This window comes from Trachypithecus francoisi, unplaced genomic scaffold (genome assembly GCF_009764315.1).
Source record: "Trachypithecus francoisi isolate TF-2019V2 unplaced genomic scaffold, Tfra_2.0 Lachesis_group21, whole genome shotgun sequence".
In the NCBI taxonomy this organism is placed as follows: domain Eukaryota; kingdom Metazoa; phylum Chordata; class Mammalia; order Primates; family Cercopithecidae; genus Trachypithecus; species Trachypithecus francoisi.
The window spans coordinates 20,578,779-20,867,136 of record NW_022681467.1 but is presented as its reverse complement, the minus strand read 5'-3'; the positions used below and the strand labels follow the sequence as shown (position 1 = coordinate 20,867,136).

At 42.4% G+C, this 288,358-nt stretch overlaps 8 protein-coding genes, 1 non-coding gene and 1 pseudogene across 20 annotated transcripts; 5 read left to right on the top strand and 5 right to left on the bottom strand.

Annotated features, from left to right (window-relative positions):
* The first annotated feature begins 15,283 nt into the window (after positions 1–15,283).
* On the top strand, positions 15,284–15,444 carry LOC117069173. Its single transcript, XR_004431421.1, has one exon. It is a non-coding gene; the product is annotated as a U1 spliceosomal RNA (small nuclear RNA).
* A 21,382-nt stretch (positions 15,445–36,826) lies between these two features.
* CHGB (chromogranin B) lies at positions 36,827–50,737 on the top strand. Of its 2 annotated transcripts, none has more exons than XM_033185672.1 (5): positions 36,827–37,181; positions 41,848–41,894; positions 42,347–42,440; positions 47,710–49,478; positions 50,346–50,737. In XM_033185672.1, exons 1-5 carry the CDS (start codon positions 37,133–37,135, stop codon positions 50,421–50,423), a joined length of 2,037 nt encoding a protein of 678 aa, XP_033041563.1. In that variant the 5' UTR covers positions 36,827–37,132; the 3' UTR covers positions 50,424–50,737. The 2 variants fall into 2 exon arrangements, with proteins under 2 accessions (XP_033041563.1, XP_033041564.1); XM_033185673.1 differs by lacking the exon at positions 36,827–37,181 and adding an exon at positions 37,527–37,649.
* A 2,648-nt stretch (positions 50,738–53,385) lies between these two features.
* On the bottom strand, positions 53,386–54,992 carry LOC117069091 (annotated as a pseudogene).
* Positions 54,993–60,989: 5,997 nt separating this feature from the next.
* LOC117068487 (exosome complex component RRP4-like) lies at positions 60,990–62,481 on the top strand. Its single transcript, XM_033185671.1, is given in 2 exon segments — positions 60,990–61,307; positions 61,310–62,481. Coding segments are annotated over 2 exon segments (867 nt in total). The 5' UTR covers positions 60,990–61,132; the 3' UTR covers positions 62,002–62,481.
* A 3,022-nt stretch (positions 62,482–65,503) lies between these two features.
* Positions 65,504–78,688, bottom strand: TRMT6 (tRNA methyltransferase 6). Of its 4 annotated transcripts, none has more exons than XM_033185668.1 (11): positions 78,426–78,666; positions 74,008–74,135; positions 72,334–72,443; positions 71,697–71,788; positions 71,484–71,567; positions 71,095–71,219; positions 69,968–70,326; positions 69,494–69,579; positions 68,792–68,894; positions 68,602–68,688; positions 65,504–66,389 (listed from the first exon to the last, which is right to left on the bottom strand). In XM_033185668.1, the coding sequence occupies exons 1-11, from the start codon at positions 78,461–78,463 to the stop codon at positions 66,198–66,200; spliced, it is 1,404 nt and encodes a 467-aa protein (XP_033041559.1). In that variant the 5' UTR covers positions 78,464–78,666; the 3' UTR covers positions 65,504–66,197. The 4 variants fall into 4 exon arrangements, with proteins under 4 accessions (XP_033041559.1, XP_033041560.1, XP_033041561.1 ...); XM_033185667.1 differs by having other exon boundaries at positions 65,507–66,389; positions 78,430–78,688; XM_033185669.1 differs by lacking the exon at positions 72,334–72,443 and having other exon boundaries at positions 78,430–78,688.
* An 84-nt stretch (positions 78,689–78,772) lies between these two features.
* Positions 78,773–123,192, top strand: MCM8 (minichromosome maintenance 8 homologous recombination repair factor). 2 transcript variants are annotated; one of them, XM_033185657.1, is made up of 19 exons: positions 78,773–79,149; positions 80,157–80,309; positions 80,574–80,678; positions 82,433–82,515; positions 82,931–83,080; positions 84,989–85,092; positions 86,399–86,597; positions 90,805–90,890; positions 95,312–95,463; positions 95,706–95,901; positions 100,243–100,273; positions 101,311–101,451; positions 105,526–105,667; positions 111,446–111,641; positions 113,367–113,586; positions 114,496–114,705; positions 115,852–115,928; positions 121,998–122,187; positions 122,800–122,892. In XM_033185657.1, exons 2-19 carry the CDS (start codon positions 80,162–80,164, stop codon positions 122,890–122,892), a joined length of 2,523 nt encoding a protein of 840 aa, XP_033041548.1. In that variant the 5' UTR covers positions 78,773–79,149; positions 80,157–80,161. The 2 variants fall into 2 exon arrangements, with proteins under 2 accessions (XP_033041548.1, XP_033041547.1); XM_033185656.1 differs by having other exon boundaries at positions 78,981–79,153; positions 122,800–123,192.
* LOC117068485 (60S ribosomal protein L26-like) lies at positions 106,504–107,015 on the bottom strand. Its single transcript, XM_033185666.1, has one exon. It carries the CDS (start codon positions 106,992–106,994, stop codon positions 106,557–106,559), a length of 438 nt encoding a protein of 145 aa, XP_033041557.1. The 5' UTR covers positions 106,995–107,015; the 3' UTR covers positions 106,504–106,556.
* A 10,309-nt stretch (positions 123,193–133,501) lies between the features above and the next one.
* Positions 133,502–167,274, top strand: CRLS1 (cardiolipin synthase 1). Of its 6 annotated transcripts, XM_033185661.1 has the most exons (8): positions 133,857–133,994; positions 135,218–135,351; positions 137,467–137,604; positions 143,032–143,161; positions 159,270–159,355; positions 159,985–160,053; positions 162,393–162,484; positions 165,218–166,199. In XM_033185661.1, the coding sequence occupies exons 3-8, from the start codon at positions 137,494–137,496 to the stop codon at positions 165,300–165,302; spliced, it is 573 nt and encodes a 190-aa protein (XP_033041552.1). In that variant the 5' UTR covers positions 133,857–133,994; positions 135,218–135,351; positions 137,467–137,493; the 3' UTR covers positions 165,303–166,199. The 6 variants fall into 6 exon arrangements, with proteins under 6 accessions (XP_033041550.1, XP_033041553.1, XP_033041552.1 ...); XM_033185659.1 differs by lacking the exon at positions 135,218–135,351 and having other exon boundaries at positions 133,502–133,994; positions 165,218–167,274; XM_033185662.1 differs by lacking the exon at positions 135,218–135,351 and having other exon boundaries at positions 133,797–134,278; positions 165,218–167,274.
* A 1,431-nt stretch (positions 167,275–168,705) lies between these two features.
* LRRN4 (leucine rich repeat neuronal 4) lies at positions 168,706–182,400 on the bottom strand. Its single transcript, XM_033185658.1, has 5 exons — positions 182,140–182,400; positions 180,433–181,092; positions 179,059–179,263; positions 173,014–173,151; positions 168,706–170,390 (listed from the first exon to the last, which is right to left on the bottom strand). The coding sequence occupies exons 2-5, from the start codon at positions 181,085–181,087 to the stop codon at positions 169,172–169,174; spliced, it is 2,217 nt and encodes a 738-aa protein (XP_033041549.1). The 5' UTR covers positions 181,088–181,092; positions 182,140–182,400; the 3' UTR covers positions 168,706–169,171.
* A 19,374-nt stretch (positions 182,401–201,774) lies between these two features.
* FERMT1 (fermitin family member 1) lies at positions 201,775–255,070 on the bottom strand. 2 transcript variants are annotated; one of them, XM_033185652.1, is made up of 15 exons: positions 254,911–255,070; positions 250,923–251,091; positions 247,443–247,676; positions 243,800–243,946; positions 241,663–241,876; positions 238,840–238,942; positions 226,296–226,403; positions 225,680–225,811; positions 223,702–223,751; positions 214,950–215,074; positions 213,763–213,869; positions 210,917–211,138; positions 209,891–210,015; positions 206,150–206,291; positions 201,775–203,859 (listed from the first exon to the last, which is right to left on the bottom strand). In XM_033185652.1, exons 2-15 carry the CDS (start codon positions 251,071–251,073, stop codon positions 203,686–203,688), a joined length of 2,034 nt encoding a protein of 677 aa, XP_033041543.1. In that variant the 5' UTR covers positions 251,074–251,091; positions 254,911–255,070; the 3' UTR covers positions 201,775–203,685. The 2 variants fall into 2 exon arrangements, with proteins under 2 accessions (XP_033041543.1, XP_033041544.1); XM_033185653.1 differs by lacking the exon at positions 254,911–255,070 and adding an exon at positions 251,332–251,460 and having other exon boundaries at positions 203,605–203,859.
* Between the last annotated feature and the right edge of the window lie 33,288 nt (positions 255,071–288,358).

Sequence of the window (288,358 nt, the reverse complement as noted above, 5' to 3'; positions counted from 1 at the left end):
GGACCTAAATGGAAGTAGTGTTTCAGTATGTCACTGAGTGATAAAATGTCAAATAGTAGGCTGCAGTAAGATATGTGTGTATATTTTAACACCTAGAGCAACAACTTTAAAAAAAACTATACAAAATGATTTATTCAAACACGTATAAATAAAACACCAAGGTGACACCCTTAAAAATGTTCAAGTGCCTCCTAGAAATAAAGAAAACAGATTAAAGAAATACTAAAATGGCAGACTTAAGCCCTGACATATCAATAATCACATTAAATGTATACAGTCCAAATACGTAAATTATAGTATAGATATTGTCAGAATACTCCCCTCCTGCAAAAAACAAAAAACCATGACCCTACTATATACTGTCTAAAAGAAGCTAACTTCAAATATAACAACAGGATGGTTTAAATTAAGGGAATGGAAAAATACATATTATACTAACATTAATTAATTGTAAAAAAATTGGGAGTAGTGGCTCACTGTAAAAAAGTGGGAGTGGTCCCTATAACCCCAGTGCTTTGGGGGGCCAAGATGAGAGAATCACTTGAGGCCAGGAGTTTGAGACTAGCCTGGGCAACATAGCCAGACTCTGTCTCTTAAAAAATATATATTTTTTAATGAGCTGGGCATAGTGGCATATGCCTGTTAGTCCTAGCTACTAGGGAGGCTGAGGTGAAAGGTTGTTTGGGCCCAGGAGTTCAAGGCTACAGTGAGCTATGATTGCACCACCACAGTCCAGCCTGAGTGGCAGAGTGAGACCCTATTTCTAAATAAATAAATAATTAATTAAAAAGCAGGAGTGGCTATACTGATATCATATACAATGAACTTCAAAGCAAAGAAAACATATTATACAGTTATGAAACAATCAATCTGACAAAGCAATCTTAAATGTATATGTGCCAAACAACAGAACTCCACAATTACAGTTTGGGAACTTCAGCACCCCACTCTCAGCAATTAATATAACTACTTGACATAAAATTAGCAAATATATAGAAGAAATGAACAACACCACCAATCAACAAGATTTAACTGATATTTATAGACTATTCTATCCAGCAGTAGCAGAATATACATTCTGTACAAGTCTCCAAAAAGCATTCAGCAAGATAGACAATAACCTGAATGATAAAACAAACCTCAATAAATTTAAAATAGTTGAAATCATACAGAGATTTTCTTCAACCATAATGGAATCAAAATAGAAATCAATGACAGAATATAACGGGAATGTCTTCAAACACTTGAAAATTGAATAACACACTTCTAAACAAATGAACAAACTTCTAAACCCAAGAGTCAGAGGTGAAGTCTGAAAGGGTTGTAGGGGAGACACACAGAAATGAATTAAAATGAAAAAATGCATCATATTAAAGAAGGGTGCAGCTAAAGTAGTGCTGAGTGGGAAATTTATAACACTAAATGCTTGCATTAGAAATTAGGAAAACAAATTCAAAGTTAAGGTCTTAGTTCAAGAAATTAGAAAAAGCAGAGCAAAATAGATCCAAAGTAAGCAGAAAGTAGGAAATAATAAAAATGAGAGCAGAAATCAACAAATGTGAGAGAAAGAAAACAATACAGGAAATCAGGCAGAGCAAAATGGCTCACACCTGAAATCTCAGCACTGTAAGAAGCGGAGGAGGGAGGACTGCTTGAACTCAGGAGGTCAAGGCTACAGTGAGCCACATGTGCACCACTCTACTCCAGCCTGGCTGACAGTGTGAGACTCTGTCTCAAAAACAAAAAAAGAAGAAGAAGAAGAAGAAAAAAGAAAAGAAAATCAATGAAACCAAAAGGTGGTTCTTCAAAAACAGAGAAACTAAAAATCACCGATATCACTATTCTGTATGATAGTGAATGCATAGGCTGGGCGCGGTGGCTCAAGCCTGTAATCCCAGCACTTTGGGAGGCCGAGACGGGCAGATCACGAGGTCAGGAGATCGAGACCATCCTGGCTAACACGGTGAAACCCCGTCTCTACTAAAAACTACAAAAAACTAGCCGGGCGAGGTGGCGGCGCCTGTAGTCCCAGCTACCCGGGAGGCGGAGGCAGGAGAATGGCGTGAACCCGGGAGGTGGAGCCTGCAGTGAGCTGAGATCCGGCCACAGCACTCCAGCCTGGGTGACAGAGCGAGACTCCATCTCAAAAAAAAAAAAAAAAGAAAGAAAGAACTAAATATGCACAAATGAGTACAAGTCAAAATGGAGAAACTGGCATAAGATCTATCAGTATCAATGACAATATCATGGTTGTAGACATTATACTACAGTTTTGCATAATGATATCATTGAAGGAAACTGGGTAAAGGATAAACAGGATCTCTGCCAGTTTTTACAACTGCACATTTATCAACATTTATCTCAAAATAAAAAGTTTAATTTTACATTTATCTCAAAATAAAAAGTTTAATTTTAAAATGTTGAAGGTCAACAAGTTGGGCCAGTTTCATCTGAGCAGTTGGGGTCACTCATGCAGCTTCAGTCATCTGGTATATCACCTTGTGCTGAATGCTCCAAGATGGCCTTGTTTGCATTTCCCTTACTTAGGGCTGGTGTTGACTGGGGCATTACATGGAGGTAGAGTTCCTAGAGGGCACATCCCACCACACAAGCACTCTTCAAGCCTCTACTTACATCACATGCCCCATTGGCCAAAGCAAGTCACATGGCCATACTCAGAGTCATTATGGGAAATCACTACACACAGGCATGTAACATAAGAGATATGATTCATCGGCAGCCATTTCTAAAATGATCTCCCACAAAGGGTGAGAATGTTTTTCTTTCTTTCTTTTTTCTTTTCTTTTCTTTTTTTTGAGACAGAGTTTTGGTCTTGTTGCCCAGGCTGGAGCGCAATGGCTCAATCTCGGCTCACTACAACCTCCGCCTCCCAGTTCAAGCGATTCTCCTGCCTCAGCCTCCCGAGTAGCTGGGATTACAGCCATGCACCAGCACTCTCAGCTAATTTTGTATGTTTAGTAGAGACGGGGTTTCTCCATGTTGGTCAGGCTGGTCTTGAACTTCTGACCTCAGGTGATCTGCCCACCTCAGCCTCCCTTCTGACCTCAGGTGATCTGCCCACCTCGGCCTCCCAAAGTGCTGGGATTACAGGCGTGAGCCACCATGCCTGGCCGAGAATATTTTTCAATCGTATTTCTTTATGGACATCTATCACTTGGATCTGCTCACATATTTTTCTTTTTTCTTTTTTTTTTTTTTTTTGAGACAGAGTCTTGCTCTGTCACCCAGGCTGGAGTGCAGTGGCACAATCCTGGCTCACTGCAACCTCCACCTCCCAGGTTCAAGCAATTCGTCCTACCTTAGTCTCCTGAGTAGCTGGGATTGCAGGTGCCCGCCACCACGTCCAGCTAATTTTTTATTTTTTAGTAGAGACAGGGTTTCGCCATGTTGGCCAGACTGGTCTTGAACTCCTGACCACAGGTGATCTGCTGGTCTCGGCCTCCCAAAGTGCTGGGATTACAGGCCATCGCGCCCAGCCTACTCACATATTTTTAAACACCTTTCCACATTTAGATATTTCCCAGCCTTGGGAATACACCTTTCCCAACTTCCCTTGTCAATGTGTTGCACACACAGGACTTGGCTCTGCCAACCAGACACAAGTGTGAGGCTCAGAGATGACCTGTGAAGAAACAGGCACGGCATCTGGGCATCCATTTTGTTGAAGCCGAGGCAATTGGAAATAGCATATTTCTGGACGGGTGGCAACAACAGCTTCTTGACTGTGGCAGAGGCAGTGTGATTCAGGGCTCCATGAGGGCGAGGGTGGTTTCCTGACCAGGGTGAAGGAAGCCTCGTACAGAAGTCAAAGGCAGCCATATCTCCCTTGCCATTCTAGTTCTGTGGTGTGAGCTGGAAATTTGTTGCTATAATCCCAGCCTACAGCTTTTTCTTCTAGCCCTTTCAACATTTTGGTACATTTCTAGCAAATCCCTCTTCCTTAAATTATCTAGAGTGGTGTGGGAAATCAAAATATGCCATCCCAAAATAGACTTCTTTGGCATACTTCAGGTTGGTTATTCAGAAAAGCTGCAGATGGGAATAGCTCTGAAAAAGCTATCCTCTTATAAAAGAAATTTACACCTATCTACATTAGTAAAGCAAACAGGAGATGCAGGCACAGGCTTTCTCTGAGGCTCTCTTATCCATATGTAGGAAAGAGTAACTCACAGGAAAATGAGACTGATGTCTGACACTTTTATTTTTGTTTATTTATTTATTTAATTAGGGTCTCACTTTCTCACCCAGGCTAGAGTGCAGTGGCATGATCATGGCTCCCTGCAACCTTGAACTCCCAGGCTTAAGTGATCCTTCCACCTCAGCCTCCTGAGAAGCTTGGATCATAGGCACACAGCACCAAACCCAGCTAATTTTCTTTTAAATTTTTTAGAGATGGAGTCTTCTATGTTGCCCAGGCTGGTCTTGAACATTTGGCCTCAAGCAATCCTCCCACCTCAGTCTCTCAAAGCACTGGGATTACAGGCGTGAGCCACCATGCCTAGCCTGATACTTTTAAAGGTCTGACAGAGAAACCTTTACCACAGGCTGCCATCTATTTTGTTCTCAGGACTGCCACCTGAGAGATTTCATCTGCATAGTAAGACAGGCTTTGCTTGACTTGCCTTTCTTCCCCTCACCCTCCTATAGTCTGTTACCACCTACCCCCAGGAGCCCCAAACGCCTATTTCTTTCCATATGGCATAAGAACTTCAGTCATCTGGCTCTTCTTTGAGTATCATATTTTGTATGGCTTCTGTGCATTTGCATGTAAATAAATTTATATGCTTTTTCTCCTATTAATCTGTCTATTGTCCATTTGTTTTATAGACCCAAATTATTGAACCTTCAGAAGCAGGGGGAAGAAAAATTCCCTTCACCCTTACAGTGGATTCTGTTGTCTGCAGGTGGTAATGCTGGTGGATAAAAATCTCTTTTTGAATTATCAGTTATATGTCAGTCTTGCCTATTCAAAATAAACAAAAATGTAATTTAAAAATGAATAATGTAAAAGGATGTGCTCTAAATCTTCCCCAATCCCTGTTTAATATCTGTCTCCCAAGCAGTGCCTCTCCCTCCTGACCTCAACTTCTCATTTTTCCCTGAAGCACAATCTTGAGCCCTGCTTGATCCATATGAAACCACTATTTTTGTTGGTCAAAATAGCCAAGACTAGCAATTCCATAGTCTTCAACTTCACACTTGCCATTTGTATTAGTCTGTTCTCAATCTGCTAATGAAGACATACCTGAGACTGGGTAATTTATAAAGAAAAGAGGTTTAACTGACTCACAGTTCCACATGGTTGGTGAGACCTCACAATCATGGCAGAAGGCAAATGAGGAGCAAAGTCACATCTTACATGGTGACAGGCAAGAGAGCTTGTGCAGGGGAACTCCCATTTGTAAAACCATCAGATCTCAAGAGACTTATTCACTACCATGAGAACAGTAAGGGGGAAACTGCCCCTATTAATAAATTATCTCGACCTGGTCCCTCTCACTACACATGGGAATTGTGGGAGCTACAATTCAAGACAAGATTTGGGTGGGGACACAGCCAAACCATATCATCATTCTTTTGAATTTATCTTTTCTCAAAACTTCAACTATTATCCATCTGCCAATTTTCAAGTCTTTACCAAGTCTCTATCCTATATAACTTCCCATGGAACATTCTACTCATATGTGTCCTTGTCACTTTAAAGAAAATGTATAGAAAATCAAATGTATCCTCTTTCCCACAAGTTAATATTCTCATTTGATGTCTCTAATCTATCCATGGCACTAACATTTTCTAAGTCACTCAGGCTTGACGAAGTGTGGATTCATTATGACTTTTACTTCTAAATGTCTCACTGTATACAGCAAGAAGTGGTGGTTAAGAGCTGAGACACAGGACGCAGCCTGCCTGGGTGTGAATTTTGACTTGGACATTTATTAGAGATGTTCTTGGGCCTGTTATTTAACCTTACTGTATCTCAGTTTCCTCAACTATAAAACAGGGGTATCGATAATGCTTAGTTCAGGAGGCACAAATGAGTTCAGATTTGTACAGACAGTTCCTGATGTATGACTCAACTTAAGGTTTTTTATCTTAACAATGGCATAAACTCATTCAGTACACTCCTCAACATTGATGGGATTACAACTTCATAAACCTATCATAAATTGAAAATTTTCTAAATCAAGTGACTTAAGACATTTTCAATTTATGATGGGTTTATCGGGATATAACCTCATGTTAAATCAAGGAACATCTACATAGTATTCAGAACAGCACCTAGCATATAGTGTTTTTTTAAAATTGGTTTGTTTGTTTGTTTGTTTGTTTTGAGATGAAGTTTTGCTCTTATTGCCCAGGCTGGAGTGCAATGGCACAATCTCGGCTCACTGCAACCTCCGCCTCCTGGGTTCAAGCGATTCTCCTGCCTCAGCCTCCCGAGTAGCTGGGATTACAGGCATGTGCCACCACGCCCAGCTAATTTTGTATTTTAAGTAGCCACGGGGTTTCTCCATGTTGGTCAGGCTGGTCTTGAACTCCTGACCTCAGGTGCTCTGCCCACCTCAGCCTGCCAAAGTGCTGGGATTACAGGTGTGAGCCACCGCACCCAGCCGGTTTGAATCCTACTGCAAAAATTAGCTGGGCATGGAGGTGCGTGCCTATAGTTCAAGCTATTTGGGAGGCTGAGGTAGGAGAATCACCTGAACCTGGGAGATAGAGGTTGCAGTGAGCCATGATTGTGCCATTGCACTCCAGCCTGGGTGGCAGAGTAAGACCCTGTCTCAAACTCAAACACACACACACACACACACACAACCTCTTACACCTGCCTTTTCTTTTTCTTCCTAACACCATCACCTACATCATTTTCATCTCCTTAAAGACCTCCTCAAGGTTCTCCCTGCTGCCGGTTCTCCCTTTTTCAACCTCTTCCACGCACTGTTGCTACCACGCTGATTTCCCCAAATCACTGAGGGGATCCTATCTCATCCCCCACAGAACGCTCCTTAATGCCAACAAAAGGAAGCCCCACCACAGGTCCACACTGATCAAACCCAGATGTTCTGCCCTCTCCACATTTCTGAGACTGGACCTGCCAAACCATTCCATTCCTTCTCTAGCTCCCACAGCTTTACCCAACTGCTCATTTGCACTTTAACTGCTGCATAGCAGGACTGTCCTTTAACTGTTAACATGTATACATCTGTCTTCCTTGAATAGACGGAACGTTCTTGAAGGCTGGAGAGCTTATACCACCCATACCAGGCACAGACTAGTGCTGGGTAAATACTAACCAAGACATAATGTTTTTCTGTATTCACACTTCCTTTTCAGCTTCCTGGTGGAGCCAGCTTGACAACATCTTTCTCTTTCCTACAACTGAAACTATAATTGTAAAACCAAGAGCAAGGGGCCAGTGTGGGAGATGAGTTTGGACCTTCTGAAAGACATCATGGTGGAAGGAAGAGTCCAGTTGCAAGTGTGAGAGGCTAAAGCACCTCCATTAACAAGCAGGATGTACAGTGAGGCTCATCTACCTCCTCTGAACCTCATTTCCGTGTCTGCAAATGAAGACATTAACAAAGCTCCCAGTCCTCCTCAGGCTTAAACATTCTGTGACAAATCTCTAAGAGGGTGGATTTGGGAAACTAATTTTCAAATTAATTGAGCAGTGTGGAGTTATTACATGGAGAATTAAACTGCTGTCCACAACAATTCATTTCCTGAGTTTGTTTATCAACCAGTGTTTAATAGGCACTATTTATTCTGCAGTATCACGGGTGGAGTGCTATGGAGACACAGAAGTTGTATCTCACCAGATCCATCGCTTCAAAAAGTTTATTATGTAATTAGAGTTTATTATATAATAAAAGCTCACCAAGCTCATGATCCAGCAAATGGCATTGTTTGTTTACCTAAGGCTTCTTTTGTAAAATAAGAAAGTTTTACTTGAATCATTACATATAATCCCCCTGGGAGCTGTGTGTTCTATGTGTCGTTTCAATGTTATTTTATTTGAAATACACACACACGGTATGTTTCAATGTAAATATATGCATTTAAAATGTATATATTTTAAATATCTCCATCAACAGGCTGAGTTTTAAAACTTTTCAATATACCAAATAATGTAAATTTTCAAATATACACAAAAAGAGAGACTTGTATTATGAACTCCATGTACTGATCACTTACCTTCAACAGCCATCAGCTTTCTATCATTTTTTTTCAGCAGATCCCAGCATCACCTCCCTGTGTGTGTGTGTGTGTGTGTGTGCGCCAAGACACTGCTCCTCAAGCGAAGGACTCTTTTGTTAGATCTCCAATCTACCACGGACCAATACCAGCACACAGCTCACACCCAAGCCACACATAACACACCAAGCAGGTTCAACAACACCCAAACTAAGCTCTATTCTCATTAGAGTCCACCAATCACTACTTGGATGCCCTGGCAATGTCAATGTACTATAGCCATGTCTAAATACTTGTTGTCAATTTCTGCACTTATTAGACCAAGAGCACACAATTTGCAAACTAGCCCCAATCCTCAGACTTTGAGTAGTACTGCACTAGAGTATTTTAAAATCAAATCTAAGGCATTATTTTATTGCATCTGTAAATTCAGCATGTATCTCTAATGGATAAGTACGTTTTTGTTGTTGTTGCTGTATCACCCAGGCTGGAGTGCAGTGGTGTGATCTTGGCTCACTGTAACTTCTGCCTCCCAGGCTCAAGTGATCCTCCTACCTCAGCCTCCCGTGTAGCTGAGACTATAGATTATGCAACACCATGCCCAGCTAATTTTTTGTATTTTTGGTGGAGAAAGCATTTCACCTTGTTACCCAGGCTGGTCTTGAACTCATGAGCTCAAGTGATCCGCCTGCCTCGGCCTCCCAAAGTGCTGGGATTATAGGCATGAGCCACGGTGCCCGGCCTTGCACTTTTTAAAAATAACCAGAATATAATACTTCCAAGAAAACAATCAATAATTCCTGAACATCACCTAATATTTAGTCCATGTTCAATTTTCCCCAATTGTCTCAAAAATGCCTTCTTACAGTTGGTTTGTTGGAATCAGGATTCAAACAAGGACTTTGCATTTGGTTGACATACCTTTTAAGCCAAACTATAGTAGTCTCTCTCTCCTTTAAAAGCTGTTTTTAAGCCACTCTCCAAATAGATTGGTTTACCATTAACTATAAAAATTTCCTGACCCATCATGCATCCAGCAGTTTTCCATGCATTTGCTGTGGCTTAAAACAAATTACTTCCTCCCCCTACAAATACCCATTGTCTATGCCTGTTAGAGGCACATTCACATTCCTCAGACTTTTCGCCAGGGCACCAGAATTATTCAGATTACCGTGTATTTAAAAAGTGCCGGTCACTCTCGCTGTCTTATCATCTCTGGTTCTCTTTGTCTCCAATGGGTCCATTCACAGAGGCGATACTGTGAATGTTATTAAATGAACCATGGATGCTCTTGCCCTTGATGTGCCAAAGCAGTGTTTACCAGGTACATTCATTTCTTTGGGGACCTATGCAGACATATAGTGGGCCTAGTGGGAAAGTGAGGAGCTTCATATGACTTGAGATACTCAAGTGATTTGATTTGGACCAGATCCATCTGTGGCTGTCACACGATGACATCTTTTTCCATACCCCTCACCACTAAGGCTACAGAAGCTCAGGTAGCTTTGGGTCTTCATTGGCCAACACTTCAGGAAGAATCATAGAAAAATCATAGAACAGAAAAATAATCTCAGCAACTATGCAGTCAAGCCCCCTGAAGGGATGGAGACAAAGGCCCCCACAGCTATCTAGATGCCTCCTGGACAAGAGCCCAGGTCTCTGACCTCCAGAGGAGGCTCTGTGTATATGGGATATCAATTTCTATGCCACTCAGGGTTCTCAGTTGCACATAACAGAAACGGATTCTGGCTGACTTTAATAGGAGGATAGTAGGTGGCTAGCAGAATTGACAGAATGGGTAACAAGGTTTTGAAATTGGGCAGGCTCTGAGGGAGGCTGGGCAGCAAGAACACAGCCTAGGCCATGCTTCAGGGGCAGTCTGGGTAGGATGTCCCTAACTGTGGCTCTGCTGCCACTCTGGCTGCTGGACATCAACACAGCTGAACACCGGAGTCAGATGCCACTGCTGCTTGAAATTCTAAACTGTCCCTGAGTCTAAGTTAAAACTGCTGGTGTAGGGAAAAGAAAGAGAGATCAGACTGTTACTGTGTCTATGTAGAAAGGGAACACATAAGAAACTCCATTTTGACCTGTACCCTGAACAATTGCTTTGCCCTGAGATGCTGTTAATCTGTAACTTTGCCCCAACCTTGAGCTCACAGAAATATGTGTTGTATGGAATCAAGGTTTAAGGGATCTAGGGCTGTGCAGGATGTGCCTTGTCAACAAAATGTTTACAGGCAGTATGCTTGGTAAAAGTCATCGCCATTCTCCAGTCTCGATAAACCAGGGCCACAATGCACTGCGGAAAGCCACAGGGACCTCTGCCCTGGAAAGCCAGATATTGTCCAAGGTTTCCCCCATGTGATAGTCTGAAATATGGCCTCGTGGGATGGGAAAGACCTGACTGTCCCCCAGCCTGACACCCGTGAAGGGTCTGTGCTGAGAAGGATTAGTGAAAGAGGAAAGCCTCTTGCAGTTGAGATAGAGGAAGGCCACAGTCTCCTGCCTGCCCCTGGAAACTGAATGTCTCAGTATAAAACCCGATTGTACATTTGTTCTATTCTGAGATAGGAGAAAAACCGCCCTGTGGCGGGAGGCGAGATATGTTGGCAGCAATGCTGCTTTGTTATTCTTTACTCCACTGAGATGTTTGAGGGGAGAAAAGCATAAATCTGGCTTACATGCACATCCAGGCATAGTACCTCCCCTTGAACTTATTTGTGACACAGATTCCTTTCCTCACATGTTTTCTTGCTGACCTTCTCCCTATTATCACCCTGCTCTCCTACCGCATTCCTCTTGCTGAGATAGTGGAAATAGTAATCAATAAAAACTGAGGGAACTCAGAGACCGGTGCCGGTACAGGTCCTCCATATGCTGAGCACCAGTCCCCTGGGCCCACTGTTCTTTCTGTATACTTTGGCTCTGTGTCTTATTTCTTTTCTCCGTCTCTTGTCCCGCCTGATGAGATACACCCACAGGTGTGGAGAGGCAGGCTACCCCTTCATCCTGGGTGGGAGCATTTGATTTGCCGAGGCTAGATAATATGACTGTCCTGTAGTGACCAGGGACCAGGGAAAGGGCATCTGACTTGGCTCCTTTCTATAGTAAGAAGTAGATCCTGCCTGCTTTCATGATCACATCACAGAGGGAAGGGCATTAGGATGCTAAGTAACCCCCACAATCGCAAATGACTATTTCACCTCCCCATTTGGACTTCTGTGAGCATATAGACATCACCAACAGTTTTGTCTTTGCTTTGTTTTTCTTGAGACAGGGTCTCACTCTGTCACCCAGGCTGGAGTGCAGTGGCATTATCACGGCTCAATGCAGCCTCTGGCCTCCTGGGAACAAGCAATCCTCTAGCCTCAGCCTCCTGAGTACCTGGGACTACAGGCATGAGCCATTATGCTTGGCTAGTTTTTTTTATTTTTTTAATTTCCTGTAGAAATGAGCTCTTGTGATGTTGCCCAGCCTGGTCTTGGACTCCTGGGCCCAAGCAATTCTCCTACCTCGGCCTCCCAAAATTCTAGGATTAGAGGCATGAGCCACTGTGCACGGCAGTTACTTTATTTCTACAAAATATGGAGGCATTTCCTGTAACTCCTCAAATGAGTTACACCCCCCACAAAAAGCACTGTTCTAAGTGCTGAGTTTGCAAAGGCTTTCACCTCACTGAAGGGGAAAGAATTTCTTCTGTCTCACTAGTTCACTGATTGCCTCCTTTTGGCCCAATATCTGGGGGAAAAACCAAAGATCCATCTGTCCACTTGACTTTTGCTCAGATGCTTAGTGTGCAGCACATTAGCTTCCAGGGGCGTTGAAACTTCTTCTCCAAGGGTTCCATTAGTGATTAGACGTGCACTTTAAAGTATGTCATGCTGCCACGTATCAGACTGGGACAGAGATGAACTGGAACATGAGAGATGTGTTGAGGTGACAGCCAGGATTCTGCCATTGTTCTTTCAGTGTACTTCTGATGCCTCTCAAATTCCACAAGGGGAGGTGTTGATGTGTGTGGTTAAGTAACATGAAGCCAGAGCTGACACTGTGGCAGCTGCTCCCAAAGGCACAGAGTTTTTTTGTTGCCAGGAAAAGATGCCCTTGAATTTTCTGGGCTGAGGTAAGAAAGTTTGGCAGATCCTGCCTTCTCTGCTTTCTGATTGCCTTAATGGATTACAAGATAGAAAATAAGGAGCCAGAAAGACCTTCAGAGAATCTATCCATGGCCTGTGTGTCTTAGGTTCTCCCCAGAAATAGACTCTCAGACACAAATTCAAGTGCAAGTAGTTCATTTGAGTGGGAAAGCAAGGAACTGAGACAGGAGAGGGAAAAAAAGCAGTAAAAGGTACGTTATCAAGCAAGTTACCACTGTGGGCACCTGGAACTTAATCCTACTGGAGCCAGCGCAGACTGTAAGCCTCAAGGTTATCCTGCACAAGGAGTAAGGCAGCTGGGGTATTTAAACACCAGTCCCCATCCGTCTTTGGTTGAAGGCTGAGACTGGGAGGGCACTAATTTCCCAGCGCTTCCAGCTTGCTGTGTGAATGGGCAAAGCAAACTCTGGTCACCAGACAAAGCCCTCGGGCAAAGAGGCAGATGCTGGCAGTTGAAAGTCAGGTGCTGTGCCACAAAATGCTAAGGCCTGAGGGGGCATGGGCAGGGCACCCAAAGCGTCTGCTGTACTGTGTCCACTCTCATCCTCCAGACTGTGGACAAACTTCCTGTTCATCACTCATGCAAAGTGCAGCATAAATCTTCCCAGAATCATCCAGGCATGGTAGCTCACGCCTGTAATCCCGGCACTTTGGGAGGTCGAGGTGGATGGATCACCTGAGGTCAGGAGTTCGAGACCAGCCTGATCAACATGAAGAAACCCTGTCTACTAAAAACACAAAATTAGCCTGGCTTGGTGGTGCATGCCTGATCCCAGCTACTGTGGAGGCTAAGGCGGTAGAATCACTTGAACTTGGGAGGCAGACGTTACAGTAAGCCAATATCGTACCATCACACTTCAGCCTGGGCAACAAACTCCGACTCAAAAAAAAAAAAAATTCTTCCCAGAATCAATCGGGAGGTGCACATCCTCCACTGTCCACAAAAACCAGATTTCTAATTGGTACAGGTTGCTTATTTCACTATTTACTGCTCAATAACTCTCCACCCGTGTTACAGAGTCACTCGGGTTTAATCTCCTTTCAGCCCTGCCAGAAAACTCATCAGCAGCCCACAGACCCTGACCACAGCCCTGGCATAACTGAATAAATGCTGACCGATTGACTAACTCTCATGTCCTTCCATTCAGTAAATGTCCTGGATATTTGGAAACGCCACAGTTCACAGCCAATGCACTTTCAGCAGGTCCTGAAAAATGATTTGGAAAGGTTTACAATTTGCTAAATGTGTTGAGTCTGGGATTGGTAGAGAACCATGACTTCGGGAGAATAGAACGTTTCTCTTCTCTGGGACATAGGTCGGGTTCCTTCAGCACTATGGATAGAATTTGCTTAAACTGTGGGTCAGCTAGCTATGAGTTGCAACTTGGGGATGTCTGTGAGAGGCTGGGTCGTTGGTGAAAGCAGAAACACTTACTTAGTTTTGTCTGGTGTATGAACATCCTACCAAGATTTATTGAAGGAATTGAAAGACCATCTGGGGTTTGCCATGTGATCTTATATTAATGAAGGGATATATTTGAGGCTCATGTCTTGCTGGTTTTCATCATTCTTTTTTTTTTTCTTTTTCACCCTGAGTATCAGCCTTTAATAGAAATTGTGATAGCTCAGGATCAGGTGGTTTCATCAAAAAGGACCTTAATAGGTCACCTGGGTAGCCCCTCAGTCTCCAGGCTACACCATGCTTAAACTATTCCTAACAGGATGCTGCTTATCCACCGTCTGGACATTTTTCCAAAAGTGGGGTCAGGCTGGGTGCAGTGGCTCATGCCAGACCAGCCTGGCCAACAAGGTAAAACCCCATGTTTACTAAAAATACAAAAATTAGCCAGGCGTGGTGGCACACACCTGTAATCCCAGCTACTCAGGAGGCTGAGGCAGGAGAACTGCTTGAACCCGGGAGACAGCAGTTGCAGTGAGCTGAGATCGCACCACTGCACTCTAGCCTGGGTGAAAGAGTGAGACTTCATCTCAAAACAAAACAAAACAAAAGAGGGGTCAAAGAAATGCTATTTGCATTACCAGCACCTATATTTTTCTGCCCAGATCATAAAGTTTATAGTATCTATCTTATTTATATCAAATATGTCATCTATGTCTATGTGTACAGCTATATCATTTATCTATAGGCTATATCTTATAACATCATTTGCCTCTATATTTACACATAGTCCACCTACATCTTTGTTCACAGCTTTATCATCTCCAGCTACATTTTCATCTTTACTATCTGCATCACCTATACCTATGCTTACATCACATCAATATCTACATCAACATTTTGATCTACACCATCTGTACCAGTGGTTCTTAACTGGGGCAGCTTTGCCCAGGGACATTTGACAACTTCCAGAGAAAGTTCTTATTGTTACAGCTCAGGGTTGGGGGAAGAAATGCCCTCAGCATCTAGGCCAGGGACGCTGCTAAATCCTGCAATGCACAGGATAGCCCTTGACAACAAAGATATATCCAGCCTAAAATATCAATAGTGCTGAGGTTGAGAAACCCTAATCTACGTCACCTTCCTCATCTGCATCCATATTTACAGTTATGCCATGCACATCTGCATCTATATTTGCATCTACTCTATCTATATCTGTGTATATATCTACACCATCCACTCTACATTGGCATCTACGTAATCGACAGCTACCTCAACAGCATCTACAATATCTGTGTCAACTACAATGACGTCATCCACTCCATCTACATCATCCACATGTACAAGATCTAAACTTTGCATGCACATCTATATCTAATTATATACATGATATAACAATCAACACATGTTTGTTATATCAAAATAAGTGGTCCTTTTAGACTAGAAGGAAATTTTAATTTTAATTTTTCCCTCCCCTGGCCTCACACATAAAACATAAGTGGAACAGATCCTTACCTGGCAGGGGAGATACCATGATCGTGAAGGTGGTTTTCCCAGGGTGAGGTTTATTCCTTGCACTCCAGATGTGCTGACCCTGTGATTTCCCCAACTATGGGAAACTCAATTGCATAATTTGTGGCAGTGGGAACTATGTTCTCACTATTCCCTGTTTTTTTTAAAAAAGGGAGTAGAACAGAGGCCAATCATTGTCTATTATACTCCCTGAAGTATAAGAGGCACGAGCTCTTTTCTGACTTTGTTATTGCTTGCAAACACCTCAATATTGTTGGCTTATGAGCTTTCATAAGCAACCAAGGAGGCTTCCATTTTGATCTGGGTTGAAGTGAGAAGTGAAACATGTGCCTGATAAATGTCATTCCTGCTCTGTCTTTGCTTGCCAACATCCCAGGATGAGAGGGCATCAGATGCAGAGACACTTGTCTCACAATTCATCACAATGGTGATAAGGAATAGTTTCTTCTCAAAAGAGCAATCACTGCATTTGGAGAACCTGATATGGTTGATCACATCTTGTTCCACCGGAACTGGTCTGGGCTGGAAAACATGCTGTTTACACATGGGAAGCCGCAGATACTGTTATTTCACGCTAGGCTCTTTGGGTCTCAGAATAGCAAAAGACATCTGATTCCATGACCAAAACAGCAGCTCGGGTTGCCACGTTCAGTTAAGCTTCCTTAGGTATACGAGCTGATTTGTCAGCCAAGGCAAAAGTCAAGTGATGTTTCTAGATGAAATTGAGAACACGGGGGATAGACAAACAAGAGCAAATCCCTGTGGCTTCTTTAGCCTGTGACATTTACTCAATCACTTTGCTTCCTGGTAGAAACCCATGCCTCCTGGAGACCAATATTTTTCCTCCAGGAACAAGACTAGCCTGAGGCAAAGTTTCAAAACAGACTCTTTCTCACCTTTTTATATTCTCATTCTTTGTAGTGTTTTCAAATTCTCAATAAATATTAATACTTAGAACTTGGAAATGAGAAATCAGAAGTTATTTACTCATTACGGATTTAACATTTTTGTTTGTTTGTTTTGAGACTGAGTCTGGCTCTATAGCCCAGGCTGGAGTGCAGTGGCATGATCTCAGGTCACTGCAACCTCCACCTCCCAGATTCAAGCGATTCTCATGCCTCAGCCTCCCAAGTAGCCGGGATTACAGATGCCCCCTACCACACCCGGCTAATTTTTGTATTTTTAGTAGAGACAGGGTTTCACCATGTTGACCGGGCTGGTCTCCAACTCCTGACCTCCAGTGATCCACCCGCCTCGCCCTCCCAAAGTGCTGAGTACAGGCATGAGCTACCGCGCCTGCTAGATTTAACATATTTTAATAAATAAGAAATATTCTGTCTAGTAGTATTTAGAAGGAACTATAAGCAAATATCCAGACCTTGTCAAAGGCTAGCAAACATTACTAAGTAGTTTTTGAATAATCTAACGCTCAAATCTAGCCCAGCAAAGTTAACAGAATTACATAGAAATCACAATTCAAAATCGTCAATTTATAGATTTTTTTTGCTTTCAGAAGTTGTTATTTCTTGGAACATCACTCTTAGGGTCTGTGTAAAGTGTGCTATAAAAAGTGCAAAGTTCTTTTTTTAATTTTATTTTTAAAACTTTCTCTCTTTTTTTGTTTTTTTGAGATGGAGTCTCTTTCTGTCACCCAGGCTGGAGTTCAGTGGCACAATCTTGGCTCACTGCAACCTCTGCCTCCCGTGTTCAAGTGATTCTCCTGCCTCGGCCTCCTGAGTGGCTGGGACTACAGGCACCTGCCATCACGCCCAGCTAATTTTTACGCTTTTAGTAGAGACGGGGTTTCACCATATTGGCCAGGCTGGTCTCAAACTCCTGGCCTCAGGTGCTCCACCTGCCTCAGCCTCCCAAAGTGCTTGGAATATGGGCGTGAGCCACCACACCTGACCTAAAAAGTGTAAAGTTCTTAATATTTATTTTATTTGCAAGAATGCCTCCCAATTAGCAGCAGACAGGGCCAAGAACACACGCTTGTAACATGGTATTAATTATAAGCAAGGCAGACTGATCAGCCCATGGCACCGTTTCTACATGTGCTCCCCTCCTTGCTGTCAGAAATGCTGATCTCAACCTTCAACTGCTGCATCCGTTGATCTTACCTTCAGTGGATCCCTCAATGAATCCCTCATACCACTGGGGCCTCTGCTGATTTTTAAGCTTTAATTCTCACAGAATTGCAATACCTTTCTTCCGTTTTTCTCAACTGATCTGTCTCAGAATTAGGGATGTGGAAAAGTATATAAATTGTCCATGAAATGCTGAGAATGAATTTTGTCATGGCCACGCTACTCATCAGGTCATCAGTGCAGACTCCCTCTTCCCTGGCCTGGTGCTCTGACCGCCCAAAGTTTCCTTCTACCTGGTCCCTCTCGGCTTACCCTTTTCCCTTCGTCATTTAAGCTTCAAGGATACACACTCCCTACCAGAAAAACTCCAGGGTTCTCCCAGCTGGACTTCAGACTTGAAGAGAACAGCAATCTGACTGAACTATTTCACCCTGAAGTACGAATAACTAATATGCCTTCTGTAGGAATTAGAAGCATAATCAAAATAACGGAAATATTTTTGCAAGTGTGGGAAAAATAGTCCGACACAGCATTCCCTTCAACGATAGCAGAAGAAAATGCTTTCAAGGGCCACCTAGATGATAAACTATGGGCACTGGGCTGGACGTGAGACCATAAAGAGTGGTGGAGACAGAGTGTGGTCAAACTTCAACTAAAGGCATTTGAATTCAAATGTTTAAAACAACGAACCAGTAAGAGCCAAATGTAACTCACTTCAGTGACGGCCACTCAGGCTACGTGTTTTTGATCTCTCTGTTGAATACTCCAGTGAGATATGGGCCTAATGGAAGCCAATTCTTGTTGCTAAGCCAACTTCACACCCCAGAGAGTTGGAATCACAGATTAAAGCATTCTAACCACCATAGTTTAAAAAATAGGTAAAATGTCATTATTTTTAGACTTTCAATAAATTTAGTAGTCAGATAAGAAAAATCATATCCCATACGTAGACTACGTATTTGCAAACAAGGTAAGGTGAGGAATTCAGAAACTTATAACTACATGTTCCTTCCATTTAACCAGTACACGTATGTTAGGAATGTTCCCTTATATTACATAATTGGTTGATCACCTTTATCCATATACAAATTCAAATGCAATCCTAACGATTAAATGAGATCATAGCTTACTGCACTGCAACCTTGAACTCCTGGGCCAAGCCATCATTCTGCCTCAGCCTCCTGAGTAGCTGGTACTATACATAGGCGTGCACCACTTTGCCTGGCTAGCCATTGGCTTTTTATCCATTAAATATATCCTGAATGCAGTGCAATACTCATCACAGTTGCTTGATGTGATTCTTCCCTTTTAACTCTGTTGGAAACATTTTCACAGTCAAAGTTTGTCTTACGTGTACAAATGTGCACAATGTTGTCTCACTGTGGCCTGCTGTTCTAGTAGCCAGATCTTTATTCCCTTAACTGTGATGTTTGACTGTGATGCCACATAAAAAGCACTATTTGGGGGGAAAAAAGATTTTAATCAACGTATACATCAGCTGCTCTATGTCTTCTGAACATGATGGTGGGTTTCCTCCAATACAAAGGGTCTCAGTTCCCCTGTAGAATTTTTCTTAGCATGTCTGTGATTACTTGAAGTGTTATTCTTTAATGACTTCCGAATCTTTCTACCAGGCTGAGGTGATCTTTGCAATGTGAAAGATACTGAACTCTACTTGGGCCGTAAAATCTCATTGTCCTTCTTCCTTGATGTAGATATTGAAGATTTTAATATCTCATTTCCATCTCCATCACTGGAGATTGTTGAGATAGTTCTTGCCCACCTGGGAGAGAACATCAGCTAGGCAGAGTGTCACAGAGGAAGGAATGTGAGCATTAAAAGCCAACAAGGCTGTTTCAAATCAGAGTTCTGTCATAAATAGCTGCGTTACCTTGAGCAAATTGCTGAACTTCTCTCTCTCTCTCTCTTTTTTTTTTAGATGGAGTTTTGCTCTTGCTGCCCAGGCTGAAGTGCAATGGCACAATCTCGGCTCACTGCAACCTCTGCCTCCCAAGTTCAAGTGATTCTCCTGCCTCAGCCTCCCAAGTAGCTGGGATTACAGGCGCCCACCACCATACCCAGCTATTTTTTTTTTTTTAGTAGAGACAGGGTTCCACCATGTTGGCCAGGCTGGTCTCAGACTCCTGACCTCAGGTTATCCACCCGTCTCAGTTCTCAAAGTGCTGGGATTACAGGTGTGAGCCACCATGCCCAGCCTGCTTAACTTCTCTTAATTGGACTGTTTTTATCTGCCTCATAGGAGTATTTTAAGGATTCACAGAAATGACGTTTAAGATGCAGGAAGCACATCTTAGAACAGAGGAGGCTTACAGAAGCCCTCAATACATGGCATCTGTTCTTATTCTTCCCCATGCTTTAGGCATCCCTTCTATATCCCCACCTCTTTTTCCTTGTTCATCCAATTCTGTGTCGGTTTCCTTGGGCTGCAGTAACAAACTACGACAAACTTGGTGGCTTAAAACTTATTCTCTCACAGTTCTGAAGCTAGAAGTCTGAAATCAAGAATCGAGGTTTCAGCAGGACTGTGTTCCCTCTGAATCCTACAGGGAAGCATCCTTCCTCGCTTCTTCCCAGTTTTGGATGGTTGACAGCAATCCTCTGCATTCCTTGGCTTGTATTAGGTTGGTGCAAAACCAATTGCAGTTGTTGCCATTAAAAGTAATGGCAATTGGTTTTGTACCAACCTAATCGCTACATCTCTCCATGTGTCCCTCTTCACATGACATTCTTTCCTGGGTTCCCTCTGTGTCTCTGTATCCAAATCTCCCTCTTCATATAAAAACACCAGTTGTTGAATTTAAGGTCCTGATTCAATATAACCTCACCTTAACTAGTCATCTCTGCAAAGACTCTATTTCTAACATGAGATCACATTCTGAGGGTCCAGATTAACATGAATTTTGGGGGGATGCTATTCCACCCAGTATCTTCACTTTGGGATGTTCAAGTCTTGCCCACCAGGAAGGCTCAGCTCAGATTCCATCGCCTAGGTGTATTGTCCCTAACTGACAGCTCCTATGACCATCCCATGGCATAAACCATGGGAACACATCTGTCCTGTGCCCAGGGGTGCACTGGTAAATGTTTAGCAAACAGCTCCATCGGGTAGGTGCAGGCAGGGAAATCCTGATATATATGCAGCTGGTTTATGTGCTGTATTCTCCCACCACAGCCAAGTTCAAGTTATCAACATGCTGTTAATCAACTTTTGAAATTTCTGAGAATTTAGCAATCAGCTCTCTCAAGCTGGTATGAGGTAACTCAAAGGTGAGTGGCACACTGCCTTGTAACTACTGTTTTGTCTTTAATGTTACTCATCATCCTATGAAATAATAAGTTTCTCTGACATATATTTACTTAAGAACCAGCTCAGAATCATCTCCAGTGGAAGCCTTGAGGGCCCCTGCCAACCTTTGAAATCTTCAGTGGCCCAATTTTGTATTTTGTATTTTCCTCCGAAGAAGCACTCATAATCCTGTATTATAATAATGTATTCGCTTCTTTGAATTCTTGACAGGCTCACTGAGGCCAGTTACTGTGTGTCCTAATTGTCCCTGAATCCCAACAACTTGCACAATGTCAGACTCTCTGCAGGAGCTCACCTGTCAAATTGAATTGATCGAAAGGATCAGGGTCCAGTCAATGTCTTGTTTTGTCCCCACAGTGTCATGCACATAGCAGACATTCAGTACACCATTCCCCAAATCACATAATATCATTATTTTGGCCCCAAGAGTAGATCTCCCACTCTCATGCTGTTTGAATGCCCTCCCTAATAGTGGTTTCCATACCTGGTTGTGCATTATTCATTCATGCACATGCATTGTGCATATTGTTGAATGAATGAAAGAAGCACAACCAGATATGGGAACCATCATAATAGCCACTATGAGCCAGGCACTGTTCTAGGTGCTTGGAATAGAGTACACAATGAAACAGGTGAAAACTCCTCCCCTCATGGAGCTTAGATTCTAGTGGGAGAGATAGGAAACAAGCAAGCAAAACATACGTGGTGTTCTACTGGTTGTGGTAAGTGCTTTGGAGAACAACGGAACAGAAGAAAGGATAGAGCATGCTGGCAAAGGGAGAGGGAGAAAATCTCAGAAGACCACACGGAAAGGTGGAATTGAAGCAAATTCCTGAAGTAGGGAGGGAGGAAGGGAGCATGAGAATCTCTGGCCCTGTATGAGGTCACAGTAAGTGCAAAGGACCTGAGGCAGAAGAATGCTTGGCATGTCTAAGGAACAGTACAGAGGCCAGTGCTGCTGGAGAAGAGTGCATGAGGGGGAAAGCAAGAGATGTGAGAGACATACTGAGAGCCAAATTGTAAAGGGTCAGTAGCCACTGTAAGGACTCTGTCTCATGAGTGACACAAGAGCTGTTGAGGATATTTTCAGTAGAGGAATGACATGACTAAAGATGTTAGTGTACTCTGTTTAGATATCATATGGAGGATGGATTGTAAAGAGGCAAGGACAGAAGTAGGGAGACCAATGAGGAGGCCATTCATTGTGTAGGCGAGGGTTGATGATGACTTGTGGCAGTGGTGGTGGTCAATGGAGGTGGAAATCAGTGGCCAGATTCTGGATCTACAAGATTCTTAAAAAGATTAGCTATTGGATATGAGAGGACAGAGGAGTTAAGAATGACTCCAAGGTTTGTGGCTAAGCACCTGAAATTATGGAGACACCATTTACTGGGATGAGGAAGCCTAACAGAGCAGCACATTCATATGGGAATATCAAGTTTAGTGTTGGACAGGTGAGGTCTGAAATGGATATGCAACATCTAATTATAGGTGTCAGATAGGCAATTGCATAGTTGAGCCAGAATTCAGAAGAGAAATTGAAATTGGAGTTATAAATCTTGAAGATGTCACCTAATTAATGATGATACTTAAAATCAAGAGATCGGATGAGAGCAACAAGAAGGAAGAATGGATAGAGAAGAGAAGAAGTCCAGCACTGAGGCTTGGGACACTCTGATGTTTAGAGATTGGGGGAATGAGGAGCCAACAAAAGAACCTGAGATGAAGAACTCAGAGACACAGGTGAGTGCAGTGTTTTAGGAACTAAGTAAAAAAAGGATTTCAAGGTGGAGAGAATGTTCATCTGTGTCATAGGCTACTAATAGGTCAAGCGAGATGACTACAGGGCAATATTTTGAGCAAATGTATGCCAACAAATAAGAAAACATAGATGAAATGGACAAGTTCAAAGAAAAACACAAACTACTTAACTGGACTCAAGAAGAAATAGAAAACTTAGGCCATGCATGGTGGCTCATGTCTGTAATATCAGCACTTTGGGAGGCTGAGGCGGGCAGATCCCTGGAGCTGAATAGTTTGAGATCAGCCTGGACAAGAAGCAAAATCATGTCTCTACAAAAAAAAAAAAAAAAGTAAACATTAGCTGGGCATGGTGGTGCATGCCTGTGGTCCCAGCTACTTGGGATGTTGAGATGAGAGAATCACTTGAGGCCAGGAGGTTGAGACCACAGTGAGCCGTGATCACACCACTGTACTCCAACCTGGGTGACAGAGTGAGACCCCATCTCAAAAAACAAACAAACAAAAAAAGGGCAGAGAGGCAGGGCGCGGTGGCTCACGCCTGTAATCCCAGCCCTTTGGGAGGCTGAGGCCGGTGGATCACAAGGTCAGGAGATCAAGATCATCCTGGCTAACACAGTGAAACCCCTTCTCTACTAAAAAAACAAAAAACTAGCCGGGTGTGGTGGCAGGCACCTGTAGTCCCAGCTACTCGGGAGGCTGAGGCAGGAGAATGGCATGAACCTGGGAGGCGGAGCTTGCAGTGAGCTAAGATCATGCCACTGCACTGCAGCCTGGGCGACAGAGCGAGACTCCGTCTTGGGGAAAAAAAAAAAAAGAAAGAAGAAGAAATAGAAAATCTGAACAGATCTATACCAATTAAAGAACACTCAATTAGTAATTTTAAAACTTTCCCCAAAGAAAAGCCCAGTTTCAGATAGCTTCATTAGTGAATTCTATCAAACATTTAAAGTAAAATTAAGATGAATCCTTTACAAACTCTTTCAAAAAAAAAAAAAGAAGAAGAAGAAGCAGCGAAGAGGAAGAGGAACACTTCCCAACCCTGGCAGGCCAGTGATAACCTAATACTAAACCAGACAATGCCAGTGTACCTTATGATACACATGCAAAAATCTTAAGCAAAGTACTAGCAAACTGAAGCCAACAATATATAAAAGGCATTAGGTGTCACTAACAAGTGGGATTTATCCAAGGTATGCAGGGCTCATTCACTATTTAAAAATCTATCAGCATAATATACCTTATTAAGAGAATAAAAGGAAAAAAACTACCACATGATCATCTCATAGATACTGAAAAAGCATTTGACAAAATCTAACAGTCTTTTGTGATTAAAACAAAAAGTCAACAAACAAGAAATCTAAGGATATTTTCTTGACCTGACAAAGGACGTCTATAAAACGCCCATGGCTAACATCATACTTAATGGTAAAAGACTGAAAGTTTTCCCCCTAAGATCAGGAACAAAACAAAAATAAGAGAAAAATATCCACTCTTGCCATTTATATTAAGCATTTTACTGGCAGTTCTAGGTAGGCTAATTAGACTAGAAAAATAAATGAAAGGCATCCAGGTTGGAAAGAAAGAAGTAAAAATATACCTATTTGCATATGACACAATTGTGTATATAGAAAATCCTAAGAAATGCAAGCACACACACAGACACACACATGCAACTATCAGAACTGATAAACAAGTTCTAGTCCAGAAAGATTGCAAGATACAAGAAGAATACACAAAAGTCAATTGCATTTCTACATACTAGCAATGAAAGGAAATTAAGAAAACAACTCCATTTACAATAACATCAAAAAAAATCTTAAAAATAAATTTAACAAAAGAAGTGCAAGACTTCTACACTGGAAAATACAAAACGTTGTTAAATTAGATGACACCTAAATAAATGGAAAAGACATCCTGTGTTCATGGATCATATGACTTAATATTGTTTAGATGACAGTCTTTCCCAAACTGATCTACAGTTCCAATGCAATCAGTATTAAAATCCCAGCTGCCTTTTTTTTTTCAGTAATATGCAAACTGATTCTAAAATTTTTATGGAGTTGAATCTCCAGAATAGCCAAAACAGTCTTAAAAAAAAAAAAAGAACAAAGTTGAATGACTCACACGTCTTGATTTCAAAACTTACTACAAAGCTACTGTAATTAAGATTGTGTGGTACTGGCATAAGAATAGACATGTAGGTCAATAGAATAGAATTGGAATATAAAAATAAAAACATATATTTATGTAAAATTGGCACAAAGGTGCCAAGACAATTCAAGGGGGAAAGAATATTCTTTTCAACAATAATGCTGACGCACCTGGATATCCACATGCAAGAGAATGAAGTTGTATTCCTACCTGACATCACATACAAAATGAACTCAAAATGGATCATAGGCATAAATGTAAGACCTCAAAGTATAAAACCTTAGAAGGAAGCATAAGAGAAAATCTTGAGCCTTAGACTAAGAAATGGTTTCTTAGATATAATACCTAAAGCAAAAGCAACCAAAGAAAAAGCAGATAAATTGGATGGCATCAAAATTTAAAACCTTTGTGCTTCAAAGTACACCATCAAAAAATTGAAAAGACAACCAGAAAATGGGAGAAAATATTTGCAAATGGTATATCAGATTAGAGACATATACAAAAGATATAAAAAAATTTACAACTTAGCAATAAAAAGACAAATAATTTAAAAATGAGAAAAGGATTTGAATTTTTTTTAGAGAAGATATACTAATGGCCAATAAGCATGTGAAAAGATGCAAAATTTATTAGTTATTAGGGAATTACAAATCACCATGAGGTATAATTTCGTATCCATTAGAATGGCTATAATCAAAAAGTCAGACAAGAATAATTAGTGAGGATATAATGAAACTGGAACCCTCATATGTTGCCAATGGGACTATAAAATGGTGTAACCACTGTAATAAACACTTGGCAGTTCCTTAAAAAGTTAAACATACAAGTTAGCATATGACCTGGCAATTCCACTCCCAAGTATACACTCAAGAGAAATAAAAACATATGTTGCCCCAGAAGTTGTACACAAATATTTTTAGCAGCATCATTCAAAATAGCCCAAAAGTAGAAACAACACAAATGTCCATCAACAGATGAATGGGTAAACAAAATGTGGTATATCCACACAATGAAATAGTACTCAGCTATGAAAAGAAATGATAAAGTACGGACACAGGCTACGACTGGCATGAACATCGAAAACACTGTTTTAAGTGAAAGAAGTCAGACACAAACAGTCGCATATTATATGATTCTATTTATATAAAATGTCCAGAATTGGCAAATCAATAGAGACAGAAATTCATCAGCGGTTGTCAGGGACTGAGGCAGGAGGAATAGGGAGCAACTACTAGTAAATATGGAGTTTCTTATTGGGGTGATGAAAAACTTTTTGAAATTAGACAGTGACTATGGTTGTATAACTCTACATAGATACTAAAGTACTGAATTTTACATTTTAAAGGGAAGAATTTCACTGTGTATAAATTATGTCTCAATAAAGCTGCTATTTTTTGAAATCGCAATAGCAGCTGCCATGTCTTGAATGCCACTGCGTGCCAGGCACAGTAGAAGGGGGTTACCAAAACTAGCTCATTTGCTGCACAGGCCAGGCCTCTGAGGATGGCATTGTTACCCTTCTTTTATAGATGAGGAAGGCAAGTTTCATAGTTAAGTCACTTGTTCCACAATCACACGGTTGGTAAGTGGCCTAAATGGGATTTGATCTGAGGTCTCAAACTCTTCACCATACATTATATAATCTTGGACTACAGTGGAGGTGGCTGGGGACAGGTCAGAAATGAATCAGAAACAAGACTAGTTACAAGAACGCAGACTCCAGACTGGGCCAGACCACCTACAAATGTGACCTGATGCTGAACTCTGTGTATCTCCCTTAACAGAGCCAAAGGGAGGTTCTGAGACTCAGGCAAGGCTGAGCCCATGGGAATGAGGTAAAACGTGTTAGTTTTGGACAGATGAGAACTGTAGAAGCAGTCAAATGATGCCACAAGATCCTTAACCAGCTGAAATGCAGACATCCTGATGCAGGGAATCATCATGGAGGTTGGGCAAGATGTTGTCAGGGTCCAGAGATAAACAAGACCTCTTCCAGGGGCTCTGGAAGGTCTTCCATCCCCCCGCCACCCAATTTGCAGTGCTCACAGAAATGCCCACTTCGATGTTATCATGAGAGGTGTTGTTTCCAGATGGAGCCAGAGCAGAACTGGCCCACTAGGGGCCACAACCCACAGGTTATAAATTGAGGGATCTTGAGCAGGTTCTTAATTAAACAGTGTCCCTGGGTGAACCTCTACACCGGGTCTGAAATTCTAATTATGGACTCTGTTCCCTTGGATGTCTTCAGGAACAAGTTGTTATGAAACGGTTCCGGGAATAATATTGGTTTGGAGCCTCCTAGCATCATTAGCACTTTGTAATAGCACATTTTGTGCAAACTACCTTTTCACTTTTGGATCTGGTATGGTAGGATGTTAATTAGGTACTCATGGGCCAGGCAGATTATGTAATCTGGGTCATTTGGATGCTTACAGCAGGATGACAAGGAGACAGAGCATGGTCTCTGAGTTACTTCTTCCTTATCTCCCAAAGTTTTTTCGTGTCTTCCTTTCATCCAGAGGGACCAGGAGAAGTATAAAAGAGGTTATGGAAAGGAAAGCACTGGGGGCCACTGTCTGACTTGGTATTTCAATGCCTGCTTTGAGCTTTGCATGACCATCTATGTACTCTTTTTCCTCAAAGCAAGAAGCAGCAGCATCCCTGAATACCACTATGTGGGTTTACGCAGAGCAGAGGGCAGGAGCTTGCGTGTTACACTCTGCCTCTTACGTACTCTCCCTGTTTCTTTCTCCTTCCACAGCCCCACTGCCAAAACTGTGTTTAAGCATTTCAATAAAAACACTACATTATTATGTAAACAAACCACCACTCTAGCTTTTGAAGAATGCTATCAATTTCATGAAGTCCTTGGGTAAATTCAAGAATCAAAGGGTTCAGCTTCACTTTGCAATGACTAAGCTGTTTCTCTGGAGGCAGCTCCCATCTTTCATGATGCCCTAACCATTCTTTTTTTTTTTTTTTTTCCTAAGACAGAGTCTCACTCTGTCACCCAGGCTGGAGTGAAGTGGTGTGATCTCAGCTCACTGCAACCTCTGCCTCCCAGGTTCAAGCGATTCTCCTGCCTCAGCCTCCCTAGTAGCTGGTATTACAGATGTGCACCACCATGCCCGGCTAATTTTTGTATTTTTAGTAGAGATGGGGTTTTGCCATGTTGGCCAGTCTAGTCTTGAACTCTTGGCTTCATGTGATCTGCCCACCTCCCAAAGTGCTGGGATTACAGGCATGAGCCACGTGCCCAGCCAACCTGACCATTCTTCACTCTCTCATTGGGCTGTAATTGGGTAGATCTTCTGGATGCCTCTTTACTTCCTCTTTTACCTCTAGGCTGGAAACTGGTCCACGTTCCAGTAGACTGGGGCCTAATAGTACCTGAGATTTCTACTTTTGTCTGTAGCACCTGGAATACCATGTTGCCCCTTGGGTCATATTTCTGCAAAGGTTCTTTGTCTTTTCCAAAATTAACTGTGTATTCTGCCTCCACTGTACTTCGAGGGGTGAGACCAAATCCAGTAAGTTTTCTAATATTTATTTTCATACCCGGTAGGATAAAATGCCTTCTAAAAGACAAAAAGATTAAGGTGAGACTGGCTCATCCATTAGTAGTTTACAGTTTCAGACAGTACCATGCTTATATGGCAATATAAAATTATTTGGTGCTCTTTCTGAGTTACTGAGTGAATATAAATGGAAGGAAAGTCAGCTGGAGGAGCAGGAGAAAGAGAGGGAGAGCAGAGCCGGGCACAGTGGCTCACACCTGTAATCCCAGCACTTTGAGAGGCTGAGGCCAGAGGATTGCTTGAGGCTAGGAGTTTGAGATCAGCCTGAGCAACACAGTGAGACTCCATCCCTACAGAAAATGTTAAAAATTAGCTGGGCATGGGGGCACACACTTGTAGTCCCAGCTACTCAAGAGGCTGAGTGGGAGGATCGCTTGAGCCCAGGAGGTCAGTGCTATAGTGAGCCATGATCACACCACTGCATTCTGGCCTGGGCAATGGTGTAAGACCCTGTCTCTAAAGTGATTTAATTAAACTAGAAAGAAAAAGAGAGGGAGAACAATCCTTTAATAGGACTTACGAGAAGTAGTTCACTAGAGAGTTATATCTTTGTTACCCAGACCAAAAATATGGGCAATGACATCTTGGGAGGTTTTAGAATACGCATATTTACATAAAAATAATGGCTCCTTAAAGGCCATTATGAATTACTGAAAAATAAAATATTCATCGTTGTAAAGCTGAAATTAACCTACATAAAGTTTTCTTGGAGTCTACATCTATAGAATACATTTTTGTTGAGGAGAGGTCTGCCTGGGAGTTGGTACACTCTAAGATTCACTATAAATAATTAAAAATTCAGCATCTGCAGAAGAATGCTTCCTCTCAGAGCAAAGTCAGCCAAATCTCTCAGAATCGCAGAAGCAGAACCAACTTACATTTCATGACTCCTGAGGATGAGCACAGAGAGAAGGGCCAGGGAGATGCAGCAGGCAGAGAAGGGGAGGGAGAGCTCAAAACACAGCACAGGACTGTTTCTGGGTTCTCAACGTCAGCCTTTCTGGTCTGAAAGTGGTGTGATTTCAGGGTCATGCCCACCTTGTCTGGCTTGGTGCTGGAAATTATACATATTTATGTACATATTTTGTAATAAGACCAAACTTCAAAAGTCCCTAGAAGGAGTGCCATATGAAGAAGGCTTTTTCAGGGGAAGAGGGGAAAAAGTTGTGAATATCAAGGCACCAGAGGTGGAAAGAAGTTGCTACTAAGAGGTGGAAAGAATCCCAACAGAAAAGGATGCAGGCCTGACATCTCAGCGACCCACTACTTTGCACAAGTGCTGGAGGAGGAAAGGGCCACGCTGCCTGGACTCCCACCAGATGCCCTATCAGTTTCCTCCTCAGTTACCCCTAGACTCCCTTCTGCTTTTAGGATCAGAGGAACCCCAAAGCTCCCCCAATCATTTTCATGAGTCCTATCCAAGTGGTATGGATGAGGGAAATGGGCAAGGAACCAGCAGCATCTGCTGCAGGGGGTGTGTGTGTGTGCGCGTGTGCACACACGCACGTGCACATGTGTGAGAACGTGTGTGAAATATCTCTGCAGTCTCTTCTGGAACCTGAAATAAAAGGAGACTGGAGCATGCTCTCATCCTGCCACACTGACATAGTCTTTCTGCTATTAATTTAATAAATAGATATTTTAAAAAGGATTAAGAAAATGAGTAAAATGAATAGTGTTCTCCCAGTGGGTTTCAGATTCTTTCTCTCTGCCTTACCTGTGCATTACCACTGAGTAAGTAAGAATAATCTTTGGCCCTAGGTCCAACGCTTGAGCAAATGTGTGAAGTAAGTGAAGCATGTTTTGGTATTTTTCTAGCAGCCGTCCACCCAAAGCATCCTGGCATCGAGATGCCCATTCTCCCTCCAACTCTGCAGTGGGGGTTGCACTAGGAAGAAGTGTTATGTCACAAGAGCATCAACACCCAAACAATCCAAATTCAAATCCCAGTCCCTGGTATGACCATTTCAGAAACCTGATAGTATCTGCTGGGCTTAGTGGCTCACACGTGTAATCTCAGCACTTTGGGAGGTGAAGGTGAGAGGATTGCTTGGGCCCAGGAGACTAGCCTGAGCAACAAAGTGAGACTCCCATTTCTACAGAAAAAATAAAATTAGCTGGGCATGGTGGCATGTGCCTGTGGTGCCAGTTACACAGGAAGCTGAGGTGGATTGCTTGATTCCAGGAGGTCGAGGCTGCAGTGAGCTGTATTCATGCCACTGCACTTCAGCCTGGGCAACAGAGTGAGATTCTGTCACAAAAGAACAAACAAACAAACAAACAAACAAACAAACAAAAACACAGTATCTACTAGAGCTGGCCCAACAATTTCACATGCACACCTAATACATATCTAATGAGTGTATTAGAAACAAGTGCTTATGTCTGCCAAGACACAAGTACACAAGTGTTCATAGCATATTTATTCATATTTCCAAACTGAAAACAATTTAAATATCTACCAATGATAGAATATAAATATATTGTTTCACCGTTCATACTATGGAATACTACAAAGCAATGAAAAGGAATGAATTATTGCTATACACAACAGATGTAATATTGAGTGAAAGTAGTCCGATACAAAGGAGGATATACTATTAATACATGATTCCACCTATACAAAGTTTTAAAACAGGCCAAAATAATCTATGGTGGTAGACTTCAGAAGAGTAGTTATCTCTGGAGGGAGTGTTGACTGAAGGCACAAGGGAGCTTTCTGGAGTGCTGGGAATGTTCTGGATCAGGGTGTTGACTACATGGGTATATACATGGGAAAAACTCTAATGATCTATATACTTTAGGTGTGTGCACTTCATCACTTGACTCTGTTTACACATTCAATTTTTGAAAAAAAATTGTCTTAAAATTAATTTTAAGACGTGAACCAAAAACAAATCTCAGCCTGCTTCTTTCCACCAAATGTTTTGATCATAAACAAAACAAAACAAAATACTTCAGGTTTTTAATTTTAACCTCATATCCTTCACTTGTAAAGAGGGTGTTAAGAGGCCTGAGCAGTCAGTTTCATAACATTTAAAAAAAAAAAATCCAATATGCAGCATCTGTGAAAGGGCTTTGGAGACTTTAAATTGTTCTACAAACTGAGTGTGAGTTTCGGGGAGGGACACAAAAAAGACCTACAGGCACCCTTCGTTCTAGATCCTTTCCAAGTGATATGTGGCAAACTACAGATTTGTCAAGAGATTTGGGTCTTATCAATTCGTCAGAACCAAAGCATAGTTATCTTACTTCTCAATTTTAGTTGCTTGACTTTTCTCCAATTATAAGAAGTGAGACTGTTCATCTGACCATCCCACTATATATATACTCCAGATTTCTAGAGGAACATCTCCTGTTTTGTCACACTTGAATGGTTGTGGCTCTACCTGTTGCCTTCCCTTGAGAAACGTGAATTTTTACTAATATGTATCTGCATGCAAGTCGTAGGGAGTTACCTTACCCATAATTTGGTAGATTTAAAAAAATGATCTCTATCCTCTCTTAGGATGAAAGTTTGGTTTCTGATTTCTTGATTATGTTCAAGTGCACCAGGAATCTGACCTAAGAAACCAGGTACTAAATGTGTTCTAGGACCAAACTACCCAAGGAAAACTACTTGTTGACATAGTGCTCTTTATTAGGAAAACACTTAAATTCACAAGAGATAAATATTTATCCTGTTGGCCACAAACCCATGGAATTCTGTAAAAGTCCATTTGCAGGTCAGCAGTTTCCAGAGTGGTGTCAGTTTCATTGCATGTCATTTCATTGAATTGCCCTCCATTTCTGGAACAGGAGTCCAACCTACACCTCTGTCAGCTTTACTCCCTGACTGGCTGGTGAACTCTGCTAGAGTAGGTAGAGCACCATTAATGTTGTGATTGATCATGTAGTTTCTTATGACCAAAGAAATATGTATTTACCACCATGCTTGACACCTAATCAGCATTCATATATGCAAACAAAATGAATTTGTGAATATTAAAAGAAAATCTAAATTCAATACCTCTACTCCTGGGTGGTTTTGATCTACATGGCATTTATTTGTCAGTTTGCTTTTCAATTCCATCCCCTGCTCTTTTCTGTATCACTGAGGGGACTGGCTTTTGCAAACTGTATTCCCTGGGCTTCCCTGTCAATTGTTCCCAGGTAGGTTTGGCCACTAAAGGGCACTAGCACTAAAAAGAAGAAGCCAACGTATTTCTGCCCTTTTCTCTTATTGGGAGGAAGGGGATGCATCTCTAGCCGTGGCTGCTTCTCTTCTGTACTTCCAGCTCCCATCATACAGCCCCTCCTCCCCATGGCCCCAAATCCCACCTACCTAGCTGGCAGAGGTTCCTACTAAGTGGCTAATGTTTCTGGGCTCCAGGGAGGCACATCCTTTCTTTATCCTTCCATCCCTAGGGGCATAGCAGCTGCCTGCAGTTGCTAATCTTTGGGTTTTCTCACTTTCTTCCTTTCTTCACTTTTTCAACTTTTCTGTGTATTGTTTCCTGTATCAAATTCCCTCTGTTGGTTTCATTTTCCCAGCTGGACTCTGATGGAAAATCTATTTCAGGAGCCATGTACAAAACCATGATTTATTCTGAGCCCTAGTTCCTAGAGGAGGTATGTTTGTTTTCCTCCTTAATTATTTGAGAGTATTTCTGAAAGATACTCTTTCCTATGTCTTATTTTCCTGGTATTTTGTACTATTTGAGGTAAGATTATATTCAGAACATTAACAGCAATCAAAAAGCTAAGTCTAGGCCAGGCACAGTGGCTCACAACTGTAATCACAACGCAATGGGAAGTGAGGCAGGAGGATCACTTAATCCATGTTAAAAAAAAAGAAAAAGAAAAAAGAAAAAAAAAACTAAGACTGCCCAATATTGGAGAGATGCCAACTGTTCCTAAATTGATCTATCCTGTCAAAATCCTAACAGTTTTTTTTTTTCTTCATGAAAATAGACAGTTGATTCCAAGATTCGTATGAAAATGGAAAGGGCCAAAAACAGCCCATACCATCCTAAGGAAAAACAAGGTGGGAAGACCTTTTTCATCAGACATCAGGACACAGTGGCTCACACCTGTAATTCCAGCACTTTAGGAGGCCGAGGCAGGCTGATTGTTTGAGCACAGGAATTCAAGACCAGCTTGGGCAATATGATGAAACCTTGTCTTTGCAAAAAATAGAAAAAATTAGCCAGGCACAGTGACAGATGCTGGTAGTTCCAGCTACTCTGGAAGCTGAGGTGAGAGGATCATTGAGCCTGGGAGGCAGAGGTTGCAGTGAGCTGAGATTGGGCTACCGCACTGCAGCCTGGGTGACAGAGTGAGATCCTGTCTCAAAAAAAAAAAAGAAGACTTATTTAAAATTAAGAAGATATGATGATAGAGAAAGTGTGGTGCTGCTTCAAGGAACAAATAGTTCAGTGATACGGAATGGACCAATGTTCTGGAAGAGTCTGGCAACATACCTATGGACTGTAGATATTTTTTTCTAAGTGACATTGCAGAGCAGATGGGAAAGGATGGTCACTTCAATAAAAATTTCCAGGACAACTGGGTGATAATATGCTAAAAAATGTGGCTGGGCACAGTTGTTCATGCCTATAATGCTAGCACTTTAGGAGGCCAAGGCAAGAGGATCGCTTGAAGTCAGGAGTTTAAGACCAGCCTGGGCAACATAGTGAGACCCATCTCTACAAAAAAAATAGATATTGGCAAAGTGTGGTGGCAAACACCTGTAATCCTACTCAGGAGGTTGAGGTGGAAGGATTGCTTGAGGCCAGAAATTGGAGGCTGCTGTGAGCCATGATCATGCCACTTTACTCCAGCCTGGTGACAGATCAAGACCTTGTCTCAAAAACAAAAACAAACAAAACAAAAAGACTATACCTCTATCTCATGCCATGTTTATTCTAAGGCCTAGTCCCTAAGAAAAATTTTGGTTTTCCTCCTTCATCCTGTTTTTGAGAGAATTCTTTAAAAAAGTTTCTCCTTGGCTGGGCGCAGTGGTTCACGCCTGTAATCCCAGTACTTTGGGAGGCTAAGGCAGGCAGATCACGAGGTCAGGAGATCGAGACAATCCTGGCTAACACGGTGAAAACCCATCTCTACTAAAAATACAAAAATTAGCCGGGTGCAGTGGTGGGCGCCTATAGTCCCAGCTACTCGGGAGGCTGAGGCAGAAGAATGGCGTGAACCTGGGAGGCGGCGCTTGCAGTGAGCTGAGATCGCGCCACTGCACTCCAGCCTGGGTGACAGAGCGAGACTCCCTGTCTCAAAAAAAAAAAAAAAAAGCTTCTCCTTATGGCTGTTTTTTCCTTTTGTACATAGAGACCTAAATGTGAAGGCAAAAATCATAAAAAGTTTGTACAATGATGAAAAACTTAAAAAGAAAGCTAAGTCTGAATGTGGGAACTGGCTGTAGGCCAGGGTTGCCTTTTTTTTCTACATTCCAGTTGACAATAATGAAGAGATCTTTCCTATGTCAGGACTTGATGAGTAATGAACTCAGACCAAGCCCCCAGCCTGAGAAGCCACAGAATGACGTTAACATTGTTTAACTCCATGCTTTTCAAGGGAGCAAGAAGAGAAGGAAATCACTGGAAAATCAAGATGCAGATGCTCCTGGAAGGTGGTAACTTTAAAGAATTGTTGGCAATCAGTGCATCTTAAAGAGTATTAGAACCCTTATATAATTTCAACTCTAGAGAAAAGATTGCTGCAGATCTGCAGCCAAGGAATGGCCCTCACTCAACAGCTTATTTTTCTGTACCTACTGCTCTACAGAGGTTTTAAACGGACTCTTTTGTGCCCCAAATATTCTTTTTTCAATTTTAAAAGTATTTCAGATTTCAGAAAGATGCAAAAAGAGTATAAAAATTCCCATATACCTTTCTCCTCAATTCCCTGAATGCTAACATTTTGCCATACTTACCTTAGCATTCTCTTTTTCTCTATCTTTATATTTTTTTCTAAAAATGTGAGAGGAAGTCGTACATATTATACCATTTTTCCTCTAAATACTTCAAGGTGTGTTTCCTAAAAACAGGGATATTTTCTCACATAATCACAGTACAATTTTCTTTCTCTCTCTCTTTTTTTCTTTCTTTCTTTCTTTTTTTTTTTTTTTTTTTGTATTTTTGGTAGAGATGTGGTTTCACCACATTTCCCAGGCTGGTCTTGAACTCCTAAGCTCAGGTGATCCACCTGCCTCGGTCTCCCAAAGTGTTGGGATTCCAGGCGTGAGTTTCCACACCCGGCCCACAGTACAATTTTCAAAATCAGGAAATTAACATTAATACAATACAATAGAATACAATACAATACAAAGCAACACAACACAACACAATACAATACAATACATTATCCTATAGATCTTATTCGACATTTATCCATTGTTTCACTAATATCCTTTTTAAGACTATTCTTTTAATTATTCTGTGGCTGTGATCTTGGTGAAATACTTTCCAGCTTTTTCAGGAAGATGTAGCCATTCACCTAGCACATACAAAAAGAATTTGAACCTCATTAATTTTCAAGAAAACTAAACTGATACCTCGCTTGAGCTGTGCATGCAGACATCTTCATTCCCTGAATGAAGAGAGCCCAGTGAAGTCTCACTCCGTTCCACAAAGCCTGTGTTATTCCTCTTCTGTGCAGGTCACCTGCCTGCTGCTTCTTCCCAATTGCTCATTAGGCTGAGGGAACCCACATCAAAAATATTCTGGAAGATGCTTTCACCTTTTTCTCACACATAATAACAAAAATACTTTACTGTCTCAATTTGAAAGCAAGAGAGGATGCACACAGGGTTTGTAGTATTGACTATTTCTTACCAGCAGGTTATTACAAGACCCACCCATGAGACTAAGGCTATGTTGTAAAGGAGTAATTAAAGACCAAAGGGTAACAACCCGAATAAATACTCATTAGAAAAGGAGCTGTTTAAATACATTCTATTGTATCCATTCAATGTAATACATCATTCAAAAGAAGATGCAACTGTATATGTTCCAAAATAAGTCAAACCTAAATTATAGAGAGTAGTAAAGTTGTGTTGATGAAAAGAGGAATTGAGGAACCTGAGAACTGGAAACAAAGAGGAAAGGGAGACTTTTATAGTAAATCTTTTGTACCGTCTGATTTTTTTTTCACCGTGTATATGTTTTGTATTCAGAGAGGGAGGAGGAAGAAAGACAGAGAGTCATGAATAGGAGATAGAATCACGGATAGGTAGATAGATATAAAGACAAAAAGAAAAGTTTGAGGGAACAGCAGGTCCCATATTCTCCGGCTGCACTTTTAACTTTTAAAACTATCACTGTCTTTTCCACTTTCCCTGACCAACCATTTAGTTCTCTCTCGTTAGCAGGAGTCTTTTCCTCAGCTAGGTCGAGGAGACACAAACAGACTTCGTCATGAACACATCTCAGCACAACTACACACATGCGTACAGTCTCAAACACACGGTTTTAGATTTGAAGGTGTGTGGAGGAAGATGGGGAGTGGGCTGAGGCAATCTAAGCGGGACCTCCCGCCTTCCCCACCGTCTCAGATCTGCACTACTCCCCTCGCCCCTCCATTCTTTGGCTCGCCTTTCCCCCCGCCCCCGCTCCAGACCCTGCCCACCAGGCGACTGGACTGGCGTAAATTTCCGCCCATTTGCGTCGCCGCCTGGGGGTGCTGCTTCGTGACGTCAGGGCTGAGCTAGGGGGCGCCCACTCCTGGCTGCCCGCCCCTCCCGGCCCTGCGGCCCCCGCCTGCCCTTTAAAAGAACGTGGCCTGCGCCAGCCGCGCCACACCGCGGGGACCAGGAGGCACGCTGGTTTCCCGGGGCTGCTCCATCGCGCCTTCCTCCTGCGCCTCGCTTCTCCGGTCCAGCCGCCATCTTCCTCTCCGCACAGGGGCCGGCGAGCGGGGCCATGCAGCCAGCGCTGCTTCTCAGCCTCCTGGGAGCCGTGGGGCTGGCGGGTGAGTGGGCGCGGCGGGCCGGTCAGCACCGCGGACAGCGCCAGCCTCGCTCTTCCCCGCCGCTCCCGCAGCCAGGCTGGCGGATCCCGGGAGAGAGGGGGGTTGAGGGGAAGGTTTCTCTCTTGCTTCGTTTCTTCTCCTCCCTGGGTGTTTTCCTTCAACTCCTCCCACCCGTTTGACTTGGAAAAAGCTAGAGGGCTTCTTAGCCCAAACAAGGGAGCCTCATTCTTTTTGTATCTGAGTTTTCCTCTAGATAGGAAGGAAGAAAACGTGCCATACCTCCAAGGAAACCCCACATTTTGTATTCGCTTCTAAGATGTCACACTCTCTCTGCCCGTCTAGAGAAACCCTGTTGTCTGATTCTGTATCTGTTTGGCTTTTTAAAGCCAGGCGACTACGGAGAAGCAGGAGTACATGTATGATGTTATTTAGTGCCTGCATAATTTCCCTTATTATTGTTATTGTCATGTAAGTATGATGAGATAAAAGTGAGTCCCATATGTATGTAAGAAATATCTCTTTTCTTAACATGTCCATATATAATGTGTGTGTGTGTGTGTGCTCATGTATGTACAAGTTTAATATGTTTCTCTATTTTGTATTTCCATCTCTAGGGACAGGTAATTTCTAATTTCACACTCAAAGGAATTATTTTTTTTAACCTGTGAAAGCCTCAGCAGTCCTGAGAACATGTGCCCCTCATTTTTTAGTTATGAATGGAAACCGCAGTATTTTGACTTCTGTACTCCAGGAAAATTATTAGAGTACAAAATAACCACAAAAGTACCTTTGGAGTAGTAAAAAAAACAAAATGTCCTTGTCAATTTAGGAGGATAGAATTTTAAGTAGTAGATATTTGACTGTTTCCCTTTTTGTATGGAAGATTGTAGGATTAATCTTTCAAACTACCCTGAATCTCAAACAAATCATCTCTGAAGATCTGAAGTGTGTGTGTGTGTGCGTGTGTGTGTGTGTTGAAGTAGAGCCACCTATGGGTATTGAGATATTGAGACTATTGAGAAGTAAGTATACTAGCACCAAATTAAACTACAGGTTTTCTTCAGGTGTTTTAATGATTTAGAAAATTGTTCATATCAGGTTGAGACTCCTACCTAGAATTGAGATATTGCCATCTATGAATATGAAGCTTTTATTGGCAGCAATTACTAGATCCAAAAGGCAGAGACAAAATGAAAGCCAGTCGTAATTATATACATTCAGAATTTGCTAAAATTCTTGTCATTCTTACAAATTGTCAATAAATGTTCTCAATTTCATTAAAGAAAATCAAATGAATATTTAGAATTATTTCTGGTCAAAATACTTTCAGAAAAGAATTGCTTTGCTTGGGTGGCTGTAGACCACAAAAACAGTGACATTTGTGGGAATGATTTAACTATTGTGGTACAATACTTACAGATCTCTTATGTAACAGAGTATTTTAAATAAAAGTTTATATTTTAATAGCAGCTAAAATGAAGACATAATCTTTTTAAAAATTGAGCTATAATTTGTATATCATATAATCCACTCTTTTAAAGCATATAATTCAGTGGTTTTTGGTATATTTGCAGATTGTGCAACTATTACCACTATCAAATTTCAGAACATTTTCATCACCCCAGAAAGATACCACAAACCCATTGGCAAGTACCTCTCCATTCCCACCTCCCCGCAGCCTCTGGCAATGAGACATGTTAGCCTTCAAGTAGAGCTGGTTATTTGCAAAATTACAGGGCTGGGGGAAGCCTCAAGAAACCATCTAGCTCATTCACTTATCCTTAAGAACTTCTGAAAGGAGATGCACAACCTCCTATGGAAGCTATTGTGCACTCTAAAAATTAATATAAGGGAAGTAGTAAAATGATATCCATATTATTCTAGGTAAAATGTTTTATCTTTTTTATTTTATTTTATTATTATTATTATTTTTAGACAGAGTCTTGCTCTGTTGGCCAGGCTAGAGTGCAATGGTGCCATCTCAGCTCACTGCAACCTCCATCTCCCAGGCTCAAGCAGTTCTCCTGCCTCAGCCTCCTGAGTAGCTGGGATTACAGGTGTGGGTCACCACACCCAGCTTTTTGTATATTCAGTAGAGATGGGGTTTCACCATGTTGGCCAGGCTGGTCTCGAACTCCTGACCTCAGGTAATCTTCCCGCCTCGGATTCCCAAAGTGTTGGGATTACAGGCACAAGCCACTGCACCTGGCCGGGAAAATGATTTCTAAATTCAGAAGAGCTTGTTGAACTTATTTTACAGCTATATTTTCTATCTGGTATCAAACCTTAATAGTCTTAGATATTAATACATCAGAAGTTACTCTCAGATTTACCACATTATTTGATAATTTTTGTACCATTTGATTGCTTTATTTTTAACACGAGCACTAGGTTTTCTTTTTTTTTCTTATATCCCTGCAGACAGAGAGCATTAGGTTTTCTGTTGTGCCACCTGAATCTTACTACATACAAAAGTAAGCTGAACTACTTTAAGGATAACAACACGCCTTCGGCTATTACCTTGTTGTCACAAATTTTACTGGAAAAATACAGAAGCACCTAGATATCTCACCAAGATGTATAATGTATGTTCCAAAGCAGACCCTAGTTTTTTTTTTCCATCAAAAAGGATCTGAAGAGCCTCAGTCAGAGAAACAACGGTTTCATAAATACAAACCTAAGCTACAAGTTGTCTAGAGTAATAAAAGAAAAATCTTTCTCTGCCCCCAAATCTGGTAGCTATTAATACTTTGGCAATACCAGTAGTTAATAAAAACATCTATTTTACATTTGTAAAAAAAAAAAGGGGGGGAAGTATTAGCAAGAAACTGCATTATCAAGAAGGCTTAGTAAAGCAGGATTTTTTTAAAAGTCATCTGATTTATTAGGGGAGTTATTCTCTCATAGTCATTTATTTCCAGAGGAAATTACAGATTTCCGGTGGAAAGAGAAAGTGCTGAAGTGGGTGTGTTCTCAAATAGCCATTTGGAGGATGAAAGAGCAGTTGAGTATATTGGACCTTGGGTACCAAAAGTGGGCCAACTGGATCTTGCCTGATAAGCATTTCAGGAAAAACTTGGGGTCCTCTTAGCTCGTTAGCTACTTCTCAAATATTTTTTAATGATTCTAATGGACTGCATAACTTTGGGCTTCCTGAAACAATTGAAGTGATCCCAGATCATCCTTTGAAAAGAAAAATTTAGTAAAGTAAATGAATAGGTGTTTTATTTCCAGGTTGAGCCCCATGATATGTAATTGATAGGGGGTGGGGAATGTTTAAAGAGGCTTTCCTTGCATTCTGCAAGGAAAGGTTGTGTTGCTGCATTTGAATAGCTTTCATGTCTGATATCTGAGAACTTGCCCCAGCTAGCTCTACTCTCTTCTCAGGGACTTAAAATAATTTTCTGCACTGAGCTTCTCCTGCTCAGCTGCCTGCTACAGGGAATGCCAGGAGAACTGTGGAGATGGACTTATATGTAAATGCTTTGGGCTGTTCTAATAGAAAGGGCTTAGAACAAAGTCAAAGTGAAAAGATAATCAAAGCAGCTTTGAGAGAGAAAAAAAATGGCACTGGAAAATTAAAATTACCTGAAGCATTTTCTAAGAAGACAAAGCAACTTCAAACACTGTTGTAAGATAGGCAGAATCCCATGAAATTTTATTGAAATAAATTAAAAAATTTCTTTTAAAATATTCTTATAAACCAATGGTTAAACACCAATTTGCATATATTATGGACTTGATGCTATACTAGGAGGGTTAGATATCTGCCATGTTCTTTACATGGTTGCAAACAGTGTGGAGGAAGAGAAACACAATGTTGATATGGATGCACAAACGAGCTTGTTCAGGCAAAGGCCTTGCAGGTAAAAAATGAGGTAATTAATTATGGAAGACACCCATAACCATGTTTTTGTCAAGGAAATAAGTTTTGGGAGGATATATTTTTGGAAACAGAGATAGGGAGAGAGAGCCACAGATCTTTACCCATTTGGAGTAGGCAGAGAAGATCAAGGAGGGCATTCTTGTTTTATTAGACTTAGTTTGGTTTAAACTTTTTTTTTTTCTTTTTGAGACGGAGTCTCGCCCTGTCGCCCAGGCTGGAGTGCAGTGGCACGATCTTGGCTCACTGCAACCTCCGCCTCCCAGGTTCATGCAATTCTCCTGCCTCAGCCTCCCGAGTAGCTGGGACTACAGGTGCATGCCACCATGCCTGGCTAATTTTTTGTATTTTTAGTAGAGATGGGGTTTCACCATGTTAGCCAGGATGGTCTCGATCTCCTGACCTCGTGATCCACCAGCCTTGGCCTCCCAAAGTGCTGGGATTACAGGCGTGAGCCACCGCGCCTGGCCCTAGTTTAAACTTTTAATTGAAGTAAAATATATAGAAAATTGAACAGATCATGAGTATACGCTTAATAAGCACACCTATGTAACCAGCATTGAGATTTTAAAAAGGGATATTTCTGGTACCCCAGAAGACCCCTCCTTGTCTGTGGTCTAGATTTGATTTATACCGGATCTAAAATAACATTTGTTTCCAAATATATTTAAGACATTGCCAGGGGAAAAACAACAACTAATGTGGGGTGATTTTGTGAGTTTGGGGTCACACTGCTTCCAAAACCCAACTCAAGTCATTTTCCATTCTTTTTCTCCTTGAAAGCTGTCAGTTCCATGCCAGCGGATAACAGGAACCACAATGAAGAAATGGTAAGTTGCAATGTCAATCTTAGAATCTAGACTTGTATCTAGACTCTAGATTCTCCCAGTCCCTATTACACCAAACCAAACACACGCATGACCTAATCTTACAAAGCCACATTTTCGTCGCTGACAGAATGTGGGCAAGGGATGCCCCTCCTGCAGTGAGCTCCTACCTCCTGTCAGGATGGTTTAGCGCCCCTGAGGATAGCTGCGCCATTGGTTCAGAAACAGATGTCTAGTCCCCTTCTCCAGATAATCCCTAATCAGTGCCTTCTTGCATTGTTCTGTTAGAGGTTTGGAAGATTTCATTCTGTTCCTGTAAATCTGTATCTCTGCCCTAAGAATACTGCATCAGCGCAGGTCACGTAGTCAAGCCTTCCTTGACAGCAGCTCGGGGTTGAGTAGTCTGTCATCCAATGACACCAGCTTCTCCAACCTGCTTTCGGGTTTTCCCCCAGGTGACTCGCTGCATCATTGAGGTCCTCTCAAATGCCTTGTCGAAGTCCAGCACTCCGCCCATCACCCCTGAGTGCCGCCAAGTCCTGAAGAAGAGTAAGTGTCCCACACTGCAGGCAGATCTTTGTTGCTGCAGTGCTCCTTGTTCCTACTCCCTCCACATCACCTTCCTCTTTTTCTACAAATGGCCTGGGGGCGTAATGCACTAGGAAGAGTGTTGATTGACTGAGCCAGTATCTGGGAGACAGAAGATATGACTCCTAGTTCCTGCTTTACCACTTCGCAGCTGTGTGACTATGGGAAAGACCCTTTGTCTCTCTAGGTGTATTTCCTCAAAGTAAAATGAAGGAGTTGAACTCAATGATAGTCTTTCAGATGTCTATCCATTCTTAAATTCCTTAGTTCCATATTTTGGATTTTTAGAACAGGATTTTGGATTTTGAGAAGCAGGAATCTTAGAAAGGTGACTTTAAACTTCTGGCCTATTTACACAACAAATTAGCTAAAATATTTTAATGCACAGCTTACCAGAATAGAAGGTACCACCAAATGGTACCAGGAGTTCCAGGCCTGAGAACTGGAAGGGTTTCAGGTAGAGGCAGTGCATTCCAGTGAGGCAGACTAATTGCTTTCTAAGTCCAGCCTGTGAAGTGTTCTCAATATGAAACCATTTCTGCCGAAAATAAAATTTGAACAGTGATATAAGCAGTACCCATTTGAAATTGACATTATGAGGTCAATTTTACAAAACTGTGCAGTCTCTATTATGCATGAAGCCAAACTGATTCAAACAAATCCGGAAAACACTGCCCTCTTCAATACTGTCCTCTGCTTTTAAACTTTTAGTCAGGCTGTAAACAGTAGATTTTATCTTATTTTTTCACCTTTAAAAATCTTTCAGGTGGGCGCAGTGGCTCACGCCTGTAATCCCAGCACTTTGGGAGGCTGAGGCAGGTGGATCACCTGAGGTCAGGAGTTCAAGACCAGCCTGGCCAACATGGTGAAACCCTGTCTCTACTAAAAATGCAAATAAATAAATAAATAAATAAACAAACCAGGTATGGTGGCAAGTGCCTGTAATCCCACTACTCGGGAGGCCGAGACAGGAGAATCGCTTGAACCCAGGAGGCAGAGATTGCAGTGAGCCAAGACTGTGCCATTGCACTCCAGCCCAGGCAACAAGAGTAAGGCTCGGTCTAAAAAAAAAAAAAAAAGTCTCTCATTGCCACCAGGCTAGCCAACATGGTGAAACCCCATCTCTTCTAAAAATACAACAACTAGCTGGGTGTGATGGTGGGCACCTGTAATCCCAGCTACTCAGGAGGCTGAGGAAGGAGAATCACTAGAACCTGGGAAGCAGAGGTTGCAGTGAACTGAGATCACAGCATTGCACTCCAACCTGGGTGCAGCCTGGGTGGCAGAGTGAGACTCCATCAAATATAAACAAACAAAACAAAAAACAAAAAAACCCACCTTCCATTGCCAGACAAGACTCTCTTGCTATAGCTACACATGAACCCTCATGCATGAAATGGTAAAAAAGCAAATAGCGATTGGCCAGAAGAGTAACCTGAGGCCGGGCGCAGTGGCCCACACCTGTAATCCCAGCACTTTGGGAGGCTGCGGCAGGCAAATCACGAGGTCAGGAGATCGAGACCATCCTGGCTAACACGGTGAAACCCTGTCTCTACTAAAAATACAAAAAATTAGCCGGGTGTGGTGACATGTGCCTGTAGTCCCAGCTACTCAGGAGGCTGAGGCAGGAGAATCGCTTGAACCTGGGAGGCGGAGGTTGCAGTGAGATGAGATCGCCCCACTACACTCCAGCCTGGGTGACAGAGAAAGACTCTGTCTAAAAAAAAGAAGAAGAAGAGTAACCTGAATTAACTCAATCTGCCTTCGGAGGCTTCAGGGTAACAATGGTAGCTATGGAGGCCTGAGCCTTTAGGGACCCCAGCAACAGTGGATGGAAGCTTTCCTACCACTTCCATCCCACATACCTCTTTCTGAGTTTCTTTCCAACTTCTTTTTTCCAGAAGTTACAGGAAGTAAGAGCAGAGTGGGTCACTAGGCAGAGAGTAAAGGCCGCTCCTTTTGGCAAACCCATCTTGGTATCTCCCTTTCCCTTCCTTTGTTTACTAGACCAATGCAAAAGTGAGGGGTCTGTCCTATCAGGTCACCAAAGAACCACAATTGCTTAGGAAAAGTTGCCTGTGCCTGCCTGCCAGGATCTTAGCCCTTAGATTATGGCATAGTAACTCTAGCCTCTGCTCCAGCCCTGATTATGCCCTGAGGTCTTTTGATGTCTGTTGAGAGAGGCATAGGGAAACTGGGAAAAATCAAATGACCTATGTATCTAAGGATCCTGGAGATGTTATACCCAGAGAGTGACAGAATGCTGAGATGGAGAAGGTTTAAGAGCTCCTCTGTGGTTGAGCCTTAAACACCAGCCAGGGCTAGACAGACAAATCACACAAAGGAGTAAGGCAGGACAGGAAGTGACTCACAGACTGGAGGGCACCTGCCTTTTCTGAGGGGGAGCAGATAATTCTCAGCTCTAATCCCATTATGGAGAAATACAGGCTGCGTTGTCAGATCTTGGGATTTTTCAAAAGAAGTTAAAATTTTGATTTTTAAAAGACATCTCCTGGTATTTTTGTATTGCCTCTGAATTCAAATGTACTAAAACTGCTGTCTAGGTCAAACAGAATTCACCTGTGAGGCACCAGTTTGCAACTTTTATCCTATTCTAGTTTTCTCTCTCTTGTTGGTGTGTCCTAAACTGATCAGAAGACTGGAGGAGCTTTTGCCCGACTGGTTAGATGAATGCCTTTATACAGCCTCTGTTCCACCCCACGCCCATCTCCACTCCCACTCCTACTTGCATGTCTCTGAGTCAGCATATACTCACTAAGCAAATGAGTATTTGGGGAGTGGGACAGAATCATTGTTTTATGGATTTAAGAGACCTCAGGGAACACATAGTCTAATTTCTTAACAGGTACAAGAATCTCTTTGACTCGGGTTGAGCTGGTCATCCTTACAGCATGACAGATGCATTTCCCTGTTTTTGTTTGAAAGTAAGCGTGAGCTTCATACCTTGATTTTACAGATTGACAGTGAATGTGTGCTGCTAATCACAGCCCTCTTCCAGGCTCACCTGCAGGGACTTAAAGCTAAATTTAGTAGGAAGAATTAAGCCTCAGGCACAGGCTGCTCAGGCAGTACATATTTAATTGGGAAAAAATAAAAATACTTCTGTTCCTAACACTTAAGATTCACAAACCAGTAGGCAGTAGGAAAGGGGCCACAGTGACTCTGCCCCTGGAGGCTGAGATCTTGTCTGATCAACTCTATTTCAACTGATGCTCAGAATGACATCAGTATGTGTCTGTCTTAGTCAGCTCGGGCTGCTATATCAAATACCATAGATTGGATGGCTTAAACAACCAACATTCATTTTTCACAGTTATAGCAGTTGGAAGTCCAAGGTCAGAGTGTCTGATGAGGGCCCACTTCCTGGCTTGTAGACGGCTGCCTTCTGTCACTGTATCCTCATCTGGTGGAGACAGAAATCATCTCTTTCTCATATCTCCTTTCCTAGGGCACTAATCCCATTGTAAGGGCTGTACCCTGATGACCTATTACCTGTCAGAGGCCCCACCTCCACATGCTGTCACATTGAGGATGAGGGCTTCAACATTTTGGAATCACACAAACATTTAGTCAATAGCACTGCCCAGAGCCACATGCTTCCCTGTGCCCATCCGGAAAGCCATGCCCCAGTGCCATACCAACCACCACTGGCTTTTAAGAGGCAAAGAGACTGATGACAGATGGGCCTTCCCTCAGATGTCTGGAAAAGGCCAGGGACATTTTCATTGCCTCATAAACATGAGAATATTATTATCGTGCCAGACTGGGCTTTAAACAGAGAGGTACGGGGAGTCCACTATTTCTTGGACATTTTTACAAAACAAATAATTTTTTCCATTTTGCAAATATCATTTTAAAATGACTTATCAGTGCCACCCAATAGAAATATAATGTGAGCCACAAATATAATTTCAAATTTTATAGTAGCCACATTTAAAAAGTAAAAAGAGACAGGTGGAATTAATTTCAATAATATATTTTATTTTTATCCAATTTTTTCCTGATATATAATTTTATATATCTGATCTATTTGAAATATATATTATCCAATACATCCAAAATATTATTTCAACATATAATGATATAAAAATTGTTGAGATTATTTCACATTATTCTTTATTCTCAGAAGTCTGATGTGTATCTTACATATATAGCATATCTCAGATCGAACCAGCCACATTTGAAGTGCTCAGCAGCACTTGGGCATACGGTGCCTGCAGTGTAGACCCAAAGCTGTCAGTGGCCTTGGCTTCAGGCATTTTATCTAAACTCTGTGACATAGGTTGAAATCCAAGCCCTCCCAGCTAACAACTGAGAAAGTGCTAACTGCCTATCTCCTTTCCTGGGGTGCCCTTGAGTTAAGGAGGGTTTAGTAAAGGAGCTATTGATATTTGGAAAAGGTGGACAAGAACAGCATTCAATTAAAATATCAGTTATACCATGTACTCTGACTCGGGAAACACAAAGATAACTCACTGTGCTGAAGTTTCTTCCCAACATCTGAGAACATGTTGGGTACATGGAACCTGAGTGAAAAAAGAAATAGCCCTTTCCACTGATGTGTAGTTTTCTTAGGCAAGAAATGTACACCCTTATCACCAGCTACTAAGTTACAGATCACATACTGCTAGGTTGAGTCTACAGTTGATTGTATAATAAAGTCTGATATAAACTAATCATTTCAAATGTTTAAATCCTCCTTTGAATCTTGATATTTCTTATTTTGGCTAGTTAGCTATCTAGCTGGATAATTGTTAGAGCTATTCACATAATGCCAACTTTTTAACTCCTATGTGAAGAAAATACGGAAAGAATGGTCTTGGATTATACCATGCTGAGTCTCAATGTCTGCAAAAAGAAGAGGTTGGACTGGATTAGATGAATTCTAAGATGTTTTCTGCTTCCAAATTCTAATATTTCATAAATCCATATCTGGATTTCAGTTTGATCACTGGCAGTACCAATGAGAGAAGCTGGCTGGGTATTATGAAGACATAAAAATATAGACAGTTTATTACTAGATTTAAACACAGTCGAGGTGCTTTCATAGCATTTACTTTCAAAAGGAATCTGAGTAGATTCTTCATTAATTTAAATAATTATCCAAGCAATTTTCAGTGTCATCAGGATTTGTAGTGATTACTAAGGCTGGTGCTTGTCGAACCACAAGCAATTCTGAAGTTATACCTACTCTTCATTTTCATTATAGGTAGAAAAGACGTCAAAGACAAAGAAACAACTGAAAATGAAAACACAAAGTTTGAAGTAAGATTGTTAAGAGACCCAGATGATGTCTCGGAAGCCCACAGGTCCTCCAGCAGGGAGGAGGCAGGAGCCCCAGGGGAGGAGGACACCCAAGGCCCAACAAAGGCAGACACAGAGGAATGGGCAGAGGGAGGCGGGCACAGCCAAGAGCGAGTGGATGAGCCCCAGCGGAGCCTCTATCCCTCCAACAGCCAAGTCTCCGAAGAAGCAAAGACACGCCATTCTGAGAATAGCAAGAGAGAGGATGAGGAGGAGGAGGATGAGGGAGAGAACTATCAAAAAGGGGAGCAAGGGGAAGATGGCAGTGAAGAGAAACACCTTGAAGAGCCAGGAGAGACACAAAACGCTTTCCTCAATGAAAGAAACCAGGCTTCAGCTATAAAAAAAGAGGAGTTAGTGGCCAGATCTGAAACACATGCTGCCGGGCGCGCTGAGGAGAAGACACATAGCCAGGAGAAGAGTAGCCAGGAGAGTGGAGAAGAGGCAAGGAGCCAGGAGAAACACCCCCAGGAGTCTAAAGGCCAACCCCGAAGTCAGGAAGAATCTGAGGAAGGTGAGGAAGATGCCACCTCTGAGGTGGACAAACGACGCATGAGGCCCAGACACCACCACGGGAGGAGCAGGCCTGACAGGTCCTCTCAAGGAGGGAGTCTTCCCTCTGAGGAAAACAGACACTCCCTGGAGGAATCTGAGGAGTCAAACGTCGGCATGGCCAGTTTAGGGGAAAAGAGGGACCACCATTCAACCCACTACAGGGCTTCAGAGGAAGAACCCGAATATGGAGAAGAAATAAAGAGTTATCCAGGCGTCCAGGCCCCAGAGGACCTGGAGGGGGAGCGCTATAGGGACAGAGGAAGTGAGGAATACAGGGCTCCAAGACCTCAGAGTGAGGAGAGTTGGGATGAGGAGGACAAGAGAAACTACCCCAGCTTAGAGCTTGATAGGATGGCACATGGATATGGTGAAGAAAGTGAGGAAGAGAGGGGCCATGAGCGGGGAAAGGGACGCCATCACAGAGGCAGGGGAGGGGAGCCACGTGCCTATTTCATGTCTGACGCCAGAGAAGAGAAAAGGTTCTTGGGTGAAGGACACCACCGTGTCCAAGAAAGCCAGATGGACAAGGCAAGGAGGCGTCCACAAGGTGCGTGGAAAGAGTTGGACAGAAATTACCTCAACTATGGTGAGGAAGGAGCCCAAGGGAAGTGGCAGCAGCAGGGAGACCTGCAGGACACTAAAGAAAACAGGGAGGAAGCTAGGTTTCAAGGTAAACAATATGGCTCCCATCACACAGCTGAAAAGAGGAAGAGATTAGGGGAACTGTTTAACCCATACTATGACCCTCTCCAGTGGAAGAGCAGCCATTTTGAAAGAAGAGACAACATGGATGACAATTTTCTCGAGGGTGAAGAGGAAAATGAGCTGACCTTGAATGAGAAGAATTTCTTCCCAGAATACAACTATGACTGGTGGGAGAAAAAGCCCTTCTCGGAGGATGTGAACTGGGGGTATGAGAAGAGAAACCTCGCCAGGGTCCCCAAGCTAGACCTGAAAAGGCAGTATGACAGGGTGGCCCAACTGGACCAGCTCCTTCACTACAGGAAGAAGTCAGCCGAGTTTCCAGACTTTTATGATTCTGAGGAGCCGATAAGCACCCGCCAGGAGGCAGAAAATGAAAAGGACAGGGCTGACCAGACAGTCCTGACAGAGGACGAGGTACAGTGTGGGGCTTCTGTTTAAAATTATTTACTTTGGTCAATGTTAGCACATTATGTTCAAGACTATCCGATATTAATGGGGAGAAATTGGTGGGAATTAATCACTATGAAAATGATGACCTAGTAACGGAGTGGAGGCCACCTTGGGGGTCGGTTTCCACCTACCTTTAGCCATCGTCCACATCCTTGCCCACCTCATTCGGTTGCATTGCTTCTCAACCTTGTCTGTACACTGGGGTCACCTGGAGAGCATGAAAAATTACTGTTAGAGATTCTGTCTACTTAGTGCCTGGGGTGCTGCCTGATCATCAGAATATTTTAAGGCTTCCAGATGATTGCAGCGTTCAGCCAAGGTTGACAACTACTGTTCTGGTAACTTCCCCTTGGTCATCTGTCTGTTCATCACTCTGTCCCTGAGGGAGGGAGAGTAGGTGATAGAGAAGTTTACTTGCTTGGCTATTTAGTTTACTATCTTTATTATTTCATGCCCTACTGCCATCAGAAATTTATATCTGGGAGAGGTAACACTGTTTGAGCTGTACCTACCCAAACGATGTTTTTTTCCTAATATTGATTATGTAGGTTGTCCTTCTTAAAGTTGAATGTACATCGGGGTCATGAGGGATTCCTAGCCCCCAGAGTTTCTCATTTAGTAGGTCGCAGGTGAGACCCCAAAGTCTACATTTCTGACAAGTTCCTGGCTGATGCTACCGGTCAGGGGACCACACTTTGAGAGTTACTGATGTAGGTTGACTAATGTAGCTTCCAACATGCCTAAAATTCCCCTTTCCATTCATACTTCATCCAACTACAGCAAAATAAATTGGTTCAGGACCTCATGCCTCCACTTTTCTGTATTTTCCAGAAAAAAGAACTTGAAAACTTGGCTGCAATGGATTTGGAACTACAGAAGATAGCTGAGAAATTCAGCCAAAGGGGCTGACTGTCACTGGAGCAGAGGGCACTGTTAAGAAGCAGCCCTCACATGATCTGTTTTTCACCACTTCACTGAGAAGACACCATTTATCTACCCAAGGGCAGAAAGTAGAACTTACTATTCCTTAAATGTTTGACACAATTGGAAATGTCTTTAATTTTTGCCAGAATGTTATTGAAAATGTGAATTGCATGACTTGTAGCATATTCTTTTCTGCAAAATAGACACATTAACATGCTTGTGACAATGACTGTGCTACTGTCTTTGGAAAAATGTTTGTCTCAGTTGGAAATAATAAAAGACTCACCTGAGACCAAAAACTTCATTGTTCTCAGCTTCTTTTGGGCAAGGAGGGAGGAGTGTGACTTTTCAAATGTATTCTTTGAAGTAAGTTGCAGAAGATGGCCCTAGGATTTGTTGGGTTTTGGATGCATAATAGAATAAAAAAGCAAACCTTTTGAAGTAATGTGCAGGATATAAAGAGAAATAGATTAGAAAAAGATATCTACTCCCCCATGCTGAGAGAGATTACAGGGGCTTGAAGAACCTGTTTCAAAAACCATCATACGATATTACTTTAAAAATTCCTTTATGTAAAGAGCTCTAGAAGTAGACAGCCAAAGTTCATTTTTCAGGGCTTAGAAGAAGGCTTGGATGAGGGGAAGAATTCCGAGGTGGAAGTGAAAACATCTGGCCTGTCCAGACAGATCCCTGGCTCCTCAGGTCTTGTGGGATTTCTACTCCTTAAGAAGATAGAGGTGGCTGGGCGCGGTGGCTCACACCTGTAATCCCAGCACTTTGGGAGGCTGAGGCAGGCAGATCACAAGGTCAGGAGTTTGAGACCAGCCTGGTCAACATGGTGAAACTCCATCTCTAATACAGATACAAAAAAAAAAAAAAGTCGGGCACGGTGGCGGTCCCAGCTACTTGGATTGCAGTGAGCTGAGATCAGGCATTGCACTCCAGCCTGGGTGACAGGGTGAGACTCTTTCTCAGAAAATAGAGGCTAGGCATGGTGGTTCACACTTGCAATCCCCGTACTTTGGGAGGCTAAGAAGGGTGGTTTGCTTGAGCTCAGGAGTTCGAGACCAGCCTGGGCAACATGGCGAAACCACATCTCTACAAAAAATTTAAAAATTGGCCAGGCATGGTATTGTGCACCTATAATCAGTCCCTCCCTACTCAGGAGGCCAAGGAGGGAGGATCACTTGAGCCCTGGAAGTTGAGGCTGCAGTGAGCTGAGATCATGCCACTGTACTCCAGCCTAGGCGACAGAGTAAGGTCCTGTCTCAAAAAAAAAAAAAAAGAAAGAAAGAAAGATAGAGCTCTTACTCTGCTGACTGTTACTAAGTAGCTCTGACTTTGGGCAAGTTACTTTTCCTCTCTGAACCTCAAGATCATCAATAAAATAAGATATTTGTCTCATTGAGTTGCTACAAGGATGATAGAGTTGATGCAAAACAGAGCAGTGCCTGGTATAGATCAGTGGCAGAGGAAATGTTTGCTGCTGCTGTAAATCATTCCTGCAGCTTGTTATGACAAGACAGTTGGACAATTCCCCTTCTCCCTGTTTTTACCCGTCATTTAATTCCTCACCCTTGGTGGCTTCTTCTTGGTTGATTTCTACTGTTTTGACAGTTTGGTAAAGAGTTATTCTCTGTAAGGTGGTGCAGAGGAGAGTAAGACCTTCTCTTTACTCTCTAAAGGTTGAATAATTAAGTCTATGAAATAAACTGACAGTAGGCAGATGAACAGGAGAAAAAAACATTTTAATTACATGCATAGACCCAGAAGTCCCACAAAATATAACACTCAGAAGGGCCAGATGATTGAAATTGTTATAGCATCCTGAACTACAGAAGAGAATAGGGGGCTTGTGGCTCCTGGGGGACACAGTTATGGGAAGGTAGCAGGAGGAATTGTATGATAAATAAAGGTTGTGTTGTTACGCAGATAAAATCTCTTAAGTAATCAAAGTGATCCAGCAGCCTTCTTTTTTTTTTAGATCTTAATGAAGTTTGATTTTGAAAACATGGCAAAAGTCTAAGGCACTTCAAACATCTAAATACATGTAGGACCAAAGTAAATGTGACACAGTATAAAGGGATCCATAAATACAGAGAACTACGCTGTATTTCTCTAGCGGCAAATAGCCAATTCCTCCTTTATCGTTAGAAAAGGAGGAATAGAAAAAACAATTCAAACTTTATCGTTAGAAACAGAGTTGTGCAATTATTAACAAAAATATGATAATGTTACATGTAGTTCTTCATGTCTTTAATTAGTATGAAATACAAAATAGTGTGCCAATTTCATATAATCTTTTTTAAAAAAAGTCATATTTACATCTACCTAGATAAAACCAAATGAAAATATTTTCTTTTGTAAATTTCATACTTTTTGAGAGTTCTGTCTGGCCCAGGCTGAAGTTACTGATGACCAACTTTCTTACTTTAAAATAATAAGAGACAAAAGGAAAATCAACAAAACTGTGCTGGGATGGAGTTTTGGAAGAGCTTTCTAATGGTGCCACATTTGGTAAACGTAAATATTTGTGGAAAAATTTTAAAACATGCTGCCAATGAGAACCTGACACTTCTCTGTAGTAGTGGTCTGGGAGTGGAGAGACGGAATAGAAGGTGTACTTTTGGGTAAGGTCAGCTCACAATTCCCTATGACTGTACATCACAGAGCAGAGACTCAACAGCAACACAGAGTAGGTTAAAGTGCACCCTCCGTAGAGAGAAGATGGCCAGAAAGGAGGCATGCGGGCCCAGGCTGGCAGTCCCTGCACTGCAAAAGCTTCAGCTGTTAGCCCTGGCCTTTATGCTTCTGTGTGCTGGTGAGCTCAGGCACAATACCTATACATTCAGCGTCTGTCATCCCAACAGGAATAGTTAGCAGCTTAATGGTGGCATGAAAATGGAGGGCTATTTGCATACAATCAATCAAATGAAACTCCGTGGCTTCATTCCAAGCCTAGGGGATGCCCAGTGGCTTCTGCAAAGCTGATGTAGGCATACAGAAGAACAGTGATGCCTTTGTGCCCCATTTCCAGAATGATCGAGAGCATGGTGCTGCCATCGTTGTCCTCCAGGTGGACATTGCAGCCCAGCTGGGCCAGCAGCAGCTTGATGATCTCCATGTGCCTGTGCTTGCTGGCACAACGAGGGCCATGGAGCCTTTGTTGTCCCGGAGGTTGACCTCAGCCCCACAGGCCAGCAGACCCTACACCATGCCGATCTGCCCAGTAACTGACTGCCAGCATGAAGGCCATCTGCCCCAGCTGACTGACTTTGGGGCTCACATCCTTTCAGCCAGAGTTCCCCAACCTGCATGTCCTCTGCTTCCACAGCCGTGAGGGCCGCCAGCATGATGAAGGTATAGTCCCTTGTTCTGGTGATCCACGTTACACATGCGGGTGTCCAACAGCAGCTTCACAATCTCAAAATTGGAGTGGGACACGCTGTAATAGAGGACTGTGTTGCCGTTTCCATCTGCCAAGTTGATGACCTAGTAGAGGACATCCAGGGAGGTAGCCTCAAAAGCAGCTCTGTAGTCTCCCAGAGTGGCTGAAATGGCTGACTTCTGACTGGACACGCAGAACCACTTGTGCTGGAGGGTGTTCAGACAGAACCTCATATCTTTGCTGGTCAAAGCTTTGGGGTCATTTATATTATTTTTCAGTAAGTTGCAAGCAGACAACATCTTTTCACTTAATTTATGCCTCTCTCTGATTTTCACCTTCTCAGGTTCGCATTCTTGAAAATGAATTTCATCTTCCACCCTGGCAGACTTGAAACCTTCAATGTTAATGGCATAGCGACCTTCAGCCATTCCCCAAGTGTCTTCAACCTCCTCTTCTTCAAGAGGATATTACTCAGTGACATCACACTCATCATCTGACTCAGAGGAATAGCTTTCATCTGTGCCGACATCATCACTTGAAGTTGTTGCATACCCTCCATTAATGCCAACAAACTGAAGATTCTTTTTCGTGCCATTTGAATCTTTGTTACTGTCTTTCTTCTTCATGATGGGCTTTTGTGTACTTTAATTGTTTCTGCGTACGGAGGCCAGCGGCCATCTGGTCGTCTGTCAGGTTCACTAGAGTCCGTGTACTTTCCTGAGCAGGGAAGGCGTCCTGGCTGCTGATTAGCTTTCCTTCTGAGATCCTCACCTCTGAGCAGCCTTCTTCCTGATGCAGATACTTTACTAATGTAGATTTCCTTTCTAGATAAATTTCCTTGTTAAAAAGGACAGCTTTTTAGAGCCATTCCTGTGTCTGCAGTTTCTCTGAATAACCAGCTGAAAATATGCCAAAGAGATATATTTTGGGGTGACACATTGTGGTCTCCTCCAGTCATATTTTGGGATGGTGTGTACTGAGCCCCAGCCATGGCAAAAATAAGACTTAAAATCACATAGGACTTTTATCCGTCAAGGAAGGCCTGGTTCTCCTCCTCTTGGCTAAGTGAAGAATTGCCTGTGCTACTTAACCAGATTCTTTTTAGATGAACCATCTGTGACATACTTTTCCGGGTGCATTGCTGCTTCGTCATATGGGGAGCCCATCAGTGCTATAAATCTGATGGCAAATTTTTCTAAACCTGGGCACACAGGTTTCTCTCTGCCTGCAGTTTTTTTGTTTTTTTGTTTTTTTCCTGGCCCTTGGATCGTGACTGCCTGTTTGCAAAGGACAATGATTTTGGGTGGGTGATGGGGGTGCGAGGAGGGGAAGGCTGCTGGAGGAGGTAGCTCTTATAGCAGACAAGGGGGGTCAGTAAATATCTATCGTACTAGTTTTCTGGGGCTGCCATAACAAATCACCACAAACTGGATGGCCTAATACAACAGAAATTTATTCTCTTACAGTTCGGGAGGCCAGAAGTCCAAAATCAAGGTGTTAGCAAGGCCGTGCTCCCTTCAAAGCCTGTAAAGGAGGATCATTCCTTGCTTCTTCCTGGTTTCTTGCCTCATCCTTGCTTCTTCTTTCCTTGCTTCTTCCAGGCCTTCCTTGGCTTGTAGCAGCAGATCTCCCATTGCCACCTCCATCTGCACGTGGGTGCTCTCTCCCTGTGAGTCTGTCTCTCAACCTGGTGTTCTTCACCAGGACACCAGTCATACTGAATTAAGGGCCCATCCTGCTCCAGTATGATCTCGTCTTAACTAATTACATCTGCAACCACCCTGTTTTCAAATCAGGTCACATTTACATGTATTAGGGGGTGAGACTTCAACATATTTTTTTCTGGGGACACAATTCAACTCACAATAAAGCAGGCCAGCACCCACTCCTCTCAGGTGGACAGACCCTGAGGCACATATTTACCTCCCAGACTTCCTCTGTGGATCATGCCTAGGTGTCACAGCGGTGACCTGCCTGATAATGCAGCCTTTATTGGCTGCCTTTACCTTTTGCACTGCCCACTGGTGACACTGCTGGTGTTTCCTGGGATCACCTTTCACATAAACTGCTTCTCAAATACTTGTCTCAGGGTTTGCTTCTGGGGGACCATGATCTAAGAAACCATCCAAAGTCAAGGCTTATATTATGACAAATAATATACCTGCAGTTGCAACCCCTTGTCTTAACATATCCTGATACAAGATACTGGGAAATGCTCAACATGTACTCACAGGCACAGAGTACAATGTCTCTGCCTTTTTTCCTATTGCAGCCCAGCAGAAAACAAAATACTTTCCTAAAGAGAGATTGGAGGGCCCAAGGTGAAAAGTGATTTCTCACTGGAGGGGAGAAAACAAAACCCAGCAATGCACTAAATGCCAGCCTGGCCAATCACACACACACACACATAGAGACACACACACACAGAGACACACACACACTGGGCACTGCTCACGAGGAAAGCTGCTGGAAGTTGGAGTGCAATGCAGTATGGCACCCCCCAGCTTCCCCCTGGCATCCGCCTTGTTGAGGCTTTGCACATTAGAACATCTTTTCATTTTAGTTTGCAAACACCCCAGGGGAGGGAAACATGAAGGTGTAGATGATCTATTAAGGATGAAGGAGACATCCAAGAGAATCCCACCCAATATGTGCTGCTCAGATGGTGCAATTAGGATCTCTGGGGATGCCACCATTTCTTCAGGAAGAAGTCAAGAACTATCTAGGCCACTGCTTTTCCCACTTTTAATCAAAATAATTTATGTTCATTGTAAAAACATTAAGTAGTCCCGAAAGGCTTATAATGAGGATTATGGGTTGAATTTTGTCCCCAGAATGAAGAAGTCTTAACTGCTGGCACCCACGAATCTGACCTTATTTGGAAACAGGGTCTCCGCAGTTAACATGGCATCATTAGAGTGGGCCCGTTTATAGTATCATTGGTGTCCTTACAAGAAGACGGAAATTCAGAGACAAAAACACACACGGAGGAGAATACCATGTGGAGAGAGAGGCAAAGATTGGAGCTATGCCTCTTCAAGCCAAGAAATGCCTGGATTATTAGACACTGGTAGGGTCAAGGAAGGATTCTGCCCTAGAATTGTCAGAGGGAACCCTGCCTCTGCCAACAACTCGATTTCAGACTTCTGGCCTCCATATATGCAATAGAATACTTTTCTGTTGTTTTAAGCCACTCAGCTTGTGGTACATTGTTATGGCAGCCCTAGGTATCCAATACAATGAGAAACAATGGCCTCAGTGCCCCATCCTCCAAATCCTTGTGCAGATGCAGCCACCTGTAATTTAAATTTTAGATTTCTTTTCTTATGTGAATTATTAATTGCCATGATTTCTAATATCATGACAAGTTTATTGAGAAGGAGTTATAACACAGAGACGGGACAGGAGGAGAGAAAGGGTCCTATCATTACATAATGAAAATACACACCATGCCACTGTAAAACATAGTATAATCAGGAGGCCGATTGGGTGGCTCACCACTGTAATCCTAGCACTTTGGAAGGCTAAGGCGCGCAGATCACCTGAGGTCAGGAGTTGGAGACCAGCCTGGTCAACATGGTGAAACCCTGTCTCTACTAAAAATACAAAAAATAGCCGGCATGGTGGCAGTTGCCTGTAATCTCAGCTACTCGGGAGACTGAGGCAGGAGAATCACTTGAACCCAGGAGGTGGAGGTTGCAGTGAGCCGAGATCACGCCACTGCACTCCAGCCTGGGCAACAAGAGTGAAACTCCATCTCAAACAAACAAACAAACAAACACATAATATAATCAGGAGATTTCAGGTGCGGAAATAATTAATTAATTGTAGTAATTACAATTCTGCAGTCCAGGATCCTGACACTCACATGCATGACAGGCCTCACTGAGAAAGTATCTATTGATGCAAGACCTAAAGAAAGAGTGTGAACCATGTGGACACTTGGGGGAAGGACATTTCAGGCAGAGGGAATAGTAGGTGCAAAGGCCCTGGCTTGGGAATGTGTTTGGCATGTTTGAAGAAGAACAAGAGGCCAGAGTAGGAGACTGTCGTAGGAGGTGAGCTTAGAGAGGCAGCAGGGGCCAAGTCACACAGGGCTCTCTGTAGGTCCTGGTAAGGACTTTTGCTTTTGCAATTGGAGAGTTCTCAACAGATGACTGATAGGATTTGCTTTATGTTTATAACAACACTGGCTTCTGGGTTGAGAGATGGCTGTAGGGGAAGTGAAGGCAGAAACACAAAACCAATAAGGAGGGCACTGTAATGACCTTGGTGGGTCATTGTGATGGCAGGGTCCAAGATGGTGGCACTGGGAATGGGGAGAAATGGTAGAATTCTAGATCTGTTCTGGAAACAGAGCTGACAGGTAGGGCTACTGGTTTTGGTGTGGCATGAGGAAGCGAGAGGAGAATACCAAAGCTTTAGGCCTGAGCACCTGGGAAAACAGATGGGGAGACTGCAGGAGGGACTGGTTTGGGAGGGGGAGAGATGGGGAGCTCAGATATGAACTTGTGAAGTTTGAGACATGAATAGATACCCAGCAGAGGTGTTGAGCTGGGTATATGAGCCAGTGCTGGAGGAAAAGGCCTGTGTTGAAGACTGCACGTAGGAGTCATCAGCATAGAGATGGTATTTAAAGCCTTAAAACTGGGTGAGATCACCTAGAGTTATATAAATGAGTCAAAGATGGCCTCTGTGTATTGGCTTATAGATTGTTTATTATTTCTTCATTCCAGGCTAACACTGATTACTCCAGAAGCCAAACTCAAATTCTTACACGTCCAATTATTTTAAACAAATTTTAGGCCAATTTTTAGCCATTCAGGGCCTTCCTGCTACATACCCAGTGAAACTATACCCAGCATCTGTTGGCCATTGATAACATAGAGACTTGTGGTTATAAGACCTCAAGTGCGGTGGCTCACATCTATAATCCCAGTACTTTGGGAGGCCGAGGCAGGCAGATTGCTTGAGCTCAGGAGTTCGAGACTGGCCTGGGCAACATAACGAAACCCTGTCTCTACTAAAAATACAAAAATTAGTTATGTGTGGTGGCATGTGCCTGTAATCGCAGCTACATGGGAGACTGAGGTGGGAGGATCACTTGAGCCTGGGAGGTGGAGGCTGCAGTGAGCTGAGATCCTGCCACCGATCTCCAGCCTGGGTGACAGAGTGAAACTCTGTCTCAGAAAAATAAAGCCAAAAACAAAAACACAAACCTCAAGCCGTCCCTGCCCTTCAGAGCTCTCTGACTCAGAGACTCCTCGTTGTGCTGCTGTGCAACACCATCTGGACACAAAAGCCTTGTTTCTGAACCTCCCCTCCCTCGGGGGTATCCTTGCCTTTCCTCCTCTTCTTCTGAGTAGCAATACATGTAGTGTGGTCTTTGGACAGACTCTTGCTGTAAGGGACATCCCTCTACCCCTACGCAAAACTGTCAGAGTGTCACCATCGCCCAATAAAATATGTGTGTGCTACTGCCATCTCATGGTCACTCTTTGATTAGTCCCCAAATCCCTTGAACACCCTAGGGAGTGAGTGTAGACAAGAAAAGGAAGAAGTGCAAGTGCTGAGTCCTGAGGCATGCCAATGTTTAGAAGTTTCAGAGATGAGGAGGAACCAGCAAGAGAGATACAGAAAGAAAGGCCAGAGAGGTAGGAGGGAAACCAGGAGAAAGTGGTATTCTAGAAGCCAAGTGAGGAAAAGCTGGGCAAGGACAGGGATGGACAGTGTCAGACACTGCTGATGGGTTCAGCGGACCGAGAAGGAGCTCTGGATGTCACACTACTGTCCATCGTTGCTTGCTGCTCACACCAAACCTGCTTCCCACTGTGGCTGCTCCAAAGTGCTGCTCTCCTGTTTCCACTTGTGCCGCAGTGCGTCTCATCACGCCACTGAAATCAGTGATCAGCGAAGTTTTTCACAAAGGCCCAGAGGGCGTATGTTTTAGGCTTTGAGACCGTATGGGCTCTATCACAATTATTCAACTTTGCCACAGTGTGAAAGCAGCCATCGACAATATATAAACAAATTAAGAGTGGTTGCGTTCCAATAAAACTTCAGTTTGAATTTCATGTAATTTTCCCAAGTCACACATTTATTTTATTTTTTTACTTTTCCACTTCAACCACTTAAAAATGTAAAAATCTTTTGTCACAGGCCATACAAAAAAACTTGTAGTGGGCCAGATTTGCTGCATCCTGATTTAAATTAATCATATTCTCTCTTATTTTTATCTCCTTTCTTGAGTCTGTCACCATATGACTTTTATTTATTTATTTATGAATGACAGAGTCTCACCCTGATGCCCAGGCTGGAATGCGGTGGCGTGATCTCGGCTCACTGCAACCTCCGCCTCCTAGATTCAAGTGATTCTCCTGCCTCAGCCTCCCAAGTAGCTGGGATTATAGGTGCCCACCACCAGGCCCGGCTAATTTTTGTATTTTCAGTAGAGATGGGGTTTCGCCATGTTGGCCAGGCTGGTCTCAAACTCCTGACCTCAAGTGATCCACCCCCCTTGGCCACCCAAAGGGCTGGGATTACAGGCATGAGCCACCAAGTCTGATTTATATAATTTAATTATTTAATTTAATCTAATTTATAGCTCCTATTTTGTGTCACTCACAGGTGACAGGAGAGAACTAAGACAGGTCACTTTACCCACTTGAGCATTTGATTGAGGAAAAGTATTCCCAAAAGGCAAAAGAACGCCTGCTATCATTTCTTCTGGATTAATTTCTCTACTTTTTGAAGTTTGTTGGCTTAGAATTATAACACTATGTAGACCAAACATTCAACAGATTGACCTACCCCTCTTTCAAAACAAAATATCCATAGCACCTTGTTACCTGTCAAAGCAAAAATGAAATATCAAAATCTTTCCAGTCGTGTTTTAATGACATCTCAGCTAAAAGTAAAAACAAAAAACCCAGGTTATTTATTTTATTTATTTTATTTTTTTTGAGATGGAGTCTCGCTGTGTCGCCCAGGCTGGAGTGCAGTGGCCGGATGTCAGCTCACTGCAAGCTCTGCCTCCTGGGTTCACGCCATTCTCCTGCCTCAGCCTCCCGAGTAGCTGGGACTACAAGCGCCCGCCACCTCGCCCAGCTAGTTTTTCGTATTTTTTAGTAAAGACGGGGTTTCATCATGTTAGCCAGGATGGTCTCAATCTTCTGACCTCGTGATCCACCCGTCTCGGCCTCCCCAAGTGCTGGGACTACAGGCTTGAGCCACCGCGCCCGGCCAAAAAACCCAGGTTAGTAATAGACCTGTAAAAAGGCCTCCCAAGATTGGCACCAAGAGGGCGATGGAGATGAGGCTTCCAGTGGCTTGCAAGCCTCTTAGCGAGAGACTGGGTCGAGACACTAAGAAACATCTAGTGGTGCCGGGGGACACAGTCACTACAGACACGGGATTCATGCAGGGCCATGGAATGTATATGGGAGAAGAGAAGCTCATCGTATCTGTTGCCGGCTCTGCGGAGATAAGTTGATCTGTGTGAAAGCTTTGAAAACCAGATACATTGGTGAAGCAGGAGACATTGTAGTAGGAAGAATCACAGAGGTTCAACAGAAGAGGTGGAAGGTGGAGACCAACTCCAGGCTGGATTTGGTCCTGCTGTTCTCGTCCATGAACCTTCCTGGAGGAGAGCTGAAGAGAAGATCTGCAGAAGATGAGCTTGCAATGACAGGTTTCTTACAGGAAGGGGACCTTATCAGTGCTGAGGTCCAGGCAGTGTTCTCTGATGGAGCTGTCTCTCTGCACACGAGGAGCCTGAAATATGGAAAACTAGGTCAGGGGGTTTTGGTCCAGGTGTCCCCCTCCCTGGTGAAACAGCAGAAGACCCACTTTCATGATTTGCCATGTGGTGCCTCAGTGGTTCTTGTTAACAACGGCTTCATCTGGATCTACCCAACACCTGAGCACAAAGAAGAGGAAGCACGGGGCTTCATTGCAAACCTGGAGCCTGTCTCTCTTGCTGATGGAGAGGTGATATCCCAGCTTCGGAACTGCATCATCTCGCTGGTAACTCAGAGGATGATGCTGTATGATACCAGCATCCTGTACTGCTATGAAGCATCCCTTCCACATCAGATCAAAGACATCTTAAAGCCAGAAATAATGGAGGAGATTGTGATGGAAACATGCCAGAGGCTTTTAGAACAGGAGGGATAAGGAGGTACTCCAGAAAGACAGGACTGTGGACCTTGCAGGAGTGAAGACTGTGATGTGTGGTCCCCATATGTGGCTCAGCGAAGACTCGAGAGATCATCACTTTGTCTGCATTGACAGACCTGTGACTGCCTCCAGCCCACAGGCCTGCTTTCTCCTGTCCTAACACCAAGCCTGGGTGGCAGATGAACGGTGCTCCCTTGGGTTGCCGGCTGAGTCTCAGCATTAGGGAATAGTTTCAGGTCTTTCAAAGTGCACAGTGTTCCAGTCGAATGGACTCCCATCCTGGAATAATACGGAGAATCCTTTGTCTTCCACTCACTGTCATTCACAAGGCACAGTGCCCCATGAAATTGCCCCAATAGAAAACATGGCATCCCTAACCCCCAAATGGTCTGTTTTGGCCTCCATTCCTATATACTTTAAATGACTGAGAGTGCAGCTGGTAAAGTTGGAAGAATAAAGTTAACCAAGCAGGCCAGGTGCGGTGGCTCACGCCTGTAATCCCAGCAATTTGGGAGGCCAAGGCGGGCAGATCATGAGGTCAGGAGATCGAGACCATCCTGGCTAACACGGTGAAACCCCATCTCTACTAAAAAATACAAAAAACTAGCCGGGCGAGGTGGTGGATGCCTGTAGTCACAGCTACTTGGGAGGCTGAGGCAGGAGGATGGCCTAAACCCAGGAGGCGGAGCTTGCAGTGAGCTGAGATCCGGCCACTGCACTCCAGCCTGGGTGACAGAGTGAGACTCCATCTCAAAAAAAAAAAAAAAAATACAAAGAATTAGCCAGGTGTGGTGCACACCTGTGGTCCCAGCTGCTCGGGAGGCTGAGGCAGGTGAGTAGCTTGAACCTGGGAGGCGGAGGTTGCAGTGAGCTGAAATCACGTACCGCACTCCAGCCTTGGTGACAGAGTGAGACTGTTTGAAAAAAAAAAAAAAAAAAAAAAAACCTAAGCAGTCTTTTGCTTGGTTGGAATCTGATTTTCTATTGTGTATTCCTTATAGCCATAGATGCGATTATGTCCACACTAGTCTGCCTTAATCTGTCCGGCTTGGAGGGTGACTTGTAAGATGCTGAATTATTCATAATAGAGTGAATGTTCTGGGTCCATGTACTCTGATAAACATGAAGAAAATAAACTAAGAAAAATGGGGGAAACAAAGAAAAAAGGCCTCCCAAAAGGAATGGGTAGAGTATGATATTCATTTCCTATGCTTCAAAGATTTTGCCGTTCCTCATAAACACTCAAATAGCTGTGGGTGCCTAGTAAATGTTAATAAGGTAGTTAAAAGGTTACTAGTTGCTTTTTAAGTATCTATTCAGGGACTTACCTCTCTCGCCATCTGACCTGTGTGACATAGTTAAGTTCAAAGAAAATCTATAATCCTTTTTACAAAAATTAATACTAGCCTAGAGGCAACGTTATATTTCAAGTAAAGTTATTAGATATACTCTGTTCCTTCCCAGCACTGCACCTAAATGCATTATAAAACCCAGATAAAGCGAATCTTGATCATGGATTTTTAGGACATGCGTTTTAGTATTTAGTATAGTTCTTGCAATATTTACAACCAACACTTTAAAACAACATGCAAACATTCCATTTTTTTTTCGAAGCTTCACTACGTATTGAGAAAAGCCTGTATTTTGGGCTTTTCAATATACAACCAGTGCATGAATGATTGCTCAGTATTTGCTTCACACAATTTTAGTGTGCCTTTAAGCTAAACACAGCCCTGTGATGGGTGCCATGCTATATTGCCAAGTACCCTAGTCCAATGGAGGAACAGGATGGATGTTACAACATGACTTTTGTCTTTGACTTTTTGATTGCCATTCAAGTGCTATTCTACATAACTCTGCTGGTGGCTGGATGTCCAAAAATCATGAAATGATCCATTCATCTGCTCCAAAGGTGAATGTCCATTTTAAACACAAGACAAAAACATCCTGGATTTAGCTGTACCCATGATGTGCGTGCACACAGTAGTGGTTCCCAATGGGCCGTTCCTGGACCGACAGCACCAACATCACCTGGAAACTACTTGAAATGCAAATACTCTGCCCACTCCACAAGTACTGAAATCTTATCCTGTGGGCTGGAGGGTTCAACGGCCTCTGCTTACCAAAGCCCTCCAGGGGATTCTAAGTTTTCCAATGCTAAGTTTGCAAACCACAGAATTAAATCATCTGTACTCAGATGAAGTAAACTATATGAATGAAAAAAAATACAGATTAACTTATGCTGTTGGCATTGGTAAAATCAGTTCGCAAAGTAACATGAGAATGCAGGGCCTTGGTAGCTCAGACCCCAGACCCCTTACTCAGGGAACTCAGAGAAAAGATTTACGGAGTGGAATGCAACTTGCAAACCAGTAACCAGGAGACTGGCCACTACTGATTCTAATCTATGCACAGTTTTCTGTTCTCCTTGTCCAAACTTGACTATATGTGTGTGACAACAGCTTGCAACATGTTCCGTGAGGTGCCAATCCAGGAATGTCCTCTACATATGTCACAATCGGCTGAAATCCAACAGGACATCACTGACTGCATCACTGTCAGATGAATCACAGTAGGAAACATTTTTATTCTTATTTATTTTCTGAGACAGAGTTTTGCCTTTGTCGCCCAGTCTGGAGTGCAATGGCGTGATCTCGGCTCACTGCAACCTCCGTCTCCTGGGTTCAAGTGGTTCTCCTGCCTCAGCCTCCCGAGTAGCTGGGATGACAGGCGTTAGCCACCATGCATGGCTAATTTTTGAATTTTTAGTAGAGATGGGGTTTCAACATGTTTGTCTGGCTGGTCTTGAACTCCTGACCTTGGGTGATCCGCCTGCCTGGGCCTCCCAAAGTGTTAGGATTACAGGTATTAGCTACTGTGCCTGGCCAACATTTTTATTTAATAGCAATTAGGATAAAGGACTCAAAATTGTACTTGGTAATCACATTGGCCATTATCAAAATAGCACATGCTATTTGGAAAAAAAATTCTTTTTTTCTGAGATATTGCTTGCTGTATGATATACACCAATTCTATGATGACAGGAGCAACACAAACGATGACCATGTTCCAGTGAGCAAGACTCAATCTCTCAAATGACCAAGAGCCTTGGCTGATTCTAAACATTTTCTTTCCTACAGCATATGATCAAATGATTAAGAGTTTTTCAGAGCACAGAAAGGGTAACCATCTAATCACGCCAGAGTTCTTCAGCATTGATAATCATCAAGAAAGGCACTTTAGGGACATTTGACAAGGAATGACACTAATACGATGAGAACTGGTCTACGTTCTGCACAAAACTCTGATAGAGTTCAAATAGATTGCATGCTCTGTCTCCACGTGTACATATACATTATACAGGTGGTACAATCTATGTCTCCACATGTATATGTATATATCTATGTATATACAAATATATGTGGGTATGTATACCAACATCTATATACATATATGTGTGTGTGCGTAAATGTGTATCCATAAGACCACAGAGGGGGGAAAAGACATTTGTTTCCTTTAATTGAATAGTACACAAAAATTCTAGTCACTTTATTTAGAACAAAGAATAAGAGTATTGGCAAACTAATGCAAAAAAGTACCCTACTAAACCTTTCTATGCACAAAAAAGAGCAGTAAAATAAATACTCAGAACTTTCCCAGGTTGTCAACTATTAAAATAAAACCTTAGCATTTCAAAAAAGCTTATTCCACTGCAGGAAAGAGGGTGGACATTTTTGGTACCATAATAATCACACACTCACACATCCATATTGCTTAGGTTGAAGAGAACGGAATGAACAGAGGAAATTTCTTCCACGAATTACCCTCCTTTCGGTACCCGCCATGTTTTAGTTATGTTGTATTATTCCACTTAGCTTAAAATATAAAGTCTTGTAGAAACACATTTTTAGGATGTTGAAGTTCTCAAGATATTTGCACAGAATATTTAGAAGTACTTAGAGGAGTTTTGTTAAATGCAGTTGGTCATACTACATATACCACAGTCGCAGTTTTGACAGACCAAGCGCATCTGTGTCAGAAACAGACAAAAGACTTACTCCTCCTTCCCAGAAACGGGTATATAGACATGTTCTTATTCTTGGGATATGAAAAAACAAGTAGTAATGGCATTTAAAGTTTAATTACTAACTGTATAATGCCTGAGAACAAAATTCAGAGCAATTCTCAAAGGGTTAAGAGTCAGACTCCGGGCATTTCCGTTTTTTCGCTGCAGGCTCCTCAGTCTCCTGTGATTCTAAAGTGCTTGCATTAGATTTGAGTCTGGTGTCTGCTTTAAGGTTGTCCATGGCAACGGTGAAGCCGGAGAGAAGGTAACCCCCACCTCCACTCATCAGCAGTTTAGGATGACTTCGATCTGGCAAAACCTAATCAAGACAGAAAAGACATCCAAGCTTTCTCAGGACAATAAAGTCCATCCGAACAACACAATATACCAAAAATCAGAATTTAAACAACACAGGTTCTCTTGATGATTTAAATGGACCAGTTTCTTTCTTTCTTTCTTTTTTTTTAAGAGCCAGGGTCTCACTCTGTTCCTCAGGCTGGAGTGCAGTAGTGAGATTTTGGCTCACTGTAACCTCGAACTCCTGGCCTCAAGTGAACCTCCCTCCTTGGCTTTCCAAAGTGCTGGGATTACAGGCATAAGCCACGGCACCAGGCTTTAAATGGACGAACTTCTAAGGAACTCATTTCTTCACATTACAAGGCAGAGAAAAGTGCAGAAATTGGTTTAATTGATTTTCTTTTGAAAAGTAAAACTGGCCAGGCATGGTGGCTCATGCCTGTAATCCCAGCACTTTGGGAGGCCGAGGCAGGCGGATCACAAGGTCAGGAGTTTTAGATCAGCCTGGTCAACATGATGAAACCCTGTCTCTTCTAAAAATACAAAAATTAGCCAGGCATGGTGGCACACGCCTGTAATGCCAGCCACTCAGGAGGCTGAGGCAGGAGAATTGCTTGAACCCGGAAGGCAGAGGTTGCAGTGAGCCAAGATAGTGCCACTGTACTCCAGCCTGAGCGACAGAGTGAGACTCTGTTTCAAAAAAAAAAAAAACAAAACTGAAGCAGTTTTCAGTTCAGCCTAGGTTTCTCTAGAAACTTAAGCATGTTTCTGGTGGAGAATGGGTAATGGTCTGGGCAGTACTCTAGAACTGTGCATACAGCTTTCTTTCTCTTGGCTTCAGGAAGCTTCATGGCCAATAATAGAGCCTAGGTCTATGGAGAAGTTGCTACTGAATGTACTACACTCCAAACCTCCCTCCCCCGCTACCCTGTTAACTTTGCCAAGGCACTTCTCTCCTCTTTCTCCTGTAACCTTAGGTAAGTAAGACAAAGGGTAGGGTTACCCACGGCTCAATAGCATCCCCACTACATTAGAATAAGACACCAAGCAATGAGACAGGGCCTATGGCAGCATGGAGGTGCTCCCCTCAGATCTCCCTTCATAAGGGAACTGGCTGCGAGGCATTCAGGCAGTAGAACGTCTCCAGCTGCCGGTCCTTTGGGATCCACTACAGCATTCATGCTGAGGGAGGCCATGGGTTGCTCCCAGTCAGTAACTGAGCATGGGTACCAGGGCTGGAGCCTTTCTGCTTAACACAGGGCTCCTTGAATGGCGATCTTTGCACCTGAGCTCGCCATCAGCCTCATGGAAACTTTCTCAGAGCAGCACTGCAGGCTCTTCCTCCCGTCCTCCTTTCTCTACCAGCTCCGTGCCCAGGCATCAACCTGCACTACTGATCTTGTTCCCTCTTCCCTTATCTCTCTAAGGCATTTCCTTCAATACATCTCTTACACTTCGACTTCCATCTTAGCATATGTCTTCCAGAAGACCTGAACTGACACAGAGGCCATCAGCAAATCCTGAAAACTTGCCGCAAAAACATCCTGGCAGAGAGGAAAGGGACAGTTTCTCATCCACCTGGGAATTTTGCTACTATCAATTATATCATCCACAGTGATATCGAGGCCTTGGGGAAATAAGAACCATAGGGGTTTGCATTTTAAATGCCTTCAGGGCAGAGTTACAGAGTAATATATTCTGACATAACAAGAGAAAAAAAGGGTCAGAAAAAGTAAGGGGCACATTCTGAGTAACAGCCACGAGACATCTTCATCTCTGTAGACAGAAACCGAGATATCTCTACTTTTATTTTGTTTTTGAGACAGGGTCTTACTCTGTCACCCAGGCTGGAGTGCAGTGGTGGGATCTCGGCTTACTGCAGCCTCGACCTCCCGGGTCCAAGCAATCTTTCCACCTCAGCTCCTGAGCAGCTGGAACTACAGGCACCTGCCACCATGCTCGACTAATTTTTATATTTTTTGTAGATACAGTCATGCCCAGACAATTTATATATATATTTTTTTCATAGAGATAGGGTTTCACCATGTTGCCTAGGCTGGTATTGAACTCCTGGACTCAAGCGATCTGCCTGCCTTGGCCTCCCAAAGTGCTGGGATTACAGGCATAAGTCGCTGTGCCTGGCTGAGATAACTCTATTTAATGACTTCTAGTACTACTGCAAAGACAGTCAAGTCTCGGGAGCGCAGCTCTTGACTGGCTGTCAGAACACGTACCTGGTAATTTCTGAGCCAGGTCTCAGACAGCCTGAGGTTGATGACCCCTCCCCTCTCCCGCAGCTTTGTGTAGCATTCCAACAGAGGCTGCAGGCAAAAACAGAATTCAGTTAAGAGCTACTTCCTGGGATGCAGTTTAGGAATCAACATTCAGACATAAGAATTCCTGCCCATTCCATTCCAGTATTACCTCTTTGTACTGACAGTAGACCACAAATGGCCTTGAAGGGGCCACAAAGTCCAGCAAAGACAGCAGCAGAGGAGTGGGGTGGAAACGACTAGCTACAATTAAACTGTAAAGAAAATGTCAGACAAATTATTTCTCTCCCAAAGTGGAGCACAGGTTTTAAAATGCATTTAAAATGATCATGTATTTAATGTGCACGACTCACACAAAGAAGAGATTTAAATATAACATTCTAGAAATCCAAAACAGAATACAATCATGAGCTATTTCTTTCTAGGAAACACAAACTGGGTTAGAAGCTCTTGCGGTGCTTGGCAACTCTAAGTGGCATTTAATGACATTCTTGATTTTTAAAAAAAAAATCACCTGGAAACAAATCCAACACTGCATATGCTGCTTTGTGGACATTTGTTATAGCCTGTATCGCAGCATTTGAGTGCCCCATCCCCTGTGCCTAGTAAGACCACAAAGCCTGTTTTGATGCACTGTGATGGAGAAGGTTCAATTTCTTCTGAAATCCTGAAACCAGCAACATCAATTCCCCACCCCTGCTAGCCTCAGCCTCCTTTCTTTAAAAAAAACCCCAAGACAAAAATCCTCATCTCAGGTCCCACTAGAATGAAAGTAGACAAGAAGGGAATGCCAATCTGTCTGAAGCAGAGCCCACATGTGCGGAGGAGTCTCCCGCTGCTTCCATCAACACACCCATCCGCATTTCTTTCACTCAGCAGAGCGGCAGCCTCTAAATGTCTTTTCCTCTGCTCTTCTTGTCTCCTCTGTTTTTCCTGAATCTTCAAAAAGAAAAAGAAGAAATCAATGTACTGGGGTCAGTCAAATTTATGGAAATGCTCTGGTCTGTCAAAACATTTCAACAATATTTATCAACCTGGACTAAACCAATAGAAGGAGGTTGTTTATAAGGAAGCTGAAAAAACACAAGAAAGCCTACATACTACAAAAACCATTATTAAGCTATCCATGCAATGCTTCTGTATCCTAAAGCTCCACCCCAAAGACTGAAATCACACGCTTGTGTACATGTACACACACTCGTTCTCTGTTTTGATAGTTATCATCTTGGGAGCTAATACACTAAAGGCAAACCAAATCTCATGACTTAACTGAAGTTAACTGAGGGCCTGAGATTACGGGGGTGGTGGGGACTCTTGGCATCCTTACATAATCTTTTTTGCTTCCTCTCTCTTTAGGCCCCTTATGTTCTGGATCTTGAGAAATGGTTTCCATTGTTTCCTGGTCTTCTGGGTGGTTGCTCTCTGGGGCCTCTGCCATGCTATCTTCATTCTCTTGTTCAGAAGCCTGTTTTTCCTGCAGCGTGCCATTACTTTCTTCAACCAAAGCACTGTCTTTTGGCTCTGAAGATAACATCTCGGCAGAAAATGTTCCATGTAGAAGACTGTCCACTTTGTTGAGGGGGAATTCATAAAGACCATTGAGAAAAGATTTGGGAAATCCAAAACATGCTGTTGCTGCCCGAACAGGTCCACCTCCAGGGTATAGCTGAATAATGGAGCCAAAACCTGAACAGATAAAAGAAACAAACATCTGCCCGTGGAGTGACGCTAGACTATGCAAACCCTCAGTGAGTCCTCCACAGTAATGAGACTGAAGGTCTTTCTATTAATACTTTATTCACAGGCTGAAGAATGGTGCAGCTCTTCAGGGTGTCTGTTTGGAGTCTATGAGTATTACCAGTGGAGGTAATATAATTCTAAAGCAGATAGCAGGAAGTCTCAAAGAAGCTTATCCCCACTTGATACTACTGTAAAACCCCGTGTCTGCAAATTTGGTTGTTACATGATTGGTGATTGACTCTGCTTCCCCTCACTCCAATCCTCATATGGAGCAGTTACAGGTTCTTATCTTCTATGTGGTCAGAAAAGAAACAGACAAATCAGGCTGTGCTGTATTCTTCCAGAGAGAATACATGTGTAGTAATCTTCCCACTCACTCCCTTCAATTTAGGCCCAATGAAATGAGCACTATCTACCCAGTTTACTAAAATCATTGTCCTGAAAGCCCTAGCAAGCCACAGGTTCCAGCAGCATGCCCACTGACAGTGAAGCTAGAAAGGACAATCGCCATGGGTGAGGGGTAGCCATGGGTGGGGTGCTGGGTGATGGAGACTGCCTAAGAAGGTCCCCAGGCTAGGAGCTGTGCAGGTTCACCCAAGTCACTTCGTTAACCCCGAAGTAATTCAATCTGGCTTTCCATGAGTTTACATTTTTGGACTGCCTTTACTCACAACAGGGTGGAGTTTTGTTAAAAATGGAAATATTAAGTCTTACCTCCCATTCGTTCCATCATTGCACCCAGCACCAAGCCTGCACACGTTTCCATCACAATCATTTTGTTGCCAGCACGGATATTTCCCAACGTCAACATCTGGGCTAGTGTATCGTATCTCATGTGGCTAAAGTAAAGACAATAATTCATTCATTTTTAGCTAAGTGAAGCCTACTATTTTAATCATCATTTTTCAAGTTTTGGTTGCTTTATGAAAATTATGTTGATAAGATTATTGATTGCTTTGGAGGCGACAGTAAAAGGACTTACAATTTATGAGGTAGGAGGATACTTTATGCAGGTGAGCAAGTTTTTTCATTTTACTTAAAATCATGACTTTCTTAAAGACATATTTCCCCCAATTATACTTTTGAAAGGAAACAAAGCGTACTTAATTTTTCCAGGTTCTCTTGCATAATACATAATTGAAAGAATACGGGTGGATGGCTTCACAACAGTAATGATGGCTTCATATCTGGGGGAAGAAAAAACAGAACACTGACTTGAAAAAATGACTTAAAATATTTTATTTATAATAAAATAAATGTTTTATAAACATAAAAAAGTTTAATATTATCAGCTTTTGAAAATAAAAACTACTTACTTTTTTTTCTTCTTTTTAATATATTTATCTTGAGCAAATTCTGTCTTGTCTCGGAATGTTGTACTATTTTCAATTAACTGCTGAACTATTTCCTATAAGAAAAGGAGCAAGTAGATTTTCTGAAACTTTACTTTCACAAAACAAGTAACTTCCAAAGGCTTCTTACCCAAGAATGGATCCAATGGTCTGATTCTCCAATCCCTTTTCCACAGAAGTCCAAATAGATGAACTTTGTATTTCTATACTCTATTTGGAATTTATAATAAAATACAAGTACTTTATAACTCCATTTAAACCAACGTAAAAGAACAGAGATATCCAATAAAGGAAGAAGAGAGGTAAAGGAAACTAATTTCTGAAGACACTGGCTGAAAACATTACTGAAAATGAACAAAGTTAAATCCTGATATGCACAGTTATTACATTCTCTACCACTAAGTGGTAGAGAATGTAGTAACTTATATTCCTGTATGTAAGACATAAAATCTTTGAAATGTTGAGTTACACGTACATTTCAACCTATTTCTATCAAAGCTATAACTTTTTTTTTTTTAAACTTAGGTACAGTCTGCTTTAAAAACCAGTTTCCTAAATGCCAAACAGACAAAAACAAAACTAAAAATCCTTTGAATATTACCTCTCCTTTAATGCCCTTGTCCTTCAAAGCTTTTATGTCATCTTGAGTAAGTTTCTGAGATTTCCCATCATCAACTATATTTCGATTATCAGTGCCCGCTTCTTTAGTCTCTAAGGAAAGAAATTGCTCTATTGACATTTATGGTCTGAAATTATTTGACACTTTCTTTTTTGAGTTCATATCCACATCCAGTCCATCAGCCACTGAAGTCTGGCCTCCCAGCTGCACTGCTCCCATCACACCATCCTTTCCTGCCAAAACTACTCCAAGCGTCTAAGTCATCTTCCCACTCCCAGTCTTGCCCCCCTACTATCCACCTGGATGCCAGAGTGCTCTCTGTTTAAATGCAGTTTGACTTACCTATCCCATGTTTAAAATCATACAGTGGCTTCCCATAGCAATGAGAATACATTCCAAAGATGACCTGCAAGGCCATCATTGATCTGGCCCCTGCCTATTGTTCCTGGCCTGATCTCTTGACACCTTAGCTTCAGTCACAATGGCCTTCTTTCTGTTCCTTGAACACACCCAGCAAGGTACCACAGCAGGCTTTTGGCACCTGCTGCTTCCTCTGCCTGGAAGGTTCTATGACAGATGTCTGAGTGGCTGGATCCTTTCTATCACTTGAGGCTGAGCTCATTCTCTTGCTTTACCAAATTAGCACACGCCCCTGCTTTATTCTCTTCATAGCATGTGTCACTTCACCATAAGAAATCATGCTGTTTGCTTGTCTACTTGATTATTTTTGGTGTTCCAACTGGTAAGTACATTTTATATGACAGTCTATCTTATGAACTGCTATAACTGCAGTGCCAAATTATACCTGGCATATATTTGGTGCTTAGTAAAAATATGGATATTAATTTAAATGTATCTAAATAACTGGTTTGACTCAAAAAACTTTAATAGTAAGTATTTAACTTCAAATAATTACTTGTGTTTTAATTAATAAGATATTCTCAGTGTTCATTTTAATAAATATTTAATTTTAATTAATAACAGCTTTTGGACAAGAGGTTAAGAAATAATAATAGTAATAGCTAAAATTATGGGCCCTTACTAGAAGCAAGACACTATGGAGAACTTCCTATAAGCCATATCATTGAGCACTCAATACAACCTACGCATTAAATATGTTTATGACCCAATTTTACATATATAAGGATGTAAGACTCACAGAACTCAAGTAAGTTGCCCAATGGTACAAGGCGAGTGATGAAGGTAGAAATTGAACTTAGTTGGATCCAAAACCAGACCTCTTAACCTCTACACCATACACTAACCACCTTACAGCTGTTACATAACTTCTGGGCACTGAAAAAACTTTACATATATATGTTCTTGCAATGATACAGAAATGACCCATAGGATTAAATGCCTGGTCCAAGGTCAGAGAACTCCACATATGTTCTTGCAATGATGCAGCAACGACTCATAGGATTAAATGCCTGGCCCAAGAGCAGAGAACCACTTAATGGTGGGCTAGAGACAGAATCCAGGTTATCTCAGGGCCAAAGGTAGTACTTGCTTCACTCCACTAAGCTGCAGTTCTTAGATATGAGTTAAGATTTCTTTTGGGGTAGCATTGTCTAGCACTTGGGAATTAGGTGGAGGTTGAGATGTTTCTGACTAGTCAGTTGGACAGCATCTATTTCACGCATCCAAAATGTGCACCTGCAGTAGGTTCTTCCCTCTTCTTCTTGGGCTGTAGACTTCCTCCACTGGTCACTTCAAATGTGGTTCCATAACTATGGCCAATGACGTTATCCAGGTAGAACCACTGTTTTTCGAAAGTTACTTTTCTAGGGAAAAAAAGCAATCAATTAACTGAGTATCTTTTGTATTCAGTACAGAAAAGACGTGTTCACTACAGTTTATTTCAAAAGTGGTCTCCACAATGGAGGCTCAGCAGCATTATCTCTGAACATAAAGCAACAAAGGAACTAGGGAGAACCTGGTTGGGATAGAGATATAAAATTAATGAATAAGCCACAAAAACACTGAATTTTGGAAAGCGGAAGCAAAGACAGAAGACATTCCTCTTCTGGTACACTGGGCTGACCCCAGTTTGCACGTCTACCAGAATGTCCAAACTCGCAGGCTCTGCAGATAGCCTGAATGGTAGACAGGATCCCCAAGATTGCCAGGCCTGGACATACACTGTGACAACTCTTGCAACTTACCCCAGAAAATGTCAAAACTGAACAATCATTGAAGTAACAAGGATTTAACAAATTTCCTGGGCTTGGTCTGATTGGCCACTTTATTTGAAAATTATCTAATAAAAGCAAATTATACTTGCAAATTAACACTGACAATCTACACACTTGGAAATGGAGCCTAACACTGACAATGCTCTACTGAGGACCAGGCAACTTAAGGTTTTCCTATGACACAGATTTTTTTATCTTATTGCAATTTAAAAGGAAAATCCCACAGGAACACAATCTTTTCTTCTCAAAAGAAGAAAACTAACATTTACTGAGTGTCAATCAGGGGCTAGGCAGTGTGTGCTAGGTGTGATTCACACTTTTTGATTTAATTCCCATGGTAATTCTGTGACACAGCTCTTTCCAGAAGAGCAATCCGAGGCCCAGGGAGAAGTATCTTGTCCAAGATTCACAGTTGCAAGGTGTTGTTGGAGCTGGGATTCAAATCCAAATCTGTGTCTAAACCCAAGCCTCATTCTTTCCACTCTACCACACGGTCTACTCCAGCAAAGACCTAAGGACCTTAGAAAGCCCACCTAGCTTCAGGACATGGCCCATGTGCACAGAACACTGAATTCTGGGAATCATGTAGTGGTTAATTCTGTTTGTGCCCCATCCCACTCCTTCTCTTCCTCTCTCTGTGCCACCAGGAAGCTGACTATGACAGAATATACTGCCACATCACCCACGCTTCCGTGTCAGAGGCTTACCATCATTGCTGGTCTCTGGGTGTATCACCTTTATTGGTTCCCTAAATCCTGCCTGCCACACTTTTGAGTCACATCTTCATTAAAGCTTACTCAAACCATCTGAGAGAAATCCTGTAAGATCATAAGTGATTCAGATATGGCCAATTCTCTGGGTCCCTAGATACTTACATACGACAGAATGTAACAGACACTCAAAATATTTGCTAATGTAAACCTCCTCAGATGTTGCAATTCAGCTCAGCCCAGATGTGCACCCCTACCCTCATCCTTCAGTCACCTAGGTGCTACTGAAACACCGGATCTGGCCAGGTGTGGTGGGTCACACTTGTAATCCCAGAACTGTGGGAGGCCGAGACGGGTGGGTCACTTGAGTCCAGGAGTTTGAGACCAACCTGGCTGACAAAAACTCCTGGCTGAAAAACTCCGTCTCCACAAAAAATGCAAGAATCAGCTGGGTGTAGCGGCATACACTTGTAATCCCAGCTACTCAGGAGGTTGAGGCAGGAGTGTCACTTGGGTTCAGGAGTTTCTCTACAAAAAGTACACAAATTAGTTACTGAGGAGGCTGAGGTGGAAGGATTGCTTGAGGTGGAAGGATTGCTTGAGCCCAAGAGGCAGCGGCTGCAGTGAGCCAAGATCACACCACTACACTCTAGCCTGGGTGACCGAGTGAGATCTCGTCTTAAAAAACAAACAAACAAACAAACCAAACAAAAACACTGGATCTGAGATAGGTGGGTTTACCTCTCTGCAAGCCTATGTGATATACAGAGGGGATAATGAGTGTCACTTAAAACTGGCTGGTTTGACAGGTCAGGTCACGGCCCCTTGTCAGGAATGTGCGGCCCAGTAAGAGGGATGAGGAGGCCATGTCTTCACTGGGAAGGAGTAAGATTTGCAGAGTCTACTTTTCTGAGAGCGTGGACTGTTTTTTGCCCAACCAGATGAGTGTAGCCCCAAGGGTGATGAGGGAGTCTGACCCGAGATGCAGTTGAGCTTAGAGAGTCATTTGCTAAATAAAATGGAAACTGCCACTATGACTTCTGTGAAGAAGAGGGCCTGATGAAAAGTATTTCCAAATAAATGTTTAGGGCAGTGGTCCCCAACCCTTTTGGCACCACAAAAGGGGAAGGTCAGACGCACTGGTTCATGCCTGTAATCCCAGCACTCTGGGAGGCCGAGGTGGCCAGAATTACTTGAGCCCAGGAATTGGAGACTAGCCTAGATAACATAGTGAAACTCTATCTCTACAAACAAAATTAATTAATTAGTTTAAAAAAGAAAAAAAAAGAAGAAGAATTTAAAAATAGTTAAAGGTTGGTGCAGGAATTAACATTTCCAGACTAAAAAAAAAAAACACACCCCTCATAAAAGAAACTTTTTTTCTTTACTAAATTAGTGCCTGTGCAAAAAGCTTGGTTATCACCAGCTTAGTGCTCTGGAGACTTGTTTCTTCACTATTTTATGATGCCTGTTTCACCTTAGATATCAATTAACAGTTTGCTTAAACCAGGAGTAAATGAGTTCATCTGAAGTAAGTACTTATCAGAAATTCCAAATCTCATACTTCCTAGTCTGCAGAAAGCTGTTCTCCTGACATTGCATTCAACTTATCTCTGTCAAAAGTAATACAATAACCTAGCTCAAAAGAAACTGTGGCCGGGCGTTGTGGCTCACATCTGTAATCCCAGCACTTTGGGAGGCCGAGGCAGGTGGATCACCTGAGGTCAGGAGTTTGAGATCAGCCTGGCCAACATGGTGAAACTCCGTCTCTATTAAAAATACAAAAAAACAAAAAAAAACTTAGCCGGGCATGGTGGCGGGAGCCTGTAATCCCAGCTACCTGGGAGGCTGAGGCAGGAGAATCGCTTGAACCCAGGAGGCAGAGGTTGCAGTGAACCGAGATCGCACCATTGCACTCCAGCCTGGGTAACAACAGCGAAACTCCTTCTCCAAAAAAAAAGAAAACAGAAGAAGAAACTGTGGTTAGCCAGGTGCTGTGGCTCCTGCCTATAATCCCAGCACTTTGGGAGGGTGAGCGGATCACTTCAGGTCAAGAGTTCGAGACCAGCATGGCTAACATGGTGAAACTCTGTCTCTGCTAAAAATACAAAAATTAGCCGGGCATGATGGTGCCTGAGTCCCAGCCACTAGGGAGGCTGAGGCAGGAGAATCGCTTGAACCCGGGAAGCAGAGGCTGCAATGAGCCGAGACTGCACTACTGCACTCCAGTCCGAGTGACAGAGTGAGACTCCGTCTCAAAAACAAAAAAAAACTGTAGTTATATTTCTCAGATAAATTAATCCAAATATCCCAATAAATTTTCACCATTAATAAGCTCTTAGGACTTAGCAACCTCACCAGCCCTTCCAGAAAGTTTTCAAAATCCCACTTCTCTACTATTATAAAACAGTGATATTAGTCAGCAGGTGCACAAACCAAACCTAATTTCGAGTTCTGAGGCCTTGAGCAAATTGCTTTTTAGCAATTTTCCCAGCTTTGAATCCTTTGGTGAGTAAAACGAGGGAAACTCAAAGCAATTCCACACTCTATGGTGAATTGTCTCTTTCATCTATTCTGTGTATCCTCTTTGGATAGAGAAGAGGATGGAAAGCCAGACTAGGCAGGAGAGGTTTCATTTTTTTGTGGGATAGACCCTGACTGAAGGATTAGGGAGAAAGGAGGATCTATGGTGGGAAAAAAGGGGGAACCTGAAGGAGACTCTGGGAGACAAGGATGAGATCCCAGAGTGAAGAAAGGAGGGAGTGTCTGTGGAAAGACAGTGAAGATCCCAAGGTCCTAGGGAAAGAACTTCAGGACAGGTGATTAGGGGTGTGGAGAGGGAGGCCTTGGCACCCTAGGGCCAAGAATGGAATTCTGGGGAAGGAACCCTGTGGAAAGACTGAAAAGGATGCTGAAGGTGGACAGCCAGGTATGAAACCATGGAGGGGGCTCTGGGAAAACAGGAAGGTTAGGGGAGATTATGAGGTTCGAGGACGGGATCCTGGTGGAAAAGCCTTCTGTGACAGAAAGATCTGAGGAGACGAGGGCGGGGAATGGGGACCAAGAGAGCCAAGAACTGCACCCTGGCGGAAGAGGTCTGTGGAGAGACCTGGAGGGAAGGGGTATTTACAAGGTGGGGGCGGGAGACCCCTAAAGTCAGCGATCTGACTTACTTTCTCCGCTGGACTTGCACTGCTTTAAACACATCTTCACGTTTCAGCACCACGAAGTCGCCGTCGCGGATGCGATGGTCTCCGGGATGCTGTGGCTGTGGGCTGGGCTGCTCCCCTGAGCCTTCCATGACGCTCAGCCGGTCGCCGTGCTCCACGGCGTCTCGCCCCTCCTCCTCGGTTGTAGCCACCTGGCGCACTAGGAGCCCGCCGACCAGCACCGCCCCCACGTGTTACACGCCGCTTCCGCTTTCCGGTCCAGACCTCAAGATCGCTTCCGGGAGCCTCTCGGCTTCCGTCTGGCCAAACCCCTTGATTGGCTGCACTCCGCCCCGCCCCTCCCGTCTTGCCGCTTCTTTGAGCGGAAGTTGGATCATTGAAGCGCCAAAAAAGAAATTAGTGGAACACCTGATTTTCGCTTGAGGCACGATTGCGGCGCTGTACGCTCCAGACACCTTCTGGAAGCTGCGGTGGGGAAACTGAGTTTCCCGAGCCGTTGAGAAAGATGGGATTCAGCACCGCGCGGGGACCACAGGAAAGCTGCGGCTGAAGAGAACCGCAGACTTGGCAGGAGCCGCCTGAGGAGCGCAGATCTCGGAGACTCTTAGTCCGGTGGTGCTTCTTTGCGGGACGAGGGGAGGGAGAATCCGGCGGGACAGATCTGCGCGTATCCTGGAGCCGGCCCAGTTGTGAACTAGGAGAGGTTTGGGACCTCTGTCCCAGGCAAGTAAGAACTTAGCCTTAGGAGACGTAAATAAAGTAGTAAAGAAGCACAACTACCCAACTGTTATTTGTCACTCGTTCTCCGTCCGCCCTACCTCTTACGTGTTTTGAATTTGTTACAATTCTCAGCGTATTGTCTCGTTTGAGTAGGGTATGGCACGCAGCGTTGTTGAAGGAGCGCCTCAGCTTGGGAGCCTGAAAGAGTTTTATCCCTGTACTGTCAACAGACAACTTTGATCTTGATCAGTTTGCTTAATTTCTTTGAGCATCAGTTTCATAATGCGTAATGCCTAGTTAATTATCGGAGCCCTGTCATGCCGTTAAATCGTGAACTTCATAGTTACTAACTTGTTTTATTAACTAAACCCCTTTTAAGTAAGGATTTGGATAGGTTATTTTATAATGAATTGCACTGCAGTGTACAGGTATATCTTTATTGTGTACTTAGGATATGAATCACTTTTAAGTAGACTTGTATTTTAAAAGAACGGTTTTGGATTTACAGAAAAATTGCACAAAAAGTGGATGTGACACTGCAGGATTGACTGTAAGAAGCTATGATGATGTATCCCTAGTGTCTCACAGGCCAGAATTAGGTTCATCCTGTCCTGCCCTGTAATAATAAGTCTCAAATACTGCAAATAAGTTTTCATAGAGTTAATTACCTGTCCTATTTTCACTTCTGTGATAGGTACTTCTTGTAAACAGGTACAGTACCTGTCCTTATTTTTAACCTATGAGCGTCTAGTATACTTAAGCCATAATAAGGTATACCATAAGTTTAATAGTTATTAAACTATTATGGTATACCTTAAAAAGCAATAGAGATTAGAAACTTAACTGCAGAATATTTGGGTCTTGTATCATAGGTGTACAACTTTGCAAGCCTGTTTGCTAGTCTTGAACCTAGAATACATTAATTTTTCCTTTTTTATTACATTAATACATTTTTAGGAGCACTTTTCCTTATAGTTTTGGTGAAGACCTTTTTAATATCTGTCTTTTAGGAGAGATGAATGGAGAGTATAGAGGCAGAGGATTTGGACGAGGAAGATTTCAAAGCTGGAAAAGAGGAAGAGGTGGTGGGAACTTCTCAGGAAAATGGAGAGAAAGAGGACACAGACCTGATCTGAGTAAAACCACAGGAACACATACTTCTGGTAGGTGAGGTCAATGATTGATCAATTTTTTTCACTTAATGAAGGAAGCAATTCGTGTCTATCATACAAGGCAGCTTATCTCGTACTTCGGTTTGTCTTTTATTTCATGCTACTCCTTAGTAAGTATTTGAACATCGACGTCCCAGATTCTTACTAAAACCTCTAATTTGGATATTCTATTAATAAGAGTCTCATTTGGAAAGAGAAGCACATTGGAAAAATGTTCACTCTGTTTCTACTAACCTAGTATTTTATTTTTTTCAGAACAATCCCCGCAGTCTTTGCTTTCAATAAAGACCCCACAGTCAATGCAGTCAACATTGGATCGGCTCATACCATATAAAGGCTGGAAGCTTTATTTCTCTGAAGGTAGGGTTAAAAAAGTGCTAAAAAGCACCATACATCATATTTTCTTAATTTGTCTTTGGATGCTATATCTTGTATTACTGTAAATCACTTACTAACATATACCTGCTTTAATCTTTGTTCACCCAAACAATTAAATGATGTTTATGTTTCAAAAGCATTTTAGACTTTGTATCAGTCAGGAAAGCAGAAACCATACGGATATTTCAAAAAGGGGACTTAATACAAGAAATTGGATACAAAAGTGGAAGACTGAAAGAGTAGAAAGGAAATATTGAGGTAACCCCCCAGAAAGTAGTAACTTGAGGAAGCAGCAACCATCCTTATAGCTAAGAGAAAAAAAGAAGTTCTGAGGTTACCAGAATGTGGGAATTCAAAGGTTGGAGAGGTCACAGCATAGCTGTTATTTTGACTTTTGAGGGGCACCCTACAAACCTATGCTTAGACTTCTGAAGGCTACCTTACAGAGCTATATTCAGACCACTAAGGCAAATGAAGCTGCTTGCCACTGGTAACTGAGGGGGCATGACGCAGTGGCGCTTGGAACTGGAGGCTAGCACTATTGTTATCTTACGCAGCTGCAGAGATGCTGAAAAGAATTGCAAACAATAATAAATTCCTTTGTCTCTTCTTGCCACCTTCTACACTCTAAAGTGCTTTCAACTGGCAGAATTTAAAGAGAATCTGAGACATGTAGGGTACAGATCTGAATTATAGCATCACAGAGCAGAAAGAACTGGGCTTGAAATCAAGGAACAATAACAAATAGAGCTTTGTGTAGAAACACAGGTAAGGAATCTCCCTTTGATAATTAAGAATACCAGTTAACCTACATCGGTCTGTATAGGTGCAGGAAACTGTCTTTTCTGTGCTCTTAAAATACCCATTTGTTTCTTAGGTCTCATAAGTGGGGGGGGGGGGGGGTGTATACTTTTTTTTTTTAATCACTAGATTGTTGAGGTCCAGGACCCCCCCGGCCCCATACCAGGCACTCAGTAGTCATTTTGTGAATAAATAGAATACTTTACAAGTGTTTTCTTTATTGGAAACCTGTTCGTTTTTTTCCTTCAATAGAATCTGTTTCATGAATGATCTTTTGTTCCTTAGGATGTATTAGTCACCGGCACTCACATTGTTCCCCTGGCAGGTAGCTCAGAACACTATAAGTGATTTTTGGACAGTCCTAAAGATGGAGTTCAAGCGGTGCCTTAGCCTTCACCATCTGTACTTCCAAACTACTTTATTGTACTGTTCTTCTGTGAGAGACATATTTGAAAATGTAGAACCTTAGAGTGTAAAAAACAAAAAATGCTTTTCACTTTTGCCACCACGGTCAAGCGTTGTTGGTCTCTCTCCTGATCTCAGGAAAGACTGTGATTGTCTTCAGTTCTGTTTCAGAATAAGAGCTTAGTTTATGTGTCTGGCTTTGACTTTATTGTAATTTTTGGTTTAAGCTTATTGTCTAAATTATTTGAACTCACATGTCCTGTTAGGTGTCAAAGATGCAAAACAAAGTTTCCCAGATAGTAGGGCTTTTAGAGAGAGAAGAGTTTCTGTCTGCATTTCACATTATGCAAACCTAAATTTGTTTTAGAATCTTAAGTTTACCTTCTGTACTAGTTTTTATATGAATGCAATCAAAATACAAAGCAATTAGAAAAAAATCATCTACCATGTATATAGTGCTGCTTTTGTCTCATGAAAAATATGCATGTACATGTGTGATTATAGTGCTAATGCCATATTTGTTGGATTAGTTTACAGCGATAGCTCTCCTTTGATTGAGAAGATTCAAGCATTTGAAAAATTTTTCACAAGGCATATTTATTTGTATGATAAGGTAAGATTCCTCTACAGCAAAGCTGCCAGTCATGTGCCATCTTATCAATGTATTTGAGGTACTTGTGATTATGGTCACAGGCACTGGAGTCAGACGGCGTTGGTTCAGACCTCAGTTCTGCCACTTACTGGCAGTATGGACTTTGATTAAATCAATTACTTCTCTGTGCCTCGGTTTTCTTTCATTTAGAGATAGAGGTATAAATACCTACCTCAAAGAATTGTTAAGAGGCATCAATACATTAATATATTTGAAATATCAGAACCATGCTTGGCACAAAGCTTTTACTTATGTAGTACTTACCATTATCACATATAAACATTGTATGCTTTCTCAAAGTGTATAACAGAATGCTCAGTTAGTGGTAATTGACTACAGAAAAGCAATTATTGTTTTCATACTTTCTATTTTATAGGATGAAATAGAAAGAAAGGGAAGTATTTTGGTGGATTTTAAAGAACTGATAGAAGATGATGAAGTAACTAACTTGATACCAGATACAGCAAATGAACTAAGAGATGCACCTGAGAAAACCTTGGCTTGCATGGGTTTGGCAATACATCAGGTAACTATTTGTCTTATGCATACTTTTTTCTAAACTTTTTTAACGTTTGCACACGCATGCACACCTTGTCTAAGTTTAAAGGAAGATTTTACAGTGACTGTACCTTCTATAAGAGATACTTAGCTTTTACGAAAAGATGTTGGCTAGAACTGACAGGTTGCAATTCCATTCTGAAAGATACCATTCATTCTATATACAACAGCTTACCTAAATGAAATATTTACTTCTAACTCATTTGGATTTGCTTCATCTTGCTAAAGATTGTGCAGAAATTAAACCTTCCTTTCAAGAAGTTATACAGTCTCATAGGGAAGATAAGACAAGGAATCATGGTGTTACAGTTATGAACTTAGAGCAAAAAAGAGCAACCTTAGATTTAGGTTCTGTGGCATGAGGCAAACCACTGAGGGTCCCTGTATGTCAAATGTGAATAACAATTTGTACTGTGCCTACCTGAGTTTTTTTCAGGGTTAGGTAATACAACATATATGAAAACATTTTAAATTTTTAAAATTTTTTAAATTTATTTTTTATTTATTTTTTTGAGATGGAGTCTCACTCTGTTGCCAGGCTGGAGTGCAGTGGCACGATCTTGGCTCACTGCAACCTCTGCCTCCTGGGTTCAAGTGATTCTGTTGCCTCAGCCTCCCAAGTAACTGGGACTACAGGTGCGCACCACCATGCCCAGCTAAGTTTTGGATTTTTAGTAGAGATGGGGTTTCACCATGTTGGCCAGGGATGGTCTCGATCTCTTGACCTTGTGATCCACCCACCTTGGCCTCCCAAAGTGCTAGGATAACAGGCATGAGCCACCGTGCCTGGCCAAAAACATATTTTAGGCTAGCAAGCAGATAAATGCTTCAAGGTAATGTGTAGTAAATCTCAGGACACGCATACACAAAGTGCTGGGGCATTCAGAGGGGCATTTTCCTACCTCTTGCATGTGCTATTCATTCAGCGTAGAATCCCTTTCCCCTCACATAGACAGATTATTTGGGCCTAGCTCAGTTGTCTCTGTAAAACCTTTCTCGTGACCACTTTTCAAAACTTGCATGGTATTTTGTCTGTACATCTTTATGGTCCTTATAACAATTAACAGCTGTATATATGCATCTTATTTTGCCTCTTAGGTTGTCAGCAAACTGCTGTACACAGGTGGTATTAAATGTTTGTTTATTTGTTTATTTATTTTGAAATGGAGTTTTGCTCTTGTTGCCCAGGCTGGAGTGCAATGGTGTCATCTTGGCTCACTGCAACTTCTGCCTCCTGGGTTTAAGCGAATCTCCTGCCTCAGCCTCCCAAGTAGCTGGGATTATAGGCATACACCACCACGCTCAGCTGATTTTTGAATTTTTAGTAGAGATGGGGTTTCACCATGTTGGTCGGGCTCGTCTCAAACTCCTGACCTCAGGTGATCCACCCACTTCGGCCTCCCAAAGTGCTGGGATAACAGATGTGAGCCACTGTGCCCAGCCTGTTTATATTATTTAATGTTAAATGCCAAGGGAGTGAGTATTAGGTATTTTAAAGGTCATTTTTATTTTCTCTGTCTTGACTGATCAGTGAATATAGAGAAATAGGAATGCATTTTTTTTTTTTTAAATTAGAATCAAGAGGTGATTGTTTTGGGGACTGCTATAAGGGCTTTTAATGTTAGGTTTAGTTGGGACAGAAAGTAGCAGACTGGGATGCTGGAGTTTTTCAGTCCAGGGACAGCAAAATCCAAAGTAAAACATCCACTATAAAGTAAGTAGCCATAATTAAATATTAGATTTTTAAAGGGCTGTTAAACTTTTCTGTTTTTATTCTGTTTCTGTCCATAAACTTTATATTCTCTATAAAAATAGAGTTCTGTATAAAGACGATATTTTGTTTTCCAACTTCAGAGTAAATGTCTGTCCTGTTTAGGTATTAACTAAGGACCTTGAAAGGCATGCAGCTGAGTTACAAGCCCAGGAAGGATTGTCTAGTGATGGAGAAACAATGGTAAATGTGCCACATATTCATGCAAGGTGAGGAATTTGATGTATTAAAGTATTACTTAGAATGGGACATTGAAGGCCATTTAAGAATGAGAATCCTCATTTTATAAGAACAGGGAAATCGGTAAAAAGGACATGAGTTCCTTGCCATCTCACTGATCATCACACTGAAGTAAACTCATTGAAAATTATTCAAAGACATCATGACAGATACTTCCTAAATAAGGAAGAAAATGTTGATTTTCTAACCTGCAAATTTTTGTAAACATTGATTTTGGATGTGAACTTATCAAGACCCTGCTGTGTAAGTTTAATAATCCATGTATGGGTTGAGTATTCCTAATCTGAAAATCTGAAATCTGAAATGCTCCAAAATTCAAAACTTTGAGCCCTGACACGACACTGAAAGGAAATGTTCATTGGAGCATTTCAGATTTTTGAATTGGGGATACTCAACTAGTAATATTGCAAATATTTGAAAGTCCAAAAAATCCAAAATACTTCTGGTCCCACGCATTTTGGATAAGGGATATACTCAGTCTGTAATATACAAAGTGGTGTGTATTTTGTTCAATTATTAGGTTTCTGTTAGATACAAGGGAATAAATGAAATTATTTTGTTTTTCTTGAATTCATCCTTAAGATTTTAAATTCATTAGAAGAATTCCTTATAAGGTAATCATCGGAGTTTTGTTTTTCTTTTCCAGAATTTATAGAAGGCAATCTCCTAGCAGTTCTTTAAAAAAAAAACTTAGAAACCCAAAGGTTTTTGAATCTGTAGATTTTCCTTTTGGCATTATTGTTTTCCCTTAAAATTTTTTTTTCTTTTTTCCTTGAGAACAGCCTGTGAGATAAGAAGAAAAAGGAAGATTTAGTGTTGTTTCTTTCTAAGAATGGTTTGGCTGGGCACAGTGGCTCATGCCTGTAATCCCAGCACTGGGAGTCCGAGGCAGGTGGATCACTAGGTCAAGAGATTGAGACTATCTTGGCCAACATAGTGAAACCCCATCTCTACTAAAAATACAAAAATTAGCTGGGTGTGGTGGCACGCAACCGTAGTCACAGCTACTCGGGAGACTGAGGCAGGAGAATCGCTTGAACCCGGGAGGCAGAGGTTGCAGTGAGCCGAGGTTGCACCACTGCACTTCACCCTGGTGACAGAGCGAGACTCTGTCTCGAGAAAACAAAACAAAACAAGAATGGTTTAATTCTTGTGAGATTTCTGATATATCAAGGGGATGATTTGTTTTGAGAATTCCATAGTTGCTCCTAAAAGGAACTTGGAAAATATAAAAAACATCAAGTTTCTGTTCATTACTTCCTGTTTTGTCTTTAGGGTGTACAACTATGAGCCTTTGACACAGCTCAAGAATGTCCGAGCAAATTACTATGGAAAATACATTGCTCTAAGAGGGACAGTGGTTCGTGTCAGTAATATAAAGCCTCTTTGCACCAAGATGGCTTTTCTTTGTGCTGCATGTGGAGAAGTTCAGAGTTTTCCTCTTCCAGATGGAAAATACAGTCTTCCCACAAAGGTAATATGTTCTTGAACTGCTTCTTTATTTATCTTGGTAAAGAAGGCAAATCAGAATACAGAAAACATTTCCCAATGTTCCTGAACACAGAGCTTATTTTTATTTTTTATTTTTTATTTTCTGCTTTTATATTATGAAATACTTCAGGGTAAGAAAAATATAGAAATAAATAAAACATTCCACTAGTCATCACCCCGAATTTACGTTTTTCAGCTCCACATACATTTTTTAATGATATAAAGCATGACTGGCACAATTAGTGTCTGTTTTTTACCCTTTACCTGTACCATTCCCAGGGATGATCATTATCCTGAAGTTATTATAATATGCATCCCTTCCATTCATATTTCTGTTGACTTCTAGATATACACACCAAGTTTTTTTTTTCCCTTCATTTCTTCTACTATTTAGAAGTGATGGGTTTTTAAAAATCTTTATTAGCCTTTATTAAACTAGATTTTAAAACTATGGAAAAGTGCAGAGAATAATGTAATTAACATTTATCTGCTCTATGATTTGGCAAATATTAATATTTTGTTATTTTAGTTTAATTTGTAACAAAAATATGGTTATATAGTTAAAGTTGAAGTCTCTCTGTTCTCCTCAGTTTTATTCCCTTTATTTACTCCCCAGATGCAACCACTATTCTGAAATTGGCATGTGTTCTTCAAGTTTACATTTTTATTCTTGACTATGTATGTAGAGTTCTTTTTTTTTTGTATTGTGTTTACGTAAATGGTATACTGAATGTAACATGCAGCTGTTTTTTTACTTGGTTATTTTGAAGTTCTACCTATTTTAATACATATCGAATTCTTTCATTTTTACTGTTGTGGAGTGTTGCTTTAAATAGCCACTATTCATCCATTTTCCTGGAGGTAGACAATTGTGCTCTTTCCAGTTTTTTATAATTACAAATGATACTACAGAGAACATTCTTGTACATGTCTCCTTAGCAGAGGAACACTAAGTTGTAGGCTGCACTTTTTTTTTTTTTGAGACTTAGTCTTGCTCTGTTGCCCGGGCTGGAGTGCAGTGGTGCGATCTTGGCTCACCACAACCTCCACCTCCTGGGTTCAAGCAGTTTTACCTCAGCCTCCTGCGTAGCTGGGACTACAGGCACACACCACCATGCCTGGCTAATTTTTGTACTTTTAGTAGAAACGGGGTTTCACTATGTTGGCCAGGCTGGTCTCAAACTCCTGACCTCATGATCCGCCTGCCTCAGCCTCCCAAAGTGCTGGGATTGGCTGGCTGTACTTATTTTTAACTGTATTAGGTATTACCAAATTACTTTCCAGAGTATTGTTCCCAGCTTAAATCCCTGCTGGTAGTGTTAAGCAGTTACCATTTCTCCATATTTTCAGTAACACTTGGTATTGTTAGACTTGTACATTTTTGACAGTTTGGTAGGTGTAAATAATACTGCATTTATAATGTGAATTTTTCTGATTTCTGTTGTGGTTGAGCATCTTTTCATATCTTTACTGGCCATTCAGTTTCTTTCTTTATTGAATTTTCTATTTATATCTAATGTTCATTTTCCTGTTTATTGGTGTATTCTTTAATTTTGTTTTTTAGAGATGGGGTCTCATTCTGTTGCCCAGGCTGGAGTGTAGTGACATGATCATAGCTCATTGCAACCTTGAACTCCTGGGCTCAAGTGATCCTCCCATCTCAGCTTCCCAAGTAGTTGAGACTACAGGTGCCAGCCCCTGTGCCTGGTTCTATTAGTTTATTGATAGGAGTTCTTTATACATTCTAGATACTAATTATTGTTGATTATGTACAGTAGATATTTTCTGCCTGTCTTTGGTTTGGCTTTTAACTTTGTAGGTTTTTTTGTTGTACAGTTTTACATTTTGACATGATCAAATTGTTGTCTTTTCCTCTGTAACTTGTACATTTTATGCCCTGCTTAAGAAGCCATTCTTCAGCTGGACATGGTGGCTCACGCCTGTAATCCCAGCACTTTGGGAGGCCGAGGCGGGCAGATCACCTGAGGTCGGGAGTTTGAGACCAGCCTGACCAACATGGAGAAACCCTATCTCTACTAAAAATACAAAATTAGCCAGGCGTGGTGGCGCGTGTCTGTAATCCCAGCTACTTGGGAGGCTGAGGCAGGAGACTTACTTGAACCCGGGAGGTGGAGGTTGCAGTGAGCCGAGATCGCGCCATTGCACTCCAGCCTGGGCAACGAGCGAAACTCCGCCTCAAAAAATAAATAAATAAATAAATAAATAAATAAGCCCTTTTCACTCAAGCATTATAAACATATTTCCTACATTTGGTTCTAATAATCCTAAGTTTTGTTTTTTATCTTTAGATCTTTTGTCCATCTGGAATTTAAGGCGTTGGTGAATGGCATAAAACTAGGAATTTAAGCTGGTCATGGTGGCATGTGCCTGTAGTCCCAACTACTCAGTAGTCTGAGGCAGGAGGATCGCTTAAGGCCTGGAGTTTGAGACTAGCCTGTGCAGCATAGTGAAACCCCCATCTCTTAAAAAAACAAACTAGTGATCTAATTTTTAGGTGAAAAGCTATTTATCCTGACACCATTTATTAATGAAGCCCTCATTACCATGAATGTATAATGTTTTCTCGGTGGTACCCAGAGTCATCTTTATCACCATTGGGCTTTCATAAATTTAACATTTGCTACGTTTTTGCTCATGTAAAGGGTTGAATCCTTAGTGAGGTAAATAATCCCTTGAAGAATTAAAAATGGAAACGTAAGATGTTTGAAATTCCTAAGGCTTCTTTCTCTTACTGGAAGAAGAGGGTATGTGAGATTCAGCTATTGGTTCTGAATAATCAGTGCTGTTGACAGATGGGTTTCATCTGGTGTTTGTCTTGGCTTAAGGTTCAAGGTACAGCCTTGAGCTCAGACGCCAGAATTTAAATCCTGGTTTAAACCAGGTATTTTCTTCCTTTTATTTTGAAGACAGGCTCTCACTCTGTCACCCAGGCTGGAGTACAGTAACATGAATACAGCCCACTGCAGCCTCGACCTCCTTAAATTAGATATTTTCTAGACAGTATTTGTACAGGATATTTTCATGCCCTCTAATAAAGTAGGTAGTAGCATTGACTCATGAGTGATGTCATGATGAGGTCCTTCATTTGTCTGAACTCTAGGGATTTGAAGTGACAGAAAGATGGCTGTTTCAGTTGATCTCTATTCCAGCCACTATTGCTGCATAACACATCACCCCAAAACTCAGTGGCTGAAAATAAAGCCAATCATTTTATTCTTATGATTTCTGTGGGTCAGGAGTTTGGAAGAACTACTCAACTGGCTAGTTCTAGCTCCAGGCCTCTCATGGAGTTGTAGTCAGATCGTGGCTGGAGTACAGCCGGGTGGCTGGGGACTGGCCAGGCATCCTCTTCTCCATGTGGCTGGGTAGGCTAGTTTGGGCTTGCACACAGTATAGCAGCTCAGGGTGCTCAGTCTGCTTACGTGGCTGCTGACAGCTTCGAGGCAAGAAGTCCAGTTGGTAGGCAGAAATGGCCTTGCCTTTTGTGAGCTAATCTCAGAAATTGTGCAACGTCACTCTGTCACATTCTGTTGGTTACAAAGTGAGTCACAAACCTTCTCAAATTCCAGGAGAAGGAATTAGCCTCCGTTCCTTAATGGAGGAGTAGCAAGGTTCTAAAAAGGTTGAAGAGAAATATTGTCGCAATCATATTTGGCAAATACAGTCTGCCACAGTCTGAATTTATAAATGCTTCTTGAGATGCAAACACCAAACAAGTGCCTGTTTGGTATAATAAGTATTACACTATACAGAAAGTGCAAAAGGAGCCTAGATGAGAAAGCTGGGGATTAAAGAAAACTCTGGAAAGCCTTTTGAAAAGGAGAGGATTGGCACTGGGCATGTGGGACAGAATGAGAGGGGCCATTCAAGGAGCGAGAAGTGGCGTGAGCACAGAGGAAGCAGTAAGTGCTTCATGGGGGAGGCAAGGAAAGCACCTTGCATACCCATAGCAGGATAAGAACAGTAAGTGAGAAGGATCAGTTGGAAAGTGCCTCAAAAACTCTTGATATTAAATTGTTGCAGGAGAAAATAGTCCTTGGATTTTGCTTTACTAGCATCCTGAGACCAACTTTTAAAACAATATTAAATGAAATGTTTTAACTGAATTTTCCTGAGGTGTGATTATAGTTTATCAAAATCTGAATGTGAATTACTTTTGTTTCATTCAGTGTCCTGTGCCTGCATGTCGAGGCAGGTCATTTACTGCTCTCCGCAGCTCTCCTCTCACAGTTACAATGGACTGGCAGTCAATCAAGTAAGCAATCAGACTGTTATATAAAAGGCAGGCTTTAGATGTCACATTGTTAAGTAAATCCTTAATTTTGCTATATTATATTGTACGTTTTATCTAAACAATGACAGTGTATAATAGTGTATAGTAGACAGTTTATTTGATGAAGAGTTTGTATGTTAAAATAATTGTCTTTTTTGTTTTTTTAAGAAGGAGTCTTGCTCTGTCCCCCAGGCTGCAGTGCAGTGGCACGATCTTGGCTCACTGCAAGCTCCACCTCCTGGGTTCACACCGTTCTCCTGCCTCAGCTTCCCCAGTAGCTGGGACTACAGGTGCCCGCCACCACACCTGGCTAATTTTTTGTATTTTTAGTAGAGATTTAGTTTAGAGGTTTCACCATGTTAGCCAGGATGGTCTTGATCTCCTGACCTTGTGATCCGTCCGCCTCAGCCTCCCAAAGTGCTGGGATTACAGGCATGAGCCACCAGTCCTGGCTGAAATAATTGTCTTTATTTGAAATTTATTGTCTGTCAGATTTCAGAAAGGATTCATTATGCAAATATTATGTCCTACTGAGAAATAGTTGATTTTATATCTCAATTATGTGATTAATTGAACTGGATATAGGCCATAAGCAAAGTTGTATGATTCATTCCATAATAAGCTGTGATAGAAATAATATTGTTTTGAAGTTTTCAGATAAAGACTTCCTTTGAAATGACATGTTTCATTTTATGTTCTGAATGTTGCAATGGGGCATTTTACTATAGGTTTTTTTCAATAGCTTTTTTTATTTTTGCAAGTCACAGTTTTGTGTATGTATTTTTCATCCCGTAATTGATTCCGTTTTTTCTAGCTGTAGACCTATAGCTCATCCCTAAATATAAAATAATGAATGGTTTTGAAGTCAGTGCTCTCTAGGAAACCTGGCTGAAATGAGATGGTCCTAAAAACTAAGAACCTAGGGAAAAGATAAGATGGTCTGCTACTAACTGCTTCACCCCCTTCTTCCCTAAAAAATTAAGACCAACTTGTGTAATAATTGTACTATAGTGAGATCTTTACAAACACCTCGTTTTATAAGAGGAAATGTTTAAGACATCTTGAGTATGATCGTGTAGCCTATGAGTATAGTAGAGCCTGATTTCCAACCCAGTCTGTGGGACTTTTACCACTAAGAGGGACAAAGGGTTAGTCTGGAGGTAGTGAGTTATTTCCATTGATTATTCACAGTATTCACAGTCACTTACAGATCAAACTCCTTGTTCTACTCTTTCCTTCCTTCTCACTGCTGCACGTGACTTATCTTTAAAAAGTGGGTCTGTGGGGGTGAATTGATGGTGAAGTGGAGAGTGAACTTGGAGCAGGGTTTGAAGTTGTGCAGGTTGGGTGGATGCCAGCACCTGGCCCATGACCTGAAAAACATTGAGAGGTAATCTAGATGTATGATGAATGTATTCCAAAGTTATTATTTTAATGTTCAATGATTGTACTTACATTAATTATTAAGTAAAAAATGCTTTAATGTAATAACATGTACATGTTTTTAAAAATTCCGTGTGGAAAGGCACAGTCTCCACAACTTGCTGTTACATTATACATAACTTTAGATACCATTCTTGCATGTCTTTCATCCTTCGCTTTACTGCATTCATTCTGTGTGAGCTGAGGACTTTAGAAATATACTTGTTCTTTTATCTTCCACTTCTAGACTTTGTCAGTTTTGACATTACTTTAAATTGTCAAGGTTTACCTTTTGTCTTCTAATTATAATTGTCTTCCAGACTTTATTTATAGATCATGTCTAACAACAACAATAAACAGGCATTTGCATTTTTTTTTTTTTTTTTGAGATGGAGTCTCGCTCTGTTGCCCAGGCTGGAGTGCAGTGGCCGGATCTCAGCTCACTGCAAGCTCTGCCTCCCAGGTTAACACCATTCTCCTGCCTCAGCCTCCCGAGTAGCTGGGACTACAGGTGCCCGCCACCTTGCCTGGCTAGTTTTTTGTATTATTTTAGTAGAGATGAGGTTTCACCGTGTTAGCCAGGATCTCGATCTCCTGACCTCGTGATCCGCCCGTCTCGGCCTCCCAAAGTGCTGGGATTACAGGCTTGAGCCACTGCGCCCGGCCGGCATTTGCATTTTTATGTTAATAAAAATGCCCGATATGGCATTCCCCCAGATAAATAATATGAGCTTCTGACTTCTCCCACCATCTTTTCTACTCCTACTTGCGTCCTCAGTAGTCGAAGCCGGTGCTGGAACTAGCTGTACAGTTAACCCTTTAGCGAGAAACCTAGCACATGCAGAAGCCTTTGTGGATCTGACCATCTTCACGCTCCACTTGGCAGGTGTCTCTTCCATTTTAGGGGCCAATAACTTTATTACCACAATAATTAACATAAAACCTCCAGTTTTGTCCCAATATTGAACACCCCTTTTCGTCTGATAAGTCCTCATTACGGCGGTCCTTCTACTCCTTTCCCTTGCCATTTTATTAACATAAAAATGTAAATATAGCTCAACAAAAAACCAAGTGAAGTGATCAAATGCCAAGCAAAGGAGATGTAATTTATGTCACTGGGTTTTGTAGTTTTGTTTTGTTGGTTTTTACCCCTTAAATGAAAATAGCCCAAGCATCAAATTGTCTTTTCTTATACTCTGCTAGTTATTTGGAGTTATCCCACATTTTAGTGTGCATCATATTTGGACTGTAACTTTGTTGTTTAGTACTTTATTTTTCCTAAGGTTTCTAAGTGCTGGTTTTACTTCTTAGAGTATGCCTGTACCATTTCACCATAATTTACCATTCTCTCTTAAATATACTATGGAATACATGGAATCCACCTTTTATTCTTAAAAAACAAAAACAAAAAAACACACCTTCCTTCTGCTTGAGTCTGGATCAGAGTAGTTCTCCAGACCTGCATTCCTGCTTCATCCTGGGATGTTGCTTCATTGCACATTTTGTTTTTCTAAGGAGTATTCTCAAGTAAATTTTCAGAAAGTGTACATGACAGATAAAAAGTTCTAAGCCCTTGCATGTCTGGAAATGTCTTTATTTGGATCTTAGTCTGGCTAAGAGTTTGCCAGCTATTGAAGTCTATTTGGTTTTAATTTTCTCTGCTGTTTATGAGAGGTCTGGTGCTGGTCTGATTCTCATTCCTTAGAGGACTGGACTTTTCCTCTTCTTTGTAACCATTTTATCTGTCATTCTCTGAAACAGTGAAAGTGTATCTAGTTGTCTCTATCCTGCTTGATTGGCAAGGTCTTTTGTCTTCAACTCTAGAATATCTGACTGTTTTCTCAGCTTCCTATCAGAGGCAGTCCTTGAATTATTCATTTGTTTTAACTTTTTCCTCATTCTTTCATTTTCTTTGTGCTGTTTTCTAGATTTCTTTGGCTTTTTCTTATATCTTCTCTACAAATGTTTGATTTTTATATACATACTTTAAATTTTCTTGATTTCATACTTGTATTCCCATAGTTCCCTTTTTATAGCGGCTTATTCCTGTTTTATGATGGCAATATTTTCTCAAAACTCTTAGGCAGTTTTTTGTTTTTAATGCTCCTAAATTATTGCCATTTAGTTTTCAAATGTCTGATGAGGAATGAGAAAGTATTTGAAGTAGGTAGGATAGGTTTCCTTTGCAATTTTTGAGGCAGTAGTTTTTTCTCACAAGACTTCACCTCTGAATACAAAGATAGGGGTTTGGGCTGTCAGATTTTGCTTTATGAATGTGTTTTTGAATTGGAATTGGGTTTCTCAAATGGTAGAATGAAGAGTCTTTGTTCTGAAGCTCTGATATTCTCACTGCACACTTTAGCTCCCTTCACAGAGGAGATGGGTTTGTTTCCTTAGAACAGTGCTCTGGTTTTTGCCAGATGATAAAGTACTCGTTCTTCCCCTACCCACTGTCCACTCACCTTCTCCAAAAATTCTCAACAACTATTCCATGACTTGTCTTTCAGTTGATAACCCTGTTTTCTTCCAGCCATCCACTCCTGCTCTCCATTCCTGCCACATCCAACTTGGAAGCTCCTCTGGGGCTCTGCTAAGAACATTGGGTCCCACTTTTCTTGTACACTTGTAGCTTTTGCCTGTGTGTATTCCGGACTTCATTTTGTTTTATCCGTCAGTACTTTACCATTTGCTGTTTTCAAAAATTTCATTAATATCTCATTTGCTGATGATACCTCTACATACCCCCAAATTTTTAGTGACTCATTTTGATGGACATTTTGGAGGGAGGCTAGGCAAATACATACGCTCATTCTGCTATCTTGAATTGGAAACTGCTGAAGTAATTTTAGATACACCATTAAACTGTTAATAAACAAATCTGCCTTTATCTTGCTCAGCATCATGTGAACCCTGAATAGTTAATATCTTGCAGAAACCATCCAAAGTAAGTATTCTAACTGAAAACTATTTAAACTTTTTAGAATTCAGGAGTTGATGTCTGATGATCAGAGAGAAGCAGGTCGGATTCCACGAACAATAGAATGTGAGCTTGTTCACGATCTTGTGGATAGCTGTGTCCCCGGAGACACAGTGACTGTTACTGGAATTGTCAAAGTCTCAAATGCGGAAGAAGGTATGGTACAACTCTTTTCATTATTTGTCTCTTAATAATGATTTGTCAACATTCATCTTTTCTAAGATGCTCCTGAATCTCAAATAATTTGAGGAATTTCTTGTTGCTTACACAAGATGAAACTTCCCTTTAAAAAAAATCATTCATTTGTAGCTCACTATGACTTTGTTTTATATTCTAGTTGAGTCATTGTAGGGAAAATGAAAATACCAACTATTGTATTTAAAACTTTTAATTTACAGGTTCTCGAAATAAGAATGACAAGTGTATGTTCCTTTTGTACATTGAAGCAAATTCTATTAGTAATAGCAAAGGACAGAAAACAAAAAGTTCTGAGGATGGGTGTAAGCATGGAATGTTGATGGAGTTCTCACTTAAAGACCTTTATGCCATCCAAGAGATTCAAGCTGAAGAAAACCTGTTTAAACTCATTGTCAAGTATGTATGCTGTCATTTGAAATTTTACTACATAGATGCATGTTGGGGGTTCTCTTGGCTACAGGTAACAAAAAACTAGTCAAAACGGTTGGCAAACTACAGTCTGTGTACCAAATTCAGTGCACCATCCACTTGAGTGTGGCCTATGAACTAAGAATGGTTTTTATATTTTTTAATGGTTGAAAAAATTTAAAAGAATATTTCACAACACATGAACTTATATGAAATTCAGATTTCATCCGGATGAGCCGGATGTGGTGGCTCATGCCTGTAATCCCAGCACTTTGGGAGGCCGAGGCGGGCGGATCACTTGAGGCCAGGAGTTTGAGACCAGCCTGGCCAACATGGTGAAACCCTGTCTTTACTAAAAATACAAAAATTGGCCAGGCTTGGTGGCAGGCGCCTGTAATCCCAGCTACTTGAGAGACTGAAGCAGGAGAATCACTTGAACCTGGGAGATGGAGACTGCAGTGAGCCAAGATCGCACCATTGCACTTCAGCCTGGGCAACACGAGTGAAACTCTGTCTTTTAAAAAAAAGGAAAATCAGATTTCAGTGTCCATAAATAAAGTTTTATTGGAACACAACCACACTTATTCATTTACATAGTGTGCTGCTTTTGTGCTCCAGTGGCAGAGTTGAATAGTTGTGACAGAGAACATGTAGCTATGGCTCACATATTTTTGCTTTGTCCTTTTATAGAAAGAATTTGCTGATCTCTAGTTTAAACAATACGGAGTATTTACTATCTTACACAAAAAGTTTGTTGCTCAACAGAAGAGTGAGGGGACAGTGAATTCAAAGCCATTTCAATTAGTTCTATGTAGGGTGTTGTTCATAAAGATTCAAATAGAAGTAATATATATTCAATAAATATTTGATAATTTTATTTCCATGCTATTGCCATGCTGTGGAGAAGAAGCAAAGTATAGGCATTTTTTGCGTTAGTGGTTAAGAGCTTTTCTTTGGAGACAAACCTAAGTTAGACTCCTGCTTTGGGCATTTACTTCCAGTGTGATCTGGGACACATTATTTAATTTCCCCTTTATTTGTATCACCTTAAAATGGAAATAGTAAGACTTACCTCAGAAGATTGTTCTCAAGGTTAAGTGGGATTTTATAATGTACTTAATTACTGCAGCATACTGTTACTTTTGATAATTTTTTGACAATTGTGGGGTAATTTTGAAGAAATAGGAGAAAATGAGAGAGACTGAATAATAGATATATCTTTTTTTTTTTTTTTTTTTTTTTTTTTTTTTGAGACAGAGTCTGGCTCTGCCGCCCAGGCTGGAGTGCAGTGGCGGATCTCAGCTCACTGCAAGCTCCGCCTCCCAGGTTCACGCCATTCTCCTGCCTCAGCCTCCCCAGTAACTGGGACTACAGGCGCCCGCCACCTCGCCCGGCTAATTTTTTTGTATTTTTTAGTCGAGACGGGGTTTCACCGTGTTAGCCAGGATGGTCTCGATCTCCTGACCTCGTGATCCGCCGTCTCGGCCTCCCAAAGTGCTGGGATTACAGGCTTGAGCCACCGCGCCCGGCCAATAGATATATCTAAGAGAGGTGAAGAACTGAGAACGTTTTGAAATGCATTGTATTATAAAAAGTGATCTTAGCCAGGCACGGTGGCTCACGCCTGTAATCCCAGCACTTTGGTAGGCTGAGGCAGGTGGATCACCTGAGGTCAGGAGTTTGAGACCAACCGGACCAATATGGTGAAACCTTGTCTCTACTGAAAATGGAAAAATTAGCTGGGCATGATGGTGGGCACCTGTAATCCTAGCTTCTTGGGAGGCTGAGACAGAAGAATCTCTTGAACCTGAGAGGTGGAGGTTGCAGTGATCTGAGATCGTGCCACTGCACTCCAGCCTAGTGACAGAGCAAGACTCTGTCTCATAAAATAAAATAAAATTAAATTAAATTAAATTAAAAAATAGTGATTTTGTCATGCTTTGCTGTTCAGTAGGCTCAGGTCTGTAAGAGGAGTTGGTGCTTTTTCTGGCTTTAATATGTTAATTAGCTGACTGAGTAAAGAATAGTGCTCCACAGGGGTTTTTTGTCCCTAAATCCTACTTCCCTCTGAATAAATAACCATCCAGACCCACCCTGGAAGAGAGGCTGCTCTAATCTAGGGTTGCTGGGGTAGTCTGGGAGTGAGTCCTTTGAGCAGGTGGCCGAGGAAGCAACCTGGTTGAGAATCCAAACATCTTTGGTTCCTCTTAACGGTTTTAATTAAATTAAAACTGAACGTTTTTAATGGTCCCTCTTCTCCCATATTTATAGAAAGGTATGGAAAACTTTAGTTTTCTTCCCACAGTTTGCTTCCCCCCACCATGTTTGTGACTGCAACATCAAAACTAGAATTTTTCGTGGTCCTCCATTATCAGTCTAGCAGAGATTGGCAAACTAGGCAGGCTGCCTGTTTTTGTAAGTCAAGTTTTATTAAAATACAGCCCCACCCTATTTACTTACATTACTGTTCATAGTTGCTTGCACGTTACAAGTTGAGTAGTTGTGACTGAGACAGTATAGCCTGCGAAGCTGAAAATACTTGCTTCCTGGTCCTTTAAGAAAAAGTTTGTCAACCCAGCCTAGGTGACAGTGGAAGTTTATGTTTTAGTTTACATTCCTTCAGAAGCAATGATTTGGGTCAACATAGTTTACTTGGGAGGTGATTCTGGAGTTACTGGTAGGGAAATGGGGAAGTGATTGCAGCCAGTGTAGGTGCCTTAACGAACAGGTGACCCACTAGCATCTGGGACATAATCCTCCTGGGCCAGTGGAACACTCCACTGTGGAAAGCCAGCATCAGTATTTTTCCATTTAAGGGCCTACATTTGGGACTGCCCCCAGGAGTATTAAACACCTCAGCACTTCTGGCCTGTCCATCCTGCCTGCTGATGATGCTTGTGTGGCCATAGAAAGGTCTTTGGCAGACGGGTGCAGGTGCCAGCAGGAAGTCAGAACATACTGAACAGTGAGTGCCAAGGGGATACGAGCACACCACCACCTCCTTCTGTGTTTACATATATTAAAAGGGAATAAAGACTCACATTTTACTCCTGATTTTCTCTCCCACCCTATTTTTGTTTGTTCCTTGTTTATTAAATTGACAAATATAAATGTACTGCTTTATACTCTTTTTCTTTTTTAAATTTTTTTTTATAGACAGGGTCTTGCTGTGTTGCCTAGGCTGGATTGCAGTGGCACAATCATAGCTCACTGTAGCTTCAAACTCCTGGCCTCAAGTTATTCTCCCACTTCAGCCTCACAAGTAGCTGGGACTAAAGGTGTGTGCCACCACACCTGGCTCATTTTTAAATTTTTTTTGTAGATATTGGGGTCTCACTTTGTTGCACAGGCTAGTTTTGCACTTTTGGGCTGAAGCAATCCTCCCACTTTGGCCTCCCAGAGTGCATGCTGGGATTACAGGCATGAACCTGTAAACCAAAAATAAAATTCTAAGGCCCCCCACCCATTTCAGCAGACTTCCTCCTCAGCCAGGGCTCTTAAGGTATAACCTGAAAGACTGATTCAGACCACAAAGGGAAGTGGGGGTCAGACATGCCTTATACCTCTCTGGCATTAACATCAACACAGATTTTAAGTCTGATAAGAAACATTTTATAGCCTGTTCTCTCTCCAACCTGCTAGCTAAAAGCTTCATCTGCGTGATAAAACTTTGGTCTCTACAACCTCTTGCAACTTAAACATTCCTTTCTGTTGATCCCAGGTCTTTAGACAAACTCAACCAATTGTCAACCAGAAAATGTTTAGATTTACCTGTAGCCTAGAGGCCCATGCTTTGAGTTATCCCACCTTTCTGGACTTTCTGGTTCTACAAATCACTGCACCCGGCCTCATTTTCTTATTTAATTTGACCTTTTGACTTGAACTGTATAAAAGGAAATTTTATCGCATCTTACACTATTGTATACTGAGTTCACTTCTTAGTCTCCTGTCAATGTCTTGGCTTCACAGTCTCAAGATGTCTATTCACATAAAATACAATATAATCCTGTATCCTAAAATGGAAGACCATGATTGTGATGCATTTTAAGGCCAGTTGTACAAGAAGAGCAACATTATATTTGGTTGCTTTAAGATGCTTTGCAAGTATCCTCTTTGCCTTATACAGGCAGTTTTTTAAAACATTCTAACCTTTATAGATTAACCAAGAATTTTGAGAAATTTACTGTAAGAATAAAATTTGAGTTGAGGGGATGTAAATTTTTTACATTTGTCTTTGTTGATATTAAGCAAGTTAAACAAATTGTAAAGACGATCTAATGGATCAATGAAGTATAAATTAGAATTTATAAGTTGTGTTCTGTTTTTCAGCTCACTTTGCCCTGTCATTTTTGGTCATGAAGTAAGTATTTTACTTCGTCTTTACTCAAAAAGTATATAAAGTTAGCAAAAATAACATATAAAGACTTTCCAGAAAGTAGCAAATTTCTATTGGCCAGTTATTTATATTTTAATATGAATATTTGTAAATTAATGATATGGGAGGCAAGTAAACTATAGCTCCTTTATTTTTATTTATTTTTATTTTTTGAGACAGGGTTTCGCTTTGTGACCCAGGCTAGAGTGTGATGGCGCAGTCGTGGCTCACTGCAGCCTCGAGCTTTGGGGCTCAGGTCATCCTCCTGACCTCAGCCTCCTTAGTAGCTGGGACTACAGGCATCCTCCACCATGTGCAGCTACTTTTTTTGTATTTTTTGTAGAGATGGGGTTTTGCCATGTTGCCCAGGCTGGTCTCTTAAGTTCTGGCCTCAAGTGATCCACCCAATGTAGCCTCCAAAGTGCTAGGATTATAGGTGTCAGCTGTATAGCTCCTTTTAAGAAAAAACTTTTACCAACTAGAGTAAATATAAATGGACTTTTATTTTATTTATTTATTTATTTTGAGACGGAGTCTTGCTCTGTCGCCCAGGCTGGAGTGCAGTGGTGCGATCTCGGCTCACTGCAACCTCCATCTCCCACGTTCAAACAGTTCTCCCACCTCAGCCTGCTGAGTAGCTAGGACTACAGGCACGTGCCACCACACCCAGCTACTTTTGGTAAGAAATGGGCTTTTAAAGTGACTAGACACTGCCAGTATTAAAGCAGAAAAAAAAATATTTCTCATTTTTGTGGAATGGATTTATTTGCCTTGCAAGGTAGGTCTTAGTAATTTCTAAGATACCTCTCTGATTTTGTATGCTTTCAAGTTTTTACTTTTTAATCATTTACATGATAGAAGTTTGTTTTTAGACTTCCTTTTCTTAGAAAAAAATTAACATTCAATCAGACTTTTAAAGCAATCCCCCAACAAATCAATGTTATAGAAGGAGGAATACCCCCTTTAGTAGTCATCTTTATGTTTTCCTTACTTTTGTTTTTTGTTCTTTTTTCGCACTTGAGCTTGTTAAAGCAGGTTTGGCATTAGCACTCTTTGGAGGAAGCCAGAAATATGCAGATGACAAAAACAGAATTCCAATTCGAGGAGACCCACACATCCTTGTTGTTGGAGATCCAGGCCTAGGAAAAAGTCAGATGCTACAGGTAGAAAATCAGTCATTTAGTGTTTGTTCTTTTCCTTGTAAAATGCATTAATAATTCACAAGTGAATTTTCTCAAAGCGTGTACTGTGTGTTCCAGAGGACATGGTTAGGTGGCATAAGTGAATTGGAGTTTGTGTGAGTAATATGTAACTTATATCTGACCATATTTTTGAATTGAGCCAGTCTTCTGTTATATAGGCTGTACAAACATCCTGGTCTGTTGAGACATCAACTATTAGGAAATATTAACCATTTCTCTAACCATAGTTTTGCTAGTCTTTGTCGTTGTTATGTGACCTCACCTATGAACAGAATAGTTCAAGGGAGTTAAAACAGGGTCACCTATTCTCCCTCGTACCAGTACATAAACACTGTATAGGGCTTTAAAAACAGTCTGCTAAGGCAACTTTGTTTTTTTTTTTTTTTTTTTTTTGGAGACAGAGTCACACTCTGTTGCCCAGGCTGGAGTGCAGTGGTGTGATCTGGGCTCACTGCAACCTCTACCTCCCACTTTTAAGCAATCCCTGTGCCACAGCCTCCTGCGTAGCTGGGATTATAGGTGTCCACCACCACACCCAGCTAATTTTTGTATTTTCAGAAGAGACGAGGTTTTGCTCTGTTGGCCAGGCTGGTCTTGAATTCCTGGCCTCAAGTGATCCACCCACCTCAACCTCCCAAAGTGCTGGGATTATAGGTGTGAGCCACCACGCCCAGCCCAAAGCAAGGCAACTGCTGTGACCAGTCATTTATAGATCCCCAAGAAGATTCTGCCTCTGCCAGTCAGAACCTAGTGGTTTTCCTTTCCTGGGTTTTATGATGGCTCTAGAAGGTGCTGCTTATTGGTATGCTTGTAGTTTCCTTAAAGTGGCGCCCGGTAAGCCAGCCGTAATGTGCTTTGTACTTTTATTTTTTTGAGACAAGGGCTCCCTCTTTTGCCCAGACTGAAGTGCAGTGGCATAGTTTTGCTTACCGCAGCCTCCACCTTGGGCTTAGGCAATCCTTCCAACTCAGCCTCTCAAGTAGCTGGGACTACAGGCATGCGCCACCATGCCTGGCTAATGCTTTTTTTGTAGAGATGGGGTTTTGCCATGTTGCCCAGGCTGGTCTTGAACTCCTGGGCTCAAGCAGATCCGCCTGCCTCATCCTTCCAAAGTGCTGGGATTACAGGTGTGAGCCACTGCACTCAGCCAGTGTACTTTCTAAAAATGCATGTGACCCCCTTCTTCACTCGATGTGGAAAATTGACCAGGGCTTCTCTGGCCCTTTTGTAAGTTGTAGTAGTGTGGCTCCTAAATCTTTGTCCAAGGATTGGAACCTGGCTGTACATCTTAATTACCTTTGGAGCTCTTTGAAAATACCATAGCCCACTGCAAGCCAATTGAGTTCAGAGTTTCCATGTTAAGAGTCCTAGTGTCTATGTGTGTACAACAGTCCACAGATGATTCTGATATGCAACCAGGCTTGTGAACTGCTTTGATCTTGTCATTACACTATAAACCCACTGTCCTTCATATCTGAGTTATCCTTTATTGCCTGTGGTTGAGTGTTAAACCAGTCATTTTAATTCCTACTATGACATTTCATCTATGTTTGGTTCCTTTTGGCCAGCTGGGGCTACTTTTTAAAAAATAAATTCTGCTCTGAGACCTCGCTACAATGTAGCCTGACAACAGAGGCTCAGGGTACCCCTTATAGGTGAAACAAAGCTCATAATGAACAAGAATCTGGGTGCAGTGGCTTACGCCTGTAATCCTAACACTTTGGGAGGCCAAGTCGGAAGGATTACTTGAGGCCTGGAGTTCAAGACCAGCCTGGGCAACAAAGTAAGACCCTATCTCTACAAAAAATAAAATAATTAGCTGGGCATGGTGGCGCACACCTGTAGTCCCTGCTACTCCGGAGGCTGCAGCAGGAGGATTGCTTGAACCTAGGAGTTGGAGAATGCAGGGAGCCATGGTTGTGCAACTGTACCCTAGCCTGGGCAATAGAGCAAGACCCTGTCTTAAAAAAAAAAAAAAAGGGTGGATCACAAGATCAGGAGTTCAAGACCAGCCTGACCAACATGGTGAAATCCCGTCTCTACTAAAAACACAAAAACTAGCTGGGCGTGGTGGCGGGCACCTGTAATCCCAGCTACTCAAGAGGCTGAGGCAGGAGAATCACCTGAACCCGGGAGGTGGAGGTTGCAGAGAGCGCAGACTGTGCCACTGTACTCCAGCCTGGGAGACAGAGCAAGATTCCGTCTCAACAAAAAAAAAAAAAAGAAAAGAAAAGAAAACTATATTTAGAATAAGTTTGGAAAAGATGCAGGTGGGGATCTGAATTGTTAACAACTTTCTTTTCTGTCTTTTGTGGTGGTGTACACGTGCGTATGTGTAACTTTGAAATTAGTGAATTATAGGTGGGAGCCTGCTTTAACCCCGTAGTGTCTTATCTGTACACATCTCATAATTTATACATATTGCTTGCAGTATATAAAACTTCCTTTTTTTGCTCTTTTTTTTTTTTTTCAATGTTTCTTGGCAGATAGTTGTTCTAAAATATATCTAGTGGTATTGAAAGTGTTAATACCAAGAAGTTACACTGGCAGTTTTTCTTGTTTTTCAGACCTGGAATAATGCCTTTGGCTCAATTTAAAAATAGAATCTGTAATATTAGTGGAAATTAAACATTCTGAATAGCACAGAGTATGACATGTAAGCCACACTAAGCCAGGGTTTTTAAAAACGAGACTAACAGGCTGGGTGCAGTGGCTCATGCCTGTAATCCCAACACTTTGGGAGGCTGAGGCAGGAGGACCAAGCTGGACAATATAGTGAGATCCCATCTCTAAAAACAATTTTTAAAAAATTAGGTGTGGTGGCATTTGCCTATAGTCCCAGCTACTCAGGAGGCTGAAGTGGGAGAATCACTTGAGCCTAGAAGTTTTAGACCAGCCTGGGCAACATAGTGAGACCTTGTTTCTACAAAAAATTAATTAGCCAGTCACGGTGGCATGCTCCTGTAGTCCCAGCTACTAGGGAAGTTGAGGCAGGACGATCACTTGAGCCCCGGAGTTCAAGGTTGCTGTGAGCTAGGATTGTGCCACTGCACTCCAGCCTGGACGACAGAGTGAGACCCTGTCTCAAAAATAAATAAATAAATAAATAAATAAACAAACAAAACAAAACAAAACAAAATAAAAATTAGGCTAACACCAACCGTTGTGAACCATTTACTTTGTATTTTTAATTGTGTTTTCTTCTGACCAGCTAGTAAATCATCATACTCTGTGTGTTACAAGGTTTCTCAGAAAGACTATATAAGTAACAAAAATAATGGTAATTACTATTTATTGAGCCAGCAGCATAAGATAACAGTGGGTGTTTGAGATGTGGATACTATCTCAGCTTTCTGCAACCTCTGCCTTCCAGGTTCAAGCCATTCAAGCCTTATGTGCCGGGTACCAAATTAAGTGCCTTGCATACATGATTTCATTTATTGTTCAGGGCAATGCTGTGATAAAACATAAGGAAGCTGAGGCTCAGAGAGGTCTGAGAGCCACACAGCTGCTGCATGGTGGAGCCACGATTTAAACACGTCTGCCTGACTCCAGAGAGCTATGCTTTTAACTCTTGTGCTGTTTACTTTTCTGGCGTGTTATAGCATGTTTGCTCAGAAGGTGAGCGTGTATTAAGCCATTTTATTACCTGATGTTTAAAGAAGCATTGGAACCTTCAAAATTAAAATTGGTACTCATGTTTTTGCTTTTCGAACTTGGAAATGAAGGATAAATTAGAATTGTGTTGAGTATTTATATGAGCACAGACTTCAGAATCTGCCTGTCTGGGTTTGATTGAATCCTGACTTTCCAACTTCATAGCTGTGTAGTTCCTCATTCACTCTTCGTTGGCCTTGGTTTTGACATCAGTAAATCAGGATATAATAATACCTTCCTCTGATGGTGATGGAGCACCTTGTACAGTAAAGGTCTTAAAAGGATACCTAGCATGTACCTAACGTTCGTGAGCAACTGCTGTTAGCTATTACTTCCCTTTTACTTTGGATGATTCTCTTAAACTTTTTGTTTCCTTAGGCAGCATGCAATGTTGCTCCACGTGGCGTGTATGTTTGTGGTAACACCACGACCACCTCTGGTCTGACGGTAACTCTTTCAAAAGATAGTTCCTCTGGAGATTTTGCTTTGGAAGCTGGTGCCCTGGTACTTGGTGATCAAGGTGAGAAACCAAAGGGAATAACTAGTGATTCTGGGACTTTTTAAAAAACCTTTTCCTTTTCAGTTAATTTCTTTAGATTCTGTTTAAGAGACAATTTAGATAGCACAGTCCTAACCAGTAAGTTGACACTGTCAGAAATAATCATTGGAAATGCAGTATCATCATTTTTATACTACAGAATTGAAACTGTACTTAATGTCATTCATTTTCAGAATCTTATAGCAGATACAAGTATATGTAAAAATCAAATAAATATGTGTAGTTCCCTACACGTCCCATTTCATAACACTTGTCACGTTTGTGATCTTTTTTTCTAAAGCCTGTTTTGAAGCTTTATAGTAAGCTCCCTGTAGGATGGGATTTGGATGTCTTGTTGACTGCCATGTTCCCATTGCCTAGTACATAGGGGCATAGTAAATACTTGTTGAATGCATTACTATTATTTAGCTGTAAATAGTTTAAAAATCTTGGCACTGACAAAAAGGTGGATGTCATCCTTGGCTCACAGAGGACTTGCAATAAGAGATTAGAGCTGTTGGCGGCCGGTCATGGTGACTCACGCCTGTAATCCCAGCACTTTGGGAGGCCGAGGCGGGCGGATCACGAGGTCAGGAGATCGAGACCGTCCTGGCTAACACGGTGAAACCCCGTCTCTACTAAAAATACAAAAAAATTAGCCGGGCGTGGTGGCGGGCACCTGTAGTCCCAGCTACTCGGGAGATTGAGGCAGGAGAATGGCATGAACCCAGGAGGCGGAGCTTGCAGTGAGCCAAGATCGCGAGACTCGTCTCAAAAAAAAAAAAAAGATTAGAGCTGTTACTTTAGATGTTTTGTTCTTTTTTTTTTTCTTTGTTTCAAGTTTTAATCAAAGCTTTTATATAAGATTACTTTATTCCTGCATCTTCTCAATTGTTTCTTCCTGGTATTTGCCCTTTTCCTTTCCTACTTGGCGAGATTTGGCTTTCCGTTCAAGGATCTTTTTGCGGTCTGTGTCCAGTTTTAGCCTAGTGATAACAACCTTGCTGGGGTGAATGCCTACATGGACAGTTGTGCCATTAGCCTTTTCCTGCTGCACCTGTTCAGTGTAGATAACATATTTCTTCCTGTAAACCTGGACTACTTTGCCAATTTGCTGACCTTTATAGTGTCCTCGTACAACCTGAACTTCATCATCCTTTCGGATGGGCATGGATCGCACGTTGTACTTCTGTCTTGGCTCTTTGGAAAGAGGGGAAGACATAATCTTCCTGCGAATGTGGGAAGGTGCATTGAAATACCTTTTGCGATTCTTGCTTCTGTTGGAAGTCACAAAGGGATTAAACTTCATTTTGGTCGCTCCCGCTTCGGTGATGGCTGCAAAAGGGAAGAGCGTTTTGTTCTTTTTATGAGACAGAGTCTCACTCTGTCACCCAGGCTGGAGTGCAGTGGTGCAATCTCAGCTTTCTGCAACCTCTGCCTTCCAGGTTCAAGCCATTCTGGTGCCTCAGACTCCTGAGTAGCTGGGATTACAGGTGTGCATGACCACATCCAGCTAATTTTTGTATTTTTAATAGAGATGGGGTTTACCATGTTGGCCAGGCTGGTCTTGAATTCCTGGCCTCAAGTGATCCGCCCACCTCACCACCCAAAGTGCTGAGATTACAGCTACAGGCATGAGCCACTGTACCTGGCCTACTTCAGAATGAATAATTTTGCCGTATTGTAAACCAACTCATTGTTTTTTTTTTGAGGATTTGAGTGATAGGTGATAAGAAATCCAGGCATAGGGCCCAGCAAGAAGAAACCTCTACACTGGGCTTTGCCACCTAAGTTTCTCTTTGTGATGCCTTCTTCACCTTACTGGAAAAACATGTTCCTGTCAGGCAGTGCCCAGATTCCAGTCTAGTTAAGGTTGTTCACTCCTTCTGGTTTTCCAGTGACTTCCACTTTTCTGAACCCAGGACCTAGTAGCCACATTTGACACAGTTAATCGCTCCCTCCTACTTGAGACCCTTAACTCTCGTTGGTTTCCAGGTCACTTTACTTCATTCTTTACTTCTTTCGCAGTGTTTACTGGTTTCATCTCCACACCCTCTTACCTGTTGTTAACTTAGGTGTAGTTCTTGGACCTTTTGTCTTCTAGATCTGTATTTACCTTCTTGGTGATCTTGTATTGTTTCATTGGCTTTACCTACCTATCTGTGAAAAATTCTAAATTTATAATCTCTTTTCCCTTAAATATCAGGCACATACTTCTTATTGTCTACACAGTATCTCCACAAATTTCTCAAACTTAACATGTCTAAAATTAAAATCCTGATTTCGCCTTTCAAATCTATTTTCACAGTCTTCCTCATCTCAGTAAATGACAGCTCTCTCATTCTAATTGCTCAAATCAGAGAACATGGAGCCATCCTTGACTTTTTCTTATACCCTATATTAATCTGTCGGCAAATCTTGTTGACTCTACCGTCAAAATATATCCACTATCTAACCACTTCTTCATTACCCTGGTCCATGGCACTGTCATGTCTCACGTGGATTATTACTGTAATCTCCTAATTGGCATACCTGTAACCACCCTTGCCCCTTCCTGTTATTTTTAATACAGTAATCTCATTAAAAATTAGATTGTGTTACTCTTTTGCTCACAACCCTCGAGTAGCTGCCCATCTCGCTCAGAGTGAAAGCCAAGTCTTGAGAGTGGCCCAGGGCCATTTGTGTTCTGAGGTTTCACCTCTTTTGCCCCCTTATCCGCTACTTCCCATGTTTCCTCTTCTCTAGCTCCACTGGCGGCTCTACCTTGGACACCACCAGCACACCAGGCAGGTCACATTTCCTCATAAGGGCCTTTGTACTTGCTGTTCTATTTGCCTGTAATGTTCTTACCCCAGATAGAGCTGCAAAGGCTTGTTTTCTTTCCCCCTTCATGTTTTGCTCAACTGTTCTGATCCCAGTGAGGCCTTCCCTAAATACTGTATTTTAACTTATAACCTCTCCTGCCCTGGCTGCCACCTTAGCAGACCTTATTTTCCTTACCCTAATCTACTTTTTCCTTCCATAGCACTTTTTACCTTCTATATTGTTTACTTTTTTATTGCCTACCCCCTGTATTGGCTGAGTAGAACGTAAGCTTCACAAGAGCAGGGAATTTTGTCTTTTCACTGCCATACCCGGCATGCCTAGAACATAGTACTTTTATATAGAAGGCATTCAGTTTATTAAATTTATACATTTATTGCATTTATATCCAGTAAATATTTGCTGAATAAATAAATACCAAAAACATGGATCTGGTTATTATGTAGCTCATCAGAAGTGAGACTATCTTTGCTAAGTACCAGGTAAAATATAGTAATAAAAAGATGATACTAATGAAACCATGAAACTTTTCATTAACTAGAAGTAGAAGGTGATTTGGAGGTTTTTAAAAAAAATTTTAATGCCAGTACTTTGGGAGGCCAAGGCGGGCGGAGCACTTGAGACCAGGAGTTTGAGACCAGCCTGGCCAACATGGCAAAACCCCATCTCTACTAAAAATACAAAAATTAGCTGGGTGAGGTAGCACATGCCTGTAATCCCTGCTGCTCAGGTGGCTGAGGCACAAGAATCACTTGAACCAAGGAGATGGAGGTTGCAGTGAGACATGATGGTGCCACTGTACTCCAGCCTGGGTAACAGAACGAAACTCTGTCTCTCAAAAAAAAAAAAAAAAAAGTTCAAAGTTTATGTTTTATGCTTTAAAACAAGGGGTCAGTAAACTTTGGTCTATAGGTCAAACCAGCCAGCAGCCTGTTTTAGTACAGTTCACAAGCTAAAACTGGCTTTTATATTTTTAAAAGATTGTAAAGTACAAACAAACAAATAGAAAAGCCCAAGAATATGTAAGATTGTGCATGACCTGTGAAAGTTAAAATATGTACTTCTGCATCTTTGCAGAAAAGGCTTGCCAGCTCCTGCTTTCCACTTTGAACAGTGACAGCCAGAGTAGGAAGTAGCTTGACTTTGTTCCTACCCCATCCCCATCTCTGAGGAACTGTATTAGCAGTCTTGGTAATTTCCAGTAATACCGTGAATCCAGAGAGGTGTAGGCAGGCAGAGCAATAGACAGCCGAGGGAAAGGTGGAGATAAAGCCTATGAGTATACCACTGCTAGGATCTTAGCACAGGCAGGGAAGGCTCACCATGTCCCAGAGCTCCACATTGAACAGCAGGAACAGGCTAATGCACTGGGATCCCCTGCCATGAATATGGGACACATTCCCAACAGAGGGGGGTAAACCCTCAGAAGAGAGATCAGCAAGAAAAGTGGCACAAAGTTCAACAAAGTCCCCCCTTGCTTCCCCCTCCTAAATCATTTAGGTTACCGAAAAGTGCAAACTGTAGCTGGAAAGGAAAAAATGGGACGAAATTACATTGGGAAAAGAGTATTGACAAGAATTCTTGTATACTGTGTCGGAAAAAATAGGTTTGGACAGAGCAGCCATTATTATATATGAGCAAGATAAAGAGACAGCATAGCAGCTATGAAGAAATAACGTAGGAAGAAAGAGAGACATTTAATATGCCCAATAAAAGACCTCAGTCTAGACAAAATTATAATCTAAGGAACAAATGAAAATTTCCCTTGAGTGTTTCATGTTTGATAAGAACATAAATTTAATGAAATAGCTCAAAACAAAAAGATAAGGATATGAGAGACAAATTGATGACTAAGTGTTATTAAACTAATATGTAAAATTGACACTGCTGAATGAGAAATTATAAAGAGGAGACGCTTGAGATAATCACAGCGAATGCAAAAGAACAAAGCTTAATGCAATTAGAGGGGAAGTAACAGAGAGAACAAAGGAAATTCAACATAATTGGTTCCGTGAAGTAGAAAACCCAAACATGAAACCAGAAATGGATTCAAGGGTAGAATAAAATCTCTTGAAATAAACTAAAGGCACTGAATGTACCAGGAATGTCATGTCTATTGCACAAGTTATTGGGGACTCTCTAACATTACCTTGTTTATTTGTCTTCCCTGTTCCCCATACCAGTTAGGTTAGCAGCTGGGGGTCAAAAAGACTAATCAGCAGTTATTTTCTATATACTCCTCTGTGCTAGCAAGGCTTACTTGGGTGTAGAGTAGATACGGAGGGGTTTAACCACAGCAAAGCCCTTCAGATGTGACCCCCAGATACTAACCTAACTGGTATGGGGAGAAAGGAAGACAAATATTACAAGGTAATGTTAGAGAATCTCCAATAACTTAATGCAATAGACATGACATTCCTGGTACATACAGTGCCTTTAGTTAGTGGTGGTGCATTGTATTATGTTTAAAGAGGTTAAGTGATTTCCCTGTAAGTGCATAGAAGTGTATAGTCAATACCTGGTATAGGTTTTGAAATATACTTATTAAACATAATAAACTTATTATATGTGTTTTGAAGTATACTTATTAAAGTGTGTGTGTGTGTGTGTGTGTGTAAAATCTCACCCGTTTGAATTTAAGTACTTAAACGTTTTGAGGGTTAGTCTTACCTCCTCTTCATTTTTGTAATCCTCACAACACAGTGCCTTGCGTATGAAAAATGCTAAAGGAATAACTATTACAGAAAACTTAGTTAAATAAGACAAATGTATTACTTGTGGTGAAACAAACAGTAATTCTCCATTGTATGACATTTTATAATTTTAACTGCTGAAACAAATGGCAATAATTATTGTCAAACAATTTCTATCCTATAAAATTTGGAACTCGACCAAAGAAAAAATGTTTTTGTCTGCATTATTCTACTTTGATTGTAGGTATTTGTGGAATCGATGAATTTGATAAGATGGGGAATCAACATCAAGCCTTGTTGGAAGCCATGGAGCAGCAAAGTATTAGTCTGGCTAAGGCTGGTGTGGTTTGTAGCCTTCCTGCAAGAACTTCCATTATTGCTGCTGCAAATCCAGTTGGAGGACATTACAATAAAGCCAAAACAGTTTCTGAGAATTTAAAGTAAGTCTCTTCAAATATTTATACCTTTAATATATTGAATCACTCTAATTCAATAAGAAAAAGAAATAGTTCACAGAACTACATGGGAAATACATGGATAGTTCACAGTAGTTACAGATGTCTAATAAATGCACAAAAATGTGCTTAAACACTGCAAAGTAAAACAATGAAGTACCAGTGAGATCCACCAGATTGGCAAACATTTTAAATATTAACATTATTGGCAAAGTAGTGTGGAAATGGTTTTTCAATGGCTGGGCAAGTGGCTCACACCTGTAATCCCAACACTTTGGGAGGCTGGAAAACAATGAAGTACCGATGAGATCCACCAGATTGGCAAACATTTTAAATATTAATCATTATTGGCAAAGTAGTGTGGAAATGGTTTCTCACTGGCTGGGCGGGTGGCTCACGCCTGTAATTCCAGCACTTTGGGAGGCTGAGGCTGTTGGATCACCTGAAGTCAGGAGTTTGAGACCAGCCTGGCCAACATGGCAAAACCCCATCTCTAGTAAAAATACAAAAATTAGCCAGTCCTGATGGCAGCCGCCTGTAATCTCAGCTACTTGGGAGGCTGAGGCAGAATTGCTTGAACCCGGGAGGTGGAGGTTGCAGTGAGCCGAGATTGTGCCACCACACTCCAGCCTGGGTGACAAGAGTGAGACTCCATGTCAAAGAAAAAAAAGAAATTGTTTCTCACGTACACAATTTATTATTTTGAAGGACCCCTTGGTATGTTAATCACAATTCTAAATGCACATTCTGTTTGTTAGAGCCACTCTACTTTTAGGACTACTGTTCACAGAAATAGTCATACAAGTGCACAATGATAGGTTTATAGCATGGTATTGCAGCATTATTGCTGCCAAAAATTGGAAACGCCTTAAAACTCTAGTAAGACTAGTGATTATGAGAACAAAAGTGGCTTTGTATGTACTAATGGGGGAACATGTCTGTGCTGTACTATTAAGTGAGAAGAGCACATTAACATACTTAAATATGTGGTGTGATCCCGCTTTTTTCAAAAGCAATGTTTATATCTGTATGTTTTCTCTTCTAATTCATTCTGTACACCTTGGACAAAATGTGTGGAAAAGGAAAAATAAGTGATACAAAAGTGAGAAAATGACAAAAGAGTGCCTCCTAAAAAATTAGAACCTTAAGCCTAGTGGGGGTGGAGTTAATTTCCTATTGTTTAATAATGTATCAATATAGAAACAGTCTTTGATACATAGTGAAATATACAATTTGTACTTGGAGATTTAGGGTATTTACCACCACCACCAAAAAGTAGTTTTTCTTTAGTAAAATGACAAAGTGCTGTATTAGAAAAATCAGAAAGATCTATTGAACAAAAATCCAGGGGACTTGGATTCTGTTTTTTAATAGTATGAACAAAATACTGAACTAGCTAACCTCTGATATGTCATGTGGCAGTATTGCTAATTAGTGATAAATAGGACATAAAGAAGAAATCAGTGGGTTTGGTGGTGTGAGAAAGGGCCATGTCCTTAACCTACCCAGAGTAGATACGTGTAATTCTTGTGCCCATGTTGCAGTGGGTGGATATATCAAATCCAGGAAGCTATTTGCTTATTTCTTTAACCTAAATCTTGGTTTTTCAAGTTCTGCACGGAACTTGAGTAGTAAACAAGTGAGTAAACAATTTTCTAGTTTTTCCTTTTGATTCCAATCATTGTTTCTTCTTTCTTTCATGCTTCGTAGAATGGGGAGTGCACTACTATCCAGATTTGATTTGGTCTTTATCCTGTTAGATACTCCAAATGAGCATCATGATCACTTACTCTCTGAACATGTGATTGCAATAAGAGCTGGAAAGCAGAGAACCATTAGCAGTGTCACAGTAGCTCGTATGAATAGTCAAGATTCAAATACTTCAGTACTTGAAGTAGTTTCTGAGAAACCATTATCAGAAAGACTAAAGGTATAAATGTTTCTTCTCCTTGTTCAGTTTCGTTCTGTTTGAAAGTCAAAGTTCAGTGTGTGGCTTATTGTAGAGCAGGATATAAACTTTTTTTATCAGAACTTTTTAATATTTCAATACTAGAGTTTATGTAAACTTCATTTGAAATAATCTAAGTTGGCCTGGCACGGTGGCTCATGCCTGTAATCCCAGCACTGTGGGAGGCCGACGCAGGCAGATCACGAGGTCAAGAGATCGAGACCATCCTGGCCAACCCCGTCTCTGCTAAAGATGATGAAACCCTGTCTCTACTAAAAATACAAAAATCAGCTGGGCGTAGTGGCGTGTGCCTGTAATCCCAGCTACTCAGGAGGCTGAGGCAGGAGAATTGCTTGAACCTGGTAGGCAGAGGTTGCAGTGAGCTGAGATCACACCACTGCACTCCAGCCTCAGTGACAGAGAGAGACTCCGTCTCAAAAAAAAAAAAAAGAAATCTAAGTCAGCTAAGATGAAAGCTACAGATAAAGTGTTTGGTTTATTTGGAGAGTCTTTTAGAATTATGTATTTATCTAAACAAGTAGTCTCACTCTGTCGCCCAGGCTGGAGTCCAGTGGTGTGATCTCGGCTCACTGCAACCTCCATCTCCCGGGTTCAAGAGATTCTCCTGCCTCAGTCTCCCAAGTAGCTGGGACTACAGGCTCGTGCCACCACGCCCGGCTAATTTTTGTATTTTTAGTAGAGATGGGGTTTTTCTATGTTGGCCAGGCTGGTCTTGAACTCCTGACCTCAGGTGATGTGTCTTCCTTGGCCTCCCAAAGTGCAGGGACTACAGGCGTGAGCCACTGCACCTCGCCTAAGCAAGTTATTTTAGCAGAAAGATTTTATTTGCCACTTATCTTTGTTATCTTGGGCCTTTTAATCATGCTTCAGGTGGTTCCTGGAGAAACAATAGATCCCATTCCCCACCAGCTATTGAGAAAGTACATTGGCTATGCTCGACAGTATGTGTACCCAAGGCTATCCAAAGAAGCTGCTCAAGTTCTTCAAGATTTTTACCTTGAGCTCCGGAAACAGAGCCAGAGGTTAAATAGCTCACCAATCACTACCAGGCAGCTGGAATCTTTGATTCGTCTGACAGAGGTTTGTTTCTTCTTATGGTCGTGCTTTTTTGGCTTAAAGGGGAAGGGTGTGCCTTGACTTCTCTTTTGAAATATTGTCTGCATAACTGACTCCGTTTTCTTTCTATTGAGAGACGTTAGAAATGGATGGATGAAAGTTTTTAAAAAGATTTTGTTATGTCTGTAACATATCAAAGTATAGCTACTTCTTTCTAGTCATACAATCAATTACTTAGCATGCAACTTTTGTTTTTCTTTGACTGACTCTTAGGAGACTCCTGGAATGTCTGAAAAGTGGTTAGGTTAACTAGGATTCTGAGATCCCAAGTTGAGTATATGGGAACATGGAAGGTGTCGGGTATCTTGAGTATTTTATTTTATTACATGATAGGTTCACAAGGGTAGTGCCTGTGTTTTTAACAGCAGTAATATCTATTCACAGTTGTGAAATACTAAGAGAACTCCAGCAGTTAAGATTAGCTAGCTTAGAGTTTGGACTTTTAGCTCCTAAAATCTGATTAACTCCTCTTTGTTGTTTTACCATATTGGTTAGGCATGATTTCCTAGAAGTAAAAGGCCAGGGAAAACCAAGTGTATTTTATCATCGAATCTCCTGAAATGAATACTGAGAAAGATACATTAATAAGTAAAAACGAGTTTTATCCTTATTTTAAGTGAGTTGTAATTTTCATAGTCAAGGTTTCAGATTTTATTTTTTTTTTTTGCCCTGAGTCAGGGTCTTCCTCTGTCACCTAGGCTGGAGTGCAGTGGCATGATCAAGGTTTATTGCAGCCTCTCCTCCCAGACTCAAGCGATTCTCCCACCTCAGCCTCGGCCAAGGAGCTGGGACTACAGGCATACACCAGCGCACCCAGCTAATTTTAAAATTTTTTTGTAGAGACAGGTCCTCACTTTGTTGCCCAGGCTGGTCTCGAGCTCCTGGGCTCAAGTGGTCTTCCCACCTTGGCCTCCCAAAGTGCTGGGATTATAGACGTGAGCCACCACCGCCAGCCCAGAGAATTATTTTCATATTTTGATTTCTGATGTTATGACCTTCCTCACCTAAAGGTCAGTTTTTGTGTAAAATTAGTAAATGAAGTAAAGCTTAGACATATTATGGTAAATATATTCATCTTTTGTCATCTGAAAATGGTGTTTTCTTTTAAAGGCACGAGCAAGGTTGGAATTGAGAGAGGAAGCAACCAAAGAAGATGCTGAGGATATAGTGGAAATTATGAAATATAGGTAAGATAAAAATTTCAAATAGTTTTAAATGAAATACCAGTTATCTTCCCATCTCAAATTAGGCAATAGGCCAAGGCTGCTTTTATTTAGCCCATTGGGTCACTTATTTTCCTCCTGAACAGAGTACCGTTTCTTAGTTTAAAATATTTCTCACTGTGTAAATAATCTTTAAAAATGTTTTTGAATGAGTAATACATTTACATAGTGCTATAATCAGTTCCAAAACCTATTGCAGAAGAGCTAGCTCCTGTGCTATTTACCACCTACTCGCCCTTCACCCAGACACCCATTGCTTTTCCATAAATAGTCTACTGATTACACTCTTCTGTATCAGTTTTGAATTTTAACAATATATCCAGAGATCTTTTCTTATTAGAGATTCCTTTTTTATAGCTACAGAGTATTCTATAGTGTAGATATACTATATAGTATATTTGATCAGTTCCCTATTGACACATAGATATTTTCCATTCTTGTGCTTTTAAATAATGCTACAATGAGTAATGTTCTATGTAAGATACTACATATGTGGGTAAGTTGTACACCTACATGATAAATTCTCAGAAGTGATATTTCTGGGTTCAACAGTAAATACTATAGGTTTTTGATAAATATTGCTAAATTGTATCCTTTGCATTTTATATCATTTAGTAGATAATGATTCCTAGAAGGTAGAAAAGAAAAACTAATTGAGCATATATGTTTACCTTAGAAATAGATTTTTAAAAATCAGAAATATTATTTTAGGTAGGTTTTTTTATTCCAGGTAAAAAAATTTTTTAATAGGTCCATACTTTCGTAAGCTTCAAAATTCCAAAGTTCAAAAAGTATAGGTCGGGCACAGTGGCTCACACCTGTAATCCCAACACTTTGGGAGGCTGAGGCAGGTGGATCACCTGACGTCAGGAGTTCGAGAACAGCCTGGGCAACGTGGTGAAACCCCGTCTCTACTAAAAATACAAAAAATTAGCCAGGCTTGGTGGTGAGTGCCTGTAATCCCAATTGCTTGAACCTGGGAGGCGGAGGTTGCAGTGAGCTGAGATTGTGCCACTGTACTCCAGCCTGGGTGACAGAACAAAAAAAAAAAAGTATATAGTGGAAAAAGTTTCCTCCTACTCTGCTTATTTAATAGGTACCCCGGTTCTTCCTGCTAGCCAGTGGCAATTATTAGCAGTTTTTTTGTGTGATTATGTATCTATATATTCTTTTTTCCCCTTTGTAGACAAATGGTAACTCGAACAACATACCATATACATACTATACCTTGTTTTTTTCATTTAAAATGCATTTTTAATATCCTCTCATAGCAATGAAAATACATACCTGTTAGGAATCTACTTTCCAAGACCAAAAAATATATTGAAGATGAAATTATTTATCTTACTTTGTTTAGTAATTTCTGATTCTTCTAAGGTAGATGAATTCTTTTGTCCTAGTAGCTGCTGATTCTGGGGCTGGTGTCGTGTCAGAACCAGGTGGTTTTGCCCAGCTATTCCCCTTTGGCTGTGAACAAAAGTGCAGCATAGCTGGAAGAGCAAGGGCTCTGGAGTCCAACCTGGAGCTGTCATGGCAAGTTACACATTGCTTCTCAGTTTCCTCTGCTGTAAAACACACCACAAAGGATTGTGCTCTGAGGTGTCATGCAGTGATGCTCTATAAAGTGATAAATAGGGTTCTGATACATTAGAGGACACTCAATAAACACTGTTTACTATCAATAGCGCAAGTCTTTTTTTTTTTTTTTTTTTTTGAGACAGAGTCTGGCTCTGTGGCCCAGGCTGGAGTGCATGTTGGCTCACTGCAACCTGCGCCTCCTGGGTTCAAGCGATTCTCCTGCCTGAGCCTCCCAAGTAGCTGGGACTACAGGTGCATGCCACCACACCTGGCTGATTTTTGTATTTTTAGTAGAGATGGGGTTTCACCATGTTGGCCAGGATGGTCTCAAACTCCTGGCCTTAAGTGATCTGCCTGCCTCGGCCTCCCAAAGTGCTGGGATTACAGGTGTGAGCCACCACGCCTGGCCTGATAGTGCAAGTTTTGTTGATATTCAGATGAGGCTGAGCAGATCCCCTTTTCTCTGAGTTATACCATAAACTGAAGGCCTCAAAAACTGGCAGATCTCATTCTAGATAAGAAGTTTCCAAAATTACCCTTTTCAAAGAATTTTTATGTTCTAGTCCTCAATGCCCTCCATCTAAATTGTGCAGTATGTCTTAGCTGCAGATCCTTTTCTTCCTGTCTTTTCCTCATAGGGAGACACTTTACCTAGTTGTCTCTTTGACCCCAGCCTGGTACTGGCCCATCCCTGGAGGCTGCTGTGTTCTCTCTGCTGCCTCTGGAAGTATGCATATGGGTAGAAGGGCACCCATGTCACCTCCTGAAGGTGCAATAATCTGCAGCTTGTTTCCTGCCCTTATAGGGAGTCCATGGAAGGAGAGGAACCTTTCTTCTTAATTCAGTCTCAGAGTTTGTAAGCAGCAGTAAGGTTCTACTGGCTGTCTTTGAAAGCTTTAAAGATTCTAGAATGGATAGCTCTTAATTTTTTATTGGTGGCACCAAAGTAACTGCCTCATAATAAGAAAAATGAATAATTATTGACTCCCGACCCCTTTCAGCTAATTTCTAACAACTCACCTTCTGTGTCTAAGTATCCTATTGGTATGGCATCACACAGTGCTTTTTTTTTTTTTTTTTAATTTAAGACAGAGTCTTGCTCTGTCATCCAGGCTAGAGAGTACAGTGGCAGGATCTCAGCTTACTGCAATCTCTGCCTCCAGGTTCAATCGATTTTTCTGCCTCAGCCTCCTGAGTAACTGGGATTATAGGCATCTGCCACCATGCCTAGCTAATTTTTTTGTATTTTTAGTAGAGACGGGGTTTTGCTAAGTTGGCCAGGCTAGTCTTGAACTCCTGACCTCAGGTGATCTGCCCACCTTGGCCTCCCAAAATGCTGGGATTACAGGCGGGAGCCACTGCGCCTGGCATCACACAGTGCTTGATCCATCAATTTTCTCTCTTTATGTGATTCAGTACTAGGGTTTGAGGGATCTTGTAACTGGAAATTTTACCAACCTGGCTTTAGTCCCTCTCCAGTTGATTTCAATATATGTTGGAGACCCTCCAGTTGCCATTTATAAGCAACCAGATAGTCTAGAAATTTACTAGACTTTCTCATACAACTTGCTGCTAGGGGCATGGCTTGCTAGCATATGAAGTAAAAGAATGGCCACAAAATCTAGTTGTCTGCCTGACTTCTTATGGGTATGGCTTTCTGAGAGACCAGACTAGAGACTGACCTAGCAGAGATATTTTTTCTCATTAGGAAAGTAAGTCACAACCCAAACAAAATTTCAGAATTTTTTTTATTTTAACTTTTTTTCCTATAACAAAAACAAAGACCAAAAATAGGTACTTCTTATTTAATGATGAGAAGTTGATTACAGTCTAGGATGTGTGCATCTTGCTTTCTCTGCTTCCTGCACTTGAACACTCCACCTTTGGGATTTCCTTTTCCTTTTAATGACCTCTGGGTCTTCTGGTGCCTCGCTCTCCTGAATATCATGTTTCTACTTTGTTGAGCAAAGTTCTACATCTGTTGAGCAAATTAAGGGGTACACTACCCTGCTCCTTTTCTCTCTTAACTTCTAACATTCTCCTTTTGAGGCTTTACCATTGCTCAGTTTCTGCAGGCCTTAGACCACAGACATCACCTCAACTGTCTAGTGTCTCTCCACAGTAAATTCACTGGTCTGTGGACACGGTAGATTAGTTCTCCTGAGCATCATGCTTAAGCAGAGTAAATTAGGCTATAATTACCTTTTCAATAAAAATGCTATGTTGCCTATTTGTGGTTGGCTTATACTTGGTATAAGATTTCTCCGCATGTCTGAATACTCATATTGGACAGTGTTTGCATGTGCTTTCCTGTCAAAGAGGAACTCTTAAGTGTTGTCTCATGGAACTCTGTATTCGTACTGCTTCCCAGAGTTGCTTTGGTGGTAAATTTGAACAAGTTTCAGATCAGTTTACATCTGGGCCCCTGAAAAAAAGAGATCTTATTATTAAGTGTCAACAATACCCACATGACATTACCAGATTGTTTCCCTGAATTGTCTCAGTATGTTTACTGGCATTCATAAAAATTTTCAGGAAAAAGAAAATAGTTTGATTGGAATTACCTGACACTACTTCCATGGTAGAGATCAAGATCCAGTGAAACACAATGAAATTAGATTATGAATTACCTGTTTGTTATGCTTAACATGCATTCTGTCCTTAGTTCATGAGAGCAGGGACCTTATCTGACTCATTTACCAGTATATTCCCAGGGCCCAGAATCAAGCCTGCCATAAAGTAGGCCTTCAGTAAATGTCCTGCATTGATGGTAAAGTTGACCTTAGTAATCATTCATTCATTCATTAAATCTTCCATTTCAGAGTTTTCATCTCTTCAGCTTTGCTCAATTTTTGCCCTTAATGTAGTTTTAAACCTTTTAAGATTACATTTTAACTGGGAAGCCGACAGTTGAATACGAAAATTCTTAAACCGTGACATAGCTTGTCTGAGTTACCAGAGCACTTAGCTTTATTTTAAAAACTAAATGCTTACATTTAGTAAACAGTTCACGTAAGCTTTCTCCTAAAATTGAAAATACACGAGGTAGCAGAAGAGAACAGAGCCACCTTCAAAGGTGAGAGATCACTGTGAGTTTTTTTCTGTTTCAGGAAACTAGCTCAAATATTTTACATAGCTTTTCAAAATCTGAAGCAGTGTAGCAGATTCAAATCTGAGATATGCCACTTACTAGTTGTGTAACTTCTGGCGAGTCACTTTAATCTTAGTGTAGATTGGTGCAAAAGTAGTTGCAGTTTTTGCCATAAGAAAAAAAAATTTCAAAAACCACTATTACTCGTGCACCAACCTAATGTTTTTTCATCCATAAAATGGGAATAAAAATAGTTCCTAAATCACAGGATTGCTGGGAGGATTAAGTGGGATAACCTATGGTAAATAAATATAATTAAGATAAATGTTACTTATTATTATTAACCGAAAGCATTTTTAACAACTTTCTTATGAGAAACAAGCATATGGGAGGTTCATCATAAAAGAGATTATGCTGTATTTCAGAAGAAAACACTTACCATCTTACTGTTTTATCATTTTTAATAGTCTTATTTGAATGACTCATTCCTATGGGTATAATGTAAGCTTTTAACTACTCAAGGAAAAAAGGAAGCTTTATTGTTTATAACCCATTAAAATCATTCCTGCATGCTCCTTAAGGGGAGGGATTATACCTGTTTTGTTCACCACTATAAGCCTATTGCCCAGCAGTATGTATTTGACTAATTAATTAATTCCTGGTTAAATAACAGTTTTGTCAGTTATTCTGGCTGTGAAATACAGCTATCCCATTGTTCAAGCAGGTAATCAGCAATAGAGTTGGATTAAACAGGATGGTTAATTGTGTTTCTAACTGGTGTTTTCAGACTTCTAGCTAAAATTCACTATCAAGTATGTATTTCTTTCCCTGGTGATATTGGGAAAATAAGAGGAAGCAGAGGAAATCTGGCAGTAATAGGTGCATCCTTTAATATCTAACCATTATCACGGCAACTCACCATAACCTTTCTAGTTCATTCCTGTAGTATTTTAAATACCTTTTATTTAAAATACTGGTGCTGCCAGATGCTGCTCCAGGAGATAGGACACATTTTTATTCAGTAAAGTCTAAATTTATTATATTTAGAATTTCTTTTCTACATGAATCAAAAAGAATGTCCCAGGTGTTAATATTGTAGTTTATCAATTTTGTGTTTTTATGCATTTCTCTCTTCAAATTTAGAAGTTTCTTAAAAGCAGTAATTGTGTCCAAAATATTTTTATTCCTTATCAATCCTTATCATAGTGAATTTCAAAGTGGCCACTCAATAAACATATGTTGAAATGTTTACTAAGTGAGCCTAATGGCTACTTCCAAATTTTTCTTCTGTAACCTCAAAGCCCAGGACAACAATTTCTATGGCAGTGCCACATTGGGTAATTTTTTCTTCCTTTCTCTTTAAGCATGCTAGGAACTTACTCTGATGAATTTGGGAACCTAGATTTTGAGCGATCCCAGCATGGTTCTGGAATGAGCAACAGGTCAACAGCAAAAAGATTTATTTCTGCTCTCAACAACATTGCTGAAAGAACTTATAATAATATATTTCAATTTCATCAACTTCGGCAGATTGCCAAAGAACTAAACATTCAGGTATGTTAAACTAGTTAATCTCTTTTGTAATAATTTCAGGAGGTCCTTATTAATATATAGTAGAACAGAAACAGTTTTTACTTATTTAAAATTCATACTTGCTTCTTCTCAAAGGCTTTTCAGCATCTTGATAGTCAGAGGGAAACATTGTAGTAAGACACAGTCTGTATGTTTTTTTGACAGTCTCTTATGGATAAGTCATTTAGTATTTTTTAACCTCAGTTCCCTCATCTGTTAAATGGACATGAATTTATACCTGCTATTCCTACTTCAAAGTTCTTGTGAAAATCAACGTAATAGCACCTCAAACGTGCTATTACACATTATGGAAAATTAACTTCTTAATTTCAAAAGTTAGTTTGATTTTTGTTTTTCAGCTAACCTGAAACAAATGTAAAATATTCTCTGCCTATTGGAATTTTTATTTTTTATTTATCTAGGCTTTATAGAATCCAGAGCTCAAATATACGCAGTTTGCTCTGTAAGAAGTAAACATAATTTTATTTGGCCACGAAACTTTACAGTTACATATTATTGTTTGAGAGATTTATTTTAAAAGTAGTATTTTGACATGTTACTTAATGGGCTAAACCTTTTGATGTTTTCTTCCAGGTTGCTGATTTTGAAAACTTTATTGGATCACTAAATGACCAGGGTTACCTCTTGAAAAAAGGCCCAAAAGTTTACCAGCTTCAAACTATGTAAAAGGACTTCACCAAGTTAGGGCCTCCTGGGTTTATTAGCAGATTAAAGCCATCTCAGTGAAAATACGTGTGCACGCACAGACACACACACACACACACACTCTCAAATACTGTTCTCTGAAAAATGATGTCCCAAAAGTATTATAAGAAAAAAGCATTAAATATAACAAACTAAGAACTGATCAAGTCTCCAGATGCAGTAGCTCACACTGTAATCACGGCGATTCAGGAGGCTGAGGTGAGAGGATTGAGACCAGGGTTCGAGACCAACCTTGGGCAACATAGCAAGACCCCATTTCTTTAAAAAAAAAAAAAAATTTAAACTTAGCTGGGTGTGGTGGCACATGCCTGTGGTCTCAGCTACTTGTGAGGCTGAGGCAGGAGGATTATTTGATTTGAGCCCAGCAGTTTGAGGTTACAGTGAGCCACGAACACATCATTTACTGCACTCCAGCCTGGGCAATAGAGTAAAATAAAAAAAAATTGTAGTGGTAGCCATGTGTTAATTGTTAAATAAATTCTCCAAAAGACTAAAAGTAAATTACTTATAAATTTTTTAGTTATATTTTTGACCTGCCTTTTATATGTATATTTCATAGTTTTGCATATCAAATGTAGGCATTCAGACAAATACATAAACCAATGAACATTTACATATTCTGTGTTCCAATAAATATTTTTGGACACTAAAATTTGAATTTCATAGTTTTCCCATGTCAAGAATACAAAATCCTCGATTTTTGATTTTAGCCATTTAATAATAGGCCTCATTTATTCCACAGGCTCTAGTTTATAGAGTCTTACTTGCAAACAATAGAAACAGACTGATTAAGCAGGAGAAGTTTTTTGAAAGAATTTTGGTTAGCTCACGGAATTATTAGAAGGCAGGTGAACCAGGAGGGTAAGCTTACAGCAGCAATTTGTAAAACCATGCCTTAGAATTAGACTAAGGAAGAAGCTGCTGACACTGCTGCCACACAGGGCACTGGAAGAAAGTGCTACACTGCCACCATGCCCTACCTTTGCCACTTCTGCAGCAAGAATAGGTAGAAGAATGCCCCCACTCACACCAGCACAGCAACAAGAGGCGCCTCCCTAAATTGCTGAATTCAAAAAAAAAGTCTCATCCAAAGACATCTGATTGAAAAAGGTTATGTTATATGCCCCTTTCATAGGCTGCTAGGGAGTTTTCCTGGTTCTACTTTTGGGTGGTGGGATCAATAAGACCAGAATTTCTCATATGTTGTTAGAGGAATCAAATGTTACAGGGTTGCCAGCCAACCTATCAATCATGTATAAATCCAACCAACACTTTGTAACATACAAGAATTCAGGAAAGAACCATTGTTGGAGAATCTACTAAAATACAGCTTCCAACAAACCAGAAGATGAATGGAAAATGTAAATAAAAAGAACTGGCAGTGTTTATCAGATGTTTAACTGTAGGACCAAAACTAAGATGTGGAGACTATTGCTACAGACCACAATTTAAATTTTTTTTTTTTAAGTGAGGAAGAAAAAATCAGGAATAAAAAGAGGGGCTAGGTGCAGTGGCTCACATCTGTAATCCCACAGCTTTGGGAGATTGAGGCCGGAGGATCACTTGAAGCCAGTTTTGAGACCAGCCTGTGCAATACATTGAGACCCTATCTTTACAAAAAATAGATTAGCTGGGCCTGGTGGTGCATGCCTATTATCCTAGCTACTGTGCAGGCTGAAGTAGGAGAATCACTTGAGCCCAAGAGTTTGAGGTTACAGTGAGCTATGATTATACCACTGTACTCCAGCCTGGGCAAGAAAGCAAGACTTTGTCTCTTATAGGAAAAAAAAAAAAAAAGGAGAAAGTAGATAGTAGCATAAATATAGTGAAGTCTTTAAAAGCTAGGGGTTAAAAGATATTTAAAGCAAATAACTCAGACATGATGGCACACGCCTGTAGTCCCAGCTACCAGCTGAGGCTGAGGCAGGAGAATCGCTTGAACCCAGGAGGCAGAGGTTGCAGTAAGCCAAGATCGCACCACTGCACTCCAGCCTGGGCAACAGAGTAAGACTCTTTCTCCAAACTAAATAGGAGATATTTAAAGCTAAAAAAAAAATCTATTAATAGAATTTAAAACACTTCACAAAAGTCAACACATAAATAATATCAACCAAAATAAAGTGGTAGACAGAAGAGGAAATGTACTAATTTATTGTTCAAAGAGGAAAATCTCAAAGGTTAAGGGTATTATATACATTTATTTTTTAAAAGACATAAATGTACATTTTCAGAAGAAATTGTTCCGTGTTTCCTTAGATTCTGTATTTAGCATCCATTAATCACAGGGCCAAACTAACAAACGCTGTTTAGCTTTCCCTTACCATCCAGCTCTTGTGGGTATGCAAACATCACATTACAGTCTCTCCAACCACAAACCCCAATATATAGTATTTCACTTCCTGCCTGATAGGGGTGTCCCCACACCTTTCAACCACTGTAGCAACAAAGCTCTGGCCTAGGCTTTTCACTTGCTTCTGTACTGCCTGACTGACTGGTGTTTCCTCATGTGGCCTGGTATGGTGTGGCATGCCCTCTTGGGAGAGAAAGTAATCTTCTATAGGCAATTGTTTCTGTGTCACCATTGCTGATTAAAACAAATCCTAAGTACAAATGTCAGAACAGAAAGATGCAAAGCAAGAAAACATAACATCATGAAAGTTTCTTTTTCTTTTTTTTTTTGAGACAGAGTTTCACTCTTTTTGCTCAGGCTGAAGTACAGTAGCGCGATCTCGGCTCACTGCAACCTCCGCCTCCTGGGTTCAAGCGTTTCTCCTGCCTCAGCCTCCCAAGTAGCTGGGACTACAGGCATGTGCCACCATGCCCGGCTAATTTTGTATTTTTAGTGGAGACGGGGTTTCTCCATGTTGGTCAGGCTGGTCTTGAACTCCCGACCTCAGGTGATCTGCCTGCCTCGGCCTCCCAAAAAGTGCTAGGATTACAGGCATGAGCCATTGTGCTGGGCTGAAAGTTTCCTTTTTAAGAGATGGTGGTCTTGCCATGTTGTCCAGGATGGACTTGAACTCCTCAACCCAAGCAGCCCTCCCACCTCAGCCTCTTGAATAGCTAAGACTACAGGCATGCACCACTATGCCTGGCTGCGAGATGAAATTTTAAGAGATGGGGGTCTTGTTCTGTCGCCCAGGCTGGAGTGCAGTGACATGATCAAGCCTTGATCTCCTGGGCTCAAGCAATCCTCCCACGTCAGCCTCCTGAGTAGCTAGAACTACAGGAATGCAACACCATGCCCAGCTAATTTTGATTTTTAGTAGAGATGAGGTCTTCCTTTGTTGCCCAAGCTGGTCTCAAACTCCAGGCCTTCCGGAGTAGCTGAGACTACAGGTGTGAGCCACCACGCCCAGCCTCCTCTCTTTTCCAATATTGTGTTAAGTAAATTGTACTGGTGGTAATCAACTTGATCATTTCATTTTTAGGATAGAGGATATCAAGGTGAGAGTATAACTGAACCAGAAGAGGAATGAACACCACCCTGTGACTGATGGATCTTTATAGCTCCCCTTTGATAAAGAAGGGAAATATTGTACTTACATTAACATGTTATAGTTGCTGTTGTTATACAGAAGAATATTAAACGATATTCATATATTGTTTATGAATGCATTGAATTCATAAACAATTATATGGATACTGACTAGCTAAAGAGGTAGATAAATGTAGATACAATGATATGGTGATTTGGTATTCAGGGTTCATTCTGCTCTCCAGTGTGCCTTCCCATAATGCAGGGGCTGGAAGGTGAGAAAATAACCACATTTTCCAGAATTCCTTTGCAGGTAGATTTCCAGATGTGAATTGGGTTCCACTGATATATATAGTGTATAGTTATATATACACTATATATACTCTATATATACTTTATAGTATATATACTCTATTATATAGAGTATAACTATATACACTATATATACTCTATAGTATAGAGAGTATATATACTATACAGTACACTCTACTATATACACTATATAGTATACTATACTAGGTATATAGTATATATACTATATATATACACTATATATAGTATATAGTAATCAGCTTCCTCAGGTTGAAACATCTAAATATATTGAAAACACTGGATAGTCTGCAGACTCCTCTTCCTTAGAGAATGTATTATCTTTAGTATTAAAATGACCTGAGTCATTTTAATACTAAAGGTCCTGAGAAGCACCTCAGAACACACCTGAGGTCCTGAGAAGCAGGATATTTCACATATTTGCTAGGCAGAATAGTACCCATTCTGCAAGATATCACATCCTAATGCCCAGAACCTGTGAATGTCTTAGGTTACATAGCAAAGGGAAATTAAGATTGCTAATCAGATGACCTTAAAATAGGGAGATTATCTTGTATTATCTGCATGGGTCTAATATAATTAGAACCTTTAAAGTGGAAGAGGGAGGCCAAAGAGAGCCAGAGGAAGATGTGACTACAGAAGAAGGCACAGATGCAGCATTACTGGCTTTGCAGATGAGGGAAGGAGGCCTTCAGCCAAGGACTGTGGGTGGCTCTAGAATCTTTTTTTACATCTCAGTATGTACACCACAGTTAAGGTTTTTGTTTTTGTTTTTTTATTTTTGAGATGGAGTTGTGCTCTGTCATCCAGGCTAGAGTGCAATGGTGAGATCTCGACTCACTGCAACTTCCACCACCAGGGTTCAAGCAGTTCTCCCGTCTCAGCCTGAGTAGCTGAGACTACAGGTGTGCGCCAGCACCCCTGGCTAATTTTTGTATCTTTAGTAGAGACAAGGTTTCACCATATTGATCAGGCTGGTCTCGAACTGCTGACCTCAGGTGATCTGCCCACCTCGGCCTCCCAAAGTGCTAGGATTACAGATGTGAGCCACTGTGCCCAGCCTCACAGTTAAGGTTATTAAACAGTCTGATTTAACTGAATACAAAATGCGGGGTTGTGTGGTGACGTGTTTGTAAAAATGTAAACAGGGCTGGGCATGGTGGCTCACATTTGTAATCTCAGCACTTTGGGAAGCCGAGGCAAGAGAACCGTTTAAGGTCTGCAATTGGAGACCAACCAGCCCAGGGAATATACAGGGAGATCCTATCTCTAAAAAAAAAATACCTGGGCATGGCAGCATGTGCCTGTAGTTCCAGCTACTCAGGAGGCTGAGGCAGTAGAATTACTTGAGTCCAGGAGTTTGAGGCTGCACTGAGCTATGATCACACCACTGCATTCCAGACTGGGTAACAGCGGGTCTATCTGGAGTGCAGTGTCTCTAAAACAAAACAAAAAACCCAAAATATAAACAGTAAGGACTATGAGGTATGTATAGGAAATTAATAGCTGAAGAATATTTTACCATGTTCAAAAACAAAATTCTTCATGTGGCTGAGAGAAGAAAAAAATGGTATGTTTGCATTCCATTTGCAGGTATTACATAAATCCATTTTAAATTAACTAAAATGCCTAGGATTTGGAGGGGGAAAAAATTATCTCGTGCTCACATTTGAAGGTTCCTCTCAGAAATAAACCATTTAAAGAGACCACAATACTGGTTTAATTTTTTTCTGGTAGGGACAGAGGGAAATGGGTGGTCTACCATCTTTCAAAATTCAGTGACATGTTCTGAATAGAAAGGACAGTTGAATGTAACATTAAAACAAGGCTTTCTGAAGCAGTAATCCCCAACCTTTTTGGCATCAGAGACTGGTTTCAAGGGAGACAGTTTTCCACGGACTTGGGTGGGGGGATGTTTCGGGATGAAACTTCCACCTCAAGTCATCATTAGTTAAGATTCTCATAAGGAACACACAACCTAGATTCCTCGCATGTGCAGTTCACAATAGGGTTCACACACCTATGAGAATCTAATGTGCTGCTGACCTGGCAGGAAGCAGAGCTCAGGTGGTGATGCTCGCTTGCCTGCCGCTCACCTCCTGTTGTGTGGCCTGGTTCCTAACAGGCCATGGATTGGTACTGGTCCACAGCCCAGGGTTTGGGGACCCCTGTAACAAAAGGAAAACAACATTCTTAAATCTTTACAGGAAGGAGGAATGGAATGGAAAATAAAGCAAGTTGTATACTAAATTATATTAAAAATTCCTTTGTCACCTTTAAAATATTGCAAGCAGGGGGAAAAAATATTAAAACCAACCATTTTACTTTCTAATTTGTAGATAATGCCTGCCTTATGAGAATGTTATTTCTTTTAAAGATTCCAAAAGAACCATATAAAAACTTAGTAATGACTTAATTGTTCACATATTCTAGTGACATCAATACTTTTTCAGGAAGTAATGGGGAAAGGTTGGCACTAGAAGTTGACATAAGAATTAGTTTAGTCAGGTGCAGTGGCACATGCCTGTAGTCCCAGCTACACAGGAGGTTGAGGCAGGAGGATTGCTTGAAGCCAGGAATTCTGGGCTATTATAGTGTGCTCTGCTGATTGGGTGTCCACACTAAGTTCGGTATCAACATGTTGATCTGGGAGTGGTGGACCTGCTCAGGCCAGAAATGGAGCAGGTCAAAATTCCCGTCCCAGTCAGTAGTGGGATCGCCCCTGTGAAGAGCCACAGCACTCTAGCCTGGGCAACATAGTAAGACCCTGTCTCTTACATAAAAAATAAAAGAATAAAAATGAAAAAGAGAATTAGTTTAGATCTCTTGATAATTTAAACAGTAATCTAAATTATAAAGTTTAGGTGGTTAATCTCTGCAAGTCCTGAGGAGCCATACCCAACGTGCTTGGCCCTACCAGGAATGCACTCTTGCTTACATGTGTTTCAAATCTAAATCCCATCATTTAGTTTTTTCCTATTTAGGCTGTGGGACGGTGTGTTTATTACAATGATTGAAACCTGTGCCTTATTTGAATTACTAGTTATTCAAAACACACTTTTGGGTTTAGTGCCCGGTAATTACAGCGTACTCCTGTAAGACTTAACTCTCATTGATTCCTAGAGAATTGTTTTTGATACGGTCTCGGTCTGTCACCCAGGCTGGATGGAGTGCAGAGGCACAATCTTGGTTCACTGCAACTTCTGCCCCGCTGGGCTCAAGCAATCCTCCCACCTCAGCCTCCTGAGTAGCTGGTACCACAGGCACCCACCATCATGCCCAGCTATTTTTTTGTATTTTTGGTAGAGATGGTGGGGGGCTTGGGGGGGGATGGGGGAGCAGGTGGGGTACGGGGGGCAGTGGGGGGAGTGTCCTCACAGTGCCCAGGCTGGTCTTGAACTCCTGAGCTCAAGCAGTCCACCCACCTCAGCCTCCCAAAGTGCTGGAATTACAGGTATGCGCCACCACATCCAGCTGTTTTAATTTGATTTAACTTCCAATCATTAATATTTACATAAGACCCATTTGCAAAACTACCTTCTTTACATTATCTTCTTTTGGTTTTAGGAAACAAAAAGTAGCTCAAGTTTATTGTGTCCTAGACTAAATAACACAAGTAACTAATACTACATTACACTGCATATCTGATATAAAAACGCAGTACACATATTTCTAGACTTTGTTCATTTATCCCTAGGCAGAAAATATTCATAATAGATTTGGAATAAAATTTCCTTCTCAAAAAGCTTAAACTTCAAATAGAAGTGATAAATGAGAAAGAATGATTAGGCTGCAGAATTTTCAAAAGCCTAAAAAGAGCCCGGGCATGGTGGCTCACACCTGTAATCCCAGCACTTTGGGGGGCCGAGGTGGGCAGATCACTTGAGGTTGGGAGTTCAAGATCAGCCTGACCAACATGGTGAAACCCTGTCTCTACTGAAAACACAATAACTAGCTGGGCGTGGTGGCATCTGCCTGTAATCCCAGCTACTTGGGAGGCTGAGGCAGGAGAATGGCTTGACCCTGGGAGGCGGAAGTTGCAATGAGCTGAGATAGCACCATTGCACTCCAGCCTGGGCGAGAACAGGGCGAGACTTCATCTCAAGCAAAACAAAACAAAAAAAAAAAACAGAAAGCCTAAAAACAGATTCCAAGAAGTTGTAGCAAAGAGGTAATTTGTTCCAATATACAGCACAGTCATACACAGCACTTTGCAATTTACCAAGGAAAACATTAAACGTGGCAAGACAATACTACCCTCTAGGGGCAGAATTGTTATTTTCACAACTTCTCAGCAAAGGATGAATGAAAGGATGAACTAAACAGTTAATAGGCTAATTATTCAAGATTGAACAATCCTTTCTCTGTTCACATTCTCTTGGTGTAAGCACTTACATGATTGACTACAGAAGTTGGGATAAGACACCTGACCAGTACATTTTGGTTACTTATGAAAATAATTCTGATACAAGGGTGGAGAGATAAAAATTTGAAATGAACTTCACAAAACTTAGAATTTATATATGGATTTTTATTTCTATTTTTATTACAGACTTACTATTCTAATTTTTTCCCCATTTTGGGAAAAAAGTTCAATGACAGATATTCCCAGTCCCTTCACACATATGAGGTACCTGTGTGTTTAGTTTATCTGCTTGGATAGAAATTATTACAGAATTCATAAAACAGGAAGTGAACATTATAAACCAGTTACTAACTGTAGAATACTTTGGCTTCCTCTGCCTCCTGCCCTGCTCTAAACCCTACTTCCCGGGGTTTCTACATTTTCTCCATCCTTTTTCCCAGATTAACCTGTTCATTTATTGACTTCTGTCAAGTTCTAGAAAATGAGATCAAAGACTGATAGCTGGATGTTCTCCTATCTTAAAATGTTAGGGAAACAGTTCGTTAAAAGCATGTTACTCTTTAGTCCTAAGTATTGAGCAGTCATTGTCCTTCAGGCCAAAATGCCAGCCACTTTATTTTCCTACTTTTTAAAGACTTAATTAGCCATCAGCAGTCTGTAGTAGAGCTGGCTTTCTTAATACAAAACAGTTTATTATATTTTAATTGGCAGGCTCTATTGTATCTTGGAGTGTTTTTCTCTAATTTTATATTGAAGTGAAAAATAGGAAGAACATAAAATTTGCTACATAGATAATTTTGGAGATGTTCTATTTTAAACATTGATAACAGTATAATTCCATATTTTGAAATATACAAAAATATATACAACTAAAATGGGATCTAAAACAGAAGCCTATGAGTGCTAGCTCCAAACAATAAGGCAAATAAGTGAAGACCTCAGGTAATGGTGTTATTATTGAGGACACAAAGCCTGGATAAAACTAGATTACCATAAATAGTATAGAAGTTGAAGAAATCAACACAGTAACTAGAATTAATTTAGAAAAAATTAAGAAAAGGTTGGACATATACCATAAGTAATAGAAATAAAACCTATCAGAGCAACAAATGGAAAAAACACACAAAAGCAAGTTTGTGTCCTCAGTGCCAAGGATTAGAGGCAGATGAAGTACAGACTGAATATAGGGAATAGAAAGAAGTCCCAAGAGACAATGAGTGTCTTAAACCAGGAAGTGGAGAGTGAATAAAGGCAATCTCATGAAAGGAAGGGAGAAACTGTAATCCTGCCCACTCCCTCTTTCCAGGGTTATCCAGAATCAATGTTTACCTATGAGAATTGTGTTTTTAGTTTTTAAATTTTAAAAAATTTTTACATTGCTGGTACAAAAGTTTCAATTTTTCTCTCAGTGTCAGGATTTCAATGTAAGAAATAGATTTTTTTTTTTTTGGATAAAATGATTTTTGGATAAATACCCGCTGCTTCATCTACCATGTTGCTCACTTTCAGTCGGCCTTTCCCTTTCCTAACTACCCGATTTAAGACTTTAAACTCAACTGTAAGGTAGTTCAGCCATCATAGATGGGGTTAGTGGGGGGATAGTGGAGAGGCGGCAAGAACCATTCAAATTCAGTTCAACACTGAACAAGAAAAAATTCTGTAACATTGCAAATTTATATTGATATATCAATATATTTAATATACTAATCTGAATATTAATCAGTTAATTAATGGTGAACTGATTCATAACTATCTCGGCAAGTTTCTTAACCTCTCTACACCTAAGTTTCCTTATCTGTAAAGTAATAATGGAACCCTCACCTTGCAGTCGTTGGGAGGATTAAACCTGATGATGCACTATAGCCTGGTTATATAGTATAATTGAAACTTTTGTACTAGCAATGTATCCGGCCACTGCACTCCAGCCTGGGTGATAGCAAGACTCCGTCTCAAAAAAAAAAAAAAAAAATTAAAAACTGTTTAAAAACAATTCTCATAGGTAAACATTGATTCTGGATAATACTGTTTTCAGCAAAACAATTAGCCATTGCTATTAACATTTTCTAATGCTTCTATTTTTGGCATATGTATCGTCAATGCTCAAAAAGGAGAGGATTATGGAACCAATATTTATTAATCATTTCTTCTGTACCAGATACTGTAATTCACCCACAAGAACTGTAGGGCGCCGCACGCTCCTTGGAGGGGGCCCTTCTGCCGGCCACCCGCCTCGGAGGGTTTCAGGCCAGGGCCTGATGTGGCTCATGCCCCCTCGCGGCTTCGTCGTCTGCGCAGTCATCCCACCTTGTTCGTTCTCTCCTTCCCTCCCCGCTAGCCTTGGCTTGCCAGCGGCGCCGGGAAGCCCGACGGCGGCGGTGTCGTAAAAGCGTCGCGAAGGCGTCCGCCCTTGGCGGCTCCCTGCCACCTGTATAAGTGGAGCGTGCTGGGGTGTGAAAAGTAGTATGGAGGCAGCGGTGGCCCGATGTCTGTGTGGTTTCTAGGTCTCCATGGAGAAGCGGCTCGCCAGTGTCCCAGGCTGCTGAGCTCTCGCCGCCCGAGTCCCCGCGGCGCGGCCGCAGGGCCATGCTAGCTTTGCGCGTGGCGCGCGGCTCGTGGGGGGCCCTGCGCGGCGCCGCTTGGGCTCCGGGGACGCGGCCGAGTAAGGGGCGCGCCTGCTGGGCCCTGCTGCCGCCCGTGCCGTGCTGCTTGGGCTGCCTGGCCGAACGCTGGAGGCTGCGTCCGGCCGCGCTTGGCTTGCGGCTGCCCGGGATCGGCCAGCGGAACCACTGCTCGGGCGCGGGGAAGGCGGCCCCCAGGCCAGCGGCCGGAGCGGGCGCCGCCGCCGAAGCCCCGGGCGGCCAGTGGGGCCCGGCGAGCACCCCCAGCCTGGTACGTACCGATGAGGCGGCGGCGGGCCGGCCCTGGGCTGGGGTCGCCGCCCCTGAACTCGAGTAACATACTCTGGGTGATGCAGCTCTGACGCTTCCGTTTCCTAACTTTTAGACTGTTCCCTGAAAAGAAGTTACTGGCAGGTCATTCGGTCGGGATGAATTTCAGGGTCACCAGCGGGGTCCACCTCCGGTCTCTGTGGCCAAGTTAGAAATCATTTCTCTTCCCCCTTCTATCTGCACCCGTTGCTGGAAGGGCCGCCTCTGCATATTGCATTGGTAAAGGTAGCCTTCGCTTGTCATATTAAAAGCCTATTTTTAATTCTTTTGAAGTGAATCCTCAGTGTTTAAGCAAGTCTTTGGGAATCTTTAGAAAGGTATACAGGCCCTTCTGTTTGCTTGTGCAAGTTTCGTTCACCATCATTTGACCTTTGGTAACCTTACACATTATAGGATGAAGGCTAATTAAACAATTTAGGTTGTAATTAAAAGATCTTTTAACCTTTAATTATAGAAAAAGATTTAAACTATTCTTGAGGTAACGGAGGGAAGTATTCGTCCACTTACCTGTTGATATGCTGCCTAGACAGAAGACATCCGAGCATGAGTGTGGGAGAGCTTCTGATGTCATGTTAGCAAGACTCATGCAATTATTACATCTTCAATTGTTATGTCTTCAGTGGCCCCTGTACTGCTTTCATCAGTTGTACAGCATGGGTTGAGGTGGCCAGATCCTGGCAGTGGTCTCAGCTCCACTAATAGCTAAAGCATGTTGGGGTTTTGAATGCTGGATACTTTGAAGTTGCCATATCCTGACTGAAGACCTTCCCAGAACGGCAGTAGTTGGTCGAGTATGCCACAGGTTATCTGGTTGAGTAATCTGAGATTAGCTCTCCTAATATTAACTTTGAAACTTTTACAAATTTAATGATTACAAATTAATGAGATACTTTAACTGAAATATTCTATGTGGAGCTAAAAATAACTCCACTGTTCCAGCAACATTCAGTTCTGTTTGTTAATTCGCCAAATGAAATGATGTTTCTGTTTACAACTTTGTCTTTAATTTTGCCCTGTGGATAATTTCTGAAGTTAATTTGGGGCCCTTTTTTCTGATCTTTTGCTTAGTGCTTTTTCGCAACCATGTGCAACCTTCTCCCCTCCCACTCTTCCCTTTGAGTTGCTGTAACCTTTGATCAGTATTTGACTTACTCTCTACCATAGTATGGCCAACAGACTTATCTTTTTTCTCTGGACTCTGAAACACTCTGATATTTGAACTTGAATTTGGGATGTGTTCCAAGAATGTTTTCATTATATAAAGTGGATTACTTTCAGTAAAAGATCTCAGAATAGAGGTTTGTATTGCTTCTTGTTTTGTGATTGCTCTTCTGATAATTTGAAGTTTTTCTATAGCTTTCAATGACAGTATTCTGCCACCTGACCCCAGCGACAACTATTTAATTATCCCTCCAAGCTGAGATGCTTTCTTGCTGAGTTTCTTTTATAAACACAGACGTAGTGTCTTTAGAGAATACCTTTTTTTTTGAGACTGCGTCTCGCTCTGTCGCCAGGTCTGGAGTGCAGTGGCCGGATCTCAGCTCATTGCAAGCTCCGCCTCCCGGGTTCACCCCATTCTCCTGCCTCAGCCTCCCGAGTAGCTGGGACTACAGGCACCCGCCACCTCGCCCGGCTAGTTTTTTGTATTTTTTAGTAGAGACGGGGTTTCACCATGTTAGCCAGGATGGTCTCGATCTCCTGACCCCGTGATCCGCCCGTCTTGGCCTCCCAAAGTGCTGGGATTACAGGCTTGAGCCACCGCGCCCGGCCCCTTTTTTTTTTTTTTTTAAACAGGATAGTTCATAGAATTTTAAAAGATATCTTTAGAAATGGACTTTGCCACCTTTTTTACAACCAAAATTAAGATTCAGGCAAGTTGGCTAGTACTAAGAAAGAGGTTAAATGGGGTTCTAGTGAAGAGAAAGTCCCATGGGGTAGAATTGGCAGTCTTGACTCAGTGGAGAAAAAAAATCTAGGCTTTAGGGAAAGGCGTTTTCTTGTCTTTATTTCTGTACCCTGTTGTGCAGGTTGTCTTAGCTCCACTGGGCCGAGGCTTTTCAAAGCTGAAATACCCTCTCATGAGTCAGATTCTGTTTGGCAAGAAGGGGATGTTCTTCAGACAGCTGCCGAAGAGCTCTTCTGTTAGTGCCAACTTCAGCCAGCTTGGCTCCAAATGAAGTGTCACGGAATCGCAAAGCCCCCAGATGGGAACTATGAAAGCTCTTGGTTTTTAGTTGAGGATCTTAACATTTCCATGACTGTTTTGGACAAATTTACAAAATTTCTCCATTTCCAAATATCACAATCTCTATTCCTATCTCCATTTTCTTCTAGCGGTTCTCTTAGTGATGAGGTTATAGAATTCAATCTTTTTTTGTTCTCTTCGTTCATACCTCCATGTACTGTATTAGCGTTCTTTAGATATGTGTAAGGGAGTGAGGGAGATTCTTTGCAGTAAATATTTCAAGCTGAATGCCTGGAGTTGATAATTTGGCTTTTTTTTCTGACACTTTTACTTGTAAGTAGACACTATTTGTCTACTTAGAAGATCTTCCTGAAGTTTCACCTTTAAAAGCAGAGTATTAAAAGTTCCGAGTTCTTACAATGAAGTTATATGTGAAAAGCTTAGCTTATATGGCAGATAATGCATGTGTTCTATCTTCCCTCTCTTAAGAAAACCTGTAATAGGCCAGGCGTGGTGGCTCACGCCTGTAATCCTAGCCCTTCGGGCGGCTGAGGCTGGCAGATCACAAGGTCAGGAGTTCGAGACCAGCCTGGCCAACACAGTGAAACTCCGTCTCTACTAAAAATACAAAAATTAGCTGGGCGTGGTGGCGGGCGCCTGTAATCCCAGCTACTCAGGAGGCTGAGGCAGGAGAATCCCTTGAACCCGGGAGGTGGAGGTTGCAGTGAGCTGAGATCGTGCCCCTGCACTACAGCCTGGGCGATAGAACTAGACTCCGTCTCAAAAAAAAAAGAAAAGAGAAAAGGAAACCTGTAATATGTAAGATGCCTTACTCTGTGTTTGAGTACATGATACATCTTCATCTTTTGTATTCTTTTTTTTTTTCTTTTTTTAATAAAAAAAAATTGAGATGGGATTCTCTCCATGTTTCCCAGGCTGGTCTGTAATTCCTGGGCTCAAGGGATCCTCCTGCCTTGGCCTCCTGAAGTGCTGTGATTACAGGTGTCAGCCACCATGCCCAGCCATCTTCTGTATTCTTGAAAGAAGATTTTAGGAAGATATCTGTAAAAAGAACTGAATGGATTTTAAAATTCTATTTAATGTACTAAATTTAAAGTTTATGCAGCTTCTGACCGAAGCTGATGAAGTATATTTTTCTAATGTATATAGTTATTCAAAGTATGAATTCATAGTATTTTATTTAAATTTTGTTGTCTTTGTGTTTCAGTATGAAAACCCATGGACAATCCCAAACATGTTGTCAATGACGAGAATTGGCTTGGCCCCAGTTCTGGGCTATTTGATTATTGAAGAAGATTTTAATACTGCACTAGGAGTTTTTGCTTTAGCTGGGCTAACAGATTTGGTAAGTTGTAAATGCACTCCCAGTTTGCTCTCCTTCCAAATGCTCGTCTGTACTACTAAGTTGAAATAGCATAGCCTTAGCTTGCTTTTCCTTGGGAGAAAATTCTCAAGATGAATTTGACGTAGTACTTTTTGTGAGGACTTTGTCTTTAGCATCTATATGGGATTTTTTTTTTTTTTTTTTTTTTTTTTGGCATATGATTTCAGGGAGGAAGCGAAGGTTGTAGGGAAGTAAAGGAGGGGATACTTTGCACTCTTGGTTTTTAAGAGTGAAAGAAACAGCCTTAGAAATTTCCAAAGAGCCGAGTGCTTGCTTTAGGGATAGAAATAGGGGAGAGGAGATTTGAGATGACTTTTCTATGTATTGTGATAAAGAGGAGTACTCTGGTCTGCAACTGGTTTTCCTAGCGGAGAGGGAAACTGGGCCAGTTGTTAGGACCCAGGGAACTAGGATGTAACCAGGGAGCATGTAGAACTCATAGCTTTGCTCAGGTTTCATGCTAGCAGGAGGCTGTAGGTACCCCCACAGATTTATTTTCTGATCTCTGCTCTACACTCCTCTGGCTGCCCTGCAGAATGCTCTGGGCTTACAAATTGAACATCCTTCCTTCTTCTCCCTCAGCAGATGGACAAAGAAGAGGAACTCTCCTTGATACCACAATGTTAGTTTTGATAGAGGAGAGGAGAATTTATTCAAATTATCTCACATTAGAACTGGAAAATAATTTTATAACAAAAGGCTACGTTAAATAGGCTTTTGTGGACTGGCTAGCCATCATCATGTATGACATTATTTGTATTACCAACTTTATTTCATGAAAGTTTTGAAATGCCTTATAAAACTGGCTGGACACAGTGGCTTATACTTGTAATTCCAGTGCTTTGAGAGGTCAGGAGTTTGAGACCAACCTGCACAACATAGCAAGAGCCTATCTCTACAAAAAATTTAAAAATTGGCATGGTTGCACATGCCTGCAGCACTAGGTACTCAGGAGGCTGAGGCAGGAGGATTGCTTGAGCTCAGGAGTTCAAGGCTGCAGTGAGCTATAATCTCACCACTGTGCTATAGTCTGGGTAACAGAGCAAGACCTTGTCTCTTAAAAAACAAAAAAGAAGGAAAAACTTCATGCTGTATAAAAATATAGTTGAGGGAAGTGTGGAAAAGATGAGGGAATAATTTTAAACCAGGGCGAAGTTAGCAGGAGAAATAGATATGTTATATTCATGTACAAGGTTGGTCTGAGAGCTATATGAGCATCCAGACAGGCGGTGCTTTGGTGCCTCTTCAAACTAATTTATGTTTGAAAAGCTTTGATCAATTTTGCTCAATATTTATTGAGTGAGAATTGAGAAAAACTAGTTTTATATTAATAAAAGTTGCATGGCATCTTTCTTTGTATCATCAGCTGTTGTCTTTGAGGTTCATAGAAATGTAATTCCACGTGCCTAGTAGCAGAAGCATTGGTAGGCAACATAGAATTAACTGAAGATTTTGGAATGCAGACAGGAGAGCATTTGCACTGTTACATGGCATTTCCAAACCTGCTTCAAACGTAGTCTCTCAAATTGGCTTTACCTCTGTTTTTCCAGAGTTTAGCTTCTACTAATATTTGTCACCGCCTCTTCCCATTCTCACAATCTTTCTCCTTTTATTTTGTCTCTGCTTTTTTTTTTTTTTGGAGACGGGAGTCTCACTCTGTCGCCCAGGCTGGAGTGCAGCGGCGTGATGTTGGCTCACTGCAGCCTCTGCCTCTCAGGTTCCAGCAATTCTGCCTCAGCCTCCCGGATAGCGGGGATTACAGGCACGCACCACCACACCCGGCTAATTTTTGTATTTTTAGTAGAGATGGGGTTTCACCATGTTGGCCAGGCTGGTCTCAAGCTCCTGACCTCAGGTGATCCGCCTGCCTCGGCCTCCCAAAGTGCTGGGATTACAGGCATGAGCCACCGCACCTGGCCTGTCCCTTCTTTTCTCTCAAAGCCTCCACTCATTGTCAATGTTATCTCCAAGTCTGTCAAAGGCCATTATACTGGTAACAGTTTTTTTTTTAACATAACAGACAAGATCTTTTTCAGTTACTGTAGTCTCCTTTTTTGTCTGCTACGTTTTTTTTTCTTTTTTCTTAAAAGCCGCCACATGAGATTACAGTATTAATTGAATGTTAGAGAGGCCCCATTAACATTTTTCTAAATACATAACATGATGTTTATGGAAACCTGAGTTAACTGGTGCCACATTTCACATTGGTTCCGTGGAGATTTTCGTGCCTTTCGATTGGCCACTGGGAGGTGGCCATACTCATCATTTTAAGCCGGGGAATGACAAAGTCTGATTGCCTTGTGCGTGGAAAATGGATTATAGACAGGTCAGAGTAGAAGCAGAGTAACTGGTTAGGGGCTCACTGTGGTCTAGCAAGAGTGGAAGCAGAGTAACTGGTTAGGGACTGACCGTGATCCGTGGCAGCAGTAGTAGGAACTTAGACTGTGGTTGGAATTTGGAGTTGGAGAGAAGTATGTGGGTTTGAGATATATTTTAAAGACAGAGGTAATATGTTGATGGATTAGATATGGAGTGAGAGTAGGAAGAGTCAAATATGAATACTAGGGTGTTACTTTAAAAAAAAATTCTCTTCTAAAACCAGGTTCATGGAAATGACATTTTCTGTGATGAGCAACACTGGAATAGGGCAGAGTTTAAGGGAAAATACTAAGAATTCTGTTGCTTATCCACATAGAAGTATCAATTGAGCAGTTTAGTAGTTTGGAGTTGGAGGAAGTCTTCGTTACAGAGAGAAATTTGGGAGCTGTCAGATATAGATGGTTGGATCTGGGTAAAATCATCCAGACTGAGGTAACAGAAATGAAGAGTCAGAGAAATGAGCAACAAGTAGAGCACCAGAAAAGAAGCCAGTCAGGAACCCTGGGAAGGAATAGCTGGCGAGGAAGGAATCAAATTAGGCAGTGAGATTTCCCAGGAAGTGGAGAAAGTGCTTCAGTTGTGTCGAGGTCAGGTACTCTAAAAATGCGGAATTCGTTGGTGACCTTTATGAGCCTCACCTCTGGAGGGGTGGGGACTATCGGAGAGGGTTGAAAACAGATGTGAGATGGTAATGATACGGGACGTTCCTTTGAAGCAGTTTTGCTTTGTAGGGGAATACAGAAATGGGATCACAGAAGGGTCTTTTAAAAAGATATGTATTGGGGAATTCTGTCTATCTATCTACCTATCTAATCCTCTATGTAAAAATATATATGCTGGAGTATATGTATATACTGGGGAATTTTTCTTTGGCCTTTTTTTTTTTTTTTGAGATAAATCTCGTTGTGTTGCCCAGGTTGGCCTTGAACTCCTGGCTTCAAACAATCCTCCCACTTTAGCCTTCCAAGTAGCTGGGACTATAGGTGTGCCACTGTGCCCAGTGAATTTTTGTTGTTAGTTAAGTGATTAATTAAATGATCAGGTAGAGAGATTACATGAAAGGGAGAGATTGATGATGCAAGGCGAGATGGGGAAGAAGAGAGGCAGGTCACAGAAGGTGACAGGGCATGGTAACGGATGAAGGAAAGCAGAGAGAGTGAATGGATGCAGGTAGGTGGAGGATTTGATGATGGGAATATGAGGACGAGCTGACTACATTTTTCTTTTTTCTTAAGGAAAATATAGACATGACCTTGTGCAAAAGAGATGAAGTTAGGTCTGAGGTGAGAGCACAGACAGTGTGAAAGAGACAGTGTGAAAAGAGAGGGTAAATATAGTAAGCAGGTGTGGGATTGCTAGGCAGTATTGGGTGCCCATGGGAGATTTGTGGTCCCCAGTTTGAAGTGAGACCAGTCTTCCCATTTGTGTGTTTTCCTTAAGCACTGTTCAGCTCTTAGGTGCAGGCCCAGAGTACATGGAGAGTTGTTTTTAAGCAGGGTTGAAGGAGAGTGGAGTGAAGGGGAGTTACAGATGTTTGTAAAGGAATGATGTTGATGTCCTTGTAATCTAGTGTGGGTTAGAGGAATAGTGAAGATGAGAGGGTGATGATGGTGAAAAAGTGAAAGGTTAAGTTCCCTGAGGTCAGAAACTGAACTAAACCTCATCTTCCAAGGTCCCAGCTCCCCAGGCTAGGTACTTTTCTGTTCATATGCTTAAGAAGAAAATAGATTTTTTTCAGTTGCAATAGTAATAGCTAGTAACTGCTTTTTTTTGAGGATTTACTAAGCGTTGAGTGCTGAACAAGTATTAATCACTTTATGTGCTGAAGACAACCACCCTTTTGAGGTAGGTAATTTATCTCTGTTTTACAGATGAGGAAACTAAGGCTTAGTCAGGTCAAATAACTTATCCAAGATCACACAGCTAGTAAGTGGCAGAGCCAGGACTTGAACAGCTTTTGTTCTGCTACAAAGACCACATTTTTTTTTACCACGGTCCTGGACTCCTGCTGTCTCCTCTAACTCATTGGAGCACTTGAGATATGGACAACTTATTTGTTCTTTAAAATGAACCATGATTAATTATGTCTAAATTAATCTTTTTTTCCCCTTAGAAATAGTATTAGGGAACTCAAACATTTGTTGAAACTTGAAGTTAAATGAGTAAAAGCCAGGAAGGGACTTGGATAAACCAGAAAATACTTGCCTTGTTTAATGTAGAGAGACAATACTTTTCAGTCCATTTTGTGGCCCTAGAGTGGCCAGACCACTCCCTTCTCAAGTTAGGATGGAGATCTGGGTTTTTATGGGAAGAATTGAATACTTAAATGTAGATAACTAATTACAGTTTTTAAAAGCTCTGATAGATCAAACAGAACCAGCTTGCAGGCCCCATTTGGCCCACTAGCAACTAGATGTGACTTATGCTTTAAATATAGTTTATTTTTATCACAATAATATAAAAATAAATAAGTATCAGAATTTTAACTAGGTCAGGTAGAGAGGACTGAGTTTTCTACTCAAATGTGGGTAATGCTGATACAGTCGGAATAAGGAATAAACAGTGGTATTGAGCAAAATAAATTGAAAAACAGAAAAATGGTAAGTTTTAACGGAGTTGAATTATATTATCCTAGACCAGGCTCTGCCATGCATGCTTTCTTTGAGTTTTCTTTGGGTTCTTTATAGCTTTAAATACATCACTAACCATATCTTTAAATGTGTGTTTGGGTTCATCCACCAAAGGGGCCTTGTGAAAATACTGAGAAATAACCAGAAGGCCTTGAGGGGAAAGAAAATAAGTGTGCATTTATTTTAAGACCAGTTGCTAATTTAAAAGCAAAATGTATACCAGTGAAAGAATGAGAATGTTTGGGGGTAAGAAACAGAAGAGATTTTGTTTACATTTTATGAGAGTATAATTGTTATTCTGGTATATCTTAAGCTTCAGAATATCTACTCTGTTCCTGTTATGACATTTATATATAAAAAAAAAAACTTCTATTTTCAGTTGGATGGATTTATTGCTCGAAACTGGGCCAATCAAAAATCAGCTTTGGGAAGTGCTCTTGATCCACTTGCTGATAAAATACTTATCAGTATCTTATATGTTAGCTTGACCTATGCAGATCTTATTCCAGGTAAGATCACGTCATGCGTACTTTTGAATAGTACAGGGAAGAATGACATTAGTCAGCTTAGGATTTCTCTTGAGAGACAAATAATTTTTGTTCCAAAAATATAGTTTTCAACTTTAAACTGTTTCCCTAATTTTAAACTGTTGAACTGTTTTATTTGTCAAACTACTTGCGGATTTTAGAATTTGTGTCCTTGTTTTACTAGTAGAATCAGTTGCTTTCCTAGTAAGGTTGTTTAAAATTAAAATCAAACAAATATTTCACAGTGCCAATTCATATTACTCTGAAATTTTTTGGTGCTATGTTATATATTTTTAGTGCCTAGCTTTTTGAAAGCAATTTAGTTTTCTTATGTTTATTATCTTTATTAATATCGTTTAATCATAATAAGTGAGAACTCTGAAATCCTGAAGATGTCTATAAAATTTCATATTATGTAGACCCTATTAGGCAATTTTTAAATTATACAATAGTTTGTACATTATATGAATACTTTTTCTAATAAGATTTTATGATTTTTTGCTTTGTATTTTCCATGTGCTTTTCTGATTGTTCGTTTTCTACTTCAGTTGTATTTCTCAGTTGTTCTCCCTCAGATGAAGTTAAACTGTTTTTTTTTCTAAGAGCTAGGAATCATATCTAATCACACTGGGACTTCCCTTCACTGTCAGTCTAAGAGTTTGCATTTTTGAGGTTTAGGAAAAGAAAAAAAAAGGAAGAAAGAAAGAAATGGTATCTTAGAACAAAGAAGCTGCCACATGGTCCCTCGGTATCATGTTGTTATTGACACTTGGTAGAAAGAAGTATAGTGGCGTTTCAGCCTAGTGTAGTCTCCTCCAACTAGAAATTATTTTTCTTTCTTGCTTTTAGTTTTCTAAGTTCTTGTACCAAAATAAAAAATAAATTGGACTAATGTTTACTTTTATGTGCTGCTTTGAAAGTTAGAATGGAAGTGTGTATGTGATTGGGGTGTGTGTATGTGTGTGTGTAAGATTTCTTGCCTCGGCTGGTCTCGAACTGCTGGGCTCAAGCGATCCTCCCACCTCAGCCTCCCAAAGTGACTGTGGATTACAGGCTTGAATCACCTTGCTTGGCCCCTCCCATTTTTTCATAGTTACATTGTATTTTGATGTATTGTTTTACAAAGGTTGCCCAGTCATTTTGCTATTGAACATAGAAATTGTTTCCAGGTTTTTTGGAATTATGAGTAACATTGCTGTGAGTTTTACTTATATAATTGGTGTAGGTTGCTTTCTAAGCTGAGACTTCCCTTCACTGGCAATCTTAGTTTCCATTTTCTTTCTTCTGTGTTGAGTCTGTTTTTCCAGGCTCCCTTGTCTTCCTTTGCATTAAGTTACTCCTTTTCTCCAGTTGTTTTCTGTAGAAGGATGGAGTGTGGCAGCCAGATTTTTAGAGGTCCTAGACATCTCAATGTCTGTATTTTGTCTTCCATACATGATTGACAGTTGAAGTAGGCATTACTTTTTTTAATCTTTTTTCTTTTTCTTTTCTTTCTTTTTGAGACAGGGTCTCACTCTGTGACCCAGGCTGGAGTGCAGTGGCACAGTCTCAGCTCATTGCAGCCTTGACCTCCCAGCTCAAGCAGTCCTCCCACCTCATCCTCCCAAGAACTTACCACCACATGCACCACCACGCCTGACTAATTTTTCTATTTTTTGTAGAGATAGGGTTTTGCCATGTTGCCTAGGCTAGAGGTGTAATTTTTAAATTGCAGATGATTTTAATTTGGAATTGTGAAGACCCTCTTCCATAGACTTGGAGATTCCAACTTGCTATGGAGCAGTCTCTTATCATTCTGATACGTTTTCCTTTACATGTGATTGTGTTTTGTATTGGAAAGCTTTTAGGATTTTAAGAAAATGTGATTCCTAATTGATGTTTTCTTTAAAAAGTTATCTCTCTTAATTCATTTTCTAATGCTTATATGGCTACCCATTTATCCCAGCACATTTTATAGAAAAATAGGTATTTTCAGACTCAGAGCAAGGTTATTTCTAAGTTGTTTTCTTCTCCATTGATTCGTCTGTCTTTGCATCGGTGGCGCCCTTCTTATTGCTTTGCTAAAAGTCTTGCTATCTGGTAGAGCAAGTCCTTTCCACTTTGGACATTCTTAGCCCTTTCCATTTGTTATAAATTTTAGAATCAACTTTTCCAAGAATCAGCAATTTTCCAGAGAAAAATCTGTTTGGATTTTGATCGGGATTGCAATGAACTTATGATCTGTTTGGAGGAATTTGCATCTTTACAATTTTAAGTCTTCCAGTCCACGGACATGCTGTATCTACTCTATTTAGGTCTTCTTTAGTATCTGTTAAAGTTTTATAGTTCTCTCCAGAAAGATAATAAACATTTTTGTTAGACTTACTCCTAAGTGCATGATAGTTCTTGGTGCTTTTATAAATGGTAGCTTTTAAATTTCATTTTCTGGCCAGGCACAATGGCTTACCGTAAGCCAGCACTTTGTGGGGCTGAGGTGGGTGGATCACTTGAGATCAAGACTTCAAGAGTAGCCTGGCCAGCATGGCGAAACCCTGTCTACTAAAAATACAAAAATTAGCCGTGTGTAGTGGCATGTGCCTGTAATCCCAGCTACTCAGGAGGGTGAGGCACGAGAATGTCTTGAACCTGGGAGGCAGAGGTTGCAATGAGCCAAGATTACATGACTGCACTCCAGCCTGAGTGACAAAGTGAGACTCTGTCCTCAAAAAAAAAAAAAAATTATTTTCTAATAACTCCATGTTGATATGAAAAAGTCAGTACTGTTTCTAATGTTGATTGTTGTGTCTAGTGAAACTTGCTAACTTGTATTCTAACAATATACATATAAATTCGCTTGGATTTTTTACATGCTTAATTATGTCTTATATGTAATTAATGACAATGTATTTCTTCTTTTCCAATCCTTTTACTTTTTGTTTCTTTTACTTGCCTTACTGCACTGAGTAGTACAGTGTTGGCAAGGAGTGGTGTCAATGTCTTGTTCCCAATCTCATAGAAAAGCCTTAAGTGTTTCACTGTTAAAGATGATGTTTGCTGTTGGTTTTTGTAAGTATCCTTTTTCAAGTTAAGAAGTTCACTTCTGTTGGGAGTTTAAGAGTTTTTCTTACAATTGACTACTGAATTTTTTTGTGTTTTTTGCAGAGATGCGGTTTTGCTATGTTGCTCATGCTGATCTTGAACTCTTGGCCTCCCAGAGTTCTGGGATTATAGGCATAAGCCACCACCCCTGGGCTGGATATAAATTTTGTCTAACTCCTTTTGTGTATTACTATGGTCGTATTGTTTTTCCCTTTAGCTGTTCATGTGTGGTGAATTACACATGTTAATGCAATATTAGTTCTAATGTTAAAACAACTTGCAATTCCTGGTATAAATCCAACATTGCCATGATATATTTATGAAAAAATTGCTGGATTTGTCTTGCTAATATTTTGTGGAAGATTTCAAATTTTAATTCATGAGATTGGCTTGGAATTCTTCATATATTCTTGTTAAGTTTTCATATCAGATTATAATTAGCCTCATAAAATGAACTGGGAACTTTTTTTTTTCTTCCTTTCTTGGAAGATGTTTCATTATGAATATTTCTTTTTTTTTTTTTTTTTTGAGGCGGAGTCTCGCTCTGTCGCCCGGACTGGAGTGCAGTGGCCAGATCTCAGCTCACTGCAAGCTCCACCTCCCGGGTTTCCGCCATTCTCCTGCCTCAGCCTCCCGAGTAGCTGGGACTACAGGCGCCCGCCACGTCGCCCGGCTAGTTTTTTTGTATTTTTAGTAGAGACAGGGTTTCACCGTATTAGCCAGGATGGTCTCGATCTCCTGACCTCGTGATCCGCCCGTCTCGGCCTCCCAAAGTGCTGGGATTACAGGCTTGAGCCACCGCGCCCGGCCCATTATGAATATTTCTACTTAAAAGTTTGGTAGAATTTGTTAAAGCCATTGAGGCCTAGAGTTTTCTTTAGGGAAGAATTTTAAAATAGATAATTCATTTTCTTTAATTGTTAACGGAATGATTCAGGTTTAAAGTATATCTTTTTTTTTTTTTTTTAACCTTCAACCAACTCACTCCATATTGTATCTTTTGACCAGTTTTTAAGTTGTGATGTTTTTCTCAGAATTTGTCCATTTGATCTACCTTATAAAAAATTTATCATATGGGATTTATGGTATCCTCATTAACTTTATTTATTGACTTACTACTCCTTGTGGAGCAGGGCTACCCCATAGGCAGTGTGTCCAGAATAACTCTCATTAACCTTTTGATGTCTGTAGGATATGTAGTAATGTCCTTCTTTTCCTCTTATTTTTTGTCCCTTTTTTTCTTTTTTTTTTAATCTTTTTTTTGCCAGAGGTTTGTCAGTTTTATGAATCTTTTCAAAGAACCAGGTTTGGGTTTTGTCAAGCCTCTCTGATATGTTGTTTACTACTTCATTAAATCTTGCTGTTTTATTTTTTCTTCTTCAGGTTTTCTTTGCTGTTCCTTTTCTAATTTTCTTTTCTTTTCTTTTCTTTTTTTTTTTTTTTTTTTGAGTGCAGTGGCCTGATCTCAGCTCACTGCAACCTCTGCCTTCTGGGTTCATGCGATTCTCCTGCCTCAGCCTCCTGAGTAGCTACGATTACAGGCCTGTGCCACCATACTCGGCTAGTTTTTTTGTATTTTTAGTAGAGATGGGGTTTCACCATGTTGGCCAGGCTGGCCTCGAACTCCTGACCTCAGGTGATCCTGAAGTGATCCTGACCTCTGGTGCCTCTGCCTCTCAAAGTGCTGGGATTACAGGTGTGAGCCACCATGCCTGGCTCTAAATTCTTTTAATTGATTCTGTCTAGAAATAAAATGGAGATTCTTATGTAATTAAAAATTTTTAGTAGCTTTTTTTAAAAAAGGAAACATGAAAATTGATATATTTTATGTAATCCACTATATCAAAAATATTATCATTTTAACTTGTAGTCAATAAATTAATGAGAATTTTTTCCTATCACACCTTCAAAGTCTAATGTGTATTTTGAACCGTGCAGCTATAGGTGGCTACTTGTTTTTCAGCTTTTCTAAAGATTGCATATAAGACTGTATATTTTCCTCTAATTACCACTTTCATTGCGTCTCCTATGTTAGTTTTAGTGTGTCATTGTCCAGTATACAATATTTTCCTATTTCCATTATTATTCTTTCATTGACCTGTTAGGTTAAAAATAAATATATCTTAATTTGTTGCCATTTTGGGGGGGATTTTTTAGTTATCTTTTTGTTACAATTTCAATCGTAATAACCTTGTGTTCAGAGAACATGCTCTGTGATTTCAGCCTTTCAGCCCAGTACAGTCAGATTTTATAAATATTCCTTGAATACTTGAAATGAATGTATATTCTACAGTTCTTGGGTATGATGTTCTTCATAGGTCTATTAGATCAAGTTTTAATCCTGCTCTTGAAGTCTTCTGTTTCTTCACTGAATGTTCTTTTGCTTTTGGTTTGTTCAGCAGTTAGAGTTTCCTACTGTGTGTCTAGTTTTCCAGTGTTTGTCTCTGTAGTTGTGATTTTGTTTTGTATCTTTTTTTTTTTTTTTTGAGACAGAGTCCTGCTCTGTCTCCCAGGCTAGTGTGCAATGGCACCATCTCAGCTCACTGCAGCCTCCGCCACCTGGGTCCAAGCGATTCTCCTACCTCAGCCTCCTGACTAGCTGGAATTACAGGTCCATGCCACCATGCCCTGCTAATTTTTGTATTTTTAGTAGTGACGGGGTTTCACCATGTTGGCCATGCTGGTCTTGAACCCCAGACCTCAAGTGATCTGCCCACCTTGGCCTCCCAAAGTGCTGCAATTATGGGTGTGAGCCTCCACACCTGGTCTGCTTTGTATGTCTTGAAGTTATGTTGTTAAAGTGAGTATGAATTAGAAATTGTTATGTCTTCTTGGTGAATTGAATGTTTTATTGTGAAGTGACCCTCTATAGCTCTAGTAATGATTTTTACCTTAAAATATATTTTGTGGGCTATTACTTAAGCTCAGCTGGCTTGCTTTTGGTAGTGTTTGCATGATAAATATTTTACCTTCTACATTTCTGCATCTTTTTAGATATCACTTGTAAATAACATATATTTATGTAAATATATATGTAAATAACATATTTTAAATAAAACCCATTTTCTCTTAACCCAAATAGTCTTTTAACAGAAGCATTTAACCCATTAATATTTATTGTGATTGAGAGATGTTTCATTCAGTCTTTTATTTTACTTGAAGTATTGTATATGACATATGTTTTGTCCTTTTTAGTATTTTTAAATTATATTTTCTTTCACTCTACTAGTTTGAAAGTTTTACACGGTTTCCATTCAGTTTTCCTCCAAATTAAAACATTTATCTTTATAAAAATATGATCTTAATAATTCTGTACTCATTCTGGGCATGGGAGGCACCTTAGAATACTTGAACTCCAATTATTCTCTCAGCTTAGGTTACTGTTGTCATACTTTTATATATTTCTTAAACTCACAGATATGTTTATATAATGTTCATTTAAATTTATCTTCATATTTATTACTCTTTGTTGGTCTGTGTTGTTTGATGTATTTCAGACCTCCCATCTGAGATCATTTTCCTTTTGTCTGAAGTATGTTCTTTTGGAATTCTTTTTAATGTAGGTGTACTGGTAAATTCTTTTTCTCTGAAAATGTTTTCATTTTGTCTTTATTCTTGAAGAATATTTTTGTTGTGTATAGAATTCCAGGTTGGTGTTAGTTTTTCTTAGCATGTTTATGATATTGCTCAGTCATTCTCTTCCATTGTTGATAATAAGAAATCAGCTGTTAATCCATTTTTTTTTTTTTTTTTCAAGGCAAGGTCTCACTCTGTCACCCAGGCTGGAGTGCAGTGGTATGATCTTAGCTCACTGCATTCTCTGCCTCCTGGGCTCAAGCAGTCCTCCTACCTCAGCCTCCTGAGTAGCTGGGACTACAGGTGTGTGCCACCATGCCCATCTCATTTTTGTATGGTTTTTAGAGATGGAGTTTCGCCTGTTGCCCAGGCTGGTCTTGAACTTTTGAGCTCAAGCAATCTACCCACCTTGGCCTTCCAAAGAGCTCTGATTACAGGCAAGAGCCACTGCACCTGGCCGTATTGCTTTTTTTGAAGGCAATTTTGTTTTCTTGTGGCTGTTTTTAAGATTGTCTTTTGTTTTTCTCTGTTTCATAATAATATTTCTTGTTATAAGTTTCTTTTTTATTCTGCTTGGGATTTATTGGACTTCTAAGTCTGTGGATTATATATTGAAGTTAGTGCTAGAAAATTCTCAGCCACAATCTCTTTAAATGTTGTTGTGTATTCTTTCTTTTCTTTTGGGACTACAATATACCTATGATAGACATGTTCTCTCTGTATCCATTACATCTCAGTGGGTTTCTTCTGTGTTCGCTCATTTTATCTTTTTGAGCTCCATTCTGGCTGTACTAATAGGTTTACTATTTTTCATTTAATTGCCTCTCTTTAGCCGTGCCAAATCTATTTAATCTTAACTTCTATTGTATTCACTAACTATAGAACTCCTGTTTTATTCCTTTTTGGACTTGCTAAGTCATCTTTTATGGTTTTCAGTTCCATGCTGAAGTTTTCAATATTGACTTTTATCCCCTTGTACATGCTAAGCTTAGTTGTTTTTATAGACTCTGGTGATTCAAAAATCTTACATCTTTTGGTAGTCTCTTTCATTTGTCCACTGTTTCTGTTGATTCTTACTCATGGTATTTTAATTATTTGTTATTTTTTTTTCTGTTTAGATATATTCTTTGAAAAATAATTTGGAGGAATATTTGATTCTTATGAACATGGCATTACTCACCAGAGAAGATTTTTTTGTTCTACCAGGTGCCTAGGAATGCTAACAGTCTGGGACCACATAGACCATCAGGTGATGAGACAATCCTGGGAGTCCTGTTTTACTTTGGGCCATCTTTTCTCCCAACCCTGTAGGAATAGTCATTCAGATCCTAGCTGCAAGCTAGGAGATGGTTTATCAGAGCCCAGCCTCGAGGGCTCTGAGCTTTGGCTACTGTCACCCCATCATAACTGAGCTTCATGGATTGATTCTTTTCTTTCAGATTTTCTTTTAAAAATCTTTGTCTTTTTTTTTTTCTTCTGAAAGATTCCCCCAACATTACCATTCCCCCCTTCTGTTGACTTTTTTTGGCTCTCATTTTGAATTTTCAAAAGTTCATGTTCTCTGTCTCCGTTTAAAAAAAAAAAGTTCTTATATCGTGGATGAATGTCATTCAGGATGTCTATACATACATGCGCATACCTCATTTTTATTGCATTTCACTTTATTGCACTTTGCAAAGTGACATTTTTTACAAATTCAGAGTTTGGCAACCGTATGTCCACAAATCTATCAGCACCATTTTTCTAACATATGTGCCCATTTTGCCTCTCTGTCACTTTTTTTTTTTTTTTTTTTCCCTGAGACAGGGTCTTGCTCTGTCACTCAGGCTGGAATGCAGTGGTATAATTATGCCTCACTGCGGCCTTGACCTCTTGGGCTCAAGGGATCCTCTTGTCTCAGTTTCTTGAGTAGCTGAGACTACAGATGTGCGCCACCACACACTCAGCTAATTTTTAAATTTTTTATAGAGATGGGGTTTCCCTATGTTGCCCAAGCTGCTCTCGAACTCCTGGGCTTAAGTGATCCTCCCACCTCAGCCTTTCAAAATGCTGGGATTACAGGCATGACCCACAGCATCTGGTCTCTGTCACGTTATAATAATTCTGCCAATATTCCAGACTTTGTCATTATTAAATCTATTATGGTGATCTGTGATCAGTGATCCCTGATGTTACTGTCTAATTGCTTTGGGATGCGGTGAACCCGTGAGAGTCATCCATGAGGGTTGGAATCAACTTCTTCCAAAATCCTGTTAATCAAGAGTGAAATTAATCAATTAATGTTGTGTATGTTCTGACTGTTCCACCAATCTGTGGGTCCCCTATCTCTCTCCCTCTCCTCAGGCCTCCCTATTCTCTGAGACACAGTAATATTGAGATTAGACCATTTAATAACCCTACAATGGGAAAGGAAGAAGTTATATGTCTCTCACTTTAAATCAAAAGCTAGAAATTATTAAGCTTAGTGAGGAGGGCATTTCAAAAGCTGAGAGAGGCTGAAAGCTAGGCCTCTTGTGCCAAATAGCTAGCCAAGTTGTGAATGCATAGGAAAAGTTCTTGAAGGAAATTAAAATTGTTACTCCAGTGAACACATAAACGTTAAGTAAGCAAAACAGCCTTATTGCTTATGGAAAGAAAGTCTGAATGGTCTGAATGGAAGATCAAGTCAGCCAAAACATGCCCTTAAGCCAAAGCCTAATCTATAATAGATTAAGGCCCTAACTCTCTTCAATTCTGTGAAGGCACAGAGAGGTGAAGAAGTTGCAGCAGAAAAGTTGGAAGCTAGCTGACCTTGGTTTGTGCAGTTTAAGGAAAAAAGCCATCTCCATAACATGGAAGTGCAAAGTGAAGCAGCAAGCACTAGTGGGGAAGCTGCAGCAAGTTATCCAGAAAATCTGGCTAATGATGAGGGTGGATACAATAAACAACAGATTGTCAGTGGAGACAAACCACCTTCGTTGGAAGAAGATGCCATCTAAAGCTTTCATAGCTAGAGAGAGGTCAGTGCGTGGGCTTCAAAGAACAGGCTGATTCTTTTGCTAGAGGCCAATGAAGCCAGTGAGTTTAAGTTGAAGCCAGTGCTCATTATCATTCTGAATATGGTAGGGCCCTTAAGCATTATGCTAAATCTACTCTGCCTGTGCTCTAGAAATGGAATAGCAAAGCATGAATGACAGCACGTCTGTTTACAACATGATGTACTGAATATTTTAAGCCTACAGTTGAGACCTACTGCTCAGAAAAAAAAGATTCAGTTTAAAATGTTACTACTCATTGACAACACACCTGATCACCCAAGAGCTCTGATGGAGATAAACAAGAAAATTAATGTTGTGTTCATACCTACTGACACATCCATTCTTCAGTCCTTGTTATTTTGACTTTCAAGTCTTATTATTTAAGAAATACATTCCCCAAGGCTATAGGTGCCATAGATAGTGATTCCTCTGATGGATCTGGGCAAAGTAAATTGAAAACCTTCTAGAAAGGATTCACCGTTCTAGATGCCATTAAGAATATTGATGATTCATGGGAGAAAGTCAAAATATCACCATTAACTGGATTTTTGGAAGAAGTTGATTCCAACCCACATGGATGATTTGAGGGGTTCAAGACTAGTGGAGGAAGTCACTGCAGATGTGGTAGAAATAGCAAGATAGCTAGAATTAGAAGTGGAGCCTGAGGATGAGTGAATTGCTGCAATCTCATGATAAAAATTTCCTGAGTTGCTTCTTAAACAAAGAGGTTTTTAGAGATGAAATATACTCCTGGTGAAGATGTTGTGAACACTGTTGACATGACAACAAAGGATTTAAAATATGACACAGACTTAGTGGATAAGGCCGCTGCAGGACTTGGGAGAATTAACTTCAACTTTTTTTTTTTGAGACGGAGTGTTGCTGTGTCGCCCAGGCTGGAGTGCAGTGGCATGATCTCGGCTCACTGCAAGCTCTGCCTCCCGGGTTCACGCCATTCTCCTGCCTCAGCCTCCCGAGTACCTGGGACTACAGGCGCCCACCACCATGTCCGGCTAATTTTTTTGTATTTTTAGTAGAGACGGGATTTCACCATGTTAGCCAGGATGGTCTCGATCTCCTGAGCTCGTGATCTACCCTCCTTGGCCTCCCAAAGTGCTGGGATTATAGGCATGAGCCACTGCGCCCGGCCTTAACTTCAATTTTGAAGGAAGTTCTGTGGGTAAAATGCTATCAAATAGCATTGCATGGTACAGAGAAATCTTTTGTGAAAGGCAGAGTCAATTTATGTGGCAAACTTAATTGTTGTCTTGTTTTAAAAAATTGCCACAGCCAGCCCAGCCTTCAGCAACCACCACTCTGATCAGTCAGCAGCTGTCAACATTGAGATAAGACCTTCTACTAGCAAAAAGATTATGACTCGTTAAAGCCTCAGATGATCATTAGCATGATTTAGCACTAAAGTATTTTTAAATTAAGGTGTGTGTGCTTGTGTGTGTGTGTGTGTGTGTATTTAGACAGTGCTACTACTACCGTACACAAAATGGATTGTAGTGTAGACATAACTTTCATGTGCACTGGGAAACTGAAAAATTCGTGCGACTCACTTTACTGTAGTATTAGCTTTGTTGCGGTGGTCTGGAACAGAGCCTTCAATATCTCTGAGGTATACTTGTATTTATTTATTTATTTATTTATTTTTTTAAAAAACCTCTGTATTGGGTCTCTTTCCTTCAGATTCTATTTTTTGTTTGTTTTGGCCTCTCTTTTATGGTGGAGACTTTATTGAAATGTGTGGTGATCCTTGGCTGCTAACATATTTGAATGAGGCATGAAAAGTTCATTGGGAGCTCAGCAGGCACTGGGGTACAGGGCCTGAATTCTCAGTATCTTTAAGCTTATTCTGTAGATCCTAGCTCTCCATCTGCTGCTTGGGAATTATAAAGGCCTTCCCACCAGGGTTTTGGGAGCTAAGCTGTGGGAGGAGGCTGGGGTCTCATTGTTCAGTATGTAGACCTTTGCTTGATCCCTACTGCACTCCAGTGCCCCTTGGTTCAGAGAGTAACGTGGAGTGGGGGTTGGTAACTTTTCCTGCAAAGGACCAGATAATAAATATTTCCTGCTTTGTGGGTAATGTGATCTTTGTCACAACCACTCAGCTTTGCTATTGTAGCGTGAAAGCAGCCATAGAAAATATATAGATGAGTGAATGTGAATGTATTCCAATAAAATTTCACTTATGGACACTGGAAATTGATTTTATTTTATTTTATTTTATTTATTTATTTTTGAGATGGAGCCTCGCTCTGTCGCCTAGGCTGGTGTGCAGTGGCGCTATCTCGGCTCGCTGCAACCCCTGCCTCCCAGGTTCAAGTGATTCTCCTGCTTCATTCTCTTGAGTACCTGGGATTACAGCCACCACCACTATGCCCGGCTAATTGTATTTTTAGTAGAGGCGGGGTTTTACCATGTTGACCAGGCTGGTCTCGAACTCCTGACCTCAGGTGATTCACCTGCCTCGGCCTCCCAAAGTGCTGGGATTACAGGCATGGCCCACCATGCCTGTTTTTTTGTTTTTGTTTTTTGTTTGTTTGTTTTTTAGACAGGGTCTCACTCCGTCACTTAGGCTGGGATGCAGTGGCACAAGTCTTGGCTCACTACAACCTCTGCCTCCCAGTCACTTTCAAGAAGTGATTCTCATGCTTCAACCTCCTGAGTAGCTGGGATTACAGGCATGCACCACGAGGCCCAGCTAATTTTTGTGTTTTTAGTAGAGATGGGATTTTGCCACGTTGGCCAGGCTGGTCTTAAACTCTTGGCCTCAAGTGATCTGCCTGTCTCAGCCTCCCAAAGTGCTAGGATTATAGGCATGAGCCACCCCGCCCAGCCTGGAAATTGAATTTCATAGCATTTTCATGTGTCTTGAAATACTGGTCTTCTGACTTTTCTTCCCCCAACCATTAAAAAATGTAAAAATCACTCTTAGCCACAGGGAGCCCACAGCCCTAGCAGTAAGGTGTTAGGGAAGGCTTGGGGCAGGGATCTGACTGCTCTTTATATGGACTTCTTGAGTTTCTCTTGTGGAGTTGCTTCTTGTGGGAATTCCTTTCTGAAGAACTTAGGTTTCAGCTCTTCCCACCTTATTACTAATAAGCTTGGTTAAAACTTTGAAATCTGTCTCCTCTACTCATTCTCTTTGTGTTTTTATATCTTTCATTTCTTTACTGTCATTTTAGGAGAGTTTTGGAAAGTAGAATGATGCATATATGCAGTCTTGCATGTTCCTACTTTTATGCTGCATTTTTTAAAAGTCACATCTACCTTCATTTTAATACCTTTGTTTCTCTAAGAGTAAGACATATCTTCTGCAGGATTGGAGGTCAAGAAACTTTTTGCTTTCCTTTTTTGCTAGAATAATAAATCATTCTGCTATTCTTTTTGGTCTTTTTTGGGAGGGGGAGAAGGATGAAAACAAATTTTTTGGCTTATATGTTGATTAGAGAGTGGAAGGCAAGTCCAAGTTAATTTCTACTTAGATTTATGTCCACTGAACTTAGGTCTGTGTGTATTTGTTCTGCCACATTTTTGTATTATTATATTGTTTCTGGTTTACCATATGTTAAATTATTATTTCTGGCTTAAGTCAATTTCTAGAATATTCTGTTAAATTTACTGTTTTCAGTGTAAAAACCTATGGTGTAGATGTTAACCATTTTTAATATGTAAACGATTTTATGAAATCTTTCCCTTTAATGCTAATAAAACTTGACCATGATGTCTGGCTTTGTGGGCTGTGTGATCTCTGTCACAGCTGCTCAGCTCTGCTGTTGTAGTGTGAAAGCAGCCACAGAAAATATTTGAATTAGTGAGTATAGAATGTGTTCTAATAACATTTTACTTACAGACACTGGAAATATCGTTGCAAATATTACCCATGTTTCAGAGTTAGCAAGTAGGGAGAAAAAACCTGGAGAAATCCTTGACACATTTTACACTGTCCTACCCATCACTTTCTTACTCTAGTAGGCAAAATGAAAGCTGTTTTAACTGTAGAAGAGGAGAGGAGGCCAAGAGGGAAAGCCAGGAAATAGGATAAAATTTTTTAACTACAGTAGGAGCCCGTGTCTTTCAGTTGGCTGAGGCCTTTGAGACCATCTGGTGCAGAAATGTTCTAGCCTTGCTGTGCATAAGAGTCACCCAGAGGAGAGCTTTCACCCGGAAGAGAGCTTTCATCTGGGCTTTTACTGAACTCTCTCAAGGTGACTTTTGCATGGGCAGTCAGTTTGGGGAACTCTTGTTTGTTTGTTTTTTTTTTAATAGCTCTTTCCCCTACCAGATGGTTACAGATGGTAAACTGAGTCCAGAGATGCTAATTGTTAGGTCACACTGTTGGGTTGGAACCTAATGCGCTGCACCAAGCATAGTCTGAATTCCATAGGCCTACATTCCTGGTTGAATGCAATCTTGCATGTTCTTCCATGCATACATAGATTTTAATTTGCATGGATTTGCTGCTTTTTGTTTTTTTTTTTTTTTTGAGACGGAGTTTCGCTCTTGTTGCCCAGGCTGGAGTGCAGTGGCGCGATCTTGGCTCACTGCAACGTCCACCTCCTGGGTTCAAGTGATTCTCCTGCCTCAGACTCCTGAGTAGCTGGGATTACAGGCATGCGCCACCACGCCTGGCTAATTTTGTATTTTTAGTAGAGATGGGGTTTCTCCATGTTGGTCAGGTTGGTCTCGAGCTCCTGACCTCAGGTGATCTGCCTGCCTCGGCCTCCCAAAGTGCTGGGATTACAGGCGTGAGCCACTGCACAGGTTTGCTGCATTTTAAAAGTATGAGTGTTGTTAGATTTTGCCAGCTAATGATTGCTACAGAAAAGTTTGTTTTACAAGTACAAAAATGTTCCTAAAAATTATGAGTTACTGTTTTCATGCTTGGCTCATATAGCCATATCTTGTTTGCTCCAAATGCTATGACTTGAGTGGATAAGCACTTTTTCTTTGGAATAGTGTTATCCATCAAGGACTCGGCCAAGGATCAACACTTACATCATAGCTATAACCAGCAGAGATTTAAATTTTAAATCTGTAATTAATTAGAGATTTTCTTCAAATTGCAGAGCCAGTTGAATGTCAAAACTGGAGAGGACCATAAGTACAGCCTCCAATAATTCATAAAAGATTTGTTTGAAAGTATTATGGAAGGGATATTCATGATCCTTTTTATTTTTATCTTTATTTATTTGAAATAGCTTGAATAGTGTTTGAACCGAGTGAACTCAGGGTTTTCCCCCCCTTTTTAAAAATAATAATTTTTTTCTTATAAAAGATATATTCACAGTTAAAAACTTTCTGTGGTGCAGAAGGATATAAAGTGAAGCAAGTTCTTTGCCATCTCATTCCCATTCAATAAGGAAATAGGGGTTCCTTAGGTATTTATTTGAAAATATCCTTCTATTGGCTATGGCTCTGGGACCATAGTGTAAAATCTGAGGAATGATGACAGAACTATTGACAAGTTGAATTCATTGAATGGGCAAGGAGAAAAACAGCAATCCCTGGGAAGAAACTGGCTGGATAAGTATAAAATATTTCAGGCTGGGCACGGTGGCTCATGCATGTAATCCTTGCATTTTGGGAGGCTGAGGCGGGCAGATCGCTTGAACTCAGGAGTTTTAGACCAGCTGGGATAACATGGTGAAATCCCTTCTCTACCAAAAAAAAAAAAAAAAATTAGGCATGGTGGCATGTACCTGTGTTCCCAGCTACTGGGGAGGGTGAGGTGAGAGGATTGCCTTGAGCCCAGGAGGTCAAGGCTACAGTGAGTCGTTACCGTGCCACTGCACTCCAGCCTAGGCAACAAAGCAAGGCCCTGTCAAAAAGAAACAAACAAAAACAAACCAAAGAAAATTCTGTTTCTCTACTAGTTGCACATAACAGCAAATTTTACTCTTCAGAGAATAGTCTGAAATGCAGAACAAGCAATCAAAGCTCCTGAGATTCCAGAAGAGTTTGAGGCCTCCCACATCCTTCGCCACCCCTCTATCATCTCTTTCCATGTAATTCTGAGTATGGTGATCTTTTTTTCAAATGTACAGAGCTAAGAAGTAGCAGAGGAGGAGAGAGTGCTGAGTAGAGCTGATGCTGACAACTTCAGACCAATAGCTTAAAAACATGCAAGAAAAAAGCATAATCAGATGAGAAGATCGGCATACTGAAACGCAGATACAGACTTCAAAGCTATAGTCTGTACTTCACTTTGTTTTAAGGGCGGGTTAAAGAAGAATATAAAAATCAGTAGTTTGCTATAGGGAACCCTAAACCATCAATAGGTGTTCATTATAAAACTATTTGTGAAAACAGCAGTTTGTGGTAAGGCTGAATGACATGTTATTATATTCATAATATATGTTAGTAATTTTCAGAATCCCAGTTAAAATTATTTTATGTTTGATTTTCAGTTCCGCTTACTTATATGATCATTTCGAGAGATGTAATGTTGATTGCTGCTGTTTTTTATGTCAGATACCGAACTCTTCCAACACCAGTGAGTTTGTTTCCAAAAAGTATTCTTTTAGCATTGTATATGATTTAAGGAAAAAACAAAAAGACATTTTTTAAAGTTAACCTCTTTTCTTTCAATTGATGGCACGTGAAACCCAGACCAGCCAGCCCATATCCCTAGAAGCAGATTCTTTAAAGGTGTTTCACATAGGTCTGAGACATACTGTCTAACCTCTACCATGGATAGTCTAGAATTGGTTTTAAAAATCACAGTTGTATGAACATGGAACGATTTGTTTGCATATTTATTCATGAGCTCTATAAATATTTGAGCACAGACGTGTGGCAATTAACCTCTTTTGGCTCCCAGTCTACTGAAAATAGAGCAGTATTTTGTTCATTTTATTTTTTAATTCAAAAAAGAAAATAGTGAATAAGGGAATTTTGAGTTTAATAAAATTTTATAAAGCAACTTTATAGGTATTGTGTTTGAATTTTACAGCAATTGAGAAATCTATTAATTTTTTAAAACTCAGTTTTCAGTATATATTGAATGTATGATTTATAAAATTATGTTATTACCTGACTATAATAACAAAATGTCTATTTTAAATAAAAATGTCTATTTTAAACAATAAATTAATTACTTTATCTTTTTTGGTCCTCTGCCAGCGAACACTTGCCAAGTATTTCAATCCTTGCTATGCCACAGCTAGGTTAAAACCAACATTCATTAGCAAGGTAAGAGAATGCAATGTTCTTTTAAGTTATCCCTTTGTAAATTTTTATTATATGGGATATAAACCTCAGTCAAGAACAGCTGAAAATGAGACAAATTTAAATGCATAGAGCATAGAGGCTAGAGAGTGGCGTCAGGCAGGCAGCTTTAACCCAGTTCTTTTGTCCTCCATGTTTTTTGGATCATCCTTTACATGTTGTGCCTTGAGTTGGTGGTCTGAGAATTTAAGCTCTGAATGAGGTAATTGGGCCACTGTTCAGGGAAAGGGAATTGAAATGTAATTGTTCCTTTTTTTTTTTTTTTTTGAGACAAGGTCTTACTTTGTTGCCCAGGCTGGTATGGAACTCCTGGCTTCAAGCAGTCCTCCTGCCTTGGGCTCCCAAATTATTGGGATTACAGGAGTGAGCCACCAAGCTTGGCTGTAATTGCTTCTTGATTGAGTTTCACAGATTATGAAGAGTCCCTTGTGGTTTCACTCCCCTCCTCCCTGTGGTGAAAACACCAAATGGCCTTTCATTTTCAGGATTGACAGTTAAGTGGAAAGGCATAGGAAAGTAGGAAAAAGTTGTGTTCACTGATAAACGACTGCTACTCTTAGTTGTCCATTCTGTTTTCCTGAGCATTCAGGGCAGTAAGTATATGCCAGTCTGCACACAAAAAGGATACTGTTAATGCCTCTCAAACCATATTTGTTTTTCTAGTAGTTTTGATAAGTTTTCTCAGTTCATTATTTTGTCCCATCTTTAATGTCAAGGATTTAACAGTTAAGAATGCCCATCCTTTTTGAGAGAGAAGGGTGGTAGCTTTTATACAGAACTCCCTGGGGTGGACTTTTACCTACATGCATAGGGTTTGGGTTTTGTTGTTGTTTTTTGTTTGTTTGGCTTCAAGTGACTTGTATTTATATTGTATGGCAATTTGAGTGTAGCACTACATGGAAAGTGGCTTAAAGAGGTACAGGGACAAGTGCCTTAAACCCTTATACGAAGTCCTTCAGATAAAATTTATTTTTCATTTTATTTTATTTTATTTTTAAGATGGAGTTTTTGCTCTTGTTGCGCAGGCTGGAGTGCAGTGATGTGATCTCAGCTCACTGCAGTCTCCACCTCCCGGGTTCAAGCAATTCTCCTGCCTCAGTCTCCCAAGTAGCTGCGATTACAGGCATGCGCCACCACGCCCAGCTAATTTTTTTGTATTCTTTAGTAGAGATGGGGTTTCACCATGTTGGTCAGGCTGGTCTCAAACTCCTAACCTCAGGTGATCCACCCACCTCGGCCTCCCAAAGTGCTGGGATTACAGGCGTGAGCCACTGTGCCCAGCTATTATTTATTTTTTAAAATGAAGTGTCATTTGGCTGGAGAACAGGTGATAGAACAGAGGTGCTTGTCTGCTTCACTCCCTTTTTCATACTTTACAGACTCTTCCATGGAATGCTTCTCATGATGATAGAGGGAGTGTCCAGTGTGTTTCTTGTTCTATTTTCTTTTCTCCCCAGTGCTGTCTTTTAGTGTAGGGAAGCCTACTCATTTCCTCCTTTAGAGAGGTTCTTTTATGGAGATGAGTGCTTTTTCTTTGAAATAGGGTCTTACTCTGTCCGCCCAGCCTTGAGCGCAGTGGTGCAAGCATAGCTCACTGCAGCCTTGACTTCCCAGGCTCAAAATATCCTCCCACATCAGCCTCCCAAGTAGCTGAGAGTACAGGTGCATGCCACCATGCTTGACTGGTTTTTAACTAGCTGGTCTTGAACTCCTGGGCTCAAGTAGTCCTTCTGCCTCAGCCTCCAAAAGTGTTGGGATTGCAGGGATGAACCACTGCATCTGTCCTGAGATGAGTGCATTTTAATTTTCTAACCTCACAAGGTTTGACAGGTAGGCAAGAAAGGAACATCAGATAAGGCCCTAGGAAATCTAGGTTCCAGCTTTGGTTCTGTTGTCTGCTGTGACTGCAGGCAAGTCACCTAACTCCTTACTCTTTTACCCATGAGGAGGTAGCCTAGTTATTTTCATATTCTATTTTAATGGGCAGTTGGAAAAAAGGCAAATAATTTTGTAACATTTTTGAGTTGCTGTGGGAATTCAAGGTAGTGGTATTTTCTGACAGTTGTCATTACTCTCACTCTTAAGGGCAGCTGTGCAGACAGATGGGTCAGTTGGTGAGGTTGACCCTTTTGTGTGTGCTCACCTGTGAATGCAAGCTTCTTGCGCAGGGGTAGTGTAGATGAACCGCAAGCATGCTGAGGGTGTGTCATGTTACAGTGTGATGGGCTGGGCTTTTGTCTTGAACGCTTGAAATAGGATCCAGTTAGCACTATTCACTTAGAACTTTTTCTTTTTTTATTTAGGTAAATACAGCAGTCCAGTTAATCTTGGTGGCAGCTTCTTTGGCAGCTCCAGTTTTCAACTATGCTGACAGCATTTATCTTCAGATACTGTGGTAAGCTAAATTTAGAATCACTGTCTTAGAATGTCAACAGAATGACTTATTGTGATAGCCCTAGAATGACCTTGTTCTTACAGCATTTATTGAGCACTGACTGGATAAAGCTGTGGCTACATTTTGTGATTGATACCATTGTTAAGACACTTCCTGCCAAGTATGAGATGTAGAAGTTAGCTTTCATACAAATTAAAAGGGTAAAAGGTAGTGATAATGTGTTAGGGTTTGGGAGGAAGAGATAACTTCATAGGAATAAGAGGGGCAGTTTCAGGAAGGAGGTGGTGTTTGATGCATGAAATATAGGTGGATTGTGTGTAGGAAGAGACTGAGAGGAGGCCAAAGACAGGGCCTAAGCCAAGAGACAGAGTGTTGGAGAGAGGGTAGGGAAGCTGAGTCCAGCCTGTTGAAAGGGTTATTGTAGGAGGGAAAACTGGAGAAAGGAGTTTGAATTTTATTATACTAATTGCTTATTTATCATCTTAAAAGTGTGTCAAATTCATGCTTTCAGAGTTCAAAATATGTCACATTGATATTGGAGTATTATATTTTGGCACAATTTTAACTAGAATTAAAATTATCTTGCTTGGTACAGTCCGGACCAGAAAGTGGTGGCTAATCACAGTCAGTTATGCCAGGCAAGCTTTTAAAAAATGACAACTACTCTAAACTTTGTATTTTAAAATATTTAAGTGTACATTTATTCCAGTTCATCTTATACCTTCTGATATAGGATGAAGACTTTCTGAGTGTAGGTCCATCAGTGGGAGTTTTTTCTTTCTTGGATAAACTACATCCATAATACAACCTCTCTGATTTTCATTTTTTACTTCTTTAAGGTGATGCAAGAACTTAAAACATTTACAACGCAGTCTAAGAACTGTTTAGATTTTTTCCTAGTCTTTTCACAATCATCTTGCCTATTTATTTTGACAGTACTTTTTTTCCCTAGGAACCCATGAAAACAGAGACAGTATTTTTTTTTTTAATCAAGTCACCTTTATTGAGTCTTTTGTAAAGCATCCAATGTAGTTTTCAGAAATAGCAATTTAAAAAAAAATTTTTTTTTTTTTTTTTGGAGACAGGGTCTTGCTCTGTCACCCAGGCTGTAGTGCAGTGGCATGATCATAGCTCACAGTAACCTTGAATTCCTGGCCTCAAGCGATCCTCCCACTTCAGCCTCCTGAGTAACTGGGATTATAGGCATGTGCCACCACACCTGGCTATTTTGGTTTTTTTTAATTTAATTAATTTTATTTTTTCTTTTTTTTGGGACGGGTTCTTGCTCTGTTGCCCAGGCTGGAGTGCAATGGCCTGGTCTCAGCTCACTGCAACCTCTACCTCATGGGTTCAAGTCATTCTCCTGCCTCAACTTCCTGAGTAGCTGGGATTACAGGCACCCACCACCATACCTGGCCAATTTTTATATAGTAGAGGTGGGATTTCACCATGTTGGTCAGGCCAGTCTCGGACTCCTGGCCTCAATTGATCCACCTGCCTCGGCCTCAAAGTGCTAGGATTACAGGTGTGAGCCACTGCACCCAGCCACTAATTTTTTATATTACTATTTTTTGTAGAAACAAGGTCTCACTATGTTGCCCAAGCTGGTCTCAAACTCTTAGCTTTGAGCAATCCTCCTGCCTCAGCCTCCCAAAGTGGTAGGATTATAGTCATGAGCCTCTGCGTCCAGCTAGAAATAGCAATTTTTCTAACACATATATTTCATTGGTTTATGAATTTAGTATATCAAAGTGGCATGAACAGATTCAAGATCCAACAAAAGGGAATCTTGATTCTGCCTCACCTAATAAAAGCAAAAGTGCATGGGTACACTAAAAAGTAATGTCCTAGCTGTGGGCATTCAGCATGCCACGGGTGTCAGTTGATGTCATTTCAAGGCGAATCCGGTTAAGGGTAATTTGGTAAAGAAAGCTGAAATTTATTTAAATTTACTCAGATAACTTTAGAATTCTCAAAAGCTACAGGAAATAGAGTCTGGTACCCTGAGCAGCATGGAGCAGTAGAAAGAGCATGTGGGCTTTAGAGTTGAAACCAAGTCAGGCTCAAACATAGTTCTTTGATAAGCCCTGAGCAGGTTCCCCGGGTCTTCCATTTCTCCCTTCTGGAGGATGAGTTTGTTGTAAGAATAAAATGAGAATGTAAGACACCTGGAGGATGCCTGAGTAAAAAATGACAGTTGCTAGTAGTGTTTATTTGTAGGGCTCATTACCTAGAATAATTTTGTTTGACGTTACTAATTAAAATGAAGTCTTAAAGAAAAGCAGTGTATTTAGACTCTTGTAGTAAAGAAAAATTACACCACAGAGCCCTTTTTACTTTTTTTTTTTTTAGACGGAGTCTCGCTCTGTCGCCCAGGCTGGAGTGCAGTGGCACATCTTGGCTGACTGCAGGCTCCGCCTCCCGGTTCACGCCATTCTCCTGCCTCAGCCTCCCGTGTAGCTGAGACTAGAGGCGCCCGCCACCATGCCCGGCTAATTTTTTGTATTTTTTAGTAGAGATAGGGTTTCACCATGTTAGCCAGGATGGTCTCTATCTCCTGACCTCGTGATCCGCTCGCGTTGGCCTCCCAAAGTCCTGGGATTACAGGCGTGAACCACTGCACCCAGCCTTTTTGCTTTTTAAATAGATCTTTTGCCTGTATTTATTATGATTCCTATTGCTACTGTTTTTTAGACTTGACAACTAAATTTTATTTCTTTTCTTCCATAAAAGGTGTTTTACAGCTTTCACCACAGCTGCATCAGCTTACAGTTACTATCATTATGGTCGGAAGACTGTTCAGGTGATAAAAGACTGATGAAAGCCATCTATCACCATTAGTAAGGAAGCAGTTACATCAATGGGAACAGGGCCCGTGGAAATCTACAGGAGTTTCCCTATTTTGGTGTTCAGCTTGAAAAAGGACTTGTCAGAACCAACCATGTCATCAAAATTTAAGTAATGTGCATTGAAAATAAGGTTGATCATGGGAATATGCAGAATTTCCAATGTATTTTAAAATACAAATAAAACTATAATTTGGAATTTTTAATCTTAGGTTTCTTGATTAATTTATAAGAGATCAATTATTGTCAGTCTTTTTTGTATGTTTTCTACAAACATAGTCCAGAGCATGGGCAGAGTTGACACCTCTCTTTTAAGTGAAATTTGGATTGCTCACAAAGCACTAGGAAATGTCGTGGGGTTCAAATATATATCCTACACAACTGGGCAATACATTTTTGTTTGATTTTTAGGTCTCTGTATACATTAACAGTTCATGTAGTTAATACCTGATCATTTGGAATAATGAAAGTGAAGTTAGTTGTAGATGAAGTAAAGTTATAAAAGAGATTTAAAATGCAGTAAGTTTTTAAGATAATAAACAGAATAGAAGGTATGAAGTTCATTTTCGGTAGTCTTCCAACCTCTCAGGTGCCTAATAATTTATGTATGAGGATAACAGGTAACAAAGATAGTCGAGATACGAGAACATGTCTATTAGTCTTTGCGTCTAAAAGGCAGTGAGTTACATTCCTGCCTTCCACTGTGTTTCTGACATAGCAATGTTTGTTTGATATTGGAACCTGGATTCATATATTATGTAAATAATATCAAGCTGTATATTTTTCAAAGGTTTTTTAAACTTTGGAGACTCTTCTTTTGTTAAGAAGTTAAAGGAATAAAAGAGCTGGAAAAAAAATTGTACCTTCAACTCGGGTTGTTCCATATAACATACTTATTCTCTGCTGTTACGTAAGTTTTCCAATTCACAAAGTCCATTCATGTACATCACTTACACTTAAATTGTAAAAATAATTAGTCTGACCATCTGATTTTAAAAGAGTCTTGCTACAAATACATCATATTTAGGAGAATGTGGGATATGGGGAATGGGAGAAGAAGACAGTCCAGGGGTAACCGGTTGTTGCTGCTTAACAGTAGAGGCCTATTGCTGCCCATTGTCCCTGGTTTTAATGCAAGCCTATTACGGAATACTGCAGTGAGATTATCCATTCTCGGCCTATTGAGCTGCATTAAATTAGAATGGGAGGCTGTAAGTAAAACTCATGCCTCTTGGCCAGGCATTCTGCACCAGCGTGTCCCTCTGTGGCTTGCTGGTCCTGACTTCTTTGTTCTCAGACCGGTGGCTGAGCTGCACTTGGCTTGGAGCATACTGAAGCCTGCAGCCAGGGACAACACCATTGAATCAGATGGAGGGGGTTGAAAAGGCAGAGAAGGGGGCATGTGGCTGGCTATTCTTGCTCTCTGGAGAACAGCTTCATTGTTAGGAGAAGTAAGGCTGAAGGTGGACTTCCCACTGCTGAACCACCCAAGAGGCACACTGAGTGAGTCTCTGCATTAGTAATGGGTGAGCCACATAAGAATAATGTTTAAAAAAGGGAGGACTTGAAGTAGCTATGGGAAAATTTAGAACTTTACACCTTGTTATGCTTATTTATGGTTTAATGTTGATGCCATTTGGAATGACTTAGGGCTTGGACCCATAATCTTTTTATTATTAAGGTCTCAATCTGGCTCTCGTTAATAAACTTTTTCCACTTCAACCCTTAGAAGAATGATCCAGGTCTCCTCAGGCTTTTGGATACTGAATTGTTATAAAACACATCAATTCTGCCAGTTTATAAAACATCGGAATTGTATTTAGACATGTCTGAGTACATACTTGTTTATAGACTCAAAACATGATGAAAATTCATTTCAGTGTCTTCACAGAATAGGCTTAACCTTGACAGTAAGCTTAAAAATAAAGCATTAGTGTCATTTAAGTACATGTCTGGGGATTTTATACTAATTAGATTTTATACTAAATGCTTTTGCAATGCATTTTAGTTGGGGCCTCATTCCTGAGCCCAAGTGACCCTTTCACCTCAGCTTCCCAAGTAGCTGGGATTACAGGTGCACACCAACCGTGCTTTGCAGTTTTGTGTGTGTGTGTGTGTGTGTGTGTATTTTTTTTTTTTTTTTTACAAGCACACACATCATAGCTTTGCAGTTTTTAACCAGGAGCTGGTGGAGATCTTTGAAATCATTTAGTCCAATTCTCTTAGTTACATTTATGATGAAACTAGGGATCTACCTTAAAATTTTGGGAAGCTCTTTCAAAACTTCAAACACCTAGAAATATATAGTGCAATTCAGTTTTAGTTTCTGCAGCATGGTTTGGAAACAAAAGATACATGGGATTTAAACTTGATTTGTTTTCTTCTTACAGTAGAAGTAAATGCTCTTGTGGGTTGAATTGCATCTTCCAAGGAAGATATGTTCACGTTCAAACCCCCAGTACTGTACATGTGACCTTATTTGGAAATAGGGTCTTTTTAGATGCAATCAAGTTAGAATTAGGTCATACTGGATTACAGTGGGCCTTAACGCAATAACTAGGTTTTTTTGTGAAAAAAAAAAAAAAAAAAAGGAAATGTGAACAGAGAGACAGAGAATGCCATGAGATGATGGAGGGTTAGATTGGAATGATGTCTGCAAGCTAAGGAATACTGAGGATTGCTGCCAACCATCCAAAGCTGGGAGAGGAGATGGAACAACTCCCTTGGAGCCTGCAAGAAGAACCAACCCCACTGATGCTTTGATTTGGGATTTCTGACCTGAACTGTAGGAAAATAAATTTATGTTCTTTTAAGCCAGTTTTACTAACTTGTTACAGCAGCTGCAGGAAATTAATAAATGCTAATGTTGAAAATTAAAATCTAGAAATATGGCTCTAATTATAATTTCATAGAATCATTTTTTCCCCCAAGTTTCCCCTGAGTTTGTATAAAAGTGAAAAAGTAGAGGACAGAGTAGATGCCTCCCACATGAAGACACAGATTTTAAGGCATTGTTTGATGCAATTAGGGCAGAGAAACACTTGGGCTTCTAGCTAGAGTCTTGGGTTCTCTTTAGCTCATTTCTTCCCTTTAATTAAGAAAAAAGATTTTTAAAGTTTATTATGCTTCCTAAAAAATGAATTGATAATTCATTTGTCCACTTAGTCTTAGGTGAAATACAGTAAAGACTAACTTAAAAGGACAGCTTTTCCCTGTGTTTGACAAATGTTCCCAGAAAACTGGTTTTAACTGTAAAGCTGGAAGTATATTTTCTTGTCATGTCCTGAAATGGAACTAATAAACCCAGAAGCCCTCACGAAGCAGCCATTAATTAGCTCTCCCCTAACCCCAGTTCTCAGGAATTGGAACTGGAAATCCACTGGAACTGATTTCTTGAATAACAGAGCTCATCATGCCTTAGAGCTTGACCATGAAGGAGCTTCCACTGGAAAGACCTGAGGATGTGATTTCTAACGATCAAAGAGGCTGGGTTATGCAATTTCTCTGTTTCATCCCTTCCTACTTCCATACACTATTCTACTGGATAGAAGGGCACTGACTGCTGAAAACCCCAAACGAAACACCACACAAGAAGGCCTGGTGGCAGTGGGGAGCGATCTGGCATGGACCATCAGGTTTCTGGGAACAGAGAATAAAGTAGAAGGAAGGGAGGGCAGTTGTGCCTTGGACTGAGACACTCAGTGTGGCAAGTTCCATGTGTGCCCAAGGCATTCTGGCTTCACGGGAATTAGAAACCCTAGGAGCAGATGGGGTCATTTTTGACCTGTACCTTTCTGCGCTCAGATCCAGTTCGGTTAGAGGTGTTTGCCCAGAAGCTGGGCTAACTGACGGTCTGGAGCTCCAGCGGGTAATCAAAGGCCGGGTTTTTGCAGGCCACAAGGTGCGTGTCGCAGCGCTGCAGGCGTAGTGTCTGGCCCCGCCTGCAGAGACACGCAGACAGCACCAAGGTGCTGGCGAACAGCAGGCCGCTGGCTGCGCACAGCCCGGAGAGCAGGAGCGCGAAGCTGGGCTTGGTGGTGAAGGCGGCGCACGGGCTCCTCCAGCCCGAGGACCGCGGCTGGCTCAGACCTGCCCTGTTGGCCGCCAGCACGCACACGCGGTAGGTGGTGCCCGGCGACAGCCCGTACAGAGGGTGCTGCCGGGCCGTGCTGTAGATGACGCCCACCACCGACTGGTTCCCCGCCCAGCCCTCCGCAGAGTAGCGGATCTGGTACCCGTGCACTACCGAGTTGGGGGCACACCAGTGGACCAGCGCCGACGTGTCCGTGGTCTCCGTCACCCCCTGCAGCCTGGGCGGGTCTGGGATGGTGTCTTCCCCGCTGAGGCCGGGGCAACGGCACCGCGACCGCCTCTGCAGCTCAGCGCACGGGGTCTGTAGGTGCTTGCAGGGATGGTAATCACAGGGGACGTCCTGGTGAGGCATTCCCACCTCCTCTTTCCTCCCCTCCTCCTCCTCACTGTAGTCGTCCAGCAGCAAGACTGGAATCCCGCCCTCAGAAGGACTCGGGTTGGGGGCTTGGGGTGTGGTGTGTGTCCTCTGGCTGGGCTGAGGCGAGCTTATGCGGTTCCACGAGGTAGGGAAGGGGCCCAGGAGCTTGCTCACCAGTGGGGTGGAGGCAGCTGAGATACTAGGCTCAACGACAAGCCCGGGGGCATGTTCTTCTCTGTGCTGGGACGCGGTGGTGCTGGCAGCCCTGGGGAAAACGCTGGAGTTGCTGTGACCTGCTACAGAGTTGGTCGTGGAAGAGGCAGTCCCCTCCTGTGCATCGCTGTGCGGCCATGCAGCTATCGTGCGGGAGCCCACGTTAGGGGCCTTGGAGACACTCTGCTGGTCTCCCTCAGGCTGGGTGGCAGGGGTTGCACTGGGCGCCACGGTGGGACCCTGTGCGTAGGTGGAGTGGTTGAAGCCGGGTGGGTGTGAAGCTCGGAGAGTAGTGCTTTGGTGGGACTGGCACACTCCAGGCAGCTGGGAGAGTGACAGGGAGGCTGAGAAGGGGCCGCTGGATCCCGCAGCTGGCGCGCACACAGTGTCTGCTGCCCTGGAGAGGAGGCCAACCAGTTAGAAGACGTCTGGCTTCAGGGACGCTTCTGGGCAGAGCTTTGAATCCTCACTGCCAATGTCACCCCCTGCCAAGCCCATCAAGGCATCTCTGCCAGGCACCCCAGGGCACACACGCCACACACATCACCTAATTGATTCTGGGGAAACCTTTGGAGGAAGCTCCTGTCCTCACTCCCACTGGGCAGAGAAGCAAACAGAAGTTTAGAAGGAGGAACTAATTGGCCAAGACACCATAGCTAGCAATGGCAGAGCTTACCCCGGGGCAAGCACTGTGAGAAGGAGTCCAGATTCTCTGAGTGTCGTTTGCCATTTTGTTCTCACCTGTCTGCTTCCTGGCAAGAGAGCACTAGTAATAAAAACCATAGTCGGCCGGGCGCAGTGCCTCACACCTGTAATCCCAGCACTTTGGGAGGCAGAGGCAGGCGGATCACGAGGTCAGGAGACCGAGACTATCCTGGCTAACATGGTGAAACCCCATCCCTACTAAAAATACAAAAAATTAGCCAAGGGTGGTGGTGGGCACCTGTAGTCCCAGCTACTCTGGAGGCTGAGGCAGGAGAATGGCGTGAACCCGGGAGGCAGAGCTTGCAGTGAGCCAAGATCACACCACTGCACTCCAGCCTGGGTGACAGAGTGAGACTCCGTCTAAAACAACAACAACAACAACAACAAAAACATATTCGGGCCGGCGTGGTGGCTCAGGCTTCTAATCTCAGCACTTTGAGAGGCTGAGGCGGGCGGATCACAAGGTCAGGAGATCGAGACCATCCTGGCTAACAAGGTGAAACCCCGTCTCTACTAAAACTACAAAAATTAGCCGGGCATGGTGGCAGGTGTCTGTAGTCCCAGCTACTCCGGAGGCTGAGGCAGGAGAATTGCTTGAACCTGGGAGATGGAGATTGCAGTGAGCAGAGATTGTGCCACTGTACTCCAGCCTGGGCAACAGAGGGAGACTGTCTCAAAAAAAAGAAAAAAGTACTCATACTAGCTACCATTTCTGAGTGCTTCCCACGTGCTAGGGGCTATTCTTCACACTCTACTGTGTCAACTAATTTAGTCTGCACTACTTATGCAGTAGACTCTATTACCCCATTTTACAGATGAGAAGGTAGAGGCCGAAGTAACTCAGAGAGATGAAATAACTCAGCTCAGATCAACAGTAGTAAGTAGGCCAGGTACAGTGGCTCATGCCTAGAGTCCCAGCACTTTGGGAGGCCCAGGTAGGAGGATCACTTGAGGCCAGGAGTTGGAGACCAGCCTGGTCACATAGTGAGACCTCATCTCTACCAAAACAAACAAAACAAAACAAACAAACAAAAACTTAGCCAGGTATGGTGGTGCATGGCTGTGGTCCCAGCTACTTGGGAGGGTGAGGCAGGAGGATTGCTTGAGCCCAGGAGTCTGAGGCTGCAGTGAGCCGTGATCATGCCACTGCACTCCAGCTTGGGTTACAGTGCAAGACCTTGTCTCTAAAAAAAAATAATAAAATAGTAGTAAGTAGGATGAAGCTGGACTCTCTGGCTTCAGAGCCTGTACTCTCAGCTTCATCATTAATACCGCGATGAGATCCTCGACTGCAAAGGGCCTAGGTGCTTTTCTTTGGAGGGAATGTGGGGTTGGGGGGCAGACTGAGCCCCACTTCACAGCTGAGCTTAGGTGGGAGATGAGAAAAGAATATTGGCTGGGCATGGTGGTTCATGCCTGTAATCCCAACTCTTTGGAAGGCCCAGATGGGAGGATCCCTTGAGTCCGGGAGTTTGAGACCAGCCTGGGTAACATGATGAGACTCCATCTCTACAAAAAGATTTTTAAAAATTCGTCTGGTGTGGTGGCTTGCACCTGAGGTCCCAGCTACTCTAGAAGCTGAGGTAGGATGGTCGCTGAGCCCAGGAGGTTGAGGCTGTAATGAGTGAGACATGATCACACCACTGCACTCCAGCCTGGACAAAAGAGCAAGACCCTGTCTCCAAATAAACAGAAAGAATCCTGCAGAATGGTGGTGATGGAGGGTTGCCTCCCAAGGTGTAGTGTTTATCTGGTGGAACTGGTTTTGAAAGTGCTCAGGACTGGGGGTGTTCCCAGCCCCCCAGCTCCCACTGTCTCCTGGTGGCCAGCCTAAATGTGGCTCCCCACTGCAAAAACAGCTCTTCTAGCCAATAGCCTTCATAGGAATTTCCCAGGAGAGCTCTGTAAGCCCATGGGCCTAGGACTGGATAACCCAGGAGCAGGAGGCCAGGTTCCATCTTGCGGATTCAGTAGAACCCAGTAGTTAAACCAGACCACATTACCCAGCCTCCCTTGCAGGTAGGTGTGGCTCCTGGCCAATGAATGTGAGTGGAAGTGAGGAGTATCACCTCCCAGACTGGCTCACTAAAAACCTCCCATATCTGCTCCTCCATGTTCTTTGCCCCTTCTGGTTGGCTGGAATGGAGGTAGCTTCCATCACCTGGATCCCTGAGTGTGACTACATGGGGAAGGCTGCCCAGCCCAACATGGCCAAAGTGCCAAGCACAGTCATGTGAGCAAGATGTAAGCTGGAGAACTTCAGCTCCTGAATGCTGAGCCTCACCCCTCAGCCATCTGCTTTGTAAATGTGTTACCTGCTTAGGACAGTTCTCTTTGCATCCATGAGGAGCCAAGACAAGTCACAGCTACAAGTGAGGGGGTTGCCAAAGAGGTTGATCGATAGGACCTGGGAGGAATCCAGGGTCCAAGGAGGGAAGGAACTCAAGTTGCAGCTGAAATACACACCAAAAAATTAATTAAGTCAGGTTTTTACAATTGGATCAAAGATATTCCCAAAGAGGCATGGTGTCAGAACAATGCCCATGGTATCAGAAGCATTCTGATAGGGGTTGGAGAATACTGCTTTGGGCAAAGCTCTTAATGACCTCGAACTTCATTTTTTGTCCTCTGTTGTAAAACAGAGATACCAACCTAACAGGAAATACTATACTTCATATCAACTGGGGACAATATTCCCATGACGATGGTTGTATCAAAAAGAGTGTGTGTTGGCTGGGCACGGTGGCTCACACCTGTAATCCCAGCACTTTGGGAGGCCGAGGCAGGTGGATTATTTGAGGTTAGGAGTTTGAGACCAGCCTGGCCAACATGGTGAAACTCTGTCTGTACTACAAATACAAAAATTAGTCGGGCAGTAGTGGTGGACCTATAATCCCAGCTACTCGGGAGGCTGAGGCAGGAGAATCACTTGAGCCTGGGAGGCAGAGGTTGTGGTGAGCCAAGATCATACCACTACCCTCTAGGATAGGCAGGAGAGTGAGACCCTGTCTCAAAAAATAAAACAAAACAAACAAACAGAAACAAAAAAGAGTGCATGATGATAAAAGTGTTTGTAAATGCAAATCTCTACATACAAGCAGATATTGTTATTATGGACCAGTGTTACTGCACTATGGCTGGTGACACTCAACGCCAGTCCTTTGGAAGATGCCTCATTTAAGTGCATCAGTGAACTCTTGACAAGTAGAGAATAACCCCCAAACTTAGTAACTTAAAACAATACATATTTATTATTTGGCATGATTCTGTGGGTTAGCTCAGTGGTTCTTGTGGTCTGGATTAGCTCAGCTGGGGCCAGATGATCTGGGATGGCCTCATGTGTAAGGCTCAACCGGGTGTCCTGGGACTGCTCTCCGTGTGTCTGTCATCACCCAGGAGGCTAGCCTGGGCTTATCCACACGGTAGTGGCGGGATCCCCAACAGCAGGAGAGGGCGGGTCTCAGTGCTCAATTGCTTTCTAGCTTCTTACATCACATTTGCTAATGTCCCACTGGCCCAAGCAAATCACAAGGCCAAGCCCAGGTTCAAGAGATGGAGCAATAGACTCCTTGAAATATGGGGCCTGGTGCGATGGCTCATGACTGTAATGCTAGCCCTTTGGGATGCCAAGGTGGGAGGATCACTCGAGGCCAGGAGTTTCAGATTAGCCTGGACAATATAGCAAGACCCTGACTCCACAAAAAAAAAAAACTAACAATTAGCCAGGCATGGTGGAGTACACCTGTGGTCCCAGCCACTTGGGAGGCTGAGATGGGAGGATCGTTTGAGCCCATGAATTGGATGTTACAGTGAACCATGATTGTGCCACTGTACTCCAACCTGGGGAGCAGAACTAGGCCTTGACTCTAAACAATTTAAATTAAAAAAAATATATATATATAGGAGGAGCTGCAATCATGTTGCAAAGAGTTGTGCCTACAGGGATGGGGGAATTACTGAGGCCATTTTTGCATAGAGTCTACCACACCTAGCAATGGCAGATCTGCTCCTGCCTCCCTTCTCTTTCTTACCCAGAGTCTCACAGAGTGTTTGGCCTTGACTTTCTCAACTCCCTGAGTCTCCTGGACCTCCCAGATTTTGACTCCTTTACATGTACTCAGTTATAATTCATCATGGGCAATGGGAGCTGCATTTTGCCTTCAAGTCTCTTGTGACCAAAGGCTGGCTTTCCTCAATCTGTCTGGGAACCTGCCTTCTACTACTCTGGGGAAGATGCTGTTGTTCTGGGAAAGGAAGGACATGTCACCCAGATCTGCTCTATCACTTTTGGCCAGTGGGAAAGTGACAGTCACCTCTGGAACACCAGATTTATGTATGTGCCATTTACATTAAAACTTAAGCCATACCTGCATATACAAGTATATATATGTATATATGCGTGTATGCTTGTTTTTTGCAGATTTTACACAGCTAGAATGGAAATCTTAGAATCAGAGTTCAATCAGTATTTATTTATTTATTTATTTATTTATTTTTGTGGAAAGGAAATGCTTTTCTTTTTCCCTGAAGTGGGAAAGGAAGAGGATTACATTATTTTTTGAGTAACACCTCTGAGTCCTTTACCTACATTGTCTCATTAACATCATTATGACAACTTAGTGAGGTAGACAGCATGTTACATGTTCTACATGTTAAGAAAATTATTCTTAGGGGAAAAGGTACAATTTGCTTTGGTGGTTCTTTCTGCCACCCAATGCCACCTACATGCTGAGGAAGGAGAGCCTGGCTGGTTCCTGATCCATGTCACATTTGGGTATTCTTTGCTTCTGACAGGGCCCTAGTGCAGAAGAAGTCTCCATTTGCTCTCCTAAATCATTTCTATTGGAGAATTGCTAATAGAAATTGCAGATATTTCCATGTCACTTTCCAGTAGTTCCTTGTCATTTATAATCATTAAAATTATGAAAGTTATTAGACTTACTGGTAGATTTTGTCACTTAAGGCGTTAAAGAAGAAGACACACACACACACACACACACAGACACACACCACTCTTCTGATAAGAGTGGACCACAGATGGGAGCAGTGGCTCACGCCTGTAATCCCAATACTTTGGGAGGCTGAGGCAGGTGGATCACGAGGTCAGGAGATCGAGACCATCCTGACCAACATGGTGAAACCCCGTCTCTACTAAAAATACAAAACAAACAAAAAAATAGCTGGGTGTGGTGGTGCGTACCTATAATCCCAACTACTTGGGAGGCTGAGGCAGGAGAATCACTTGAACCCAGGAGGCGGAGGTTGCAGTGAGCCGGGATCACGGTACTGCACTCCAGCCTGGCAACAAAGCAAGACTCCATCTCAAAAATAAATAAATAAATAAATAAATAATAAAAAGAGTGGACCCACAGGCTTCACCAGACTGTCAAAAGGGTCCATAATATAAATGAAAATAAAACCTCCCTGCTCTAAAATGGGGCCTCTGAAGATGAAAACATCTATCGGAAGGCAGTAAGGAAGATGGGAGATGAAGAGGACTTGATCTAGAGTTGCCCTAAAGGGTCAAAGAGAAGGAGGCTGTCACAGGAGCTGCTGGGGATGGAAATGAAACGAGTCCTGGGGACTTGACTCCTGCAATGACTCTTCCACCCCTTTCACCTGGCTCCCTTAGGAATGAATGTCCTAAGGGAATGCCGATGTCCCACATTTTGCCAAATCCCGTAGTCACACCATTCTCAGCTCACTAGGGCTCCTGATAGTTTTGCCAACCACTCCCTCCCTCCTTAAGCACTCTCTTCTCTTGACCTCCAGGACATCACATTCTTCTGGTTTTTCTGCTACTTCACTGGTCATACCTTCTTGGTCTCCTTTCCTGGTTCTTCTTCATCCCGATGTTAAAAGTTGGGGTTCTTCAAGGCTCAGTTCTGGGCCCTCATCTCTCTATACTGTCTCTCTGGTGATCTCGTGAATTCCTTTGGCTTCAGATATCATCTTTATACTCCCAAATTTATACCTCTGGCTCAGACACTCCTCCTCCATGCTTGGGTCTGATGCAGCATTGTGTTTAGGGTATCAGATGTGGAGCCAAACTGCCTGGGCTCAAATTCTGATTCTTCTGTTTACTAACTCTGTGAACTGGGGAAAGTTATTTAACATCTCTGTGTCTCAGTTTTTTCATCTGTGAAATGGGAATAATGACTGAATCCTATCTGGATTGCTGCAAGAATAAATACTTCAATATATGCTTAGAACTATGCCTGGCACAGTACAAGAGGTTCGTGTTATTATTACGGAACATTTCCCCTGGATGCCTCATAGATCTTTACTATCCAGCAGGCAATTAGATACACAATTCTGGGGCTCATCCGATGCCCTTGGCTGGAGATACTCAACTAAGCATCCTCAGCACAGAGATGGAGGAGGATGCATTAGGCTTGAGGGAAGGGGATGGTGCTGGAGTAGTGCATAGGGTGACAGTGCAAGAAAGTTATAAATGGAAATAGGTAAGGACATTAAGAAGACCTAGCCAGGAAGGCTGGAGAAGCACCAGGGAAACATCCTGTGGCCACAGAGACAGAGAACATCAAGTGGGAGGAAATAAACAATAGGCTCCACAGACAGATGTGTCCACTGACTTGGCAGCTGATGTGGGTGGTCAGATTGCGGTGAATTGACAAGTAGAGGGATGAGAGGAAGTGGTCATCGCTTCTGAACCTGGGATACTTGCTCTTCTTGGGCCTGGATGGCTTTTCTCTTCTGACATTCACCCGGTGAGCTTGGACTTGCCTTTTGAGATATGGACCGATTATGCTGTTCCTGTAGGAGCCTCTCTGATCCAGTCTGATGGATCATTACCCCCACCTGCCTTATAACACAGCACATGGTGTGTGTCTCTGCTATGGTTCACGAAGTGTTATGATAAATGGCAGATATCTGCTGCCTGTACTGAACTGTGAACTCCCTGAAAGCAGTGGCCATGTTGTCAATGTCATCATCACCAAAGTCATCATGACCATCAATATCAATATCTTTATTAATATCACCACCACTATCACATCACCATTGTCGCTGTCCGTGTTCTCACCACCACTATTTTTTTGTTTTGTTTTTGAGACAGAGTTTCACTCTTGTTGCCCAGGCTGGAGTGCAATGGTGCAATCTCAGCTCACTGCAACCTCCACTTCCCAGGTTCAAGCGATTATCCTGCCTCAGCCTCCCAGGTAGCTGGGACTACAGGCATGTGCCACCACGCCTGGCTAATTTTGTATTTCTTTTAGTAGAGATGGGGTTTCACCATGTTGGCCAGGCTGGTCTCAAACTCCTGACCTCAGGTGATCCACCCACCTCGGCCTCCCAACGTGCTGGGGTTATAGGCATGAGCCATCATTCCTGGCCTCACTACCACTATTTTATTATACAATCATCATTATAATTAGCACCATTATAATTAGCACCATCACCCATCATCATCACCATCACCATCACTACCAATGTCATCCCCATCACTGACATCAATCAGCATCAACACCATCACCATCACTGTCATCACCATCAGCATCTCCATTATCGCCACCACCATCATCTTCACTAATTTTAGAGGACAAATACCATAAGCCAGGCACTGAGCTAAGTGGTCTACATAAACCATATGCTTTTTTCTCATGAAAAATCCCAAAGCGAGGTTTTATCATCATAGCTCTATTTTACAGATAAAGAAACTACTTGATATTTGTATCCTGGCACTTTACACAGTTCTTGGGTTTTTATCGAGCTCGAAGGAGTCTGAGCCAGAGATACAAAGCATTTCCCCTCACAACATTGTGTGCTCAATAGCTATTTATTGAATAAAGGAAAGAATGAGTGAATGGTTCTGCCTTTGCTTTGAAAAGTAGTTCATCCTTTTAGAAGAATAATTCCATCTTTAGTGACTGCATTGAGTAAAACAGGACTAACAGGGTCTGCCCCTAGACTTCCAAGGGATTTTCTAACAATATCAATACTTTCATCCCCAGACTCACTCAGATTCTGGAAGGGACTGAACTTGCATGACATGTGGGGAAGAAAGCAGATCCAGACAGAGAGTAGACCTGAGGTCCTCCTCACCTCTTCCCACTGTACATTTCTAAGTGCGGGCTTAAAATAAACTTTAAAGGCATAGGAGCTTGGCATTCTAATACTACTATGAACCGGACTGAGTTGCAAGGTTAGATGGCTGGGTGGACTATCTGGGACCTACCCAAGATATCACCCAACGGGTGGGGGAAAACAAAGCCCCAGAGAGGACTCGGAAGAGCAGTGGAAGAAAAATTATGGTCTGGTTTGTTCTATAAAATTCAACATACATAGCGTAATGGGCAAAAATCAGTCATGTGATTAAGATGTGCCTCAGAAGCACTTACTTCTGGAACAGAAGGACCTGTAGATGTGGAGTGTCTTGAAAGATGTGCGTGGCGACAGAAGCAAGTGCTGGGGAGTCCTGACAGTCCAGCTGCTGCAGGTTGGGAGTCATCTTGAAAATGTCCCCCTCCAGGGTCGTCAGCCGAGGCATCTTCCTCAGGTAGAGGGATGTGAGCTTCGGCAGGTCTCTGATCCACCCTGACTCAACTGAAACACAGAAGGGAAACTGCCCACCACTCCAGAACGCACAACCCCAGGAGGCCAGCCCGGCATGAAGGAAAGAACGAGAGTGGTAAGGTGAATGGTGAAGGTCATTGCTGAGCATGGGCACAGTTAGCAGCTCTGGGAATCTCAGAATTGTGGTCATTTCAGCTGGAAGGGTGCTCAGGGATAACCAGTCCTTCCTTTCTTCCAATCTGAGTCGGCCAAGGCCAGAGAGGGGGTTGATTGGCCTAAGGCCACATAGCTGGGAAGGGGCAGAGACAAGGCTTGAACCCAGGACACTGTCTCCAAGTCTGTTGCTGCCTCACCTTCTCATTAAAGTCCATACAAAAAATAACCAGACTTTGCTCTGGTGTCTGTCAGGAGTGGGGAACTTCTGTGGAATGTAATTAAGGCGGCGAGGCGGCCCCAGAAACCTAATTTTGTGGCTCTCCCAATACATGGAGAACGTGCCCCTTCCCCTCGGTATTCCCCATTCTAGCTGTTTTTTCTCTTTGTCTTTGATGAAACAGGTGGTTGTAGACACGTGAAGTGTTTTTTAAAAAATAGTAAAACCAACCTTGTGAATCAAAGAACAGCAGGAACAGGAGACCGGTTATCTTCACCAGTCTCCTGTGGCTTGTTTGAGTGATTCAACATTCACAGAAACAATTTTGCCCAACCAGGTAGAGAAATCAGTGAATTCATCCTGGAAGCCTCAGTCACTTCAGCTAACTCCATGTTTGCGGCTCAGTTTTTCCATTCATCAGCCCCAAAGCATGCGCTCACTTCCCCATTCCACAAACACTTATCCAGTCTTGCTGGGAAGCAGTAGAACAGAGTGGTTCAAGTTTTGGGCTCTGGACCCAGAATGCCTGAGTTCAGATTTGCTTAATGTGTGACCAAGTTTCACCTTTCTGTGCTTTGGTTCCCTCATATGTAAAACGGAGATGGTAACAGTTTCCATCTCTTAGGATTCAAGAAAGTGACTCCTGTGTGGCGCTTCAAACTGGGCCCCCTTGCTCGAAAAATGTAGCTGGTGTTTTTTTGAACCCAGCTGCGAGCTGGGCACCTGGGTCACCCCTCGAGGAAGAATGCAGCCCAGCCCTCAGGAGCGCACGCGCAGCCTGACTCTGCGCTCAGGTCTGCTGAAAACGCGGGGCGCTCGGACTCACCCCGCTCGAGGAACGTGCCGCTGAGATCCAGGACTTCGAGCGTAGCCAGGGGCGCGCCATCCTCTCCAGCGAACGCCGCCTCGGCGATGCCCCCCTGTGCGCCGCGACCTAGCGCGGTGCAGGAGAGGTTGAGGAGCTGCAGCGCGGGGAAGCAGGCGAAGGCCCGGGGCTGTAGCGCCTGCAGCGGATTCCCGGCGAGCGCCAGGGCGCGGAGGCTGCTCAGTGCGGAACCGGCACACGGCGGCACAGCGGCCAGCTGGTTGTAGTTGAGGTCCAGGGTGTGCAGCCCCGCCGGCCCGCCCGGGCCCCAGCGCAGCTCGGCGATGCGGTTATGGCTCAGGGTCAGCACCTGCAGCTGCTCCAGGTGGCCGAGTTCGGATGCGGTCAGTGCGCGCAGTAGGTTGTGGCTGGCGTTGAGGCTGCGCAGTGTGCGCGGTAGGCAGCCGGGCAGGCGCTCCAGGTTGCGGTTCGCCAGGGTCAAGGCCGTCGCACCCGCGGCGGGCAGCCCCTCGCAGGGCGAGTCGGTGGCGTTGCTGCCACTGCTCCCCCAGGGGCCCTGCTGAGTGACCCGGAAGAGCGGGACCTTCTGGAGAAGATCTGCCCAGCTGGGGCGCAGCACCGTCAGCAGCAGCAGCAGCAGCAGGGTTTGCCGCATGGCGTCTGGAGAGAGAACAGCAGGACGCCCATCAAATCCACAGGAACTTCCGAAGAAAGGGGCAGATGCGCGTCCCAACCCCACCTCCAGAGCTCTGAGGAGACGCACAGGTCCTGGATGTTCCCTGAAGGGCAGGGAGACGTTCCCAGAGTCGCCTGGTGTGCAGTGACCTCGCCCCTGTCTGCTTTTGCCCTATCGTCTCCCCCAGGAGCACCATGGTATCCCTTGTTCTTCCTCCCCTCAGGGATGCCTTTCCCCCTTCTTGTGAGAGGGACGCCTTCCTCATCTCTCCAGTCTGGGCCTGAATCTCTCAATAACTCCCTCCGTTTATGTACCCCCATCCTGTGAGCTTCTACAGGAAAGGGATGTCCTCTTTATTGCTGCAAACTCTCCCCAGGTAAACAGTCACTGCTCCATAAACGTGAATGCCCTCAGTTGGGAAGAATCTCTGCTGGGATAGAAACATGTACTCTAGGAAGATTTTGTCAGTTCCACGCCTCTCAGTTAGCCTGCTTTTCCCCGTTAGACCTGCCCAGCCACAGGGGAATCCTAGTTTGCCTAAAATAAGTCCTGGAGTCCGTTTCTTGGGAGCATGCCCAGGGTTGCCTTCAGCAGAAGAACAAAGCCCTGTGAACCCTGGAGTCAAACATTTCCTGGTCCCATGTGGGTTCCAACAAAACCAGAGCCCCCATTATTAGCCCTGCCCAAGAGGGATGGCTGAGAGCTGCTAGTTGTGGAATTTCTGGAGTACTTAGGGTTGCACAGGTCAGCTAGGAGATCAAGTGGAGGAAGATCCAGCAGCCATGGGCTAGCTTGGGAGTGGCAAAGATGCTGTTAACCAGGCCCTGGCCATGAGGTCACTGCTCGATATCCCTCATGACTGCAGATATGTATTCCTTTCCCAGCTCTCTGTGCTGACCAGTAGATCTCCCAGCCACCACGCAGGGCCCAGGGGAAGGATCTCCCTATTGCTAGCTGGGGATGAAGGCAGTGAGAAAGATCCTGGAACCTGAAGCCAGGAGCGTGTGCATCCAGCAGTGTGTCATGCTTACCTGGAAGTGGTCCTTTTGGAGTGTGGCTCCTCTGGATGCACCTCTGAAGTCCTCAGTTTTGTTTTATAGATTCCAGGGACCACTGATTTGGATAGCAACTCAGCTCTGAACTCCAGAGGGAGGCCTGTCTCCCAGCCTCCTCTCTCCCACAACACCCATCCACTAAGAGGGCCTGAGACACTCCAGTCTTTCCCATCGCTCCTCCTTTCCCATCAAGACACTGTTGTTTTTAGCCAACACCCTCATTGCTCAGCTCCCTCCTCTCCCACTAGGGCCTGCGCCTGCCCCTTTCCAGGCCTGGCACCTCCCCCAGCCCTCCCCATCTTCACCTCCCCGAACACCACCTTTCCCAGGCTGGAGAAATGAAAGGAGTCAGCGATGGGGGCTGGTGGAGTGCAGTGAGGCAGAGCAGCGCTGTCACCTCTCAGGAATTTGATCCTTGCTGCTGGTGGCTCCCATTTCCTGGGATGGCTGGAGCCTAATGGTGAGCCAGCCAGAGGAGCAAGCCACTTCTCCCAGAGGGAAGGCATCCAAGTCTAGAGGAAGCTTGCAGGGATTTCCAGGAAAAAGTGGCAGGAGAGAGGATCCTCAGAAGGGTCTGGGGCAGAAGCAGGCTCAAATCAGACCCAAGAGGCCCCGCGGACAGTCTGCTTGGTGGCTCTGGGACCCCGCTCAGTGACAGTGTGGACGTTTGTCTCTCATAAGGAGTGAGAATAAACAGGGCGGAAACGCAGAAAGAACATTCCCGCTCCATGCCTGGGAGGTTGGGTCCTGATTACCAGCCTCAGGTCTCCCGAACATGTGATGCTTGAGTGAGCTTTGTTTAGAGCGCTTTTGTTTGGAGCAGACAGCACTTCTCTCCCCCAAAGTCCCAAGGCAGAGCCTGGTCATTTCCTCTGAGGGCCTTCGATCTGCATCCTCCCCCAATCCCACCTAGCCCGGTCTGAGAGTTCATCAGGGTTAATGGGCCGCAGCTTTGTGTGACAGACACTGAGACCAGAACTTGACGTATTTTTCCTCCTGTCAGTCCTTATCTGGACAGCCCTGAGGAACTCCAGGATACCTCAGAAACTTGCCTATTAGGGTTGATTGGTTAATTGGAAGTTCCTGAGGATCTCCATTGAGGCCTTCTCCACCCACAGCCTGAAGAAGATCCTTCAGTCTCAGTGCCAGCTAGGACCCTGCTGCTCAGAAGCATTGCTCCTCTGCCTGAGCAGGGCAGGGAGAGGCCGCTCTGTGCGACCCAGCCTGAGGCTCATGCAGTCACCTCCCAGGGAGCCTGGGCCCAGGTCCCAGAGGTAGAAATACATGCCATGGAGACACAGGAGGCCAGGTGGGAAGAAGTCAGGAAGAAGTGGGTTCAATTTAGAGGTGGAGTCAGCATGCAGACCAGTGGGCAGCCTGCTTCCTCTTTGCCTTTGCATGGAGAGCTCCATGCCCAAGAATTAAAACATTAAGCCAGGCATGGTGGCTTACCCCTGTAATCCCAGCATGTTGGGAGACTGAGGCAGGAGGGCAGGAGTTCAAGACAGGTCAGGACAACATAGCAAGACCTTGTCTCTATCAAACAAACAAACAAACAAAAAGAATTAGAACATCATGTTTCCCTCAGAGTTAAACCAGCCAGGTCCACCCATGTAAGGTGATTGACCATGCTGAGGCCAGCAGGGGTTTGGGGAGTCCAGGCAGGGCTTTCCCAGATGAGAGGGAGCCTAATCCCTGGAAACATGCCTGGATTGAACAGAAACCCTGAGGAGGAAGGAAGCTGGTTCACCACGGAGGCCTATGAAACAGGACCTTGGGGAGCCATGTTGGGGTGCTGCTCCTCTGTGTACCAGTAGGCGAGGGTTCTGGAGTGGCCCTGGCTGAGGAATCCCCCTGAAGGCATCATCCTGTGGTTGCCTGGAGTGGCCCATCCTGTGTGACCCAGGCCCTCTGAGCCAACTTCTTGCCACTGCTGCTTGCTGGCCAGTTTGCCAGTGGTGGCAAGGGCCTGGCCTGGCCAGGCTGACCTGAGGTTGGCCCTCTGGACTGCCCTGTTGCCCTGGTTGTACCCAACCCTAGCACAAACATCCTTGGCAGGCTGCCCCGTTCAGCTTCTGAGCTGGGGAGGCTGATGGCAGAGCCTGCATGGCAGGGTTTGCTTATCAGTCTTTCTGGGACAGAGGGTTGACCTTGCCTCAGTGGGTAGTACCCTCTGTGTGCATCATCATCCCCTTTTTAAAAATTGAGCACTTACTATAGTCAGAGCCTAATGCCATATGCATGGTCTCATCTACTCCTCCCCAGGTACTTATTATTATACTTATATTACAGGTGAAGAAACTGAGGCTCGCCAATGTTTTTGTGCTCTAGATTCTGGAGAACATATGGAGTGAGCTATGTGATTTAACCACTGTCTTTTTTTTTTTTTTTTTTTTGAGATAGTCTCCCTCTGTCACCCAGGCTGGAGTGCAGTGGCACAGTCGTGGCTCACTGCAACCTCCACCTCCCAGGTTCAACTGATTCTCATGCCTCAGCCTCCCAAGTAGCTGGGATTGCAGGCATGCGTCATCATGCCTGCCTAATTTTTGGGGGTATTTTTAGTAGAGACAGGAGTTCGCCATGCTGACCAGGCTGGTCTTGAACTCCTGGCCTCAAGTGATTCACCCACCTTGGCCTCCCAAAGTGCTGGGATTACAGGCACGAACCACCGTGCCCAGCCAAACCACTGTCTTATATTGCCGTCCATAGACCTCAGCATCTGATACTATAATATGCCCTTAAGCACAAGAGAATCTTTTCCAAATACTTAGACCCAAATTGTGTGAGAAGCCAAGACACTGGGAAATTTCCTTCCATAGTTGAGCAGCTCATTCTCAAAATACACAGAGCTGACTTCTTGGGTGACTGTGGGCCCAAGACTGAGGAGGATGACTGGGTAGGGCCCACCAGGCACCTCTCAGGGAAGCTCAGCCCTCTTTTCCAGGCTTTTCTCCTCTTCTAGCACTTCTTGGAGGTCAGGACAAGAGGACTAAAGTGTTTGTCCTCTCCAGAGAAGAATGCTAAGGTCTTGCATCACAATCCTGGAACCAACAAATATGCATCCTTCAATTGCTGCACCAAGTGCCGTGCCATGCTTGCCCTCCATGGCTTTACTGTAGCTGTTCCTCTGCCTGGATGCCCCCCTAGATTGCCTTAGTCTCCATTTCAGCTAATTTATTTGATTACTAGTGTGGGTCCCCTTGAAAGGAGACCCTAAGATACAGACCCGGGTGCCATGCAGGTAATTTATTTGGGAGGCCATCTCAAGGAGTACGGAGATGGAATAAGGACGTGAGACAGGGAAAGAAAGGTGCTGATGATGTGTTGATGAGCAGAGACTGCTGTGGACTACTGGGGCTCCATCTTGCTGGGGGCCTCTGTGAGACTGCATACCTCAGGATTGTTCCATCAAGTGGCAAGGAATAGGGGTATCTTTCCGCCAGCTTCTGCTTTTTGTTGGTTTGAGGGTTCTTCCTGTGGCTTTAACTTCCTGGCACACAGATCAAGCAACTCCACGGAGGGCTAAGGGGACAGGCAGGGCACTGACAGTACCTGCTATATAGCACCCTTCAAGATTTCACCCAAGCGGATGCCCCCAAGCAAATTAAGTGCCTGCCTTGGTGTTTTTTCCTAGGGAACATTGGCTACCTGCCATCAAGCAGAGTGATGTGGCTCTCCTGTAATTTAGGACTAAACTTCCTGATAACTGGGTCACATGATTTATTTCCTAGCCCCGGTGCCTGGGGTGGCGTCTGGCACACAAGAGAAATGTTCTGACCAATGAGTGGGAAAAGGCACGACAGTGTACATGGAGGATCATGGTGTTCTCTACAGCACCCAGCAGTGGATGGGGCAGGACTCAAAACAGTAAAAATCAAATTCAAGTTCCTGAAATTCGCAGCTCAAGTCCTCCAGCATCCCAGCATTGAGAAGGGCTAAGGTGAGAGTTGAGACGCAGGAGTGAGCAGAAGTGGAGGAAGAAAATTGAGTCCCAGAAAACCCTCCAATTCAGATTCCCTATACTGTTAGGATCTTTGAGAGAGAAAAAATCTCTTGGAAGAAGATTACAAGGTTAGACTGACAGTAAACCTACAGCAGCTGGTTGGGGGGGAGGGCGGGAAAGAGCCAGTAATTATATACTTGGCCACCCTTTTATGGATTTAGATAAAAATCAGAGTCATGGATCTTTGGCCTTAGAAGGAACTTTAGAACTTGTCTGGTCCCATCCCTCCTTGTCCACTTTAGGAGAAAATGAGCCCCAGAGGGGGAAATTGGCTTGTCTGAGGTCACACAGTGTTGGGTTCCTAATTACCCGGTGAAAAGGAAGGGTGATCTAATTCTCACTGTTCCACTCTGGCTCTGGGCTTATTTGCACAGCTGACCAGGTCTCACCTGCCCTGATATTAGCAATGGGAGTCTTTCCCTGAAGGTATGGCTAAGTAAACACGCCTGGTAAGCATCAAGCCACTGAGCAGTTTCAAGGGCTCTGACTCCAGCTGTTCCCATCTTACCCCCAGAACTCCAGGAAGAAATACTCCCAGCACAGACTGCCCCAGAGAGCCAGAATTGGTATCGTCTAAGTGGGTCCTGTCCAGCTCTCTTTACAACTCTTGCAGCCTGCAATGGGGTGATGAGGCTGACCCAGGTGACAGGTGACTGCTCAGCCAGCTGCCCCTGCCCTCCAGATGCCAGTCAGCTACGCTGAGAGGTTTTCCCCAAAATACGGGAGTCAGAATGTACAAGCCTAAAGATTACATTCTTCTCTGACACCAGAGATAAGCCAGAAGAATGGGAGGGTGATTGTGGGAGGAGACGGTACCAGGTTGTCAAGTCTCCGGGAAGAGCCAGCTCTCCCGATATGGAATGTAGAGAAGAAGCTTCCAAGGGGTAGAAACCAAGACATCTGAGTGGGCTCACTGACGTGGCTGACCTGCCTGTGAGGAAATGATCTGGAGGAAATAAAGTAGTAATGGGTTGAGACTCATGTTTATTTTCTTTCTGAAGTGTCACTCACCAAGTCAGGTTTCAGCATGAGGATGGATAGAATGCTTAGAATTTCAGAAAATACCTTTTGAGATCCCTTTAAAATCCATAGTGGAAAAGATTCAAACAGAAATGTGAGGTCAGACTCTAACCTGCCACTTTACCTTGCATGTCACTGTAGGAAGTGGGATGGGACAGTGGATAGGAACATTTAGAAATTATATTCTGGAATTTACCACAGCCAGAGGCAGCATACTAAGTGAAAAGGACCTTAACTGGGACACAAGATGCTGGATTCTCATTCCAACACCACTACCATCTTTCTGCATACAGTGTCTATGTTCTTAAGCTTCTGTCTATCTCATATTTTTCATTTGTAAAGTAAATGAATTGGCTTATCAGTTCAGCACATGTATCTTGAGACCATGCTAGTAAGTGACCCAGGTGCTCACTATATAACACGAGGGCTCAGAGATGAACAAGGCTTGGACCCTGCCCTCAAGCAGTTCCCAGCCTAGAAGGGGTGGGAGAGAGAAAGAAATCATGCATAGTGTGAGCACATTATCATATCACAAAAAGCTGAATTGTGAGCTCTGTTCGTCCCGGAAGTGTGTCCAGCTTGTTCACTGCTGTATCTGAGTATCTGGCAGCACCTGCACACAGTAGATGCTTAAGAGAGATTTACTGGGCTGGGCACGGTGACTCACACCTGCAATCCTAGCACTTTGGGAGGCCAAGGCAGGCAGATCACCTGAGGCCAGGAGTAGGAGACCAGCCTGGCCAATATGGTGAAATCTCGTCTCTACTAAAATACAAACAATTAGCTGGGTGTGGTGGCATGTGCTTGTAATCCCAGCTACTCAGGAGGCTGAGGAAGGAGAATTGCTTGAATCCAGGAGGCAGAGGTTGCAGTAAGCTGAGATTGCACTGTTGCACTCCAGCCTGGGCAACAGGAGCGAAACTCCATCTCATATAGGAATAAAAAGAGAGAGAGAGAGAGAGATTTACTGAATGAATGAGTGTGACTGTGCCCCGTCCTTCTCCTGTTTCTGATCAGTTACATTCCCTTATTTGGAATTTTCCTCAGAAGAGCAGTCAGGGTTTGTCTGTGCATTTATTTAGATTTCTAATATGTTAACAAAAATTCTTTCAAAAAAAAAAGTGCTTGACAAACAAAGCAATGATTTGGAATCTTGTGGAGCTCAAGTGTTATTTATTCCCCATTGCTATAGAAACGTGCAGATGCAGCATGGATGTTCAGTAACATTTGTTGAATGAAAAAATGCATGCTGTTCAATAAGTATAGGAGCATGTGCTCAACATCATTATTTATCATGGAAATGCAAATTTAAACCACAATGAGATACTATAGTACACCCACCAGAATGGCCAAAATTCAAAAGATTGACAATATCAAGTGTTGCCAAGGGTGTGGAGCAAATGTAACTTTTTTTTTGAGGTGGGGGCTCACTATGCTGTCCAGGCTAAGCTCAAACTCCTAGGCTCAAATGATGCCTGGCTAGAACTCATACACTGCTGGTGGGAATGTCAAATGGTATAGCTACTTTGGAAAACTGCTTGGCAGTATCCATGAATGCTAAGCATATGTCTACCCAATTACTCAGCAATTACACTCCTGGATTTATACTCAAGAGAAATGAGTGTGTATAGCCACCAAAAGAATGTTTATAGCAACTTTGTAAATGCTCCAAAACAGAAACAACCCAAAAGGCTATCAATAGAAAAATTGATACATAAATCATGGTATAGCTATACAACGGGTTACTATACAGCCACAAAAAGGAATGAACTCTGCCATGCTTAACAACACAGATGAATCTCATAGCCAAACACAAAAGAGTACATACTATATAGATTTATTTTTATGAAATTCAAGAACAGGCAAAACAAATCAATGGTCAGAATAATGGTTACCTCTTAACAGCATCCCAGGCAGAGGGCCCAGTAAGTGAAAGAAATGGAGGCTTGACAAGGCATGGTGTGTTGAGCAAACAAGTAGTTCAATATGGTGGCAGGGTGGAAGGATGGTAGGGGCCATGGAGGAGGAGTGTAGGGAGGAGAGATTGGAAAGGTTATTTGGGACCATTTTGCGAAAGGCTGTGTGGTAGTCATTAAGGCTATTGAGCATATAGTTCAGGTTTTCCCTGTTTTGGCTACTGGTAGGATTGTACTGCCTGGCTCTTTGAGGTTGGGTGGGGCCACGTTTCCATGTTTTGTTCTAGCCAATGATTTGCAACAGGAAGCGATGTGTGTCACTTCCAGACAATGCCATCCAGTTGTTAGTATGAGGCCCTCCAGAGCTCTTTCTGCCTCACTGGCATGCCAGTTGCCACTATTTAATGGTGGCTGCTCCATCAGCCTGGATCCCTAGGAAGATCCGAGCTCCCCCAGGGCTGACCACAATGCATATATAGTATGAGAAATAAACGTTTGTGGTTTTAGGTTGCTGAAAATGCCCATGGGGGAGGTGGTGATGTTGCCCTGAGAGTAATAACAGTAACGGCGAAGACAAGTACACAGATTTGAAATATGGTTTGAAAGTAGAACCAATAGGATCTGTTGGTGGATTGGAAGTGAGGTGTGTTAGGCTGAATAAATAGTCCCCAAAGATATCCATGTGTTAGTCCCTGGAACATGTAAATGTTATATAGCAAAAGGAACTTTGCGTATATGATTAAAGACCCTGAATGAGGTGATTATCCTGGATTATCCCTGTGGGCCCTCAAGATAATCGCTACTGTTCTTTTTTTTTTTTTTTTTTGAGAGAGTATTTTGCTCTTGTTACCCAGGCTGGAGTGCAATGGCGCAATCTCGGCTCACCATAACCTCCACCTTCCAGGTTCAAGCGATTCTCCTGCCTCAGCCTCCCGAGTAGCTGGGATTACAGGCATGTGCCACCACGCCCAGCTAATTTTGTATTTTTAATAGAGACAGGGTTTCTCCATGTTGGTCAGGCTGGTCTCGAGACCTCAGGTGATCTGCCCATATCAGCTCTCCAAAGTGCTGGGATTATAGGTGTGAGGCACCCCGTCTGTCCTGTAATCACTACTATTCTTATAAGAGGAAGGAAGAGGGAGATCTTACTACAGAGAAGGCAATGTGAAGACAGAAGGAAGGCCGGGCATGGTGGCTCATGCCTGCAATCCCAATATTTTGGGAGGCTAAGGTGGGAGGATTGCTTGAGCCCAGGAGTAACCTGGGTAACAGAGAGAGACCCTGTCTGTACAAAAAGCTTAAAAATTAGCCAGGCATGGTGGTAAATGCCTGTGGTTCCAGCTACTTAGGAGGCTGAAGTGGGAGGCTGAAGCTGCAGCAAGCTGTGATTGCACTGCACTCCCAGCCTGGGTGATGGTGCGAGACTCTTTCTCAGAAAAATAAAACAGCAACAACAACAACAACAACAAAAACCAAAGGAAGATGCTACATGGATGACTTTGAAGATAGAGAAAGGGACCATGGAATGCAAGGAATGCCGTTCTCAAACTGGAAAAAGCAAGGAAGTGGATAGGGTCCTCTGGAGGATGTGTGGCCCTGGTGACACCTTGACTTTGGCCCAGTGAAACTGATTTCAGGATTCTCCCTTCCAGAACTTTGACACGATGAATGTGTATGTTGTTGTTGTTACTTTTATTGTGGTAAACTATAATGACATAATATTTATCATTTAAACCATTTGTCAGGTGTGCACTCCAGTGGCATTAAATATATTCACAAAGATATTAGGTAACCATCACCACTATCTATATCTGAAACATTTTCATCACCCCCAACAAAAACTGTGTACTAGTGAAACAATAACTCCCTCTTTCCCCCAACCCTTGGTAACCTCTGTTCTACTTTCTGTCTCTATATTTGCCTATACTAAGTACCTCCTATAAGTAGTATCATACAATATTTGTCCTTTGGTCTCTGGCTTGACTAACCATAATTTTCAGGGTTGATCCATGTTGCAGCACGTATCAAGATGTTATTCCTTTTTACGGCTGAACAGTATTGTATTGGTTCATTCTCACACTGCTATAGACATACCTGAGACTGGGTAATTTACAAAGAAAAGAGGTTTAGTTGGCTTATGGTTCCACAGGCTGTACAGGAAGCATGACTGAAGAGGCCTCAGGGAGCTTTTACTCAAGGCGGAAGGCAAAGGCGGAGCAAGTATCTTCACAACGCTGGAGAAGGAGGACGCGAGAGAGTGTGGAGGTGACGCACACGTCCAAACAACCAGATCCGGTGAGAACTCGATTGTGAGAACAGCACCAAAGGGGGAAATCCGCCCCCATGATCCAATCACCTCCCACCAGGTCCCACCTCCAATATTGAGGATTACAACTTAACATGGGTTTCGGATGGGGACACAAATCCAAACCATATCAAATATTGTGGGTTGGTTTCAGCCACCAAATTTGTGATAATTTGTTAAAGCAGCCTCAATAAACTAATACATGAGGGATGAGAGGAAAGAAGGCATGAAGGAGGATCCCTAGACTTTTGGCTGAGAACTGGCTGGATTGAGATGCCATTTCCTGGGATAGAGGAATCCGAGAGAGCAACCTATGAGGGGTAGCAAAACCACAGGCTCGTGTTGGCCATGTGAAGTTTTGAGATGTCTGTCAGGTCTCCAAAGGAAATGTTGAGGAGACAATCGGCCTTCCTGTTCTGGAATTCAGGGGAGAGCTGGGACCACATTTGGGAGCCATCAGCGTGAGGTGGTGCTTAGAGCAAATAGACGGGATTGAGGTCATCTAGGGAATGTGAATAGAGACAGAAGAGAAGGAGATTAAGCTATCATTCTATCCTTTGAAGGTGGGCAGAGCGGGAGGAATGAGCTGAGGGGATGAGAAGGAGCAGTCAGGGAGGTGGAAGAAAACTCAGGAAAGTTTGGTGTCGTGAAAGGGGAGAGGCCTGTGCCTCACTGAGGAGAGCATGGCTGATCAGGTTTTTAGAGACTAAATAAGAGGAGAAATGTATGACCTGGACAAGGGCAGGGTCTACTGAGGGGTTGAGACTGAAGCAGGAGGGGAGTGAGTTAGAACACGGGAAAGTGTGTTAGCCTTCTTAACTCTCTGGAGAAGTTCTGCAGTGAGATGGAGCAGAAAAATAGGACATGGTAGAGTTTAAAAACTGCTTAAGGTAGGGGACATTGTTGTGGTTATTTCTTGCTAACAAGTATCCCAAAACTTAGTGGCTTAAAACAAGTCATTATTCAGTACGTCGTCACTTAATGTTGTTGATAGGTTCTTGGAAACTGTGACTTTAAATGAAGCTATGTGTAATGAAACCAATTTTACTATAGGTGAATTGATATAAACAAGAGTTAAGTTCCTGTGGTCACCAAACGTATAAATAAAGACCAAAACACTTCTAATGTTAAATATTAAAATAAATGGCCTGGTGTGGTGGCTCACACCTGTAATTCCAGCACTTTGGGAGGCCGAGGCGGGCAGATCACGAGGTCCAGAGTTTGAGACCAGTCCGGTCAACATACTGAAACTCCGTCTCTACTAAAAATACAAGAAATTACCTGGTCGTGGTGGCATGCGCCTGTAATCCTGGCTACTTGGGAGGCTGAGGCAGGAGAATCACTTGAACCTGGGAGGCGGAGGTTGCAGTGAGCCAAGATTGTGCCATTGCACTCCAGCCCGGGTGACAGGGCGAGACTCCATCTCAAAATAATAAATAAAATAAAATAAATGTGAGTTATACATATATTTTATATTTAAGAAAGATTAATAAAAACAAGTAAGATAATTATTTACCTGCTTATTCCAGTTCAGGGTAGCAGGTGGCCGGAGCCTATCCTAGCAACTCAGGGTGCAAGGCTGGAACCAGCCCTGGGCAGGATGCCATCCCATTGCAGGGTGCGCTCACACACACATAAATACTCACTCAACCTTGAACCATGTAGACACACCAATGAACTTGATATGCACAGCTTTGAGATGTGGAAGGAAACCAGAATGTCTGGAGAAAATCCAGGTAGACCTGGGAACAACCTGCAAACTTCACAGAGACAGTGGACCAATTTTGTTTTCTCATCAACGTTATAAGAAAATGATATTGAATAAAACAATATGATTTGAGGACCCGCTGTATTCGATTCCATGATTTTGTGGGTTAGGAATTTGGTTAGCGACCCCCTAGATGATTGTTTTGCTCCATGCAGCACGGACTGGGGTCATTGGTGGTATTCAGCTGTTGAAAGGGCTGGTTTTGAGGGCTCAAGGTGGCTTCACTCACATGCCTGGCACCTTGATGGGGATGCAACCTCAGCTCACTGCAAATGCCTCCCGGGTTCAAACGATTCTCCCACCTAAACTTTCCTAGTAGCTGGGACTACAGGTGCACACCACCATGCCCAACTAATTTTTTGTATTTTTAGTAGAGACGGGGTTTTGCCATGTTGGCCAGGCTGGTCTTGAACTCCTGAACTCAAGTGATCCACCCACCTCGGCTTCCCAAAGTGCTGGCTTTACAAGAGTGAGCCACCGTGCCCGGCCAGATCTTCCCTCTTGATGAGAAGACTGTCAAGGAATTTGCAGCCGTGCTTAAACCCCCCACAGATACAGAACATGTTTACAGATTAGATAAGAAGGCACCAGGGAGCGGGGAGGGGTGAATGATGCAGAAGAGAGAAGAGGAAACTGCAGGAATAAAGTCCTTCAGAGGCCACAAGGGGACAATACTCTGAAGGCACTCCTCATTGGGACAGGAGGAAATAAGACATGGTGAGGACAGGTGCACAGTGAAAAGATGAGGCTGTTCCCATGGGATGACTTCACGCTGCTCGATAATGTGCAGGTGAGCTCAACAGCTGATGGGTGGATGTGAAGGGTTGAGAAGAAAAGAGGGTAGGACAGTAATCTCGGAGAATTGGAACATTAGGTATTTTTTTGAAGCAGATTTTAATAGTGATGACATTTTGTCATTTCTGAAAAGATTACAATACATGATTTTTAATCCTTAATAATATATTAACACAATCTCTTTACTAGCAATTATTAATTATGTCAAGTATTTATGGAACCCATGAGACATACTCCACATTCTAGGTGTTGCTGACCAACTCTTGTTCACCACACTTCTTTTAGGAGGGAGGCAAATGCTATTATTTCCATTTTATTGCTGCAGAAATTGTATTCAATTTCATAAAGCAAATCTGATAAAGGACCCAAGATTAGAACTCTGAGACCATTTTTGAGGGAGGAGTATTGAGAACATGGAGAATACTTGCTTGTTTTACTTGAGAGAATGTTTGGATTGCCAACTCTTAAGGGAGATAAAGAAGATTATCTGGCAAAAGTTAGTCTTCAGCAAAATTACTTAGTAGGTGAAATCTTCTTGCACATGATGCCTCCAGTGTTAAAAACATGTTTGTGATTCACGTTCTGGAATTGCTTTCAGGAGGAGTTTCTGATACACGCACGCACACACACATGCCACAATTATCAGGATTATGTTTACTTATTAAATCACTCACCCAAATATTTTATTTATCCTAATCTCATAATTCACCTTACTTAGTCTCAGATATTTCAAAAAATCAAACCCTTATGAAAGTACTGAAAAATCATCAACAGTGAGGAAATTATAGAGGTAGTGAATCAGGCTTTGCTGAGAATTTCCAAAGGGGGATTCCAAGGATGTTCTGAGCAGCTCCATTGCAAAGGTCCATACATATGTCACAGAATCCTATTACGTCAGGCATGACTGAGGTCTTAGAGTCACCCAAATAAAACTTATCTGTGTCCTCTGACCTCTCCTCCTTCTGACACTCTTTATATTTATCTACCAATTGGGTTTCCATTCATTCAATTAGTCAAACTAAAGATTGTAGGGTCAAGTTGACCCTCTGCTCCATTACTCTAAAATTCATTTGTTTCATTGCTCACGACGACCAGTTAGAAGTGAGTTCAGCTATAAGGTACAGAAACCCCACCTAACAATGGCTTAAATACATTCATTTATTTTCCTTACATAACAAAAAGTCACATCCACATTCAAGGCAGGAAGAATAGGAAGGTGAAGGGTGAAGCCAGCTGACTTTCCCTTTTGTTAGAATAGAAAAAGCTTTCCAAGAAATCTCCACAGTGTACTTCCCCTTAGGCCTCATTGGTCAGAATTGGATCCCACGGCCCCTCCCTGGCCCCACCAGCCTGCAAAGGAAGCTGATAAGTTAGGGAACACGATTGTGATAATTGGCATAGACCAGTACAGATCACTGATCTGGACACGTTGATTCAGTCCAAATCAAGTTCTGTTAACAAGGAAGATGGGAAGATGGTTTCAGGTAAAAATGGTGTTGGCCACAATTGCAATCTGCTGATTTTAGTTCTGAGGCAGCTGATTTTAGGTATGGCATATTGGCTCATGCCATATATAAATGGCCAGGTGTGATGGCTCATGCCTGTAATCCTAGCACCTTGGGAGGCTGAGGCCAGTGGATCGCCTGAGCTCAGGAGTTCAAGACCAGCCTGGGTAACATGGTGAAACCCTGTCTCTACCAAAAATACAAAAAATTAGCTGGGTGTGGTGGTGAGTGCCTGTGGTCTCAGTTACTTGGGAGGCTGAGGTGGGAGGATCGCTTGAGCCTAGAAGGTGGAGGTTGCAGTGAGCTGAGATGGCACTACTCCACTCCAGCCTGGGTGACAGAGTGAGACCCCATCTCAAAGAAAACAAAACAAAACAAAAACCAAAATTGCAAATACTAAGGGCACGCCTCACAAATCCCTGTGGTCTCATATCTGACCAACTGTGCCCACATATGTTTCTTACCCCCACACACAGTAACGTGTGCAGCCCCTTATCTTAAAAGGGTGAACTTTACTTGAGTTACATGCAATGGATTCAGCAGCTTCTTGCCAAGTGTTGGCTGCCTGTTTGCTTTCCTGATGTCTTCCTGATTAAAAGAACCTTATAAAAGGAGGAAAAGGTCAGGGTAAAAGCATTTCATGCAGCCTCTAGAAACAGAACTCAGTCCCTAAGGAAAAGTCACCTCTCTCTGGTGGGCCTTGGCACCAATGATTGCTATGCACTAGTAAGAGTTGGGCCAACCAGTTGTAGGGGTGAAAAGGTCTCTGGTTTGGTGTTGTCTCTGTCGGGAAAAAGGCAGCAGGACTCTTTCCTCCCCTTCTTAACTCCACCTTTCACCCAGATTTGCAAGCAAATGTCAGATTGGACCAACCCAGTGGGAATCGGATAACTTTTTAGCAGAAATTTTCACTATTTTGGCATTTGAAACCTAGTGTAAAGTAATTGGAAGAAAAAAGTGTCTATGGAGTTCTGTAGGTCTTTCTCAAACATATTCTGAGAAAAACCAACTCAAGGACATTGTCACGAGTAAAGACTATCTAGGGTCCTTGGCTCGGGAGGCCTTGCCATTCTCATGGGAAATCAAGAGTAGTGCTGAGGAGCATGCTCAAGTCAGAAGATTTTCATACAAATCCTTGATTCCCACATACTAGCTGAGTGACTTTGACAAGTTGCTTGACCTCTCTGTGCACAGTTCCAATGTGTGCTGGAGCTGGTTTATCCCCACTGGAGAGACGGATGTTTGCACCTCTTCCCAACTCTGTGTCCACCGACATCATGTTGGCTGTGGTGGGAATCTTTACACCATGGGAATTGGCAAATCAGTGTTCCCCCAGCCCACAGAGTTGTAAACATTTACTGTTGTACCACTGCATGTTTCCTACTTTGTACAGTGGGCTGATAATACTTACCTCACCTAGAGGATGAATTGAGAGAACTCATAGGAGACAAAAGTGATAGCCCTTAATACACACGCGCTTTCTAATTCTTTTAGCCATGTAAATGTTTGCTATATTATTGTTAAGACTGCTTTTTGGAGAGGTGGGAGCTAATTTCACTTGCTCTATCATTGGTTTGCAAAGCTGCTTACCCTTTTGGTATCCCTGTTGCTCCTGGGGCCTATTTGACTGCTATGGCAATCTGTCAACCCACCCTGAAATTCGGCAAATTACTTAACTTGATGGCCTGGACGGAATAATGGGGTTGTGTTGGCAGAGAGACACCGGAGTCTCTGAAGAAAACACATGAGTGGTACAAAGGTCCCAGATTATTATACCTGAGTGGGGGATATATCTTGACCTGATTGTGGTGCAGATGGACTGTAATCGATGGAGAAGTACAATGGCGCGATCTCAGCTCACTGCAATCTCTGCCTCCCGAGTTCAAGTGATTCTCCTGTCTCAGCCTCCCAAGTAGCTGGGATCACAGGCGCGTTCTACCTCATCCGGCTAATTTTTGTATTTTTAGTAGAGATTGGGTTTCTCCATGTTGGTCAGGCTGGTCTCGAACTCCTGACCTCAGGTGATCCACCTGCCTTGGCCTCCCAAAGTGATGGTATTACAGGTGTGAGGCACTGTGTCTGGCCAATGTCCATGAATTTCAAATGGCTTAATAGATAGCTTATTCAAATACAAACACAAAAACCAGGAGACAGGATGGTATAAAGATGAGAAAGACACACTCTGAAATGCCATCAGCTGTGTCTTAGGATACTGCTATGCTAGAATGGGATCGATTTCTTATTCTCCTTTTTGGGGATATCTCATCCTGCATTAGTCAGCTATTCCACAATGATGCTCCTTAACACACTACTCCAGAACTCAGTGGCTTACAATAACGAGAATTTGTTCCCACACAAATTGTGGGCCAACTGATCTAGCTTGGCTTGGCTCCAGGCTGTGGACTCCATTTAGATCTGCTGCATGGATACCATTCAGTGGCTCAGGCAATGACCTGGGGAATGCTGTTCTCACAGTGGAGGCAGGAGGACGAAAGGATTGCAAAAGCACAGTGGAGGCCCCTGCTCACATCACGTCCACTAACATCCCATTGGCCAAAGGAAGTCAAATGGCCAAGCCCAACAGCAAGTGGGCAGGCAGTACATGCCACCCACGGTAAAAGAGGAGAGGGGAGCAAATATTTGCTCAACAATGATCCAAACCGTCACACAAACCATCACACTTATTTGAAAATAAGCTGATAAAGTACTTTTCTAATTAAAAATATGTTCTTGTTAAAAATAACACTTTACATTTGTATTGCATATTATGGTTTTAAAAGCATTTTTGCATCATTCTCTCACATATTCCTTCCAGTGACAGAGTGGAAAGGCAGCATCCCCATTTTTAAAGATGTGAAGATTCTGGTTGCATTATTTTCCTAGAATTGGTGTAACAAATTCCCATAAGCCTTGTGGCTTGAAACAGAAATTTATTCTCTTACAGTTCTGGAGCCTAGAAGTCCAAAATCAAGATAGCGGCAGGCTGGAGTGCAATGGCATGGTCTTGGCTCACTGCAACCTCTGCCTCCCAGGGTCAAGCGATTCACCTGCCTCAGCCTCCCAGTAGCTGGGATTACAGGCACCCAACACCACGCCTGGCTAATTTTTGTATTTTTAGTAGAGATGGGGTTTCACCATGTTGATCAGGCTGGCCTCGAACTCCTGACCCCAGGCCTTGTTGCAAGCCTTACTCTTTCCTTAAAGACATATATATATATATATATATATATATATATATATCTTTATAAGTATGTATTCCTTAAAGACATATATATAAAGACATATATATATATCTTTATAAGTATATATTTATATACTTATTTCAAAATTTTATTTTTAGAGACAGAGTTGTGCTTTGTTAACCAGGCTGAAGTCCAGTGGTGCAGTCATAGGTGTCTATATTTTTGAACCTCATTTGCCTTCCCTGTTACTGGCCCCATTTATGTCCATCAACACATCTCTTGAGTCAGAGGGCACAGGCTTGGGGCATTCGGCCCTCCCTCCCCCACGTCCTCTGCTTCTCTTACACAGGTCTCTGCCTTCTCTCCACGGTCCACTTTTCCATCCGAGGGATGTCAGAGAGCAGCCAGAGGCCTCCCTGCCCAACTTCCAGGGGTGAAGAAGAGAGACACTCTCCTGTTAAGATCCCACGCAGCGTATGTCATTTGCAGTGGCTGGGGAGAAGCAGTTATAGGATTTTTTCCTCTGTAATGACTGAAGATACTGAGGCACATGGGGAATTATGGGTGTTTTTGGAACTCACACAATGAGTTGGAGAAAGGGGGTAAATCGTTATAGTGGAAAGTATCTTCCCCACAGGTGTCAGGAGCATTCTCATTCAGGTTTTTAAAAAACTGGGACTCCTCCGAGGTAACTGAGCCTTTACAAAAATTATCATGATTATTTTAAATAGAGACAGGGTCTTGGTTTTGCCCAGGCTAGTCTTGAACTCCTAGGCTCAAGCAATCCTCCCGCCTTGGCTTCCCCAAATGCTGGGATTACAGATGTGAGCCACCACACCCGGCCAATCGCTGAGTCTTGATGCAACATGAAATATGTGGGCAAATGTCAGGGTAGCTTTTTCTTTTCTATATTTATTTATTTATTTTTATTTTATTTTTTGAGATGGAGTCTTGCTCTTTCACCCAGGATGGAGTACAATGGTGTGATCTCAGCTCACCGCAACCTCTGCTTCCTGGGTTCAAGTGATTCTCCTGCCTCAGCCTCCTGAGTAGCTGGGATTACGGGCATGCCTGGCTAATTTTGTATTTTTAGTAGAGACGGGGTTTCTCCATGTTGGTCAGGTTGGTCTTGAACTCCCGACCTCAAGTGATCCACTTGCCTTGGCCTCCTAAAGTGCTGGGATTACAGTCATGAACCACTGCGCCCAGCCTCCCTTCTTTCTGATAGCACTCAATATTTCCATACAACTCCAGTGAGGTTCAAGGAATTGGAAAACTTTAATGCAAGTGAGGGCCAAGGGCTTCACCTTTTCAGATTTCCCAGTTATGATTTCCCGGACTTCAAGAGTCCTTGGATGTAGGGTGCATGAGAAGGAAAGATGGGTGAAATAACAAAGAGGAACGCTCCCCTTCTTTCTCCTACCACTGAGAGATTCTGGGGTGACAGGGGTGGAAGGGGAGGAGGCAGGAAAGTCACGCTATGTGAGAAAATAATAAAAATGAATATAGAGATACCAAATGTAGAAGCCAATTTTTTTTCTTTTTTTATGAGACAGGGTCACTGAGGCTGGAGTGTGATGGCATGATCATAGCTCACTGCCACCTTGAACTCCTGGGGCTCAAGGGATCCTCTCATCTCAGCCTCCCAAGTAGCTGGGGCTACAGGCATGTGCCATCATGCCCAGCTAATTTTAGTCTTTGTAGAGATGTGGTCTTGCCGTGTTGCCCAAGCTGTTCTTGAACTCCTGGGCTCAGGTGAGCCTCTGCCTTGGCCTCCCAAAGTGCTGGGATTACAAGGTGAGCCACTATGCCCAGCCCCAAAAAAAGAAATCTTGTGAGTTAAAAAAAAAAATTGTAAGTGATTTTAAAAGACAGATACTACAAAATATCTTGACTTCCTGTATTAAATGAGTTTTCAAATTAAAGCTTCCTCATTTGCTTACTTTTCTGATCTTGGGACTAAAAATGAAACTTTCCCAGAATTAAGTGTGGTGGCTCACGTCTGTAATCTCAGCACTTTGGGAGGCTGAGGTGGGGGGATCACCTGAGGTCAGGAGTTTGAGACTAGCCTGACCAACATGGAGAAATCCCGCCTCTACTAAAAAATATACAAAATTAGCCAGGTGTGGTGGTGCATGCCTATAGTCCCAGCTACTCGGGAGGTTGAGGCAGGAGAATCGCTTGAACCCGGGAGGCGGAGGTTGCGATGAGCCAAGATCATGCCATTGCTCTCCAGCCTGGGCAACAAGAGCGAAACTCCATCTCAAAAAATGAAAACAAAAAAACAAAACAAAGAAAAAAAACCCAACACTCTAAGCACCTCATTTCCCTGGCTCCCAGATGTTTTTGGTCTAGCCTCTCCTCCCACAGCTAACTGCTGTTAACGCCCCTGGTTCTCTCTTACTGGTGTGAGCCTGAGCTTGGGAACGCCTGCTCTGGAGCTGGGGTAAGGGGGATTTCAAGGCTGGGTAAGGCTGGGGAAGGAAGGGTGGAGTTTGCCAGGTTAAGCTTAGTGGCTTCTGGAGTTAAGACAAACACTGCTCATTATAAGGCGGTGTGACCCTGGGCAAGTTCACCTTCTGAGCCTTTCTCCTTTGTGAAGCAAGCCATTTCTACCCTCTATGGGCTGACATGAGAATTGCACAAAGGGATATCTATAAACTGCGTGTCACTAAAGCAAAGTGCCCTCAACATTCAGCCATCAGAATCAGAGGCTTCTGCTGTTCTATTGCTGCTGGGGATATTTCTTTGCTTGCTGGTGTTTGTGTGTGTGTGGTGTGTGTGTGTGTGTGTGTGTGTGTGTGTATGTATGTGTTTTAATATGGATCTGGAAGGAGACAAAAGAGCTCACGATAAGGCAGGATATGCCAGGAAATCTGTAACCAAGTCAGTGAGAAAGAAGTGAAACCAGCGGGTAAATGAGGTTTCTAAGTGGCTCTCTGAGGACTCCCAGAATCTGCCACTCCCTACACCACGGGAGGGAATGACCTGGAATTTTGCCGCTGTTAGGAGAGGCACATGTTAGACCTCAGAGTTGCAATCCCTTTTCATAATAGAGGAAACAGTCACCTTTTGGAGACAGTAGGTTGGAGAGGACACAACAGGACTGTACTCAAGTCCATACAAATCTTTTACTTAAAAGTCATATAAAAGAATAAAAAAATGCAGATTTCTGAATCAAGTGTAGATAAGGAAGCAAATGATGTTGAAAGGTGCCCATTAATTTAAAATTTCATCATAGGAAGCTGGGTGATCTTTTGCACTCAATATTAAAAATACCGTTAAGTTGCTCAACACCAAGTATAACACAGTACACTCAGCACTTGTTTCTATAGAAAACATTTCAAATCAAGTTCTTTATGATGTGAACCAGATTTTCCAAATGCCTAAAGCACTTCCGAGCTTTAAGCAAGGCCTCAGAAATTCAGTGGGTTCCTGGGAGGCTTCATTCACATTCGCCTCTAAGGAGAGGCTGAAAGAGGAATTTCCAGATGGCAGCTACTGGCTCAGAACCAGGGGGTCCCTTGCCAAGTCTGTCTCTATGTGGCTCCCAGAATTGCTGAGGTCTCACTTCTCAGAGGGCTTTGTTGGGAAATAAAGCAACAGCTGATGCTTGCGGGCCTCGGAACTCTGGCCAGGCCCCCTGAGGGGTACATCCTAGGAGAACTGAGAAATGGGATTGGAGCTTTTGCCTTATCCTTGCAACCCAAGTTCTTTGTGTGGCAGAACATCTATGAAAAACTAATCAAATATTGCCTGATATTTCCCTGTACTTCTGGTATTGCTTTTAACCTCAAAACCCACTCCTCCTCCCACCTCTAACAAACCAAAATGGAAAATGACAATTCAGGCAGCTGTTAATTGGCTCACTCTCTGAAGGCAAGCACTGTCTCAAGGCAGAAATGACACAGCAAAAAACAGAGGGGGAGAAAAAAGTCTATTACTGGCTCATGATTTACAAAAGCCAAAGGCCTTTAGAGAAAAGGCCAGGAGTCATACCAACACAAATCCCAAATCCAGGAGAACACAGACCAGCAGTAAGAGGGACGCTTCCCATCAGACCTTGGACATGGTGGTCTTTGAGAATAGGTCTGCCCTTCTCTCCCTGACCAGTTGGGATAGAGACTTGACTGGAATCCTTGACGCTAACAGGTGTTTCTATGGACAAGAGGACTGTGCCTGTCTTCCTGAATCCCAACCCAGAGTAGAAGCAGTTGAGACATGGATCTGGGTTGAGAAATGGGTTTTCCTGTCCCCCTGTGTTACCCACGTCTTCACAAAGGACTTACAGGTGGCTGAGAGATCTGTAGGAATGGAATGGGGATTGCAGGTGGCCCAAGAAACCTGAGGAGATCAATGACTAAGATCAGATATGGGTCAGTGGTCATCTTGGCAGGTATCACTGTGGACAGATGACACTGAGGGCCACTGCTCTGATCTTGGGTCATCAGCTGCTACCTGGTAGCCCTACCCCTCCCCTTTCTACCCCAGACCTTCGCCTCCAGGGAAAAAGTGTGTGTAGGAACTCCCTCTGCCATTTTGAAAAGACAGGAGCTAAAAGCAGTTCCATGAAGGACAGGCATTTAGTTTCATACCTGAGTTTGTGAAATAAGAGTTGTTCTTTCTTCACGTGATTTTTACCTTTCTGTCTTCTCCACTGACTTAGTAATGAGACAGATCAGGGCAAGGATACTTGTAGCCATCCACCTGGCAGGTTCTGCAAGTCACAGAACTGTAACCACATACTAGGCCTTAGAGCAATCTTAGGGCACCTCCTTTTCTCCTGCTCACCCATCTTCTAGAAAAAACAAGAGAGGCTCCTTCCATGGCTGGCAGCACAGGGCAAAGTAAGGAAAGGGATGTGCCAGCAGTGGGTTTGAATGAGGTGAGGACCTGGTTGACCAGCGGCGAATGTATGTTGTCTGTTAGTTCAGTATCTACATGCTGGGGAAGTTATGGATCCCATCCCTCCGGGGAGGGGCGCCTTTGGCTTGCCCTGTTGGTGTGAGCCAAGCACGCATGCTTGCTTCAATCCTGACCGCCGGTCAATTTGTGGAACAAGTCCTCGTCGAGTGTTTCGTTCTGGTCCTTGGAGCGGGTAGATAAGAAAATGTAGCCGCCAATGTACTCATGCACAATCTTGCAATCTGCACTCAGGCAGGTGAATGCAGTAAAGACGTTTTGGTCAAACTCGATGACCACCTGGAAGAGGAAGGCACAGAGAAGCTTAAACTCTGACAAGGAATGATGAGTAAGTGGCGCTGTGTTGGACTGGCCCCTGGAGCTGAGGGCTGCTGAGGTGGATGACAGATGGATATCCCCCTGAAACGCACAGAAAACCATCACTTCCATTAAACACTTCCAGAAAACATCTTTGCTCTCTTTGCGCCCTCTGGTGGTGTCGACTTCGCTGCACATCTGGTTTAAAAAACTCCCAACACATTCTCTGTGTCTAGTTTACATATAAGGATTTTGCCCAAGCATTCCCTATGTTGGGGAGCAGGGTGCTTTGCAGGCACTTTATTTTTATTTATTTATTTTGAGATGGAGTCTCTCTCTGTCACGTAGGCTGGAGTATAGTGGCACGATCTCAGGCCACTGCAACCTCTGCCTCCTAGGTTCAAGCGATTCTCATGCCTCAGCCTCCCAAGTAGTTGGAATTACAGGTGTGTGCCACCATACCCGGCTAATTTTTTTTTTTTTTTTTTTTTTGAGACGGAGTCTAGCTGTGTCACCCAGGCTGGAGTGCTGTGGCCGGATCTCAGCTCACTGCAAGCTCCGCCTCCCGGGTTCACGCCATTCTCCTGCCTCAGCCTCCCAGGTAGCTGGGACTACAGGCGCCCACCACCTCGCCCGGCTAGTTTTTTTTTTTTTGTAGTTTTTAGTAGAGACGGGGTTTCACCGTGTTAGCCAGGATGGTCTCGATCTCCTGACCTTGTGATCCGCCCGTCTCCGCCTCCCAAAGTGCTGGGATTACAGGCTTGAGCCACCGCGCCCGGCACTAATTTTTGTATTTTCAGTAGAGACGCAGTTTCACCATGTTGGCCAGGCTGGTCTTGAACTCCTGAGCTCAAGTGATCCACGCCTCGGACTCCCAAAGTGTTGGGATTACAGGCGTGAGCCACTGCACCGGCCTGCAGGCTCTTTAATGAATAATAAAGACTTAGAGACTTTGCTGGTTCTCAACCTTGGCTGCCCATTGAAATCACTTGTGGACCTTTAAAAATTATTAATACCTCGCTCCTCCTCCCAGAGATTCAGATTTAACTGGCCTTGGATATGTTCTGGGCAGTGGTATTTGAAAGCTCCCCAGGTGATCCTTATATGCATCAAGGCTTTAGAGCTACTGCCTTAGAGGTCATCTAATCTCTGGACCTGATTTTACAAATAAGCACCCAGATGGGTATCAATACTGCTGAGAGGAAGTCAGGGTTCTTAACAAATGTGTGAGTCTCTTACCATCCCTCTACTTTCTATTGGAAAATGAGAATGCCAAAGGAAAGAGGGAAGATTGAGACTATATCAGCACCATCGGAATGTTTTAATTAATTCAAGAATGAATGAAACAGGGTCTTGCTTTGTTACCCAGGCTGGAGTGCAGTGGCACAATCATAGCTCACTGTAACCTCGAACCTCAAGTGATCTTCCCTGGCTGAGTAGCTGAAACTACAGGTGCACGCCATCACACCTGGCTAGTTCACCTTTTTTATTTTTTATTTTTTAATTTTCTGTAGAGACAGGGTCTCAATATGTTGCCCAGGCTGGTCTCGAACTCCCAGCCTCAAGTGATCCTCCCACCTTGGCCTCCCAAAGCACTGGGCAGAATGTTTTAAATTAGCGGCAGGATGCTAAGGTGCCTCTAACTTCATCTAGAATTTTCCATGATACAGGCTTGGCCTGAACTTAGCTCCCACGATGGGAGATGATGGGAGGCTGTAACACAGGCTAAGGGTTTGAGGGCTCCTGGTTTTAAGAGGTGAAGCTTTTCTCAGTCATCACTATGGACCTCACTTGCTTCTTCAGCAGTTTTTCCCTTTTGAGCCTGGAATGCTCTCCAGGTGAGCAATTGAATCTTCAAGTCTTCAATCGGGTTTCTTGGCAGCCAGTCAGATGAGGGCTTTTTTGGATTTATTTTGCGTAGCAGTTACATCTCCAGTAGTTTCTGGTAAGTAATTATCAACCTAATTCCTATATAATCCTATGCTGAGTCAATGAAAATTAATAAAACTGCTCAGTAATTTTAGAACCTGTCTGTATTGACAGTCTGCGTGGAGACAACGCCAACTTGCAGTGCTAATGCAACAGCATTTGGCCTGTGCTTGTTAGAAAGCTGCCCAGAATTGCATATGATTATTTTAGCAGACAATTACCACATGCTTGTGATTTCTTAGTTCAAATAGAAGAACACCTTTCAAAAATCAGAATAATCTGCAATTCTGAGGGAACACACGTTTATAGGCTCAACATTGAAGAGCAAAAACTTTCACTTTACCTGACGGGTTTCCCAGTTTACATTCCACTGTTTGATATTTGTGAATCTCCATGTTGTCACTGGAATCCCGGTGGCTGCATCAATTTTAATCAACCTGTTATATGAAACTCCCAGAATGTCATCTTTTTTGCTTCCTTTAAATCTGAAAAGAATCATAATATTAGTTAAGAGAAGCAACTGCTTCCTATAATACAATGTTCATTCACATATAACTTCTTAAAAATACTACCAGTATTTCTAAATCATTTCAGAGGAATGGAAAATGAAGAATTAACTTTCTGCAGGGGGGCATTTTTATTGGGATATAGAGAACATGAAAAAGGAATGAAGGCTATTCTGCAGATGGTCTTTAAGTAAAACTGACATCAGAGAAAAATAAAATAAGACGGAATCAAATAAATTCATTCAAAATGACTATGGACTCTGTGTAGGGCACTCTTCTAGGCATGGGAGATATTGTAGTGAACTAAATGGATGGAAAATTTCTGACTGTGGGAGGGAGAAGATCATAAGTAGGAGGTACATATGCAAGATAAGATGACGGAAAATAAAGTTGGAAGGGCTACAGGGAATACTGGCAATGAGGTAGCTACAGTTTAAAACAGCAAGGTCAGTGAAAAGGTGACATTTGATCAAAAAATGGATATGCATGAGAATGTGAGACACATGGATATCTGGGGAAGGAGTATTCCAGGCAGAGGGCACAGACACTTAAAAAAAAATTTTTTTTTTTTAATGTGCTTAAGGACCAGCCAGGAGGCCCATGTGGCTGACACAGTGAAGGAGGGGAGAGAAATGTGAGTTCAAGAGCAAAGGTCTTGTAGGCCACTGTAAGGATCTGGCTTTTCCTCTGAGTGAGATAAGAAATCCTTCAGATTTCGTGTGTGTGTGTGTGTGTGTTTTAGAGACAGGGTCTTGTTATGTTGCCCAGGGTAGTCTTGAACTCCCGAACTCAGGCAGTCCTCCTGCCTTTGCCTCCCAAAGTGCTGGGATTACAGGCATGAACCGCCATACCTGTCCCAGGTGGTTTTGAGCAGAGACTTCACAAAATCTGATTTAAGATTTTAAAAGGATCCCTGTGGCTGCTAAGTTGAAAACTTAGGGGGACCAGGGTTGAGGCAGGAAGACCAGGAATGCTTTAAGAACTGAGGCCTGGCTGGGTGCGGTGGTTCACACCTGAAATCCCAGCACTCTGGGAGGCTGAGGCAAGAGGATTACTTGAGGCCGAGAGATTGAGAGCAGCCTGGGTAACACAGTGAGATCCCATCTCCTAAAAGAAAGTTAGCTAGGTGTGGTGGCTCACAAGTCACAGCTACTTGGGAGGCTGAGGTGAGAGGATCACGTGAGCCCAGGAGTTTGAGGTTATAGTGAGCCGTGATTGAGAGAATGGAAGAAAGGAATTGGAGGTAGTGGGTAAGTACAATACATTCAAGAAGTTTTAAGGACGGCAGCTGGAGGGGGATGCAAGAAGGGGATACTGATGTGAAAATTGATGTTGCAGGAGACAGAAAAGCATAATTAAAAAAAAAAATCCTAGCTGAATATGTCACTTTTCACATCATTCTTATCTTCTGCATGTCACCCTTGATTAAAATTTACTCCACTTTTTTCCTTCATTTCACCACCTTAATGCTTAATATCCGAAGTTAACCCACTTCTTACTCCACCTGCTTCTGTCTAACCTATGGGAATTCCCTGGGCTGCTCTCCATTATCCAGGGAGCGGTGAAGCAAAGACCTAGGTTTCTCGGAGATCAGCAGATCCTGATTCTGCCAGCCATCTTATACATAGCAGGGCTGCTCCAGCCTTTGACTCTGGCCTTGGAAAAAGCAGATCTTTGCCATACCTGGGGCTGCTGCATCAAAGCCTCACCTCCATAAACAGGTGTTAGAGATAGAGGAGGGCGCAGAGGGGAAATAGCTGGTAAAGGAGGAGTTGTCACCAGAAACTTGTTCAGGCCCACATCACGCTTCACCACCTATCAGGCACTTTGCTTGCAGGCTGCACTGGATTCTCTCAACACAGTAGGTTCAGAATGCCCATCGAACACATGGAGAAGCTGTGGCTTGGGGAGGGCAACAAAAATACCCAGGCCACAGAGCTAGTAGAGGCAGAGGTGTGACTGAAAGCTGGGCCTGGTCAGTTCAAGTATTTTTGTGGTTTTCACTATGCGGGCTTGACTTCAGGGTTACAGGTAGGGTGTGTGTGTGTGTGCGCGTGTGTGTGTGGCTGCACATGGACATGTATGCACACACATAGTGGGGATCCAGTACAACTCTGCCCTTCCTCACTCCTTTGTTGGAGTAAATAAAGCAGAAGGAGTTGCTTGCTTGGGACAAACGTTGGGGACTGATGTTAAATGAGAGATTTCAGTGAATAGGAAAGTCCATTTTCTTTTGTTGTTTTGTTTTTGTTTTAGAGACAGTCTCACTGTGTCACCTAGGCTGGAGTACAGTGGCACGACCTCAGCTTACTGCAACCTCCACCTCCCAGGTTTAAGTAATTCTAGTGCCTCAGCCTCCTGAGTAGCTGGGACTACAGCTGCACACCACTACGCCCAGCTAATTTGTTTGTGTTTTTAGTAGAGATGGGGTTTTGCCATGTTGCCCAGGGTAGTCTTGAACTCTTGAGCTCAGGCAATCCGCTCACTTTGGCCTCCTAAAGTGCTAGAATTACAGGTGTGAGCCGCCATGCCTGGCTGGAAATTCTGAATAGACTCCCCTGTTAGTAGTAATGGAGAAATGGAGTCTTTGGAAAGGGCCAAGAAAACAAAAACTGTCAACACTTAAAAATACAAACCAATTTTCCCACCCCCAGATTATAAGACGAGAAAGTGACAGTATTTGCTGTACTGCAGGATTGGGTATAGATTTTGCTTAAGCATCAGTCTTCTTTACTGAACTGAAAAATGTAATCTGATTTACAAGCATGCTCGTGGATATGTTTTGGGAAACCATCCATTGTATACAGTGGGGCAGAGCCATAGTGCTGGGCAGGGATAACAAATGAGGACTCATTATGCCAAGGTGTGCCCTGGACTGGGGGTGAACTTGGACAAGTCACTTAAGCTATCTTTCTGGGGGCAATAGATGGGCCTCGTATGCATCCTTCAGATCCAGAAATCTTCAGAGACCAGGGGGAACAGGGTTGCTACCTGATAAAGCTGGGTAGAAATAAGACAGAGCTTGCTGGGGCCTCTCTAAAAACCTAAAAATTCTGCAAAGCCACACCACGAGACACAGTATGAGACACAAAAATGAGAAAGCTGACATGAAAGAAAGTCATAGCCAGGTGTGGTGGCTCATGCCTGTAAACTCAGCGCTTTGGGAGGCTGAGGTGGGAGGACTGCTGGAGATCAGGAGTTCGAGACCAGCCTGGGCGGCAAAGTGAGACGCCCCCAACCCCGATCTCTTGAAAAAAAAAAAAAAAAGAAAAGAAGTTACAGATTTCATAAAATCAATATGTGATGTTTACCGTCTGGTTTTGGAAATGTAGTTATCCTAAAAGAACCTCCTTTTAAAATTTCCTTTCCCACATCTAGCTGAGTTTCAGGGGTGTTGGCACTTAGAAGGTATGGAAAATGTTTATGAGCAGCCCAAAGTATCAGGGCTATTTGTAAAAGGGCAATATTCTCAAATAAAAAGTGTTCTATATTCTACACTAAATGAGAAAATTGGGGCTCCCCAAAAGCCACTTAAAATTGAATGGAAAGCATGAGAAACAAGTGAACATTGTAATCACCTGACAAGGTAGTAGGTGAGGCCGAACTCAGGCAGTGACTGCCATGCCTGGATGAACCGCAACTTGGCTTCGACCAGTGGCATCTGGGCCACGTTCTGGTGTGCCTCCAGGATCCGGGCAGCCAGCTAAACAGAAACAGACATCAACCTCTCCTCACAGGCACCGGCTGCTCTGTAATCACCCTGTTAGCTCCGGATCCCCCGTAAGAACAATACACTCAAGACCCGAATGCGGCTCTACAAAGACAATCCATTTTCATCCATTCGTTCTTTTTCTACAAGATACAACAATCACTGGGAGAAGCAGGAAAAGGATCACCCGACACATAAACTTGTAAAGTTGGTGCAGTTGGAGAGCTCTGGGGTCCCTCTTCCTGAGGTCCGCGGAGTGGCCACAGACAATGGTTCTACATGAATCAGCTCATCTGTGCAACTTTTAACCCACTCCTATAGAAGCATAATTTTAATTATTAATTTGTGAGAACTAAAGCATTAAGTTCAATCTGGGAATACCTGCATGTTTAGTCAGCAGTACAGTCACCTCTAACAAAATTAACAATAATTTCATAACATCATCTAATATTCAGGACATAGTCAAATTTCACCATCAACTGATTTTTTCATGATGATACTCTTAATCAGATGGAATTACTCCTTTTTTTTTTTTTTTTTTGGAGACAGAGTCTTGCTTTGTCACCCTGGCTAGAGTGCAGTGGTGCAATCTCAGCTCACTGTAGCCTCCACCTCCTGGGCTAGAGCAATTCTCCTGCCTTAGCCTCCCAAGTAGCTGGGATTACAGGTGTGCACCACCACATCTGACTAATTTTGTATGTTCAGTATAGAAGAGATTTTACCATGTTGGCCAGGCTGGTCTTGAACTCCTGACTTCAAGTGATCCACCCACCTTGGCCTGCCAAGTGCTGAGATTACAGGCGTGAGCCACCATGCCCAGCCGGAAATCCTCCTTTTATTTTTGTTTGCATAAATAATTTACTGCAAACAATTGCCCTAACACGATTAACAGTACCTGTTTAGATTTGTGTTTTTTTGCACACCGTGGTGACACAAAACATTCTGGGTTCATATCCATGTTTTCGAGACTGGAAGCCACGTGAGATGCAGAGTTCCTGTTTTTCATCCTCAGGAAGGAAAGGATGTTGAGAACCTCTGGCTGGTAGGAGCTGTCTGCCATGGTTTTGCCCTTCGATGCCAACATGCAGGCAGCCATCCATTGGGCGTATTGATTCTCCTGCAGCAAACAGCAGAAGGTTGAGAAGCAAGCTCAAGTGCAAAGCCCCCTGCTGCACACAGAGGGGGACTTGGGCTTTCTTCCCCGTTACATTGCAAAACCATCACCTTCCAAGCAAGATGTGAAGTGGCACACGTTTTGAGTGACTGCTTATCACCTAATGTAACACCTGACAGTAGCTTTTGAGTTCCGCATTGAGTTTCTAGATGCCGGGAGGCTAGAGGATAGGAATGTCAACTTTGATAAATTGCATGCAGGGAATTTTGCATTTAAAGATGATCCAAGGGCCGGGTGCAGTGGTTCATGCCTGTAATCCCAGCACTTTGGGAAGCTGAGGTGGGTGGATCACTTGAGGTCAGGAGTTTGAGACCAGCCTGGCCAACATGGTGAAACCCTGTGTCTACTAAAAATACAAAAATTAGCTGTGCATAGTGGCAGATGCCTGTAATCCCAGCTACTCAGGAGGCTGAAGCAGGAGAATCCCTTGAACTCAGGGGATGGAGGTTGCAGTTAGCAGAGATTGCACCAATGCACTCAAGCCTGGGCGACAGAACAATAGTTTGTCTTAAAAAAAAAAAAAATGCTGGGTGTGGTGGCTTACACTTGTAATTCCAGCACTTTGGGAGGCCAAGGCAGGTGGATCATGACGTCGGGAGATCAAGCCCATCGTGGCTAACATGGTGAAACCCCGTCACTGCTAAAAAATACAAAAAATTAGCCAGGCGTGGTGGTGGGCACTTGTAGTCCCAGCTACTCAAGAGGCTGAGGCAGGAGAATCGCTTGAACCCAGGAGGCGGAGGTTGCAGTGAGCCGAGATTGCACCACTGCACTCCAGCCTGGTTTCAGAGCAAGACTCTACCTCAAAAAAAAAAAAAAAGAAAAAAGAAAAAAAAAGATCCAAGGACACAAAGAAGTGCCATGGGGCACAGATAGGTGGTGAAACTGTAAACTATCAGAGAGCTTTCCTTGATATGTATTTCCATTTTCATATCACATCTGATCTCTATGACAAAAGAAAATGATGAAAAAAATTAGCTGATTTCCTATATTATTTGTACCCTTGTCTGTCCTTGGTAAAGACTCTAACTCTAAGGTAGAGTCTAAGGTTAGAGTCATGGCCATTATGGGATCTTAACAAGTCAGTGGTGGCTTCTATTATTGTTTAATGTCTGTGTTTTATTTCTGACTTCAGGGAGTAAACAGGAGTGGTCCTCAGAAGTGCAGGGGATGCAGTTAAAGACGGGCATTCTTCAGTGCGACAGTGGGTGAGGAACATTGAATTACTGGCCTCAATCTTTACTGCCACTGATATGGTTTGGTTCTGTGTCCCCACCCAAATCTCATGTTGAATTGTAATTCTCAGTTTTGCGGGAGGGACCTGGTGGGAAGTGATTGGACCATGGGGGCGGATTTACCTCTTGCTGTTCTCGTGATATTGAGTGAGTTCTCATGAGATCTGATGGTTTAAAAGTGTGTGGCACTTCCCCCTTCACTCTCTCCCTCTCCTGTCACAATGTGAAGATGTGCTTGCTTCCCCTTCGCCTTCCGCTAAGATTGTAAGTTTCCTGAGGCATCCCCAGCCATGCCTCCTGTATAGCCTGTGGAACTAGGACTCAATTAAACCTCTTTTCTCTCCCAGTCTCAGTTAGTTCTTAATAGCAATGTGAGAATGGACTAATACACACCTGCACTGCCATCCACAACCTTCGCTATATAATTTTACAGTTCCTCCCACCAGGGACAGTGCAATTCCCATCCCTTGACTGCTGGCTAGTCATGTCATCTGCTTTGGGCAATGGAATGTGGGTGGAAGTGACAGTGTGCCAACTTCACACCTAAGCTTTAGGAGGTGCATGTGTTGCCATGTGCCCTCTCACACTTCTGCCCTCATCAAGAGGAGATCTTCCCCAGGCAGCCTGGGACCCACAATAAATAAAATCAGCTCAACCAGAGGCACAGTCCTGCCAAACCTGTGTCTCCAAACCCATATGACGAGCTGACACCACCCTGGATCATTCAATCCTCAGCCTACCTTTCAGCACATCTTTCAGAAAACAATGTTTATTGTTTTTATTTTTTGGGGGGGACAGAGTCTCGCTCTGTCACCCAGGCTGGAGTGTAGTGGTGCCATCTTGGCTCACTGCAAACTCTGCATCCTGGGTTCAAGTGATTCTCCTGCCTCAGCCTCCCAAGCAGCTGGGACTACAGATGCGTGCTGCCATACCCAGCTACCACTGCAACCTCTGCCTCCCAGGTTCAAGCAATTCTCCTGCCTCAGCCTCCCAAGTAGCTGGGATTACAGGCATCCACCACCATGCCTGGCTAATTTTTGTATTTTTAGTAGAGATGGGGTTTCACCATGTTGGCCAGGCTGGTCTCGAACTCCTGACCACAGGTGATCTGCCCGCCTTGGCCTCTCAAAGTGCTGAGATTACAGGCGTGAGCCACTGCATGGCGAATGTTTACTGTTGAACCTCATTGTGATTTTGTTACATTGTGATTGTTTGTTACAAAGTAATAGCTGACTGACACAACAGTGCTCTAAATTTGTGAAAACATTTTTGGGTTTTGCTCTTAGGCTTAGTAGAGGTGAAGTGACTTAACATTCTTGGGGTTTTACTCACATGGTCACATCTCAGATACATTTCATTCATACCATCGGCAACAGGGATTAGTAACTTGATTCCAAATTTTCTCCCTGCTACATTTACATCGGGCACAACTTCGCAGCCTGAAGGACAAAGATCAGGGAAAAAACTGAGTTCTGAGGCATCTGTTAGATAAACATCAGGTGTGTATCTGAAATAAAGACTTTGAATATAAGCCCCTCAGATTTGGTTCCGTTTTGAAAAATGGAGGAGCAAGCTGATAACTTTAATTAATAGATAACTAGATAAATCTTATGAACAATTAGCATAGATAAAGAAAAACGCTTTTCTTTTATGGTTTTCTGAAATCAAAAAGTCAATTTAGTTCATTTTCAGGTTAATGTTGGCTCTCCAAACTCATAGAAAAAATTATGTATATGAACTTTAAATCAAAGCAGAAGGAATTCTCTGATTGCCACAATAATGAGAGTTGAGTGTACTGGTTAATTAAATATTTCAATTAATAGATGGTTATCAGGATGCTCACAGTGACCTTCAGAAATTAGAATAGGCATTAAAGTGACACTGAATTAAATATAACTGTTCTGGAATACAGAAGGCTTTTCAGGATCTTGCAGCACCTCATGTGCTATACTCTTGGAGATGAATTACCACCACGTCATAAACTCTGGACACACTGAGAAAGATGGAACAGCAAAATGCAAATAACCATGTTTACTAGACTGCATTCAAGGCCTATGCTCTGAAGAGCAGCTGCAGCCAGGCTGTCATTTGGAAAACAGTGACATGGTTATGGTGGTTCCTCTAGAAGTAAACCGTGCCTCATTGTGTAGGAACCCTGCCTTTAATCTGCTCCTTTTTTTTTTTTTTTTTTTTTTTGAGATGGAGTCTCACTCTATCACCCAGGCTGGAGTGCAGTGGCATGATCTCGGCTCACTGCAACCTTCGCCTCCCAGGTTCAAGTGATCCTCCTGCCTCAGCCTCCCAAGTAGCTGGGACTACAGGCATGCGCCACTACGCCTGTCTAATTTTTGTAGTTTTAGTAGAGATGGGGTTTCACCATGTTGGCCAGGCTGGTCTTGAACTCCTGACCTCAGATGATCCACCTGCCTCGGCCTTCCAAAGTGCTGGGATTACAGGTTTGAGCCACCGCGTCTGCCCTGACTTATGATGAGCCACAGCAAGATATAGGGTACTCTTACCTCTAAGATTTAGTTTTTCTACTGGTTCTCCTTGTTCAAGTTCCTTATTTTTAAAGTAGGCTATGGATGTGTCTTTAAAGACAAACCAATATTGTTTGAAAGCTTTTAGTAGTAACTTCTTGGGCCTGCAAATTAAAGGATAGTAAATGTTTAAACCACCATCCAGAAATGTAGGCCACATCGCAAATTTCAAGCAGATCAGATGCTCTGGAGGTCCTGTCAAACAAAACACACTTTGTTTTTTCAAAAATAATTTTCAAGTTGCTAATTTCTAATTACTAGAAATGAACTGCCGATATGAGATGTAGGCTTTAACACCAAGGCTCCACCTGGGGCCACACCTGGCTCTGCAACTGTCTACACGTGTGCCCTGGGAAAGATCCTGCATTTACCTGGGCTGCATGCACTGCCTCTGTGTGATGGGGACAGCTGTAGTCTGGGAACCCAGGGCTTTTGTGAGGACAGAATAAGGTCATTTACATGAAGAGCTTATCACAGCGCCTGATGCAACTGAAGTGCTAAACTGTGATGGTGTATGTGAGAAATTGACATGAATCTGGTGACATTTGGAATCTCGGCATACTTTTTGCATTTGAAAAAGCTGTCCGTATGGACAGCCCAAGCTTCAAGTTATCATACACACAAGTCAGATACAAACATGAGCAGCATTTTCTGTAGTTTCCTCTTGACTCTTAAGAGAAACTATGAGAGAATTCTCAGTGAGCCATGGAAATCAGCGATATCTACAGCTAGTCAATATAGACTCTACTGTTATTAAAAAGTTTTGGGGGAAGGTATCCAACAGTGGTATTGGTATCTGTTGGGGCCAGAAAACTTTATACAGTGGACTAGACAAGGTTGGTGGTGCCAATGACAGGCCTAAAGGTTGGGTCATTCAAAATAGGAAATGTGAGAATGAATTAGGGGGAGGATAGGGGTTGGAGATAGGCAGAGAAAAGAAATTATTAGTATGCGGTTCCGTGGAAGAAATCTAGCCTTGGGGGCAGATCAGGGTATCTCATGCCAGAGGGGTGGGTTTCTGCATCAAGAATGAGAGAAGAGAGGAACCTTGGTGTTCCTCTTGGAGAAGAGAGGAACCATTCATACGTAATTTGGGGCAATTTTTTTTAACATGTCAGTACTAGTCTTTCCTTAGCTAAACATATGTTATCCTTCACACAAAGATATGAAAGAAGGTGCACATTAAAAAAAAAAGAAAAAAAAGTATAAGCCGGGTGCAGTGTCATCACCTCAGCACTTTGGGAAGCGGAAGTGAGAGAATTGCCTGAGGTCAGGAGTTCAGGACCAGCCTGGGCAACACAGCAAGATCACATCTGTACAAAAAAAGAAAAATTAGCCAGACGTGATGGTGTGTCTATAGTCCCAGCTTCATGGGAGGATTGCTTAAGCCTGGGAGGTTGAGGCTGCAGTGAGCTATGATCACACTGGGTGACAGAGTGAGGACTTGTTTCTAAAAAATAAATAAATAAAATTTAAAAACCCAACAAAATCCCCTCAGTGTATTACAAAAGAATATTACATACAAGTTATAAAATAATTTCAAAAAACATTTTATGAAGTTAATGTTTCCAGGATTAAGAAAAACACTGTATTAAAATAGCATTTATTTGCTGGGTGCGGTGGCTCATGCCTGTAATCCCAGCACTTTGGGAGGCCGAGGCAGGTGGATCACTTGAGCTCAAGAGTTTGAGACCAGTCTGGCCAACATGATGAAACCCTGGCTCTACTAAAAATACAAAAATTAGCCAGCTGTGGGGGCGTGAGCCTGTAGTCCCAGCTACCCGGGAGGCTGAGGCATGAGGATCACTTGAATCCAGGAGGCGGAGGCTGCAGTGAGCCGAGATTGCGCCACTGCACTCCAGCCTGGGTGACAGAGCAAGACTCCATCTCAAAAAAACCCCAAAAAACAAGTAACAACAATGACAACAAAAAACTAGTATTTATCATGTTGTGGGCTGTAGTTAAGACAGTTCTTTTTTTTTTTTTTTGAGATGGGGTCTTGCTCTGTCACCCAGACTGGAGTGCAGTGGTACGATCTCGGCTCACTGCAGCCTCCTTCTCCTGGGTTCAAGTGATCCTCATGCCTCAGTCTCCTGGGTAGCTGGGACTACAGGCGTATACCACCATGGCCGGCTAATTTTTGTATTTTTAGTAGAGCCGGGGTTTCATCATGTTGGCCAGACTGGTCTTGAACTCCTGAGCTCAAGTGATCCACCTGTCTTGGCCTCCCAAAGTGCTGGGATTACAGGGGTGAGCCTCCATGCCCAAGCAGTTCTAACGAATATATTTAGAAGGTTGTTTAATACTCAGATTCTCCAAAATGAATAGTATTTTCAGAATAATAAAGACACAACCTTTAACCAAAAGATATAGGTAATAAGGTCTTGGTTTAATCTTGGGCAGCTACATATTTCTCTTTAGGCTTAAGAATGAGGCCCTACTTCTCCGTTTTACCTGGACCTTAAGAGTATCAAGCGATCTCAAGTTCCTCCTCCTGTCTCCTGCCTGGAAGTTTGGTTCATCTTTCAGGATGCTTCTGACACATTAACAAAGCTAATCATTGCTGCTGTTCTATGCATCAAAGCCTGGGCAGGGTAGGGGAATGGGGAATGGAGGAGATGCTGGGTGGTGAATGATGTACTTAAGAACGAGCGAGACAGGCTCTCATTAGAAATTTTCTTTTTGTTTTTTTTGAGACAGGGCTTCACTCTGTTGCCCAGGCTAGATGGAGTGCAGTGGTGCAATCTTGGCTCACTGCAACCTCCACTTCCCAGGCTCAAGTGATTCTCCTGCCTCAGCCTCCCCAGTAGCTGGGATAACAGGCGCACACCACTACCACGTGGCTAATTTTTGCAGTTTGAGTAGAGACAGGTTTTAACATGTTGGCCAGGCTGGTCTCGATCTCCTGACCTCAAATGATCCACCCTCCTCGGCCTCCCAAAGTGCTGGGATTACAGGTATGAGCCACCATGCTCAGCCAGAACTTTTAATGTGGATAATATTTAACACAGAAAAGTTCTGTCTCCAAGTTTTAAAAGTGTGCAGATTAAAAAAAAAAAAAACACTGTATTGAGGTGTGATTGTCATATAAAGAGTTGTACATACTGTGTGTATCTTGATGAGTTTGGGAATAAGTATACACTTGTAAAACCATCACCACCATTAAGACCATAGACAGCCAACATGGCTCCAAGTTTCCTCCCACTTCCTTTCTTCTTCTTCTTTTTTGTGATAAGAACACTTAACATAAGATCTACCTGCTTATGCAGTACAGTAGATCTCTAGAATTTACTTATCTTTTAAATTTTTATTATAGGTCGGGCGTGGTGGCTCATGCCTGTAATCCCAGCATTTTGGGAGGCTGAGGCAGGTGGATCACGAGGTCAGGAGATTGAGACCATCCTGGCTAACATGGTGAAACCCTGTCTCTACTAAAAGTACAAAAAATTAGCCAGGTGCAGTGGCGGGCGCCTGTAGGCCCAGCTACTTGGGAGGCTGAGGCAGGAGAATGGTGTGAACCCAGGAGGCGGAGCTTTCAGTGAGACGAGATTGTGCCACTGCACTCCAGCCTGGGCGACAGAGTGAGACTCAAAAAAAAAAAAAAATTTATTATTATGATTTTTTTAGAGACGGGGATCTCACTGTGTTGCCCAGGCTGGTCTTAAACTCCTAGCCTCAAGTGATCCTCTTGCCTTAGCCTCCTGAGTAGCTGGGATTACAGGTGTAAGCCAGTATGCACAGCTCAGAGTTCATTTATCTTGCATAACTGAAACTTTCTACCCTTTAAGCATCCCTTCCCCAGAAGGGATGTAACCACAGAAACATTTCCAAATAACTTTTCAAAAGGCTCTCTTCACAGTCTTAGTGTGTGTACAGAATTAATCTTTCAAAAACCAGTTATGTTCTCACTTATTTTATAGTAACTTTTTCTTAAAGGAGAGATTAATGTGTTTATTATTTTGAAAACATCAAGAGTCTTACTACCGATGGCCACATATCATCACAGAAAGGTCATCAGTTTGAAACACTTATTTTTTATGTATTTTATTTTTTTCTTTTCTATTTCCTTCCTTCCTTCTTCCTTTTTCTTTTCCCTCCCCTCCCCTTCCCCTCCCCTCCCCTCCACTCCCTCCCCTCCCCTTCCCTTTCTTTTCCTTTCTGACAGAGTCTTGCGCTGTTGCCCAGGGTGCAGTGCAGTGGAGTGATCAGGGTCACTGCAGTCTCAAACTCCTAGGCCCAAGTGATTCTCCCACTTCAGCCTCCCAAATAGCTGGGCCTATAGGCGCGGGTCACCACACAAACTTACAGAAGTAGAGAGTTGAATAGTGGTTACTAGGGGCTGGGGTAGGGAAACTGGGCTCAGACCAGTCCTGCCTCAGCCTCCCAAAGTGCTGGGGATTAGAGGCATGAGCCACTGCTCCTGGCCTTATTTTTTTGGAAAAACAAAAATGTATAACCCTCCTTACAGGTGATTTTTCCATGTGAAAACCAGTGATCCTTACTGTGAGGCCAAAGATTTTCATGATCCCTCACCATCTTTTTATTTATTATAAAGATTCTAGTATATTTTAAGACTCTTGTTTCCATAAAATGAATCACTCTGATATCTCCTGTAGCCCCCTGTGTAAGTCTGACTGGAACAGTAACTTGCCTATAAATGACTCAATGAATGGACATTATGTGTGGTCTCTCTCTATAACCTTGTGGCGAAGTCATTTTATTCATTTCAAAGTAGTTTCTCCAACAGTGGTTACCTTACAGTTTTGGCATAAATGATTGTTGATATTAAATATATAATTTACTAGTAGGATTGTATCTTGTCTGGTTCATACCTAGAGGTTTGCAAAAAACAGACTCTTGAAAGATTGATTGAGCATAAAATTTTAGATTGACAGTTCTCTTCTCTTAGCACTTTCTGTGTATCTCCCAGCCTACATTTATTGCCAATGAGAAGTCTGCTGCTCACATCATTGTTGCTCCTCTGTAAGAATTTTGTCTTTTTTTCCTTTGTCTTATTAATGGTTGGCATTACCAAGATGCATATTTATAGTAAATTTATTTTGAGATCTGTGATTCCTAAATTTACAGATTTTTATTTTTAACAAATATGGAAAATTCTCTAGCCTTCTCTTCTGAATGCTTACTTCTCTCATTTTTTCTTCTGGAACTCCTAGCAGATGTTTGTTGGACCTTCTCCTTCTGTTGAAATCACTTCTTTCTGAGTTGTCTCTTCAACTGTGCTTTTTAACTTGATGTTTAATAAACCTCATTAGTTTTAAATTTCTATGATTATATTTTTTAATTCTGGAATTTCTTTTGGTTCCTTTTCAATACTGCCTGTTCTCTTTTATTATAATTTCTACTTTGTAATTTACTTAATGATGCTAAACGTACTCATTTTATGATTTCTTCAGATTTTTCTATTACCTGAAATTATTGAAACTGCTAATCCTCTTGCCTGTCGGGTCTGTGTCTTTCATGGTGGTTTATTAACTCACATGATTAGTAATTTTTATTAGGGGTTTGTTTATTTTTTAGGAGGTTATTGGTTTCCTTTTTTTTTTTCGTTTTTTTGAGGTGGAGTCTCGCTCTGTTGCCCAGGCTGGAGTGCAGTGGTGCGACCTTGGCTCACTGCAAACTCCGCCTCCCGGGTTCACACCATTCTCCTGCCTCAGCCTCCCGAGTAGCTGGGAATGCAGGCTCCCACCACCACGCCCGGCTAATTTTTTTGTATTTTTAGTAGAGACAGGGTTTCACCGTGTTAGCCAGGATGGTCTTGATTTTCTGATTTTGTGGCTCCTCCCCTCTCAGCCTCTCAAAGTGTTGCATTACAGGCGTGAGCCACCGCGCCCGGCCAGGAGGTTACTGTTTTCTATGGAAGGCCCATGCCTGCTTGGTTGTGGATATTCCCCTCTAGGTATTTTTGCAACTACATATGTCAGGGCTTCCTAGGTTTTGTCATCCCAGATCCGTTTCTATTTTATGTTTTCAGGATTCCTTTATTACATAAACACATAAGACACTTAAATTTGTATCTAGGCTGGGCATGGTGGCTCATGCCTGTAATCCCAGGACTTTGGGAAGCCAAGAAGGGCTGACCTTGAGTCCAGGAGTTTGAGACCAACTTGGGCAACATGGTGAAACTCTGTCTCTACAAAAAATACAAAAATTAACCAGACGTGGTGGCACATGCCTGTAGTCCCAGCTACTAAGAGGACTGAGGTGGGAGGATTGCTGGAGCCTGTGAGGTTGAGGCTGCAGTGGGCTGTGATCACGTCACTGCACTCCATCTTGGGTGACAGAGCGAGACTTTGTCTCAAAAAAAAAAAAAAAAAATTATATCTACATCTGTGTGTGACTCAGCCTTGGCTCTGATTTCTCAAGAGATACTTTTCATTTCCACACAGAAGCCCATGCAAGGATGAACTTCCTTACTGCTTTCTTTGGCTAATAGGTAGTTTTTCTGTTTTTCATTCAACAGAAGGGCAGCCTTTGCACATTTCCACCTTTAGGCGGGCACTTCAGTTCTCACTTCCTGCTTTACACAGGACTGAAAGGTTCATCTTCTATCCCTACATGGGAATTACAATCCTAGCCTCAAACCATGACAACCTGTCTCTATGCCCTAAATCCCTCCGTGTGGCTGATGCTACATTTGTAGAACTAGATTCCTGCCTCATTTCCTGTAAGCTGATGTTTCTGTTTCACTTCATGATTAATTCTGTATTTATAATTCTTTTATTTTATCTAGCATGCATATGTATTCATAGCAAGATTAGAGTTTGCATTAGAGCTGATACCCTGTTGCTAGACACTGAAGTCCACTATTTACATAATACAGTTAATAGATTTTTTTCTTTTAAAGAGCTTCACTGTAAAAGAAAAAACTTAAAAATCAAAGGATTAGTCCAGTGCTCTCATATGATGAGGCAAGGAGATCTAGGAAATGAAGGGCCTGTTAGAGGCCCCACCCTACCAGGAATAGAGTTCCACTCTCCAATCTCCCTCCCCTCTTCCCTCCTACGAGCTCTCTCTACTTCCTTCCTTTGTTTCTTCCTTTCATGAACTATATTATATATTCAATGCAACATCTTGAGAACTTAGATAGTATCCACTGGCCAAATATGATGGCAATTTTGAGAGTTTAAGTCACACCAAAAGCCTGTGACAGTTCAGGGTAGCATAGTGACGTGGGTTCAAATCCAGAATTATCACGTTCTTCATCAGAAACGTCTATAGGAAGGCTACAGTCACCATTTGGTTTGTGAAGGGCTTGATTTGCCCTCTACAGAGAATATGGCAACTCATTTTTTTGTGGAACAATTATGAATACTTTATTAAGATGTATTTGTGGATTCAAATTGTTAATTTTTTCCTGTAGCTCTGACTATAACAATATGAGTGAAATGTGGTTACAACCATTTATGCCAGGGAAGTTAAATGAATGACCCTGGCTGGGTATGGTGGCTCACGCCTGTAATCCCAGAACTTTGGGAGGCCGAGGCGGGTGGATTACCTGAGGTCAGGAGTTCAAAACCAGCCTGGCCAACATGGTGAAACCCCGTCTCTACAAAGATACAAAAATTAGCTGGGCATGGTGATGGGCGCCTGTACTCCCAGCTACTCAGGAGGCTGAGGCGGGAGAATCGCTTGAACCCAGGAGGCGGAGTTTGTAGTGAGCTGAGATCGCACCATTGCACTCCAGCTTGGGAGGCAGAGTGAGACTCTGTCTCAAAAAAGGAACAAAAGAAAAAAAAAAAAAAGAATGACCCTATTGTTTGCGACCATATCCTATAATCACAGTAAAAAACCCAAAAACCAAACCTGCAGAAACCCACTGACAAATATTGGTACCTTTGGACACTTGTTTTTCATTTATACCTGCTTCATTGTTCATTCTTTCTAAGTCTTTCTTTGCATCATGTGCTATCAAAAGCAACTTGTGTGTCCTTTAAAGCCAACTGCCCCAGTGAAGTGCCAGTTGGTTAAGAAAAGTCAACAAACCATAAAGGGAAAATAAGGAACTGATAGGACTTCAAAGAGCCTTGTTTCTTTCATACTAACACACCTTGGCATCATCACAGAGGTGGCAGGCTATTATTTCCATGAAAAAAAAAAAAACCAAAACTCCTTCTCTGCCTTTTTAGCAGTTTCACATCAACCTGAGGTGGATGGAGTTTATTAGAAGTACTTAAACAGGTAGATAAACTAAGGTAACTACTCTCTGTAAGCCCAGGATCAAAGTTCTAGAGAGAAATGACTTTTAAACTATAAGAGAGCCTTCAAATGGTATCAGAGTATTGAGCCTCCCAGGTGGATCCTACTAGAAGCTCTAGTATGGCAGATGTATTTGTTATTGCTGACGTGAACCCAGCCATTCACTGAGGGTTCACGCCACCATTCACTGAGCATGTACTATGAACCATGTACCATGCTCAATGCTTCATATGCATTATTTCATCGAATCCTCCCAACAAGCCCAAGGCGGGGGTATATTCCCATTTTATAGACTGGAAAATGGAGGCTCAGAAACATAATATATTGCCCAAGGTCACCTAGCTGGTGTGTGTGGTAGAGCTAGGACTCAACCCATTGTCTGTCTGATGGCAAAGCCCACATTTTACCTTTGAACCATGAACCTGCCTCAGGGATATACAATTTAAACCCCTGTACTCTTTATCTTCAAGACTTTGTTATGAGTAACTCCTTTTCCCCATTAAAGGTTACTTACCTAAATAATTTGAGATTATCTGCAAGTTTAGGGATATCAGTAATGTCCTCCTAAGAAAAAACAAATAATGTTTCAAAAGCAGGAACTTCATAAGTGATGCTGATACTCAACCTGCATTGTCTAATATGGCAGTCCCTTGCTACAGGTGGCTATTTAAATTTGAATTAATTCAAATTAAATAAAATGAAAAACTCAGTTCTTCAGTTACACTTGCCACATTTCCAATAGTTAACTGAGCGTGGGAGTGAGGAGGGCTGGGAGGAGAATGGGGGGCCCTGTTGAGGTCCCCTAGGTGGCTGGCAAAATTGTATTTCTTGATTTCGGTGGTGACTTGGGTGACAATTGAATACTCATTTGTTAAGCTGCACATATGTGTATTTTTCACTTTTCTGTTTGTGTCATAGATTACAAAAATGAAAAGCGAGAGATAAAAAAATGAAAAAATGGATAAAGTACTCCCTATAACTGTCATTCAAATTAAAAATCTAAATTAGAAATGACTACTTTTATATGCAAACAAAAGACTTTTTAATTTTTATATTAGAGTGGGTAACTCCTGCTACACCTAATCACTGATTAAACTTTCAAAGTGAACCTGGTTCAAAGTTCATTCTGTAATGTAGGCTGGTGCCTGTTTTCAAACTGAAAAGCCTATTGTTAGCATCATGTAAAACTATTAAGGGAGGGAGGGCATAACTTTTTATTTATTCTAAAAAGAATTACTTTCCTGTTGTATTTATTCAGTGGAGAAGGTAGACAACAGAGAACTCCAAGTTCATGGGGCCTGTGTCTTCTGTAAGCGTGAGACAGGGAATCTCTGTATCTCTAGGGAATCTTGGCATTTAGTTTGTATTAAGTATTTGCTCCTGAATGAGACCAATTTCTTATTTTAGGACATTTAATGATAAGAGAACATACATTCAATGCAGAATATAGTAACACAATCTAATCCATGATTGTTTACATCCAATTATGGTGGACCCACCTCTCTGATTCAATGTGATTAATAATTATTCCCATGACTGAAGTTAAATAAAAGGGTGGCACCTCATGAGTGAATTAAACAGGAGGGGAATTTTCAGTTATAAAGCTGACATTCACCTTTCATGGATAAGGAGAAAGAGATGACAAAACAGTTATCTTTGTTTTATTGGAGGGTTTTTGTTTATCTCCTGAAGTCAAAAGCATTCAGAAACTTTTTGCAATGTTCCGGAAAAAGGCCACAACTTCTGTCAAGCTTGTCTAGTTGAAATGGATGACAAAGTAAATAGAAATAAGGGTTTTATCTGTAAAGAGTTTTCTTGGCCAGTCACAGTGGCTCATGACTGTAATCTCAACACTTTGGGAGGCTGAGGCAGGAGAGTCACTTGAGCCCTGGAGTTAGAGACCAGCCTGGGGAATATGGCAAACCTTATCTCTACAAAATATACAAAAATTAGCCAGGCCTGGTAGTGTGTGCCTGTAGTCCCAGCTACTCAGGAGGCTGAGATGGGAGGACTGCTTGAGCCCAGGAGGCTGAGGCTGCAGTGAGCCTTGATTGCACTACTGTACTTCAGCTTGTCTCAGAAAAAAGAAAAAAAGAAACAATTTTCTCTATTCTATTCTCACAGCTGCTGCATGCAATAGACAGGGTGGTATTTTCTAGACTTAAGTTTAGGGACCAATTCCACATTCCATGCTAGTGAAGTGGAGCCCTCGGCAGTGGCTCCTTCACACCATGCCAACTTATCCCTAGGAAGAAATACAACACCAAAGTATTGTCTTTAGTAGAAATGAATATATAGTCCCTTACAGAGCTAACCTGTGAAAAGTTAGTTCTTGCTAGGTTGAAGCTTGTTAGGCGAAGAGAATCTTTTTCTTTTTTTCTTTTTTTTCAAAATCAGATGAAATATTCTCTTCTAATAAAGAAAAGTTTATTTATACTTGTCAATCAGTTAGAAGAAAGCCACAGTTCTTGGTGATCGGAAAGAGTTCATACCAAAAGGCTGTCTGCTTTTCCACCTTCTAGGGTTACTTCCAAATTAGAAAGCGCTGCTTCTATTTCGTCAACCTCAGACTCGCTTGTAAAATCCTGTGTTTCAGCAGACAACGACAGTTTGCTAATGTGGTACTAAAATGAAAACAGAAGTTTTAGAAATGTTGTAAACAGAAATGTTATAAATATAAATAATCCATCAGCCATTTTTTTTCTTTGAGGACTATTCCCTTGGAATACTGAACATCTCCTAAGAGGAGATCTCCTTCCCATGTGGTGAAAATGACATTTTAACCTGAATCATTCTGAGGTCCATGGTTAGTCATGTTACAACTGGTTCTTTCTCATCACTGACTGCTTACGGTAGGGAAGAGATAATAATTGCAAGACCAGTGTCTTACATAGGATGTGAGCGTGTGTCGATTATGAGGAACATTTTAAATTAAAAATTTGTTCTGGTCTGAAGAAGAAAGCAAAATAAAAAATACAGAAAAAAATTGCTCTCCTTATTTTCAGATATTTCTTCAAAGAAAAAAAACTGGTATGAAGCATATGAAACTTTAAGCAGAACAAACTTGGTTTGTCTCCTTCCAGAGAAAAGGTACTGAAGTTCCCATACCTGTAGAGCTGCAAAGATCAACATTTCTTCCTCTGTGCAATCAATTTCTTCTAAGAGAATGGCCCATCTGGCTTGTTCGTAGAGTTGGTTTATTCGGACAGCATCGTACTAGAGATAAAAACAGAGGTGTGTGTGTAATGAGGTATATTTACATCCCACAATACAAAAATTCTGAAACAACTGAGGCCATTCTCTGTTAATCAGATGTAGCAAACTTCAGCTCAGGTAAATGAAAGGAATAGTCCTATTGTGCCAAATACTCAGCCTTTAAAAAAAAAATTTTTTTTTAATTTTTTATTTTTTTTGAGACAGGGTCTTACTCTGTCGCCTAGGCTGGAATGTAGTGGTGCAATCTTGGCTCACTGCAACATCTGCCTCCTGGGTTCATGTAATTCTTGTGCCTCAGCCTCCCAAGTAGCTGGGACTACAGGTGTGTGCCACCACACCTGGCTAATGTTTGTATTTTTTTGTAGAGAAAAGGTTTCGCCATGGTGCCCAGGCTGGTCTCGAACTCCTGTGCTCAAACAATCTACCCATCTCAGTCCCACAAAGTGCTGGGATTACCGGTGTGAGCCACTGCGCCTGGCCCTCCAGCCCATTTTACTTCTGAATTCAGAACTGACTTTCTTCAAACATTTTCCAGAGCTGCTGCTGCTGCTTCTTCACAACCTAACTTTGATTCCATTATTTTCTCTCTCTTTTATCTACATATTGGTAGTAATAGATAGTAAAAATGGTTCATAAGATAAACAGTGTAATAGATAAACAGTGTAACAGAAGGGATCCCCATGCTGATCCGCAAGCCCAGTGCAATCCCAAGCAGAATCTGATGGGAATTTTTAAAAGAAACTTTATACAAGCTGATTCTCAAGTTAAGTTGGAAGACACAATGTTCAAATATTGCCAAAAAACTGAAAAAGAACAATGTTGAGTAAAGCACTTGTCCTTCCAGACATTAAAACCTATTATAAAGTTGCAGTAATTAAAATGGTATGGTACTAGTGTAGCGATTGGTGAAGTGTCAATAAAACCTTATCTAGAAACAGACTTATGTATGTATATAAATTTAATATAAAATATTAATTTTATATTAAAATATAAAAATGACACTTTATAACAGCAGCGGAAGGAAGAATTCAACACTATAAACAGTGTTGAAAATGCCTAGCCATTTGAAACACAAATGGAAACAAAAAAATAACTTTACACTATCCAAAAATATAAATTACAGATGGATTAAATAATTTAAACATATAAAACCACAATAAGATACTACTTCACACCTACTAGAATGGCTCTTATCTAAAAGACAGGTAATAACCAGTGTTGGTGAGGCTGTGGAGAAATTGGAACCCTTATGCACTGCTAGGTGTAAAATGATGCAGCCTCTGTAGAAAAGTTTGGCAGTTCTTTAAAAAGTTAAACATAGAATATAATCCATCAGTCCTACCCCTACATGTACACCCAAACAAACTGAAAGTGGCATCCAAACACATAGTTGTACAGTAATGTTTACAGCAACAATATTCATAATAGCAAAAAGGTAGAAACAGCCCAGATGTACATCAACAGCTGAATGGATAAATAAAATGCTGTACACATACAATAGAACACTATTCAGCCTTAAAAAGGAATGGAATTCTGGCTGGGCATGGTGGCTCACACCTGTAATCCCAGCACTTTGAGAGGCAGAGGTAGGCAGATCACTTGAGGTCACAAGTTTGAGACCAACATGGTGAAACCCTGACTCTACTAAAAATACAAAAATTAGCCGGGCATGGTGGCAGGCGCGTGTCATCCCACCTACTTGGGAGGCTGAGGTGGGAGAATTACTTGAACCTGGGAGGCAGACGTTGCAGTGAGCTGAGATTGCACCACTGCACTCCAGCCTGGGCAATGAGAGTGAGACTGTCTTGGGGAAAAAAAAAAGAAAAAAGAAAAAAAAAAAAAGAGGCCGGGCGCGGTGGCTCAAGCCTGTAATCCCAGCACTTTGGGAGGCCGAGACGGGCAGATCACGAGGTCAGGAGATCGAGACCATCCTGGCTAACACAGTGAAACCCCGTCTCTACTAAAAATACAAAAACTAGCCGGGTGAGGTGGCGGGCGCCTGTAGTCCCAGCTACTCGGGAGGCTGAGGCAGGAGAATGGTGTAAACCCGGGAGGCGGAGCTTGCAGTGAGCTGAGATCTGGCCACTGCACTCCAGTCCGGGCGATAGAGCGAGACTCCGCCTCAAAAAAAAAAAAAAAAAAAAAAAAGAGGAATGAAATTCTGATACATGATACAATGTGAATGAGCTTGAAGATACTGTGCTAAGTGAAATAAGCCAAATACAAAAAATCAAATACTGGATGACTTCACTTATAAAACTATCTAGAATAGGCAAATTCATAGAGAGAGAAAGTAGAATAGAGGATACCAGGGGCAAGGGAGAGAAGGCAATGAAGAATTATTGTTTAGTGGGTACAGAGTTTCTTTTTGGGATGATAAGAAAGTTTTGAAAATGGACAGTGGCCCAACCTGGGCAACATAGCAAGACTCTTGTCTCTATTTTTTAAAAAAAGTGGCTCGTGCCTATAGTCCCAGATACTTGGGAGGTTGAGGCAGGAGGATTGCTTGAGACCAGGAATTCAAGATCACCCTAGGCAACATGATGAGTCTCTGCTATTTCTACAAAAAATAAAATAAATTATCCAGGCATGGTGGCATGCACCTGTTCCAGCTACTCAGGAGGCTGAGGTTGGAGGATTGCTTGAGCCCAGGAGTTTAAGGGTGCAGTGAGCTATGATCACAGCCTGGGTGACAGAGAGAGACTCTATCTCAGGAAAAAAAAAAAAAAAGAGAGAAAATGGATAGTGGTGATAGTTTCACAACACTGTGAATATCCTTAATGCTACTGAATTGTGCATCTAAAAATGGTTAAAATGGTAAATATTATGTATATTTTACAATAAAATTCCAAACGAATACATGAATGTTCATGGCAGTATTATTCGTAAGAGTCAAACAGTGAAAACAATCCAAATGTTCATTGATTGATGAATGAATGTAGCATATATAAACAAGGAAATGTTAGTTAGCATTAAAAAGACATAAAATATAATACATGCTACAATAGGAATGAATGAATGAATTCTGAAAATACTATGCTAAGTGAAAAAAATTATTCATAAAGTACCACATTTTGTGTAATTCCACTTATAGGAGGTTTCCAGAATAGGCAAATCCACAGAGACAGAAAACAGACTGATGATTGCTCAGGGCTGGGAGGGTAGGAGGGAACTGGGGAGTGATCGCCAATGGGTATGGAGTTTCTTACTGCGGTGACGAAAATGTTCTGAAATCAGATGGTGGTTAATGGTTGCACAACTCTGTGAATATACTAAAAACCACTGAATTGTACATGTTAAACAGGTAAATGTATGGCATGTAAATTATATCTCAAAAAGCTATTATAAAACAGCTAAACAGAAAAACCATGACTATTATCAGATGGACACATGAGGGAATACTTTCTGTAATCTTTAAATGCGGAAGTCTATTCCAAGCAAGACAAGAGGCCTAAAAGTTGTGATGCATAAGGCTGCCTTGACAACCTAAAATTAAACATTTTTAATGGTAAAAAAATCCTAAAGAAGGTTATAAATGTATAAAATGTAGGATAGAGATTGAAAAAAATATTTGAAATATTTGAATAATTAAAAAATTTGTAATAAATATAAAAAATGATGTCCATCATATACAAAGTACTCCTATAAATCATATGAAAAGTATAAATAATTCAATAGAGTTTGTGGCAAATATATAAACAGGCAATTCACAGAAGAAAGCAAAATGGCCGCAAAAACATTAGAAAAGATGCTCAATCTCACTAATTACTAGAGAATTCAAACTAAAGCAAGATGACCTAATTTCCATTTTCCTATCACATCTACCTACATTACAAATACTGATAATGTTTGATGTTGGTGAGGATATGGGGATATCAGCCCTTTCACAGATGCTGTTAGTAGAAAGGTAATTTGGTGATATAAAGCTTTTAGTATCATTTTGCCCTTTGATAAGCACATCCAGTGTTACTGTTCCAAAGAAATGCAAGTACTTGTGAGATACTTTTACAAGCATGTTCAGCACATTTAAGTCCTGATAAACTACAGTTTAGCCTCTCCTTTGATTATTTTTCATTGGTTAAAAAAAGTGAGTCTGACTTATTTATACTGACATGAAAGATAGCCATGATATGTTATGAAGAGACAAGAAACAAGCTACAGAGCAAACAGTGATCCTACTTATCTAGGGAACACAAAGTCTTGAAAATCTATTCAAAAATATATTTGTAAACATGTCTAAAAAAGTCTGCAGGGATTGTTGGTCATGAAGTTGTTAACTGTGGCTGCCTCTTAGGAGAACGGTCATGGTACAGAACTGTTTTCCATTTTTACTCTAAATAATTTCTTTCTTATTATGTTTGTTTGTTTATTTTTGAGATGGAGTCTCGCTCTGTTGCCCAGGCTGGAGTGCAATGGCGCAATCTCAGCTCACTACAACCCCTGCCTCCCAGGTTCAAGTGATTCTCCTGCCTCAGCTTCCTGAGTAGCGGGGATTACAGGTGCCCGCCACCATGTTCTGCTAATTTTTTTTTTGTATTTTTAGTAGAGACAGGATTTCACCATGCTGGCAATGCTAGTCTCAAACTCCCAACCTCAGGTGATCCACACACCTCAGCCTCCCAAAATGCTGGGATTACAGGCATGAGCCACTGTGCCGACCCTATGTTTGAGTTTTAAAAAGTAATTTAATTGTAGTAAAATATATGAAACATAATATTTACCATCTTAACCATCCCCCCACTGCACTGTTTTTTAGAGGCAGGGTCTCACTCTGTCATGCAGGGTGTAGCGCAGTGGTGCAATCATAGCTCAATGCAGCCTCACTGGGCTCCAGCAATACTCCTGCTTCAGCTTCCCCAGCAGTTGGGACTACAGGTGTGAGCCACCACACTTGGCAAATTTTTTCTTTTTTTTTTTTTTTGTAGAGACAGGGTCTCACTATGTTGCCCAGGCTGATGTTGAACTCCTGGCCTCAAGCCATCCTTACATGTTGGCCTCCCAAAGTGCTGGAATTATAGGTGTGAGCCACCATGCCAGGCTTGATCTTAACCATTTTTAAGTGTACAGTTCAGTGGCATTAAGCATATTCACACTGTTTTGCAACTATCATCACCATCCATCTATAGACGGCTTTTCATTTGCACAACTGAAACTGTATACCCATTTAAAAAAAAACTCCTTTTTTTTTTTTTTACCATGAATATACATTTTAATATGAGGTTGGTGCAAAATTAATTGCATTTTTTGCCATTATAATTGCAGTTTTTGCCATTGAAAGTAATGGCAAAAAACGCAATTAATTTTGCACCAACCTAACCTATCCTTTGGGAAAAAATACTAATGTTGAAGAAAACATGGAAGAGGACTAGAAAGATACTCTGAGTACCTAAGCAGATTTATCATGAGTTGATTAGCATTGGTTTGTTTTTCCTTTCGTATTAACCTTATGCATACTAAGAAAAAGGGTGATAAGCAATGTAAAAATCCGAGGTAAGCCAAAACCAGCCAACAGTGTTGCTATCAGATAAAGGGGAAACATGACCTGTTGCACAGGCATGCTCCTTCTCAGCACTTTTTTTTTTTTTTTTTTTTTTAAAGACAGAGTCTTGCTCTGTCACCCAGACTGGAGTGCAGTGGCGCAATCTTGGCTTACTGCAGTCTCCACCTCGTGGGTTCAAGTGATTCTTATGCTTCAGCCTCCCGAGTAGCTGGGATTGCAGATGGGCCCCACCACATTCGGCTCATTTTTTTGTATTTTTAGTAGAAATAGGGTTTCACTATTTGGCCAGGCTGGTCTTGAACTCCTGACCTCAGGTGATCCGCCCGCCTCGGCCTCCCAAAGTGCTGGGATTACAGGCGTGAACCACCACGCCCAGCCCTTCTCAGCACTTCTAAGGCTTCAGGGAAAGGAAGACAAATGCTGAACCAAGTGTGTGGGATTTAGGGCACTTAAATGGTAAAAATCTTAAAGTCTGTCATGTTTTACGAACTTTGCCAGGTGTCACGGAACACCTGAGGAGCTGGTGCAGAATCTTCCAAAAATGAATGAAACAAAACATACATGAGAATATTCATGGCAGCCTTATTCGTTATAGCCCCAAGCTGTAAACAGTCCAATGTCCCTCAGCTAGTGAACAAATAAACAAAATGTGGTACCATTCATACAACGGGCTACCACTCAGCAATAAAAAGGAATGCACTATGAACGCACACAACAACATATACAGCACAAAGACATGATGCCTCGTGCAGGAATCCAGACATAAGATTGCATGTGGTATGAGGCCATCTGTATGAAGTTTCTAGAAAAGGCAAAATTCAAGACACAAAGCAGACCAGTGGTCATCTGGGGTTGAGGTTGAGGCCAGGGACTGACCAAAAATGGTTCTGGGGAAGAGGTGTTTTATTTTATTTTAATTAATTAATTAATTAGTTAATTTATTTTTATTTGAGACGGAGTCTTGCTCTGTCGTCCAGGCTGGAGTGCAGTGGTGTGATCTTGGCTCACTGCAACCTCCACTGCCTGGGTTCAGGTGATTCTCCTGCCTCAGTCTCCCAAGTAGCTGGGACTATAGGCGCCTGCCCACCACACCTGGCTAATTTTTTGTACTTTTAGTAGGGACGGGGTTTTGCCATGTTGGCCAAGCTGGTTTTGAACTCCTGATCTCAGGTGATCCGCCTGCCTTGGCCTCCCAAAGTGCTGGGATTACAGGCGTGAGCCACCATACCCAGCCAGAAGTGGTTTTAAAATTGGATTGGGGTGATGGTTACACTCCTGTATAAACTGATCAAAAATCATTGTGTGTATACCTAATGGGTGACTTTATGGCACGTAAATTATAGTGCAATCAAGATATAACAACTAAAAAACCACAAACCAAAAAACCCATGCAGCCAATCTCTCCCCAAAAGACCCCTGCTATAATTCAGTTTACAGATGGAATCTAAATAGCAGGTGGAGCCACTAAAATCTGAATGGAATTGACATACTGTCATATCTAGCTGTCTGTCTGTCAGTCACTCAGTCCCAGTGTTTACAATGCTAATGCTGTAGGAGTCTCAGTGGGAAAGAAATTTTGAGGTCAGGAATTTGAGACCAGCCTGGCCAACATGGTGAAACCGCATCTCTACTAAAAATGCAAAAATTAGCCGGGTGTGGTGGTGCATGCCTGTAGTCCCAGCTACTCAGGAGGCTGAGGCAGGAGAATCGCTTGAACCTGGGAGGCAGAGGTTGCAGTGAGCCGAGATTGTGCCGCTGCACCCCAGCCTGGGTGACAGAGTGAAACTGTATCTCAAAAAACAAAACAAAACAAAACAAAAAAACAGAAAATAGAAACCCCAAGCTGGAACCACATGGATTCTGCCACCTCTCCACTCCTTGAATCCCTGTTTCTCCCAGTCTAGTCAGTTCAGTAAACTCTCCACCCTTGTCCGTCATTCCAACAACCAACAATAAGAGCAAATAATAAAACCTACTTGTCATAGTTTTCCTGCTCTTTCTTAAGAAGGGGTTACTATTTAGATCTAATTACTTAAGATTGTCTATTGGCCCAGGAGCAGCTTTCAGTATCCTCCAGGCCTCTTATTAAAACAGATGTGCTTTTCCTGTACTGAACACTAAAATACTATAAACTATCAGAGTTCTAAAATGTGTTTTTTTAATTCACAAATTTTGAACACATTTAAAAAGGGGCAAAAGAGTATATGATAAATGAATTCATTACGAATGAATTTGAAAGGGACAAGGAGTGTTCAATAAAAAGTTAGTCCCCGTCTCTACCTTGTCCCCCAGAAATGACAGCTTCTCTATGGGCTATTTTGCATCTTTTAATAATACACCTGGAGTCTGTTTCACATCAAAAAGGAACTGATTCATTCTTTTTAAAAACAATATGGTATGAATGTATCATAATGTATTTAACCAATTCTCTAGCTATGGACATTTAGGTGGTTTCCAATCTTTTCCTAAAACAATATAATAACCGCCCTTGTATACCCACATATCAGTTTGCATGTGTGAGTATAATTGTGCTATAAACACCTAGGAGTGGATTTGCTGAATCAAAGCTATGTAGAATTGTAATTCTGATACTGCCAAATTGCACTCCATAGACTAATTTCTACTTTGACCTACAAGCATTCTATGAGAGAGCACATTTCCTGACACTCTTGCCAAGAGAGTATGTGAAACTTTTTGATCTTTGCCACTATAAAGCATTATAGTTCCTTTTCTATGAACTATATATTTACATCCTTTGCTCATTAGTCTACTGGGTTGTTGGTCTTCTTATTATTGATTTTTAGGAGCTCCTTACATATTAGAGAAATTCGTCTTTTGTTTGTAGCATGTGTTGTAAAGACTTTTACTTTGTTATAGTTTTTTTTTTTGGCCAGGTGTAAAATTTTCATTTTTTATTAAAATGTACCAATCTTTTCTTTTCTGGATTTTTCATTTTTTGAGTCTATTACTATTATTATTATTTTATTTATTTATTTTGGGAGACAGAGTTTTGCTATCATTGCCCAGGCTGTAGTGCAATGGTGTGATCTTGGCTCACTGCAAGCTCTGCCTCCCAGGTTCAAGTGATTCTCCTGCCTTGGTCTCCCAAGTAGCTGGGATTACAGGCATATGCCACCATGCCTGGCTATTTTTTGTATTTTTAGTAGAGATGGGGTTTCACCATGTTGGCCAGGCTGGTCTCGAACTTCTAATCTCAGGCGATGCACCCACTTTGGCCTCCCAAAGTACTGTGATTACAGGCATAAGCCCCTGCTCCTGGTGAGTCTATTATTTTTGAAATGTTGAATTCTAGCATTTTATATATCTGAGATTTTAATCAGCACCTGTTACTAAGGACCTGTGGCCAGCACGAATCTCTCTGAAAGCCAGATAAGCTCCCTAGTCCTCACTGTAGATTTTAGTTCCTACTCGTAGGGTGCCTTGTAAATTTGCAGGGGCTTCATGGGTGCTCTTTCCTCCTCTTAGATTTGATTATAGCTGCCACGAGAACCCAAATTACATCTTAAATTTCTATATCCCCCTATATTTATGCAGCACACAATAGAAGTCTTAAACTTGATTTTATCTATAGTACTCATAATTGTAAGAGATGGGGAAGGGAATATTGCCATAAGTACTAAAGTGGTTGAGGATCACAGGGTCCCCCAAAACCATGTCCTGCTATCCTGAGTCTTCCTGTCACCTTTGGGTTGACAGTTTCTGTGTGGCTGTTAGATTCAAATAGGTTTCACTTTTTAGGCTATGAAGAGGGAGCTCCTCACCAATTAAGCAAGCAGAGGCTAGAGGCCAAAGAGCCAGAGACAACAGCCCTTGTGACCCTCAGCTTCAGTGTCCTTGTCCCCTTCTGAAGTAGAATTCATTTGATTTCTTCCACTTTTTAGACAAATACATATTTAACCCTGCTCCTCTACATTTATGCCAATAGTCTGCCATTATCTGGCTTATTTGACCGTGAAGTCACTTACATGTTCCTGACAGTTTTTCAGGGGGCAGATGACTCAGCTGCATTCTTTTTAGCTCAAGCTTAGTTCTGAGGCAGGGGATTGAATGAGGGAGTCTCTTGGCAAAGAAACTGCTGGAAGGGTCCCCAAGGACCCTACGAGTCCTTGGGCTGAGTAATCCTATCATCGATCAGGTGCCTGAACTGGGAAAACCTGACTCACAGCATGTGGGGTGAGGGGCAAAGAAAGTACCGGATGCGGTCTCTGTCTCCAAGGACTTGGTTGTCTATTTGTAGAAAAAAATCCACAGACATGGCGTGAGTACTGAAATTGTACGGTATTCAGCTGTGGCTCAGAGAAGGCAAAGGCCCATGTGACCGAGAGTAGAGAAAAGCTCCTTTCTGGAGAGAGTGGAACCTGAATGTGGTCTCAGAGCAGAGGTTCTGATTCTGGGGTTCTTGGACTGGGAAGTTTGATTACCAGGTGGTCCACAAGCTCGTATGAGGAAACGCAACCTCTTCAATTGCATGAACTTCTAATGGAAATGTAGCATTTCCTCTCAGGATGAGTGTGAGCCGTAAACCACAGCATTGCAGAGGACTTGTCACTCTGTGACCACCAGAATCAAGATTTTTTTCCTTCTGTGTGCCAGTTGTTACTTCTGTCTTCAATCAATGCTCACCCACATCACTACTTTGAAATTATGGTAGTTATAAGAACTACCACCAGATCTTCTTTATTCAATTAACTAAAAATATATTACTATATACATTTTCAAAAAGAGTTTGGCCACTACAGTTTAATATTAACTGTTTCATTTTGTAGTCCTATGTATTTTATCTTATTAATTTGAAAACATCATTTTAATATACAACAGTTTTGAGTTCTCAGTACCCAGCTTAGTTCTTGGCCTACAGTAGTTGCTCAATAAATAAATACATAAACAACAGATGGGGCACAGATTTGAATAGATAAGACAGGACCAAATTACTGACTTAGTAACTGGAAAATGCATTGGCATATTTTATTTATGTATCACCTATTTTCAGAAAAAAATGTAAGGCAGCTTATTAGAACAGATGGCATACAACAGGATAGCTTAAATTAAGAGTTAAACAAGGAGGCCGGGCACGGTGGCTCAAGCCTGTAATCCCAGCACTTTGGGAGGCCGAGACGGGCGGATCACGAGGTCAGGAGATCGAGACCATCCTGGCGAACACTGTGAAACCCCGTCTCTACTAAAAAATACAAAAAACTAGCCGGGCGAGGTGGCGGGCATCTGTAGTCCCAGCTACTCAGGAGGCTGAGGCAGGAGAATGGCGTGAACCCGGGAGGCGGAGCTTGCAGTGAGCTGAGATCCGGCCACTGCACTCCAGCCCCGGCGACAGAGCAAGACTCTGTCTCAAAAAAAAAAAAAAAAAAAAAAAAAAAGAGTTAAACAAGGAAACACTAAAGTTGAGTCATGAATGAGGCTTAAAAATAAAATCACATAAAAGTATGGACTTGGTTTTAGCAGACAATGCAAAAACAAAAACAAAAAACCTGGACAGTTGCATAATTCACAGTACACTTAAAAAAAAGCTAAGCCAATTGTGTAGGAGAAGCAGTACAGTAATTTCTCCTGAAGATTTTATCGAAGGAAAGCCAAAATTTGCGCTTCTGTAATGATTCACTTATGCATTACAGACACAAGCTTGGTCCACGGGATAAAAATCAAGGACTGAGCAGGAACCTCTCCTTAGAAATGACAAGGAACACCTCAGCTGGGGAAACAGTGGAAGCTGAGGTGAGCCTTTGCAGACCAGACCTAAAGTCAGGATGAAGGAGAAGACAGTGCCTCTTACAAGAGGTGGAAACGCTGCTGTAGATAAGAAAGGGTCTGTACAGAAAGGCTGACGGAGGCAAGCTCCTCCAATGTCTGGCAGTGAATGGAAAAGAGCAACAAGCACAAAACAGTGATGGGAGCTGCGACATGGGGACCCTGCGCACTCAGAGGACCAGTCATCCAGTTTATGTTGTCGACACTGGTCCGTTGTACCGCTGACTCTCAGTTCTGCAAGCGGGCTCATCAGGAGCAAGGACGAGGCAGAAGTTCAAAGAACTTATCTCAACCCTCATTAGTTATTCTAATAGCCTCCAGGGGGAGATGTGCAGTGAAAATGGAATTGGTGACCAGCTGGGTGACCAGGTGAGAAAAAGGGATTACATAGATGATCCGTTTTCCTCAATTCCAAAGAGTAAGCAAGCACTGGAGTGCAGTCCTGTGTGCACCATCATGTGGTCCTAGCTTGTTCATGGGAACCTGCCTTTAACCCTGACCTCTGACAACTCCTTTCCTTCCTCAGCATTAAGAACTCCAACTCTGGCCGGATGTGGTGGCTCATGCCTGTAATCCCAGCACTTTGGGAGGCTGAGGCAGGAGGATCATGTGGTCAGGAGTTCGAGACCAACCTGGCCAATATAGTGAAACCCCATCTTTACTAAAAATACAAAAATTGGCTGGGCGTGGTTGCATGAGCCTGTAGTTCCAGCTACTCGGGAGGCTGAGGCAAAATAATTGCTTGAACCCGGGAGGTGGAGGTTGCAGTGAGCTGAGATCGTGCCACTGCACTCCAACCTAGGTGACAGAGCAAGACTCTGTCTCAATTAAAAAAAAAAAAAAAAAAAGAACTCCAGCTCTGTGAGTCACTCTCATCTTGTTTGACCATTCCTGTGAATGGAGGGGGCAGTGCTTGCCACACTAGGCGCAAAGATCCCCAGAGACTGCGGCTAACTCCGTAGCAGCTTACTGTGCCCAGTAGAAACCAAAGGATAAAAATTCAGAGACCAGGTCCATGTACCAGTCTCACCCTGCAGGGCTAAACAGGCGATCACACAAATAAATTCATCCTCATTTTCATAACCAAATGCTGCAATTTTATACTTCCATGCATTCATATTAAAAAGAGAAAGACAAAAGACAAAAGTTGCTTACTTTAGGATTCAAGTCGAAGAAAGAGTAGTATTTAAATCGTAATAGCAGCTGCTCATCCTCTTGGATGCCTTGTTCCATAAGGGAGCGCGAGGAGTCTAGCCAACTAGAAAATGACAGCATGAGTTTTAGAAGCCAATCAATTTTACATACATATTCATTATATTATTATGTCATATATTATATTCTACATATATATATGTGTGTGTATGTATATATATCCTTGAACAAAATCAGGGTATGTAATACAGACTGAGTATCCCTAATTTGAAAATCTGAAATGCTCCAAAATCTGATAGTTTCTGAGCACTGACCTGATGGTCAAAGGAAATGCTCACTGAAGCATTTTTGTTTTGTTTTGTTTTTGAGCCAGGGTCTTGCTCTGTCGCCTAGGCTAGACTGCAGTGGTGCAATCTCGGCTCACTGCAGCCTCTGCCTCCCGGGTTCAAGTGATTCTCTTGCCTCAGCCTCATGAGTAGCTGGGACTACAGGTGCATGCCACCATGCCCAGCTAAGTTTCGTATTTTCAGTAGAGAGGGAGTTTCGCCATGTTGGCCAGGCTAGTCTCGAACTCCTGACCTCAGGTGATCTGCCTGCCTCGGCCTCCCAAAAGTGCTGGGATTACAGGCATGGGCCACTGCGCCTGGCCTCGCTGAAGCATTTTGAATTTCAGAATTTTGGATTAGGGATGCTCAACTGGTGAGTATAATGCAAATATCCCGAAACCTGAAAAAGTGTAAAAAACAAATTCTGAAATCCAAAACACTTCTAGTCTTAAGCATTTTGGATAAGGGATACGTAACCTGTATAACCAAAAATCAGTAAGCACATAATAATAGCTTATATATACATTTTGTCTTATAGTTTCCAAAGTGCTTTACAGATTTTTTTTCTCATGGATACTCTAAAGTAATCCAATGAAGGGGCCGGGGCAGTTCTTACTACCTCATCTTTGTAGACAAAGAGACTTAGTCTGAGTGACATTAGATCATCCTTAAAGGTCACAAGCCTCAGCCGGGTGCAGGGGCTCATACCTGTAATTCCAGCACTTTGGGAGGCCAAGGCAGGCGAATCACCTGAGGTCAAGAGTTTGAGACCAGCCTGGGCAACATGGTGAAATCCCGTCTCTACTAAAAATGCAAAAATTAGCCAGGCATTGTGGCGCATGCCTGTAGCCTCAGCTACTTGGGAGGCTGAGGCAGGAGAATTGCTTGAACTTGGGAGGTGGAGGCTGCAGTGAGCCGAGATCATGCCATTGCACTCCAGCCTAGCTGACAGAGTGAGATTCTGTCTCAAAAAAACAAAAAACAAAAAACAAACAAACAAAAAAGTTCACAGGCCTGGTGATGGGGCCAGCTTGAGAATCCATATGTCCTGACTGCCCACACCGCTTCTCCTTTTACCAGATGATTCACCCCAATGCCAGCTCTGTATTACTCTCTACAACTTTCTGCAATGTGGGAAATATTCATATCTGTGCTGTCTGATGCATCGGTCCCAGCTGAATGTGGCTGTTAATGCCACATTTTAATTTTAATTAATTTAAAATCCAGTCCACATTTAGACATCCACATGTGGCTAGGGGTTCCTGTACAATACATAGTAGAGTTCTGGAGTTGAGAAATAAAAACTGGGGAAAGAGGATGACCAACATGAAATCACCATCCTAAAGGAGTTGACAGTCTGTTGGGGGAGACCAAGCCTCATAACAAAGGGACGATGTGATGTTGGAGTGAGCAAAGTGTCAGGACAGAGCTACAAGGAGGGGGCCGATCTTGAAGGTAATACTTTAGCAGGAGACGGCATGTGATTGGGCCTTAAAAGGCAGGTAGGGACTGACCAGTCGGTAAAGGGGAATGGTCCTGGAGGTGAGGCAGTGACAGAAAGAGTGAGAGTGCACCTGGGTGGCACGGGGCCACGAGAGCACGGGAGGACACGGAGACACCTGCTGGGGCCAGATCTTCTAGGGAGTTGAATGCTGTTGACAAGTTTGACTTTATCTGGTGGGCAATGGGGAACAACAGAAATGGTAGTTTCAGAAATTGCTGGGGTATATTTTCTGAGGCCATTTCGAACAGAACTCAAGGATTTGCTCATTAGAATGCCTAAAGAGAAGAGCGACAGCCGGGCGCGGTGGCTCATGCCTGTAATCCCAGCACTTTGGGAGGCTGAGGCGGGCAGATTACTTGAGGTCGGGAGTTCGAGACCAGCCTGACCAACATAGAGAAAACCCATCTCTACTAAAAAAATACAAATTTAGCCAGGCACGGTGGTGCATGCCTGTAGTCCCAGCTACTTGGAAAGCTGAGGCAGGAGAATTGCTTGAACCAAGGGGGGGCAGAGGTTGTGGTGAGCTGAGATCGCGCCATTGCACTCCAGCCTGGGTAATAAGAGCAAAACTCCATCTCAAAAAAAAAAAAAAAAAAAAAAAAAAAAAACCAGAGAGAGAGAAGAGTGACATTCTACAAAAGACAACGTAAGCCTGGTGGGTCACCTTGGATCTACCCCACTGGCCCATGGGGACCAACACACTTATTAACTACCCTACATCCCATAAAATATACTTTGCATATCTGTAGTGGCAAAGAATTAGTATTCACAGATAGTAAATCTATTGAGTTACCCAAACATATAAATTCAGGCACACTTTAAGTATACTGAAATGACCAAAGGCTGAATTTTTCCCCTTTGTTGCTAAAATCAGCACTAACTTTTGCAAATAAAGTACAATCCCTAGACCTACCAACTTGAAAATGAAACATGACACCCCATCTCTTACTGTGTCGGCACTAGCTCAGGGAGAACTAAAAGGAGCTGTGTCCTTACCCTGCATTGAGCTTGGCTTTATCAACCAGAGACCGAGGCTGGTACATATCCGCAAGTGCTTCCGGAGACTGGGGGGGTTGGCTGAATGCAAGGATGCTGCAGTTTTGTTCCGTCAAAGGGCTGTCACTGAACCAAGTCATGGTGGATGACGCTGGTGTTCCATTGATGGGGTCATATATAGGAGTCATGGTTTTACTGTATAAACCAGGACTTACTGCAAGGCAAGGGGAGTATGAACTATGATATGAGAATCCAGGGATAGAAATCTTCAGGAAAATATTAACATTACTTACACTAAAGTGAGTTTTGACTTTAAATTTGGCACCATTTAAAATAATATAAGTCAAGCTGGGCACTGTGGCCCACATCTAATCCTAGCTACTTGGGAGGCTGAGGTCAGAAGACTGCTTGAGCCTAGGAGTCTGAGATCAGACAGGGCAACATAGCAAGACTTCATCTCAAAAAACAAACCAAAAAAAACCCCCCAAAATAATATGGATCATGATGGTAGAGAGATTAGTAATATACAGGTAATGGTCTTATCTGTAAATTCAGCTCCTCAAAAGCCTTGGAACTCAAATATATAAAAACTTCCAAAAATCAACACAGACAAATGTTGGGGACCACCTCTTTTCTTTCTTTCTGTCTTTTTTTTTTTTTTTTGAGATGGGGTCTCACTCTGTCGCCCAGGTTGGAGGGCTGTGGTGTGATCCCGGCTCACTGCAACCTCTACCTCCTGGGTTCAAGTGATTCTCCTGTCTCAGCCTCCTGAGTAGCTGGGATTACAGGCACCCGCCAGCACACCCGGCTAATGGAGACCACCTCTTTTCTAATAATTCAAAGTTTTCCTATTTCAGTAGGAGTCTTGGCACTGTTAGAGAACTGGAGGCCTCATAGAATGCACGTACCCAATATGTTTCAGATGGCCCCGGAAACAAACAGCAGGATTCGCCACTTTTAAGAATCCAGTAGGCTGATGATTTATAAATCAGCTGGCTCTAATTTGTACAATTTGTCCTTTTCATTGGAATATACTATGCAAGAAAGCCCTCAGTCTTGGCCGGGTGTGGTGGCTCATGCCTGTAATCCCAGCATTTTGGGAGTCTGAGGCAGGCAGATCACTGGAGGCCAGGAGTTTGAGACCAGCCTGGCCAACATGGCAAAATCCCGTCTCTACTAGAAACACAAAAATTATTCAAGTGTGGTGGTGCAGCTTATTCCAGCTACTCAGGAGGCTGAGGCACAAGAATCCCTTGAGCTCAGGAGGCAGAGGCCGCAGTGAGCCGAGATTGTGCCACTGCACTCCAGCTTGGGTGACAGAGCAAGACTCTAAAAAAAACGAAGAAAGAAAGCCCTCAATCTTGCAAGCAAGCTAGAGATTTCATTGTTTTGATATAAAAAGAAAAGGATGTTTCTTCTCCAGAATTTTCACCTGCCCTCCTCTTGCATGCCCCATAAAAAAATTGAATTCAGGAAAGAGTCACACAATGATAGAATCATGAAGAGAGAAGTGTATTTAAGTGATTTAACTTTTTTATTTTCTTTTTTTGGGACAGGGTCTTGCTCTGTCACCCAGGCTGAGTGCAGTGGCACAATCTTGACTCACTGCAACTTCCACCCTCAGGGCTCAAGCAATCCTCCCATCTCAGCCTTCTGAGTAGCTAGGACCACGAGCGTGTACCACCATGCCCAGGTTATTTATTTATTTATTTTTTGTATTTTTAATAGAGGTGGGGTCTCACCATGTTGCCCAGGCTCGTCTTAAACTTCCGAGCTCAAGTGATCAACCCACCTCAGCCTCCCAAAGTGCTGGGATTACAGGCACGAGGCACAGTGACCAGCCACTTACCTTTTTTCTAAATATCACTCTTTTATCCCAAATTTACGGTCAGTGGTACTAAAATTTTGCATTCATTGGCAATATCAGATATACAATTCAAATAATGAGTAAACATGCTTGAAAAAAAGTCTGAAACACATTTCTGTCAATTCTAAACTTGACTAGATAGCCTTTCCTCATCACATCAGTTCTGCAATTTTATTTCTCCTTTGTTTGGTGGGCGTGGGAGGAGAGGTGTATTTCTCTTTTGAGTTTTACTGTAAGTTCAAACAACAAAACACCTGTCACAAATCTTACCTGATGAACCTGAAGCTGTTGGAGAACTCTCCAGGTTTAGAACATCTTCAATTATGGGTTCCTTATTATTTTTGTCTTTTTTCTTCTTCTTCTTAAAATAGTCACCAGAAGGCTTTAACAAGGAAAGCTCTTCTGATCTTCTAATATCTAGAAATAATTTTTTTTAAATGAAGAAAAAGAAAAAGTAAAAAGAAAAATCCTTCTAAGACTCAGAGTCATTTTGTGCATTTGAAATCATTTCTAAGGAAATTTCTGAAAAGTAAATGGGACTAAACTGCATCCCTTTTGAAGAAATAGAAGAGACCTCCAAAGTAGGTGGGGGGAGAAAATAGTGGAGGGAGATTCAGTCTAGTGAAATTTCTAGTTAGAAAAATTATTATAAAAATATTTCAAATGTATCTAAAACAAAAGGAATGGTATAATGTCCCCTTCATGTGCTCCCCAGCTTCAGTCATTCATTATTAGTTAGCATTATGGTATTCTTGTTACCTATTTACCACCAACTTTACCTCCCTCTCCCCTTTCTTCCTGATATGGTTTGGATGTGTCTTCACCCAAAGCTCATCTTGAATTCCTACGTGTTGTGGGAGGGGCCCAGTGGGAGGTAATTGAATCATGGGGGCAGGTCTTTCCTATGCTGTTCTCGTGATAGTGAATAAGTCTCACGAGATCTGATGGTTTTATAAGGAGTTTCCCTGCACAAGCTCTCCTTGCTTGCTGTTGTCCATGTAAGACGTGACTTACTCCTCCTTGCCTTCCACCATGATTGTGAGGCCTCCCCAGCCATGTGGAACTGTAAGTCCATTACACCTCTTTCTTTTGTAAATTGCCCAGTCTCAGGTATGTCTTTATCAGCAGCATGAAAACGAACTAATAGACTTGCCTTTGTTGCTCTCTCTCCCTTTCCTTTTTCCAGTTTTTTAAACAACCAACAAGGGTCCTGCTTCCTTTTTTCTTTATAGACCACAGATCTTGAAAGTCTTTCTTTTACACACTGCCCATCAGCTCATTTCATCCCTGTGGCGGATGCCCTCATGCCCTGCCCATTTCTTCTTGGTCCTCACCATTTCAGCACACCTGGGTTCTGGTGGAATCTAGACCATGTGTCTTTCTGCCAGAGGCTTTGCTCTGATGGCTTGCCAGGGTCTGCACTGCAACAGCCTACACATTCAGGGAATTAATGCTCCCCAAGAGCGGCCTTCAGTGACTGTCCAGGGTGCTGCATAAACATCCTTACCCTGAGGCTGTGTCTACACTGTCTCCCAGAGGTCGCCAGCTGCTGCAGTGTAACCTGATTGGTGACATTCTTCTCTTTTCAGTCTTACTTCCCTGTCCCCAACAGTATTTCCTGTCATCACCTCCCAAATAAACTATTTGTACTTGAATCCTTATCTCAGGGTCTGCTTCTGGGAACTGAAACTATGATAATCTCCATTTCCCCCATTAATCAAATACATTTATAATTGCTGATCAGAATTGCTGATAACCTTTAACTGCACTAGTGGCTATCATTCCAAGTAAAAGCCAATTAATTTGGACTTTTAGTCTCTGAGCAGCTTTGTTGAAGGTAAGTGCACTGATTCCATTAAGTTCTGTCATCGTTTCATTCATATACTGCTCAGTGCTGAGACTGAGCCTAGCAGTTTAACTTGACTCTCCCCAGCAGCCAAGGACTGTCAGGTTGCAACACACCTGTGACCATTCCAAATGCATAATTTATACACAAACCCGGTCATGAATAAAAAATTTCACTGTGAGCACTAAAAGCAAAACAATGAAACAGAAACACCTTATCTTCAAGGTCAAGATTTGTATCTTTTCTGTTCTTCAAGGGAAAAACCACTAAAATGCTGCATTTGATTTCACTTCAATTGATAAGATATAAAATGCAGGCCGGGCGCGGTGGCTCAAGCCTGTAATCCCAGCACTTTGGGAGGCCGAGACGGGCGGATCGCGAGGTCAGGAGATCGAGACCATCCTGGCTAACACGGTGAAACCCCGTCTCTACTAAAAATACAAAAACTAGCCGGGCGAGATGGCGGGCGCCTGTAGTCCCAGCTACTCGGGAGGCTGAGGCAGGAGAATGGCGTAAACCCGGGAGGCGGAGCTTGCAGTGAGCTGAGATCCGGCCACTGCACTCCTGTCCGGGCAACAGAGCGAGACTCCGCCTCAAAAAAAAAAAAAAAAAAAAGATATAAAATGCAATGATTAGAAATGCCAAGTTGAACTTTTAAAACTATTACAAAGAGATAATCAGGAAAAGAGAACATCTGATTGCTTCTGTTTATTTGAAAACTTTACATTTTTGGTTTCAGCTATGATGTGTGCTTCCAGTCCACTGTGATGTGTGGAATATAGTATTTTATTTAATCATTTACTTTGTTTTCAAATCCTCATTAGAATATTACCAAAAACACAAGGTGTCCTCATGCTTGCCATTTGCACACCAGGGAAAAGATTACAACTTACATTCTGTAATGAAAGTTTCCATTCATTTGTTCACTCAACAGTTGTTGTGTGCCAGGCGTTGTGACTGGAGTGAGGAATGCAGAAATGCTCAGGAAATGGTTTCTGCCCTCACCCTATTTCATCTTCCATACCAGCCCCCACTGCCCAACCGTGGCATTCCCAATCCTGCTGATGCTTTTTCTCTTTTTCTGGGGTACTATCCATCCCCTTTTAACCTCTTATATTCTTTTTTAACTTGTTACATTTATATGTTAAAATTTGTTACATGTACATTTATCGGTTAGTGTCTGTCTCTGCCTGCTAAAATGCAAGCTCCAGGTGGCAGGGATTTTAGCTCTGTATTGCTACTATATCCCTAGCTCTCACCACAATGCCTGGGACACAGTAGGTGCTCAATAAATATTTGCTGAATGAGTGAATAGTTTACGGTTTAATGGGAAAAATAGATTACTCACTATATATCACTATATATTATCTATTCTGGATTCAAATGTTGATTTTTGATTTTGGAACCAATGAATACGCCCATAATACTTTCAAAAATTATAAAATGAGAATACCTTTATGGTGTGTTTCCCTCCCTTTATGGAGTTTTATAAAGAAAAATTGGTTTGGGTAGTGTTGTCTTTATGACTGTTAAATTATAGGATACCAAATCTGTAAATAATTAGGTTTAAGTTCACAATTAAGTATACTTTTCTGCTTAATCACTTTGTAAGTGATTTTTGTGGACAGAGTTATTTACTTAAACCAGGTCTTAAGCAATAAAGACTTTGGAACACCATTATCTCAGAAACAATAAAGACACATAACTCTATGGTGATTAAGTATTTAATACAATTCTTTTTAATCTTAAATACTATACAATAATGTTTGAGTACAGCTTGGATCAATAAATGGCGAGGGCAATCTTAATGGTTTATCTTGTCTATTTACAAATCTCTTTTGGAATAGTTTTAAGCTTTGTGGAGATGCACCTGATTTATGTCAATAATGTTCTACTTGGCTTAATTCCACTTAAATGGCTGCAATACCCAGAAGGGCTTAAGCATGTGCTTCCTAATAGGTGAATGTTGTCTAGCCAATTGCTTAAAGTAGGCAGAATGCACACATAATTTTCCTGTCTTCCTTTGCAAGAGTCTACAGGGCACAGGGGCCCTTCCTGGGTACTTACTCAGGGTTTTGCAGATATCACTGACAGCTTTAAAAACCACAGCTGAGAAGCTGACTCGCAACCTCACCATCTTCAAATTCGGCAGGCGAAGGCGCAGCATTTTATGCTGAGGGGTGAAGAGAAGCTTTGCATCTGCCTGGACCCCATATTTGTCCAGGGTCCAGTGGGTTTTCAGAAGCCAGCAATGCTTCTGTTCCCACCAAAGAGCAAAGTCTGACCAGTCTTGGGATATGTCTGCAAAAATGAAAACATAGTAAAATGAGAGAGAGCCCAGCTTGGAGGGTTCTGGAGTTGCAGAGTCAATTTCACTGTGTGTGAAAATGGAAACCAATAACTGATCTTCAGTTCCCCATGGCCTTTTACAATTCAAGGCTCAACAACTTTTGGCTTCTTTCCAAAGTCTCTAGGGACAACATAGGGACTGGGATAGCATTAAGAGAAATACCTAATGTAGATGACAGGGTTGATGGGACAGCAAATCATCATGACATGCGTATACCTATGTAACAAACCTGTATGTTCTGCACATGTATCCCAGAACTTGAAGTAAAATAAAAAACACTTAAAAAATCAAATCAAATAAAAAATTTAAAGATAAAATAATTAAAAAAGAAAAATAATGATAGGGCTGGGTGCTGTGGCTCACACCTGTAATCTCAGCACTTTGGGAGGCTGATGCAGGCAATCACCTGAGGTCAGGAGTTCGACACCAGCCTGGCCAACATGGCAAAACCCTGTCTCTACTAAAAATACAAAACTTAGCCAGGTGTGGTGGTGGGTGCCTGTAATCCCAGCTACTCCAGAGGCTGAGGCAGGAGAATCACTTGAACCCAGGAGGCAGAAGTTGCAGTGAGCTGAGGTCACACCATTGCACTATAGCCTGGGTAACAAGAGCAAAACTCTGTCACTGTGTCTCAAAAAAAAAAAAAAAAGAAAAATAGGGACTAAACCTTACCATCATTTACATTTAGATACTGTGGAGGAAAAGAAACATAAACATGTGTTCACAATGAATGCTAAAGTTCTCTTCGCTAAAATCTCTCTGTGCCATGGCCCTTTCTGAGAAGGCTGAAAACATCTGACTTTGTTTAATCAAGATTATTTCTGTTATAGAAATGTATCCTTATACCACTGTGTCACAAGGGAGTAGCAAGAGCCTCCAATCAAAGTCCACACAGAAGTACTGTACAACTGACATTTCATTCTTCTCAGTAATGTCCCACTGTTTCTCAGTACCGCCATAGCCAAAGTGTTTAAATTGAAGTCAGAGTTAAAATATTTTCTCCCTCTCAATGTTAGCATTAATGTCAATCTTTCCCCTCCTTTAACGTTGGCATTAAAATAGAATCTTTCCCCTTCATCAATATTGGAGTCAATTTTTAGTCTTTTATTTTGCAAAATGAAGAGCTACCAGTATCTTTGTTTTCTTATTTTTCTTTAAATGTTTTTTTCTTTCTCTTTTTAAATTAGAAACTCTTTTTTTTTTTTTTTTTTTGAGATGGAGTCTCCCTCTGTTGCTCAGGCTGGAGTGCAGTGGCATGATCTCGGCCCACAGCAACCTCCATCTCCTGGGTTCAAGTGATTCTCCTGCCTCAGCCTCCCAAGTAGCTGGAATTATAGGCATGTGCCACTGTGTCAGGCTAATTTTTTTTTGAGACGGAGTCTCACTCTGTCACCCAGGCTGGAGTGTAGTGGTATAATCTCAGCTCATTGCAACCTCTGCCTCCCGGATTCAAGCGATTCTCCTGCCTCAGCCTCCTGAGTAGCTGGGATTACAGGCATGCACCACCACGCCCAGCTAATTTTTGTATTTTTTGTAGAGACGGGGTTTCACCATGTTGGTCAGGCTGGTCTCGAACTCCTGACCTTGTGATCCACCTGCCTTGGCCTCCCAAAGTGCTGGGATTACAGGAAATTTTTGTATTTTTAGTAGAGATGGGGTTTTACCATGTTGGTCAGGCTGGTCTCGAACTCCTGACCTCGTGATCCGCCCGCCTTGGCCTCCCAAAGTGCTGGGATTACAGGCATGAACCACCGCTCCCAGCTAGAAAACGCTCCTCTTAATGCTGTTAGTAGAAGCATAAATTGGCAACTATTTTGGAAGGCCTTATTAATCAGCATTTTTTTCTCTGAGCTATACCACCCAACAGAAATGCTCACTGAAAGACAGGTGTTATAGCAGCTCTGTCTGTAAGTGCATGAAAATGGAAACAACCCAAATGTCCATTAAGAGGTAAATGGATAAATAATTGTGGCATATCCATACAATGAACTATTATATGGCAATGAAAATGAACCAAAACAATATGCAACAGTATGGATACATCTCACAGACATAATGTTGAGTAAAAGAAAGTCGATGTGTAAGAGTATATCCTTTATAATCTCATTTGTCTGAAGTTCAAAATCAAGCAATGATTCCTGTGGTGTTAGAAGTCAGGAGAGTGGTTATCCTTGGTGGTAGTGACTGGGAGGGGTCAGGGTATGGGGCTTGGGTGGGGAACAGGTGATGTTCTATTTCTTGATCTGAGTGGTTACCAGACTTTGTAAAATCCATTTAACTGTTTATAATAAGTGAAGTCTTGTTTATGATAAGTGAATTTTTCTGTATGTACATTATATGTCAATAAGGACTTACTGAAAAAAACAAACAACAAAAAACTATCTCGCTAGAGCAAATGAAAAGTCAGCATCTAAGACCTTAAATAGAAGGTAAAAGAAGCACAAAGAAAATAGAATGTTATTAAATTCTAGGTTGACAATATTGACTTTGATGTGAAGAGTGTGACCCTGAAGATTTCTTTCTTTGTTTAAACAGGGAGCATAGTAAATGGTGGATAAGTGTTAAAAGACTCCTCAGCACCAATTCATCACTAAGCTATCAAGTATTTACAGAGAATTAACACAGTAGTCTAATGCCAAGCTACCTAAAGTCACATTAGATGTCACCAGTGGATTGGGTCCCATCCCTGTTGAAGTCCAGCATTATAGCTACTGGGAACTTTAGCTTGCCACCAAAGACTCAGGTTTTTTTTTCCCCCCGAGACTGAGTCTTGCTCTGTCACCCAAGCTGGAGTGCAGTGGCGCGATCTTGGCCCACTGCAACCTCTGCCTCCTGGGTTCAAGCAATTGTCCTGCCTCAGGCTTCCAAGTAGCTGGGGTTACATGCATCCACCACCACGCCCGGCTAATTTTTGTATTTTTAGTAGAGATGGGGTTTTGCCATGTTGGCCAGCCTGTTCTCGAACTCCTGACCTCAGGTGATCCTCCCACCTCGGCCTCCCAAAGTGCTGGGATTATAGGTGTGAGCCACGGCACCCGGCCTGGGCTATTTCTTTCTCTCCTCTGGGATGAGGGGTGGGGGATTGCTCTCCAGGCCGTTATAAGATAAATGATCAGAAAAACCTAGACCAGCCATTAGTGGTGATGCAACAGACAGGGTTTCAAATACAGAGAAATCATAAAGCAAGAGTAACTTACTGATCTGTTCTACTAACTTGAGCATCACTCCCCCGACATGAAGGTCTCCAGATACTCTCAGTGTGACGTCTTTCTGCTGCTCTTCATTGGGATGGTCAACGCGGACCACAAGCTCCCAGGAAGCAGATGTAAAGTCAGTGGATGACAGCATTGTGGCAAATGCTGGTGTCTGTTGAACACAAAGACAGACATAGATTGGAATATGGAAAGGAAACGGGACGTGTCAGTAGACTCGCAGAGCCAAATTTCTTTTTTGTTTTGTTTTTTCATTGTAAGCTCCTCTTCAAAACACTCTGCAAGGTTCCCGGTGCTCCAGATATTAAATTCAGCATCTCAACTTTAAAGACAAAAAGTTTTATAAAAATGGTCTCAAACCATCTAAATTTATATACTTGATTTTTCCACTCACCCACTCCTCCAAGACTACTTGGCTATGTATTTTCTTTGTCCACTCAATGCTTCAATCTTCATTTTCTCTCTGTTGACTTCTTTTGACCTTCTCTCAACTATTCTGGCAATAGGCAATCTTCTGTTACCTTTTAAAAAATCAATTTTATTAAGGTATAATTTGCATGTAATAAGATGCGCAGATTTTATATACTATAGTTCAACATGTTTTGTTGTATGCAAATTATACTTCAATAAAGTTGATGTTTAAAAAGGATGTCATTAAAGCCTCTTATCTTTAATATCTTTAATACATGTATATTATATTCCTCCTACAAACATTTATATCTTCTCATAATCAAGCTCAAAAAATAAAAAAAGCAAAATAATTCCTATTTCATTCATTATTATAATATATAGTTTTACCTTAAATGCATATAGACACAGGTCATTAATAATTATTGCCATGTATTTGATTTATGTATTGTTCTATATCATGTAAAAATTGATTATCTAAATGCACCAATTGAGTATTTGGATACATCTTTTTTTTTTTTGAGATGGAGTCTTGCTCTGTCACCTGGGCTGGAGTGCAGTGGCATGATCTTGGCTCACTGCAAGCTTTGCCTCCCGGATTCACGTCATTCTCCTGCCTCAGCCTCCCGAGTAGCTGGGGCTACAGGCGCCCGCCACCAAGCCAGGCTAATTTTTTTTGTATTTTTAGCAGAGACGGGGTTTCACTGTGTTAGCCAGGATGATCTCATGATCCGTCCGCCTTTTGCCTCCCAAAGTGCTGGGATTACAGGCAAATACGCGCCTGGCCGTATTTGGATACATCTTTGGCAAAAGATTTAAAAACAGAAGTAACAGATATAAAAAGCTCACTCTTCAAAGTGCAGATGGAGGTGTGAACTTCAAACCCATAGTTTTCCCCTCATTGGAGAAGCCAGCAGGAAAGAATGTTTACAACTGAAATGTTTCGGGGGTAACAGGAACACTGGAATCCAAAATTGGCAGAACTGAAATAAAACTTGAGATGTCAATTCTCTCTTATTTTTAAACAGAAATAATGCTACTGCTCCTGGCCATTTTAAACATTTAAAGTAAAAATTATTTAAATGATAATGAGTCTTTTTCACTTTACTATGTAAATCCAGCTTATGAGAAATTCATGTTTTCATAAAGCCTATTTTTGAGAAACATCAATGCACTCAAACTCCTAAGAAAGGGCTCCTCTGAGGGTGTATCCCCGTTTATCTCATTTAATAGGATCCCCCAGGGATCCTATTAAAATGCAGATTCTATTCAGCAGGTCGAGGGACGGGCCATACATTTCTTTTTTTTTTTTTTTTTTGAGACGGAGCCTCGCTCTGTCGCCCAGGCTGGAGTGCAGTGGCCGGATCTCAGCTCACTGCAAGCTCTGCCTCCCGGGTTTACGCCATTCTCCCGCCTCAGCCTCCCGAGTAGCTGGGACTACAGGCGCCCGCCACCTCGCCCGGCTAGTTTTTTGTATTTTTTAGTAGAGACGGGGTTTCACCATATTAGCCAGGATGGTCTCGATCTCCTGACCCCGTGATCCGCCCATCTCGGCCTCCCAAAGTGCTGGGATTACAGACTTGAGTCACCGCGCCCGGCCAACATTTCTTAACAGACTCCAGATGTTGCTGGTCTGTGGCTATACTCAGTTCCTCCCTTCAGCCTATTTAGAACAATATTAAACCAGGGATGATGGTAATATCCGAGGAACATTACTTTTAATAATAAACAACCAGAGTCATATCTGTTCTGCGTGTTCATTTGAAACAACTCATTTGTAAGCATAAGAGAATCTCAAAATACGTTACATAGATAAATCGAATACTGCAAATCTGAACAGATTAGGACAGATTTTATGGGTGAGGATCAAATTTAAGAGTTCAGAAGTAGCTCCTTATGTTTTCGTTTTGTTTTATTTTGTTTTTGTTTTTTTTTCGAGATGGACTCTTGCTCTGTCACCTAGGCTGGAGTACCGTGGCACGATCTTGGCCTACTGCAACCTCTGCCTCCCGGGTTCGAGCAATTCTCTGTCTCAGCCTCCCAAGTAGTGGGGATTACAGGTGTGTGCCACATGCCCAGCTAATTTTTGTATTTTTAGTAGAGACGGGGTTTCGCCATGCTGGCCAGACTGGTCTTGAACTGCTGACCTTGTGATCTACCGGCCTTGGCCTCCCAAAGTGCTGGGATTACAGGCATGAGCCACCATGCCCGGCTGCTCCTTATGTTTTTATAGTCAGAAGCATGCAACGATGCAATGAGTCTCCTCCCCGTGTACAGAGATACACACAGAACCCTCTGCATGAGGAGTGCCATTCAGTGACTGCATTAGGCCTAACTGCTTGCTTCTGTCATCATCAACTTCAGGTATCATTTATTACCTGTATGATGTGCTCTGTGTTAACTCCTGTCTTCTGTTATCCCTTTTTCATCCTCCCAGCAATCTCATTTAGAAATGAGGAAACTCAGCCTCAGAGAGATGAAGCAACTTGCCCGAGGTCACAAAGCAAGTTAGATGCTGGAGCCCAGATGGAAATCCAGGTCTTTCTATTTCAAACTCTTATCCACCACACTGGGAAACCATTTTGATAATGTTGCATGCCAAAATGAAAGAAAACTCCTCAAACTACATGAACTAAATTCTCAGTAGCCTTTACTAAGCATTTCTATCAACATAAATCTTGCACAGTGAGGAGACAAAAAGAGACCCTTTCATCATCAGACTCATAACTTGGCATTGAACTGTTCGACTTTAAGATCCTTACAATTTCTCAGATACTATGATTATGAGGTCTAGTTATTTAAAATGTTTTGTATATAAAGAAAATAACTTTTAAAGGTGATTCCTTATGGGGCAATCCCATATAAGGTCTTTTCTTTTCCTAACCTGGGTGATCAAAACACTACTCATTTAGGCAATAGATGCTGATTCCCCTTACAACAAAATGCAGGCTAAAATTAGCCAAGCAGGTTTTCCTGCATTCCTTTCCTATCTTTCTGCGCCTTCATTTTTGAGTGAATGTCTAGTCTGCAGCAAGCTGTTACTTGTTAAGGATAGCAGCAAACTTCAGCCGGGAAAACGCATCTAAGGAGACCAAAACAAGAAGCAAAGCTACCGGCAGAGTGAAACTCAACAGCCCTTCACCGAAAATCAAAGAAAGGAAAGCAGGGAAGGAGGGATGGAGGGATGGAGAGCAGGAAGGAGGAAAGATGAGGGGGGAAACAGTCCCCGACCCTTCCCCTGGAAGATCTGAAGGTGCTTGGTGTTCGAAGGCCACTGAACCTGTCTTTTGCCAGCTCTGCAGGATCCTGGGGCGGATATTGGGTGGATAAGCATGCCCCTTACTCCCATTAAGGCAGCACCTGCGGCTGAACTGAAAGTTTATTTTGCGGCCAGATCCATAGGGCCGGAGAAGGTAGTCACATCCAGACGAAATTATTTTCAATCAATAGCCATTTGAGTACAAGAGGCTGCAGAAAGAAAGGGGGTAAGGGGGCTCAGGAGCCACTGGTGCCCATCAAAGCCTCCCAACCTCCAGCTCCCCAGCCCTAGCCCCGGAGCACCCACCTCCTTTCCAGGAACCTGTAGCGTCCAGCCTTGCAGTCGCGCACGTGGAGAGCTGCGTCCCTACAAACTACCCCGGGTCGAGCCGAGGAGCGGGCGCTGGTGAAGTGGGGAGCGGGGGGCACCCGGTGGCGGCGGCTGCTCAGCTAAGGCTGAGGCAGGTGAGGGCTGGAGCCAGGGCGCGCAGGCAAAGCTGCCTCGGGACCTCCCGCGGAGGCTCGGTGCCGGCCCCCAGCCTGGCGTGGCGCGTCCGGTGCACTGCACGGCCCCCAGCGGCCCGGCTGAGGGCAGCGCGCGGCGGGGCAGGCGAGGGCACGCCCAGCCCGGGCCTGCTAGGTCTAGCTCCCGCGGAGAGGAGGCGCAGTCTGCAGATTTTTAAGGGCAAACGGTGGCCGAAGGGCTGCTCTGCGGTTAGAAGGCGGGAGAACCCGGGGCGCACGCTCACTATCTCCAGCTCCTCTTATGATGTCTCATCCTGCCCCTTTAAGGCAGCCTCCAGTTTCCCTGTTCCCCCAGGCCCGCCGGGGACTAGCCCAGATGATTAAAGCCGCGCCACTTCCCCTCCTTTCAGGCATACCCATCCCTCACACCCCAGGGTGCGTCCAGGCCCAGGAGACTCCAGCCTCCCGGCTAGAACAGCTTGTCTCCCTTAGAAAGAGCCCCGGAGCACCTGTGGTCTGCGAGGTGGTGGCAACAACAAAAAGATTTGTCTCTGAGTAAGAGGGTGATGTCAGTCTCCACAGAAGGCTGAGGCTCCTGACCAGGGAAGACTCCAGGAGACCCAAGGGCAGGATGCATGCGGAAGTCTGGGCCACACCTGGTGTGGCTCACCTCAGGATCACCACCGGTCCCGCCAGTCGCCTTCCTGTTGTTGGATTTATTTTCAAAGAGGGCTGGGGCCACCCAGGAAGGGTGGGTGACCTGGGCAGTTTACACAACCTCCCCAAGCTTCCTTTGTTCATTTAATGCACATTTGTTGAGTGCTTACTGCCTTACAGGCCTCCGGATGGGCCTGGGCTCCGAGAATCCTGTGGTGAATAAAACAGACAAGGAAATGTCAGTTTCCTCATCTGTGAAATAGGTAGAGAGATAGAATGCCTGCCATCCCACGGAGGAATTTCACGCAATATAATAAAGGCTTTAGCGATTTGCATTAAAAGACTTGTGAAGACTTAAATTTTAATAAAGAAGTTATAAAATGTAAAAGTTGAATCTCTGTTTTTGCTTAAACATTACCATATTCAGGAATTATAATGGTTTGAAAGTACATTTAAAAAGGTTAGTTGAACACTGTTGGCAAATATAGGACATTATAATTAAAATAAAATCATTAAAAACTTGAAACAGAAAGTCTTCATTTGGTAGAGTTTGTCGACGACGGGAAGTGTCATCTGGTCCCACTTCCCTACCTCTTAACACCATGAGCAAATCTGCTCTCATCCTGGGTAGAAAGCATTTAATGTTTGCTCTCTGGAAACCCTGCTCATGGCCCATTAGAACTTAGACTGTGGTCAACACACACACACACACACACACACACACACATACATATATTGTTGTTTTGAGGTGGAGTCTTGCTCTGTCCCCAGGCTGGAGCTCAGTGGCGTGATCTCGGCTCACTGCTGCAACCTCCGCCTCCTGGGTTCAAGTGATTCTCCTGCCTCAGTCTCCCAAGTAGTTGGGACTACAATTTTTGTATTTTTAGTAGAGACGAGGTTTCATCATGTTGGCCAGGATGGTCTTGATCTCTTGACCTCGTGATCCACCTGCCTCGGCCTCCTAAAGTGTTGAGATTACAGGTGTGAGCCAGCGCGCCCAGCCTGTGGTCAAGATTTTATGTGTGACCTTGAATTATGGCTCTATCTATTTATACCAATATGGGCTTTTCTCTTTTCAGTTGAAAATATCTGCATTGTGCTAAAGAATTCAACTGGTTTTAAGCTTTCTTCTTGGCCTAGGTTAATTTTTAAACTTTTAATTATATGTAGTGACTTGTGTATATATAAATGTGTATTATATATACACACACCCATACATATACACATTATGTATAGATAAGAGCACAAATCATGAATGTATAGCTGATGAGTTTTCGCAAACTGAACACACCGATATACAGAGTATATTAAGACAGTAGTGTATAAAGAGTGCCCAGTTGAAGAAACAGGACATCGCCAGTCCTCAGAAGCCCCTTAGTGACCCCTTTTAGTTATTCCTTTCAGTTTTGATCACCGCTGCCAGCCCATCCCGCTACCCCAGGCCCAGGATAACCATTATCCTATCTTCTAACTCCTCAGAGGGGTTTTGCTGGTCTTCGTACTTTATATAAATGGAATCAGACCATGTGCATTATTTCCTGTCTGGCTTCCTGTGTTCAACATCATGTTTGTGAGTTTCATCCGTATTATGTGTCCTAGGCTTTTTTTTTTTTTTTGAGAAAGGGTCTTGCTCTCCCCCAGGTCGGAGTGCAGTGGCACTATCATGGCACACTGCAGCTTTGATGTCTCAGGCTCAAGTGATTCTCTTGCCTCAGCCTCCCAAGCTGGGACTATAGGTGTGCACCACCATGCCTGGCTAATTTTTAAATTTATCTTTTGGGGAGACAGAGTCTCACTTTGTTGCCCAGGCTGCTCTTGAACTCTTGGGCTCAAGCCATTCTCCCATCTTAGCCTCTTAAAGTGTTGGGATTGCAGGCGTGAGCCACCATGCCCGGCTGTCCTAGGCTTTTAATTTAATTTTATGTTTTACTTATTACACGGTTACTGTCGTTGGTGCGACACAGGTCCAACCCATCCCCTAAGATCCTGGGTTAGAAGTGGGTTAAAAAGTGTATTCCGAACTTCAAAATTTTATACATATATATTAAAAAAATGCACACCCTTTGCCCCCTTAAAAAACAAGCATTCACTGAGTCTGTTGTTTAATTCATTCATGCATATTAATCACCAATGGATTATTTATTCACTAGTCACTGTATTACTGTGAACTAGACACCATAATATATGTTGAAAATACTCAGATTAACTGGGCACACACTTTATCTTTGAATGGTACGGATGCTGACGAATAGTGAAGAAGGTGTCTACTTCTGCCAGGTGTTTGGAGTGGTAGGAAATATGAAAAAGGGCTTCAGAAAGGAGATGATGTTTGCGATGGAATTTGAAACATTGGATAAGAGCTTCATAGTTGCTCATAATAACCTGAAGTTTCTAGAGAACTGTTTTAAGGCATTAATATATATATAGTTTTAGTTAGCAGATAGTTGTGCTTCAGGAAGCAAAAGGTTGGAAGACAAAGAGAAGCTCTATCTCTTGACTTTGAAATCTTATACATTCAAGGTGCAAATATTGAAAAAAAAGAGATCTGTTATCAATTACCCATACACTGATAAACTCACCTTTGAAGTAGTACCTTCAAAAAGGTAAATCAACTGGGTGTGGTGGTTCAGGCCCATAATCCCAACACCTAGGAGGCCAAGACAGGAGGATTGCTTGAGCCCATGAGTTGAAGACCAGGTCAAGATGGCTGAATAGGAACAGCTCCAGTCTCCAACTCCCAGCACGAGTGACACAGAAGACCGGTGATTTCTGCATTTTCAACTGAGGTACTGGGGTCATCTCACTAGGGAGTGCCGGACAATCGGTGCTGGTCAGCTGCTGCAGCCCGACCAGCGAGAGCTGAAGCAGGGCGAGGCATCGCCTCACCTGGGAAGCGCAAGGGGGAAGGGAATCCCTTTTCCTAGCCAGGGGAACTGAGACACACAACACCTGGAAAATCGGGTAACTCCCACCCCAATACTGCACTTTAAGCAAATGGTTACACCAGGAGATTATACCCACACCTGGCCGGGAGGGTCCCATGGCCACGGAGCCTCCCTCATTGCTAGCACAGCAGTCTGCAATCTAACCGCAAGGCAGCAGTGAGGCTGGGGGAGGGGCGCCCGCCATTGCTGAGGCTGAAGTAGGTAAACAAAGCCGCTGGGAAGCTTGAACTGGGTGGAGCTCACAACAGCTCAAGGAAACCTGCCTGTCTCTGTAGAATCCACCTCTGGGAATAGGGCACAGCTAAACAACAACAACAACAGAAAAGCAGCAGATACCCGTGCAGACGCAAACGACTCTGTCTGACAGCTTTGAAGACAGCAGTGGATCTCCCAACACGGAGGTTGAGATTTGAGAACGGACAGACTGCCTGCTCAAGTGGGTCCCTGACCCCTGAGTAGCCTAACTGGGAGACATCCCCCACTAGGGGCAGTCTGACACCCCACACCTCACAGGGTGGAGTACACCCCTGAGAGGAAGCTTCCAAAGTAAGAATCAGACAGGTACACTCGCTGTTCAGAAATATTCCATCTTCTGTAACCTCTGTGCTGATACCCAGGCAAACAGGGTCTGGAGTGGACCTCAAGCAATCTCCAACAGACCTACAGCTGAGGGTCATGACTATTAGAAGGAAAACTATCAAACAGGAAGAACACCTATACCAAAACCCCATCAGTACGTCACCTTCATCAAGACCAGAGGCAGATAAAACCACAAAGATGGAAAAAGCAGGGCAGAAAAGCTGGAATTCAAAAAATAAGAGCGCATCTCCCCCTGCAAAGGAGCGCAGCTCATCGCCAGCAACGGATCAAAGCTGGTCAGAGAATGACTTTGACGAGATGAGAGAATAAGGCTTCAGTCCATCAAACTTCTCAGAGCTAAAGGAGGAATTACGTACCCAGCATAAAGAAACTAAAAATCTTGAAAAAGAGTGGAGAATTGATAGCTAGAATAATAATGCAGAGAAGGTCATAAACGAAATGACAGAGATGAAAACCATGACACAGAAATACGTGACAAATCCACATGCTTCGGTAACCGACTCGATCACTGGAAGAAAGAGTATCATCGATTGAGGATCAAATGAATGAAATGAAGCAGAAGAAACCAAAAGAAAAAAGAAGAAAGAAATGAACAAAGCCTGAAGAAGTATGGGATTATGTAAAAAGACCAAATCTACGTCTGATTGGGTGCCTGAAAGTGAGGGGAAAATGGAACCAAGTTGGAAAACACTCTTCAGGATATCATCCAGGAGAACTTCCCCAACCTAGTAGGGCAGGCCAACATTCAAATCAGGAAATACAGAGACACCACAAAGATACTCCTCCAGAAGAGCAACTCCAAGACACATAATTGCCAGATTCACCAAAGTTGAAATGAAGGAAAAAATCTTAAGGGCAGCCAGAGAGAAAGGTCGGGTTACCACAAAGGGAAGCCCATCAGACTAACAGCAGACCTCTCGGCAGAAACTCTACAAGCCAGAAGAGAGTGGGGGCCAATATTCAACATTCTTAAAGAAAAGAATTTTAAACCCAGAATTTCATATCCAGCCAAACTAAGTTTCATAAGTGAAGGAGAAATAAAATCCTTTACAGATAAGCAAATGCTTACAGATTTTGTCACCACCAGGCCTGCCTTACAAGAGACCCTGAAGGAAGCCCTAAACATGGAAAGGAACAACCGGTACCAGTCATTGCAAAAACATGCCAAAATGTAAAGACCATTGAGGCTAGGAAGAAACTGCAGCAACTAATGAGCAAAATAACCAGTTATTATCATAATGGCAGGATCAAGTTCACACATAACAATATTAACCTTAAATGTAAATGGGGCCGGGCGCGGTGGCTCAAGCCTGTAATCCCAGCACTTTGGGAGGCCGAGACGGGTGGATCACGAGGTCAGGAGATCGAGACCATCCTGGCTAACACGGTGAAACCCCGTCTCTACTAAAAAATACAAACTAGCCGGCGAGGTGGCGGGCGCCTGTAGTCCCAGCTACTCGGGAGGCTGAGGCAGGAGAATGGCGTAAACCCAGGAGGCGGAGCTTGCAGTGAGCTGAGATCCGGCCACTGCACTTCAGCCTGGGCGGCAGAGCGAGACTCCCTCTCAAAAAAAAAAAAAAAAAAAAAAAAAAAATGTAAATAGACTAAATGCTCCATTAAAAGACACAGACTGGCAAACTGGATAAAGAGTCAAGACCCATCAGTCTGCTGTATTCAGGAGACCCATCTCACAGATGCAGAGACATACATAGGCTCAAAATAAAGGGATGGAGGAAGATCTACCAAGCAAATGGAGAACAAAAAAAAGCAGGGGTTCAATACTAGTCTCTGATAAAATAGACTTTAAACCATCAAAGATCAAAAGAGACAAAGAAGGCCATTACATAATGGTAAAGGGATCAATTCAACAGGAAGAGCTAACTCTCCTAAATATATATGCACCCAATACAGGAGCACCCAAATTCATAAAGCAAGTCCTTAGAGACTTACAAAAAGACTTAGACTTCCATACAACAATAATGGGAGACTTCACTGTCAACATTAGACAGATCAACGAGACAGAAAGTTAACAAGGATATCCAGGAATTGAACTCATCTCTGCACCAAGCGGACCTAATAGACATCTATAGAACTCTCCACCCCAAATCAACAGAATATACATTCTTCTCAGCACCACATCGCATTATTCCAAAATTGACCACATAATTGGAAGTAAAGCACTCCTCAGCAAATGTACAAGAACAGAATTATAACAAACTGTCTCTCAACCACAGTGCAATCAAACTAGAACTCAGGACTAAGAAACTCAATCAAAACCGCTCAACCACATGGAACTGAACAACCTGCTTCTGAATGACTACTGGGTACATAACGAAATGAAGGCAGAAATAAAGATGTTCTTTGAAACCAATGAGAACAAAGATACAACATACCAGAATCTCTGGGACACATTTAAAGCAGTGTGTAGAGGGAAATTTATAGCACTAAATGCCCACAAGAGAAAGCTGGAAGATCTAAAATTGACACTCTAACATCACAATTAAAAGAACTGGAGAAGCAAGAGCAAACACATTCAAAAGCTAGCAGAAGGCAAGAAATAACTAAGATCAGAGCAGAACTGAAGAGATAGAGACACAAAAAACCTTCCAAAAAATCAATGAATCCAGGAGTTGGTTTTTTGAAAAAATCAACAAAATTGACAGACTGCTAGCAAGACTAATAAAGAAGAAAAGAGAGAAGAATCAAATAGATGCAATAAAAAATGATAAAGGGTATCACCACCGACCCCACAGAAATACAAACTACCATCAGAGAATACTATAAACACCTCTACGCAATAAAACTAGAAAATCTAGAAGAAATGGATAATTTCCTGGACACTTACACTCTTCCAACTAACCAGGAAGAAGTTGAATCCCTGAATAGACCAATAGCAGGCTCTGAAATTGAGGCAATAATGTAGCCTACCAACCAAACAAGTCCAGGACCAGATGGATTCACAGCTGAATTCTACCAGAGGTACAAGGAGGAGCTGGCACCATTCCTTCTGAAACTATTCCAATCAATAGAAAAAGAGGGAATCCTCCCTAACTCATTTATGAGGCCAACATCATCCTGATACCAAAGTCTGGCAGAGACACAACAAAAAAAAGAATTTTAGACCAATATCCCTGATGAACATCGATGCAAAATCCTCAATAAAATACTGGCAAACCTATTTCAGCAGCACATCAAAAAGCTTATCCACCATGATCAAGTGGGCTTCATCCTGGGATGCAAGGCTGGTTCAACATTCGCAAATCAATAACGTAATCCAGCATATAAACAGAACCAAAGACAAGAACCACATGATTATCTCAATAGATGCACAAAGGCTTTTGACAAAATTCAACAGCCCTTCATGCTAAAAACGCTCAATAAATTCGGTATTGATGGAACATACCTCAAAATAATAAGAGCTATTTATGACAAACCCACAGCCAATATCATACTGAATGGGCAAAAACTGGAAAAATTCCCTTTGAAAACTGGCGCAAGACAGGGATGCCCTCTCTCACCACTCCTATTCAACATAGTGTTGGAAGTTCTGGCTAGGGTGATCAGGCAAGAGAAAGAAATAAAGGGTATCCAGTTAGGAAAAGAAGAAGTCAAATTGTCCCTGTTTGCAGATGACATGATTGTGTATTTAGAAAACCCCATTGTCTCAGCCCAAAATCTCCTTAAGCTGATAAGCAACTTCAGCAAAGTCTCAGGATACAAAATTAATGTGCAAAAATCACAAGCATTCTTATACACCAGTAAGAGACAACAGAGAGCCAAATCATGAATGAACTTCCATTCACAATTGCTTCAAAGAGAATAAAATACCTAGGAATCCACTTACAAGGGATGTAAAGGACCCTTCAAGGAGAACTACAACCACTGCTCAGTGAAATCAAAGAGGACACAACAAATGGAAGAACATACCATGCTCATGGATAGGAAAAATCAATATCGTGAAAATGGCCATACTGCCCAAGGTTATTTATAAATTCAATGCCATCCCATCAAGCTACCAATGACTTTCTTCACAGAATTGGAAAAAACTGCTTTAAAGTTCATATGGAACCAAAAAAAAGCCCACAATGCCAAGACAATCCTAGTCAAAAGAACAAAGCTGGAGGCCTCACGCTACCTGACTTCAAACTATACTACAAGGCTACAGTAACAAAACAGCATGGTACTGGTACCAAAACAAGGATATAGACCAATGGAACAGAACAAGTCCTCAGAAATAATAGCACACATCTACAGCCATCTGATCTTTGACAAACCTGAGAGGAACAAGAAGGGGAAAGGATTCCCTATTTAATAAATGGTGCTGGGAAAATTGGCTAGCCATAAGTAGAAAGCTGAAACTGGATCCTTTCCTTACCCTTATACGAAATTAATTCAAGATGGATTAGAGACTTAAATGTTAGACCTAATACCATAAAAACCCTAGAGAAAACCTAGGTAGTACCATTCAGGACATAGGCATGGGCAAGGACTTCATGTCTAAAACACCAAAGCAATGGCAGCAAAAGCCAAAATTGACAAATGGGATCTAATTAAACTAAAGAGCTTCTGCACAGCAAAAGAAACTACCATCAGAGTGAACAGGCACCTACAGAATGGGAAAAATTTTTACGATCTACTCATCTGACAAAGGGCTAATATCCAGAACCTACAAAGAACTCAAACAAATTTACAAGAAAAAAACAACAACTCCATCAAAAAGTGGGCAAAGGATATGAACAGACATTTCTCAAACGAAGACATTCATACAGCCAACAGACACATGAAAAAATGCTCTCATCATCACTCGCCATCAGAGAATGCAAATCAAAACACAATGAGATACCATCTCACACCAGTTAGAATGGCAATCATTAAAAAGTCAGGAAACAACAGGTGCTGGAGAGGATGTGGAGAAATAGGAACACTTTTACACTGTTGGTGGGATTGTAAACTAGTTCAACCATTATGGAAAGCAGTATGGCGATTCCTCAAGGATCTAGAACTAGATGTACCATATGACCCAGCCATCCCACTACTGGGTATATACCCAAGGATTATAAATCATGCTGCTATAAAGACACATGCACACGTATGTTTATTGCGGCACTATTCACAATAGCAAAGACTTGGAATCAACCCAAATGTCCATCAGTGACAGACTGGATTAAGAAAATGTGGCACATATACACCATGGAATATTATGCAGCCATAAAAAAGGATGAGTTTGCGTCCTTTGTAGGGACATGGATGCAGCTGGAACCCATCATTCTTAGCAAACTATCACAAGAAGAGAAAACCAAACACCACATGTTCTCACTCATAGGTGGAACTGAACAATGAGATCACTTGGACTCGGGAAGGGGAACATCACACATCAGGGCATATCATGGGGAGTGGGGAGGGGGGAGGGATTGCATTGGGAGTTATACCTGATATAAATGACGAATTGATGGGTGCTGACCGAGTTGATGGGTGCAGCACACCAACATGGCACAAGTATACATATGTAACAAACCTGCACGTTATGCACATGTACCCTAGAACTTAAAGTATAATAAAAAAAATAAATAAATAAAACAAAAAAATTATTTCAGAAAAAAAAAAAAGACCAGGTCGGGCAGCATAAGGAGATGCTCATCTCCACCAATAATAATAATAATAATAATAATAATGCAATGATCTGTGCAGCAAACACCATGGTACATGTTTACTATGTAACAAACCTGCACATCCTGCACACATACCCCTGAACTTAAAATAAAAGTTGAAGAAAAATAATTTAAAAAATAATAGAAATTAGCTGGGTGTGGTGGTGTATGCCTGTGATCCTAGCTACTTGGGAGGCTGAGGTGGGAGGATTGCTTGAGCCTGGGAGATCAAGGCTGCAGTAAGCCATGATTGCACCACTGCACTCTAACCTGGGTAACAGAGCAAGACCCTGTCTCAGTTTAAACAAAAAAAAAAAAGTAAGTCACATCATGTCTGGGATATGGGTAGATTAGACCGAATGAGAGATGTGGCCATATTCCATATTCACTGAACACGAAAGGGAAATAAATGAGTAGAGGCCTTTGAAAGTCTCGGCTACTTTAACTTGTTAAGCACAAGTGATTTTTTCCTCTAGCACCTTTTCACTAAAAATTCTGTAGAGTTAATTTAGGTGGAATAAGAAAGCTGCTTGAAGGAGAAAAGAAGTGGATTTTTTTTCCTGATTGATGGTTTTGATAAACATTTACCCAATATAAAGTTCTCTATTAAGTTTTCAACTTATAAACCTGCTAGATGTCTGATGACTTAGAAATGGCAACAGACACCTAAAATATATTTTTATTTGTATTGAGTCCTTGGCACATACAAAATGGCAGCTGTGTTCACATGTGCAGAGAACACATTTTCCTCAGTGCAAAGAAGCAGAATGTGCCTATTATTGCTATACCCTCCTCCCCAACTGGATGGATAATGAGCACTTTCTATGCCCAGGCAAGTTCTAAAGTTTTCTCCTTGCCAGGGTGAAAAGGGTGTGTCTCAACGTACTTACAGGGCTGAATGAGAAACAGCAAAGATGAGTAAAAATGGCTTTGCTGGGGGCCATGCTGGAGCCCACCTGTGAGAATGAGAGAAGCAAGAAACACAGCGTCTCTCTCCTTCCTTCCCTCTTCTCCTCCATCCCCTGTTCTTCCTTACATTGCATCCTTCTTAATCAAAGGGTACAAGGGAGTATACAGTGATAATTAAATCTTCCTCCCATCCTTGATTACTGAGTTCCCTTCCCTGGAGATAATAGTTACCTGTCTCCCCTGAAACCTTCCAGAGATAGTCTGTGCATGTAGACAATTTCTGCTTCTTATGCAAGTGATAATAGTCTATACATATTGTTCTGCATTTTGCTTTTCTAACTTGAAAGTATCTTGATGATTGTAGCAAATATTAGTCATACTCATGGCTGCCCATCATCCCTGGAATGGCCTCCTTAATATTTGTGGAAATCTTTATGTTTTAATCCTAGTCTAGAAGTCAGAACTCAAATTCCCAACCTTGCTTGCAGCGAGGGCTCAGGCCTATGACCTAGGCTGTGTCATTCAGATACACTCAGGCATGACTTTAATTTGGGAGTGAGTGAGGCGCAGAGACAGGATGTACTTGGAGCTTCCATCTTTTCTGATGTGAGTGGTGTCAGGAATGACTGTGGTGGTGGTAGTGGCAGTGGCGATGGTTTTCTGGAGGCTGCAAGGTTAAAGTCCCAAGGCAGAAGTGATGTCAGTGCTAGTGGGTGGCAGTAGCAGATGCAGTAAATTCAAGTTCAGATTCTTCAATGGTGATTCCCTTCTTGTGTTAGTCCTATGGCATCATTTCAGACTCTGTTCTTGGTGCTTAGCTCCAAGCCCCTTTCTCCTGCTGGCCTGTCAGGTTATGTCCACTATGACGGAGCAAGACCCTGTCATCTGTGATGATGATGATGACTTGCCTAATTATTTTTCTGTTTAAGTTAGCCATAGTGGATTCTGTTATTTGTGCCTAAGAGCTCTTACTGACAAAGAATGTGGTACCGGAAGTGGGATGCTGCAAGGAACAACACTAAAAGTAGAATTGACTAAGTGCAGCAGACAGGGCTTTGAGCAAGGAGGGGACAGACATTACAGGCTGGAAAGCTGGTGACTCTTGTTATGCAGTGGCAAAATATTGCTTCAACTACAAAATTTTGCTTCAACTACTATATACAATACTTGAAGATGCAAACTGCAAGCTGGGTGAGGCTGTGATAAGAGGGGAAATAGTGGGGAGCATTCAGAATGTTGGTTTACGTTGATGACTTCTTGCTCTTTCAGCAGTCTTGATAGAGCAGCTTTACCCAGACCAGAGTCTGCCAGCTGACAAGAGAGGTAAGGAGAGAAACTGCTTTGCCAGGAGAGGCCGTCTGCTGCAGCTGGAGGTCCAAGCTGACGGAGAGCCCATAATTTGGGCTGAGAAAACAAACTACCACTTTATTCAAACCAAAGCTGGCACAAGTAGCTATTGAAGGCAAATGAATAAAACCCTTATTATAATAGCAATATTATGAGAGTAAATGAAAGAGCCTGTGTATGTGTAGCATGCCTTCAAAATGCTATTGTGATTTATATTAATACATTACTATAATTATTATGGGTGTCTGCTGCTGTCTATATTTCTACCTGACTACTGGGTTTAGAATATGGATACAACTGCTAGCATGGTTGCTTTGAGGGCAACTCAGGTTTATACTTTTTGTAGCCCAGCAAATAGTTCAGTATGCTTTAAATAAAGGCCAAGAAGTAAGGGGAAAGTGAGAGATTGGAATGTTGTTCCCCACTTTGACATACCGTCTAAACTGGAATTACACATTCATACCTTTCACCATGGGACTCTGTAGTTCCTCCCATTGGAGTGGAGTGCACTTCCCTGCACCTTGATTTTGGTCTTGGCCATGTCTTTTGCTTTGGCCAATGAGCAGGTGTGATACAAGCAGAGGCTTGAAGGATTTGCTTGTGGTTTTGGTTTGCTCTTCGATACTCAGCCTTTCACCACAGGAAGATTGCTCTGCCTTGAGGAGATGGTTGATTCTGGAGGTGGGATGGAAAAGCACAAGATGAATCTGGAACACCTTGTGATGCCAGTCAATGAAGACGCCCTTGAAAACCCACAGGGGCATGTCAGAAGGACACAGGAGGCACCTGAAAGGAGCTCCTAAGGGCCAGTCTGGGACAATGGGAGCAGCAAAATATTTAATGGTAGTAATGGATTATAGCCAATAGAATAAAATAAATATTCACCAGCCCCCCCCAACATAAACAAAAATGGGATCTCAGCTAGCTTTTATTAAAACATCTTTTTCCAAGTTTAGAAATGTTAAGTGACTGGTTTGAGGCCACCCCGCTAATAGATGCCAGATTTGAGATTCAAACCCTGCCCTAGCGGCTCCCGTGCTGGAGCTTCTCGCACTATGCTGCCCACAGTCTCCATCCTCCGGACATCTCTGTATGAGAGCAGGAACAAGAAGACAGAATGTTGCCTTGCTCCACCTCCGCTGGGCACAATATTAGAGGTGACTCAGTGTTTTTGCTACCAACTACAAAAGCACAGTGAGTGCTGATTTTGGAGCGACAAATAAATTTTACCTAGTAGGTAAATTCACAAATATGAAATTTTGAGTAACGAGGACGGACTTTATGGAGATACAGATTTAACACCCAGAAGAAAGAGCGAAAAGAATTAGAAATAGTTGCCTCTGGGGAATGGGAGGCTGAATGAGAAGGAGAGGGATGTGGGACTGTTTAGAATGAATAATTTTTCAAAAATATTTGATATCCACTTCCTCTCCCAGCCCTTCTCCCCTCCTCCCAGTGGGCTGGTGAGAAACGTAATTTGTCATTATTGGGTCTTGCTTTTCCAATCTCCAGCATCTCAGGAAGATCCCAATTTTACTTTAGAAAAGTCAGAGCTTCCTGGAAGGGCTCTGTGGACTCCAGTTCCCACTGGTCTCTGCAAGTCTTCATCTTTTCTAAGCGCTTACTTGAAGGAAGTGTCTATTTTTCCTTCTGAGCCCAGTTTGGGCCTGAGTCTTGCCCTGTGGCTCCCAAGGCCACCTCCCTGTCATCATGGTTCTGGGAAGGGGATGGTTCCTGGCATGGGGCCACCTCAACTGCGTAGTAGAAATTGCAGATGGCACAGTTGCTTCCAATTCCTGATCTTTAGGGGGTGGGTGTAGGGGTGGAGGTGGGGGTGGGGGGCAGAGGGGGATGAACTCAAACCTAGAGTTTTCTGGCTCACCCAGGCAGCCTTCAGCAATTACCGCTTGTAAGCACTCTCTATGTCCCAGGTATAGTGCCTAGTTCTTTGCATACATTATCTCATTTAATCCTCATAACCTAAGAGTCTTTCCTCATCTTACAGACGAGGAAACTGAAGCTTAGGGAGTTTAAGGAAATTGCCCAAGGGCACCCAGTTACTAAATGGCAAAGTTAGGATTTGAATTTGCCCCCATTTAACTTCTAAACCATTGCCCTCAATGGCTCATGAGATGGTTTACACACACACAGTCTCTTTTGCATATTTCCAATTCTATTTAGTTTTAATAGGTTGAGTTTCCGGCAGCTTCTGAAACGGTGTTGCTATTGTGAGGGCATCCCTTCTTCTCAGCATCACCGAGGATGGTGTGCCCTTGGCTGTCTTCCTCTTTGTTTGGACTGTTCCTTCCATCTGGACTGCCCTCCCCCTTCCTTTCCTCTTGTAGAATTCCTACCCATCCTTTAGGAACTAGCACTGCAGGGAGGCTATGGCAACAACAGCTGGAGGAAGAAGAAATTTTAACTGTGAGTAAAGATTGACATTTTAATGATTACATTGAACTGGACTAACCATTACCAAACTGAGATTTTTTTCTTTTTTCTTTCTTTTTTTTAATGACCAGCAGTGTCTGGAGCACTTTTCATGATCTAAGAGAGCCCAGATGTCTCATGAAAGCTACCCTGGTTTTCATCCAAGGAGAGGAAAATAAATACCCCTTCTCCTGTCTCAAAAGGCAGAAGGGTGAGCAAAATAGCTCTTTTTTTTTTTTTTTTTTTTTTTTTAATAACACTGCAGGAGTGTTCCTTGGTCAGTGTACTGTTGATAAATATATTTCCATAATACCTAATGTAATGTGGAGCTTTGTCTTGTTTGGATATAAAAGATTTATCTTACTTCCATTGAGCCTATTTTTTTGAATTATCTCCATTTTTTCCTCCAATATAAGGCTGTGCTAAATCTTTGTGCATGTGCTTAATTACTTCCCTAAAACAAATTCTTAGGAGTGGAATTACTTGGTTAAAGATTATGAGTATTTAAGAAGTTTTGGTATAATTGCCACATTTCTTGCTGAAAAGATTGTACCTATTAATATTCTCTCCAGCCACGGGTCAGAGCTCCTCCTCTAAGATCAGTATATATTGTTAGCAGACACTGCCTTGTATTAAATATTTGGACTGTGCCAAGTGCTCTACCAGGCCCTTGGGATACTGTTTTTGACACGTAAGTGAAATTGGGCAGGAAGACATAGCAAACAATTGAAAATAAAGTATTGATAATGTATGTGTTTATTGCTTTACAGCTTACAAAACATTTTCAGGTACCATAGTTCAAGGCTTTTCAAACTATAAGGTGCATATGAAGCCCTGGGGGAGTTTTTTTTTTTTTTTTGGTAGGTTTATGTGGCCAATTCTGTCTTAAGAGGGTAAAAAAACAAAATGAAAAGGAGCTTATGATAAGGATATGGAGATATAGCTCACAGAATCAAGGAAAACCTTCCAAGTAGACTTTGAAAAGCACGGGAACCAAGGCAAGCTGAAAATCAAGGAAGTCCCCTCCAGGTACCTCTTTTGGGATGAAGGGGCCCATATGGTTTCAGGATTCATGTCTGTTATCGGTTGAATTTTGTCCCACAAAAAGATATGTTGAAATCTTAACCCTCAGTACCTGTGAATAAGACCTTATTTGGAAATAGGGTCTGTGCAGATATAATTAGGTTAAGATGAGGTCATACTGGAGTAAAGTGAACCCCAATCCAATATGACTGGCATCCTTATGAGAGGAGAAGAGATTGAGACACATAGGGCAAAGCTGGCCATGTGGTGACAGAGGCAGAGACTGGGGTGATACCTCTGTAACTCAAGTAACTCCAGGGACTGGCTGCAAACATCAGAAGCTACAAGATGGAGGAAGGTGTTTTAGGTAGCTTGGGCTGGTGTAAAAAGTGTCATAAACTGGATGGCTTATAAACAACAGAAATTTATTTCTCACATTTCTGGAGACTGGGAAGTCCAAGATCAGGGTGCCAGCAGGACTGGGTTCTGGCGAGGGCCGTCTTCCAGATTGCAGACACTGCCTTTTTGCTGCATTTTCACACGGTGGAAAGGCAGTGAGTTAGGTCTCTGGATTATTTTTTTTTGAGATGGAGTCTCCCTCTGTTGCTCAGGCTAGAGTGCAGGGTCGCAATCTCAACTTACTGCAATCTCCACCTCCTGGGTTCAAGTGATTCTCCTGCCTCAGCCTCCTGAGTAACTGAGACCACAGGCATGCACTACCATGCTCGGCTAATTTTTGTATTTTTAGTAGAGATGGAGTTTCACCATGTTGGCTAGGCTGGTCTTGAACTCCTGACCCCAGGTGATCCACCCGCCTTGGCCTCTCAAATACCTGGGATTACAGGTGTGAGCCACCACACCCAGCCTGGATTCTTTTTATAAGGGTACTGATCCCATTCATAAAGGATCTGCCCACATTACCTCTCATTTCCAAATACTATCCCATTAGGGATTATATTTCAACACATGATAGCAAACATTCAGTCGCTAAGAGAAGAATTTTCCCCTACAGGTTTCAGAGGGAGCAGGGCCCTGCTGACAACTCCATCTTGCAGTTCCAGCCTCCCGAAGTTTCTGTCGTTTGGAGCCACCCAGTCTGTGGTCTTTGTTACTGCATCTCTGGAGACAAAGAGTATCTCTCTGCTCCAGGTTCAAATTCCAAGGAGCAGACGTCTGAGAGGCCCAGCTTGTTCTCATGCATGGGATCATATTTGCAGGAGTGAGTGGTTCTCCATAGGGTAAAGAGAGGCTGTGGCCAGGATTAGGGAGCATAGGTGAAGGCAGCAAAAACAGGAGATGCCCCAGCACCAACCCACAATCCACGTGTGCTGCTGGAGCCTCACGACCTGGAATGATGATTGGGAAATAACAGGCTCTTTCTGCTCCATGGGGTACTCTTTGGTCCAAGTCCCATAGGACTGGAAGTGCCAGTGGATGAGTGGTTGTTCTGTGCCTTTGAAGCCCTTTCTGGCTCCTTTTCTTTTCTTTTCTTTTTTTTTTTTTTGAGACGGAGTCTCGCTCTGCCGCCGGGACTGTAGTGCAGTGGCCGGATCTCAGCTCACTGCAAGCTCCGCCTCCCGGGTTCCCGCCATTCTCCTGCCTCAGCCTCCCGAGTAGCTGGGACTACAGGCGCCCGCCACCTCGCCCAGCTAGATTTTTGTATTTTTTGGTAGAGACGGGGTTTCACCGTGTTAGCCAGGATGGTCTCGATCTCCTGACCTCGTGATCCGCCCGTCTCGGCCTCCCAAAGTGCTGGGATTACAGGCTTGAGCCACCGCGCCCGGCCATCTGGCTCCTTTTCTTTTCTTTTTTTTTTTTTTTGAGATGGAGTCTCGCTCTGTCGCCCGGGCTGGAGTGCAGTGGCCGGATCTCAGCTCACTGCAAGCTCCGCCTCCCGGGTTCACGCCATTCTCCTGCCTCAGCCTCCCGAGTAGCTGGGACTACAGGCACCCGCCACCTTGCCCGGCTAGTTTTTTGTATTTTTTTTAGTAGAGACGGGGTTTCACCGGGTTAGCCAGGATGGTCTCGATCTCCTGACCTCGTGATCCGCCCACCTCGGCCTCCCAAAGTACTGGGATTACAGGCTTGAGCCACCGCGCCCGGCCCATCTGGCTCCTTTTCAACTGCCCTGACTCAGGCCTGCTCTATAACGAGGAGCTTTCCCTCCCCGACTCCTCATCCTGACTCCTGGATCCCTCTCTTCCTGCACCTGTGTCACCAACTAAGGTGTCTGAATGAAGACGATAGTGTGGTGTGGCACCTGCAGGGATACGTGGGCCAGTGCTGCAGACCACGTTCCCATGGCACCCCATTCCCTCATGCCCACAGCTGTCAATGGTGAATATTTGCAGCTCTCTGTCTGAAGGGGTCTCTAGCTAGGAAGTTTCTTGGCTTAAAGGCAGAGCAGGCCAAAATACTGGGGAAATTAACACTCCCAGGAGCAGCCCTTAGCCAATGAGATACAGCAGTTGGTGAATCAATACCTAGCATCCTTGTCCACAGGGGGAACAACTTTGAGATTAATTCTTCACAGTTCCCCCAGAGTTTCCTAGAGACTGGACTCCAATGGTCCACTGCAATAACCTGCTCGTGAACACACCTGTGACTGGCTTCGTCCTTTCCCTATCGCAGTTCCTCACCTGCTTCAGGTGCTCCCTGTTATACGGTTAGGCTTTGAGTCCCTAGCCCAATCTCCTCTTGAATTGTAATCCTCACAATCCCCACGTGTGTGGGAGAGACCAGGTGGGAGGTAATTGAATCATGGGGGTGTTTTCCTCGCTGCTGTTCTCGTGATAGTGAGTGAGTTCTCACGAGATCTGGTGGTTTTATAAGGAGCCTTTCACCTTCACTCAGCAACTTTCCTGCTGTGTCGTGAAGAAGGTGCCTTGCTTCCCCTTCGTCTTCTGCGGTGATGGTAAGTTTGCTGAGGCTTCCCTGGCCATGTTGAACCGTGAGTCAATTAAGCCTCTTTCCTTTATAAATTACCCAGCCTTGGGCAGTTCTTTATAGCAGTATGAAAATGAACTAACACCCTGGGATGAGTCACCTCCCAAATACGCTTTGAATTCTTGCCTCAGGGTCTGTGTATGGGTGGTCTACCACACAGTAACCCTGCAGTGGTGCTGATGTGCTTTGCCACAACTGCCGAAAAGCACAGAGAAAGTACTCGCCTGTATGAATGTGCCCAGTAAGGGCTTCAGAACGCCCTGCCCCCTCCACATCCCTCACACTGACTTTTCCAAGAGATAGGCCAACATAACTATGGTGCTGGATATGAGGTAGCATGGACCCTTTATTTTGACAGCCCCCAGCTATATTGGGGTTCCAATACGAGAGCAGCTAGCAGCCCTGCCAGGAAATGGAGGGGAGCTGAGCATGGGTGTCTACACGTGCTGTGCACTGGATACTTCTTTTCCATGGCTGATAACCTAATGCTTAGTTGTCTTGACTGTGACCAGGGTGTGTTTCACGTGAGAAAGTTGTTTATACTGGCAGGTGTCCTTGCAGCTCTTGCTGACCTGTGTCCAGTTTCTACCTGATTGACGATTGCTGTGGCCTGGGAGCCTGCCCTCGTATTCTCCCTGGCATCCCAGGAAAAACCCGGCCTGGAGTAGCCCCTGATTCAGATGGAAGATGCAAATTCAGTACACCATCATGATAGGAAATAAATCCGAAGGTGTATTACTTATTGGCCCTGATGGGCCTCCATCCTCGGGTCATGAGAGGCAGAAATGAAGAGGAAGAGTCAGGCAGAAAGAGATAGAGAAAGAGAGAGTGAGTGAGCACACACAGCAATGAACAATATATATTAGGGAACAGGACGTGGCTCACTTGGAATTCACAGGCAAATGTCTGAATGGTCCATTTAATGGACGTGGCAGGAAAGCGGGGAGTCTATTCTGCTAGGTGGGAAAGACATGGTGAGGTTTGTATCCCCAGCTACTGGCTTGGGCCATCCGGATGTGGTTTTCTACTTCTAACGCCCAGGCAGCAACCTTTGCTACATCATTTTGTTACACCCCTCCTGAAAACATCCTGCCTTGGAACAGTTGGTGATGTTGCTGTCACAGGAGAGAGAAATGGGGTCCCTGATTAGAGCATAAGGAAAGCAGCAAAGCCATGAACTTTATGTCTGGAAAACGTTACGCAGGTCATGATGACGGGGTTAGAGACTGACTTAGGTCAGGCTCTCTAGAGGCAGGGCTTGAGACAGGGATCCAAAAGCACATGGTTTATTGATGGCTCTCAAGGGAGAGTGGGCAAGGAGAGCAGGACAGGCAGGGGAAGGAACCAAGCCAGGGTGTGACTCCTGTAAAGTCTAGGTTGGGCTTGTGAAGCAATCTCTCCTTGAGATGAACGGGCTGGCCTTCTGGACCCCTGCACCAGTCAGTCAGTGGTTGTGTGCCACCTCCAGGAGAGAGGAAAGTTACAGCCTTTTGGGGGAGGTGGTGTCCATCTGTCAAGGGGTCTTGTTGGAGAAAGGATGCAGCTCTGAAAAGACGCAGTTCAGAAAGGACAGAGAAGCATATAAAGTGGAAGGGAAGGGCGCGTCATCCTGGTGAAGGGAGCCTGGGCAGGCTGCAGTCGGGGTTTATGACAGTGGGGGGTGTGTGTGTGTGATCTGGCAATTGGTGGATTCTTTTTATTTAAAAAGTTTTAGGCCGGGCGCGGTGGCTCAAGCCTGTAATCCCAGCACTTTGGGAGGCCGAGACGGGCGGATCACGAGGTCAGGAGATCGAGACCATACTGGCTAACACGGTGAAACCCCGTCTCTACTAAAAATACAAAAACTAGCCGGGTGAGGTGGCGGGCGCCTGTAGTCCCAGCTACTCGGGAGGCTGAGGCGAGAGAATGGCGTAAACCCAGGAGGCGGAGCTTGCAGTGAGCTGAGATCCGGCCACTGCACTCCAGCCCGGGCGACAGAGCGAGACTCCGCCTCAAAAAAAAAAAAAAGTTTTAATTTTTAAGTTGACATACAATAATTGTACATATTTATAAGGTACATAGCGATGTTTTGATATGTATAATATATAGTGATCAGATCAGCGTAATTAGCATATCCATAATCACAAACACATCATATCTTTGTATTGGGAACATTCAATATCTGTCTTATAGCTATTTGAAATTACAGAATATATTCTTGTCGTTATAGTTACTTTTTTTGTTTTTAAAAATGTCGCTGAAGACCATTCTACAGTGCTATATAACACTAACACTTATTCCATCTGTTAGGTGGTGTAAAAGTAATTGCTCATTTTGCCATTACTTTTAATAACAAAACCCACAATTACTTTTGCATCCACTAATAACTAGCTGCAATTTTGTATTCTCTAACAAATCTCTCCCTATCCTTCCCCTTCCCAGCCTCTAGTATCCTCTGTTCTGTGCCTGGCTTATTTCCACTTAACATTATATCCTCCAGTTCTATCCATGTTGCTGTGAATGAGAGGATTTCATTCTTTTTTTGTGACCGAATAGTACTCCATTGTATATACATACCACGTTTTAAAAAACCCATTCATCAGTTGTTAGATACCCAGGTTGATTCCACATTTTAGCTATTGTGGAAAGCACTGCAATAATCATGAGGGTGCAGCTGGTTGGTGGTTTCTCTGCTAATCTGCTATTGAGGACACAACTACCTTAATTATTGCCTTCTCTCCTCCTCAATCTTATTCATAGTTAAGAAAATGGATTAAAGAAGAAACACAGAGAAAGAAGTCTCATGATCCAGCTAATTCTTCATTCATTTATTCATTTGCTCTCATTCACCATTCAGAAAACATTTATTCCATAACTCCTGTGTGCCAGGGACTATGCCATGAATACGTCCAAACCCTGGTCGTGCGTCTCTGATTTCTTTCACTGGAGAAAATTAACATTTCTTTACAAAATGAACATTATCACAAGGATCCAGATCACTATACTGTCTTTCCACTTTTAAAATCACCTCCTCCACACATATCAACCCAACCATCCATCTACTCACCTACCTATTCACCCACCCATTGCCCTATTTACCCTTCTACTCTCCCATTCACAATTCACCCGTCTCTGCGCTTATCCACTTATCTGTTCTATTACCTGTTCATCTACCTAACTATCCACAAATGAACACCTATGGCCTGCCTAGCAATATTCCTAGGCTCATTCACTAATTTGTTCAATCAATCAATATTTGCTGAGTGTCTTCTAAGTGCCAAACACTTTTCTAGGTGCTGGAGATAAAAGTGATGGATAAAACTGGGTGGGGATAAAATGACAAATTGTCCTCATGAACCTTGCAGTGCATGTGTGAAAGCAGACATTAGACCAATAATTAGGAAGATAAAAAGTGAGGCTTCTTCTCCCTCTCTCCTAATGTGCTTCTTCCTGAAATCCCTCTCTATTTGGTGTACTTGAAAGCTTTGGTTTTGGAAAATGTACAAAGCACTTAGCATAGAAAGATAACTGGATTGGAGAAAAAGAACATCACTTCCAGAGGTGAGTGGGATTTATGTCCATTAGATTCTAAAATCCTGGAGGGCATGAAGAGTGCATGTTTCAATTCATCACTTTATCCCCAGAGCCCGTTACCCACTAGGCACAAAACAAATGTTTGCTAAATGATCAAGAGGGGTCAGAATCACTCTGTCATTTTCTGAGTTTTGACTCATTGAAATGTTTACGGAAAATCATTTTTAAAAAGAAGTTAAGGACCAGGTGCAGTGGCTCATGCCTGTAATCCCAGCACTTTGGGAGGCCGAGGCAGGAGGATTACTTGAAGTCAGGAGTTCGAGACCAGCCTGGCCAACATGGTGAAACCCCGACTCTACTAAAAAAAATACAAAAATTAGTGGGCATAGTGGAGAGTGCCTGTAGTTGCAGCCACTCAGGAGGTTGAGGCAGGAGAATCGCTTCAATTCTCCCGGGAGACTTCTCACTCCTGAGAAAATTCAAGCCAGAGGTGGAGGCTGCAGTGAGCTGAGTTTGTGCAACTGCACTTCAGCCTGGGTGGCAGAGCGAGACTTGGTCTCAAAAATGAAAAGAAAAGAAAAAAAAAAAGAAATTAAGACCAAAAGTACTATATTTACAAATTCTTGCAGCTGTTCTGTGCCAGCCATAGCGGAGGTAGGAAATCATTCCAGGAAACAGAGGATGTGTGGACTGAAGGATCCAGAATTGGTAATTTAGAACTGATTGAATTTTAAGGACTCCCAAAGAAATATGTACAAATACCAGGAAAGGATATAAGAAATACTAGTATATAAGAAACAAATACTAGGAAAAGAATATTCTTAACACCTCCAAGCTTGGCAGGATGGAGACAAACAATTCGGAGTATATTTTCTAACTATCCACAAATGAGCACCTACAACCTGCCTGGCAACGTTTTAAAGCAAGTATTAAATAAATATTTGCTTTACAAATGTATTTCTTGTATTATAAGATGCATGTTGGCTGGGTGTGGTGGCTTATGCCTGTAATCCCAGCACTTTGGGAGGCTGCGGTGGGAGGATCACTTGAGCCCAGGAGTTCGAGACCAGCCTAAGTGATATAGTGAGACCTCCACCTCTACAAAAAAATAAATTAGCCTAACACAGTGGTGCACACCTATAGTCCCAGCTATCTGGGAGGCTGAAGCAGGAAGATTGCTTGGTCTGGGGAGGGCAAGCAGTGAGCTGTGATGGCACCATTGCACTCTAGCCTGTGAGACAGAGTGAGACCCCGTCTCAAAACAAACAAAAAACTGGTGTGTTGGTGGTGGAAGATGAAGAATACTCAATGAGAGAGCCCTGCGTGGAAACCCATTCCCCTCTCCTCAGGGGACCACACAGATTCTTCTGCCCACTTTTTGGGAGAGCTCCCAAAAGAGCCCTAAGTTGTTTCTACGGCCTTCCAACCATCCTTTATTGAGAAGACACCAGAGGGAAATGAAAGGCAGTTTTATGACGTGTCTGGAAGGTGAGACGTTCAGTCCAGCAGTTTAGAACCCAACTGAGAGACACTGGGGCAGGTGGGCATGTGTGGAGGATATGAACAAATACAGACTGTAGCTTCAAGAAGATTCCCTCAGTCTTCCCAGGTAATGTGATTGCTGGGACTCAGGCAGCCCTCAGGTAGCAGTGGGGAGGGTGGAGGTCAAAGCAACCTCACACCCCACACTTTCCAGTTGTTGAGTCTTTGGAAGCCTCTTAATTAAAGTCCCTGACATGCAGAAACAAGTTATCCATTTCTCCCTAATCAGAAATGATAACCTTGCTAATATTTTGATATAAATTCTTTGTTTTTTTTTCCTGTCTACATGTAGACAAACATACATAGAAAAGTATTTTTGACAATAATGGAGTGTCATGTTTATATTGTTTTGTAAACTGCTCTATGTAAAGGATTAATGTACACATTTCTATCCTATTAAATATTATCAGTCAATGGGTATCTGCTTACTCTCTAGTGTTATGGTACTTGCTAAGGAATTTTACAGATTTTTAAAAAGTTTTACTTTAAGTTCTGGGATACATGTACAGAATGTGCAGGTTTGTTACACAGGTATACATGTGCCATGGTGGTTTGCTGCACCCATCAATCCATCATCTAGGCTTTGAGCCCCACATGCATTAGGTATTTGTCTTAATGCTCTCCCTCCCTTTGCCCCCAGCCTCCGACGCCCCAGTGTGTGATGTTCCCCTCCCTGTGGTCATGTGTTCTCATTGTTCACCTCCCACTTACGAGTGAGAACATGTGATGTTTGGTTTGCTGTTCCTATGTTAATTTGTTGAGAATGACGGCTTCCAGCTTCATCCATGTCCCTGAAAAGGACAGGAACTCTTTTTTTATGGCTGCATAGTATTCCATGGTGTATATGTGCCATATTTATCGAGTCTATCATTCATGGGCATTTGGGTTGGTTCCGAGTTAAAGACGTGTTTATCAGAGTTCCTAGTGTTAAGACTGTAAGTTAGCTAACAAGAGGGCATACACATTTAAATTAGTATAGCAATAAAATAACACAATATAGCATAATAAGAGTCTACATATTACAGCTTGGGGAAGATTGTTGATAGGGATATAGACTCATGACTTGAAATTATCTCAGTGATATTGTTCACTATGTGAGTTTGTCACACAATCATTTTTAGTCTGCTCATCTACAAAATAGGAATGAGGATAAAAATAATAATGCTGATATTGAGGGCTTGTTTTGGGGATAAAATAATAACCATAATGATAGATCTAGTAATAGTGGCACTTGTATAGATCTTACCATGAGCTGGTAACTGTTCTAAGATTGTAACACTTATTAACTAACCTAACATTATGGCAGCCCCATGAGTCAGGAGCCACAGTTATCCCCATTTTACAGATGAGGCAGTGCAGGCACAGAGAAGCCAAATAACTGGCTCAACATTGTACAGCTAAGAAGTATCAGGCTGGCTATAGCCAATAATTTAATTGTAAGTTTAAAAATAAAAGAGTATAATTGGATTATTTGTAATAGAGAAGATAAGTGCTTGGGACAGATACTCCATTGTCTATGATGTAATTATTATACATTGCATGCCTTTATTAAAGCATCTCATGTACCCCATAAATATATGGACCTCCTATGTAGCCACAAACATTAAAAAAATTAAAAAGAAGGGGCAAAGATGAAATTTAAACCCAGGTAGCTTAGCTTGTGTCTGGACTATATATTTGAAAAAGGTTTTGAAACTGGAAAATGCTATGTAAGTGGGGTTATGATTTGTTATTGGTGTAAATGAAAAGTTCCAAACAAGGGGACTAAGCAAGAGGGACCAGCTTCAGTGCAGAGGGCTCACTGCTGATGCGAGGGCTTGGGGAGGCTCCTGGGAATGGTGGACCTTAGAATGGGGGCAGGGAGCTTCTCCACTTGGAGAAGCCATCCTCATCTTTCATTAGATCAAGAGTGAAAGCAGGAAGAATGTTCATTGCAAGTGAAGAGACCCATTTCAAACTAGCTCAGGAAGAAAGGGAGTTTATTGGCCACAGCTGGGAAGTCTGGAGGCATGGCTGGATCCAGGGATTCACCCAAGACCTGCTTCTTTCTTGCCATCTTTGGTTCTCTTCTCCTCTGTGATGGCGTCATTCTCAGGCTGGCCCCACCTGGTGGAAAGGATGACCTACAGCAGCTCCAGCCCAGTAAAACCGCACAGCTGGAGACAATGATTGGTTCTGCAGTGTCCTGGGAAGGCTTCTCACAGCCTGGCCTGAGCACTTGCCCGCTCTTGGGGAGATGGAACCAGCCTCAAATGAACCACATAGACTGAGTGGACTTTCTGTAGAATAGGAGAGGACTGAGTTCTCAAAAAAAGAAAGAAAAAAAAATGGGATGCGGAGCAGACAAAAATTATGTCTACTGAAGCCTTGCAACTGGTCCCTGAGCAGCATCACCTGGGATCTGTTAGAAATGAAGGTTTTGGTGCCCCATCCCCAGACCCAGTGAGCCAGAATCTGCATTCCAAGAAGGTTCCAGGGGATTGCTGTGCATAATGAAGTCTAAGACACGTTGGCTGACAGAGGGCTTTTAGAAAGACGTGTGGTTTGTCTGTCTCTCTCATTATTCCACACACACTACGTACATGTTTAAACAGTTGGCTGCTCATAAAAATGGTCCCAACCAGGAAATGTGCAAAAAGGCAGGACAGATAAGAGCAGTGCTACCCTTAGATTTTGGCAAGAACCCACAATGTAGAGGCCCCTTTCCATGGCCTTCCTCTGGCCACATCTGTGCCACTGACTAGGGAGACCATCAGGCAGAGGACAGTGTTCACCTGGAGTCTACCTCCGCTCTTCTAAACCTCACTTTGGGTACCTGGGACTCAGGAATTCCCTGTGCAAATGACCCTGAGCATGTTTCCAGGAACTGCATGGGATCTTCTCCAGCCATTTGACTCTGACCACCCAGATTTCAACCTGCCCTTAGGAGTAGGACACAAATGTGTGTACTTTTGGGTCTGATGGGTGGCCGAGGGGGCCTCACTTTCCTTCAAACACGATCCCTGCTCCTTTCACCTCTCCCCCTTTTGCTCACTGCTCTTACATTACCTGTAAAGCACTTTGGATTTGGTGAAGGAAGGAAAAATGAATAATCCAAGAGAAAGAGAACGTGGAAGCAGTTTGTGGAACTGAATGACCCTACCCTAGGTCTCCAATATCATAGCCTACTTCAGTACACATGTTTTTCTTTGTTCTGATGGAAAAATATCCCTTGCCTAGGTTTGGTCATTTAATACCTGCATGACTTTTTACCTTGGCACGGAATCTCCAATTAGTCTGTGTTAAAGAAAAGAGCCAGAATCATTTTCTTTACCTTCTTTCTATCTGGGGCTTGGCTGAGGTGCGTGTGCATGAGGCCACTCATGATGTGGGATGCAGCCCGAGGAGAAAAGAACACGGATGGGCTGCCGGCCAGGGCCTGACTCGATATTAATTTACAATAGGTGTAGTAAATATTTCATGAACGTGGCTGGCTGTGCCTGGTTCTTTGCAGTAAAACACTAGAGGTGCTTTATCAATGGTTCCCACTAGATGTCGCTGTCGTCACGTTTGTAAATCTATAACCCTCATCTTCCACCTTGGTTTAATTTCATTAGATTTAGAACATAAATATGTCCATTCTTAAGTTGGAGGACAAATTTTCCTATATAAATTCTTAGAATCCTTGCTTTATTTTATGTTGTCACCGACTTCCCATTACTTTTGTTTTTTTTCTTGCCCCTTTTGAGCATATAAAGGTGTCTGTACACAGTAGGTGCTTAGTAACGTTTGAATTGAGTTGAAAAAGGGGAGTGTCTATGGATTTGAGAAGGATAGTGCCCTTTCATTTTAACTTGCTGGAGTATAAGTTATTTATTTATTGGAGACAGAGTCTCGTTCTGTGGCCCAGGCTGGAGTGCAGTGGTGCCATCTCAACTTACTGTAGCCTTAACGTCTTGGGCTCAAGCAATCCTCCTGTCTTGGCCTCCCAAGTAGCTGGGCTCCAGGCATATGCTACCACGCCTGGCTCTTTTCTTTTCTTTCTTTCGAGACAGGGTTTCCCTATGTTGCCTAGGCTGGTCTCGAACTCCTGGGCTCAAGAGATCCATCCACCTTGGCCTCCCAAAATGCTGGGATTACAGGTGTGAGCCACCACACCTGGCTGTTATGTTTTTAAAATTAAGTAAGTGCCTTGATTACAGGGTTTTACTTAAGGTCTTAAGCCAAACTCAGTGTGAATTCACCTGGGGAAAAATCACTAGCCTCTAACAGAAAATTAGTATTTCCTTTGATTGTAAATGCAGGCAACAAACACAGTAACAGTAGTACCTGGGACTATGCTGCCAATAGAAATCTCAGATTTTTATATTACATAATTGTAAACAATCTTCTAAAAAATTTTTATTTTAAGTTCAGGGGTACATGTGCAGGTTCATTATATAGGTAAACTTGTACCATGGGGGTTTGTTGTACAGATTATTTTGTCGCCCAGGTATTAAGCCTAGTATCCAGTAGTTATTTTTCCTGATTCTCTCTCCTTCCACCCTCCACAGGCCCCAGTGTGTGTTGTTCCCCTCTATGTGTCCATGTGTTCTCATCATTTAACTCCCATTTATAAGTGAGAACATACGGTATTTGGTTTTCTGTTCCTGCATTAGTTTGTGAAGGGTAATGGCCTCTACCTTCACCCATGTTCCTGCAAGGGACATGATCTCATTTGCTTTTATGGCTGCATAGTATTCCGTGGTATATATGTACCACATTTTCTTTATCCAGTTTGTCACTGATGGGCATTTAGGTTGATTCCATGTCTTTGCTATTGTGAATTGTGCTGCAGTAAACATACGTGTGCATGTGTCTTTATAATAGAATGATTTATATTCTTTTGAATATATACCCAGTAATGGGATTGCTGGGTCAGATGGTATCTCTGTTTTTAGGTCTTGGAGAAATCCCCACACTGTCTTCCACAATGGTTGAACAAATTTACACTCCCACTAACTTTTAGTTCCTTTTTCTCCACAACCTCACCAGCATCTGTTATTTTTTGACTTTTTAGTAATAGCCATTCTGACTTTTTAGTAATAGCCATTCTTTCTTTTTGTAAGTTTAAGCTCTTTATAGATGCTGGATATCAGACCTTTATCAGATGCATTGTTTGCAAAAATTTTGTCCCATTCTGTAGGCTGTTTACTCTGTTGATAGTTTCCTTTGATGTGCAGAAATTCTTTAGTTTAATTAGATACCATTTGTCAATTTTTACTTTGTTGCAATAGCTTTTGGTGTCTTCATCATGAAATCTTTGCCCATTCCTATGTCCTGAATGGTATTGCCTTGGTCATCTTCCAGGGTTTTTATACTTTCTGGTTTTACATCTAAGTCTTTAGTGCATCTTGACTTAATTTTTGTATATGGTATAAGGAAGGGTGTCCAGTTTCAGTTTTCTGCATATGGCTAGCCAGTTGCGGCACCATTTATTAAATAGGGAGTCCTATCCCCATTGCTTGTTTTTGTCAGGGTTGTCAAAGGGCAGACAGTTGTAGGTGTGCAGCCTTATTTCTGGGTCCTCTATTCTGTTCCATTGGTCTATGTGTCTGTTTTTGTACTAGTCTCATGGTGCTTTGGTTACTGTAGCTGTGTAGTATAATTTGAAGTTGGGTAGCGTGATGCCTCCAGCTTTGTTCTTTTTATTGCAGACAATCTTGAACATTTTTATTGCAGACAATCTTGAATCTTTACATTCATCTCCACTTTGAAATTAAGGTAGTTACCAGTTCAATTATAGATCTTTTAGTATGTTTAAAAAGATGCACATGTATTACTGTATCACACATTTGTTTTTAAAGTATTTTAATAACTGTATTAAAGTATTTTAGTAACTATTCAGTGGAATTAGTTTCCTTTGTAGTCATATGTCGATGATTTTATGCACTTGAAAGCATTATCCTGAAAAAGGGTCCACAGGCTTCACCAAACTGACTGTAGGCAGAATAATGGCTACCCAAAGATCCCTGTCCTAATCCCGAGAAACTGTGAAATGTTAATGTTATGTGGCAAGGAGGAATTTGGGTTGCAGATAGAACTAAGGTGGCTAATTAGCTGACCTGAAGATGGAGAGATTAATCCTGGAGCATCAAAGTGTGACCAATGTCACCACAAGGGTCTTTATAAGTGAAAGAGGGAGGCAGGAGAGTTGGGGTCAGAGTCAGAGAAGAAGATGTGGTGATGGAAACAGATGGGAATAACATGATTGCTGGCTTTGAAGACAGAAGGCGGCCATAAGCCGGGGAGTGTGGCAGCCTCTGGAAGCTGGAAAAGGCAAGGAAACACCTGCTGATACCTTGATTTTGGCCCTACAAGACTTGTTTGGACTTCTAGCTTCCAGAACCACAAGATAATAAATCTGTGTTATTCTAAGCCATTGAATTTGTGATCATTTGTTATAGCAGCCATAGGAAACCCATGCATTGACAAAGAAGTCAGTGGCACAAAACAGAAGTCCCCTGTGTTGAGACTAAAGATCAGAGAAGAAGAGTTCCACGTGTGGTGGAGGTAGGGGAGAGGTGAATTAAGGAGTTTCCTATTGCTGCATGACAAACTGCTCCAACATAGCAGCTCAGTAAACATTTATCATCTTACAGTTTCTGTGGGTCAGGTATTATGGACTGGCTTTGCTGGCTGGCTCTGGTTCTGGGTCTCTCATGATGTTCCAGTCACGATGTCAGCTGGGGCTGCCATCGTTGGAAGGCTGGACCAGGGCTGAAGAATCTACTTCCAAGTTGGCGCACTCACATGGCGTAGGCAGGAGGCTTCTGGTCCATATTGGTGTTTGGCAGGAGGCCTTCGTTCCTCATTACACAGACCTCAGGATGGCTTGAGTGTCCTCACAACATGGCTTCCTCCACCTCTTAAAGGAAGTAGTATCAAAGAAGCTATGGACGTATTTTAAAACTATTACACCATATCCCTGTCTGTTTGCTCCTTTAAAAAACTTTCTGTAAGCAAATTGATGCCAGGAGCAGAAACCAAGATCATTTGGATACAGAATGCGAATGATTGACAAGACTTAGATCTAGAAATTTTCATTTTTATTTAATCTACTGAAAGTCTTAATTAAATAAAATTATTTAATAGTAATTGAAGTCTTAAAGCAAATACATAAAATTCTTCTTTGTGGAAATTCTGTCTTTACCAACTTGGCCTGGAACAGTTTTTCTAAAAATAAGCTTTTAATTTCAGAATATTTAATAGTTTCAGGTTAACAGAAAAGTTGCCAAGATAGTATAGAGAGATCTTGTATACTTCACACTTATTTTCCACTTATGTTAATGTCTTACATTACTATGGTACATTTGTGACAATGAATGGACCAGTATTGATATACTACTATTGACTAAAGTTTATACTTTATTTGGATTTCATTAATTTTTTTTTTCTCGAAACAGTCTTGCTCTGTCACCTAGGCTGGAGTGCAGTGGCATGATCTCAGCTCACTGCAACCTCTGCCTCCTGGGTTCAAGTGATTCTCCTGTCTTAGTCTCCCAAGTAGCTGCAATTACAGGCATGCGCCAGCAAGCCCAGCTAATTTTTGTATTTTTAGTAGAGATGGGGTTTCACCATATTTAACTCCTAGCCTCAAGTGATCTGCCCAGCTCTGCCTCCCAAAGTGTTAGGATTACAGATGTGAGTGACCACATCTGGCCAGATTTCCTTAATTTTTACCCAATGTCAGAATAGTGCATTTTTAGAGTGGAGTTTTTTTCCAGGTATCTCTGATATCTTAACAGAATCAGGGCTTTTTGAAAAAGCAACAAAACCAAGACGTGCTGTGGCATAGAGGACAACAAACTCTGGGTAGACTTGAATTTGAATCTTGCCTGTTGCTGCTGAAGGTCCCTAATCAAGTTACTTCTCCTTCCTCACCTCAGTTTCCTCATCTGTAAAATGGGACTGAGGATACACGACAGGAATGTTGTCAAGATTAAACAAATTCATGAGTGTAAAGCAGCTTGCATAATCTTTGACACATTAGCTGGTTGGGGATAGCTATTACTATGTGGAACTCAGGGTTTGCTGAGGTAATCTGGCCCAGAACAAGATCCTTCCTATACAATGTGGAAAGTGCAGAGTTCCCGTCTGGGCCTGGGGATAAGGAATAAGGAATAAGGAAGGTCTCCTGCAGAGGTAGCATGAATTGCATCTAGAAGAATGGGTGAGAGTTGGGTGGAAGAAGGGGCCCATGCAATGGGAAGATGTCTGGGAAGAGGGAGCTGCCTGGCAGAGGTGATGCCTGGTAGCTTTGGGGCAGGCAGCTCAGTGGTATGTGGTGGTTGTGATTTCTTTCTAACTTGGAGGAGGTCTCTCTAGCCCTGCCCTGACAGGGATCCTGGGGAGGTGGTCGTGGATGTTTAACGTGTGCCTCTCACAGGATACTTCATCCTAGTGGATGGCGTGGTACCTCCGTGCCCAGTCATGACCAGGTGTCCCTCCTACCTTGCTTATCCTGGCAGTACCTTGTGGCTGTTGTCGGACATGTGTCCAGTTTATTTCCACCAGGACGCCTCTCTCTCAGAGAGCTGTAACTGGGAGGAGAATTCTGTTTGGGTGTGCCGGTCGTGTGAGCCACGGGCAGCACAGCACAACATAATAACTCTAATAGAAGACGTTTTTACTACTTACAGATGCCAGAGAGGAGGGCAGCAGGCCTCTCCAGGCCAGTGGGAAGGGGAACCAGCCGGGAACCACACCCTCAACCAGAGGGTGGGGAGCGGGTGAGCGAGAGGAATCTGAGGGCTGAAGCCTTTGTTGGGATGCAGGGCATTACGCAGGGAGGTTTCCCATGGGGAATTCTAATTGGTGGGTTTTGAGCAAGCAGGCGTGATTTAGGTGGGGTCACCCTGCAGCTGAGAGGCAGTCACTGTGGTCATCTGCACGTGCTGTGGGGTCTTCCGGGAGAGTCAAGTGGCTGGTACCCCGCTGTCCCCCAGGGAGGAGATCACCAGGAGGTGGTTGCATAAGGCAGATATCTGGATCAACTGCACTGAGGAAGTGGGAAGAGAACTGGAGACTGTGTCAAGAGTGACAACGCTGCTCCTTGTATGAGAAAGTTCAACTTATATTTACAGTGGATACGGAGGCAACCAAAAATTATAAGAATTCACTACAGAGGTGGTGAGTGGCCAGCAGCTGGGTTGAGCGGGGCTTACAGGCTGTGGTGTAATGAACCATCACAAACGACTTTAGGGCCCAGGTGTTGAAGGTGGCAGAGAGTGAAGGAGCCTGACTCCTCTGCCCACCCCCGCCCCCATTGTTTGGAGGAGATGCCTAATGAAGAAGAATACTTGTTTGGGATTTTATATGAATGAGATAAACTTGTATTACATTAAGGCGCTGCTATTTAGGAGCTGTTATGGCCATTAGCCTACCCTGACACAGCCTGTATGGGTTGATGATATAGCAGGGAAGAGTATCAAACACAAATAGATTTTAGGTTTTAAAATTCTGGCCTAAATTTGCAAAACCCTGGGAGATAACTTTGCCAGTCTATAATGAAGGTCTATAAAGCGAACTGCAGTTGCTGCTGTGTAACAGAGACCACAGTGGGACGATTCTAAATCATTTCCAAAGCCTAGAAGTAGGGAGAAATGAAATGCAGAGGCTTTATGTTCAAGCTTAGTGTACTTCATTACACAAAGGTGAGACTTTGATTACATTGTTTCCTTGGAAGAAAATTAAATTATAGAAAGAACCT

What these genes read in the sequence shown, in the direction of transcription:
- CHGB (XM_033185672.1), top strand. Translation starts at nt 37,133, where the DNA reads ATGCAGCCAGCGCTGCTTCTCAGCCTCCTGGGAGCCGTGGGGCTGGCG. An exon ending in GGAACCACAATGAAGAAATG is followed by an intron (nt 41,895 to 42,346) that starts GTAAGTTGCAAT and finishes GTTTTCCCCCAG; the next exon opens with GTGACTCGCTGCATCATTGA. An exon ending in CAGTCCTGACAGAGGACGAG is followed by an intron (nt 49,479 to 50,345) that starts GTACAGTGTGGG and finishes TGTATTTTCCAG; the next exon opens with AAAAAAGAACTTGAAAACTT.
- TRMT6 (XM_033185667.1), bottom strand. Translation starts at nt 78,557, where the DNA reads ATGGAAGGCTCAGGGGAGCAGCCCAGCCCACAGCCACAGCATCCCGGA. An exon ending in ATTAAAAAGAAGAAAAAAAA is followed by an intron (nt 71,568 to 71,696) that starts GTAAGTAGTTTT and finishes TTCTTCCCCCAG; the next exon opens with ATATGAAGCCATCATTACTG. An exon ending in AGTGAAAGAAATGCGGATGG is followed by an intron (nt 68,895 to 69,493) that starts GTGTGTTGATGG and finishes TTTTCTTTACAG; the next exon opens with TTTAATTGTAGCTAGTCGTT.
- MCM8 (XM_033185656.1), top strand. Translation starts at nt 80,162, where the DNA reads ATGAATGGAGAGTATAGAGGCAGAGGATTTGGACGAGGAAGATTTCAA. An exon ending in AATACAGTCTTCCCACAAAG is followed by an intron (nt 86,598 to 90,804) that starts GTAATATGTTCT and finishes TGTTTCATTCAG; the next exon opens with TGTCCTGTGCCTGCATGTCG. An exon ending in CTTTGATTCGTCTGACAGAG is followed by an intron (nt 114,706 to 115,851) that starts GTTTGTTTCTTC and finishes TTTCTTTTAAAG; the next exon opens with GCACGAGCAAGGTTGGAATT.
- LOC117068485 (XM_033185666.1), bottom strand. Translation starts at nt 106,994, where the DNA reads ATGAAGTTTAATCCCTTTGTGACTTCCAACAGAAGCAAGAATCGCAAA.
- CRLS1 (XM_033185659.1), top strand. Translation starts at nt 133,689, where the DNA reads ATGCTAGCTTTGCGCGTGGCGCGCGGCTCGTGGGGGGCCCTGCGCGGC. An exon ending in ACCGAACTCTTCCAACACCA is followed by an intron (nt 159,356 to 159,984) that starts GTGAGTTTGTTT and finishes GTCCTCTGCCAG; the next exon opens with CGAACACTTGCCAAGTATTT. An exon ending in AACCAACATTCATTAGCAAG is followed by an intron (nt 160,054 to 162,392) that starts GTAAGAGAATGC and finishes TTTTTTATTTAG; the next exon opens with GTAAATACAGCAGTCCAGTT.
- LRRN4 (XM_033185658.1), bottom strand. Translation starts at nt 181,087, where the DNA reads ATGCGGCAAACCCTGCTGCTGCTGCTGCTGCTGACGGTGCTGCGCCCC. An exon ending in CAGGTCCTTCTGTTCCAGAA is followed by an intron (nt 173,152 to 179,058) that starts GTAAGTGCTTCT and finishes TGTGTATTTCAG; the next exon opens with CTGCAACTTGAGTTCCTTCC. An exon ending in AAGAGAACTGTCCTAAGCAG is followed by an intron (nt 170,391 to 173,013) that starts GTAACACATTTA and finishes CCTCCTCTCCAG; the next exon opens with GGCAGCAGACACTGTGTGCG.
- FERMT1 (XM_033185652.1), bottom strand. Translation starts at nt 251,073, where the DNA reads ATGCTGTCATCCACTGACTTTACATCTGCTTCCTGGGAGCTTGTGGTC. An exon ending in AACAGCTTCAGGTTCATCAG is followed by an intron (nt 241,877 to 243,799) that starts GTAAGATTTGTG and finishes CTTGCCTTGCAG; the next exon opens with TAAGTCCTGGTTTATACAGT. An exon ending in AAAGCCAAGCTCAATGCAGG is followed by an intron (nt 238,943 to 241,662) that starts GTAAGGACACAG and finishes GTCATTTTCTAG; the next exon opens with TTGGCTAGACTCCTCGCGCT.